The sequence below is a fragment of the Telmatherina bonti genome (assembly GCF_933228915.1).
Source record: "Telmatherina bonti genome assembly, chromosome: 9".
Taxonomy (NCBI): Eukaryota; Metazoa; Chordata; class Actinopteri; order Atheriniformes; family Telmatherinidae; genus Telmatherina; species Telmatherina bonti.
Genome location: NC_136627.1, coordinates 13,348,020 through 13,636,377, shown reverse-complemented (window position 1 = coordinate 13,636,377; position 288,358 = coordinate 13,348,020). Strand labels below are relative to the sequence as shown.

The window sequence follows — 288,358 nt, the reverse complement described above, 5'->3', positions numbered from 1 at the left end:
AAATGTCTCATGTCATTTTTGGTTGATCACTCCCAATGCCTGAAGACCCTGGGTTAAGTCATTTCATTGAAAATTGATGGGGGTGGCAGGCTGTAACTCCAGTGTCACCATTATTTTATTATTATTATTATTATTAGCAGTAGTAGTAGTAGAAGTAGTAGTATTAAAGGAATCAACAGTTTCACCAGTATTTTGTTTTTACAATTAAAAGATTTGAAAACAGCTAAACAAATGAAAAATGTTTTAATTTTTTTAAGTCAATGTTTCCTTCTTTAAGACATGGGCTAGGACTATTGATAGGCTTATACTTGGGCTTAATGATAATCTTTCCATAAATGACCAATAGATGGAAGCATTCCATTCTTAGCAGATCAGCAGCATGCTGCTTGTTTACTGAACATGCTTATTTATGGTTTACTTAAGAATGATTGTTTACTGGAGAGCCTCTAGCAGTGTACAGTAGATCCAAAGTGGCTCCTCAAATACTTCAAAACTTTTGGTTTGAAATTGGAAGGCCTTTTCTTTCTCTCTTCATTTTATTAAAAGTAGAAACTAAACCCTGCTAAGGGTAAATGACTGTGTCAGTGTAGTAGACAGTGTAGAAGGATGTTAGATTTATTGTGTTATTTTGTGTGTGTTTTCTATATAGGCGTGTATTGTTGTCCCTTTTATTTGCCTGCTGCGTCATTTCCATAAGGATCCATGGAGGACACACCGCTCAGATCTCAGTCAGCTTAACTGATCAATTGATGGAAAGTAAAGACATTCTAGTTTATGAGATGGAACAAAATGCAGATTTTGAATAATATATGCTTGAACAACCCCAATTGAACGAAAGATGGTGATTTTGACATGACAGCATTCTAATCCAGAAATATTCTGAGGAAATCTTTACTGTTTTTGTTTTTACTGTGAAGTGGGAAATTTGAGTCGTGTAACAGAGATGGAACATGACAATATATAGTAGAAATGAGGGTATGGTTATATAGGTGTATACTTCTGCCTGCTGCTTTGCAGATATGAAATATGAGAATGTAAATATTGTAAATGAAAGAACATGTTTGAAAGATTCTTGAAATGACATGAAATAAAATGCGATGCAAGTGGGTAAATAATGCAATATTGCAAAGAACATAACCTGCGACCTTAAGTCAAATAAATAAGCGACAAGAAACGTCAACCGAGCAATTTTTCAGGCCAAATAAATTCAGCTTTTAGTGTCATATTTAGTGTGTATTTAGTGGCAGGCAGGTTGCAAAAAGTTGGTTCTTAATTCTGCCGAACATTTATGTGCATATAGGTTATGATTTACGGGTTGGAAAAATGTGTGCTGCTGGATCCAAATAAGGATTTATTCATTCATTCATTCATTCATTTGTTCATTCATTCATTCATTCATTCATTTATTCGCTTAAAGGTGGAGTATGTAAGATTTTCAATATTTTCAAAATAAATTAACTAATAAAATAACTACAATCATAATTAGATAGTTTTTCGAACATGTAAGTTCCAGTCTCTCCATATTTGATGTGTTATTAAATTACAAGTTCAATTAATGACAAATGACAAAAAGCACTCTTTTTTTTACTGGTAGGGAAGCATTTAAGAAGGGTCTTTGTCATTAATTAAACTTGTAATTTAATAACACATCAAATATGGACAGACGGGAACCTACATGTTCAAAAAACTTTCTAATTATGATTGTAGTTATTTTATTAGTTAATTTATTTTGAAAATACTGAAAATCTTACATAGTCCATCTTTAAGTGATAGTCCAATTAAGGGTCACAGGAAAGCTGTAGTCTATCCCAGCAATCATTGGGCGAGAGGCAGGGTACACCCTGGACAGGTTGCCAGTACATCATAGGCCCAACACAGAAAGACACACAACACGCTCACACCCACTCCGGGAGACAAAAGTAGCCAATCAGTCTATTTGGGAAGAAAAGTTGAGCTTAAACATTGGAGACCATGTCAACAGGACTTGTTGGTGAAATAAAGAGTTTTTCTGGAATTTTATCTACATTGTAGTTGTTGCCCATTGTCAAGTCTATTCAGCTGAAAATTTAGTTGGGGATAAAATTGCAAATGGAGACAGGATTTCTAAGAAAATGTTTGGCTCGGCTGATTTTAAAAGTGTTGTTAACAGTAGTGAATCTAAGACATTTAGTTCACCATTTTCATTGTGGTTCACCGTTGCACTTTTTCTTATGTAATGTGTTCTATTGTACCAAAGAAAATGAAAAAACTTACAAACAACATCCTCACTAGTTTTGTTATCTACATGAAGACAAGGGGCAGCAGAAGTTAGTTGAGACAATAACCTTATATAGCAAGACTTTTTCTCTGACAGTCAGGTCTCTTTGCAACCACTTAGTTTGCTTTGTGGTTTTTTTTTGTTGTTTTTTTTTTACAAAAATGGAGGAAAATTGTTACAATTATGTTCTTTTTATCTTTACAAGTGACTAAAAATGACTATTTGCTTCATCATAGATGAAACCTTTCTTTTACAATTATTAACAGGTAGTAATTTACATTTGTTTAAATTTAGAGTTAAGCCAGCAGGTTTAGAAGATTATAAGAGCAATAGGTACCTGAATGGCATTTTTAAGAAAAATTATTGCATCATCAGCCAATGGACTGATGATGGCATCTCTTACTGCCATGTTTATACCTTTCAAGGCACTGTTGCAAATATTAGAAGCTAGAATTTGTGTGCGGTATAGTAGGGACTGATTGGGTGTTCTTGTTGGATAACCACATGTAACATGAAATAGAGGGCAACATTGCAGAATATATCACCAAAAGCCAAACTTTTTAGATAATGTAAATTCATGCTCAGTTGAATCGAAGGCTTTGTAGAAGTCTAAGAGTCATCCAGTATCAAGTCTGAGTAATCCATAATATTTAGAAAAAGTCTAAGAGTTTCATCTAAAACGGTTTAATTCTTTTGGACAGTATCAAAGTTATAATTTTATAGTCACTATTTAACAGACATTGGTCTCAATTTGTCAGTAAAGAGAACATCATTATTAGGTTTTGGGATTAGAGTAATAATGACTTGAGTGAGAGTTGCTGGAAGAGCACATATTTTAATTATTTTATTACCACAAGAAAGGTGCTGGCAGATCAGAAAATGATTTATAGAATTCTGTCACTAAACCATCAGGGCTCAGAGATTTATTGTTTTTAAGAAGAGCGATGGATTTGACATGAAAAAAAAAATTCAAGTACAAAACTATGTTTGCAGAAATTTAGTTTATTTTAGACTTTCAAAATACTTTTTAAAGTTTCAAAACTTAATTTCAGACTTGCAAAACTTTATTTCATGTTTTCACACTTTACACACTGACTTTCACTGTTAAAAAATTATTATTTATTTTATTTGGTTTCAGATTATGGCAGATTCTGATTCCATAGTTTTGTGGCTTTAAAGGAAGGTTAGCTAATAATTTCAGAATTTATATTTGTATATCACGTGTTATCATCCTGCAAAAAGAATATATAACTGCTACTAGACCTTGTAACATACTAGGTCTAGTAACCTACTACTACTACTACTACTACTACTACTACTACTTCCAAAGGAATAATGATAAAAAAAAAACTAAATCATCTCAAATTGTTTCTTGAACATATCAGTGAGTTTATTGTAGCTACTCTAATAGCTTCCCCAGTTGCCAGACCATAAACCTATATAGGACATCTTTGGGACGTGCTGGAACAGATTTCTCATCGTGGATGTATAACTGAGAAATCTGTTACAATTATTGGATACAATGTGGACCAAAATCTTTAAAGAATGTTTTCAACATGTTGTTAAATCTATGTCAGGAAGAAGAAATATATAGCTAGTTATATATTATTTATCATTTCATATTTTTTTTGTCATGATTATTATTATTATTATTATTATTATTATTATTGCACCACTAAAGGAATAATGCTAAAAAACATAAATGGATATATAGATATCGTGACAAAGGCACATTAACTCTGACATTTCCGCCTGTACCTGAACACAACTCGTGGCTGAAAGGGATTTGGTGTCAGGAGGCAGCGAAGTGGGCGTGTTTAAAGGGGGCGGGGCTTATTTATGTTCTTTAGGTGCGGTCAAACATTTCCTAACAGGTAGAGCAGAAAACAAGCCCATCCAGCGAGGTTTGGAAGAGCACAAGCACGGAATCATAATGGATTTAAATTTGTCATCAGGTAAGTTTGAGTTAAATCTGCTGTGAAGCAGTTGGTTAATTCTTGAAATTTTTTCTGATGTTTGAGAAACCACATAAGCAAGTTTCTTCATATTTCACTAGTTCAAAGAGTCATAATCCATTTGATGTTTCACGTTTATTTCCCTTCAATTTTTCTTGCACTTCTAGCTATGAATCAGAAAGAAGAGGAGGTGAAGAAGAAAGATGCACAGAAGGATGAGTTTAGCTGGCCCTGGAACAAGGATAAGAACAAAGATAAGAGTAAAGATAAGGACAAGGTAGGAACTTTGGTTGTAAACCACTAGGAAAATGCACATTTTCATATGGAAATCTGATGCCAAAAAATTAGATGAATTGCAGCTAAATGTGATCCCCCCCCAATGGATTAAAGCTGATGCATTTTTAAATTCACACCTGATATGTGAGTTGACAAACGAAGCTATAAGTGTCTCATCAAGTGTTTTATTTTTTACCATATTTAGGAGGACAGCAAGCACAAGTCAGACAGTAAAGACAAGTCTGACAGCAAGCACAAGTCAGACAGTAAAGACAAGTCTGACAGCAAGCACAAGTCAGACAGTAAAGACAAGTCTGACAGCAAGCACAAGTCAGACAGTAAAGACAAGTCTGACAGCAAGCACAAGTCAGACAGTAAAGAAAAGTCTAAGGATGGACATGATGATGAGAAGAAGAAGAAGAAGAAGAAGAAGGATAAAGAAGGTGCTAAAGAGGGGGATAAAAGTGGTTCCTCCTCCTCTGACGAGGTGCAGTATACCCACTCCTGATTAATTATTAGGAATCTCTTTATCTAACAAATGTAATTTGGTCAATTCTTCTTTTCAATTGCCCTGAGGTTCAGTTCTGTAGTCTGCTGAGGACAGAATAAAAGGCAGCTGGGCAGGTGACACACCAGGCCATTTAAAGGTGTTCATGCATTCAAACATACCACACCCAGCTATGTATTTGTGTATTACATCTAAATTATCGCTCAGACTGCATGCAGATTCATCTCTTCCAGGTACTCTACAGTATGAAGAATATATGCACACATACAGATATATAGATGTCAAATATAACATTCAATGGAAATATTAAATCCAAATATTTGTATATAGATGCTATATGTTAAAGTTAAATATTTAATATAAATGCTGTGTCTTAAATATTAAAAAAAAAAAAAATAAAATAAAATAAAATATATATATATATATATATATATATATATATATATATATATATATATATATATATATATATATATATATATATATATATATATATATAAAATATGTGTGTGTGTGTGTAAAGGTCATACGCCACATTTAATGTAAAATCTTCTCTCCTATTTTATATTCTATTATAAGTTATGTATAAATTGGCTTGAAAGGTGTATATTGATTTGTGTATGTAAAGTGCCCTGTGACAACACTGTTGTGAAGTGGCGCTATACAAATAAAGTTGAATTGAATTGAACATCCAGTTGTTAAATGTTACATCTAAATCTTATATTTAAATGTTAAATCTTGATGAACATTTAGGTTCAACATGTTAGTGTTGAACCTTAATGTTTCTAATATAGGCCAATTGACCCCGCCCCAACCTCAACCAATAAACAAGCTACAATAAACACAATAAACAATAAACAACACACTAAGGCGTGCGCGCACACATGCACACACATGTACACACATAGATGCTATGACAGTGAACTCTGGCTGGAGTTGATCATGGTGGGTACATTACACAATTGATAAGAAATATGGAGTCTGGTCCAACTTGTTACACTATATTGTGGGGATAAGAGAGCTAGCTAGCTACTTAGCTACATACTAATTTTAGCAAGGGTCCTTCAGATCTCATACATGGCAACACACCAAATATATCCTATATCTAAATGTTAAATCTTATATTTAAAGTTTATACTGTCAAGACATCTGTGGTGAAGATGCCCTAGTGTGTCTCAGCTTGTTTATTCGTTGTGGTTACAAGGGGAGGGGTCAATTCGTATATATTTGAATCATGTAGGTTCTCCATTTACAAATGAGATTTAACATTTAGATATGACAAAACATGTACATATTTAGATTTAAGATATAACATTTTAGATTAAATATTTGGCAATAACACATAGCATTTATATTCAAATATTTAGATTTAATATTTAGATTGAATGTTATATTTGACATCTATATATCTGTATGTGTGCATATATTCTTCATACTGTAGAGTACCTGGAAGAGATGAATCTGCATGCAGTCTGAGCGATAATTTAGATGTAATACACAAATACATAGCTGGGTGTGGTATGTTTGAATGCATGAACACCTTTAAATGGCCTGGTGTGTCACCTGCCCAGCTGCCTTGGCATCTATATACAGTTTGTGTTTGTTAAAGTAAGTATATATTCGAACATCTAGGGAAAAAATGTACTAAATATGAGAAAAGGGAGGTAAATGAAAATATGTCAGCAACCCCTTTTAATGGTTCATTTTTACTCTTGGCACCTCATACTCCAACAGAGTTATGGTTGTCAAAGTGTTTTGTATTTTTATTCAAATGTCTATTTGTGCAAATGAAAACATCAAAGCCCAGCCTAGAGTGGGAAACTGGAATAACTGGTTAGACAGGAGATTCATAGAAGAATGTTTGTTTGTAATTCCATGTAAGGGAACACATGGATCTCTGACCCTGACTAAACTTTCTAATATTGTTGTATAAAAACAAAAAACGTTTAGGTGAATGTTAGTGCATGAAGGATTCATACCTTACATTATGTATTAATTTTTTAGTAAGTGCAATATTCCATTTTTTTTTGTCATTCCAGGACTGATTCTTCCTGCTGGATCCAGCTTCTCTGTTTGTCACTCAAGTCTTTATTTGATTTAAACGAATGTCTGTGTAGCAACTCTTCTTGTCTATTAACTGTTGACATGGAAACAAGACTTTGTGCACAAAACTGATTCTTGGAACTAAATTTCACAATAAAAACATCTAAATGGGTTTTCTCAACTTTTATTTATAAAGCACTTTAACACAACACCAGCTGCAACAACGAACTGAAGAAAGTAATACATGTAAAACATGTAGAGTGTGATCTGAATGATAACAGTCAAATGAATAAAAGATAAAACAATAAAAGCAATCAGAAAATTAAGAGATAAAAACATTACAACATTAGGGTGCTAATTTCTAATCTCACCACTAGAAAGCAGTGTCTCATATTTTAACGTCAATTATATCTTAATAGTTTAGCAGAAAATGTTAGTTTATTGCTGATATACTGAAATGTAAAAGGAAAAAAACATGTTTAAAGTTTAAAACAAGATCTACTAGAATTGTGCTGTCATTACATAACAGCAAGTGTGAATGTGATAATGTGTAATTACTGATGTCGCTGAGGATGTTACTGAAGTTAGTGGAAAAGCCTGTTAATTTTCAAGTGGTGAAATCTAAGATGAACTTGTCATGGATTAGTGAGAGGCAAGATGTTGTGACAGTTTTAGGGTGATCTACTGGCAATTGAAGGGAGCACTTTTTTTTTTTTAACTGCTCATAGATCATTGGTGGAGCCTATTGCAAAAATGGTGTAGAATTGTAATTTCATTATGATATGATTGTTTTTGGTGTGTAAAAAGCACAGCATAATCTTATCACCACAATTGTATGGTGAAAAAAATCACCTTATACATAAAGCAACTCTGGATGTGTCTCCTTCTGACAGAGGACACTGCAGCAGCACATTCTAGCAGCTAGCAGGTGTGCCATATTCTTTCCAGTCTGATTAAGTGTGAAATTAATCAAAAGAATGAATAAATGAAGTGATAAAATATTGCATCTTTGGAAAATAACATAATTGCTTTAGAAATTAGACTGTTGTATGGGTTAATTAAAAAAAAAAAAAAGAAAATTGAATATATTGGTTGTAAGCTGAACAGTTATTCAGAACCACTTGAATTAAAGAGACAAATTCCAATACACAGATTAAAGCAAACCTTGAAACTCAAAAAAAGGATAGGAAAATTGCACTTGTTTATTGTGTTGCTTAGTATTTTTCGTCATTTTGTATTGTGTAGGATAAATAGGATGTTGATACAGCACACAATGGTATGAAAACACTTGGACAGCCATGATAATTCTTGTGGATGTGAATAAATATGAAAAAAGGGAATGAAAATGACCAAAAGGCAAAGTTATTATTAAATATCACAACATAGAAATTTCTTTGAAATTTCAAGCAATATCACTTTCTCTGAAACTTTCCAATTAACAAAACGGGATAAGACCCTAAAATATTGTTTGGTAATTCTCGGTGTTTCTTCTTGCCACACAAACCTGAGCGTGAGCACTGGCCACTGGACCTGTAACATAGTAGTTTGCTTTGACAGTCTTTTTTGCAATAACCATATCTATCCCATCATTATAAGCTTATGTCAAATTTTTGTTTTATTTACCACTGTTCTAATTTTGTTTCACTTTTCTCCCAAAACCATAGATTGCAGCGGCACTTTACTGCCTCTATTCCAGTTGCCCTCTAATTGCTCGTCATGTGTTTTGACAACGAGAGCAAGTTTTGAATACATTCAGTACAAGTTTTGACAACATTCAGCAAAATTAAGTGCCACATTAATAAATAAAATATTCATTTAAATTAATTTACAACTTCATGTTTTTTTTTGTTTTTTTTTTTATAACCTTCCTGTTGTCATTGATGAAATGAGTAGGCAGATCCATAGACACAGAGCTGTTGCCTTTAACATTATTTAAAGTTTTCCAAGTTTCTCTGCTTTGTTTGCTGTCAACTTAAAAAAAACAAAAAAACAACAAAACATATATTCTTTTTTATCTTGTCATAATTTAATTGTCAGTTTATTTTTGTAAAGCTCATATGGCTTAGCATTCTTTATTCTAAAATGTGTAAAGTCCTTGTAAAGCTTACTTTTCTCCACAAGCCCTTTGTTAAGGCTCATTTTTACTGACATTACTTTCTTATATATTTATGTTTCAAAATAAAAGCCAAGATAGAAACATAACATTATGTAAGCACAATGGATAATATTTAAATATATACATAAATAACTGCATTGACCCATGTAAAACAACATAAATCAAGGCCGACTGTAGGAATGCTTTTGAGTGGTTAGACAGAAATGTAAAGGGGGCATCGTGTGTACACAGCATGCTTCAGCCAATCTTTTGCTGTTGAGGGTTATTCTAATGGGGTCGCATTGTTAGCAGAGTTCAACTCCCAAGAAATGGATTGCGCTTTGTCAGGCCTCAATTGTAAAACCTGTCCAGCTTGGGTGTCCCACCTGAAAGCTGGTGCTGTTTGGGCTCTTAGAGCAGAGATCTGCAATTAGATTTAGCTTTGCCAAAATTTTATATTGTATCATCATATGGAAACTAATGGAAACTGTAAAACATGCTATTTGTATACTGTGTGTGTTACATTTTCAGCACTGTGTGGACTTTAGTGTCCTTTATTGTTCAGATGAGAAAGTGGGTCAGGAAAATGTCAGAATTTAACCTTACACCTTAAAGGAGAAGCGGCTTAACCAGCTTAACTGAACACTGCACCTACATGAGCATTTAGCTCCAACAAAACCGGTTATTTTTCTTATCTTGTATTTTTGGTCCTGAAGTGCAACATTTCTTTGACAGTTTAGAAACTGTGCTATCTTAGGCCTGTACTAAAAAGCAGATTTTTTTTCTCTCTGGGGTTTCTATACTGGGACAGTGGTTCTCTTTGTACCAGAATAAATCAGCCCCATAACTTACATTGAATTGCTGACCTACATTGGAGAAGGTTATATTCTGGGTAAGAGATTAATGGTTACATGATAATTATCAATCTAAAATGCACATAGATTAAATCTGGTTGTCAAAAAGGCACTGGAACAAACAAAGATAAGACATCAGGACCAAGGCGAGACGAATAGAAACATATTTCAGATCCATCATCAAGGCCAAAGAGCATCTTGGAGAAATACAGCAACAACTCCAGAGCCTAACACATACACTAACTCAAGAGGTTGACACCCAGTGGAACTCCACTTCTCATGCTGCAGCATCTCCATGAGCTCTCATGTCAAGAATATGACACCATTAGTGAGAGCCCAGAGGTTCTGGGACCATTCAACCTGACAACAAAAGAACTTTCTTTGGAAAAGACAGTGTCTGTGTAAAAAAATGTCAGTGTCAAAAATTATTCCAATTATATGAATGGTGCAGAACAAACTTGCTATGAAATAAATTATACCTTACAGACAAGGTGCCATGTAGAAAATATTCATGTCCAGGCAATGGCAACTTAACTGGATCCCCGATTCAAAACTGTTGCACTTGGGAATGCAACATCTGGACAACATGCTGTTGCCAGGGTAACTGCTGCATCAATTTATGCTAGATATTCTTTGTTATGTAACAAGCAAACATTACAGTGTACTGTTTCTACATGCAGTCACTAACGGAACCAGTATCTACATCTGCAGCAGAGACGACCACAAAATCCTGTGGGATCTTCATGATAGCTGAGTTGGTTTGTATCAGCCTCTGATTTAATTTCCATTATTTTCTCTTGAAATAGACTTATTATTGACACCAAATTATGTTTTTGATTAGGTTCAATCCAGAGCACACAAAATGCAACAGCAGATGCCAGGGTGGAGGTCCAGCCAAACCTCTCCAGAGAAGACCCACTCGAATACTGGAGGATACGCATAACTGTACTTCAGCCTATTCAGACTGACCTCCCTGTATTTGCACATGCCAGCCACATCTGTGCCTTGTGAGCGGGTCTTCTCCAGAGCTGGAGAGACTGAAGCCTAACGTTATTGAGAAAATAAGCTTCCTATTATAAAAAGGAAAGTTAATGTCACAAAGTTTCACAAACATTTTCTCATAATATATTTATATACAAATGCATCAAATTAAACACAATCACTATCCCGGTTGCACAAGCACCCTTTCCCTCCTAGTCTTGTTACAGCTGTGAGTAGACTGCGACTGACATTATAGATTGGTAAATATTACACGCCATAATTCTATTCCCTAAACCAATATTACTCACCAGCCTCCTTTTATTTATGAAGAGAGAGGAAGATATATTTATATGTTGTAGAAAACATGTAATTTATTCAACACTCAGTCAAAAAAAGAGACAAGGATGACAGATGTTCACCGAGGATGCCTTTTCTCTGATGCATCAGACACCTGCAGCCAGCAGATGGAGCTTTTTGACAAGTCAAATGTTTGAGTGTAATAGTATATCTTGCTATGTTCAAGTTAATCAGCAACACCCACTGCTAAACAGGCAGTTTTCTCCCTGCTAACTTTCTCTGCTGCTGACGCAGCTTATGTGCTTGTACATCTCTCATATCTAGCTTGACCTTTCTTAAAGGGGCCACATTGTAGTTTTCACACAGCACTCTACTGATAAACTTATTTATGTGAACTTGTGGCATGTCAAGTATGCCAAACTCTCTGGGTTCTCCAGCTTCCTCCCACCATCCAAAGACATGCATGTTAGGCTAATTGGGCACTTTAAATTGCCCCTAGGAGTGAGCTGTTTGTCTCTCTGTGGCCCTGCAATGGAGTGGCAAGCTGTCCAAGGTGTACCCTGCCTTCGCCCAAAAAGACAGCTGGGATAGGCTGGAGCAGATGTCACACTGAGCCTTAAAAGACAAAAAAAAAAACCAAACAAAAAAAAAAACACATTGACCAGAGATTGACAGATGTTATGGATCCAAAACTGGGAAACAGCAGTTAACACAGTAACATTACTCAAATGTCGTCTATTATTAAAATGTCTAAAAACTTTGCAAAAACTATTTCTGACAGATAAATGACTAAATGTTACTCAGAAACTGGAGATGTGTTCACACCATGTAATTTCTGAACTTGTAGTATGCCATAATGTAGGTATGAATTGATTATACGTGAAGAAGAACAGGTGCTGAATTAATCAAGTACCTCAGTGAAACAGTAAACCTGCATGTAACAGATATACTTTCACCTCATCTGAAATCCATCCATTTCCAGACAGTGTTAGAAAGCACGTGTCATACAATTAGTGTGGTCCTACAATTGCTTCCACTTGTCTTGTATCTTTAGAAGACTAGTTTAACGTCTGAAAAACAAAACATTTTAAATAAGTCTTAGAAATATTAACAGAACCAAAAACGTAATAGTTCCCTTTTCCATAACATATGCAGACAAACTTAATTTTAGTTTCTATGGGAGCTTTTTCTTGAAAACTACTCGAGGGGCCAGAAGACTGAACTGTACTTCAACTAGAGAACTGGACTGAGCATTGACTTGAAGACTGGATTAAGCTGGGAGCTGGACCCCAGGCACAGGACTGGGATGAAACTTGAGGACTGGACTGCACTGACCCTTTCTGACATCTGTAGCTTCCAATAAAAGTGATCACTGTCTTCCTGGTAATGTCATGCTTACTTGTCCAGCTCACACACATCAGACTTAATAATGAGAGTAGTGCAGAGGTTGACAATAAACTACACCAGTTTGCTAATTAACCATTGATTTGTGCCAGGAGTATTGCAGCAGGGAAACTGTATACTGCTGCACAGTTGAACACAAAATCACTACCAAGTGATTTTGTGTGTACATAAGTGTAAAAAACATTGCATCCACTTTATTCTGAAACAAAGAAACAACGGGCATTTTAAAAGATGGCTGTACGCTGTGAACTGTGTGGCTTATTGAACACTTTCTTGTTTCTGTCTTAAGACCGCACTCAGTACAGCAACATTTTAAACATTCTTAAACTAGTGTTTTGGCAGGGATGGTGTTTACACCTATGACTTTCTGATGAGCTCTAAACCAGGTAAAGCAAGTTCCACATTCTATGACTAAATTTTCTAAAGGGGTGTACGCTGTGAGCTATGTGGCCTAACCCTAAACATCCTTGTTTCAGTCTCAAAGGCCCCCTAAGCCACCCAAGGTGCCTGTGTGAATTTGCACATATTTCAAGTGACCTCCAAGAACATTTGTAGTAGCTATAAGTGCATATTTTGTGTCTCCAAAATTAATAAACAAATCATCAAGTTAAACACACCTTAAGAATGAACACTTACAATGAAGCCTAAAAAAAAGGAGGGGGGTGTTAAATGTTCTTAGGTCACAGCCCATTTATTTCTATATGTCCAATATCCCTGTGGGTCCCCACAATACTTGCAGGACTGCGGCCCTTGAAGGACTGGAGTTGCCAACCCCTGATGTTTAATATACTTTTAATTAATAATACAGATCATTGGGTTTACTCAGTGATAAACATTATATTATTTTTCCCAACTTCAAGGTATTTTTCTTTCTTGTTAACTTTCACTCTAAAATGATGAATTTCAAAGCACAAACTCTCAGTACTCTGCCAAAATGCCAAAAATGAATAAAGACACACAACCCATGACAAAACACGAAAACAATATAAAATAAACCTACACTACCAGTCATAAGACACACTTTCCCATTGGATTTAATGGGAAAGTGCATCCAAACTTTTGACTGGTAGTGTATATCATATCATGCTTACCATTTGATGTTATTAGTTTTCTCATCAAGCCCATTTGTTTGTGGGCAGTAGGCTGCAGTTATAGTCCGCTCAGTTGAAAACGGTTGACAAAGTATGCTGTTAAAAGCAATAAAAAATTAGATCATCAATTATATTTTCTGTAGTCTGTCAAACTTTCTTCTGTTGAAATACAAAAATGTATAAGGTATAAGGTACAGGTTGACTGACAAACTCCTATCCCTGCACTGACTGTATTTGTTTAGGTCATCCATGCCTACAAATGACTATGCAGATGTTTTTACCAACTTCCACTGCAGACTTTGACTTCTGAGGAAAGGTCTCCATTCACTTTGAGAAATAGTCTGTAACTGTCCATATATATATCAATGCCCAGAGGACTTTTTTTTAGCAGGGGACCAGTCAGGTCAATCCCTTTGAGCTTCCATCCATCCATCCATCCATCTTCTGCCGCTTATCCGGGGTCGGGTCGCGGGGGCAGCAGCCTAAGCAGGGAAGCCCAGACTTCCCTCTCCCCAGCCACATTTGCCAACTCTGCGGGGGGGATCCCGAGGCGTTCCCAGGCCAGCCGAGAGATGTAATCCCTCCAGCGTGTCCTGGGTCTTCCCCGGGGTCTCCTCCCAGAGGGACGTGCCTGGAACACCTCACCAGGGAGGCGTCCAGGAGGCATCCTGACCAGATGCCCGAGCCACCTCAACTGGTTCCTCTCGATGCGAAGGAGCAGCGGCTCTACTCTGAGCCCCTCCCGGATGACTGAGCTCCTCACCCTATCTCTAAGGGAGAGCCCGGCCACCCTGCGGAGGAAACTCATTTCAGCCGCCTGTCTGAGCTATCTGAGCTTCCAGACATCAGATATTGATCAGTAATATAAAACAATGTTAGATTAATTAGAGTATTGCAGAGCATTATCAAAGTACAGTTCATTATAAGAGAACAACCGTTTCTAGACACAAATGGTATTTTTGACCCGCTTCGGTCAGGCTACAAAGCTTTTCATAGCATTGAGTCTGCACTTCTTAAGGTTTTCAATGACCTGCTTTTAATGAATGATTCTCATAGCTCTGCCATTTCAGTGTTTTTAGACCTGACAGCTGCTTTTGATATGGTAGACTCTTTTATCTCATTTGGAGAACTGTGTGGGTGTCAGGGGGACTGCTCTTCCGTAGTTTCAATCTTACCTGAGTGGGAGGTCGTTTTCGGTCAGACTGCGGGACTCCTCATCTTCTGCTCCTCTGCACTGTGAAGTGCCCCAGGGTTCTATCCTGGGACCAACATTTTTTGCCATATATCTCCTCCCATCAGGGAAATCTTCAAAAAGCATGGTATGTCATATCACTTTTATGCTGATGACTGCCAAATCTACATGCCATTCTCCAAAAGCGATTGTTGCCTCCTGACACCCTTAATTTTCTTGGTGACGTCAAGGCCTGGTTAGCTCAAAACTTTTTTTTTAATTAAATGAGGATAAGATTGAGATGCTACTGTATGGAAACTCCCCTGTTGCCTTAGGACAGCTTCAAAACTTTGTGTGTCCCAAGGTCCCCAGCCTTGGCGTCACAATGGACGGTGATTTTAAGCTTGATAAACAGGTCAATGCCATTTTAAAATCAAGTTTCCATCACCTTCATCTTTTATCAAAAGTGAAACCTTTTTTTATCTTTTCATGTTCTGGAACAAGTTGTGCACGCTTCTATTTCTTCTCGACTGGACTACTGCAACAGTCTTCATGTAGGTACAAACATGCTCTTTCACGCTTGCAGTTAGGTCGGAATTCTGCTGCACGACTTTTAACTGGTACCAGAAAACATGAACACATCACCTCGATTTTAGCTTCTCTCCACTGGCTGCCTGTACATTTTAGAATTGATTTTAAGATCTTGTAGTTTGTTTTTAAAGCTTTAAATGGACTTGCCCCTCAATACATTACCAAATGCTTGTGTGACCAGGCTGAGCCACACTACTTTAAAAAAGCATCCCCAAGCTAAAAGGCGGACCGGGTAGAGAAAACCTCTACAACACCAGGGAGACGGACCAGTAAATTCAACCAGTTTTTTTTTTTTTTTTTTTTCACAATTTGGTGTTGTGAAGGAGGATTATGTACATACATAAATTCTGATATGAAAGCTTGATGTTTTATGTTACTATTATGGGACCAAATATTTTACTCTTATTTACTGGACCAAATGTCATACTCTTATTTACTTTTGTATTACTTAAGATGGAGAAGAAATGCTTATAAGGCTAGACCTCTGCTTTCTCTCTCTCTCTCTCTCTCTCTCTCTCTCTCTCTCTCTCTCTCACAAAAAGATTCCCATGTCTGTCTAAACTTTCTCTGCAGCAACTGATTATGGAAGAATACAGAGCATTGTGTCGCTCAAGACTCAGTTAGAATAACAGGAGATAGATAACGCTAAGACCTTGAAGATAATAGGAGGAAGGATACAATTGACCATTGACTACATGATTCAGTGTTGTAGGGAAAAGGAAGACAATTTCATATATGTTCATGCTGTGTGTGTGTATGTAGAGTGCACGATTCAGTGTTACAGGGGAAAGGAAGACAATTCCGTAAATGGTCATGCGGTGTGTGTATGTAGAGAACTTTTTGTAGGAACATTTATCCAACTGTATGTATCGCTCCACCAATGATGATTTAATAAAAACAGCCTGTTGAAGAGAGAAGGCAGAGTCCTGCTGCAGATCCTGGGGTGTAGGGAGCTGCACAGGGCTCTCCCTTTGCAAAGGTGAAATATACCAAAGGTACCGTCTGATTTTCTTCGTCCAGCATCCAGCGAGCCCTGAACCTTGGAGAAGGCTGAGGATTGATTTCAGCGCTTCAACAATTTGGCGCCCGAACAGGGACTCGCAAAAACGGATGAACGATTGGCTTTGACTGGTGTGAAAGGACGAAGGGACACAGACTGGCCACTCAAAGGTGAGCAGAACCTGTTTTATCGAATCCGCATTTGGAAAATCTAAATTGAACGTGTCCCTAGTCCGAGTAATATCGTGTTGCAAAATTTACGAAGGAAAATCAGAAAATAGTGACGGGGGTCAAGGACCCTAGCAGTCTGAGAAATAGTGACAGAGGTCAGGGATCCTGGCAGTCTTAGAAATAGTGACGGGGGTCAGGAACCCTGGCAGTCTGAGAAATAGTGACAGGGGTCAGGAACCCTGGCAGTCTGAGAAATAGTGACGGGGGTCAGGGACCCTGGCAGGTGTGTGGGCAGGTGAGACCTGTCCGGCAGTCCTTGAGCGTGGGTGGTTACATGAACTGGATACACCGTTCCAGGCGAAGGTAAAGATAATAGATAAAACGGCGATGAGCTGATGAGCCCATATCAGACATATAAAGTTGAAAACGTCAAAAAATATACACCCTAATGTGAATGTGTGTGAAAGGGGAGAAAGAGTGAGTGACTGTCAGATCGGAGAATCGAAGCAGCAGCACGGCCTGAAACCTAACTGGTGACAACGTACAGCTGTGGTCTGTTGAAGTAGACCTCTGGAATCTGAATATTGTGGATTTATGGTGGACCAGGACAGATTCATTTTGTTACCCTTAAGGAATCCAGGAAGGCAGAGCAAAGGAAAGGAAAACATGAGAGAGGGAAGTGAGGAAGAAGACGGCGTTCATTAAAGGCCTTATGCTCACTGAAGGGGATGATGTCATAGCATGTATCAGTGGGGAGTGGACCCAAAGATGAGGGACGTGATTTGTGGTGTTGGGAGCTGATTCTGTTGGGTTGGTGTGCATTGCGTGGACTGGATGGACTTGGACTTCTGTTTAATCAGACATTTAAATGGTGACTTTTGTTTCTTTAAGATCACAGTAATTTTATGTTTATGTCTAATATGACTAAATATATTGACGTTGACTGAAAATAAACGGAGAAAGACTTTGGCCTGTGCTTGTTAAATACTCAGCTGAGAGATGTTGAAGATAAGCGTAATGTTAGAGGGTATAAGAAAAGGAAATATCTCAAGCTTTAAAACAGGAACGACACACCAACATCATCTTCATGTGTTACAGCTGCGTTATCTTCTTGCCGAGGTCATGTTCAGCTTTCCCAGGGAAAAAACTGACTTATACTATAGAGTCATACAGATACAGTTATAATCCAGAGTCCAGGATTTTCACAGCACAGAACATTGTCCACATGATATGTTTGCAACAGTATTCAACAGAAGAACATTATAATTATGAGACTATAATCACATGACTAAATGATTCAGATGCAGTCTCAGAAGCTCGTCTGCTGCACGGCGTTGACCACGACAGCTCACCGCCCCTTTAACCCTTGTCAGCATGCACCATGGTCTCCACAGGGACCCCAAAATGTCTATCATGCCCAAGGGGGATTCAGGGGGTGGACTGGGGAAGGGGGAGTTTTTGGTCTGGGCCACTGCAGAGTTCTGGGTGTCACACATGCTGTCAGTCAGGACACTGGAGCAGAAACGGCCCCTACAACATGCTACAACACTCCACCTCCCTCCTGTGCCGGCTCTGAGTCCTGGAGCAGGACTTGATATGCAATGTGGCTGCAGGGACCCGGCCGCTGCTGATGGGGCCCAGGGATCCCAGAACCAGAGGGTCTGACAGAGCCCTGCTGGTTGTGACTGTGAACAGTGTAGATATGGATTTTATGGTGGACATATATGCACGGTTTTCACCTTTGACCTCTAAAGGTGATGGATCCTCCTTGTCCTCAGACTGGTTGTGGGATTTTCTCGAAGTAAAAGACTTACGGATGTGGCCGGCAGGCAGCACAAATCCCACCCCGACTACAGAGTCAGATGATGTTTTCTGGAATAAGCTGCACCCTGATTATGTCAGAAAGACTGTTGTGTTCACTCAGTTCACTGTGGAAAACCTGGATCTGCTTCCTTGAACCTTTGCCCCCCCTCTGATCCTTTACATGTCACTCTTTATTAATTACACATATGAACCTGATTTATCTACCAGGAAGCTTTAATAGGCATGTGTTGGGCACTTCCTGGCATGAATTTCTGCTTGTATGCTGATTGGTGGTTGAGGGTGTGGTGACTGTAGTGGATCTGATTCCTAAGCAGACCGAGTGGTCCGAGCTGAATGATTATACACACCTACATAAATTCCTGGCATTGTATCCACATGACCAGGTCACACAATAAAGCCAAGGACCACATGCATACAAAGTTTTGCTGTCCTGCAGACTGTTGCAACCGAACAAGGTCCCAGTATTTTCTCTGCTCTGCTGCTGTGAAACTAAACATTAGTTCATACAGACAAAACAACTTCTGGCACGCTCTACATCTCTAGCTGTGCCTTATCACAAAACATTTATCTTTAGCATTTCTGACAAAAAATGTCAGCCCTGGTCCCAGCCCTGGTCTACGCCGCCCGCGTCCCAGCCCTGGTCCACGTCTTTGGCGCTGCAGGCTCCCACGCCAGCGCCCAGAACCCGTCCACCTCCTCTGCTCTGTGTTTTCGAGGAGGTCCCAGGTCGGGACGCTCCTCCTTCGACCCATGTTCCTGAGGGGGTCCCAGGACGGGACGCTTCTCCTCCGACCCATGTTCACGAAGAGGTCCCAGGACGGGACGCTCCTCCTTCGACCCATGTTCCCGAGGAGGTCCCAGGATGGGACGCTCCTCCTCCGACCCATGTTCCTGAGGAGGTCCCTGGACGTGACGCTCCTCCTCCGACCCATGTTCCCGAGGAGGTCCCAGGACGGAACGCTCCTCCTCCGACCCATGTTCACGAGGAGGTCCCAGGACGTGACGCTCCTCCTTCGACCCATGTTCCCGAGGAGGTCCCAGGACGGGATGCTCCTCCTCCGACCCATGTTCCCGAGTAGGTCCCAGGACGGGATGCTCCTCCTCCGACCCATGCTCATGAGGAGGTCCCAGGACGGGACGCTCCTCCTCCAACCCATGTTCCCGAGGAGGTCCCAGGTCGGGACGCTCCTCCTTCGACCCATGTTCCCGAGGAGGTTCCAGGTCGGGACGCTCCTCCTCCGACCCATGTTCCCGAGGAGGTCCCAGGTCAGGACGCTCCTCCGTCTCCAGTGTCCGGCGGGGAGGTCGCTCCTTCTCCTCCGTCTCCAGTGCCCGACGAGGAGGTCGCTCCTCCTCCACCGTCTCCAGTGCCCAACAAGGAGGTTGCTCCTCCTCCACCAGCATCCGACAAGGAGGTCGCTCCTTCTCCACCAGCGCCCGACGAGGAGGTCGCTCCTCCTCCACCAGCGCCCGACGAGGAGGTCGCTCCTCCACCAGTGCCCGACGAGGAAATCGCTCCTCCTCCACCGGCCCCAGCGCCCGGCGAGGAGGTCGCTCCTCCTCCTCCGTCTCCAGCGCCTGGCGAGGAGGTCGCTCCTCCTCCTCCGTCTCCAGCGCCCGGCGAGGAGGTCGCTCCTTCTCCTCCGTCTCCAGCATCCGAGGAGGAGGTCACTCCTTCTCCGCCGTCTCCAGTGTCCAACGAGGGGGATCCAGAGCCAGGCCTGCCCCCATCGTCGCGGCCTCCCGGCCGCCCTCCAGAGCCAGGCCCCCTTGGACTCTTCCCCCGGCCCTGTGCCCCTGGACTTTGTTTTTCCCCTGGTCCCTCCTCCGGGCCCCCTCCTCCTGCCCGTCTCTGGACTCTGGACTTTTTTGGGCCGTCCGGTGGCCGGCCTTTGAGGGGAGGGGGGACTGTTAAGATGTGGTTGTTTGTATTTTTTTCTTGGTTCAGGTTTCCTGTTTTATTTTGTAGTATTTCCTGTTTGGTTCCCTTGTTTGTTTTCTAGCTTTATTGATTTCCTGTTCATTGAGTTCACCTGGTCTTGTTTCAGTTCATTCCGTTCATCTGTTTCTTGGTTGGCTTTCCTGTGTATTTATACCTCTCAGTTTCATTCCATGGTTGTTGGATCATTTTGTTGCCCTACCTTGTGATAGTTAGTCCCTTGAGTCTTGGAATAAACCTTCTGGAATCATCATCCCTGTTTTCCTCATCTCTGCTTTTTGGGTCCACATCTCCACTGCCACCATAACAAAAAACCGCAGTTATTCTGCATTCCTCTCACTTGAAGCGGGAGATCTGGTACCTGTCAATCAAAAGGACACGACCCTAAATTTGCCAAACTTCGAGATTAAAATTACTTTAAAATGGGTGAGTTAGAAAAAATTCACTCCCCCCACAGTTGTCATGAAGGTAAACCTGACCTATAAACCGAAAATGGATTTTTGAACCAGGCTGTAAACATTTTTATTTCTGCTGTGAAGTTGGTCTTTTTAACATGGGAGTCTATGGGGATTTGCACTGTTTTGCAGCCCCTAGTGGATGAAGGGGGAACTGCAGTTTTATGCACTTCCGCATAGGCTTCACTATTAACCACCAGAGGTTGCCGCTTGGATAATGTTGATCTTTCCGAGGTTAGGCTACTTATGTTAAACCGTTAGCCTTGGCCTTTTCTATTACCCGCATTTGCATTAAGTCCAGTGGAGAAGTGTGTGTAACATTGGAAAACATTCTCAAGAAGGAGGTGTTGCTGTGTGTGTGAGTGTTAGTATGCACGTGCGCACGTCTGTGTGTGTGAATCTTGTAGTAGATGAAATCACCTTTAACGTCAGTGTTGGATGATTTATTCTCGATTTTCAATCGATGCACAGTCTGCATCCAGCCTCTCTACTCCCCACTGCTGTTGATGACACGCTCTATGACTGTGTGGTTGGACTGGCCATCCTCTGCTCCCCCAGACCTGACCCATCTGACCAACCTCTACTTTGACCCTGACTTGATTTTTACGTTGACAGCTCCACTCTCAGAACCCAGACTCAGGTGTGGGTTTTGGAGCGCTGTGGAAACACCCTGGTTTCCTGACATCTGAAGCTGAACCAGTTCGTCACCATCGCCTTATTGACCTTCTTTCTGCCATTTTGCTTCCTGGACAGGTTGCTGTATGCACATGTGAACTAACTTTTCTGACCTTGTCTCTACAGGTGACTCTCCTGCAGATGAAGGCTGCATCTCTGACCCACCCTCCTTTTGCAGCCTTTCACTTCCTCTTTTCTCTCACGGCCCACAGATGGAGAGATTTCCTCCTTGGTCTCTCTCAGGCGTTCCTTGGACCAATGCACTTCCTCCCATGCTGTTGTCCATGCGCATGCGTAAAAATGGGAGACCCATCAGGTCCCCTTGTAGATTCTTTTCACAGGTCCACCCGATTTGGCATGGGCCATTCTGAGGCTCCTCCTCCTGACACAGCCCTGTGTGATAGTAATGTTTTAACATACTGTGCTGATCTCATGTGAACCTTTTCAGGCATTTGCTCACAGGTAGCTGCAGCCATTCCTGAACCAGCATCTAAGCAACTCTGTTTACTTCAGCCTGGAGACTTTGTCTTGATGAGAAGCTTCAAACGTCAGTGCTGGGATCACCCATTTCAAACTCTTCTGACAACCCAGACAGAGGACCGTGCTACTTGGGTGCCTATAGTGTCCAACTGCCGTGTCATCGCTGCAAGAAGTTTCCTGCACCGACCGCAGCTCCCCGGCTTGCTGCTACACATGACGCAGCAGAATAACGCACCACCCAACAGAGGGCAGAATAATCCCTGTGGTAGCGTGGATAGTAAGACAGTCTACTCTCACACCTGAAGACCAGTCGCGTTCTCAAGCAAGATCAGTGATAAAGACATGACTGCTACACCTACGACAGGGGCAGAATAATCCCCAGGTGTAGCATTAGCTGTCAAGGTAGTCCACCCTTGACAGCCGAAGTCACAGACAACGCACTCAAGCAAGATCAGTGGGAGGTGAAAAAAGCGCTCTACTGCACCAGTGGCGTGCCAAGCTCCTCCTCTTCATCACCATGTGGGAAACAGGACCATGGCATCCATTTAGGATGCATGGGTGGCCACTGGGAAGGTCAATGTTTATTCTGGGAGTTGTTTCAGTAGCAATGGTACTGCTTATTCGCACGCTCCGGATGGATTTTGACTAAAGGGGACATCTTAATTCTAACAACGCGTCATCCAATTCCACCATACGTCGCCCTCGTTCCTTGAATACAAATAGCGCCACTAATAACACCCTGTCTTTCATCCTGCCAGTAAATAGCTCAGCCGAAGTATTCATTCCATGAAATGCCCTTAAGGCACAGAGGGGGTCATACGATGTAGATATGCCGACCGGCCGTGGTACACGTTTATACACACTTTAAATGATTGGACAAACCTAATAGGCGAAACTACGAATGACTGGTCTGCCTGGTCCAAAAGCCAGGCAGCTAAATGGAGAAGGCATTGGGATGTTACAAAAACTATCGGAGGACTAAAATTCGTGTTTACAAATAACACAGGCCCACCGTCGTCAGCTCAACAATTACACTTTAGGATTAGCCCATGTATGTGACATCCTCCGTGGCGGTGTAATGCATTCGCTCTATATGATGTCATTCCTCAGAATCACGGGCCAATGCGCGTTAGTGACTCTCCTTCTACCAGTGACCATGACAGACATTGATGCACAGCAACTGATGGAGGCTAATGTACAGCGATTAGGCAAATGGACACAGGCAGGATTTGAAGCGGTACATGAGCAACTGTCAGCCACGTCCCTAATGGCTTTCCAGAATTGCATTGCTGTAGACATGCTAAAGGCTGAACGTGGAGGGGTCTGCGCAATTTTTGGGGAACAATGCTGCGTATTTATTCCCAACAATACCGCGGCAGATGGGAGCCTGACCAAGGCCATAGAAGGCCTGAAAGTGTTAAATGGAAAAATGAAGGAACATTTGGGAGTGGATACTGCCATGTGGGATGATTGGCTTAACGTATTTGGAAAGTATAAAACATTGGTCACATCAGTTCTGATATCTATTGCAGTATTCGCGTCAATTTTGACCCTATACAGTTGCTGTTGCATTCCCTGCGTCCGAGCGCTTCTAACTGAACTCCTTACTACAGCTATAACGCCGCACCCCCAGGACGCACGTTACACGCTCCCTCTCTTGGCCACTTTTGACGACGAACAAGAACACCTGCATTTTAGGATTCAGGATTAACATCCAGTTCCATATTGGTTGAACTCTTAATAGAGTTCAAAAGGGGGAATGTGAAGGAAGATTATGTACATACATAAATTCTGATATGAAAGCTTGATGTTTTATGTTACTATTATGGGACCAAATATTTTACTCTTATTTACTGGACCAAATGTCATACTCTTATTTACTTTTGTATTACTTAAGATGGAGAAGAAATGCTTATAAGGCTAGACCTCTGCTCTCTCTCTCTCTATCTCTCAAAAAGATTCCCATGTCTGTCTAAACTTTCTCTGCAGCAACTGATTATGGAAGAATACAGAGCATTGTGTCGCACAAGACTCAGTTAGAATAACAGGAGATAGATAACGCTAAGACCTTGAAGATAATAGGAGGAAGGATACAATTGACCATTGAATACATGATTCAGTGTTGTAGGGGAAAGGAAGACAATTTCATATATGTTCATGCAGTGTGTGTGTATGTAGAGTGCACGATTCAGTGTTACAGGGGAAAGGAAGATGATTCCATAAATGGTCATGCGGTGTGTGTATGTAGAGAACTTTTTGTGGGAACATTTATCCAACTGTATGTATCGCTCCACCAATGATGATTTAATAAAAACAGCCTGTTGAAGAGAGAAGGCAGAGTCCTGCTGCAGATCCTGGGGTGTAGGGAGCTGCATGGGGCTCTCCCTTTGCAAAGACGAAATATACCAAAGGTACCGTCTGATTTTCTTCGTCCAGCATCCAGCGAGCCCTGAACCTTGGAGAAGGCTGAGGATTGATTTCAGCGCTTCAACAGGGTTGACGACACAATCAATAAAAGTCAGAAAAAAGGTTAAGACCAAGAGGAATGTCCATAAAACTTCCAAGTTCCTGTCACAGGTTAAAACCAGTCTTGGCTGACGTCGCTTCCATCAAGGGCTGCTTTTCCTCTGCTGACGGCCGGGCCCGACTTCGTGGGAAAACCTTCATCTCGCGGTCCTGCACGTAAAAAGGCGACGGCAGTATTCCACTCTATCCGGTGATATATTACAGGGAAGTCGCTCACTTACATATCTGGGTAGGGTCCGTCTCCCCTGCCCATCCGCGACGTAAGGCGTTCCGTTACTGCCGTCACCACCTCCTGTTCCGACGTGCCACCGGCTTCATCTGCACACGATTCACCACCTCGTTTGTTGCCAGATCACGCTGCTGCGGCTGGGCTCTAAACCGCCTCATTCACCGCCAGGTCACACCACTCCGGCTGAAGTTTGAACCGTTCCATTCGCTGTCGGCTCGTATGGAGTGGCCCTGATTTAGCTCCATAGGCTCACGCCACCCCAGCTGTACTCCAAGACAACACCGCTGTCTCCGCCTCATAACTCCACCAATAAGCCTGTGGGGAAAAGAAAACCCCTCCCCTGTCGGCTGCCCATTCGTTGGTTTACGAGCCGCTCAACAGTCACTGGGTTTCTGAGCCCTCTGTCAATGTCCACACACCTGCAGTCAATCTCAACACTGGGAGGCAGGGTCAAATACCGTATTGACCAGAATATAGGACAAGGTTTTTTTTAATTAAAAATAATGTTGAAAATGTGGGGTCGTCTTATAACCGGGGTCTAACTATTTACACATGCCAACAGTTGTCTGGGCTCACTACACAACTGCAACAGCAGAGGGCGCCAGATTTTTGTGAACCCCGCGTCAGCGACTTTGTTTAGAAGAAAAAGTGATGAAAAATGGAGAGCAAAGCGGATCAAAAGTGGGACAAGTAAAGAGGCAGCTGAGGCAGAGTTATGACACCAATTTCAAGATAATGGTGACCAATGCAGCAGAGGCGTCAAACAACTGTCAAGCAGCCAAGAAATATGGAATTACAGAGTACAATGTACGAAGATGGCGCATTCAAAAAGACCGTCTGAAAAATGCTAAGAGTAAGAGAAAAGCTCATCGTGGTCCTCAAAGTGGGCGCTTCCAAGAGATTGACAGGAGAGTATGCGAGTTTGTTACTGAGAAACGTAACGAAGGTAGGCCCATTACCAGAGCTGTTATCCAACTGAAAGCTTTGGAAATCGCAAAGGAGTTAAACATACCAACCACCGAGTTTAAAGCTAGCCTGGGTTGGTGCAGAAGGATGATGCGCCGTAGCGGCCTCGCATTAAAGCGCAAAACCAGCCTTGCCCAGCACCTGCCGTCGGACTTCAGAGAGAAGCTGCGGTCTTTTCAAAGATATGTCATTGGCTTGAGGAAAAAACATTCATATCCCCTTGATCAGATCGGCAACGCCGATCAAACCCCCGTGTTTTTTGACATACCAACACCTGTGACCGTGCACAAAAAAGGCGAGAAATCCGTTATTGTGAAATCAACCATAAACGAAAAGAATCGGGTCACCGTCATGTTGGCGTGCCTGGCAGACGGGACAAAGTAACCCCCGTATGTGATTTTTAAAACACAAAACGGTGCCGAAGGAGACGATGCCAGATGGCACTGTTGTACGCGCCCAGGAAAAGGGCTGGATGGAGAGTGAACTTGTGGTAGACTGGCTGAAAGTGGTGTGGGGGACACGGCGCGGGGCTCTCAGAAAAAAGAGAAACATGCTCATTATGGACGCATTCCGCGGACATCTGACTGATGCCAACAAAACTCAGGTGAGGAAGATGAACGGCGACTTGGTCATCATACCAGGGGGCGATGACAAGCCAGCTACAGGTGTTGGTTGTAGTGGTTAACAAGCCTTTCGAGGATAATCTGCGCAAGAAGTACACCAAGTGGCTCCTGGACGGTGATCATGCACTCACACCGTCGGGAAAAATTCAAAAGCCAGCTGTCAGTCGACTTTGTGAATGGATCCTCCAGGCATGGGATGAAGTAACACCAGAGAGCATCATCAGTGGATTTAAAAAGTGCTGCATATCAAATGCATTGGATGGTAGCGAGGATGACGTTCTGTGGGAGGAGATGGGACCGCAGCGTGACAGTGCAAACTTTTGATAAGATTTTTATTACCAACATAATGACCGTTTACATTCCAGTTGCGGCATTGCAAGACTTTTATTTGAAATGTTTCATTACAGTGTATTTTATGTTTAAAAACAAAGACCATTTGATGCAATATTGTCTTTTCTGTTTTTTCTTTGTCAAACTGCTTGACAAATTGATCTCACTGTTAGTCAATGAATTGCCGGTGTTAAATTTTTTAAATGCTTTTTAAATGTGAGTTGTTTCTTTACACATTTGGTATAGCGCATGCAAATCTTAGTGAATGCCTTTATAGCCAAAAATGAGAGTAATCTATTTTTTCAGTGATTTTCCTCATCATTTCAATAATAAATTGTTCCCTTAAACAAAGAAACTTTGTTCATCAGTCTTTTTCTGAAGATTAGTTTGAGAAAGGGGGTGGTTGTCTTATAATCAGGGTCGTCCTATATTTGGGTCAATACGGTAATCATGTATAAAAAATAAGGATTAAACCAAACATTCAATAGCATAAAAACAGTACAATAAATAAACATGCCACTAATAAAACAATAAAAGCAAGACTTAAACCAACCTGTGACACTTGCAAATTTACACCCCAGTTTGCACTTTGAAGTCTCAAGGTCAGTCTCAGCTTGTGGTGCCTAAGACGACATTTAAGACTAGAGGGGACAGGGCATTCTCCGTAGTCGGTCCGAGACTCTGGACTCTGCCCCTCCATGTCTGAGCTGCCCCCACGGTGGAGTGCTTTAAGTCTCATCCAAAGGCCCACTTTTATTTTTTGGCTTTCAACACTGTGTGAGTTGTGTGGTCCTCTGTGTCTTTTATTTGTTTTATTTTTCCTTTTAATTATTTTATTGGGTATTTATTTATTTTTTAAATGTTTTACCTGTTTTTATTATTTTAACAACATTATTACTTTATTTTATTTTTATTTTGTGATATTCGACTTTGTGCAGCACTTTGGCGAAATTCTGTTTTTAAAAATGTGCTTTATAAATAAAATGGATTGGATTGGATTCTTGAGTAACACAGGCGGCCCATTATAGCCTCATGAACGACATCACTGTTGGAACAGCAGCCCTTCCAGGAGCTTCCAGGTGGATCCTTCAGGGATTGGAAAGATATGACCTTTGACCCCATGAATCCATCATGTAATCAGCCACGTGTGTTCTGTCAAGACAAGCAAGGATCCCACTGCCCGTTCTTCGGATAGAAAAGGTTTGCTCAGTTGCATTGAGCTGACCAGATCCATAGTTAAATTTGGAAGGGATTGCAAATAGAGGCTCAAAGGGAAACTGACAGGACAAGGCAGGGCAGGGTGGGAATGGGAGTGAGAGAAAAAGCGTCCACCTTCTTTGAGGGCAGGAAAATAATCTGCACATCTCCCAAACCAGTTTGAGACCTGAGATCACGTTGATCTCACAGGCCACAAAAAATAAACAAAAAAAAACCAAAACAAAACACACATTTGGGGTTTGCAGGAGCCTATGGTACATTGAGTATAAGGGGTGCCAGCAACATCCAACAATGCAGAGGCAGAGAGAGAGACCCGTCAGATAACTGTGATTAAGGAGGGGAAAACAGTTGGGGCAGCAGAATGCCATTTGGACACAGGCCGGGGTCTGATCAGACCCTGTTGGGTCACCTGGAGGATGGAGTTTTTTGTAAGACTCAGAACACCCAGTAATTCTTTGCAGATCTGCCAGGTGAGACACACCCCGTCCTGTCTTGTTGCTTCTGTTGTCATATAATTTATAGCCCTGAATGTAAAATCAACATCTTTTTGATTTGATCAAATTAATGTATTAATGTATGTATGTAATGTATTAAAATAATCATAAATCTTAGTCAAATTTGCATACAATGGAATGAATGAACAAAAATGCATTATCCAGCTCCTCGCTGTCATTCAGCTAGTGAGCAGTATAATGTTTACAAGTGTCATTAATAGAACTGAACAGGATTTTCTGGATGACATGATTTTCAAAGTCATAATTTATGGTTTGTGTAATTAAAACTTGACAAAGTTTGACTTTAAGTGGATTTATCATTAAATCATTGTTTCTAAACCCTCAGGTTGCCAGTGAAAAGGGGGAAAGTTTGTAAGCATTAAACACGCAAATAAGTTCTTTTAAATAAAAATGTGTTTATTTACAGACATGAAATTGATCCATGACAACCAGGCAGGAGTGAAGGACAAAAAAAAAAAAAAGTTGTAACAGGCATCACTTGTCAACAAGTCCCAATATAACCCAGAAAACAACAGCGTCAAAATGACTCAAACAAAGAAGAGCTAGAACTGTGACAGTTCACAACACACCCCTACTGGGCTCACAACGCAAAGATACAAAGTACAAATCTGAACGACACCACAAAAACCACATTCCAGGCTGACAACCAAGGCAAGCTGAGGCAAAGTGAGCAATCAACACTCAGCTGCCTGGTTGTCTGCCAGCCTGCTCCTTAAAAATGGTCTGACGAGCTGGGCCCAGATGGAGAGGAGGAAAAGCCCACCAATCCTGGACAGGGAATGCTACAGCCAGCCAACCACAGGAATGGAGCGGTGCAGCCAGTCGCAGGAAGGAGATAAAGCAGCCAGCCAATGGTCTAGATGGGATCAGTGTCCAATTTGAATGAAGTGGTTGTGGCGGGACGTAACAATCATTTCAAAATAAATTTACACGTCTACCCAAAACCAATAAACATCTACTCAAACCTTCTCCAGCAAAACCTTTTCTGGGTTTTTACATGAAATTGTTCCTGCTCCAGGCTTATCTGGGAGTTTTTTTTTTGTCTCTGCTCTTCCTAATAGTTTGTCTTAAACTATAATTTCCACTACTTCTACGACTACTTCCAATAGAACAATGTACTCTATCACTAAGCTCATATCAACCTCATATTTCTTGAACCTGACAATGAGTTCACTGAACTCCAAAGGCATCCTCAGTCACCTGACCTTAACCTAGAGAATCTTTGCAATGTAGAAAATTCTCAAGCATGTGCAACTGAGAAATCTGCATCAACTATGCAGTGGTGTAATGTTTTATGGACCAAAATCACAGAGAGGGTTTTTCAACATCTTCTTCTTCTTTTTGCATTTCTCAGTTATGCTCAAAAGTGGATGTAACCGACAGTTTTGCGAGTACTTAAACACAACTTGTGGCAATAAGTGATTCTGTTCCAAGACGCAGCAAATTGGGGTGTGTTTAAAGTGGGTGTTGTTCGTTTCTGTTCTTAAAGGTGCGCTGAAATATTTCCTGACAGATAGAGAAGCAATCAGTCTCATCCAGCGAGCTTTGGAAAAGCACATCATAGATTCAGACATGTCATCAGGTAAGTTTAAATCTAGCCTATCTGAGCTGGTTTTCTGCAAATCTTGTTAGTTTTTGTTGTGAGTTGCTTGGATGACTGAGGAACCATAAAAGGCAAGTTTGATTAAATTGCACTTTAAGTTTATTCAGGCTTTTTTCACCTGATTTTTCTTCAATTTCCAGCTGAGAAAAGCGATGAGTTGAAGGAGGAGAATGCACAAAATGATGAAATGAGCCAGCGCGGGGGCAAGGATAAGGGCAAAAGGGCCGGTCATGAAAAGGTAGGAGCTTTGAACTGGAGCCACTGGAAAAGAACTCATTTTCATGTGGAAAACTGACATTTCATTTTGAACATTTTTAGGGACACAAGTCAGACAGCGAGGATGAAGATAAAGGAAAGTCCAAGGGTGGACATGGACATGGACATGGACATGGACATGGACATGGGCGTGGACATAAGAAGTAGAAGTGGGGGGAAAAGCGGATCCTCCTCTGATGAGGTGCAGTATACCCCCTTCTGTTCAGTAATTAGGGATCTAATATAGATAATATAGAACGTGGTCTGTTCTTGTTTTAGTTGAGGAAACACCTAGAATAAAACTTTAATCAGCACCCTGTTTTTACTGCTCTCATGTTCTGTAGTCTGTAGAGGACACAATAAAATGCAGCTGGAGAGGTAACCTACCAGACACTAAACAATTTAAAGGTGGAGAGCTTCACCATCCACTAGTTCGTGCTTGTAACATCCACAACACGTCTAACCAGCAACACCTCTTTAAGGAAGATTGAACACACCACACCCAGCCGTGTATTGTTGTGTTTTAATTTTAATTACATCTCTGTCTGCATGCTGGTTCATACCAATACCTCTGTTTAAAGGATTGCATTGACTCCAGACCCTGACTAAACCTTCCGACATTGTTATACAAATAATAAAAAAAAAAATAAAAAAAAAAAAAATGCAAAGATTCACGTTGAAGTGAATACATTTCTGCACAATGATTCATACATTACAGATGGCTACCATGTTACTTTTGATGTTCTTGAATAAATTATGTATTATTTCTTAAGTAAGTGCAATGTCCCTTTTTGTCATTCCAGGACTGATGCTTCCTGCTGGATCCAGCTGCCCTGCTTGTCACTTAAATCTTTTATTGATTTAGAAGAATGTCTGCGCAACAACTTTTCTTGTCTATTAACTGTTACCATGGAAACATGGCCGAGACTTTGGGCAAAAACCTGATTCTTGGAACTAAATTTGTCAATAAATACATTGAACTTGGATTTCTCTTCTAGAGTGCTCATTTCTGATTTCACCACTAGATGGCAGTGTCTCCTGTTTTAAAGTCAATTCTGTTTAAAGGTTTCATAGAAAATGTGAGTTTATTACAGATATGCTATATAAATGTTAAAAAGGGATTGAAAACAATGCAATGCTTGAAAATACTATTAAAAAAAGGTAACAATTTTTAGCAAAAGAAACTAATTCCTTTTGAAATAAAACTGTTTAATAGGTTCAACTGATAAAACAGTAAAAAGTACAAAAGATACCCATAATTACTGTAAGAGAGTGCAGCTACAACTGAGCCACAGTTGACTTCCTGAGGATTCATCTTGTTATGTTGTCACAGGGCACTTTGCATACACAAATCAACATACAAATAATTTTAAGCCAATTCATTGATGTCCTATAATAGAAACCAACTGATTGCATCAAGTCATGACTTCGATCCAATCCCCCATCCTGGGCATGCACGTGGCGACAGTGGGAAGGAAAAAAATTCCCTTTTAACAGGACGAAAACCTCCAGCAGAATCCGGCTCAGGGAGGGCAGCCATCTGCCTCGACTGGTTGGGGTGAAGAGGACAGGAAAGACAGATCAACATGTACAACTGCACTTATTCAGGAAGACCTGTGGAAAAGAGGATAAATAAGTTAGAGACCGCAATATTGGCATATTTATACATTAATACATGAGAGAAATAGAGTGAGGTACTTCTCATTGCATCAGGTAACATCCCCATTGCTACATAAGTAATGGTTGGCTAGACTACCCATAACTATAAGAGCAATGAGCATTACCTGGACAGTTGGGTACCGTACATTCAGACTTCAACTCAGGAGATGCTCATATCCTAAATATAAGAATCATGAAAAAGGAAGGTTTTCAGCTCGATCTTAAAGGTGTGGAGGGAGTCTGCCTCCCGAACCCACGGTGGGAGCTGGTTCCATAAGAGAGGAGCCTGATAGCTAAAGACCCTTCATCCCATAGTACTCTTTGAGACTTTGGGAACCACCAGTAAACCTGAAGTCTGAGAGCGCAGTGCTCTGTTTGGAATATATGGAACTATAAGATGTTTTATGTACAATGGAGCTTGGTCATGGAGAGCTTTATATGTGAGGAGAAGAATTTTAAACTTTATCCTGGATTTAACAGGGAGTCAGTGTAGAGTGGCTAAAACTGGTGAAATATGATCTCTCCTGCTAGTCCTCATCAGAACCCTCACTGCAGCATTTTGGATCAGCTGGAGACTTTTCAGGGCATATTTGGGACAACCCATAAATAAGGAATCACAGTAATCCAATCTAGAAGTAAAAAAGTCATGGACTAATTTTTCTGCATCTTTCTGAGACAAGAAAAATAAGCTAATTTTTGCAATATTATGCAGGTGGAAGAAGGCCGTTCTAGAAACCTGTTTTAAATGTGAGCTAAAAGACAAGTCCTGGTCAATAATGACTCGAAGATTTCTCACAGTGGTACTGGAGGCCAGATTAATGCCATCCAGATTAATTACATAACTGCATCATTTTGTTCTAAGTTTTTCAGGCCTGAATATAACGACCTCTGTCTTGTCTGAGTTTAAAAGTAGAAAATTCAGAGTCATCCGGGTCTTGAATTTCCTCCTTTTAAACCCTATAAAGGGTTAAAGTGGGTGTTGTTTGTTTCTGTTCTTAAAGGTGTGTTCAAATATTTCCTGACGGGTAGCGAAGCAATCAGTCTCACCCAGCGAGCTTTGGAAAAGCACATCATGGATTTAGACCTGTCATCAGGTAAGTTTAAATCTAACCAATCTAAGCTGGTTTTCTTTTGTTAGTTTTTGTTGTGAGTTGTTGTGATATCTGAAAAACCACAAAAGGCAAGTTTGTGTAAATTGCACTTTAAGTTTTAAGACAGACAATCTTCTCAGATATTTTGGGCTTTTCTCACCTGAGTTTTCTTTCATTTCCAGCTTTGACTGAGAAAAAAGATGAGTTGAAGCAGGAGGATGCACAAAAGGATGAATTTAGCTGGCCCTGGAGCAAAGATAAGGATAAGGACAAGGATAAGGACACAGAGACCGATAAGAGTAAAGATCATGAAAAGGTAGGAGCTTTGAACTGGAGCCACTGGGAAATAATGAATTTTCATGTGGAAAACTGACATTTTATTTTGAACATTTTTAGGGAGATGGTCATCACAAGTCAGACAGCAAAGACAAGTCTGACAGCAAAGACAAGTCTCACAGCAAAGACAAGTCTCACAGCAAAGACAAGTCTGAGAGCAAAGACAAGTCTCACAGCAAAGACAAGTCTCACAGCAAAGACAAGTCTCACAGCAAAGACAAGTCTGAGAGCGAGGACGAGTCAGATAAAGAAAAATCCAAGGATAGAGATGGACATGGACACAGGCATAAGCATGAACATGGGCATGGACATGGACATGGACATGGACATGGACATGGACATGGACATGGGCGTGGACATAAGAAGTAGAAGTGGGGGGAAAAGCGGATCCTCCTCTGATGAGGTGCAGTATACCCCCTTCTGTTCAGTAATTAGGGATCTAATATAGATAATATAGAACGTGGTCTGTTCTTGTTTTAGTTGAGGAAAAACCTAGAATAAAACTTTAATCAGCACCCTGTTTTTACTGCTCTCATGTTCTGTAGTCTGTAGAGGACACAATAAAATGCAGCTGGAGAGGTAACCTACCAGACACTAAACAATTTAAAGGTGGAGAGCTTCACCATCCACTAGTTCGTGTTTGTAACATCCACAACAGGTCTAACCAGCAACACCTCTTTAAGGAAGATTGAACACACCACACCCAGCCGTGTATTGTTGTGTTTTAATTTTAATTACATCTCTGTCTGCATGCTGGTTCATACCAATACCTCTGTTTAAAGGATTGCATTGACTCCAGACCCTGACTAAACCTTCCGACATTGTTATACAAATAAAAAAAAATTAAAAAAAAAAAAAAAAAAAGCAAAGATTCACGTTGAAGTGAATACATTTCTGCACAATGATTCATACATTACAGACGGCTACCATGTTACTTTTGATGTTCTTGAATAAATTATGTATTATTTCTTAAGTAAGTGCAATGTCACTTTTTGTCATTCCAGGACTGATGCTTCCTGCTGGATCCAGCTGCCCTGCTTGTCACTTAAATCTTTTATTGATTTAGAAGAATGTCTGCGCAACAACTTTTCTTGTCTATTAACTGTTACCATGGAAACATGGCTGAGACTTTGGGCAAAAACCTGATTCTTGGAACTAAATTTGACAATAAATACATTGAACTTGGATTTCTCTTCTAGAGTGCTCATTTCTGATCTCACCACTAGATGGCAGTGTCTCCTGTTTTAAAGTCAATTCTGTCTAAAGGTTTCATAGAAAATGTGAGTTTATTACAGATATAGTAAAATGCTGTATAAATGTTAAAAAGGGATTGAAAAAAATGCAATGCTTAAAACGACTGCTTAAAAAATCTAAGATATTTAGAAAAAGAAACTAATATCTTTTTAAATTATACTGATTAATAGGCTCAACTGATAAAACAGTAAGAAGTACTACAATTACCCATAATTACTATAATAAAAGTGACAGAAATGCAGATACACAGATGAAAACAAATTAGCAATGTACAAAAGTATGAAAACACTTGGACACCCATGATAAGTCCTGTGGCTGTGAATGATTCTGCAATGAAAAGATGATATTACTCTTAAATATCACAACAAGAGAATTTCATGGTATGTCAAGGAAGATCATCTTTTATTTTGTCTTAAACTTTACAATTAACAAAAAGAGATAAGTCCCTGATGGATTATTATTTTAATCTATTTTGTCCACTTTCTGCAATAAAACCTATCTGTGCCCGTGGTCATAGACCTGAGCATGAGCTCTACATGTTCACTTTTAACATGTTCTTTTTATGAAATTTATAGGCCTTTTTCTGTCAAAAACACTATGCGCCATTAAAATTTCATTTGAACTTTCCTGAAGTTCTTCACTTTGTTCATCTACATATTTTTGGTGCTGAATTTTTGTGGTGAGGATGGAAGAAAAAAAAGCATTTTTTTCAGTAACTTTCATGAGAGTTAATTTTTTCTCTCTCTCTTTTTTTTTTTTTTTTTTTTTTGCTGTTTTTTTGTTGGAGAGAATCTGCACAGTAAGAGAGTGCAGCTACTACCAATCCACAGTTGACTTCCTGAGGATTCAGCTTGCATCACATTCAGGAAATACAGTAACCTGAAATATAAGAAGTTTTTAAATCGGAATGTAATGATTTTCTTATGAAGCAAAAGCAGAAATTGCTATTCATATTCCTCCAATTTACTTTTACAACCAAAAATGGTAAAATACAGAAGTATTTTTACCTAAAAATGTATCATGCAAAAGTATTAGCAGAAATTATGAAAAGTGCCGGGGCCTAAGAGGATTGGACTGACTAGTGTGACTCAACATTAAGATCAAAATAAAATCAAAATCAAACTACAAAATAGATAAAAAAAAGAAATTAACATAATGTGAAAATATTGCATTTCATAAGCAGATCTTTCACATTTACATTTAATGAATTTCTAAAATGCATTTTTATGAAAAATGAAATGTCCCACTCTAATTATGATCTGGACGTTATAAAAGCACCACTGCACTAAATATTGCTTTTGTAATTCAGGTCATAAAGACTTTTTTGCAACTGATACTGACTCCTGTGTGGATCCATGACTTTACTTATCTGATTATTTCAGATAAGTAAACATGTTTAGGGTCAAATTGCAATTGTTATAAATAGACGGGGTTAAATGGTGCTTCCTACTTTCCAATTTATCTCTTTTGTCTCATCAGCATGAGTGACATACATGTAACATACATACTGGCATAATAAACCAGGGGTTGCAAATCTTGGCTAAAAATAAATCCTCTCTGCCAAAAAAAAATGCATCTATTTGCTGAAATACAAATGGGTAAAGTTGAAATGGTGTTTCTTACACTATAATGTGTGTCTTTATTCTCTTTACTTGTGTTTCATACATGCAACTTCCAAACTGGAATAATAAACCAGGGATGCTGCTCTGCCAAATAATCCATCACTGTTGTAATGTAGAATATTATGTTTTCTACATTATAACGAGTCTATTTTGTTTCTGGCTGGCTGGCAATCTGGCTCCCACCCTCTTTTTATAGTTCTTATCTTATCAGGTTTTAAATCAACACTGTAATATTCTTCTCATTATTCTTCTACATTACATTATTTTCATTGTCTTATTATTATCCTTTTTATTAAGTCAAACCTCGAAACATAATAATGACAAAAAACTGCCAGACAGGAGTAGATTCTTCTTGCAGAGCTACGTGCATCAATGCAAATGGGCATACAATTCTCAGCAGACATATTTTGTTTTTGGCACTGGTCATATTCAGATAATTCCATACTCATTTCCCCATCCCACCTCACAGAGGACAAGTAGAGTGTAGGATGGTAGCTGGGAATCCAAAACATGCATCTCCATTATTTTAAAGAGACTAATGCTATAAAGTTATGTTGCTTCCTAAACTATTTGGATTTGTCGTACGTACTTTATTTGTGTCATTGTTATTATCATTGTTATTTTTCTTTTATTTATGTTTTTCTTTAGAAAAGGAAGGTCATTTTTTTGTTTCTTCATCTGACGCAACTATCATTGACAGCATTTGCCTATACAGCTTATGTCAAGGGCCGGTTCTGTGTGAAGGCTCCATCAAGGCTAAAAAGGACATAAAGATTTCACAGCAACATCTGCTTCCATCCTGGAAGCTTCTCTCTCAGGGAAGGCCTTGCAGAGTTCAGCAAGACAATAGTAAACAACGTACTCCATCCATCGCCACAACATGGCTTCTCAGGAGAAGTATCTGGGTGCTGAAATGGCCTGCCGGCAGTCCAGATCTTTCACCAAGATGAAACATTTGTATCATCAAATAAAAAAATATCACCGAAGGTCTAGGACAGCTAGAATCCTGCATCCGACCAGGATGAGAAAACATTCTGCTCCTAAAACTCCAACAAAAAATAAAAACAAAAAGAAAACTTGTTTTTCTTTTGGTTACATATTTATGTACTGTAGATGTGGTGTTGATTAAAACTCCTGTTTAATTGTACTTATTTTGTGTGGTTGATTTATTTTCTTTCCTTTATCTACTTCTTGCTGACTGGCTTTACTAATCCTAAATTATGTATTCATATATTTATTTATTTGGTTTATTTGAATTTGATAGATTGTTTATATATATGTTGATGTCACTAAGGTCTCCCAGTAAAAAAAAAAAAAAAAAAAAAAAAAATATATATATATATAAATATATATATATATATATATATATATATATATATATATATATATATATATATATATATTTTTTTTTTTTTTTTTTTTAATTTAATTTTTTTTTTTTTTTCAAGTGTGAAAAAATGTTTTTTTTCCACACTTGAGTTCACTGTACTCCAAAGGCATCCTCAGTCACCTGACCTTAACCTAGAGAATCTTTGCAATTTATTGTTTTTTTTTTTTTTTTTCGTTTTTTTTTTTTAAATCAAAAACGAAATAATGGGACTGTATACAGGAGAACTGGGGGATTTAGGGTGATATAAAAGGAGACTATCATGCTTAAATGGGGTGACAAGTATGTCATTAGAAATATTAAATGATAAAAATATTGGAATTAAATAACTCCAACAACTTTTGTCCTCCCTTTTCTGATGTTTCAGGACTGTAAGTTATTACAGAGGATGATCCACAACTGTAAACATCCCCCTCTTCCAGTTACTTTGAGATGTATTGCTGCCATCAAATTAAAAGAATCAAATTTTGTTCCTGAAATGGTAAATTATTTAATAGGTTTTTTATGTTTAACTGGGTGAACAATATGGGATTTAAAGATCACTTAATTTTTTTTTTTTCTTTTTTGTTAACATTTCACTCAGCGGCTTAAATTTTTGGGAGTTAGAATACATATTTGATTGTCATTAAAAAAAGCAAAGCAAAAGACGCACATTTTCCTCTTAAAAGGCAAAACATTTCTTGCTTTAAATCCGTCTGAATTAACAAGATCTTTGTCCGAAGTGCCATCCCCGCTACGGTATTACAAAATGAATGTGTTATCAATGACAGTTACCAGTATCTAATGACAGCTGCCCATCCCATCTGGGGTGGATAAGGTCAACTCATCCTGCTGTAAAATACATAAAAGGACAAAGTTAAATGCTCCTATACCAGCAGGGGTCGAAAAAATAAACAACACACGATGCAGCACTAAAACAGAGCCTTGCTCGTTTACCTAACATAAATATTCAAGTTGTGGTGAACTTCAGGACTGACAGTGGAGGAGACTTACAACATTTAACATTGAGGATCTCCTCCAGGTCTTCTGAATCTTTAATAGAGTTGTAGGGAAGCAAAAAAAACAAAAAACAAAAAACAAAAAAACCCCACACATTTGGGGTTTGCAGGAGCCTATGGTACATTGAGTATAAGGGGTGCCAGCAACATCCAACAATGCAGAGGCAGAGAGAGAGACCCGTCAGATAACTGTGATTAAGGAGGGGAAAACAGTTGGGGCAGCAGAATGCCATTTGGACACAGGCCGGGGTCTGATCAGACCCTGTTGGGTCACCTGGAGGATGGAGTTTTTTGTAAGACTCAGAACACCCAGTAATTCTTTGCAGATCTGCCAGGTGAGACACACCCCGTCCTGTCTTGTTGCTTCTCTTGTCATATAATTTATAGCCCTGAATGTAAAATCAACATCTTTTTGATTTGATCAAATTAATGTATTAATGTATGTATGTAATGTATTAAAATAATCATAAATCTTAGTAAAATTTGCATACAATGGAATGAATGAACAAAAATGCATTATCCAGCTCCTCGCTGTCATTCAGCTAGTGAGCAGTATAATGTTTACAAGTGTCATTAATAGAACTGAACAGGATTTTCTGGATGACATGATTTTCAAAGTCATAATTTATGGTTTGTGTAATTAAAACTTGACAAAGTTTGACTTTAAGTGGATTTATCATTAAATCATTGTTTCTAAACCCTCAGGTTACCAGTGAAAAGGGGGAAAGTTTGTAAGCATTAAACACGCAAATAAGTTCTTTTAAATAAAAATGTGTTTATTTACAGACATGAAATTGATCCATGACAACCAGGCAGGAGTGAAGGACAAAAAAAAAAAAAAAGTTGTAACAGGCATCACTTGTCAACAAGTCCCAATATAACCCAGAAAACAACAGCGTCAAAATGACTCAAACAAAGAAGAGCTAGAACTGTGACAGTTCACAACACACCCCTACTGGGCTCACAACGCAAAGATACAAAGTACAAATCTGAACGACACCACAAAAACCACATTCCAGGCTGACAACCAAGGCAAGCTGAGGCAAAGTGAGCAATCAACACTCAGCTGCCTGGTTGTCTGCCAGCCTGCTCCTTAAAAATGGTCTGACGAGCTGGGCCCAGATGGAGAGGAGGAAAAGCCCACCAATCCTGGACAGGGAATGCTACAGCCAGCCAACCACAGGAATGGAGCGGTGCAGCCAGTCGCAGGAAGGAGATAAAGCAGCCAGCCAATGGTCTAGATGGGATCAGTGTCCAATTTGAATGAAGTGGTTGTGGCGGGACGTAACAATCATTTCAAAATAAATTTACACGTCTACCCAAAACCAATAAACATCTACTCAAACCTTCTCCAGCAAAACCTTTTCTGGGTTTTTACATGAAATTGTTCCTGCTCCAGGCTTATCTGGGAGTTTTTTTTTTGTCTCTGCTCTTCCTAATAGTTTGTCTTAAACTATAATTTCCACTACTTCTACGACTACTTCCAATAGAACAATGTACTCTATCACTAAGCTCATATCAACCTCATATTTCTAAAACCTGACAATGAGTTCACTGAACTCCAAAGGCATCCTCAGTCACCTGACCTTAACCTAGAGAATCTTTGCAATGTAGAAAATTCTCAAGCATGTGCAACTGAGAAATCTGCATCAACTATGCAGTGGTGTAATGTTTTATGGACCAAAATCACAGAGAGGGTTTTTCAACATCTTCTTCTTCTTTTTGCATTTCTCAGTTATGCTCAAAAGTGGATGTAACCGACAGTTTTGCGAGTACTTAAACACAACTTGTGGCAATAAGTGATTCTGTTCCAAGACGCAGCAAATTGGGGTGTGTTTAAAGTGGGTGTTGTTCGTTTCTGTTCTTAAAGGTGCGTTGAAATATTTCCTGACAGATAGAGAAGCAATCAGTCTCATCCAGCGAGCTTTGGAAAAGCACATCATAGATTCAGACATGTCATCAGGTAAGTTTAAATCTAGCCTATCTGAGCTGGTTTTCTGCAAATCTTTTGTTAGTTTTTGTTGTGAGTTGCTTGGATGACTGAGGAACCATAAAAGGCAAGTTTGATTAAATTGCACTTTAAGTTTATTCAGGCTTTTTTCACCTGATTTTTCTTCAATTTCCAGCTGAGAAAAGCGATGAGTTGAAGGAGGAGAATGCACAAAATGATGAAATGAGCCAGCGCGGGGGCAAGGATAAGGGCAAAAGGGCCGGTCATGAAAAGGTAGGAGCTTTGAACTGGAGCCACTGGAAAAGAACTCATTTTCATGTGGAAAACTGACATTTCATTTTGAACATTTTTAGGGACACAAGTCAGACAGCGAGGATGAAGATAAAGGAAAGTCCAAGGGTGGACATGGACATGGACATGGACATGGACATGGACATGGGCGTGGACATAAGAAGTAGAAGTGGGGGGAAAAGCGGATCCTCCTCTGATGAGGTGCAGTATACCCCCTTCTGTTCAGTAATTAGGGATCTAATATAGATAATATAGAACGTGGTCTGTTCTTGTTTTAGTTGAGGAAACACCTAGAATAAAACTTTAATCAGCACCCTGTTTTTACTGCTCTCATGTTCTGTAGTCTGTAGAGGACACAATAAAATGCAGCTGGAGAGGTAACCTACCAGACACTAAACAATTTAAAGGTGGAGAGCTTCACCATCCACTAGTTCGTGCTTGTAACATCCACAACAGGTCTAACCAGCAACACCTCTTTAAGGAAGATTGAACACACCACACCCAGCCGTGTATTGTTGTGTTTTAATTTTAATTACATCTCTGTCTGCATGCTGGTTCATACCAATACCTCTGTTTAAAGGATTGCATTGACTCCAGACCCTGACTAAACCTTCCGACATTGTTATACAAATAAAAAAAATAAATAAAATAAAAAAAAAAAATGCAAAGATTCACGTTGAAGTGAATACATTTCTGCACAATGATTCATACATTACAGACGGCTACCATGTTACTTTTGATGTTCTTGAATAAATTATGTATTATTTCTTAAGTAAGTGCAATGTCCCTTTTTGTCATTCCAGGACTGATGCTTCCTGCTGGATCCAGCTGCCCTGCTTGTCACTTAAATCTTTTATTGATTTAGAAGAATGTCTGCGCAACAACTTTTCTTGTCTATTAACTGTTACCATGGAAACATGGCTGATACTTTGGGCAAAAACCTGATTCTTGGAACTAAATTTGACAATAAATACATTGAACTTGGATTTCTCTTCTAGAGCGCTCATTTCTGATCTCACCACTAGATGGCAGTGTCTCCTGTTTTAAAGTCAATTCTGTCTAAAGGTTTCATAGAAAATGTGAGTTTATTACAGATATAGTAAAATGCTGTATAAATGTTAAAAAGGGATTGAAAAAAATGCAATGCTTAAAACGACTGCTTAAAAAATCTAACATATTTAGAAAAAGAAACTACTTTCTTTTTAAATTATACTGATTAATAGGCTCAACTGATAAAACAGTAAGAAGTACTACAATTACCCATAATTACTGTAATAAAAGTGACAGAAATGCAGATACACAGATGAAAACAAATTAGCAATGTACAAAAGTATGAAAACACTTGGACACCCATGATAAGTCCTGTGGCTGTGAATGATTCTGCAATGAAAAGATGATATTACTCTTAAATATCACAACAAGAGAATTTCATGGTATGTCAAGGAAGATCATCTTTTATTTTGTCTTAAACTTTACAATTAACAAAAAGAGATAAGTCCCTGATGGATTATTATTTTAATCTATTTTGTCCACTTTCTGCAATAAAACCTATCTGTGCCCGTGGTCATAGACCTGAGCATGAGCTCTACATGTTCACTTTTAACATGTTCTTTTTATGAAATTTATAGGCCTTTTTCTGTCAAAAACACTATGCGCCATTAAAATTTCATTTGAACTTTCCTGAAGTTCTTCACTTTGTTCATCTACATATTTTTGGTGCTGAATTTTTGTGGTGAGGATGGAAGAAAAAAAAGCATTTTTTTCAGTAACTTTCATGAGAGTTAATTTTTTCTCTCTTTTTTTTTTTTTTTAATTTTTTATTTTTTTTGCTGTTTTTTTGTTGGAGTGAATCTGCACAGTAAGAGAGTGCAGCTACTACCAATCCACAGTTGACTTCCTGAGGATTCAGCTTGCATCACATTCAGGAAATACAGTAACCTGAAATATAAGAAGTTTTTAAATCGGAATGTAATGATTTTCTTATGAAGCAAAAGCAGAAATTGCTATTCATATTCCTCCAATTTACTTTTACAACCAAAAATGGTAAAATACAGAAGTATTTTTACCTAAAAATGTATCATGCAAAAGTATTAGCAGAAATTATGAAAAGTGCCGGGGCCTAAGAGGATTGGACTGACTAGTGTGACTCAAAATACAAAATAGATTAAAAAAAAAAAGAAAAAAGAAATTAACATAATGTGAAAATATTGCATTTCATAAGCAGATCTTTCACATTTACATTTAATGAATTTCTAAAATGCATTTTTATGAAAAATGAAATGTCCCACTCTAATTATGATCTGGACGTTATAAAAGCACCACTGCACTAAATATTGCTTTTGTAATTCAGGTCATAAAGACTTTTTTGCAACTGATACTGACTCCTGTGTGGATCCATGACTTTACTTATCTGATTATTTCAGATAAGTAAACATGTTTAGGGTCAAATTGCAATTGTTATAAATAGACGGGGTTAAATGGTGCTTCCTACTTTCCAATTTATCTCTTTTGTCTCATCAGCATGAGTGACATACATGTAACATACATACTGGCATAATAAACCAGGGGTTGCAAATCTTGGCTAAAAATAAATCCTCTCTGCCAAAAAAAAATGCATCTATTTGCTGAAATACAAATGGGTAAAGTTGAAATGGTGTTTCTTACACTATAATGTGTGTCTTTATTCTCTTTACTTGTGTTTCATACATGCAACTTCCAAACTGGAATAATAAACCAGGGATGCTGCTCTGCCAAATAATCCATCACTGTTGTAATGTAGAATATTATGTTTTCTACATTATAACGAGTCTATTTTGTTTCTGGCTGGCTGGCAATCTGGCTCCCACCCTCTTTTTATAGTTCTTATCTTATCAGGTTTTAAATCAACACTGTAATATTCTTCTCATTATTCTTCTACATTACATTATTTTCATTGTCTTATTATTATCCTTTTTATTAAGTCAAACCTCGAAACATAATAATGACAAAAAACTGCCAGACAGGAGTAGATTCTTCTTGCAGAGCTACGTGCATCAATGCAAATGGGCATACAATTCTCAGCAGACATATTTTGTTTTTGGCACTGGTCATATTCAGATAATTCCATACTCATTTCCCCACCCCACCTCACAGAGGACAAGTAGAGTGTAGGATGGTAGCTGGGAATCCAAAACATGCATCTCCATTATTTTAAAGAGACTAATGCTATAAAGTTATGTTGCTTCCTAAACTATTTGGATTTGTCGTACGTACTTTATTTGTGTCATTGTTATTATCATTGTTATTTTTCTTTTATTTATGTTTTTCTTTAGAAAAGGAAGGTCATTTTTTTTGTTTCTTCATCTGACGCAACTATCATTGACAGCATTTGCCTATACAGCTTATGTCAAGGGCCGGTTCTGTGTGAAGGCTCCATCAAGGCTAAAAAGGACATAAAGATTTCACAGCAACATCTGCTTCCATCCTGGAAGCTTCTCTCTCAGGGAAGGCCTTGCAGAGTTCAGCAAGACAATAGTAAACAACGTACTCCATCCATCGCCACAACATGGCTTCTCAGGAGAAGTATCTGGGTGCTGAAATGGCCTGCCGGCAGTCCAGATCTTTCACCAAGATGAAACATTTGTATCATCAAATAAAAAAATATCACCGAAGGTCTAGGACAGCTAGAATCCTGCATCCGACCAGGATGAGAAAACATTCTGCTCCTAAAACTCCAACAAAAAATAAAAACAAAAAGAAAACTTGTTTTTCTTTTGGTTACATATTTATGTACTGTAGATGTGGTGTTGATTAAAACTCCTGTTTAATTGTACTTATTTTGTGTGGTTGATTTATTTTCTTTCCTTTATCTACTTCTTGCTGACTGGCTTTACTAATCCTAAATTATGTATTCATATATTTATTTATTTGGTTTATTTGAATTTGATAGATTGTTTATATATATGTTGATGTCACTAAGGTCTCCCAGTAAAAAAAAAAAAAAAAAAAAAAAATATATATATATATAAATATATATATATATATATATATATATATATATATATATATATATATATATATATATATATATATATATATATATATATATATTTTTTTTTTTATTTTTATTTTATTTTATTTTTTTTTTCAAGTGTGAAAAAATGTTTTTTTTCCACACTTGAGTTCACTGTACTCCAAAGGCATCCTCAGTCACCTGACCTTAACCTAGAGAATCTTTGCAATTTATTGTTTTTTTTTTTTTTCGTTTTTTTTTTTTAATCAAAAACGAAATAATGGGACTGTATACAGGAGAACTGGGGGATTTAGGGTGATATAAAAGGAGACTATCATGCTTAAATGGGGTGACAAGTATGTCATTAGAAATATTAAATGATAAAAATATTGGAATTAAATAACTCCAACAACTTTTGTCCTCCCTTTTCTGATGTTTCAGGACTGTAAGTTATTACAGAGGATGATCCACAACTGTAAACATCCCCCTCTTCCAGTTACTTTGAGATGTATTGCTGCCATCAAATTAAAAGAATCAAATTTTGTTCCTGAAATGGTAAATTATTTAATAGGTTTTTTATGTTTAACTGGGTGAACAATATGGGATTTAAAGATCACTTAATTTTTTTTTTTTCTTTTTTGTTAACATTTCACTCAGCGGCTTAAATTTTTGGGAGTTAGAATACATATTTGATTGTCATTAAAAAAAGCAAAGCAAAAGACGCACATTTTCCTCTTAAAAGGCAAAACATTTCTTGCTTTAAATCCGTCTGAATTAACAAGATCTTTGTCCGAAGTGCCATCCCCGCTACGGTATTACAAAATGAATGTGTTATCAATGACAGTTACCAGTATCTAATGACAGCTGCCCATCCCATCTGGGGTGGATAAGGTCAACTCATCCTGCTGTAAAATACATAAAAGGACAAAGTTAAATGCTCCTATACCAGCAGGGGTCGAAAAAATAAACAACACACGATGCAGCACTAAAACAGAGCCTTGCTCGTTTACCTAACATAAATATTCAAGTTGTGGTGAACTTCAGGACTGACAGTGGAGGAGACTTACAACATTTAACATTGAGGATCTCCTCCAGGTCTTCTGAATCTTTAATAGAGTTGTAGGGAAGCAAAAAAAACAAAAAACAAAAAACAAAAAAACCCCACACATTTGGGGTTTGCAGGAGCCTATGGTACATTGAGTATAAGGGGTGCCAGCAACATCCAACAATGCAGAGGCAGAGAGAGAGACCCGTCAGATAACTGTGATTAAGGAGGGGAAAACAGTTGGGGCAGCAGAATGCCATTTGGACACAGGCCGGGGTCTGATCAGACCCTGTTGGGTCACCTGGAGGATGGAGTTTTTTGTAAGACTCAGAACACCCAGTAATTCTTTGCAGATCTGCCAGGTGAGACACACCCCGTCCTGTCTTGTTGCTTCTCTTGTCATATAATTTATAGCCCTGAATGTAAAATCAACATCTTTTTGATTTGATCAAATTAATGTATTAATGTATGTATGTAATGTATTAAAATAATCATAAATCTTAGTAAAATTTGCATACAATGGAATGAATGAACAAAAATGCATTATCCAGCTCCTCGCTGTCATTCAGCTAGTGAGCAGTATAATGTTTACAAGTGTCATTAATAGAACTGAACAGGATTTTCTGGATGACATGATTTTCAAAGTCATAATTTATGGTTTGTGTAATTAAAACTTGACAAAGTTTGACTTTAAGTGGATTTATCATTAAATCATTGTTTCTAAACCCTCAGGTTACCAGTGAAAAGGGGGAAAGTTTGTAAGCATTAAACACGCAAATAAGTTCTTTTAAATAAAAATGTGTTTATTTACAGACATGAAATTGATCCATGACAACCAGGCAGGAGTGAAGGACAAAAAAAAAAAAAAAGTTGTAACAGGCATCACTTGTCAACAAGTCCCAATATAACCCAGAAAACAACAGCGTCAAAATGACTCAAACAAAGAAGAGCTAGAACTGTGACAGTTCACAACACACCCCTACTGGGCTTACAACGCAAAGATACAAAGTACAAATCTGAACGACACCACAAAAACCACATTCCAGGCTGACAACCAAGGCAAGCTGAGGCAAAGTGAGCAATCAACACTCAGCTGCCTGGTTGTCTGCCAGCCTGCTCCTTAAAAATGGTCTGACGAGCTGGGCCCAGATGGAGAGGAGGAAAAGCCCACCAATCCTGGACAGGGAATGCTACAGCCAGCCAACCACAGGAATGGAGCGGTGCAGCCAGTCGCAGGAAGGAGATAAAGCAGCCAGCCAATGGTCTAGATGGGATCAGTGTCCAATTTGAATGAAGTGGTTGTGGCGGGACGTAACAATCATTTCAAAATAAATTTACACGTCTACCCAAAACCAATAAACATCTACTCAAACCTTCTCCAGCAAAACCTTTTCTGGGTTTTTACATGAAATTGTTCCTGCTCCAGGCTTATCTGGGAGTTTTTTTTTTGTCTCTGCTCTTCCTAATAGTTTGTCTTAAACTATAATTTCCACTACTTCTACGACTACTTCCAATAGAACAATGTACTCTATCACTAAGCTCATATCAACCTCATATTTCTTGAACCTGACAATGAGTTCACTGAACTCCAAAGGCATCCTCAGTCACCTGACCTTAACCTAGAGAATCTTTGCAATGTAGAAAATTCTCAAGCATGTGCAACTGAGAAATCTGCATCAACTATGCAGTGGTGTAATGTTTTATGGACCAAAATCACAGAGAGGGTTTTTCAACATCTTCTTCTTCTTTTTGCATTTCTCAGTTATGCTCAAAAATGGATGTAACCGACAGTTTTGCGAGTACTTAAACACAACTTGTGGCAATAAGTGATTCTGTTCCAAGACGCAGCAAATTGGGGTGTGTTTAAAGTGGGTGTTGTTCGTTTCTGTTCTTAAAGGTGCGCTGAAATATTTCCTGACAGATAGAGAAGCAATCAGTCTCATCCAGCGAGCTTTGGAAAAGCACATCATAGATTCAGACATGTCATCAGGTAAGTTTAAATCTAGCCTATCTGAGCTGGTTTTCTGCAAATCTTTTGTTAGTTTTTGTTGTGAGTTGCTTGGATGACTGAGGAACCATAAAAGGCAAGTTTGATTAAATTGCACTTTAAGTTTATTCAGGCTTTTTTCACCTGATTTTTCTTCAATTTCCAGCTGAGAAAAGCGATGAGTTGAAGGAGGAGAATGCACAAAATGATGAAATGAGCCAGCGCGGGGGCAAGGATAAGGGCAAAAGGGCCGGTCATGAAAAGGTAGGAGCTTTGAACTGGAGCCACTGGAAAAGAACTCATTTTCATGTGGAAAACTGACATTTCATTTTGAACATTTTTAGGGACACAAGTCAGACAGCGAGGATGAAGATAAAGGAAAGTCCAAGGGTGGACATGGACATGGACATGGACATGGACATGGGCGTGGACATAAGAAGTAGAAGTGGGGGGAAAAGCGGATCCTCCTCTGATGAGGTGCAGTATACCCCCTTCTGTTCAGTAATTAGGGATCTAATATAGATAATATAGAACGTGGTCTGTTCTTGTTTTAGTTGAGGAAACACCTAGAATAAAACTTTAATCAGCACCCTGTTTTTACTGCTCTCATGTTCTGTAGTCTGTAGAGGACACAATAAAATGCAGCTGGAGAGGTAACCTACCAGACACTAAACAATTTAAAGGTGGAGAGCTTCACCATCCACTAGTTCGTGTTTGTAACATCCACAACAGGTCTAACCAGCAACACCTCTTTAAGGAAGATTGAACACACCACACCCAGCCGTGTATTGTTGTGTTTTAATTTTAATTACATCTCTGTCTGCATGCTGGTTCATACCAATGCCTCTGTTTAAAGGATTGCATTGACTCCAGACCCTGACTAAACCTTCCGACATTGTTATACAAAAAAAAAAAAAAAAAAAAAATAAATGAAATAATGCAAAGATTCACGTTGAAGTGAATACATTTCTGCACAATGATTCATACATTACAGACGGCTACCATGTTACTTTTGATGTTCTTGAATAAATTATGTATTATTTCTTAAGTAAGTGCAATGTCCCTTTTTGTCATTCCAGGACTGATGCTTCCTGCTGGATCCAGCTGCCCTGCTTGTCACTTAAATCTTTTATTGATTTAGAAGAATGTCTGCGCAACAACTTTTCTTGTCTATTAACTGTTACCATGGAAACATGGCTGAGACTTTGGGCAAAAACCTGATTCTTGGAACTAAATTTGACAATAAATACATTGAACTTGGATTTCTCTTCTAGAGCGCTCATTTCTGATCTCACCACTAGATGGCAGTGTCTCCTGTTTTAAAGTCAATTCTGTCTAAAGGTTTCATAGAAAATGTGAGTTTATTACAGATATAGTAAAATGCTGTATAAATGTTAAAAAGGGATTGAAAAAAATGCAATGCTTAAAACGACTGCTTAAAAAATCTAACATATTTAGAAAAAGAAACTACTTTCTTTTTAAATTATACTGATTAATAGGCTCAACTGATAAAACAGTAAGAAGTACTACAATTACCCATAATTACTGTAATAAAAGTGACAGAAATGCAGATACACAGATGAAAACAAATTAGCAATGTACAAAAGTATGAAAACACTTGGACACCCATGATAAGTCCTGTGGCTGTGAATGATTCTGCAATGAAAAGATGATATTACTCTTAAATATCACAACAAGAGAATTTCATGGTATGTCAAGGAAGATCATCTTTTATTTTGTCTTAAACTTTACAATTAACAAAAAGAGATAAGTCCCTGATGGATTATTATTTTAATCTATTTTGTCCACTTTCTGCAATAAAACCTATCTGTGCCCGTGGTCATAGACCTGAGCATGAGCTCTACATGTTCACTTTTAACATGTTCTTTTTATGAAATTTATAGGCCTTTTTCTGTCAAAAACACTATGCGCCATTAAAATTTCATTTGAACTTTCCTGAAGTTCTTCACTTTGTTCATCTATATATTTTTGGTGCTGAATTTTTGTGGTGAGGATGGAAGAAAAAAAAGCATTTTTTTCAGTAACTTTCATGAGAGTTAATTTTTTCTCTCTCTCTTTTTTTTTTTTTTTTTTTTTTTTGCTGTTTTTTGTTGGAGAGAATCTGCACAGTAAGAGAGTGTAGCTACTACCAATCCACAGTTGACTTCCTGAGGATTCAGCTTGCATCACATTCAGGAAATACAGTAACCTGAAATATAAGAAGTTTTTAAATCGGAATGTAATGATTTTCTTATGAAGCAAAAGCAGAAATTGCTATTCATATTCCTCCAATTTATTTTTACAACCAAAAATGGTAAAATACAGAAGTATTTTTTCCGAAAAATGTATTATGCAAACGTATTAGCAGAAATTATGAAAAGTGCCGGGGCCTAAGAGGATTGGACTGACTAGTGTGACTCAACATTAAGATCAAAATAAAATCAAAATCAAACTACAAAATAGATAAAAAAGAAATTAACATAATGTGAAAATATTGCATTTCATAAGCAGATCTTTCACATTTACATTTAATGAATTTCTAAAATGCATTTTTATGAAAAATGAAATGTCCCACTCTAATTATGATCTGGACGTTATAAAAGCACCACTGCACTAAATATTGCTTTTGTAATTCAGGTCATAAAGACTTTTTTGCAACTGATACTGACTCCTGTGTGGATCCATGACTTTACTTATCTGATCATTTCAGATAAGTAAACATGTTTAGGGTCAAATTGCAATTGTTATAAATAGACGGGGTTAAATGGTGCTTCCTACTTTCCAATTTGTCTCTTTTGTCTCATCAGCGTGAGTGACATACATGTAACATACATACTGGCATAATAAACCAGGGGTTGCAAATCTTGGCTAAAAATAAATCCTCTCTGCCAAAAAAAAAATGCATCTATTTGCTGAAATACAAATGGGTAAAGTTGAAATGGTGTTTCTTACACTATAATGTGTGTCTTTATTCTCTTTACTTGTGTTTCATACATGCAACTTCCAAACTGGAATAATAAACCAGGGATGCTGCTCTGCCAAATAATCCATCACTGTTGTAATGTAGAATATTATGTTTTCTACATTATAACGAGTCTATTTTGTTTCTGGCTGGCTGGCAATCTGGCTCCCACCCTCTTTTTATAGTTCTTATCTTATCAGGTTTTAAATCAACACTGTAATATTCTTCTCATTATTCTTCTACATTACATTATTTTCATTGTCTTATTATTATCCTTTTTATTAAGTCAAACCTCGAAACATAATAATGACAAAAAACTGCCAGACAGGAGTAGATTCTTCTTGCAGAGCTACGTGCATCAATGCAAATGGGCATACAATTCTCAGCAGACATATTTTGTTTTTGGCACTGGTCATATTCAGATAATTCCATACTCATTTCCCCATCCCACCTCACAGAGGACAAGTAGAGTGTAGGATGGTAGCTGGGAATCCAAAACATGCATCTCCATTATTTTAAAGAGACTAATGCTATAAAGTTATGTTGCTTCCTAAACTATTTGGATTTGTCGTACGTACTTTATTTGTGTCATTGTTATTATCATTGTTATTTTTCTTTTATTTATGTTTTTCTTTAGAAAAGGAAGGTCATTTTTTTTGTTTCTTCATCTGACGCAACTATCATTGACAGCATTTGCCTATACAGCTTATGTCAAGGGCCGGTTCTGTGTGAAGGCTCCATCAAGGCTAAAAAGGACATAAAGATTTCACAGCAACATCTGCTTCCATCCTGGAAGCTTCTCTCTCAGGGAAGGCCTTGCAGAGTTCAGCAAGACAATAGTAAACAACGTACTCCATCCATCGCCACAACATGGCTTCTCAGGAGAAGTATCTGGGTGCTGAAATGGCCTGCCGGCAGTCCAGATCTTTCACCAAGATGAAACATTTGTATCATCAAATAAAAAAATATCACCGAAGGTCTAGGACAGCTAGAATCCTGCATCCGACCAGGATGAGAAAACATTCTGCTCCTAAAACTCCAACAAAAAATAAAAACAAAAAGAAAACTTGTTTTTCTTTTGGTTACATATTTATGTACTGTAGATGTGGTGTTGATTAAAACTCCTGTTTAATTGTACTTATTTTGTGTGGTTGATTTATTTTCTTTCCTTTATCTACTTCTTGCTGACTGGCTTTACTAATCCTAAATTATGTATTCATATATTTATTTATTTGGTTTATTTGAATTTGATAGATTGTTTATATATATGTTGATGTCACTAAGGTCTCCCAGTAAAAAAAAAAAAAAAAAAAAAAAAAAAAATATATATATATATAAATATATATATATATATATATATATATATATATATATATATATATATATATATATATATATATTTTTTTTTTTTTTTTTTTTTTTTTTTTATTTTATTTTATTTTTTTTTTCAAGTGTGAAAAAATGTTTTTTTTCCACACTTGAGTTCACTGTACTCCAAAGGCATCCTCAGTCACCTGACCTTAACCTAGAGAATCTTTGCAATTTATTGTTTTTTTTTTTTTTTCGTTTTTTTTTTTTAATCAAAAACGAAATAATGGGACTGTATACAGGAGAACTGGGGGATTTAGGGTGATATAAAAGGAGACTATCATGCTTAAATGGGGTGACAAGTATGTCATTAGAAATATTAAATGATAAAAATATTGGAATTAAATAACTCCAACAACTTTTGTCCTCCCTTTTCTGATGTTTCAGGACTGTAAGTTATTACAGAGGATGATCCACAACTGTAAACATCCCCCTCTTCCAGTTACTTTGAGATGTATTGCTGCCATCAAATTAAAAGAATCAAATTTTGTTCCTGAAATGGTAAATTATTTAATAGGTTTTTTATGTTTAACTGGGTGAACAATATGGGATTTAAAGATCACTTAAATTTTTTTTTTTCTTTTTTGTTAACATTTCACTCAGCGGCTTAAATTTTTGGGAGTTAGAATACATATTTGATTGTCATTAAAAAAAGCAAAGCAAAAGACGCACATTTTCCTCTTAAAAGGCAAAACATTTCTTGCTTTAAATCCGTCTGAATTAACAAGATCTTTGTCCGAAGTGCCATCCCCGCTACGGTATTACAAAATGAATGTGTTATCAATGACAGTTACCAGTATCTAATGACAGCTGCCCATCCCATCTGGGGTGGATAAGGTCAACTCATCCTGCTGTAAAATACATAAAAGGACAAAGTTAAATGCTCCTATACCAGCAGGGGTCGAAAAAATAAACAACACACGATGCAGCACTAAAACAGAGCCTTGCTCGTTTACCTAACATAAATATTCAAGTTGTGGTGAACTTCAGGACTGACAGTGGAGGAGACTTACAACATTTAACATTGAGGATCTCCTCCAGGTCTTCTGAATCTTTAATAGAGTTGTAGGGAAGCAAAAAAAACAAAAAACAAAAAACAAAAAAACCCCACACATTTGGGGTTTGCAGGAGCCTATGGTACATTGAGTATAAGGGGTGCCAGCAACATCCAACAATGCAGAGGCAGAGAGAGAGACCCGTCAGATAACTGTGATTAAGGAGGGGAAAACAGTTGGGGCAGCAGAATGCCATTTGGACACAGGCCGGGGTCTGATCAGACCCTGTTGGGTCACCTGGAGGATGGAGTTTTTTGTAAGACTCAGAACACCCAGTAATTCTTTGCAGATCTGCCAGGTGAGACACACCCCGTCCTGTCTTGTTGCTTCTCTTGTCATATAATTTATAGCCCTGAATGTAAAATCAACATCTTTTTGATTTGATCAAATTAATGTATTAATGTATGTATGTAATGTATTAAAATAATCATAAATCTTAGTAAAATTTGCATACAATGGAATGAATGAACAAAAATGCATTATCCAGCTCCTCGCTGTCATTCAGCTAGTGAGCAGTATAATGTTTACAAGTGTCATTAATAGAACTGAACAGGATTTTCTGGATGACATGATTTTCAAAGTCATAATTTATGGTTTGTGTAATTAAAACTTGACAAAGTTTGACTTTAAGTGGATTTATCATTAAATCATTGTTTCTAAACCCTCAGGTTACCAGTGAAAAGGGGGAAAGTTTGTAAGCATTAAACACGCAAATAAGTTCTTTTAAATAAAAATGTGTTTATTTACAGACATGAAATTGATCCATGACAACCAGGCAGGAGTGAAGGACAAAAAAAAAAAAAAAGTTGTAACAGGCATCACTTGTCAACAAGTCCCAATATAACCCAGAAAACAACAGCGTCAAAATGACTCAAACAAAGAAGAGCTAGAACTGTGACAGTTCACAACACACCCCTACTGGGCTCACAACGCAAAGATACAAAGTACAAATCTGAACGACACCACAAAAACCACATTCCAGGCTGACAACCAAGGCAAGCTGAGGCAAAGTGAGCAATCAACACTCAGCTGCCTGGTTGTCTGCCAGCCTGCTCCTTAAAAATGGTCTGACGAGCTGGACCCAGATGGAGAGGAGGAAAAGCCCACCAATCCTGGACAGGGAATGCTACAGCCAGCCAACCACAGGAATGGAGCGGTGCAGCCAGTCGCAGGAAGGAGATAAAGCAGCCAGCCAATGGTCTAGATGGGATCAGTGTCCAATTTGAATGAAGTGGTTGTGGCGGGACGTAACAATCATTTCAAAATAAATTTACACGTCTACCCAAAACCAATAAACATCTACTCAAACCTTCTCCAGCAAAACCTTTTCTGGGTTTTTACATGAAATTGTTCCTGCTCCAGTCTTATCTGGGAGTTTTTTTTTTGTCTCTGCTCTTCCTAATAGTTTGTCTTAAACTATAATTTCCACTACTTCTACGACTACTTCCAATAGAACAATGTACTCTATCACTAAGCTCATATCAACCTCATATTTCTTGAACCTGACAATGAGTTCACTGAACTCCAAAGGCATCCTCAGTCACCTGACCTTAACCTAGAGAATCTTTGCAATGTAGAAAATTCTCAAGCATGTGCAACTGAGAAATCTGCATCAACTATGCAGTGGTGTAATGTTTTATGGACCAAAATCACAGAGAGGGTTTTTCAACATCTTCTTCTTCTTTTTGCATTTCTCAGTTATGCTCAAAAATGGATGTAACCGACAGTTTTGCGAGTACTTAAACACAACTTGTGGCAATAAGTGATTCTGTTCCAAGACGCAGCAAATTGGGGTGTGTTTAAAGTGGGTGTTGTTCGTTTCTGTTCTTAAAGGTGCGCTGAAATATTTCCTGACAGATAGAGAAGCAATCAGTCTCATCCAGCGAGCTTTGGAAAAGCACATCATAGATTCAGACATGTCATCAGGTAAGTTTAAATCTAGCCTATCTGAGCTGGTTTTCTGCAAATCTTTTGTTAGTTTTTGTTGTGAGTTGCTTGGATGACTGAGGAACCATAAAAGGCAAGTTTGATTAAATTGCACTTTAAGTTTATTCAGGCTTTTTTCACCTGATTTTTCTTCAATTTCCAGCTGAGAAAAGCGATGAGTTGAAGGAGGAGAATGCACAAAATGATGAAATGAGCCAGCGCGGGGGCAAGGATAAGGGCAAAAGGGCCGGTCATGAAAAGGTAGGAGCTTTGAACTGGAGCCACTGGAAAAGAACTCATTTTCATGTGGAAAACTGACATTTCATTTTGAACATTTTTAGGGACACAAGTCAGACAGCGAGGATGAAGATAAAGGAAAGTCCAAGGGTGGACATGGACATGGACATGGACATGGACATGGACATGGGCGTGGACATAAGAAGTAGAAGTGGGGGGAAAAGCGGATCCTCCTCTGATGAGGTGCAGTATACCCCCCTCTGTTCAGTAATTAGGGATCTAATATAGATAATATAGAACGTGGTCTGTTCTTGTTTTAGTTGAGGAAACACCTAGAATAAAACTTTAATCAGCACCCTGTTTTTACTGCTCTCATGTTCTGTAGTCTGTAGAGGACACAATAAAATGCAGCTGGAGAGGTAACCTACCAGACACTAAACAATTTAAAGGTGGAGAGCTTCACCATCCACTAGTTCGTGTTTGTAACATCCACAACAGGTCTAACCAGCAACACCTCTTTAAGGAAGATTGAACACACCACACCCAGCCGTGTATTGTTGTGTTTTAATTTTAATTACATCTCTGTCTGCATGCTGGTTCATACCAATACCTCTGTTTAAAGGATTGCATTGACTCCAGACCCTGACTAAACCTTCCGACATTGTTATACAAAAAAAAATAAAAATAAAAAAATAAATGAAATAATGCAAAGATTCACGTTGAAGTGAATACATTTCTGCACAATGATTCATACATTACAGACGGCTACCATGTTACTTTTGATGTTCTTGAATAAATTATGTATTATTTCTTAAGTAAGTGCAATGTCCCTTTTTGTCATTCCAGGACTGATGCTTCCTGCTGGATCCAGCTGCCCTGCTTGTCACTTAAATCTTTTATTGATTTAGAAGAATGTCTGCGCAACAACTTTTCTTGTCTATTAACTGTTACCATGGAAACATGGCTGATACTTTGGGCAAAAACCTGATTCTTGGAACTAAATTTGACAATAAATACATTGAACTTGGATTTCTCTTCTAGAGCGCTCATTTCTGATCTCACCACTAGATGGCAGTGTCTCCTGTTTTAAAGTCAATTCTGTCTAAAGGTTTCATAGAAAATGTGAGTTTATTACAGATATAGTAAAATGCTGTATAAATGTTAAAAAGGGATTGAAAAAAATGCAATGCTTAAAACGACTGCTTAAAAAATCTAACATATTTAGAAAAAGAAACTACTTTCTTTTTAAATTATACTGATTAATAGGCTCAACTGATAAAACAGTAAGAAGTACTACAATTACCCATAATTACTGTAATAAAAGTGACAGAAATGCAGATACACAGATGAAAACAAATTAGCAATGTACAAAAGTATGAAAACACTTGGACACCCATGATAAGTCCTGTGGCTGTGAATGATTCTGCAATGAAAAGATGATATTACTCTTAAATATCACAACAAGAGAATTTCATGGTATGTCAAGGAAGATCATCTTTTATTTTGTCTTAAACTTTACAATTAACAAAAAGAGATAAGTCCCTGATGGATTATTATTTTAATCTATTTTGTCCACTTTCTGCAATAAAACCTATCTGTGCCCGTGGTCATAGACCTGAGCATGAGCTCTACATGTTCACTTTTAACATGTTCTTTTTATGAAATTTATAGGCCTTTTTCTGTCAAAAACACTATGCGCCATTAAAATTTCATTTGAACTTTCCTGAAGTTCTTCACTTTGTTCATCTATACATTTTTGGTGCTGAATTTTTGTGGTGAGGATGGAAGAAAAAAAAGCATTTTTTTCAGTAACTTTCATGAGAGTTAATTTTTTCTCTCTCTCTTTTTTTTTTATTTATTTTGCTGTTTTTTTGTTGGAGAGAATCTGCACAGTAAGAGAGTGTAGCTACTACCAATCCACAGTTGACTTCCTGAGGATTCAGCTTGCATCACATTCAGGAAATACAGTAACCTGAAATATAAGAAGTTTTTAAATCGGAATGTAATGATTTTCTTATGAAGCAAAAGCAGAAATTGCTATTCATATTCCTCCAATTTATTTTTACAACCAAAAATGGTAAAATACAGAAGTATTTTTTCCGAAAAATGTATTATGCAAACGTATTAGCAGAAATTATGAAAAGTGCCGGGGCCTAAGAGGATTGGACTGACTAGTGTTACTCAACATTAAGATCAAAATAAAATCAAAATCAAACTACAAAATAGATAAAAAAGAAATTAACATAATGTGAAAATATTGCATTTCATAAGCAGATCTTTCACATTTACATTTAATGAATTTCTAAAATGCATTTTTATGAAAAATGAAATGTCCCACTCTAATTATGATCTGGACGTTATAAAAGCACCACTGCACTAAATATTGCTTTTGTAATTCAGGTCATAAAGACTTTTTTGCAACTGATACTGACTCCTGTGTGGATCCATGACTTTACTTATCTGATCATTTCAGATAAGTAAACATGTTTAGGGTCAAATTGCAATTGTTATAAACAGACGGGGTTAAATGGTGCTTCCTACTTTCCAATTTGTCTCTTTTGTCTCATCAGCGTGAGTGACATACATGTAACATACATACTGGCATAATAAACCAGGGGTTGCAAATCTTGGCTAAAAATAAATCCTTTCTGCCAAAAAAAATGCATCTATTTGCTGAAATACAAATGGGTAAAGTTGAAATGGTGTTTCTTACACTATAATGTGTGTCTTTATTCTCTTTACTTGTGTTTCATACATGCAACTTCCAAACTGGAATAATAAACCAGGGATGCTGCTCTGCCAAATAATCCATCACTGTTGTAATGTAGAATATTATGTTTTCTACATTATAACGAGTCTATTTTGTTTCTGGCTGGCTGGCAATCTGGCTCCCACCCTCTTTTTATAGTTCAATAGAGCGGTCATGATTTGAGAAGGTTTAAATATTTTCACTTTACCTGAAGTTCGAACTATTCGGAAACTTTTTCTTTGACTGTATGTGGTGAAACTTTGGAACAATCTGGGTTTAAAACTTGAACAATGCTAAAATATCAACAGATATAAAATGCTCTTTACAAATATGGTCTTGTCTCAGTATACAGACAAAAGGTCTGAAATGTGCTTCAGTTTGCTGTCTCAAGCTCACTTGTGTTGCTTGTGGTTTTGTTGGTGATTTGGTAATTTCCATTGTATGTAGGATGTCCATTAGCTTATTGGTATACTGTGTAGCATTACCATTGCTGGTGTTGTTTGTTCCGCATGTTTTAACACCTGAGTTACTTGGTAACAAATGTAATATTTTGTTATCCATTTCCCAGATCTTGTCTGATCAGTATAAATTTAATCCATAGTTGCAGCAAGAAAGCTAAAAAAAAAAGAAAAAAAAGTTTTATGTATCCCTGAAATTATTGCAAGTAATTTGGATATACAATGGGGTGGAATTTAATAGGTTTTCTTCCTTCCACTCCCTTTTTTTTTTTCTTTTTATCAAGTTTTTTTGTTACATGGTTCATTATTTAAAAAAAACAAACAAACTTGCAAGTCATTTTGTGTTCATTCAGTGAGTTCTGTTCAGGTACCATATTATCCATTAAAACATAAGGTACAAATCTTATCAGGTTTTAAATCAACACTGTAATATTCTTCTCATTATTCTTTTACATTACATTATTATCATTGTCTTATTATTATCCTTTTTATTAAGTCATACCTCAAAACATAATAATGACAAAAAACTGCCAGACAGGAGTAGATTCTTCTTGCAGAGCTACGTGCATCAATGCAAATGGGCATACAATTCTCAGCAGACATATTTTGTTTTTGGCACTGGTCATATTCAGATAATTCCATACTCATTTCCCCATCCCACCTCACAGAGGACAAGTAGAGTGTAGGATGGTAGCTGGGAATCCAAAACATGCATCTCCATTATTTTAAAGAGACTAATGCTATGAAGTTATGTTGCTTCCTAAACTATTTGGATTTGTCGTACGTACTTTATTTGTGTCATTGTTATTATCATTGTTATTTTTCTTTTATTTATTTATTTATTTATTTATTTTATATATATATATATATATATATATATATATATATATATATATATATATATATATATATATATATATATATATATATATATATATATATATATATATATATTCATTCATTCATTTTCTAAACCGCTTAAACCAATTCAGGGTTGCGGGGAAGCTGGAGACTATCCCAGCTGGCTTTGGGTGACAGGCAGGGTACACCCTGGAAAGCTCGCCAGTCCATCGCAGGGCCTATATATATATATATATATATATATATATACACATATATATATATATATTTTTTTTTCTTTTTTTTAATTTTTATTTATTTATTTATTTATTTTTTATCAAAAACGATATAATGGGACTGTATACAGGAGAACTGGGGGATTTAGGGTGATATAAAAGGAGACTATCATGCTTAAATGGGGTGACAAGTATGTCATTAGAAATATTAAATGATAAAAATATTGGAATTAAATAACTCCAACAACTTTTGTCCTCCCTTTTCTGATGTTTCAGGACTGTAAGTTATTACAGAGGATGATCCACAACTGTAAACATCCCCCTCTTCCAGTTACTTTGAGATGTATTGCTGCCATCAAATTAAAAGAATTAAATTTTGTTCCTGAAATGGTAAATTATTTAATAGGTTTTTTATGTTTAACTGGGTGAATAATATGGGATTTACAGATCACTTAATTGTTTTCTTTTTTTTTTTGTTAACATTTCATTCAGCGGCTTAAATTTTTGGGAGTTAGAATACATATTTGATTGTCATTAAAAAAGCAAAGCAAAAGACACAAAGTGAAGTTTGATGTTGCTGTCGCTCAACTTTGAACATTTTCCTCTTAAAAGGCAAAACATTTCTTGCTTTAAATCCGTCTGAATTAACAAGATCTTTGTCCGAAGTGCCATCCCCGCTACGGTATTACAAAATGAATGTGTTATCAATGACAGTTACCAGTATCTAATGACAGCTGCCCATCCCATCTGGGGTGGATAAGGTCAACTCATCCTGCTGTAAAATACATAAAAGGGCAAAGTTAAATGCTCCTATACCAGCAGGGGTCGAAAAAATAAACAACACACGATGCAGCACTAAAACAGATCCTTGCTCGTTTACCTAACATAAATATTCAAGTTGTGGTGAACTTCAGGACTGACAGTGGAGGAGACTTACAACATTTAACATTGAGGATCTCCTCCAGGTCTTCTGAATCTTTAATAGAGTTGTAGGGAAGCAAAAAAAATACCAAACAAAAAACCCATAAAGAAAGAAAAATGAAGCAGTTTCAGAGAAAAATTAATAATAAATCAAGTATGCATCTTTGGGCATGTTGAAGAAGCCCAATTTCACCCATCCATCATCCAGAAACTTGGTTTTTACCTTAATCTGTAAAGGAATATTGAAAGCAGAAACTGATAAACTCTTCACAGGAACATTTCTCCAAAAGAATTGATCTGGCTTGAAGGAGTGTTCTTGCTCAGAGTAAAGATGTAAGTCCTGCCAAGACTGCATGGACAATAGATTTTCATTTGCTATGAATACAAAGAAGAAATCTACTTGTTTTCCACAAATAAAACAAAGAGATTACTGACATAAATGAAGGACTGTTTTGATTATCTAATCATAAAAAAAGTTTAACACTTTATGAGGCAACTGACTATTTTTGATTACTTCATTTTCTATCATATTCAGGATGAAATTTATTTATGTTTTTTTGTTAATGTAACAACAGAATGGATGTCTTGGTACATATCAGAAGGACAGTTTTAGGTTAAAATGTTTAATTTCAAGGTATATCTTTGAGTGCCCAATAAAGGTAATATTAAAAAGTAAAAGTAATATTTTTCCGACATCAGTGCCACATATCAGCTTCAGGTTTAGCTCATCTACATATATTTTCTTCGGCCATTTCGACTCACCTCTTTTAACTTCTCAAACAAACATTGATGCACAAGAGTGTGAAGTTGTAATGATCTATGACATACATGACTGATCCAGCATGGGATTTAAAAGCATAATTACTAAATCATACACACTAAAACACAGTGAATCTAAATATTTTAACATCCAGCTGTTATTGTACATAACACAATGTGCTACATATAGCAGAAAGAAGATTTATGTCAGACGCACACGTTATATGCCACACTACACTGACTCAATGTCACGCTTCGTCTGATTCCACAGAAGTTGTATGATTAGTGAAAGGACTCGCTGGTGTGGGATGCAGCAATCTTGTTTGGTTCGCATGTAAATGGGCAACAGCGCCTCAGAGAGGGGCTCATCCCTGTGGCTAGATGGCAGAACTGACCAGTGAAAGCGTCCACAAGTGATTGTCTAAATGTGTGCAGAGGACACAGTGTTGTTTATATGTGCGTGTTAATTCTAAACATCATCAGAAACAATGGATAGATGACTCATTGTGTTTTACTTTAAATTCTCCCCCAAACTGGAGCTTTTTCTCTGAAAGGAAATTCCTGAAATGACTGTGAAAGGGCTGGACATAGACGATGTTCTGCATGTGATATAACTGTGCATCCTGATAACAGTGAGGAATTCACAAAGCTTATATGTTAGATGTTAAAAAGGAAACCTTGTTAATTTTATATAGATAAAAAGAAAATCTGATGTGTAGATGTCTTAAAACTTTTTCCTTAAAGGTGGAGTATGTAAGATTTTCAATATTTTCAAAATAAATTAACTAATAAAATAACTACAATCATAATTACATAGTTTTTTTAAACATGAAGGTTCCAGACTGTTAATATTCGATGCGTTATTAAATTACAAGTTTAATTAATGACAAATGACAAAAAGGACTTTTTTTTTTGTTTTTACTGGTAGGCAAACATTTAAGAAGTGTCTTTGTCATTAATTAAACTTGTAATTTAATAACACATCAAATATGGACAGACTGGAACCTACATATTCAAAAAACTTTCTAATTACGATTGTAGTTATTTTATTAGTTAATTTATTTTGAAAATTTTGAAAATCTTACATACTCCACCTTTAAAACTTTAAAAAAAAAAAAAGTTTTTGATGTCCTGTTTATTATTTTACTGCATGTAAGATCATCTGATCTATTGCAGCAACCCTTATCAGACTATGGACGTATATGTCATATTAGTCTGATGTTAAAGTGCAAAGTAAGGGTAACAACCTCAATAATTTGTGTGAAAAGAAAAAGGTAAAGATAATATTAATGAATGAAGTGTACCAACAATTTACCAAAAATAATATCTAGACTAGTTTTCGCATCAGGATTTTATACACACAAAAAGACCAATCTAACAAATAAATAAAAACAGTTGGAGAGTGCTCACCTCCACCAAGCCACTGGAATTGCTTTTATACCCCAATGATTGTGGGCACCAGTGTGTTATTTAAAATCCCTAATTTACAAATTATCCCTTTCTCGTCATGGGCACACACAAACTTACATCACACCCGGTGGTCACATGACCATGAACAGCTTGCAGGTTAAAAACATCCCTGCACCAAACTGTACAAAATTTCTGCATTGAAATTTGTAAGTTGTTCTTGTGCTTTTATATTTTCTTGGTTTTTAGTATAAAAGCGATCCAAAATGTCATGTTGATGCCATCAGTGTCAAGACGAGAAAAAGATATGAGGTGAAGAAAGTGGCAGAGGGTCTGATCGAATGCTCTTATTTCTGTCTACGGTCACATTGTGGAGGAGTTACTAAACATAAGAACATCACAAACCATCAACAGATCCTTGTTATTGTTATTGTGAACAGCCCTTTCATGGGACTTTTGGCATCTATACAAAACCAACCTTAAGTTTTGGACATCCTAACAAATGTTTTACTCACCAGAATGAACCAAAGTTCCTGACTGCTTGCACTTGCACCTGGAAAGAAACCTTTTAAAGAATCCCTGAATCCAGATCCAGATCAACTCGAAATTGTACTCACATGTTCCATATTCCATTTCACAGATTCCCTGAAAATTTCATCAAAATTGGTTCATTACTTTTCGAGTTAAGTTGCAAACAGACAGGCAAACCACTGAAAACATAACCGTTGTCTTGGTGGAGGTAATAAATGGATCTACACAGAAGTCTTGACACTGCAAACATAAAAGTAATGTAAATGTGCGTAAACAGCAACAGCCTTATGTTGATAAGTATCAAAAAGTCCAGGAAACATGGAAACATGTGTTATTTATACATCTTCATTTGCTATTTTTATTCCACCAGTCAAACATGATGCTGCATTTTTTTTATTACATTTCACCTTAGGGTGACTGAATCCACCCTGTCAAATGTTGTGCCCTGCTTTCAGCACTTTTAACATGATTCAGGCCATGTTTTTATTTATTTATTTTTTTTTAATGTACCTCAGATGCAACTTGCATGAATATCAGAAAAGTTTCTCAACCACTTTAAAAAGGAAGCTGAAGATCTGCGTGAGTAAGATTTAGAGTTCAAGCAAGAGAATGAGTAAGGTATAAACAGACAGTGATGTGGAGGCCTCAGGGCATGCTTAAGATGTTCCAACTTGCACCTTATTCATCTCCCGTGGCAGCTAAATGTCTGTGAATTCCTGCTAACTGCATGGGAGGATAGAATAAAGGATAGGAGGGATGGATGGTTGTTCCCTTTGATTTTCTACTTGTTTTTTTAGTTTAAGAATCAAATGAGTGAATAAAATTCTAAAAAAGACAGAGAAAAAGCCGTAGCCATCAACTTTCCCTTTTGATACTGTGAAACTGCTAAGACTAGATGTTCTGTCAAGTGAAGGAGATATAAACATTAATTTAGGGCTGAGGTGAGCCAAGTGTCATCAGTGGATCATTAGAGGCCTGGATGTGGCTTGATGCATCTTTTTGGTCGCATTTTTTAAAAAAAATTTTTAACCACTCTGGGCTTCTTTTAGTCTTTTCTTTTTTAAGCCTTTTACCCCCCAAATACTGTAATACTGACAGTTTGTTTTAAGTAGCATGAAACATATTTCGTATCATTGTATTGCTACAACAAGAACAAGCGTTGCATGTCATGTTTTTTTTCTTCTTCTTCTTTTTTGTTATTTTCCACAGTGATGTTTCAAGCCACTGAAGAACTCAGAAGAGTAAGAATTATTGAATACAGCATCTGTTGCAGTGAAACTGCATTGATATATATTACATTATAAATTAGGAAAGTGATGAATGAAGGGTCTGATATAGCAACACTGGTCAAAGAGGCTGCTGAATTTGGTTATTATGGCAGAAAAAGAACAGGTTTCACAGCAGATACACTTTGTAATTGATTACACTTTATATTTATGATCCTAATTTATAGCTTGCATAAATCAAAGTTGCCATGAATCTTGGGCTATATGCAACATGGGCAATATAAATAGTAGCCTATGTGGACATCATGAATTCATTCAGCATCAGTACGGCAATATAGATCTATTCTATTCTATTCTATTCTATTCTATTCTATTCTATTCGTCCTTCTTCAGACGCGCCGCAGGAGGGCATGAACGTCTCTCTGGTTAAGCGTCAGCCGTCTCCCAGCAACAGCCGGGCTCGAGCTCCTCTCATCAGGCGCAGCTGAGGGCCGTAAAGCTGCACACATTTAAGCTACGGAAGCCGGGAGGAGGCCGGTGAACCTTTGGTTATAAAAATAAAATCCCTTCGAGTTCCACCAGTTGCCTCGTTTCTCGAAAGCGTCAGTTTTAATGAAGCTGTTTGAAATTCGAGTGACTTTTGGTGTGGTTGCATTGTAAAAAGACAGATAAAATAAAAGTTATAGGCTATTTAAATAAACCTAAGAAGGAGAAAGATATTAAAAGATCAAAGCTCACAGAAAACAAACAAACAAAAAAAGCTTTTGTGTCAGCTACTCACCCAAGTGGAGATGTGTTCAGTTTTTTTTTTTTTACTGCTGCATGTGGGTATTTTAGCGTGAAACGGTAAGTTTTATGAATACATATTGAACACACAATCATTTACAGAAGCTATAAAGATGTAGATGCAGACGACGTAAACTATTCTTGAGGCAACTCACCAGAACGAAATTCAGTTTAATTGTAAAACCACGTGACACACCTAGGTTTTTGTGTTTAAGGCTAGTCAAACAAACTGACTGAAGTAAAACTTCTTTAAAAGAATAAACTGTGAATTATTAGCTACACAAATATTTGTTGGGTGAACAATAATGGAAGTTGAAACTCCAACCTAAGTGTTTTCCTATAGCACTAAAATGACTAAATCAGTCCTTGAACTTTTGGTCAAAGCTTAATAATTTTCCCCGTTACGTTTTCACAAACGTGTATTTCATTTTGAAAAACCTGCAAGCGGAAATGGTAGTGTATCCCGTGCTGCTTCCAGCCCCGACCTGTTCCGCTCGGCAGCAGCGGAGCAGACGAGAAACCATGGAGCGCAACAAGACGCATTGGAGAGAGTCACCGAGCGGACTGGAGAGGAGTCAGCTTTATTTCTCCCTGTAAGTCTCCCAGCGGAAACAGTGGACTGGTTTGGGGGAAAAAAAACAGAAGGACTCTTGACTTTTCCAAAAGCGTGCGTAAACTAACCGGAGAGGTGCGGGAAGGAAAACAGCCTTGCAGTCACTTACAGCTATCAAAGGACGTAAGGAGAATAGGACTTAAACAAGAGAAATATAAGAAGTGGGGACAAGAAGACAAATGTCATTTGCTGTTCCACTTTTCCTCTAACATTTGGAGAGTTCAGACAGTTTTGGAAAAACATCGCAGGTGCGCGCTGCGTAAAGGCAAACCTTTCCTACATGTCCCGTTTTACAACAAGGAAGACTTACTTTTCTTTAAGGAAACTGTAAGCAGAGCTGAAGTTCACATAAAGAAAGAAGCACAGGATTTGACGTGAAATCCAGCCAGCAGGCACTTAGGAACCATGGTGAAGTTTCAGAACTCAGACCTATGGATAGCCTGGATGGTTATTTTCTGCATGGAGGGTAAGTTGCTAGACACTTAAAAAACTTGTACATCTCCAACAACAACAACAACAACAACAACACACAGTGCGCCTCTTATCCTTCAAATCATAATAACAGTAATGGGTCATCTTAGCATTTGAAATAGCTTACAAACTCTTTGTAACGAGGATAAATATTTCTTATAGTATCAGCGCAGCAAAAACAGATGCATCTGGAATTAAACTGTACTACTGGTCCAAGCTCTCCAAGAGCGCGTGCCACAGCCCATTTGATCCCACCATTTCTTAATACACTACTACGTTTGGATCATGCAGACAAATCCCCGGCAGTCCCACAAAAACCACAGCGCCGGTCTTCATTGACTTTTCACCCTTATCCCGCTCCCTGACTAGTCGCCATGTCGCCTTTCTCCAAAACACTTTTGGTTATGCGCATCTTATCCATTATGCGCTCCGCTGCGGTATCTGACACCGCTTTTTTCCTCGGCTTCCACAACACTGGGTCTTGGAAATTAGCTGTTTTTTTCTTTCTTTTTTACAAATTAAAAACGTGGTATATAGTAGGAGTGTCCATGTTTTGAAATAGAAACACAGCAGACGTTAGAGGGCTGCTCTGGTAATCCGTCCGATTAACGAGAAGTGGGCTATGGTGCTGAGCAGCAGCGCAACAGAGCGCGGCAACCCCAAAGGAAAAAAAAAGAAAGAAAAGAAATGACTGTATTCCTCCACTTCTCCAGTGGGAATAGACTCCGTGCGTGTATAAATAGCGCGTTTTTTCTTTTTTTTCCTGACCCTATCTTACTTCTTACTTCACTTCAGTTATTATAGCAGTTACCCAACTCTAATTGAAAGCGCATGTGAATTAAACAAAAGAATTCTTTGTGTTTCTTTGGTATTGGTCATGACAGAAAATTACATTAACTTCAGCTCAGAGAAAGTATTATTTGGAATAAAATTCAGAGCTTGAAGAAGTTGCAACACATAAACACGCACACAAACGAGCCCATTTATTTATTTATTTATTTCTAGACTGAATGTATGTTATATGGGTTAAGAACATTAAGCATGTCTTTACTTATAATTTATGTGGTTTAAAAAAAGTTGGAGCACGAGAAGAGAAACGTTTGAATGAAGATCAAGACTCCAGGGAGTATAAAGTCAAAGAAAAAAAAAAACCAAAAACAGCATTTCCTTTTAAACCACACACACACAAACACTCTGGCCGGACATGTCAATTTGAGACAAAACAATTGAGAGTGAACTCAGTTCTGACTGGCAAGGTGGTTCACTCTCCCACTCGCTTATCAAGAGGGATACTAGGTGGATGAATCATGCCTGGTCAGCTTTGCTTTGCAGCACATACGTATACACATACAGAAACATGCATCCACATGCATACACATGTATACACATGCATACAGATGCATAGTACCTACATAATTAGATTTCTGTGATCAGCTTTGCCCAGATTTTGGTATTTATTTTCCAAATTAAAACAGTGGATTGTAGAGAAATTTCCCTAAAGAGATCAGCATCCACATGTCTTTCCACTTCTGAAGACTGACTTCACTGAGTAATGTCCTCATGACTTGGGCAGACCGGTGTGAATTCAGCTGCTCTACCAATGAGGCAACTTGTTCCCGAAGACGCTGCACAGGCAGGACAGCGCTCCTTCCCTCCTCTCGCGTCTCAGTGTGGAGCTGGCAGTGTTTCTATAAATAAGTTGTGATGCAGCAAAGCCAGTATTGATTGTGGTTGCTTGTTTTGGCAGCACGTACCCGACCTCTACCTTTTTCCTGTCAGACATTGTCACTACAAAGATCTGATCGGTTTAGATCAATGTTAGCTGCAACTGTTTTCTGTTGTCAGACAATCAGACCTGAAAGAATACTTTTTATAATAATCTAGTGTGATTGGCTGCAATAGCAGATCTTCTTTTTTTTTTTTAAGCAAAAAAAGCCTAAACATAAAAATGAGATGAAGTGGAACTATTAAACAACTTAGACAAGAATCAATCTCAGCAAAGTTCATGTCAGGACCGATTCTCAGCATTAGATAGAGGGCGTTTCATGTCTTTTTCAGCGATCCGCGCTCCCTTAGCTTCACATAAATATTTTATCCTCACCTCTGGAGTTAGTTTCATTGGAGAAAAGTTTGTTGCTCAGATCTGCAGCTGCTCAAAGTATCAGAGGAAAGTTTTCTTAAAAAGTTAGGGGAATAAAGAGCAGAGGAAGCAGGCTAATGAACAGATTGGTTCAGCCGGTATCACAATAAACATCCCCAGAGATACCAACACAGAGCCTTTCTCTTTCTGACACCCAGAGTTTTACGATCCACCCAGGAAAATGCTGGAGGGTGTTGCAGGGACTGATCCAGCGGTTCAGTCAATTCAGCAAATTAAATCCAAGCAGAAGCTGTTGGCTCTGAACTTTTCAACTGCTTCGCTCTGTTTTGATTGAGTGCATACACACCCTATAGTACACTTTATATTTGTATTCACAGGAACGTTCAGATTAGCCTCCAGACTTAAATCCAGCTGTCCGCATGTTAGGAATGAGGACTCCAGTGAGAACAAGGAGCAAAGGAAAAAAAAGAAAAGACAAGGCAGAGTGTTTCTGTAGCTCATTGACATTCAGGGCATTCGTGTCTGCATGAAAGCGGAACTTAGACCAAATCTCTTCTCCACTCTCACTGTAAGCTTGTTAACCTTTGAGCCTATGCTTAAAGCCCTGGCATGAAATTACATAGCAAGCCAGGATTGTTTGTTGTTTACAATCTTGTTCTGTTTATGATTACATTTTTTTAGACTGTGGATCTCTGATTTTATGTGTTTTGTTCTTTTGATAAATAATTTGATGACCAAGGTACATTCAAAGACCCAGTTCAAAATGTGTGTAAAAATGGAATTGAACCATACTGAGGAGCATCCATGTTTACAGACCACAGTTGTACCAGAATAGAAAAAAACAGTCCAAAAATAGATCGACATAAGTTGTTTCTCAGGATTGTTATAAGCTAAACTGTAAAAGCTGAACTACTTCTTCTTAATGATTAATAGGATAAGTTTTGGGAGTTTGCTAGTCTGGAGCACATGTTAACACAGAAGGGTTTCAGAGCCTTTTCCAGACAATGTAGAGTCCATCATGGTACAGTGAGAAAAATTATCCACCCATGGACATTTCTTAACCTTCAAAGGTGTGGAAGTCTCAACATGCTTACCGCAAAGTCAGGCTGCAATTGCAGAAAGTCCAAAAACTGCATCTCAGACTAAACAGACCTCATTAGTCAGTAGTTTGTGACAGTAGGGCTGAAAACCTTTCAGGCTGTTTTACGGAATTTGATGTATACATTTATTTGTCGTGTCAATGACTGTTGTAACGCCATCATAATTTGCCTGACTGGTAGGGGTGGGAAAATCAAATAAAAAAATCAGATATCAGAACAGCCCATTGCTTAATAATTCTAAAATAATTTTTTTCTTAAAAAATTTATTTTTTAAAAAACAAAAAAAATAATCCACTGGAACATTATTATTGTTTTTATTGATCTTTTTACTTGTCTTCTTGGGCATTATAGCAGCAGAATGATGGTCTGGCTACTGGGTTGTTTTTTCCAAACTGAAATCAACAAAAATGGTGAGCAAAAAAAAGTTTTGTTCATTTTTTTTTTTGTTTTTAATCTACAAAAATCAGCAATATCCAAGAATTGGGAGAATCGAAATTTAAATCGAATCGGCACCCTAAGAATTGGAATCGAATCAAATCGAGACAAAAGCATATCGTCACAGCCCTACTGACTGGTAAGTCTCAGCTGTGGAGGCACTGGTTTAGCTGTCTTTTGTAGGGTGTGTTGTTTATATTTGTTATGGCCTGCTCGATGTAAGTTTTTATTGTTTGTTTTGTGTTGTTGCCTTGGACCTCGAGTCTGTAAATAAAGTATGTAATTAAGCATAATAATTATTAAAGGTCATGATAACCCAGTCAGAAAAAGATTGAACCAGTATGGTTTGTTTAAAAGAGTTATCAGGCAAATGCCTTTTCTCTCTGGAAAAAAAAACAAAAAAAACATTACAGGACATCTTGGATTTATAACATCACATCTACATAAACTATAAGATTGTGGAACAATGCTGTAATAACAGACAAGACCAAAGTAGAGTTGTTTGTGATAACTATTCCAATGTTTTATGAAAACGGCTGAAACTGTCGAGCACGGTGGTGGAGGGTTGATGATTTGGGCTCGTTTTGCAAATGCAGGCATCCAGACACTTTTGCAGCTGTAAATGCCAATGTTTAAATTTACAAGTGTCACATGTGAGGCTGTAAGTGTAAAATGAGCTCATGCAACACATCATTGATCCCAAGTGCAGATCAACCTTGGCCTGATTGAAATGCTGTGGAAGGACATTAAAAAGAGCTGGATACATGAACGCTGCAGACCTTAAACAACAGAAAGAACTTTATAAAACAACGCGGAGCAGAATTCCTCCATGATGAGGCAGATGATGCCCTGTAGAAAATGATTATTTCAAGACTGGCTCCACATGCTACAGAATCATGTGGTCTACTTAGTTTTTCATTATAAATTTCTTTTTGCCATTTAAATAACGATGCAATCTAAAATGTCACGTCTTATTCAATTTTAAGAGCCATATATATATATATATATATATATATTTTTTTTTTTTTTTTTTTTAATGTCCTGGTACAGAAAGCAGTGTTGGATTGATTGGATTCCTCTTCACATGACTGTTACTTAATACAACATCTCTTCCTTCCTTCCTAATGCTTGGTATGAAAAAAAAAAGGAAAAAAATTAACTCTAGCCTGTGTAATTTTTCCTCCTTTTTTACGCCCGCTGCTAAAAAGGAGCAGCTGGAACAAGAGTGTTGGACAGATGGAACTTTCCACCTCGATTATTTTTCCCACTAAAAATAGCCTCTCAAAAAATTAAAGGACCTCTGGGACTGCTCGCAAAGTGCATGTGCGTGTATGTGCGTGCGCGTATGTTTGAGCGACAGAGGCGCAGAGAACTTCAGACGACGGGGTCCCTTGGATGATGGCAGCAGCAGCCGCCATCCCGGGAGTGTAAATGAATAAATGATGGGCAGATATTTGGAGAAGAGAGAAAGAGAGAAAGAGAGAGAGAAAGCGCAGCGTTTGCCCGGTCCCCTGGTCTCTTAAGCACACATCTAACTTGGCTCCAAAGAGTTCACGGGCTGCTCTGCTGCATGGCATTCGGCCAGGCATCTGGGGCAAACATCTGATGTGGTTTAGCTCATGGAGGTTCGGGGGATTTGAGGTTTTCTGGGGTTGGTTGTACCTTTAATCAGAGTGGCAAATGAGTAAAACATGAGTGAGTTCTGCGCATGTAGGGGAGCAGGCTGATGCAGCACTGTTGTCAGCTGGGTTTCTTTTAACTGCATTTGGGTTGGATGAAGAGACAGGGTGCTGCCACTTCCCAAAACAGGGACTCATCTGGAAGGAGTCAGTGCACTTGTCAGACATGCTTTAGACTAGAGGTTTGTGGCTTAAATGGTTCCAAAAAAAAAAAAAAAAAACGTTCCTCCCTACTGCACATTCAGTCATTTTAGATAAGAATCAGACAAGAAGAAGTTGAGTCAAGTAACTTTTTGTAATATGACATGTAGGAAATTAAAGACACTTCATAAAAGCTGCAAGGAAAATAGGTGCTGTTGTGCTACGAGCAGATTTATCTCAGTCTGCTCGAGCCACATAATCATTGCTGTAAGCAGCAAGATAATTTCCTCTGTGGATTAAGTGTGATAAAAGCACTATTGTGAGAGCTGATGCTAGTTAACAATCAGCAAAGGCATCGCCACGCTGGGGATGGAAGTCAATCAGTCTTGAAATGGTGCTTTATATGTGCTTACAGGCAAGGAACAGATGATGTCGATCCATGTGATTAATACATAATATTGCCTTTTGTGTAGTATACTGTGACAGGTTGTAGATTGGAGAGGGGAGCAACTTTTGGCATGATTTAATTTTTTTTTATGTGTTCATGTGTATGTGTGTGTGTATGTGTGTAGTTATCTCTGAGTTTATACATATTTAAAGTGGCTTCTTCACGTCACGTTGTCCTGAAGATCCTACCCTTGAAATGAGCACTTTTGCTTGGCTGGCTCCTGAGGTTTGACAGGGGCTTCTGCCGTCAGCACTTGCGTATCATATTATTGAATCAGGAGATGTTTACTTCATGAAGAAACAACAGTAACTTGTACAAAACGTCGTTTTGAACAAGTACCAGAAGGCTGTGTTTTCTTGTGAGCCACATTGAACCATTACAATAAAAAAAAAATCTGTCCTTTTCAGTCGTCAGCTGATCAATGATGTTCCAGAAGCTCCGCATGAATACAAAAACGTGTAAAAAAAAAAAAAAAAAGTCTTAAATCCAATAAATCTGTGGAATATCATGCCTTTGAGTTGGCAGTGTAATTGTTGTTTTGCAGCAAAATTATCATTTTAGATCAAAGTGCCTTATAAATAAAGTTGTATTGTATTGTATTGTTGTTTTGCATCAGTGTCAGTTCATATTAATACATGTTTCATAGGGGTACTCCATTCCAAAGCATGCAAAACCAAACAGTAGCGGTATTTGGGTTAAGGTCTTTTCTTACCTGATTTATCTTTGAGAAACTTGCACAGAAATAGTGCTGTTCTCTTTTTCTTCAGTGCAACAACACAATCTTGCATATCCGCAACAATACATGTTAATTGACTTATCATTCACAAAAGCCCTCCCACACCACTCACTTCCTTGTGTGGATTATTTATTGCGGCTCTCTGTCAGTGACTGCCACAGGGTCGTTAAGTTGTTCTCTGGTGTTGCTGAGAATAGATGCTGTGTTTATCATTGGAGGCCTTTATGAGCTCAGATCAATGGAGAAGCGAATGCTCCTGTGCTCAGATCATTCCCATAGGTATGTGCACACAGTGAGGATGTTTGTGCTGGGGGCTCTCGCTCTCTTATTCCCCTGGCAAATAAATTACAGTCCATCCCAAAGGATCAAGGTTTCCCCTAGACCACAATGACCTCATCGGTTTGATCCACCAATCCTGAATTTCCAGGTCACAGACAGTCAGATTGTCTTGTAAGTTCATTAGGCAGAGCTCACTTTTATCTGTTCAGCTGCTCTTTTGTTTTAAATTTGTTTTCTGGATGAATTGAATTCGGAAATAGGTTATGTGCTGTGGTAGGATGTACCTTATATAAATAGTAGGAGGAAAATAAGAACAAAACATTTTGTACAAGCTCTATTGTCACCAGCTAAACTGTCTAAAGAATTGATGTAGCAATGCCTAGCCAACCTTAAACTTTGTAAGATCTTCCACTCAGTTTGAATTATTTAATATCAATATAGTGGATTGCAATTTAACAAATGTTGTTTCCAAAAACATATAAGCAATGCTGATACAATTGTAACATTATAGCACTCATTTATATCTGAAGAATAGTCAAAATCAACATAATGCAGGCTTAGAGTGCAGAATAATACTCCAAAACCCAGAACTACTAAAGGTTGCCATGTTCTAAAATGTGTGCAAACTCACTGCAGGTGCAAACTTATTTACAAACAGTGAGCACTTAGGTTTGCATCTTTCAACGGTGCAAAATAGCACGTCTCGATCTAGTTAGTATGTCTGCCACAATGAATTTGCTCTCTGAAGACGATATTTTGCATGTGTTGGCAGGAGAAAATGTAAGTATTTCAATTTAGCACTCGCGATGTGATTTATCAAACTTGAAAGCAATTTCGTTCATAAAAACTGCGCCTATATTTAAAAGGTTTCAAAAGGACATGCAAACAGACTGCACACATAATTGCATAATTGCACACATGGCTGCAGTTATTATCACTAGAAGGAGATGTTGAAAGAAGCAGAGATGCAGAGAACGTGGTTTTCACCCTTGGGGGAATATTTTTGGGATGAACGAGGAAAACAATAATTGAGCAAACATATGGCTCATCCAGCATTGCCATTCTGGAGATGGATTAGGAGAGGAGTCACGCATACCTGTAAATGACAGATATTGCGCATCACAGCTGTGATCCCCAAGATGGGCTGTCCAAGTCCTAAATGCTGCATGGCCACTAAGTTTCCACAAACTCAGCGGTCATTAACAGAGACCAAACAAGTTTCCTTTTATTTCTCTGCAGTTGCTGCTTTTCTCAGAGTAATATGAGCAAATGATTGCGCTCATGTGCGACAAATGTCAGGTCAGCGCAGGATTCTTTTATTTTCAAAAAACAGTCTTCTGTTCTCAAAGTTGAAAGCTGGTGAGTTCTTAGAAGGCTGGCTTGTAGGTGGGTCAGTTTATGAAATCCTTATTAAAAATAAATGAGACCTATATTAGAAACAAAAGTGTCACATTCATTCATAATTTCTTTCTTTTGAAGGGAACAGTGCATGTAGCCTGATTTGCAGATGTTTTAAACAGGTGCCAAAGAAAAACATGACCTGCAACATTAACCAGTGTAAAAATTCATCATTTTGTTTTGGCTGAAACCTATTTTCACTGAGACTTTGGGTAAAGTTTTTGGTAAATCTGTATTGTTCCTTCAAAAAAATCCAAGTTAAACATTTCCTAAAATGATTAATTTCAGTGTCTTTGACTGGAATTAAGATAATAAAAACTCAGGTATTAATTGTTTAAATCTTACATTTATTTTAAGAAGAATACAATTGGGGAGTCTCTCTTTCATTTGACACTAGGGGTGGGAAAATCAAATTGAAAAAAAAAAATTGGGATTTTTTTTACTTCTCAATTTTAAAATTGATTTTTTTGTTAAAAAGTCTATTTTTTTCCAAATAAATAAAACTAATCCAGTATAAAATTTTTGCAGTTTTTCTTGTTTTTCTTGATCTTTTTACTTGTCTTTTTGGACATTATAGCAGCAGAATGATGGTCTGGGTTTTACCTAATTGATATCAAGAAAAAATATATGCAAAAAAAGAAGTTTGATACATTTTGTTTTATTTTTAATCTACAAAAATCAGCAATATCGAAGAATTGTCGGAATTGCAATTTAAATCGAATCGCCGCCCAAAAAAATCTAATCGAATCGAATCGGGACAAAAACGTATCGTCACAGACCTATTTAACACCCAGAATATGCAGCAAATCCAGATCCAGATACAGCAGAATATGATGAAATCAGGAAAAAAAGGGAGACTGTTGTGGCCAACATTTGTTTTGTTTGTTTTTTGTTTTTCAGCAGTAATGATGAGAACAAAACAAAAATGGACACCACAGTGCTCCTTGGGGGGAAGCAGGGAGTCTATAGAGGACTTGATGGGGGGTGCTTTCAGGACATAGCTTCATGAAGGTATCCTGCAGCAAGGACTATGTATTGGTATTTTCAACTGTTCTCTCTGCAGTACAGTGGCCTTGCACCACTAATTTGAAATTGATTGTTAATTGATCCACACAACAACTAAATGACCTTAGAGCGTTTGATGGACCCAAAAGATCTACTGGTGTCACTGAGTTGCCAACAGATCCTGTGTCCTGGTTTGGTGCGTGGCGGTCCGCCCTTTGTCTTGACCGGAAAAGTGTGTAGACTCCAAAAAACACACTAGAGATAATTTCATATTCCAGATTAATATGACTGTTTTTACACTGCTTCTTACATTTTATAAGTGGTGGATTTGTAATTACTTTTAGGTGCTCAGCAGAGAGGTATGTTGGACCTCTTCTTTAAGTTTTTAAAAAGCTTCACAAGTCACAGACATGAATAACAGAAAACTAGGAGTTTATGGCTGCTCTCTCTTTTTGTTAAAAAAAGCCCATTATTATGTTTCTGTCCCATGAAAACCTGGTGCAAAGGAGAAATTGCTACATTTTTGAGGATGAATAAATCCTGTTATTTGGAAGAACTTTAGGTCGGGGCACAGATTAACTAAACTTGAAACCCTGTGCCTGTTGCCCAGACACTCAGAGACGTTGAGCCACTAATGAAGTGAGAATGCTGAATACTGCAAAGCGAAAGAGAACAGAGGGGAACAAAGTGAAAAATGGACAGATTCTCTTGCATTAAATATGCTTAGGGCTTTTCACTGCCATTGGTAATTCATAAAGTGGCTGTTTGGGGTAAAACATGGCTGTTTTAGTTCTTCATAGTGCTTTGCTTTTACTTTCATATTACCATTAACTTGGTAACCAATGTAATTTAGAAAGATGCTTCTGAAGGCAGCAGGGGTGGAAAAAAAATATTTTGGTTTTTATATGACTATTTAATTGCTTGCTAAGATCTGAAAACATGTTGTGTCCACACATATAAAACTGAATAGAGTTCATCCATCCATCCGTTTTCTTAACCGCTTAGTCCAGTTAAGGGTTGCGTGGAAGCTGGCGCCTATTGCAGCAAATGTTAGGCGAAAGGCAGGGCACACCATGACCAGGTCGCCAGTCCATCGCAGTTTCAGCACAGAGAGACAAACAACCAGTACACTCATATTCACACCGAGGGAGCATTTAGAGCAGGGGTGTCAAACTCCAGTCTTTAAGGACCAGTATTCTTCAGGTTTTTGTTGTTTCCATGCTCCAACACGCCTGACTGAAATGAATGATCAGGCTGACAAGAAGCTGCTGGATTCATTTGATTTGAATCTGGTGTGTTGGTGCATGGAATAAAACTAAAAACCGGCTAGATACCGGCACCTCGAGGGCTGGAGTTTGACACCCCTGATTTAGAGTAACCAATTAACCTTACATGCATGTCTTTGGGTGGTGGGAGGAGGCCTGAGTATGTGGGGAAAACTCACGCATACATGGGCAGAACATGCAAACTCCACACAGAAAGGCCTCTGTTTGAGCCACTCTGAATCAGTTCACTTTATTTTAATTTATACGGTGCCATTTCCTTAAAAGTAGGTTATGAAAACCAACATATCATGTCTAATATTCATTTTGGTTTAATCTTCCAGTCTGACAGTATTCTTAGGAAGCACATACCTAACTAGACTCTCAATAGAACGGGTTTTGGATAAAAACAAAAGATTAAAATTAGATGAATGTTAACGTTTGCCATGTCTGCCGAAGTTAATATATTAACTGGGACTAACTGGACATATGACACACTTGACAAACTAATGCCTTGATTCAGCTTTTTATGTTTACTAGCAGAAATTGTCTAGGCTGCATTTCTGAAGTGGTTTTATAATCCTCTGGAGCAAGTTGGGCTTCATTGTTTCCATCAAGGACACTAATGTGTGGGACAGAAGGTGCTTTGGTTTGAATCATTCTGGCTGTATGTAGTGGAACCGCTCCACCTGCCAAGCCCCAGCCGCCACACAGTGATTGCAGTAGGCACTGTCTGATTATAGCCATTCAAGTCCAGCTGGTCAGCACAGACTTCATACTCACACATCAGCTCCTTAGTTTAGGCAAATGGAGTTTTTTTCTTTACTTTTTAAAGCCTCTGTAAAGTCACCAAACACAGAGGTGGCTTCATGCTATCATCTGCATTGTGCTGCAGCAGTTTCTTGGTTCAACAATTAACTTTTTGTATGCTTTTACCCTATTGTATTTAATGTGCTGACATGAATTTGTTTCGGGATTTCACTAAGCACTTCAGTGGATAAAATGCCACCGAACCTGATGGAAAACCATCAAAGCAAACGTACAAAGTGGGAATAAACCAAATTGTTTTGAGCAAAAAAATAAAATAAAATAGAAAATGTAATAAAAGGAACTGTATTATGCCTGAAGGTCTATATTATAGACCAGCTCCATGCTTGTTCATACCATTACAGTGTTATTGTCTGTTTAGTAAGGACAGGAAAATGAGATTCTGCAAGAGTGAAAGGTGAGCTGTGGGTGCAACAGACTTTGACTCAAACATTTGTGTTAAAACTGTACATAGTTTACTGTAGAAAATGTATATCTTTTGTATTATACTGCAGAGCCTCACAATGTTATTCCATATTTTTCTTTAGTCTTCATCTTCTTCCAAAATGCCATCTTCCATTTTCTTTTTTCTTTCTTGAAATAACCTTTCCTCGTCTGTGTCTAACTCTGCCTTCCTTGTATCTTTGTCTGCTTTTTTGCCTTACATCACCCTGTTTTCCAATTCCACTGTCTTTCTTTTTCACCCTCAATTTCACTCTATGCCTCTTTTGCACAGTCAAAACATCTCTTTGCCTCCGTTGCTCTGTCCACCCACACACTCTGTAGATGCACACATGACTTTCAAAGGATGAGGAAGAGACTGAAAAGTGGTCCTCGGTTGCTCTGTCCTTCCTGACAGGGAACAAGCATGTCAAATCTCATGTGTGTGAACAGCCAGGAAGAATAGCACATCACTGTAGGCTTGCATTGAGAGTGAAAGGGAGGGAGAGCTCATCTGTGTGCTATTACAGCAGACTTTACCACAGCATTGTTTCTGCTGTGTCCAAGAGAACAGGAAGGGGGCACCAGGTGGACTTTTCACTAAGTATATATATATATATATATATATATATACATATATATATATATATATATGTATATATATATATATATATGTATGTATATATATATATATATATATGTATATATACATACATATATGTACACATATATATCTATATATCTATATCTACCTATCTATCTATCTATCTATCTATCTATCTATCTATATATATATATATATATATATATATATATATATATATATATATATATATATATATATATATATATATATATAATCCAGATAAGGTACCAGATAAAGTAGCAGAGGCCTTAAGGGTTTGTTTGGGATGAGAAACATATATATCTATATATCTATATCTACCTATCTATCTATCTATCTATCTATCTATCTATCTATCTATCTATCTATCTATCTATCTATATATATATATATATATATATATATATATATATATATATATATATATATAGATAGATAGATAGATAGATAGATAGATAGATAGATAGATAGATAGATAGATAAATAGATAGATAGATAGATAGGTAGATATAGATATATAGATATATATGTTTCTCATCCCAAACAAACCCTTAAAGCCTCTGCTACTTTATCTGGTACCTTATCTGGATTACAGAGGCCAGGGAAATTGGCTTTACTTTGGTTTGCACTGTGTTTACTCAATATGTCCATCGCCTTAACTCTTGCTGACAGCTGTGCCAAAAACATAAAGCCAAAAACTCCATCAAATCAGACAAACCCATACAAAAAAAAAAAATAAATACTGGTAGCTTATGTACATTCAACCACACAAAATGACATGATTATGACTTAACAACACTCAGGTAAAGTCTTAACTGATAATACTAGATAGCGGTATTGTCACAGACATAATTTATGTACTATGACTGCTTTCTGTTTCTGTTTCTTTTTTATGTACACCCAAAAAGCTTTTTAAGTAGATTAGAGCTTTATGAGAAGTTTTGAATAAGTATAACACAATAATGGACTGTTGCTAAACACGATGGTGATTATGGAGACGAAAAAACCTGATGGCTATTGAGAAAACCAAAGACACTTACTTTATTATGAAACCCTTAAAAAAGGATAATAGGTCTGTAATTAAAGGCACCCACTCAAAGACTGAACACTGGCTGAGTGTTAATGAGCACACATACCAAGAGACAATGACTGCCTAGACGGTTTGTTGTCTATCACCATGAATCCAGCATTCCTAAAGTCAATTAGGATCAACATAATGTTGTCCCCATTTCTGAAAAGGGGCTTTTGGTTGAATCGGGACTAACGGTGTGCTTCATTATATGATTACTGATATTTGTTGCTTTGTGATGCAAAGCCTTCTTCATCGCTCTCTGTGTACAGGGATTACTGCAGTTTACTTTGCCAGCTATCTAAAACATCTTGCAATTAAGATGAAGAGCCGAGGAGCAGAGAACGTTGATGGAAAATGGAGCAGGGTGCATTCGTTGCATACCTTCAGAAATATCCTGCGATTGTACAAAAACACATATTTTAATGACTCAGCTGACTCATTAATTAATCTAATTACAATGCCCCCCCTCCCACCCCCACATACCGTGCTTTTTCTTTTAGAAAGCAAAGAAACACATTTTTATCACAAACCTTTAATTTGTGAGTCAAAGTTTAAGATTCTATAAATAAGCCTATTTTTGTGTTGTATTTACATACTGGTTCCCTTTCAAGTTTTTTTATTTGAGATTTTTACATTTTTCCCTCTTGCTTAATTTGTAGCACTGAAATAAACCCTTGTTTCCTTTTCTTGACCGAGAACAGGCTCATTTGCCTCTTCCAATGAGACACTGCTGATCCACATCCAGCGTGATTTGTGAAAATGGAACAATATATAACCCTTTGAGCAAAGGCCCAAATCTTCTGCTAAGATGGGCATTGCTGCAGATTATATTTGCCATTTGCTCTGCAACCCTGTTTTGTAGATTATAGATAGCTTTGGCTTACTGTGATTGGTTCACTAGCAGAGGAGCATGACCTCACAATTGAACACACAAATACGCCCAAGCAGTTACAGAATAACATACTACAATTATTTTCATTACAATTAGCTAAATAAAAATGTTTCCATTTGTTTGACTGATTTAACACGGTTAAATCAGTCAAACAAAAAGAAAAATCTATTTTTTGTTTTATAAGTCTTGAACAGCAGCATCATTTAAAACAGAATAGAGGCGCTTGTATAGCTACTTTTTTTGGTGAGCATCTGTTTATTTAAGCAGTCCTTTGCCTCAGTTATGCTTGAGTAGATATTTTTTTTTAGCCAGTTTCCAAATAAAACCACCATGTATAAAGGTCTCCAGCAGCAAGAACCCAAACTTGACGTGTTTTATCACACAGAGAGCAAAGAGGAAGTGACTGTGGCAGTGAAGCAAAAGACAGGCAGCTCTGAAGTGTTCTCTGAAAAGTTGGTCTGCATGACGGTACTCTTTACATTTAAGAGGGAAAAGAGATAGCTTGATAAACAGAAGATTGGATTTGAAGATATTAAAGGTTCATCATCCATATGGTCCTAAAAGATATGTGTGCTCTGCTGGCTGCTAATTTCCTCTTGATTGTCAGTGAGAGGCTGTCGGTCTCCAGGTCTCCATGATTATACACTGTTACAGGATGAGTGAAGGATGATGAGATCAGATAAATATGATTGTACAAGCTTGTTTACTATTTCTGTGCTGGCAGAGTCTGCTGGAAATCAGATCTGCTACAAATTGGAAGCCAGTCAGTAGGTCGGGATGTGATCAAACCCCTGTGAAAAAGCATTTTGTGTAATGAGAAACACAACTGCCAACTGGTGGCCTGGTGATCAGGAAAATACAATTGTGATCTAACATATTACTGGTATTTTTTTAGTTTGTAACATAGGGTAAAGTATATAAGGGTATAATTACCCTACCCAAAATTATTTTAAAAATAAAAGTAAATACTGCAAGGATGTGGTGATTCATTGGTATCATTGGTATGGAGAGGGATTTTGCTTTTACAACTGGGTTGAGGTGACAGAAATTTAATAAAAAAGATGTTAAATCTCTGCCCTGATCAAAATTAAGTTTATATTCTTGTCAACATGTTCATGATGTTTCAACATGGACAAAACCAGCCATCAGTGCAGAGACTAAGTATCTTTTTTGTAAATTGGCAAAACACCATAAAGTCTCAAAAAGGACAGATCTGACATCCTATTTATTCATTATAGACCCCCGACTTCCTGGTGGCAATTGGGTTCAGCTGTACAGCTGATTAACATGCAATGTGAGCAATAAATTAAAGAAACTTGCAGAGGTAACCTGGAGAAGCCATTTTCACATATTGTTGTGCCTTACAGGTCTCTGTAACCTGCTGCTGTTCCCCGTCAGTAATTCACACACACCAGACGGTGGTGGCTCAACACAACATCAATGTATGCATACACAAATCAAGCCAATGTTGTAAAGTCACCAGAGTGACCACCACACCCTTAGTCAAGTAGTAAATTTGGTAGTGTGTGTGTGTGTCAGCACACACCTGAAGTCAGATACTTACCTTTATTATGACCTTTCTTGTTAGCTAAGAGTTAAATCAATTGTGTGTAAACTTTAATCCCAATTTCACGATTTTATGTCAAACACATTGGGAGCATAAATTTAGGCTTAAAAGGTATCGGCATGTGAAAAAGACCTTTCGGATGTTTTGCGCTTGCTAGTGAGACAGCAAACCTGACCATTTCAGTTTATGATGTTGCATGGCATCAGGGTCTGGAAACCCTCAAGTCCTAGTCATACAAGATAAACAACAACAAAAGTAGTTTGATGTGTTTAGAAAACCTAAAGTATTCCATCAGAAGTATCAGAGAAGGTGCAGGTTTACAATCTTCATTTTTAGGGCTGCAGCTTCTCATATTTGAGCCAAAAGCTGATTCAGTTTGCCCCCTATAATATTACCAAGAGATCCATATTTCAACGTGTTTTCTTTCTGTCCCGTTCTTTTTCACATCCCTGTGCAGAAACATAGTCGTCTTGGTCTGCAGCCTTTGTGGCCTCAGTGGCCTCAGCGGTCATCTCGTCGGGATGCAGCCGTGCAAAAATTAAGCAGCCGATGTCTGAGCAGGCATCTTTTATTTATAAAATAATGTTGAAAGTGATAAAAATGAAAAAGATAACATTATTCACACCGGCTTGCAGCTCTATAGAATTAAGCTTCTTCTTCCTGAAAATTGCCCTCTGGCTTAAACATGAACAGTTGAATTACCGCAGGGTTAGAGTTGTTCATCTGTAGCATCGTGGCTGCAGGGAAAAGCCAGAACACCTTCTTCATAGATTCTACTGAAGTGTTTTTTAGGGGATTAATAGCTGCTGAACTTAAAAAATCAGACGCAGTTTGTCTGAAAATCTGTTTGTTGGCTCTTTAGTTAAGTTGAAAACAGGTCTCCTCTCTTGGCTTTGGTAGATGGGAGATTAAAAACATTGTGAAGGGATAGTAGGTTGTGTATATCTTGTAAATTAGTGGAAGCAGAGACTATTGGTTTTCAGGATTTTTTTTCTCCTGCATGACATAATTATACCAACAATGGGAAACATGAATTGAAATTTGCAAAGGTCAGGAGAGAGAAGCTTTTGTTACAATCAAGTTTTCTTGGCTGTATTATTAGAGATATATCAACAAAGTTGGATTCTTAAGTAAGTTTTTATTTCTGTCTTCATAAAAACAACCATTCATTGGGAAATTATTGCTTTTTAAATGCCTTAGACTATTAAATCTTCAACAGTTCATGCAACTGCCCAGATATTCAGAGGGAGGGAAATGATCAACTTTAGTTCGTTAGTCATTAAAACAAAAGCAGTATAAAGTTGACTCCCCATATAAAGTAAAGTGAGAATGTGTGTCTGACAGTGAAAATTGACCCTGGTGGGTGATTCTAGCCTCATGTTGTGCTGCCCCTACAAATGGAGTCTCCTGGGGTTATTTGTTTATTGTCAGTTGCGTCTCACATACACACATGCATGCAAAGATGTACAATCTACACAACGTCAAACAATCCAATTAGCCACCATCTAGTCAATTGGGGTAATTACCCAAAGACTATTAAGTCATTTTCTCTCCTTCGCTATCACAGCTGTAATTATGGCAAAGCAACAATGATGTGCAATTACAGCTCACTGTCATCATTCTGTAGTGATGCGGTGTCAGTAAGGATGATGGAGGGGGGGTGCTGAGATGATAGAAAATCATCCCAGAACAGTTAGAAATGACTCTGTGGAACAAAATAAGCTGAGTCAGAGGAATTGGGACAGACAGTATCTTCACAAGGATCCATGAGCTTCAATCTTACTCTTTATAAACATATCTCATAATCAATGGCAGAATATCAAGTGATCCATCTTCTCTGGCCTGTAAACGGTTGACATTCTCCCTTTATTAAAGCTGTGAGATGAGACGCAGGATTTTAACGATGACATGAGATGATCAATGAGTCTATTGTGCTCAGCTAGAGGCTGCTTTAATAGCATGGGGCATTGTCCCATTCCAGAGCGTTTTCTCTGTGTTTAGAGGATGATTACCCCATTGGAATTTGGGTCTCCGATAGCCCGTGTTGAATGTGTAGCTCCTTTTCGTTTGTGTTCTGTAAATAAGCAGAATAGAGCTGCGTAATGCTCAGTGAGTTGAAAGAGACCCAGAAAGGCAGAAATAGTGGGAGGAGATGTAGCTCGTCTCTACTGTAACACCCGGTGACGAGAACAGCACGGAGATGTGTGCTGCATATTAGAGCACAATGGGAAAATTACTCTTTGTTTAACTGAGGATAGTGTAGAATAGTGGAGCCCATTCAGACTGCCATCATTGTGCCTGCACAGCCACATGAGATACTATTCACCATTGTTATAACAAAATAGTGCTCAGATAAAAGCTTGTGAATGCAGGTTGTATAGCAGAGCTAAAACAGAAACAGATTGCACAACTAGCAATCAAAGTAGGGAGGGGAAAAATGACTCCAATTATAATGGCTCCTTCTTTAGATTAAAATGAAAAATGAATATTGTGAGTTTAGCTGTGCAGATGAGATGAGGTGTAAATGATACAGTGTCTAATTGTTGGTAATTACAGCATCACAGGCACTTGGAGAATGAGGGTGGTGGGCTAAAAGCTAAATTCTTAACGAGCGTTAGGGAGAGAATAACCGGGGGTAAGTTAACTGGAGATGGGAGGTGAAAGTGAAGCTAAGAGAGAACAAATCAGCAGCATAAGCAAATTTCACACCTGCTGAGGTTCAGCCTGAGAGTGGGGATTGGTCGAAGACTAGAGGAAGATTGCATTTCTGGTCACCAAGGTGCAACCGAAACTCTGTGTACATATACTTTTACAACTGTTTCATCACCTGTTGTGCTGATAGAGACGTGCTGCCATTGTTTACTCCAGAAAATAAATTCCTGTCATTTTGTGCTGCAACACAACTAACAAGCAAGTGGTCTGGCAGGATTAAACATCTCTATAACTCTGTGGAGACTGAAGTCCTGATCCTAGATTTTACATGAGCAACAAGTCCTCCAACTTAGAGTCATGAATGTTCTTTATTCACACTTTTAAGTACAACTCACTCTACTGTTCTGTGAAGAACTTCCCTTATAAGTAGCATGAGGGGAATATGCTAATGTAAGTGTTTCCACATATGCATAATGGAGGGAGGAGGGGTAGTTAGATGGAGTATAAATGCTATTTTCCAAACATACATTACAGAATGTTAATACTACTCAGCTTTTTGGTGTTATTTATAGAAATTATAAAAACATTTATAGTGAACTGAGATAATTCATAATATTTGATCGTTAGTGTAGGGTACATAAGTAGAATCATATTGCCGTAATTTCTCCATCCCAAATAAGTTATTAAACAGGAGCGATATAAAAACATCCACATAAAATGTCAATGTCTTGTAAGGTGACGGCTTGGTCTTCAAATAGTAAAATATGATAAAGAAGACTGTTAAAATAAAAAAATGTCCTTGAACCAGAGCATTTAGTCTTTAATTAATAGTTTACTCTGCTTTTGTGCTTCTTTTTTCTTTTGCATTTAATCACCAGTACTGAAACAGCTGGATGTGGGTATTAAAAAGTTTAGAGAAAGTCAAATTAAATTAAATTCACCAATAAATACCCACCTGAAATTTGCTGTTAATCTAACCTTTATCTTCACCGATGTAATTTTAAAGGTTGCCATGGTTATCTGCAAACACGTGTTATGACACACACAAAAAAAGTACTTTGCTGCTTAGCTTTAAGCTGTAACATCACTTAGCTGGTAGAAATCAATTGGGGTTGGATTAAAAATGGATCATAGTTTTGGGTTGACATACATTCTTTGAACATTGTGACCATCCCTACCATACAATTTCTACTTTCATTTGCAGATTCTCTCATGAATGATATGAAAAAAATCCTTTATTAATCCCGGAGGGAAAATGCAGTCACTGTTGCAATTAATATTGTCATTACCACTAGAGGTTCTTATACCTCAGCAAAACTGGTATATCCATGGATTCTTGCTTTATATGTAACAACACACGTTGTTGCGGTTAGAAAAATGTACAATTGCTCTTATAAGTTAGTAACCATTACCCTGATTTAATGTTAATGCTGACCAATGCTGACATTTCATGATTTCCAAAAAACAACTATTTCTGGTAAGAATACGCACAATGTTGCATGCATACACTATATTGTAAGAATGGAAAATAAAGTAAGTTTATTTTATATTTTTGAGGAACATGTTCCAAAAAATGTTTTGCCTCATCACTGGCTTTATTTCCATGCAGGTTTGTACATTACTTATTAAGTATGTAAGTGTTGCTGTAATTGTGATGACACTGTAGCTTTAGCTAGAATATTGTTATAGAAAAAACCCCCTACATTGTCAGAGAACATATTACTTACAGTTTGTTATCAGCATCAGCTTTATTACAACTTGCCAGGAGTCCAGCAGAGCGTTTAGTTCCGAAAGGGCACCTGATCAAGCTCGGCCCACATTTAATCAGCTGTTTCTCCCCTCATTAAGTCACCTCTCCTTAAAACTGTGTGTTGACATGACTGTCATTGATGCTGCTCTGTGTAGTCTGAGGATGGGGGATGTTCACTTCTGCTCTCCTTCCCTCAAGCGTTCAACATTATGTTGAAGGGCAGGGAGGTCCCAGAACAGTTCCACACTACCAAATATAAACCACTCTTAATTGCTAATATATGGCTACAGTGATCTTTTTGAGGGAATTGATCCTGACCAAAGTGGTAAAGCTTCCCAGTGTTTGTATGTATCATCAAGCCTTTGTAAATAAAGAGTCAGAGCAGATGAATATGTCAATAAAGCAAGAGGGATTTAAAATAACAGCTTTGTACACATTTTAATTGCCTATCTGACAATTAATGCTATTTATTTTTGAGAGCTGTCTTTTGTGTATGCGCCGTGTTGCCGTTATTGAAGCCCTTTCTATGACTTTCCTCCTGGTAGTGAGAATGGCTGTTTAGATTAGCAATTAAGTGTCCAAAAAATGAAGTAAGTGACAAGAGAAAGTTGACAGCTTCCGATCATCCATTGGTTATTAGCACTTTTTCCAACACAAGCACTCATACTTGCGCTCATTTCTAGGGAGAATTTAAAGACACCAGTTAGCTGAACAAGCATGTACTTTTTAGAGAAGAGCCCACCTGAGACTTGAACAAAGAACCTTGTTGTTGTGATGCAGCAGTGCTAAACACTACACAGCAGCTTTACTTGTCAAAAAAAAAAAAAAAAAAAATTCTTGGAAGTCACACTGTCAATCATTGTTTTTTTTATTTTTTTTTTGTTGAGATGCTGTCAACATGAGAAGAACCAGAAGAGATGCCCATTGGTGATGGTTCATCGCTTTGAGAGCCCAAACTTTAGCCATTGCCACACAAAAAGAACGTAAATTTGGCAGGCACACATGACTGATGTTGTTCATAATGGGAAAATTCAGAAGAATATGTTGTTTTTCCAATTTGAAGGTACTTTACAGTTATTGATATATAAAGAATGACAAGGTGGCATATTGTTGAAATATATCCATTCTCTACATTACGTGGAAATTAGACAGGGATGGAGTTGTAGGTTGAGAATTCAGAGAAAAAGCAACATTTTAAAGCTTAATTGAGTTTAAAATGTATACATATATACAGTAACAATGTCCTTTCCTCTCTTCCTATAAAATTCACTGTTTTCCCTTCAGCTCAAAAACATCTGGAGCTCACCACCACCCAAATCCCCCTCTCTTTAACCTTTTAGCACTTGCTTGCTTCGTTCCGTCCCTCAATCATCTCCTTTCTGTACAGAGGGCAAAGGGCTCTCATCAAACCCAAATGCTCCATTTCCTCCTTTCTTTCATTTCTTTTCTTTTCTTCCCCCCTGATTAGTTGTGAATGGGAGGGGAAAAAAAATCCCCCATTTTCATAGTTAATTTGCACTGCATTTCACTGCTTAGCATGGTAGAGACTCAGGTGGGCATGAGTATTAATAGCTTCCCTTGTTGGTGACGTCAGCTGAATTCACACATGCGGCTCTTAACGCTCAGATGGTGTTTTATGTTCCTTAGATGCATCATTCTCAGTGGTTATTTTGTCGGCTCTAAACCACTTGTCAGTACAAAAAAGGGAAAATCTCTTTTTTGCATCTCTTCCTGCCTCTTATCCAGAATGATGCATTCATTTTTCTGCCCCTCCACCTTGTTTTTTTTTTCCATATGGAGTGGTGTTTCTCCCTCTTTTCTCTGTTACCAACCTGATCTTTGCTCCCCACTTTCACTTCTCTAAATCATTCTGCTCCTTAATGTGATCGTCAAACACTATTTCAGTTTCCTCCTTTTCTCTATTTTTCTGCATGTTATCCATGTGACTCTCTCTCTTTGTCTCTGTGTTCTCTGAAAAGGCCTGCATAGTCTGCCTGAAAGCTTTATGGGGTCCTCAAATGCTAAATGCCAGTCTGTCTCTGCCAGGCGCCCGCTTAATGCTGGTCTCCTTGGTGATGAGACCAGCAATCAGGCCGTTCTGCACCAGACACTGAGGATTTTGTGATGTAGTGTGCATGCTTGTGTAACTCAGTGTGTGTGTGTGTTTTTGTCAGTGTAAAGTAGATTTGTGTATGTGTTTTGCACCCTATCTGTGTAAAAGTGCTTACTGTATATAAGAAAGAGAAAGCAGGGCGGTACGAGGAGGCTGTATTCTCTCGGCTGTTATTATGTGAATGCATTATGCTTCCTGTCAACATGCCTTTGCCAAACAAGGGGCCCCCTGTTTTCCCCTGCCAGGAGCTTGAGCGCCACGTCGGCCAGGCCCCAAAGTGGCGAGGTTCTTCGCTGGCACAATTCACCGGGAGTTTAGCTCCACAGACACTGCTGCTGGCTTCATCTCGATTCAGTCCATCTGTACTGGCATCTCAGCAGCCGGCGAGGAATCGGTCTGCAAGAATGACATGTTAGGACTTCATTCAGAAACATGGATTGCCTAGTCAGATAAGATTTAGATACGATATGACAAAGTGGTATTCATGTTAGCATAAATGCAAATCTGAAGAGCATAAGCATGCTTGATTTAATTCTAGTCTGATTTTTTTTTAGAGTTTAACTCACACAATTACTGAGCCAATGTTCAGTTTATTTCCTTGTGATGGCAAAGATCCATTTTTGGCACAAACCAGAGAAGAGAAGCCAGAGGGTTGGCTAGTTAGGCTGGGAGTTTATCTTCATTGCGTAAGTGAAGACTTTTAGACATGCAGGATAAATACATTTTTATTAACTGTTACGACCCCCGTGGTGTTTAGCAGAAAAAAGGAGTTGCAACACAAAAGAAAAATGGCAACTAAGAGTTTCAATAAAGGTGGGATTTTATTTACAAAGGGATTCAAACCAAAGAAACCAAAAGGGAAAACTTAAAACATCCTGCGACAGTAGAAAAATCCACTATTTAACAAAAACTCCAAAAGCTAACCAACATTTCTGTAACTACAGACCAAACAACCCAGGCAAAGACAGCAAACGACAAAGAAAAGCCAAAGTTAAATTTCTGTAAATCTGCAGCTCTATAGCAGTCGACGCCAAGCAGAAAGTGGTAAACTGAGTCAGACGCAACTGCCCTGAATGCCGGCGATAACAATCCTTAAATACGCAGGTGTCCTCATGTGTGACCAATTGGGAAAAAGCCTGCAATGATATCCACCAGTCCTGAGCCATGGTGGTACGGGTGGAGCCAAGTGATGTCTTTTGGCTCCATCTGCATGAATATTTGCAGACCAACAGACTCAGAGCTGTAACATTTACACAACTAAATGTAAAATTTAAAAAAGTTACTGAGCCTTTTGTTGGTTGTTATGAATATTAAATATGTTAATGGTCAATATTATGCTCTGAGACTTGTGATAGAATCAACCGGCAGCGCTCTTGCATTGAAAAGAAAGTGAGAATCATCTTCCTCTGATGATTGACAGGAGATGGAGCTAATCTTTTCTGGGATTTTGACAGGCCAAACATGTCACCCATCATGTTGGACTGTATGCACAGCTGTCAGGTATGGAGGCTCCTGAGTGGAGACACTCAGCCTGCGTTTTCTGTCATGATTGCTCTGCAGCACGATGCTTATCAGTGTCAACCAAACACAGTCTCTGTTGAAATTCCTTGCTTTCACTTTCTATTTTCACTTTTGGCCAGATAAAAAAAGAGGTCTGCATATAGTCTATATCCTCCAAAAAAATATGGCATGGAAGCAGACTCATCAATAAAATATTAAAGCTGATTTAGCATTTGTCAATCACTTCCCAAGATATTTTAACAGTCTTCAGCCGGTGGACGTCCTTAAGATATTACTTGTTCTTAGAGAACCACCAGGTGGCCTTTGCCGTTACCATCATTAGCTTATACTCGAACACAGTCTCCTTACATTAGAACCACATCTTTGGCTGTGATCAGGCTGACAGTATAAATTTTTTGATATACAGGCGAACAGTTAGAGGTCAGCCCTGTGGCCTGAGCTCTCACATCTCACTGGGACCAATTTAAAGGCCCAAGTAGCCGGAGGTCTTAGCAGCTCGACCCCCTGCGTGAAAAACCCAAGTTGTTATAAGGTTGATTCAGCAAGGTTCTGATCGTTGCTGTAGGTACATGTGTGTGCACCAGTGTCTGTGTTGATGTGTGGGCGTTTTACATGCAAACATCTTCATGCATGTGTATATGCTGTTGTGAAGTGCTTGTGCAAGCATCTTTTGGAGGCTCTGACTTGCATCTGTGAGCAATTGCGTGCCACTCACGTACTCATTATGTATATATGGGTAGTAGAATCACACCTGAGAAGACTGTGTGAATGAGCACATTCTTGACAGATGCATTTGCGCAGAAAATGACTCCAGTGTGGCAAAGGTTTCATGTATTATGAAGATTGTAAGATTGTGTCTGAGGTCTAAGCTAAGGCGGAGGTGAACTGAGCGTATGAAGTGAGCTGATAGGAGCTAAAACTGTCTAGGAAGGAAATAAGAAATACAACATTTTTGAGATCAAAGGTAGGTCCAATTTAGACAGAATTTTTTGTTTTCTAAAAATGGGTAATTCAGTGGACATCCACAATCTAATAAAATAGCAAGGAAGAAATATAAACGCATTATTCCACCTCCTCCTCATCACTATATTTGGTCATAGTATAAGGATGTATAGGAACCTGCACAGTATATTTAGGTCATCAGAGACAGACAAAAATATTTCCACTGTGATTCGGATTGTTTCGGGAACAATCACATCTGTTCTGCCGACTTTGATTGCTTTATTTCAGTCCAAGACTTAAACTACATTGGTTCCTAGCGTGAAAGGCAGATTGAGAGAGAATGCAGAATAATCTGGCTACACTCACAGACTCTTATGATAAAAGCAAACGTGTTTCCACAAGCTTGGCTCCGGTAGACTCGGGCCCCAATGTATTTGTGCCAGCCTGGGCCACTGCGACGGCTTCTATTTCCTTCACACTTGCCAATTAAAGCATGACTTGTGATAAAAGGACAACAGTCTGTTTGGTAATATGTACAGTGAAAAGTGAGGGTGTGTGTGATGTGTGGGATTAAAACAAGTGCTCATTTTATGTCTTTATGATCCTGGCCTGTCGCTGTGTGCTTGTGGATTATCTTAGCTCTACAGTGCCTCTGCATGCACACCAGTGATTCATGCTTCCTCTCTGTTCTTGCTTCACCCGATGGGTTAATTGACCTCTGGAGATGTTTCTCTACTAAGTTATAATGAGTGCTCGGATTAAATGATTACTCTGGATTTGTCTTAGATGTGAGATTTGTGAAGGCTTTGACTTTTGGATGCTTCATTAATTTTTGAAATGAGATATTTGAACATACCACCTCTTATTTTTTTTTTTTTTTTTTTTTTTTGACGTTTTCTTTGTTGCTAGTCTGTAGAACGAGGTGAAATTCTGGCCAGCCAGTCTTACAATAGTGGCAACTCTGTAATCAAATTATTGTGCTGAAAGAAATTCCAAAAGTTACTTTGACAGACCACATACTTGATAATTACCCCCCAAAAAAACGAAGAAAAAAAATTAGAATAATATGTAGTGTTTTAGAACAGAATGCTTCATTTGTTTTATTCACGTGAAGATAAATTTTATATGAGCAATATTAAAAGGTCTGATCATCAATGATTAATAATCCTTGTGCTGTAATGTAGGTTAGGGCCCGGGAGGCCTACAAGCTGGAACATAAAACAAACAAATCATTGTCCATAAAGAAAAACATCTTTTTCTTTATGAACAACACCCTTGCTCCTGCAGCCGTCTTGTAATAACCTGCATTCCCTAAAACAAAGAGTGCCAAGGGTGAAAAATGATCATTGTGGTGAAGCCATGAGGGAGCTTTCATTACTGTGTTTAAATTTCTTCTGTGGTGCTTTCAAGGACTTTAGGTGTGTTTTTTTTGTGCTAAAAAAAACAAAAGGCATCTGTATGAGCAGGCAGACATGCTCACTCAGAGGTATTCACATCTTTACAATCAGAGGAAGAAAACCTAATGAAGTCTTTCTGAAACAAACAACTTGATTAAGACCCAGGAGGCGAGAGAATCAGACGTGCGCACCGTTGGTCATGAAATTACGTATGAACGGATGCCAGGGATGTGTTTTTAAAAAAAATTTTTTTTAAAAAGCAGTTAAAAAGCAACTCCGCCTCCTTTGGGAATTGATTTTGGAATGAGGTGTCCTACGTTGCTTCTCGCAACCTGGCGATCAACTCCTGGCGATACACACAAGCAGGAGAGATGAGCGTAGGCTTGCCTGTGGGACGCACATGTCTCTGCTTTGCTTGAAGCTGCATTTCTTCAGTGTCCACTGAGCAGTTCGTTTCCTTTCCTTGTCCTCATCGCCAAGGATGCAGCTGCTTGCGCTGCACTTTTGCACCAAAAATAGACCCTTTTCTGACTGATTAAATGGCAGAAAATACCTCCAATTATTCAAGACTAATTTTTGCCCTTGCACCAGCTCCAATCATACACTTTGATTAGCTTTGCTTGTAAGCAATAATGTCTTTCCTCTGATCGGCTCTTGTATTTACTCCTCTGTTACAGAATCATGAAGCTAAATGGATCCCAGAATTATTTGTTTTATTGGTGCTGTGTCGTTCTTAGAGGTAAAATAAACAGAAGGGTATATTTCTGTCCTTAAGCTGCAGACTAAACAGTGACACTTTTGTATCACAAAATGAACATTTGTGCTTCAACATGTCAAAATCTTCTCCACTTTTAATCTACCCATTTACTCCATTCCTGTTATTGAGGATTTTGTGCAGGCTTTCAGCCGTTAGTAGTAATGTGAGTATGTGTGAGCTCATGCAGAAATATGAAAAGGTTCAGTGCAAACTACTCGGTGCTGACTGAGTGTTAATGGTGTAAGAGGTGAACTGTAGCTGCATCGTGTAATTAAAGTAACAAAATAAATGGAGTGGTACGGTCCCTCTGGATGATAAGTCATTATAACTGACACCATTTGGTTATTGATAGTGAAGATTAACTGTAAAAGCAGTGTGTTAATGTTGAATATGCTTTATATTCAGGATACAGGGACAGTAAATAAATAAAAAAAGTTGCTAAATGATTAATGAGGAAGAAGGAAAAGATGTTCTGAAACCTGAATCTGTTTTTGTCTGTTTTGAACTTTTTCTTCTGATCTTTCATTTGATGACACATAATCATACCAGTGTTTATGGAAATGAAACCATTTCTGATGTTAAATTGGTAAAGTTACCTTTTGATGTGGTTGTTAGTAACTCAAAAATCTCTGACTTCGACTACATGATGTTCCAGAGAGATATCAGACACTGTAAAGTATTTCTGGCTGTGACCTGACGTTGGAAAACTTAATTGTGCACCCAGCTAACTTGACTGGTTGGGTTTAGCAGGCTGGTTGTGGGAGTTAGTAGGTTTGGCCTCTTAGGTGACATCATGAATAAGATAGATGTGGGAGCATTTAGATAGATATGTTCCTACACAGTGAGAGGCTTCTAACAAAGGCCATAATTAGTGATTTCTTGTTTGGTTTTCTTTAACTTTGTTAATCCTTTCTCTTTAAGGTAAATACTGCATTTCTTTAAATAATGCTTCTGAATCCTGGTCCTTAAGTACCACTGCCCTGCATGTCTTAGATGTGTTCCTGCTCCCAACACATTGGATTCACATTAATGAATCTCCTCATCAAGATCTTTGCCAGCCTGCGAACATGACAGTGATTTAATTCATGTGTGATAAAGTATGGTTACCTCTATAACTTTATTAATCCCCGAGGGGAAATTCAGAGTTCAAGCCAGCTCGTCCAAGGTCAGACATACAGACATGTAACATTAATGACAGTGTTCCCACACTACGTATCCTGCTGCATTCAGCTTTTTAGCAAGGAATGGTTGTCCTAAATATTGATGATGAATAAAGTATCTTTGATTTGATAACATGCAGGGTGATAGTACTTGAGGCCTTTATTTACTTTGACAAGACTAAGGACACCACGCTCGTCTACTGCACTTAGTCTGAGCGGGTTCTTTGTTCATTTCAGGGCTTTGACAATATTGTGACCTGTGTTTGTTTTTGCTCTGAACTCACTTGGACAGACCAGACCTTTTAAATAAGGTGTTTTGCTTCTCGCTAGAAAAATTACTGAAGGAGAAAATGAAAAATACAATGAAGAAGAAAAATTGCTCATCTATTGGTCAACAACTTCCGTTTCCATAACATGAGAACAAAACATAGAGCTACATGAGATCAAAGCGGTCTTAGATGACCAGTGCTCGGTAGTCACATCTACTGAAACATACTGGATTTTTCAGGCAAACAAACGTGGATTCAAATTAGAAAGGCTGGTATGAACTGCAGCCTCATTGCGCGGCTCGTGAGCTGCATGCGGCTCAGTGACTCTTGACTTGCTGCTTGTGAAGCATCCACTGGCTTTCTGAAAATGTGATCTAAACAAGTCATAATGATCCTTAACAGTGGAGTTCTCTACACAAGCAAGAGCTGCAGGCTGCTTGCAAAAACTTTGCTGTCGTAATGGCCCAAATTGATCCTGTAAGAGTTGCCAGTTTTGGCTAATTTCAGCTGCACCGAACTCCAATAAAGAGCTGCTCCGTCGGTAGCTCTGTATATATTGAAAAAGAAACACCCACATTCTGGAGGCATTATTGTATTTTCACCATATTGCATAAAAATGTCGTTACTCTGTGCAATATTTAGGATAACCATTCCTTGCTAAAAAGCTGAATGTTACTGATTTAGCAATTTAGCAGGATACGTAGCGTGGGAACGCTGTTTTTGGGTGGGTGGCGGCTCTCCTCTTGTCTTAGTAAATTCACTGCGGCTCTTATTGAATTAACAGTGAGTGTCACTGCTCTACTGTATAGCTAATTCTCATTCTTATTACCATCTGCCATGGATTTTGCAGACAAACCAGACTATGTACCAGGAAGTTCATAAACTGTTGCATGACAGCATGGCAGCCTGCTGCTCCATATTTTACCTCCTGCACCGAGTCTAATAAATGTCCCTTAGTGTTTTAAACAGGGTAAACCGAGGAATTGACTGATTAAGTTTAATTTATTTTACAGATGCTTTATACTGATAAAATGTCTTGCAAGTGAGGAACGTAGAGTAAATGAGAATTTGGTATTTTAACCACATCAACAGAACAGTGGGTGGAAAGTTGCTCCAATATTGTAGAGACCTTTAATAATTTATTTCTAGTGATGGTTATCACACCAGACACATAGGACTTATTTTAGTTGCTCATATAAAAATATTGATCAAGTAAGCAAGGTTGGCCAATCGTTGAAAGGTTTTTTTTTTTATTGAAATGCAATCTGCCCCTCTCTCTGAGCATTGTTCCTTAATTTCTCACTTCTTTAACTGTCATTTAATCCTATCCATCACTCCACTGACCTCAATGAAAGCCTCTCGGTTGTGCAAAACGATCATTCGCTAATGTGGCTAAACAGAGGCAGCAAACACTCATCACATCAACACAAAGAGTGATGTCATTTAAAGAAAAGAGGAAAAGTGAACCAGAGTGGATTGCAGAAAGGTTTGTGATATGTGGCCATCAAAGTGTTTTTTTTTCTTTTAACTGACAGTGAAAGGGGTAGCATGGACCACAGCTGGGGGTGGCAAGGTTTCCATGGAAACTGACATTCCCTTGAAGGTGCTTGGCAGCCATTGCCAATTGTTGAGCTTGGTTAATGGTTTGAAATTCTCAGGAAAGTGCCTCGGAGGTTGAAATTAAATCCAACCTGCTTGAGGTGGACTCAGGCAGCAACTAATCACAGAATTTAAAGGTGCTTTACGGCAGGGGGATCACTCCGTAGCCTTTTTCTTGCGTCATCCAGTTCCTTTTCCGTTCCTTTGTTTAGTGACTCGATGAATCGCACCTATTGGACTGATGGATGTTGATCTCTTCAGTCCTGCACCTGCCACATCCAGGCTGGTATGCATTTCTCTTTAGATGCAGGAATAAATTTCATGATGTGGACTGTATTCACAGTGAAGAGCATCTACGTGTGCCGCCCCCCCCCCCCCCCCTTTCGCTCCATTTGGACAAGAATGGTCAGGCACAGCCGACAAAATGATTGTGCCTCTGCGCCTGCCTGTGCACAGCACTTTGGCCACGCTTGGCAGGTAGTGTGAAGACTTGCTGCTGATGGTCATGTGAACGACAGCAGCTGAAAAGGATCAGCCAGGCAAAGTGTCAGCCTCGCACCTATGCCTTCATTGCCAGCTGAGGCAGAAAATACAGGAGATTGTTACTTGCTTCCTTCTCTTTTATTTGGCTTCATCTGTTCACACATAAAGAGGGTGAAAATAGAGTTCTCTCTTGAGCAGCTGCATGAGATATTTGCAAGATTTTTGCATTTGCACTGAGGATAAAATAGCAAAATGAGGATATTGCGAAGAAAGAATTATTTATTAGATACACAAGCTAGTCCCGTGGAATGCTGTTTAGGCCATAAACCTGCACATGAAAAGCAAAGACATTACAGTTTCCCTTGTGTGTGTCAGTAGCAAATAAAAAGACTTATTTGTATGCCACAGAAGCTCCTGTTGTTTCCTGGGATCCTGAGGCCTGGGTGGTCAGCCTTTGTTCAGCCCGAGTGAATCAAATGTGTCAGCTGAATATAGACTGTAACTGTCAGTGTCCCTTCTTTAAAAAAAAAAAACAAAAAAAAACAGTGAATACAACTGCAGTGTTTGGCAAATGAAGCAGTGTTTTGTGTGAAAAGAAGACTGACTGAATTTTTTAAAAGGGAAAGTATCAAATTTTATTTTATTCATTGGTCTCACTAAAAAAGTCTTTTCAGAAAATGCTGCTATTTTTGAGATAGTACGGAGATAGTGAGCTGCTATATGGACTTTTTTTCTGCTGGAAAATGACTGTCAAAGTGCTTCCATACGAGTGAAAAGCTGTTTTGTTTTTACTGATTATTACCTGCAAATGCTTTCAATAAAGGTGAAGACTCTCAAACACTCACTGTCACTTATGAAAATGTCCAGACGACTGGTCCTGCCTTTTTCTTCCTGCACAGCAGCATCACGTAATTGAGGACAAAGCGAATTTGGGAATTTCTGAGGAAATGTTGGCAATGTTAGAAGGGCCAATTTGGCACTGGTAACCCCTCCCAGTGCCAAATCCATTTACATTCTCTTATTTAATGTCTTTAAAAAAAGAACTCTCAAACCTAACTTGAAAATATCTTTTTGCCATTGCCACAGCTCTCAGCGCAAAACCAAAACAGCAGATCGCTTTTCTTTGTGTCTTTGGCTTCTTCACATCTGTAGCAACCTTTCTGTGATTTTACAGACAGAAAGAGGACCCGTAGTTTGTTGCTTTCACGTTGGTGTGTTAAGCTATGAGCGGAAGTCAGATTGGTTTATTGCCAGCATTAACGACAACAGCAGAGTTAATATTGGCTTGTCACATGCAAGTCAATGCAGTTGCATTCTGTTGCCATCTGTTTTTATTTTTGCCTGCCAGACATTAAACAAAAAAAAAAAAAAAAAAGCAAAAAAAAAAAAGCAATGTTAGTTTGCAGCTGAAAAGATAATTATGGTGATGGCAAAATGCCTGATTCATTACTGTTTATGAATAAATGTTTCGAACATGGATGTCCAGCTGCGATCCTCGACGTCCTCAGTCCTTCAGGTTTTCAATGTTTCCCTGCTTCAACACACCTGACCCAAATGAGTGAGTCCTTATCCAGAACTTTATTGTCTGTTGGGTCCATTTAATATGAGTCAGGTGTGTTGGAGGAGAAGACATTGAAACCCCACACCCCTTGTTTAGAAAATAAGTTGACGCTACAGACAGGAATCCGACTGCTGGTAGATGTAGGTGAGCTTGCAGACTCGCGAGCGAAGTTCTTTGTAACGTGTGTTGCAGCAGCACACACGTGACATAAGTTTAGCACATGTAATTGATTAGTTTTTTTCTCTTTTTGGGTGGACATGCAACCATGCACAATAATTACTTTATGCCTACTGCAAGGGAAGGATTTAATTAACTGTCCTCTGTCAGGCAGCTAATTAGTCAATAACACATATGCACACTTGCACACACGCTTATATGCACATGTGGAATATGTCAATATGTAACTCTAATGCTGACAGTAGAATACACTGACTTTGATGTGGTCGTAGAGGCATAATGTACAAGTCTTGAGTGACACGACTCAATAGGCAATTATAGAGGATTGTTGAGGGGAGCTGCAGACGGGAGGTGAGCCTGATGTGGATTCTGCCTCCCCGCAGATGAATGTGGATCATTTTTATCTGAATAGCTTTATCAATGTTGGAGTGTACCGTGTGATATGCTCTGTAAAAACAATAATTATGTTTTTTTTCTGTTTTTTTTTTTTTTTTTGCAGGTTCAAGGTTTGATCTGCACACTGGGAAAGGTAAAACATAATAAGAAAAAAACCTCCTCCTGATTTCCAGTCAACTAAAAATGTGGATTAATGGTGTCTTATGTTATTGGACATAATCACACGCAAGCGCATTCTGAATAACTCCAGCAGACAGTTGATGCCATTTAGCTACCGTTTCACCCAAAGGAAATAATCGGGGGTGTTTATAAAGGTCCTTTCTGTAACTAACCATGCATGAGGAATTGTTTTAATAAACACCAAAGCTTCATGGAGCATCAGCATTTTATCTGACTGGAGTTTTGTTGTGTTGTTTATGATGACAGTAATAGCTGCTTTACTTCTTGCTGTCCAAGCAGTGTTTGATCATCATGACGAAGGTGGACCTACAACTCCGTTAGGTCTATTTCTGGCAGATGGGAGTCTGTAATGGTTTATGTCTGGGGCCTTCTCTCTGTAGATCCCTGAGTATTTTAGTCCAGAATAATCCCCACCATCTGCTGTCTCCTCTACTACATTTTAGCGCTCTGCATATCTCCATCTATCCGTCACCATGTTTTTTTCAGTTTCATTTCCTCTTCTTTTATCATTTTTTTCTTATGATCTCTCTCAGTTGCATTATTTTTTTATTTTGTTATAATTATTTGAATTGCGATGCTCCCCTTCCTCTCTCATCCAGGGTTTAAATCTCTGTTGTGTCCCTACTCCTCTCTCCACTCCATCCTAATCTCACTGCTTCTTCTCTCGCATGGGTTTTAATTTTCTCTCTCAATTTCTCTTTCTTTCCATCCTCTTTTCCATGATCTCCTTTTCATGCTTCCTTTTAGTGTTCATCTGTCTAAATCTCTCAGTCTCTGCACACCCGTTAGTGTTGCCTAATTTATCCTTTTTTTTTTGTTTTTACATTTCATTCCTACACAAATGTCCAAGCCAACCACTCTCCACTGGCAGTCAAATCCTAATCTGGGATACCATGATCACACAGCAAACCCTCTGGTTTTAAATTGGAAAGTCATAAAAATCCTCTCTGTTGAAATGTGAAGAGTTACAAATTTTATGTGTGTTTTTCTGAAGAGACGCCACAGGGTGCACTGGCCTCGTGCAAATCCAGCTACTTCCAGGATAATGATCAACTAAATCATTTTGATCTGTCTTACCCAGGGATTACTCTCTCACCGCTTCACAAGTCCTTATATTTCAATAGACTGACCAGTTTAAAACTGGTAGACAGGGACTGAAGTCCTTTAATGGTCTGTATATTTTTTTGATAAGTTGTGTAGTAGTTAAGAGAAAAGTAACTAACCTTGAAGTAAAATTCAGTGTTTAAATGCTCGCATGTGATGTGTCTTGCTGTGTAGTTTAAATATTCATTTTAAAACTTCATTTTTTTTTTTACAAATAAAACCTGATGAGAGGGAGAGACCCAACACTATATGTTCCGCAGAGACAAAAAAACTCCCCAAAAAAAACAAAGAACATGGGTATTTTTGCATCTTTTTGAAAATTTAATTGTACCATCAACTTTTCAAGCTTTCAGTAAAGTGAATTTGGTTGATTTTCAAAGATTCGGCCGAGCTAAAGATGATTGGAGTTGATTAAGGTCACTGCTGTGGACAGAAGGGCAGATCCAGCTTTATGAAGAGGCAGGAAACCAGCCTCCATTTTGCTTTTACAGACATTCTAGAAGAGCACAGAGACTAACAACACTTCGTCAATTTGGTAAATTTGTCACTAAATCTAGACAAGACTTGTTTTATTTAAATTAAACAAGCAGTAGTGACTTTTAAGATTGATATTCCCAGGACCTGCAGGAGCATCTTTTACTACTTTTGTTCAGTTAAAAGTAGAGGTGCACAACCCAGAAGCCAGAAAGTAAAAGTCCCGTAGCTGTTCCAACCAGTCTCTAAACCAGCTAAATTTAATAAGCTCAGTTCCACTGCAACATAGATGAGCCTGTATGTAAAAAAACCTGCTCTAAATGCACAGGTAGATCCCAAAACATGTCAGGACTTTTACTTTATAGCACCTGGATTATACAGCTCTAGTGAAAAGCAATAGTGACTGTGAGCTGCTTGAAGATACACAATGTTGTCATCATGGTACAATAAGAACAGTTGGACTGTATGTGAAAATATTGGAGACATTCTGACTGAAGCTTGTTGCATATTCCACATTAAGATAGAACTTTGTCCTTGTTCTCAAAGCAGCAAGAACATGAACAAAGTTTGTTTTGGTCCGGTCGATTCATACTCTGGTAGAAGCTTTGTCTGCAATGGGGATGTCTGTGTTTTTATGTGTAACTATCAGTTGAGCCTGTTATTGGACGAGGTGGTGCACATGACAGAGTTGTTGCACATTTTCATTCTTTTTCACACCCTTGATCAGGTGTTTATTAATACTATCCATTCAACCATGCACTAGCAAAAATGCAACTTTCTGCTTCACATTTTTTCATGTTAACCACACCCACCTCAAATTCCTGACCAATGACACTCTCCAATTCTTTTTACACTCTCCACATACAATTAAATTCTCTGATGACACCATTATTCTCTCCCTGTTAGACACAAAGGCTGACCCCAGCGTGTACCTCAGAGAGATACTTTTAAATCCTGGTATGATGATCATTACCTGCTGTTGAACACAAAGAAAACAAAACATGATCTTTGACCCTCAGGGCGTCATGACTCACGACCCTGTAACCATCAACAACACACCCATAGAACAAGTGTCTTCACATAAATACGTGGGTTTGATGGTGTCTAACAACCTGAGCTGGAGTGAACATGTAGACTATTTATGCATTAGGCAAGCCCAGAGACTGTACTTCCTTAGAAGACTACATCTGTTTGGTGTGCCATGTTTTACAGTGCAGTCTTTGCGAGTGTTGTAAGAAATGCTCGCAAAGCATTTTCAACTAAAATAACAATAATGCCGTAATAATGCAAGTACACCCTTTCAAAGATCTAGCTTTCAAAGATTTTAAAGATTTAGCTCGATGTGCAGACTAGACTCATGCAGTCCTCAGTCTGCTGAAACAGATCAGGATTTCTCCTGGGGTTTTGGCAATGTGGTTTTCTGGAACATATGGTCTCTAAACACACGCCATGAGGAGGTTGTTATCAGGCAAGCTTCTCAAATCTCAGCTGACCCTTCTCACATTCTATTGTCAGAGTACAACCTGCTGCTTTCAGGGAGGCGCTATAGAGAAAGTAAATGCAAGTACAACTACTTTAAGCTCTCTTTTGTTCCAGTCTCCAATTCCTAACTTAACAAACACATCAGCACAGCCCAGTCTTCCTCCACTTCATATATATGGTAGTGGGGAGGCTCCTCAGCTGTGGATCCACTACCTTAGCCCCCCCAACCCTCCCAGCCTGGAGAGGGTTCAGGGGTATGAAGGACTCCAGTTGGGTTGCTCCCAGTTTACATGGCAGGAAGGGGGCGTTCAGCTGTGGATCCCTCACTCCCCTTCCCCTAAAACACACACACACACACATACACACACACACACACACACACACACACACACACACACAGACATTTTGCATATTATATTATATTATATTATATTATATTATATTATATTATATTATATTATATTATATTATTATACTGTATCATTATGTGTGTTTTTGCACTATTGTGTTAATGTATGTTTGTCTGCAGCCAAATTTATTCTTGTGGGACAGGAAAGATTGATTAATTAATTAATTAATTAATTAATTATTTCATTCATTCATTCATCCATTCATCCATTCATTCATTCATTCATTCATTCATTCATCCATTCAATCATTCAATCATTCAATCAATCATCTACCTTTTCCTAATGCATGTACATGTAGCACAAAAAAACTGCTGAGATGTTCTCATTAACTCAGATGAAGTTCATTTCATTCATTCATTCATTCATTTTCTGAACCACTTAATCCAATTCAGGGTCACGGGGAAGCTGGAGCCTATCCCAGCTGGCTTTGGGCGACAGGCAGGGTACACCCTGGACAGCTCGCCAGTCCATCGCAGGGCCACACAGAGAGATGAACAATCACTCACGCTCACACTCATTCCAAGGGGCAATTTAGAGTGACCAATTAACCTATAATGCATGTCTTTGGATGGTGGGAGGAAGCCGGAGTACCCGGAGAGAACCCACGCAGATGAAGTTGTGTTTATAATTTTTTATAAGACCAGAGCGTCAGTCTAGAAATGCTCTGATGGTGAAATAACTGGTGAACTTTATGTAGGACTTTTCAGATGCAATTTTAGTCTTGTTTTACCTTATTACAGTACACATGACATGTTTATTCATTCATTCATTTTCTGTATCTTGTAGTCCAATAAAGGGTCGCGGGAAAGCTGAACCGTATTCCAGCAATCGTCAGGCGAGTGCGGGGTGCACCCTGGACACGTCGCTAGTCTATCACAGTCCAACACATAATGTGTAAATAGTCTAAATGAAAGCATCTTTGCTTGCAGTTTAGCTGAATAAACCCCACACATCTAATTTCTGGTCATTAATAAACAGACCTGCTCCACAACCAGATTTGTATTTTTATTTATTTTCCTTTTTTTTTTTTTTTTTTATAGATCTTTATATAAAACTGGGACAGTGGAAAAACATATTTTTTTTTAAAGGAAATCGTTCTGAGTGGAAAATAACACAAATGTTGTCTCTAAGCTTCACTAAGGTGCCTATGAAAAAGGTGCTTCTCACTTGCTCTACTTCAGTTGACAAATAGTACAAGAACGCCTTCATGTAAGTGCGATTATAATCCCTCTTCTTTTTTTCACTTTGCTCCACTCAGACTGACGCTCTAAGCGAGACTGAGCCGTTTGGCATATTAAAAGTGCCGGCAACCTGTAAACAACATTCACTCAGTGCACAAACACGTGTATTTGTGACAATGATGATCTCCACTGAGGTAAATTTAGTGTTCTATATGTAGCACAAGGTGGAAGGATTTATTTTCCTCAATAGATTTGGATGTCACGTTTGCGACAACAGCTATAACAACAGTGACAACCAAAATACAGACAGGTGTGACATCAGCGCTGATGACTTGGCTGTCAGCCATGTACATCACATCTCTGCGCCGGCACAGCTGGATTAACAATGACTGAATGGATTAGTGGATAAATGTGTGTGCGTTTGTGCGTCGTGAAAACGATCGAGTCATGCAGAGACTGCATGATAAAACATCATGGTGACTCCTGTGTCAAGTGGGTATTTGACAAAGCCGGATACCTTAAACAGATAGTGATAATACCTCCAGATCATCATACTTTGGCTCTAATGCTAATGACAAAAACCATGCACTCATGTACATGTGAGCTCCCACACTCACACACATATTAACGCTGAGCAAATAATACCCTGATTTGACCTAAATCCATTAGCTCATAGGAGTCTCTCAACCTCCTGCTCCTCTCCCTTCTGTTTTATCATCTTCCGCTTTCTCCTTTTTTTTTTTTTATTCCTTCGCAGACCTCCGGTCCCTCGTCAGGAAGGTTTTCTGTGAAACCTCATCTGAATTGAAACAGACAGAAATGAGAAATGCAGCATATTCTGTTGGTGAACACAACACTGTGACCCTTGGGTTTAGCTTTCTAATATGTAGTCAATTCGGCATCCTCTCCTAACGCTACTATGGTTGGGAGTTAGCTCATTTCTTACTGTCTTACATCTTACAGAGTCACTTAAAAGGTGAACAAGATGCCCCCTGTAAATCTTGCTCATTTCTTTAAAGCATAACAAAGACTCCATGACTGCGTTTGATGTACGTAAGACAGCAATATGATTGCCAGTTGAAACTGCTTGTCTCTCCACTGCTGTAAATTGCTTTGGATTGATGTTAATAGCTACTTAGGTCGTTTCCCTCTGAGACCAGAATTAACATTTGCAATGATGTCATCCTTCTCTTGCTCTTTTATCCACACGGCTGTAATATGCCTCTTGGATTACTGCAGTTTAACATTGTGTCGGGCTCTAAGAATGTCTGTAATGACTATAACGCCTGCCTGACTACTCAAAATGATCTTAATTGAAACACTGAAAAGACGCTGGTTAATCAGCTTAGAGATGTAGTCCAAAGTTGGCAGATAATAAAGAGGATCTTATGGCTGAGGAGTCTATTACCACCCCTGTAATGAGAGTTCATATAATATCATCTGGAAACAATGAGGAGTTTGGAGAGAAAGGGGGGCAATTGGAGAGGGGGATTGAAGAACGGGCTATTTCAAAATAAGGCTACAAATAGGGTTGGGAACTGGAAATGTAAGCTAGTAAGACAGTGGTGGAGATTCAATTCAATTAAATTCAACTTTATTTGTATGGCGGCACTTCACAACAACATTGTCACAGGGCACTTTACATACACGAATCAACACACACATCATTTCAAGCCAATTCATACATATCCTATAATAGAAACCAACTGATTGCATCGAGTCATGAATTTGATAAATGAAAGACAAGATGGTGAACTGATGCAGGATATCTATGTTTGAGTTCAATAACAGACTGATGAAGAAGCAAGAAAGATCAAAACTTAAAGCAACAGAAATCTTTGTGTCTATAATACCTCTAAAAAACAACAACTCTTCAACAAAAATCCCTGGACTAATCATAATGACAACTCTAGTTCAACTTTGCAGATCTTTGTTTAGCCGTTTCAAGTCATTGCTTAGCTGCCACATCCAGATTTATACTTTTTCATTAGAAAATCGAGTTGCTTGTCCTACTTGAAACCAAATAAGAGTCAAAATATTGTAAACATGGGATTTGGCAGTAAGTGAAGTTCCACAAACATGAGGTAAATTGTTCAGGAGCAGGTTAATTTGTGCTCCCTTTACATTTTTAAATAAGTGTGTCTGCGTCCTAATGTTTGTCCTCATGTTGATGTGGTTGTTAGGAACATCCACTGCAAAGTTGATGTCAGTTTGAGACAATCACAGACATGTCAGCAGTGGAGGAGATCATGATGATGTACGTTCTCAGGAAGAGATACAAAAAGGGCAGCGCAGTAGAAGGTGGTGATCTGTGCAGCCATTAGATTCACTGCGGCCTGATTATTACTCCTTTCATTGGACGCATTTTAGTTATACTGCATAACGCTGGTTTTCAGCAGCACTTCTCCATTTGCTCCATCGGCTGATGTATCCACAAGAATCCTGGAAGCAGATAAAATATCGCACAAAAATTGCTAATGAAACTCAATGGATGGAGGAGCTATGACATTTTTAGAAGAGAGGAATATAGATGCTTTTAAGGTGGGACAAAAATTAAATTGTTTTACTTATTGCTATAAACTTCAAGTTCCCAATAACCTACATTAACATTTGCGTGTTTTCCACTTGTTCTAACAAATGATGTCAGTGCTGACTCTTTCAAGAAACTGTGTCTGAATGAAGGAGACAATAATAACTTGTTTGCAGGCGTGATGTATTGAAATTGAGTGTGGTTAACATGGCGGCTCTTTGTGGTGTGCCAATGTTTCCACGGTTTTCAAGGACTATAACACCACAGCCCGCCTTAAACTCTTATCTCTCATTTTCACTCACTGTAAACTGTTACGTCTAACCAACCCCCAAGACCTTTTCACACACACATGCATGTAAATACTTACACTAAATGATGCAAACCTTTGTTTATAAAAAGGACACGGGCCAATATAGCACACTTGACACAGGACGCACTGATGTGCTAAAAGAGGACTTCTTCCTAGTGGTGGGTTGAAATTTTACCTTTGACTTGCAAATAAATCTCCCTCTACTTACCTTTCATGTGCCCCTTGCTAAGAATGTATTTTATAATCTTATTAAAATTAAAACAAACACTGCTTCTAATTAACAGCACATACCAATTTGTTATGGGGGGGCGTCTCTGTGATCAGATGTCCACTGTAGATTAACCTGTCCTTGCACTGTCTCATAGTTGGCACAGCACAGGAGCTTCCAATGACATTGTTTTCATCAGCTTGTCATGCTGTTGTATATATTATTCCTGTCATCTATATCTTGGCTATTTCTTGAATAAGAGCAGCTCAAGGAAGCATTCAGCTCATGACTGCAGGTAGAGTTTAAGGATTTGGTTTGGCATTTTGGGAAATCCTTTCATTTACTTTCTTGTTGAATGTTGGATGGGATCGATACCCTTCTCATATTTATCTGTCAAAACAAGGTCACAGGAGCAGCTGCTTATTTTAGCTTAGCACAAAAGAGGGATAAGAAGCACAGCGCTAGATGTCACTTTCCCTAAACAAGAATTAACATTACACATGGACACTATATTAAAACTACAACTGGTATTTCTAATCTTAACACTGTCATCTGCATTTGATGATTGTGCTATGTTACATTAGTGGCAGTTTTTTATGATGCAAAACATTTACAAAGAAGGCAGATGCGTAATGTTTTTATAATGTTGAAAATGCGGAAAATTTGCTGTTTTCGAGCAAGCATCAGTTTCATGTGTTAGAAAATGTTGACCTGTTTTTTGGCTTCCATTATAAAACTACTACATTTGACACCGCGGATTGTTGTAGCTACAGATGCGGTTAATTAGATTAGCCTCCTTCAATCAAAGGCGAGGCAGTTTTAAGTCATGGACCTTGCAGAGAATCATCTGGTATGGAGCAGCTGGCCACTCTAAGTGGCTGCGTCTGTATTACATGGACTCGGGTGAGACTCCTTTGCATGACTGGCATCAATCACCTTTAATATATCTGCCGTGACAGGTATTTGTGTAAACATGCAGCTGAATCTGCTGTAATGCTTCGCTGAAGAAGTTGGAGGCAGCTCTCAGTATGCTCCTATCCCAATTAGTCTACTGCATGCTAGCTGTCTCCGTTCTGCCCTCCAGCCAAGCACAGGCACCTTCTCTCTGCATGTGGAAGGTGGGCAGATGCCAGCCACAGGAATGGAAGGAAACAAGATAGTGTTCATTAACATCCCCAACATTAATCATCGCACTGTTGACCTGAGGCCTGCTGGGTAATAACAGATTTGAGTTCAAAAGGTGGCAGCAATATGCAGTGTCTGTGTATTTAATAATGTCGGTAATTTAATTAAGGCTTTAAAATAAATATTATTTAATTTGTTTTTATATTTGTAGGAATTAGACAACTGTATGTGTTTCCTCACAATAAAAAAAACAGCAACGATCAAAATCATGCTGAGGTGAAATATGGATCTTTGTTGCTCTAAAAGGAATATTTTTTGTGCTTTTCATATTTCTGAAGCTTGATTTGAGGGTTTCTGTAAAGTAAAATAGACATTCCTGGTAAGCGTGAGGTCAAACACTGACACTCAGGCTCTGGTTAGTGCCAGGCAGCTAATTTAGAAAGTGTTGTGTCAGAGAAAAAGGAGCTGAGGGGAAGCTCCAGATACGAATCGTACACAGAGACTGCTTGACTGTCTGACTGACTGATACTGGCACCATACATGTTTCTCAGTGGAAGATTTACTCATTGGAAGTTAATGAAAAAAAAAAAAAAAAGATACTTACGAGAAGAGGGTAGTAAAAGTGCTTAATAAGAGGAGACAACAGAATAGAAGGAAGTAAGGTTGGAGAGGTGAGGCAGGAGGAGGGCAGTTAAAAGTTTTTGACTGACAGTGTAAGAGAGGGAGGGAGGTAAGAGGAAGTGCAGCTGTCCTCAGATGTCAGTCTCTGAGGGCTTAGCCAGGAGACATCTTTTTAGTTTCTCAACCTTGGCATTTGGACACCAAGAGGAGTGGAAAGGTATGAAAACAGCATACAGAAATAAAGCCGCATAAGCACGGAGATGGACAATATTCTCTCGCACCTTTCTCATTAAGAATAAATATCCTCAAACGAAGGCATCGTGGCCCATGTTTCATCACCGGTATTTTTAATTAAACTAAACTGCGTAATCACTTTGTCTGATACCGTAACACAATGTGTCAAGGGAGACTTGGTTCCCAAATGACCCATTTAAAACCAATAACTGCATAAATTCAGAACTACAATTGTGACAAAGGGAAATGAGACAATTTTCTTATTGATTGACCTTTTGGAAATGAAAAAAAATGGTTTTGTGTAGCAGAAGCAGCGCCCTTGAGCCAGTGAGGCAATGTGATCTACACACCAGCCACCTGGAGTGATTGTCATAATCACAGGCGCCACGGCGAGGAATCGACCAGAGCGCGTATTGATTTCTGCTCAGTCTTGATTGTAGTCTTGGCACACGGGGTGACGACTACATCACCGCAGTGTGTTAGCGCTGTTACACCACTGGGACATGCTGAAAAGCCCTGTGGCCTATCCATCTTCTCCTGACTTACTGGTGCTCTGATTTCTTGTCCTTGCCAACCTCCATCCGCTTCTGTGACACTCAAACGTACACTGTATGTCTGAGACGGTAGACACAGAAGGGGTTCGCTGTCTGTTCGGTTATGAAGCCATTTGTTTGGGGGGTGATTTACGCCACGTTCTCGTCATTTCACAGAACTGTGCATTATGCAGAAAACATTACACTCTCAGCTGGAGGGGAGAAACAATACATGCACTGCTTTCATCTGAAATTCTAGTAGAATTAAAGGAAAGTAATGCTATTTTTCTGTGGATAATGTCATTTCCAAGTTATTGTTTTTTTTATTTTTTTTATTTTTTATAATAGCACTTTTGGACAACAACAGTCCTCCTGTTATGACTTCCTGGCAGATTTGGAGAGATGCCATATTTTAGTATCGTTATCAAAGGCAGATATAGATAAAATATTCCATTTTAAATAAGGTAGCACTCCCTCCTCTTTGAATATCAATCTGAATAACTGAATTTTGAGGTAAGGTTTTGCGGTCGTTTTTTTATGTGTGCATCTGCTTGCCTGTCATATCTGAACTCGTCTACTACAGAACTCATTACTCAGCACGGCAACTATTTGGTTTCAGTTTTTTAAGGTGAGGGCCACTGCATATATTTTATTTACACCTCTCTGAATTATTCACTGAAAGTGTTTCTAGATGGAGCTAGCAAGCTAGCTGCACCGCTGATGAGTGGTTTAGTCAGTTTAATGATCCCCTTCTCTTCCTCATGTATTAGCATTCGCCTGGAGGCTCTAGCATAGCTAGCTAGCCATCAGAGAGTTGCTCCTCATGAGTGAAGATTCTCTCTGGCCACTGCAAAAACTCAGCCTTAAAAAACAAGAATAAAATATACAAAAATTAGGTAAATGTTGCTTAAAATAGAAAAGAAAATTTGGCTTGTCAAGACTTCCCAAAACAAGTAAAAATACTTTTAAAACAAGAGGAATTATCTGGCATAAAAGCTAAGAATTATCTTACCTTTAGAAATAAAATAAGCATATGTGTACTCAATTTAAGGTTTTTAATCTTACTTAGATTTCAGTTTTTGCAGTGCAGAAACTTGGTATTTATGCAGAGGAACACCGTTTTACCTTTCAAACTGCTTGCTGATATTTGGACTGTAACTCTGTGGCTGTATGTGTGTGTTTACATGTGTGTGAGAGCACACACATCATGTTTCACATCATGCTGTTATCCTCATGTGACCTGCTCTCTTCTTTATGCAACTCCCACCCCCCGTTCTTTGCAGGATAACCCTTCATGTAATTCTTTCATCTCAACCACATTTCTCCGTTTGATTTCACCACCATTCACTATGTATCTTTTTATCTGCCTCCTGTCTCCCTTCTCACCCCCTCCACCCACTTTGCTCTGTTCCTCCCTCCATCCCTTTTTGCACCTACTTTATCCGTTCCTTCATCTGAGCTTTGAAGTGGCCACAAGGTGAACGTTTTCAAAAGAAGCTTCATGAGGCCCTTTAGCATTTTCTCAGGAGTGTGTTCGTCCGTGTTTGTTCTGCATGTGTGTGTGTGTGTGTGAGAATGCCCCCACTTGTGAACAAGGCATATATGTCTCTAACGGGTGGAGAGATCTCTGCCAGGGAATCTGACCTGTCACCGTTGACAGGACGTTCAAACAATATCCACTTTAGAAGTGTCTGACTTCAGGCGGTAGCCGCGTTGCAGATTGGTAGGAAATGGAAAATTTGCAGTGTAGGATGAGATTCAGCTGAAATCTTTTGAAACTAAACTGTCAGATATTCCGTTTCTTTTTTTTCTTTTAATTTTTTTTCTCGTACTTTGTGAGAGTTGGAAGTACGTAGCTTGGACATGGACCAGTTATAACTGGGTCTCCAAAACCAGCAGTCATCGATTGCTCAGCTTGAGGTTCTTCCTTTTTCCTCTCAATGCACACAGACATATATACAGACACACACACACACACACATACATACACTGGCCCTACTTACTTCTCTCTCACCAAGCCTTCATCATTGCCCCTTTACTTTCTCTGATCTTCTGAACATCAATCCCTCATTCCTCAAAGCAAAAAACGAGGGGAAGGGAGACGACAAAAATGAGATGACAGATTACTTGCTATATATAGAGCCAGTCTTGTGCTGGCTCCCTTATTCATCTTCTCCCTGCACCCTCAAGACATTGGATACACCTTTTGGTTTTCAACTAGCAATGCAAATAGACTCTGTCCTCCACCACGTAACTTCTGGATTTCAGTGGTTGTGGACGTTTTTTTTTTTTGTAAAATGGAAGCTTATGGTGAAAATATGGCAACACAAAACACATCTGACTCTGATTGTGTCACTGGTTGCCTTTTTTGTGGATTTATGGTACTAATACAACACATCTAATTCGATCAGCATATGAATAAACAATGTGTCTAAGCCTGTATGGTCATGCAACTGAAGTCACATTTCACCTATGAGAAAAGTGGACTCACACATGCTCGTCACGTGTATTACACACAGACACATAATCTAACATACTTACAGGATGAATTTAGCAAGAGACAGATTAACATGACCCACAATGCAATATTCTCTGTTCTGTTCTGTCCATTTGTCTAAGTGGTCCGGATGTCATACAGCAGACTTACGACCCCTTGACTCTTGGCGACAGCGTTGTGAAATATGGATTAGTACAACAGTGAAAGGTCTGGGATAATCTCACCGTCTTGATCTGCTGTTCACACTCTCCTGCATCCTCTTGCTTTTTGCCTGTTTTTGCTGTAAACTATTAGGATTTTAACATTTTACATAATATCACATTGAATCCAAGTAAAAATTAAAAATACATGCTAGAAATAAATAAATCAACAAATAAAAACATAAATATGTAAATATATAAAGTAGGGATGGGCATTGGTTTTAACATTTTTGAACAATTGTTAAATAGTAGAAATCGAATATGTGTTAATCTGTTAATGTTTGTGTGAGTATTTTGTTTAAACTCACATAGAAATACGGAGTTGCTATCTCTACAGTAAACACACATTAAACAGCAGTAGAAGAAAGCTGAACTGTTTCCAGGGTTTGGTCCAACGTGTGTGGCAGTGTAAGCTCCTATGTTAATTGTCTATAAATAGGAAAAGCATCTAGTTAATTTTGTGTGGAATTTCTTAATTATACATTACAATTAAAAATTAGGTCCAGTGCAAACTAATCAAGGTAACGTTGTACATTACATGAATCATGACAGTGCCTTTAGAAAGCAAAGCTTCTTTTTTTTTAATTCTGCCCAGGAGATTATGACTTTTGCCCCTGTCTGTCTACTTTACACAAAAATTACTAGGCGGACAATGGCTCTTGGTCTAACATAGATTTCATTCAATTTTGGGAGTGATCTGGAAGGAATTGTGGACACAGGAGTCTTTAAAGTGGAACTATTATGTGTATTTCAGGCTAATTTATTTATATTTCTGAGCCCAGAAGGGCTGGGATTGATCGAGTTATTGTCACAAATCGCTTTATTTACTGCAGACCGACCCTCTCCGTAGGCTGTCAGATCAGCCAGATATAAGTTGCCACTGATTGGTCAGCTGCCTCTGCACTACATCAGGAGCGCGCACCGCGACTGCTTTCGCTGTCATTGTAACATCTCATAAACAGAAGGATTAGGTTAATATGAACTCAATAAAAAAAACAAAAACAAAATACAGTGTCAACACACAGCATACAGCCCTACATGTTGGAACCTGAATCAGACCCTGAAAACGAAGTGGAAAACAGCAACCCACAGCAACGAATGCAGCAGGATGTCTCTCTTTGGTAAACTCACCAGCCATCGTTGGAAATAACTTTATCCGACATTTTCCACCTGCCTGATGTATTTATACATGCCCTTGTTAACCAGTAGAAGGTAACCAATCACCGAACCTTATCCCCCGGGACGTCACAAGGATTTTGAAGTAATAAAAACTCTCTAAAATGACATGTTTTTCGTCGCCATGGAAACCGAATGGCGAGAGTGCAGGAACTGAAACTCAAACATGCGTTTAGGTGATAAAAAACAGTGCCGTTCCCATGTCTGATGAGGATTCAACACTGTAACACTGTAGAAAGCTCAGAAAACTCCAAATACCATAATAGCACCCCTTTAAAATGAATTATCATATCAAATGTGTTGAAACCTAATAGCCACGACCTGGTGACACACGGCATTTAAGACTTGACAGATGGACAATTAGAATTGTCCATTAAATGTTTAAGATTTAAAACAGATATATTTTTCTGTAATGCACTAGTATTTCTATATTTTCACATTTATTTCAATCATTTTATAATCAAGATTTATTTAAAAGCATATTTAATTCTTTTTTATGTTTCTTTAACACTTGCATATGATGGTATTTTATTTTATTTGAAATATATCCATACAATTAGGGATCGGCGATATGATCAAAATTTCATATTGCGAAATAGCTCATTTAATATCCCCATAACAATACACATAAAGATATCAAATATTTTGTGTAATTTTGTCAGTCATCAGTGATTTTGACAGATGTGCTTGGCAATGGTAGCAGCGATCTCCTTCCATCTGCGGGAACTATGGCTGTGTGCAGGTGATGAAATGAATCCGTTGTCTGGACCGTGTGCTAGTCTGTTGTCGGTTCCACGTCGGTCTTTTTATTTCCAAACCGCATCCATGCAACAGAAATTTCCCCTCTTTTATGAACAAGCTCATCTGTTCTGGTTGGCAAGTCATCTTTTAGTGAATTTTCCTGCTCTGAAACACATCTGCTATCGTCCTCCTCCGTATTTGTTTATATATTGCAGCATGCCGTAAAGTGCATCTTGACATAAAATACTACAATAAAGCACCTTATTGTGGCGTAAACGATAGAGCCTCATCATATCGCCCAGCCCTACATATAATATTGATAAAAATTCTGGGTCTATATTTATGGTAAGCTTGGTGTTAACTGTTATGTAGTAATCAGTTTTGACAGAAAGTGAGACAGACCCGATTGTATGAGTCGATTAGGTTCCAGTTACCATTCTCCCACCAGCATGTGTTATTCTGTTGCTTCTTACATCACTGTTTGAGTTACCCAATGTGGACATATCTGTGTATTTTCAAATGAGGCCACTGTTGACATTCTTTACATTTTTTTTTTTTTTTTTGCCAAAGATAATTAAATGGAAGAAGGATTTTGTGATCTTTCAACAAATTTATAATCCAGTGAAGGTTTAGTTTAGTACTGTGTACTTTTAAATGATTAAAGAACATTTCATCTCCTTTAATTATTGAGCATTTTAAGAATAGTATAATTTGGAAATGAAAAATAGGTTTATCATCCATGCCTGGCTTTGAGAGTACAGACAGATGTAGACAATAGAGATAGATAGATAGTTAGATAGATAGATAGATAGATAGATAGATAGATAGATAGATAGATGGATGGATGGATGGATGGATGGATGGATGGATGGACGGACGGACGGACGGAGGGATAGATAGATAGATACATACATATATGGAGTTAAAATATCTGTTTTTAGTGAGACAAAGGGGTTCGAAGTGTTTCATTCTGCCATTAATACATGAATGCAGGCTCTGATCTCCTATGCAGTAATATGTTCAGAAAAGCAACTCATACATCATTTCCACAGTGTCACAATAAACAACTTGTTGTGCGAGGCTGTCAACAACCTACATAGTTAAAAAGAATTATTAAATTAGACAAAAATGACCAAATCTTATAAGCTGAGAAATGCGGATTCCCTGAAACATTACAACCCCAAACCAAAATATTATATCAATAACTATTATTTGGTACACTTGAGGTAAAAAAATAAACAGGTTAAAGCTTAACCAGAATAACAAACTTATGGTTGTGTTTACTTCCTGTACCCAAAGGCAAGTGGGCTTCTTTACAAGTGAAACCTTTTGTTTTCAGTTCACCAGCAGCAATCAGAGATGTCACTTTCACAAATGTAAAAGGAACCTTTGTGAATATTTATTCATTTAAAACACTACTCCCTCTATTTTACTTTTTTTTTCTTGTAGTCTTCCATTTGTCTTGCTCATCAGAAATAATCAGCATATTTCAATTTCTTTCTTTCCTCTGTCACTGTAAAATATCACTTTTCTTTCACATTACAATTGCTTGGAGCTTTACAGGAAAGAGGGAGGCAGAAAGAATAAGAGAGACACCCTTGGGATATTATTCATGCTATTTCATACATTTACATCAAACCCAAAGGTAAGGCATTGCTTTATGGTCAACCAATATATGTATGACTTGAAAATGAATACATGCTCTACATTTGCCACTATTTTTTCTCACTTTTTAACTCCTTATATCTTTCCCAGTAGCATAATTTTTTTCATTTTTCAGATGAAACGCAAAAATATGTGCCAGCAAGGGCAAGGGGAGACAAATTGGAGCCATGAAACTATTCCTTTTCATGCTGAGGGAAGAAGGAGAGCTCTGTTAGCCTTGCTGACATTCCACTTAATTTGATTCATTACTGCGTGGTGACGCTTTTGTAGCCACATGCAAGGAACTGGGCCAGTTGTGGAGCTTTGAAATATCCTGACAGAGGGCACTTCCACCAATACAGCATGATAAAATTTGAATCAAGCCCAAGTAGGGTTGCTCTTTCCAGAATCCAGTCTGAAGTCAAAATTGCTTTTACTTCAATTTCTCGCCATATTTGTTTGGCAATTGTGAGAATAAATTGTGAAAACAAATTGTTAGCAACAATTCGTTCCAAGCAGAGTCAAGGCGATGGGGTTCATAAAAGAACTTTATGTGGTTTGCACAGTTAAACATGCTGTGGTGAGGACATGACTTATACCTTTGAGCAACATGCCTCTTTTAAACCTTGGGGGAACATATATATATATATATATATATATATATATCCATCCATCCATCTTCTGCCGCTTATCCGGGGTCGGGTCGCGGGGGCAGCAGCCTAAGCAGGGAAGCCCAGACTTCCCTCTCCCCAGCCACATTTGCCAACTCTGCGGGGGGGATCCCGAGGCGTTCCCAGGCCAGCCGAGAGATGTAATCCCTCCAGCGTGTCCTGGGTCTTCCCCGGGGTCTCCTCCCCGAGGGACGTGCCTGGAACACCTCACCAGGGAGGCATCCTGACCAGATGCCCGAGCCACCTCAACTGGTTCCTCTCGATGCGAAGGAGCAGCGGCTCTACTCTGAGCCCCTCCCGGATGACTGAGCTCCTCACCCTATCTCTAATGGAGAGCCCGGCCACCCTGCGGAGGAAACTCATTTCAGCCGCCTGTATACGAGATCTCGTTCTTTCGGTCACGACCCACAGCTCATGACCATAGGTGAGGGTAGGAACGTAGATCGACTGATAAATCGAGAGCTTCGCCTTCTGGCTCAGCTCCTTCTTCACCACGACAGACCGGCGCAGAGTCCGCATTACTGCAGACGCCGCACCAATCCGTCTGTCGATCTCAAGCTCCATCCTTCCCTCACTCGTGAACAAGACCCTGAGATATTTAAACTCCTCCACTTGAGGCAGGACCAGACTCCCGACCCGGAGAGGGCAATCCACCCTATTCCGGCTGAGGACCATGGACTCAGATTTTGAGGTGCTGATTCCCATCCCAGCCGCTTCACACTCGGCCGCGATCTATATATATATATATATATATATATATATATATATATATATATATATATATATATATATATATATGTACGTACATATATATGTATATATATATCAAACCAAAATTATTTAATGACAGAAGTCCATAATTGCAATTATTTTTCTATCACAGACAGATGGATGAAGGTGGTTTAAATTTGTGCTCAACAAATGGACTTAAGAAGCTCAAAAGCTAAGCACAGATCTCTTAAAAGATTGATGACTGACTCCATGAGCTGAGCCACAAATGCATATGTGATTTGGATCCTTAACATAATGTGTTTAGTCATTTCATGAAAAACTTTTTTAACCCATAAAGACTTAACGCATGAAAACATTTTTTAAGATAAGTTAAATGCTTTTGTATGAGGTGTTTATTTATCCCTTAAAAAATGTTAAGCATTTAGCTAAGGTATCAAAAATTTTTTAGGGATATTCACCATTTATTACCATGTGATATATCAACATTTTTTATAGTGTAATTTTAGGCTTTCAGGTTTCCATTGAGGTGCAGAAAACGAAAATCAGATTGTGTTCAATAGGATTTAGAGAAAAGCTTGCACCATAAAGTGATACCGAATGTCTCAGAAACTGTATGTATTGTATATGTCATGCTCGGTTCTTATGGGTTAAACAGAAAGCAACAGGTTCTCCTGCTGAAACAGTATTCATTTTTGTTAATTTGTTTAATCACACTGTGATCTCTGGAGTATCCCTCTTAGTAGCAGCATGAGGAAATACACTATATGACTCAAAGCAGACGTCACTGTCAAGTACTTCATTTAACAAGACAAAGGTGTCATCATTGGTTACAGTCAATGCAGAGATTTAGAGTATCACCACGCATTGTTGGACAACATAAGCAGCACCCCAATGGACACCATTTCACTGTTTTCCATCGTAACATTCAAATGCAACACTTTTCCTGCATTGAAATATGATCTTTTGTTAGGTTGACGTCAAGTGCGGAGAATTCACATGCGGACTCGGCTTGGAGTTTCAACATTAATTTATTTGCTTCCTTCTGATTTCTGATTCCTTCCCAGGTGGATGCGGAAAATAGGTGTAGTCAGCAGGCAGACAAGCGGGGAGGTAACCTAGCGGACAGAGTGGCTGGCAGGCAGGCGAGCAGGCAGGCAGGCAGGCAGGCAGGCAGGCAGGCAGGCGAGCAGGCAGGCAGGCAGGCGAGCAGGCAGGCAGGCGAGCAGGCAGGCAGGCAGGCAGGCGAGCAGGCAGGCAGGCAGGCAGGCAAGCGGCAGGGCAGCAATCGGGCAAACAGGCAGAATCTCTGACGGGGAAAAAACACACAGGTTATCGATCAGGGCTACACACAGGGAAGAATCTTTCAGGCCGAGAGTTGTACCGCTGGACGTTCAACAATCTGGCGATGAACAGCAGGCTGGGCGGATCTTAAATAGTGCTGCCGCTGATTGCCAAGATGAAGATCAGGTGCTAGGATGCCAAACACGCCCACCAGGGAACAGGATCACAACATCTTTGTTTTATTAAAAAAAAAAAAAGGTCAAAGAATTCACAACTACAAGCTTCAACCATAAAACCTCTAGTAGGAGGAGTAAGCACATTTAATGCCTTGTTACAGAGGTTAATGGGAGATATGTTTGTGGACATAGCTTTGACACACACTACACCTTTACATTTCTAAAGCTGACCTCTCCCAGCAGGCTAATGTGACAATTCTTCCTATAAAACTATAAATGCTGGGCTGTGACCAGGTCCCTCAAACTCTTTATATTCAAATCATATCAAGTATATGGACAAACACTATTCTGATGAGTTCTCATCATCTCAACCCAAGAGAGCCCATTTCTATGTTCTTAAAACTTTAAACTGTTTCTGCCACACAATGGGGAAATTAGTCATGTAAAAAAGTGAATTTAATATTCTCAGAAATGGCTGCATGTCAGCAGGATATTCCAAATGTCATGGCTTTATCTAAGCACTTAATGGACACATGTTACTATTTTTACCACATAGTGAAAGAAGACACTTCAGAAGTAAACATTTGCAGAGAATATCAGGCTTTCCTGGTTGAAGGTTCCACACCGTCTCAAGATAAAACTATAAATAAATCTGGCTCTGGAACCTCAGTCAAGAGATTCGTGTTACAGACAATATGTTCAGTGGGAGATGACGGAATGGAGTAATAATATGTGGCGGTGATATCACAGACATATGAATGGACTCAGATGGAGAGCTAATCCCAATCTGTCTGTGTGACTTGCTGTTGCATGACTCACAGCGTATGCATACAGTATGGACAGTTAGTCATTCAGTGCTTTTGGCTGATGCAAGTTACTAACTCAGATGCTACTGTTTTGATTGTTACTCAAAACAAGCACTGCAGAAAATCCTATTTGCCTCTAACTTAACACATTTAAGAGAAAGTATTTTTGAAAAGAAACGCATGAGACTTACCCCTGTTTTCTTCTTTTTCAGACCAATTAATGATAAATATGAGCTCATCTAAACCAGTAATGAAAACGCAGCTCTCTGGGGAGCCTTAAATCACATGGAGTTCCCACATAATTACAGCATTTATCATTTTATTTGTATAACACTAAATTATTGTGAATTTTATTAGCATACATAACATTTTTAAAGAAGTAGATATGTCATTATTTATTAGCCAATGCAGCTATATAATCCTGCCTATGTTACCTATAATAATTACCTACGTTTGATATGAGTAATTATTATGTATTTACTCATAGTTTCTTTGATGGACTGATCGTTACTCATTAATGTCTCAAGACATACAAAAAGGACTCAGCTTTTTGTTGAGTTTGGTCCATAAACATCATGCAGAAACATTACAAACAGCATATAGACTTGGTTTTTTATCTTCAAGGCTTTCATTCTTAACCCTTTAACTTTCACTCTAACAAAAAGGCCAGAACAAAATGTTTCCCTGTGTTTTTGTTTCGGACAAGAATAAAAAGCATAAATGTTTTTGTTTAGCAAATGTTTGCGATGTTAAATAGAAGAATTTAGTAATAATGCAACAACGATGAAATGGTCGACATTTGAAACAGGAGTGTTACAACAAACACACATAAACCAATTAGTAGAGATGCTCAGGCAGGTGTATTTTCACATTTTTTAAACCAATTCATCAAAACCACTGCAAATTTACCTCTACAAAATGGCAGACCAGGACCTTAAAGGGTTAATGATATTTAGACAGTGTTGTCAGCTAACAAGTTACTGTACATCCTGGGAGATATTAGAACAAAGCTGCATTTGCGTTTTCTCACTGCCTGTTGAAAAGGGGATCCTTTTTTTCTTCCAAGACATGCACAATATAACCTTTTAAAAAATCCTACAGCTGACTCTTTTGCAGTTTTTTTGTACAACTTTCTTCTGGATGTCCTCAAGGTTTCCCTGTCTTTCAGTGTTTGGTATAATTCTCTATTCTAATACACAAGGGTGGAGAACAGAGGATGAAAAGTTAGAAGAAAAAGCTGCCTGCAGCCAATGCATGGATCTGAAGCCTACTTTATGCTGGAAGACAATCATCTTGATTGGCATGCATAGACTACATTCATTCATCATACCGCTACACTTTCATACACTGCCACAAGTGATTTTAAACCTAGCCATCCACCAGCTTCGTCTCCCAAGCCTCCGCTTTCTTATGCTATAAATCATCATCTAGCCACAGGCCACTAGGCGCGGAGCAAGGTGACACTCCACCATGCTTTAACACCACTGGAGGTGGGAAGCACAGGGAGAGAAATTGCAGAGAAAGAGTGAAGGAGGTAGAGAAGGGCAACAGTTTCAGAACAGGAAGGCTAGCTGCAGAGAGAGCGAGTGTAGCTGTCTACTGGGCTATCACAGCAGGAGAGAAATCTTTGAAGTAAACTCTATTAGTGTTTGGCATGTAGAGACACAGCACAGACTTGAAATCCAGGTTTCCTCACAGCACCTCAGAAAGAATCAGTCCTGCTTGGGAACTCAGGGACAAAGAGAGACTATACTACCCAGAGATGCTTGGCAATGTGCAAATGCTGAATATTTGAATTCTCATCCAACATTTAGTCTTTGATTCAGTGAGGTTTTGGATGAAAGAATCTGTTGGAAGAAATAGATGTAATACAACTTCAAGTACAAGTTTTGTTTAAAACAAATGCACAGTGTGATTTCCCTTTGGGATGAATACAGTATTCTTAATTTATTTTAATTTTCATTTGGTGTGATAAGACTGAAATAATTACAGTGTTCCTATTTTGTAAGGTATTCACACTTTGATTATAGTGCCTTAAACCCTAGGACAAGACTATATTTTGAAGTGGCAACATTGGAATAAAATACTTTTGGTCCTTGAATGAAAGGTTTATTTTATGGAAATATTATTTAAAATGTGTAACTGGAAAAATCATGTGGTCTTATGATGAAAATGGCTAAACTTGTCTTTAAACCCAAACCAAAATTTTTCCTTGAAATTACCCAAAGAACATCTCCAAACAAAAGACAATGAGTAAAAATAGAAGTAAACACTAATGGTGTGTTCAGACCAAACGCGTTTTTGATCGTCAAGAGCGGCAGGTTTCCATGTAAAGTCTATGGGGAGGTGCGGCAAGGGGGCGTCGAGCTTTCTCGCGTCGCGTTCCACGTCGGTGTTTCGCACGGAACGCGACAAAAATTAAAGAAGTTTTTTAAGCTCGATGCACGGAACGCGTGTCAAAGGCCAGAGATGGACAAAGCTGAATTTTGGCCACTCGACACGAGGCGTCAACCAATTTAGAGCGATCAGCTCGCAGCCCCTGGAGGATTCCTGTGGTGAACCCAGACACGGGGCTGAGATGCGATTACTCCGTGCAATATTTAGGATAACCATTCCTTGCTAAAAAGCTGAATGTTACTGATTTGGCAACGTAGCAGGACACGTTGCTTAGCAACGCTTTGTTCGGGGGCGGTAACGGCGGCTCTCTGCTGAGTGCGGCTCTTGTTGCATTAACACTGTCTATTACTGCCCGACGACAACGTCCTCTAGCTTTATTTATTAAATAAAACCATGCCATATCTCTTCTGAATCTGCCATCATTCAAACTGACCGGAAGGAAAGCGCCGCCTCCCTCCTCTCTTTTCCGTCGCGTTTGCCGCTCGCTCCAGACACACAAGCGGCAGACGCGGCAGGAGCGTAGGGAGCGTTTTGGGCGTCGGACACAAAAGTGGCAGTTTAGTGACCAGTGTCGACCGTTTGGTCTGAACACACCGTAAGGGTCTGTAAATCTCAAATCAGTTCATGATAACACACAAAAATGAGCTATAAAGCTGTTAAATATTTTGTATGATTACTCAGAAAAAGATGTTTTTTCTTACAGTAGAGGGGAAGCGTGGGTATGAACATTTTTAAGTCCATCTCAATTTAATAAAGAAACTAATATGATGTGAGTCAGTAGTGTTTAAAATCCAGACCGGGTTCTCATTCAGGTTAGAAAGTCTGTCACGGATAGCCAAACAATGCCAGATTATTTCTGGATTTTAAAGTCCAGTACAGAAAAACAATACCTTCCATAGTTTAACATGAAGTGGGATGAAGAGGTGTTGAGCAGAGACTAGGTTATCTTCTAAAGCCCCTTTTGTATGTGATACATTTTATTGTTTGCTGCAAGGCTATCTTTTGTTTTCTGGTGATGCATGAAGATAACATTTTCTTTACGTATCTGCCTTGGACTGGCCAGCACATTTCTTGATTGGAATAGTTTCTTGAGGCATTGTAACCAAGCTAATTTAACCATTTATTAGCAGAGTCGGGCAGGTCATTATCTGCTGAACTCCCCTGTTACTTGCCATGTTGGTTTTCCTCTTATAATACCACAACTAAATTTGGCCTTTGAAACATTTTATAATTGGACATAATAGAAAAGGGGGAGTAACTCATCCAAAGCAAGTATTTTGTTTAGCATCACAAACAATTCTATGGTGCTAAAGCTAATCATTAGTTCTAAAGGACTACACAACAAATAAAGACACAAATTGTGAAAAATCTGGAGTTGAATTATTCACTTGCTTCTGTCTATGCGCACCAAGTGTGCTGCAAAATTGTGAATAAATGATGAAAATTCCCAAACAAACTCAAAAGGTGGATCCAACATTAAGTCACAACAACAATGTGTTGATGCTGCCAAGGGGAAAAAAAAAAAAAAAAAAAGGAATTGGGTTGCATACATCTTTGTCTTGAAAAAAAAAAAACAACAAAAACTGAGAACTTTGGGAGTTTCATTGTTTAATCCAGGAGTTGAAGCTGCAACACAACTGCTTCAGAATTGACTTTAGGATTTTGTGGGACAGTTCTAAGATCTGCTGCAGCAGTGAGCTGCTTGCTTTATGAAGCAGAGAACAAATCATAAAGATGTTTGGCCATGATGATACATTAGAATGAAATAGCAGCCAAGGTTATACCTGCATAGCTCATTATCTATTAGTCAACACACCTGTACTCACTGGTTGATTATATAGGAAATTAAAATATTTAAAAAAAAAAAAAAAAAAGGTTGACTTCATTTTGAAAAAATAAAACTTGAAAAATCACGGGATGGGAATTTTGTCTCTGATGTGAACATCCGTGTTGACTCTACGCTGATGTGGTAAAAAATATATATTACATTGCAAAATATTGAGACAAGATATTCAGAGTAGGTGTGTAAAGGATCTTATGCACTAAAACATAATAAAAAATACATTCAATATTCATGCCAAATAGAAGTCCAGAAAATGGATGAGTTATCTCAAAGAGCATAATTACATAGTACCTAGTCTGTGGGCCACAAAGATTGCAGAATTTATAACTCACTTGAGACTAATGCAACTTTCATAATGATCCTTATTCCACAAAATTACAGTATGAGCGATTACAGATTATGCTGATTAAAGATTAATACCACTTATAATATTTGACTTTTATTTGATTTAGAGAACAAAAATAATGATAATTATTAATATAATGATAAGTTAGCTAGTTGTTAGCTTAGTTTTGATTTAGGAGCCAGTTAACTGCTAACTTGCCTCAGTGCAAGGCTAAAAGAACAAATAAAGTAACAAAGACACATAAAACCAGTAGTATTCCTACATTGTTTTGCACAAGTTTTTTTCTGAAATATAAACTAGTAAAATGATTTCCCACATATAAGACTTATTGTTGCTGACAATGGTTCATCTGATTTAATGCGACACACATTGACATAAGTCCCAATCATCATCTGACGACTGCAATCATCTCCACTTTTTATTTTCTTGGATTTTGAAATGAAAACTTCTAAGGTTTCTTCTTCCTTTTTTCTAATTTACATGAAACACACCGTGTCTCCCATGTCATAATTATGATTGCATTCGGCTTCTGCTTTCTTTCTGTAATAATATTTATGTGATTAAAGCCACCAAAGCAGCTTGCAGAGAGAAAGACTGGCAGCAGTGGTTTATCTGTGCTCATTTACCTCCTGTATCAGCAGTATGTCCGGTGTTATGAGCACATCAATCACACCAAACACTTCTGAGTTTTAACTATTACCCACCGGAGCATGAAAAGTGTCTTCCCTCTTCATCTGTGTATTCAACTATGCATTTACTTTACAGAAAGTATTTTACTGAGGTCCATTAAATTGTTGCTTTATAAATATTGAATTTCATAAGGGAGATATTGTTTTGATTTTGAAGAAACTCCCACACAAGGCAAAGCTTTTTATTTGACTGTAACAGTATCCATAATTTATACTGCCTCCATTAATCAGCGCTAAGATATAATGAGCTCATCCAAATGTGAACAGAAGGTTGTGATAGCAGCTTCGCAGGGAGTTGGCTCGCTTGACCTGGACTTATTTCTTGCTTGGTATAGACGGAAAATCAAATTTAATTCAATTAATCACCGACTGTGGTGTAATGACCCTTGTGCATTTGGAGTAGTGAAACCACCGTTGTGCACTACTTGGCCATCCAGCCTGCACAGTAAGGTTTGCATCACATTGTCTCTGCAAGGCAAATATTAAACCGTTTGCAACCTCATGTTGATCATTTGTCAGCTGAAATGAAGCAGGCAGGCTGGATGTAATGTTATGAGGTTGACCCAGCAGGCTCTGCGAGAAACTACCGAGAAGAGGAAGAAGAAGGTTAGGTTAAGCATTTATCAGCCCTTGATGGAAACAGTGCTGCCCTTGCTCAGTGTTATGAGAGGCGCAGCAGGATAGAGAGAAAAAACTGGCAGTACATGTTGTTCTTTAAATGTACTCGCTTGGTTCATCTATACTGGTAAATGGCATGTGGATGCTGAAGGGTCACAGGTTCCCAACTATGCTGTTAAAAGTTTTGATATGCGCCACAGTTAACTGAGGCAGGGGCAGAATGGCAGTTTTCTTGTTGATATATAAGAAACCTTAAGATTTATAAGCTGCTGCAGGAAGCCACGGTCTTCACATGAAGATAAAATATACATAAAGACCAAATAGCCACAGTTTTTTTTTCATTCTTTTATTTCCAAAAACAAGTTGTAAATAAATAAAAGGGAAAAATAGGGTAAAAATGACAATGCATCTTTCTAATACACTTTCTTCCGATGTTTTTGATCATTTTGAAGAGATTCTGATAAAGAGAAAACAACTGGGCCAGTCACATCCGACCTGACAAAGACGAGATAACATTAACAGCCATTTCCTGTTTGAACCAGTAAACCACAAACTCACATGACAGATGGGCATCTCCTAAAATAATACAAAATATTTCTAAACATTGACACAGCTGTTGTAGATCAGTGATCTTCATCATTGTTTACCTTTCGCTAGTACCTTTCAGCATGTTCAAACCAGTGAATAGAGATGTTTTTAGGTTCATTATCTTTTTTCAAAAGATTGTTTGAGATTTGATTTGCCAGTAAATACAATTATGGTTAGTTTCAGTCTTATGCAAGAATAATAGTTCCATAACAACAATTCAGTAATGCTAACTGTAAAATAAAACATAAACTTTGGCTATGTATACGCTAGGGTTGTGACAAAATGTTTTTGTCCCGATTCGATTCTGATGTTTTGGGTGCCAAATCGATTTAGATTGTAATTCTCATGATTTTTCGATATTGCTAATTTTTTGTAGAATACTAAAAAAACAAAAACAAATGTACACAAATCTTTGGGCTCGTCATTTGTCTTAATTTTAATTAGGTAAAAAACAACACAGTAGCCAGACCATCATTCTGCTGCTATAATACCCAAGAAGGCAAGTAAAAAAAAAAAGCAATAAAAGCAATAAAAATGACAAAAATGTTATAATGGATTATTTTTATTCATTTGAAAAAAAGATTTTTTTTCACAAAAAAAAAAAAAAAAAAATCGATTTTAAAATTGTGAAGCAAAAAATCCCAATATTAAATTTTTTTCTATTCGATTTTCCACCCTTAGTATTCACGTAGCTGGGAATATCAAAAACAGAGATATTCCTCTACGATATGACCTGTCCTCCACAAGAAAGCGCAGATTATTAAACGACATTAAAACGTCTGCATGTGCGACTAGTGTTTACACGCAGAAACAGCATGGATGACTTCTGAATCTACTTGGACTTATGCGGTTAGATGTAGACAGATTTAAAAAAAAAAAAACAAAAACCTGGTGTGGACTTCAGTTGTTTGGCTGGGAGTTATTTGGTGTTACGTGTGTACACGGCTTTGAAGGCAGCGTCTAAATTTTCTCTGCGTTTAAACAATTCAGTAACTCCTTAATTTTCCCACATATTCACACCCGAAGTGTCATGATTGGATCCCTGTGGGGGGAATTAAAGTACTTCTTCTGTGGAAGTTTGACCACAATGCCTCTCTGGTTCAAATGCAAAACGACTCCTTGCTGATCGCTAAATGATTTTAATATTATACTTTCCACATCCAGGGAGGGAAGAAAGTGAGCCATTGCTCTCACCTCCCCCCCGAAGCACTTCTGTGACACAGACTAAGGCAGACACACAGACGGCATGTGAGCAGTGATTTCCTGATGTCAGCTACAGATGGCCAGTGCCACGCCAGATTAATGGTGATACTGGGAGGGGGGAGGAAAAAAAAAAAGCGCTGTCACTGAAACCAAAATAACAGATATTAAGCTAGTGACGTGCTGCTGAATATTTATTTTGGTTTTCCCGTTTCTTTTTCTTTTTTTAAAATGAAAATAAAACCTGGTTGGATGGATAGATGTATGATAAAATATATTTCCATATATGCTTTCATATTTGTAGTATTATATTTGTTAGCTTCTTTGCAGGCTTTTCATGGCTCCCACAGCACTTCTAAAATGCTTAAAAGAGCTATTTTGAGTTGTCAGCGGGCTACCACCGCACACACATTCAAACAAACCGGCATAAACACACACACACTGACACACACACACACACACACACACACACACACACACAGACACACACACACACACACACACACACACACACAGTGTCTTCTCATTTGCTCCAGGCAGTTCTTCTGCTTGGTCTGCACTGCTTGTCCTCTTGTTAAATGGCTCGGTGTAGTCACCCCAGCTCATACTACGACAGCAACATTTAAGTGTCCCTCCAGTTATACTGTCAGCATCTACTGTTCAGTTATACTTCCTAATGGTTCGTCATATCTTTAACATGATTACTTCCTTGAAATAATCCACAGTTTCATCTCATATGTCTCACCAGCCACATGCAATGTCTGTAAATTCCAGCTCAAACTTATTTTTTCTATTTTGTTTAAGCATATCTACCAGTAAACCTGTTGGTAAAGCTTAATATTTCCTCAGTAGCAGAGCTTGCATCCTTGGGTTATGGCAAAATTCTTGGGTTTATATTGAATCCATATATTCTAAGCACAGGCTGTGTAATACCCAGTGGTGGAATTAGAAGTTTGCACTTTAAGCTGCAAGTTGTCATCACTTTGTATGTGCTTGGTTTTAGTCCCACAGCTAGCGGATGCTGGAGTCTATTTGTAGCTGGTCTCTTGGTCTCCCACCACAGCGGCAGAGTTAATGCATGAATTCTGCTTTCAACTAAACTTCAGTGGGAAGTATATTCTGGGGGTATAACACACTCACAGAAAGTGTGGGGTGAATTATAATAAAGCATCAACTTCAAAGGGCAGGCCTTTCTTGTTAGATTAACAATGAAGTGAAATAGGCTGTAAGAATAATTTCAGCTTGTTCACGGACATTGCTGTTGTTATTTAGATTTATTTTTTGACCGTAGCCTGGAGGGCTTCAAATAAACTCTGTGAAGTATACTGTATCTCCAGTGTTGGTGGAGGCTAAGTCAATTTGAAGCGACTAGTCTTGTGTAAGTAGTTAACTAATCAGGTGTGATGGTAATAGAATACAAAAAAATTAAGAGACGTCTTCAGATCTGTTTTGCATATTTATGGTCTGACAATGAAACTGGGATTATAAGACTCATTAGTGAAGAGTTTTGAACAGGAGAGCTGAACGATGATGATTTTTTTTTTTTTTTTTTTTTTTTTTTTTTACTTTTTAAGACAAGTATATATATATATATATATATATATATATATATATATATACATTTATATAGATATTCATTCATTCATTCATTTTCCGAACCGCTTATTCCAATTCAGGGTCGCGGGGAAGCTGGAGCCTATCCCAGCTGGCTTTGGGCGACAGGCAGGGTACACCCTGGACAGCTCGCCAGTCCATCGCAGTTTATATAGATGTATTTACTTATTACATTTTTAATAATACAAATATCATACACAATATCAAACCATGTGAAAAAACAATGAAGAACATTTGTGCATTATTTCCTAGGAAGACATGGCAAACCAAGTTTATTTGTACAGCACATTTCCCATACAAGTAGTAAGCCACTTTGAAAGCCACTGAAAGCCAAACCACAAACAAAACGTTAAACAACCGTTCCATCCAGGTGGTAAAACATAAAAAATATACATCTGTATATAGATCCCTACCTACACATATCCAATTTTTCATTTCCAAAAACCTCCCTCTTATATTTCAGGCTACTTCTATGTCCAAATCCATATACTTCCTATTTTCATATTCCCAAACTTATTAATAAAAAGCAGAGCATTTCCAAAGCCGTGTTGTGAGTTTACCTATCTTTCAAAAAGGAAAAAAAAACATCGATTTGTGATCTTTCCCGGTATTATTGGAGACTGATGTGAAAGCACATATAGTCCAGCTCAATCCTGCAGGTTTTCCACATGCTTCAAAACACCTGACTGGAATGAATTGTGCAAAACTTCATTGGCATTGTAGCCATTTGATGGAAGCCAGTTGTGTTGGAACAAGGATAGTTGGAAGACCTGCATGATATTGGCCCTCGAGGACCAACTTTGGGCAACCCTAGTTTGCTGCTTCTCAACGTGCTACGGGTCCTGCTGCACTCCTGTGTCTCCACGCTGCAAACGTTCTGGCTGCCAGCTGCAGTCAGTCACAGCAGGAGATGTTTAGTTGCCACTGGCTGATGCTGCACTGGCTCACAGTTAGAAATTAATGCATGAAAAATGTGGACAACAATATTAACAAGGACTGCAGACTTTTAATGAGAGAACAGCTGCAGGTTTTAGTTAAAGATATTGAAATTACACTTTAACTTCAGGCCTGTTCAGTGTTGACCAGGGATATGAATTGAAATGCATTTTTTATCAACGTAACTAAAGCTTCAGTTTACAATTTTATTGTCTGCATTTATCATTTGATCCATCCATGCACTAGAATTTATTTTAAAGTTATGCTTTTTGAAGAAAATATTGCTGGATAAATAAAATGCGATTAATCAAGATGAATGAATACATTTCTTTTTGAATAAGTCGTGCATTTATATATATATATATATGTGCATATATATATATATATATATATATATATATATATATATATATATATATATATATATATATGTATATACATATATATATATATATATATATATATATATATATATATATATATATATATATATATATATATATATATATATGTATGTATATATATATATATATATATATATATATATATATATATATATATATATGTATATATATATGTATATATAATATATATATGTATATACATATATATATACATATATATATATATATATATATATATATATATATATATATATATATATATATATATATATATATATATATATATATATATATATGTATGGGTGTGTGTGTGTGTGTGTGTGTGTGTATAGTATTGAGCTCTATTTTCTGTCTTTCCAGCTGACTGAGGTCTGCCTTCTCCTGCCTGCTGTCCAAATGTAACTACGGCGCTGTGATCTAGATTGTTTTTATTGTCCTGTGATGTTCTGTGCCAGTGTGGCTTTACAGGTTATGACCTAACCCAGCTGTTCACTGTCTCTGCTGTGTTCATAAGTGTGTGTGTGTGTGTGTGTGTGTGTGTGTGTTTCTGTTTTTATATCAGGGTGGGGACCAAAACTTAAACGACACCAACTTGATCTGGAATTCCCTTAAAAATGGGAACGTGAATATAGTTCCCACTGATACAAAGAAATTTTTACGGATTCAGGCTTCAAAATAAGTTCTGCCCAGACAGTAGTGGCCCATTCACATTATTGATCAGCTGAGATCACACCTGCTACCTTGGTGCCGTCACCACATGCCTCACAGACCACCCACTGACTCCTTATCTCAGTGAAGGCGCATGTATGTATTTATGGACTCTGCCCTCATCTGGCTTCACTCCCTATTTATTTACTCGAGAGACTGATACTGTATGCAAAATTAAACTCAACTTATTTCGTCCGATAAGATTGAGCTTGTTTAATGGAAGATTAACCCACCCCCCCTCCCCCATTCCCCCTCCTCCTCTGGCCCCTCCCTTTTTTTTCCCATTGAAAGCTGTATTACAAACTTTGTACAGGGAACTTGCAAATCTGGGATTTACGAGCCAGAGACAGTATATTGCGGATGGTTTTGGGTTGCAGCTCAGTTGCATCATGGGAAATGTAGGATCCAACCATTTATAAATCCTCACTAGAAAATAAATTTTAGGACATGTGTTAGGTGTAATGCTGCTCGCTGGAGCTTCACTTCAACAGACATCAAGGTGATTGAATGATGTTCAAACACTTAGTTGAATGACATGGAATGACACTTAGAATTGGCACAACTTTGCTTTAGACACTTGAACTTCTTATAATTAAAAGAAAAGCATTATACTAGTTCAATGCAGACAATGTTTAATCACAGAAAGAGACCAACCTGAATTTAACATTGTGTTAGATACAAAATTCCGAACCTCTTCATACATTACATCCTATTACATACATCTTCCTTTATCATATCATAAAAATACTAAAAACTGCTCACACTGTGTGGAGCCCGGACTGTAGTTTCTTTGTCACAAATATGTGTATTTTTGCTGGCGAAAGGGTAAAGTTACAGAACACGACGGTGATCTTAACAGTGTGGTTTGGATCTATGGAGCCTATGACATAAGGAGATATTAAAATAGATGTGGACCTATGAGGAATATAAAAGATAGACATAGTGCATGAGCTCTGCTTGACATTTAGCTAAAAAGTCCTACATTGCACCAGCTTAGTAAGGATTTCATCCCTACTTTGCATGTCTTTGCTAGTCGACAGTGTAATTCACCGTGCATTTTTTCCCAATGGCATCAAGTCTTATCACCTATCAGCACATCGCGTCTGACTTAATGATTTCTTGCAAGACACCTCAAGACGATGGTGCTATTTTCATCCGACAGCAGCTGTGGCATTTAAATGGTGGAGGAGATTGTGTCAGTGGTTATTCTGAGGGTTTGCACAAGGCCATATAAAACAATTTTTCTGTGTGCTGTTTATGTGTGTGTGTGTGCGTGTGTGTGATTTAGGGGAAGGGAAAAAAGAAAGTGCGAGGGACTTCTTTGACCCAAGTGAAAGTGAGGAGAAGATCGAGTTGCCGCTTCCACTAAGAGAGGTGGCTATTCCAAGACGTGGTGTACAGTTTCATCTTTGTCATGTTGAAATGCCGGTCTCGGGGCTGGGTCCGTCTGCCTTTCAAAGGCTCTGTGCTAATTCCGAACTGTTTTCCAGACGCCTTTGCATACCACAGGATTCATGTGTCGAGACGTCTTGTTCTGTGTAATAGCAGAGGTGTAGAGAGAGGGTGAGAGTAGGTGTTTGTTGTGAAGCACAAGAAATTTCTTCACCTCAATCGTCATCTCGATTTCTCATTTTATGTATCTCCATCAACCATGTTTGGCAGCTCTGGTTGTCTTGCCTTAGTTAACTAATTCAAACAGCACGAGCCCCAACCTTTACCAAATATGTATTAAGTGTTCATACACAGCAAGACCACACACAGCGGTTTTTTTTTTCTTTTTTTTTTTAATCCTCATCTTCTCCATCCTTTGAAAAGGATTTCCATTGGCATACCTTCCTGCATGATTTACTAATTGCATGCTCAAGGCTGATGTGAAAATTCATCAGATGAACTGATGCACACAATTTAAAGACCACCCATGTTCTTTTTTTTTTTTTTTTTTTTTTTTTTTTACTTATAAGCAAACATGTTTTCTAAATGTCCTTTAATATGCAAAACACCAACACCAGAGGACAAATTTCTCATGAGCAGGCCTGAGGAGCTGCATGGAACTAAAGGGCTAAAATAATTAGTCTTCACCAGCGATCACCACGCTTGTTAATCAGCTTACAGTCAACCGTGAATGAATAAATAGCTTTCCTACTAGTTCTAAATCCACAGAACATTACAAGTATGTAATTACAGATGTATTACAGCAAATCCGCTAGTATATAGTCATTACTAACCACACTGTAAGGCAGGACCCTTCCCCGTTGCAGTCATTCAGAGCTTATGACAGAGCCCAAACATGGCCTGGATAGCCTGTTTAGGAGAAATGCAATAAATCTGTGTGTTAATCACGCATCAGACACTTTAACAAGCAGTTATGGTGACTGACGAGTGGCGAGGCCTTCACTGCACAGTGTGGATTTCTTATAGGTTAAGCATCTGTATACATTAAAAATAAATACACCCACCAAGGTTTGAGGCCGCTCACATTGTAGAGTGGATAATAGTCTTCATAATGTATTCTTGTTATACGTTAAACACATTTTCTTTGTGATTTATGAGAGTTTGACCTGCTCATTACGGCTCGGTTCCAGTCGGGTTAACACACACAGGACCTGTCTCTCTCCATTTCTCTCCCACTCCCAGGCTGTGATAGGTGTGAGCTAGCTTATTTGCATGATTTGTTCATACCTCCTCACTGCGCTTCTCACTGCATATAGATGTATACATCAGATTGGATCTTTTCCCCTATGTGTGTGTAGTTGCTGTGTACTTTTAGTATGCGCTCACCTAGTTGTGTGTTTTAAATAAGAGAGAGTTAGCTCATATTATGCATGTCACGTCACAGCCAATTAAGCCTCTGCTTATTGGAACCCCTTAAAGTGCGATTTTTCACAGAGGGAAGTGTGAAATCTCAAGGATTGGATGGAAATTACACCAACAAACCTTCCAACTTCTTTTATGTTAACCTGCTTCTTCAAGGATGCTTTCATGGTGCACAAAAAAAAAAAAGAAAAGGAACGATCAGACACTGTTCACATCTGGTGTTAAGATGCAGCTTTTTGTGATCCACTCAGAGATTGCTCTAAACCCAGGTGTGAGCCCATTTGGACCTGTCACATATGCATTGCGATTTCATTGCTTAGATCACATCTAAGTGTTTGCTACAGTAATAATAAATGTCTTTCAGTTCAGTAACAAATACTTTGTGTTTCTAATGTAAAAGATTGCAATCAGATGCATTATGGGATCAAATAAAGCTGGAATAACAACTTAATATGCATTTTTTTTTTTTAGCTTTTTTACCCTCAGCTTTGGTAACCTCTGCTAATTCCTGTGTTTTTTACAATGGGTATTTTAGGAGGAGATTTCATTGGGTTTCCTCTACAACTTTTTGAACCAGGTCTTCACCCCGCAGATATCTTCAAAATTAGATTTGCTTGTTTACATGATAAATAATACAAAATAACCACTGTTAGGTTTTAAGGCTACCAGGAAATACTGGTATATAGATGCTTACCTAGATGTTATTTCACAATATTTTGCTTAATAAAAAAAAGAAAAGCTAATGATAACATTTTAGTCCAACCCGTAATTTGTGTTTGGATAGTCATAAAACAGACAAGGTGCCTTTACAATTTCACTTTAATAGTCTTTTTTCCCCTCACATTTCTGTCAGGAGCGTGGACTATTGCCCTCACACTCTGTACATCTTAACTTTATCTAAGCGCTTGTGTCTGGGCAGATGTCTCATGTCTCCATACTTGGTCTTAAAAAGCAGCCCATGTTTTCAAATATAGGTGTTTATGATCCTCCCTGGGAGCCATTGAGTGATGGTTTTGAAGCTGTGTATGATTTAAATCTCCACTGGGTAGAAAACCATCTTTGGATCGGCTTATGGCTGAATCGCGGCCTCCCTGGGATTCATGTGTGAAACAGAGTGTCTGATGGAAGGATAGCTGCAAAGTGGAACTGACTGTCAGATTGTATTTTTAGATGGCAAATTTGTTAACAATCCCCCCTCTGTGTCTGTCACTCTTCCCCTATCTGGTTTCTCTGATTCACAGTCTTTATGTCCCACCAGAGACACGAGATAGCAAATAGATGAATGGCCTTGTATTTTCACCCCCATATGATTTGTACTGCTCCTTTATGTATTGCGACATCTGTAGTTACAGAAACCGGACTCTGAGACATGGACATGTCCAAGCAGCTTCAACTAAAGGTTAATCTTTGCTGTAATAAGAGTAAAAACGTACATGTTGTTTTCAGAGCTTTAAAAGTGGCATCTGGGTGTATAAACATTGTTTTATTTAGAGCATTTCAATTATTTCACTCATCTAGCTGTACATTTTTCACTCAGCTGCGAAGTTGTCTAGACTTGGAATATCACCCAGCTGCATCTGTCGACAGAAATCTGCGTGTGCACACGGGTTTGCTTCTCCATCTGTGTATCTTAATGCTTGTACAAGTGCATGTCAGTGAGTGTGTGTGTCTCTGATTTTACAAGGCGTAACCTTGTCAAATAGGGCTACATCATGTGCTGATCATCCCCCCGTCTGTCCCCAGAACAAATGTCTCCTCTCTTCGGCATTATTAAAGGCTTCTCTGTCTTCGCTGCTAATTGGGTTAGCTTGGCTGTCTGCGGATCTTTCCAAGCTTTTAAGAACCCCATCGGACTATCGGAGTTTGAAATCGGCCAAAGTTGTGACTGTTTTAATGCTGTGCATCAGGGATGGGATTAAATACTGACCACGCTGACTCGGTTACTAGTCAGATGTTGGTAACTTTGAGGAAGAGTATACATTTTTACCAAGTGGAGGTTCCTTATTTGGCATCGAAATTCACAGCTTTTCTCAGCATGTTTCTGTTTTAGTTACACAACGACCACCTGCTTTTCTAGACATACAGATTGGCAATGAAAAATTGTGTTTTATTAATGAATTAATTCATTATTTTTTTCATTCCTAAAATCCAACAAACCCCTGTAGAAAATGCAGCTAAAGTCTAATAACATTTGACTTTTTGACACCCAAACTTCCTGACTTATCACTTTGTTGTTTTTTTTTTTTTTTTTTAATCATACAATGCTCTCTGTGGGAATGATTATGGTCTGATCTTGTCAGTGATCTTTTAATAAGAACTAAGATACAGTCAGAGACCTTTTAAGGTAAATTTAAATGAACCAGCGCTGTATCTAAGTGGTGCATCCCAACCCCCACTGCTGCCTTTCATTTGAAGTTCAGCTTGTTCTTTATTTGAAACAAGAGAGAGAGAGAGAGAACTGCATCACCCAGAGCAGGATTTCAGAGAATTGGTTGGTACTAATTGATATTCTAAACTTGCTTGTCAACCCCTGAGGCCAACCCGTTTCTATTAAACGGTACAGGATAACCAACAAAACTTCTTTTCTTGTCGATCTAAGCAAAACATTTGAGCACATTCCCACGAAGAGTGGGGAGTTCCTAGAGGACACGCTCAAGAGGAGAAAACACTTTCTTTCATTCCTATTTTTACTATACACGATCTTTTTTTTTTTTTTTTTTTATTGAAAAGTGATATTCACAAATGCGGCTGTCTCAGATGTTTGGACTTTTTTTGGTCTGTGTCTCTCTGGTAGCACCATTACTCCATAATCTCCCTGTATTATCGCTTCAAATCCTTTATTCACTCTTATTATTTGTACTGAACAGTATTCATGATCGTTATCAACTTGGTGTCCAGCATGCGACTGACATCATGAGACTTGCACTGAAACTGCCATAGACGCTGTATTTTTATTGAGGATAAACAATGAAAAACTGTTTAGTGACTCTGAAGAAGACAAAGAAGAATAAGACATGTGAGAGAAAATAGGAGACTGAATGTGATTAAGAGAGAAATGTTCACAAGATCACAATAAATGGTTGCTTAGAACTTGCTGATGACTGTGCAAAGCCCAATTCAGTTTATTTTTCAGAAGTAAGGAACTTCTTTTAGTCTCATTTTGGATCATAAAAGGATTTTATTCCTTAATATCTGAAAGATAAAGCACTTTCCTGACTGGCACGGATGATAAAAAAGAAAGGTAGAGCCAAAGCGAAGAGTTTAAATTAAACTTAACTGTGAGTGGAGTTACATGCACAGTTACAGCTCCATCTTTTCGCTGTGTACATGCTTGGGAGGGTAATAAAGTCATTCGCCTAAATGTGCCTAACGCTGTGATGCTGGCGACTGTGTTAAAAAACATTGAGGACATTTTACATCTTTGAACTTTCACTGGATGTAAATATAGCCAAATCCACTGCCCAGATGTTTGTAAGTTACTGTGCAGATCAGAAAGCTGGGGTCATAACATCAGCTATCAGGAAATGCATTATGCAACTGCAAGTTGGTATAAATTGGGTCTTATTTGGCCATTTTTTAGTCACAGTTTCTGAACAATGCAGCTGTCTGAGAGAAGAAACAACGTGTTGCGTGCAAGCATGAGACTGGCAGGTTGAATTGAAAAGCAGGTTCTATGCAATCTGGCTTTTTCCTTTGCATGGCAACATTTAATTAATTGCCTTAATTATGATAAAGTGGATTAATGTGGATTATAATTAATCAGATTTTACAGTAAACCTGATTGAATTGGATTATCATGGGATTGGATCGAACTGGATCTTTAAAAGTGCCTTGAGATAAAATCCTGACTTAGTACTGTAGATATAAAACTGCATTAGAAAACATGAAAAAATATCATCCTTTGGAATTATGTACGACACAACCAGACCTCTTTGAGTCCAGCTGAGTGTATACATGCCAAAGTAATACAGCTAGCCTATCTGAATGTATTGGTCTAAAACTCTACTTTGTATATTTGTATTCAGACAAGTAATTTCCCAAGTGTCATCTCAGTGTGATGTGCGATTAACCAGCCATACTTGCCCCAATGAAAGCAATAGAAATTGGTGTGTGAAGTCATTTGTCTTTCGGTATTGACTCCCTCCATTCTTGCACTTCTTTGGCCCGGGCCTCAAGCTAACGCTGTCTTTCTAGGACTATCCCCAAGATGTTGGTATGAGTTTCAACCAAGGTCACCCATTAATTTTCCAGGGTGTGACAGTTCTGTGGTACAGATGTGGGTCAATGCTCTCAAAGTGTAGCCCAGCCGCCCCCCCCCCCCCCCCCCCCCCTTTTTTTTTTTTTTTTTCAATGACCCACCGCTAAGGGCTGTATAAGAAATTGAGGGGCGGTGGTGCAGATATTGTACATATATAGGCACAATTTCTTCTGCGATGTCTCAGTGGAATTCCAGTACAATTTTAGACTCTCGCTCCTTTTTACAATATTATGTGCCGAGAGGAATTTGTAATGATCCATCATTGATTCTTATGGAACATATGGAGGCACATTAAATTGATGGTAGTGGCAGTGACAGGAGCAACGGCACACTGAAGACTAGTAGATTTCCTGTGTGTCACTGTCAGTGCCTCAAGTCTATTTTACAGGTGGAGGGTGCCACATTTTCCCAAGACTGATTGTTTTCTTTTTCATTAGTTGTTAATTGTTCTGCTTGCACACAAGCAGTGATGACTCCACAAGGGATTCATGTGTGAAGAAGAAGAATGGCGAGGCAGGAATGTGCTTTAGCATTTACTGCACTTTAAGTAGAACATTAGATTCTACCTTTACTTCCACTTATCTTCATATTGTACTAAAGATTTCCATTTGATAAAGTCATTCAGAGTGAAGCATCTCAGCCAAGAAATCTTCATCCTTGCGCTCATAATGGTGACTGGTGATAATGTTGGCCCTCAGCTCACATACAGTACTATCTTGGTTGTATCCCCATTGTCTTGGTTACAATGAACTGTACAATAGCCAGCACAGACGGTGCTTTTCCCAGCCTGTCTCTTCTCAACAGTGAGTTCTGTTCTTTGTTTAATGACAGAATATTATCACCACAGTTAAAACTCATTCAGCGTTCTCCACATCCATTCTTCTTCTCTTCCTAATAAGCTAATACGATCATATTCAGATGAGTCTATGCAAATATTTCCATCAAAAGCCTCATGTGACATTTTCCTCCTTGTATTCATTCCAAGGTTAGTTATTAAATTACCTTTTAGAAGTGCCAGGGCTGTGTAGAATGTGTCAAGAAAAAAGGAAAAAGAAACTTGGATGAATAAAAAATATATTAAAATATGGCTTTGGCAAGAAAGATACATATTTCTCTCCCTCCTCATAAGGAATGTCATCCAGAGACGTTTTCAGTTCTGAGGAAATTGTAGAGTGTGTGAAGTGATCCATCTGAGAAATCGAAAGTTCTCCAAATATCGTTAAAGATGAAAGCATGAATCATTCATAATGTGATCCTTTCCGAGCATGATGGGTACCTCATCTCTCCGCCTGTCTCCCTCCCATATCTGTCACTAAGTCAATGTTTTTTTTAACCCCTATATTTTCTCCACTTCTTTTTCTCAGTTCTGCAGACACACATAAGCACATCTTTTCATTTTACCTTTCTGTTTTTATCCATTTTAATTTAGACTTGCAGTTCTTTATTTTTAAGAAAGCCTTAAAAACATCTGAGCCATTCAGCACAACTTAAAAAGTATCATCAGTAGAGAGAGCACACATGGGTGAAGAACAAGATATGCTGAATAAATTATCAAGAGTTTTGTCTTTGTAATTTCTGGCTTCTTGTTGATGAGAAATCCAAAATTTTTTCCTTTTTTAAAGTCTTTAGGTCTTTCAGTGATGGTTAAATAAGTGACGTGTGGGTGTTAAAATCACATGAAATGACTCAGTGTCCACCATGTCTCATCGTTATTGTGTCAATATCTCCAGATAAACCAGTTCAGTAGATAAAGTGTCTTATGTGCGACTTACTGAAGATGTAATGAATGTTAAACTGAATTCTAGTGATTTATGTTTTGGGAACTAGCTATTTATTTTTGTGTGAGAAAACAAAGGTTGCGACTTCTCCAAAATGCCAAAATTATTCACAAGATGGTTTTTCTTTTTTGCCTGCTTCTACAGTTAAATGATACTTATCAGAAAGGCTGCTGGTGGGGGACATTCACATCACATTCACACAGGAAACCAGAGTTAATCATATCATTATGTTTTTATTCTGGTTAGATTCACAAACATATTTTAGCTTCAGAAAAAAACCCAGATTCTTATGTTATGTTGTTTTGTTTAATACTTATCAAGTGACAGATCCTAAATGTGCTCTTCACTTCAACCTTTTAAGCCCTGTAAGACTGAAGAAGACATGCCTAAAGTAAATTAATAATTATTCAACAATAAAGTTTTGTATGCCTGTTGTTGATGTCTGGGGACATCTAAAGGACCCCAGGGAATGTGTTCCCAGTGTAAACAGCACTGTGCATCGTTATTCCACTTAAGTAAAGGGAAATAAAACAGAGAAGAAAAGAAAACTTCTCTTCTCACCATTTTTCCCCCAGTTTTCAGGGGCTACCCCCAAGCTAACAATTATTTTATACACACAAATACCACTGATCATCCTCGGCAACAACATATTTTTACAAACATCAATGTTTGCTCTAAAATACTCTTTCATTCTCGTTTTGTTATCATTAGGGTCCAAAATATCTCAGGGTTTGAGTGGCAAAAAACAGAATTGTCCTGTTGTAGTAATTATTTCTTTAGTAGGTGATAATGTTTGCTATCTTTTCAGCTGTTGTCATGGAGAACACCATGTTGTCATTGGATACACCAATAAAAACATCCAACATGTATAATTAGAAAACTCAACAGCGCAATCCACTTTATGAGCTGATGATTGTTGAAATTTTTCACCTGTAATATTAATAAAAATATTCCTACAATATTATGATAGAATGTTGACTTATTGCACTGTCAATATGGTAATAAAATAAATGAAATAAGATTAAATAAATAAATAAATAAAATAAAACAAAATGAAATAATATAAAATAAAATAAAATAAAATAAAATAAAATAAAATAAAATAAAATAAAATAAAATAAAATAAAATAAAATAATGAACACAGCCTTTTTCCAGTTTTAGAATTTTTGACCCAGTTCTATAAAATTAATTGGAACCCCAATTTATACCTTTTCAACATAAGCTGCAGTTCTTAAAATGGGTCAAAACGTGTTTATGACTTGATCTTTAATTTATAATTGTAGATACATTTGTGTGAGTGTGTGTATGCACATGAGAAAAATGTAGTGCAAACAAGTGGAAAAGACAAGTCAGTGCAGCCACTGAAGCAGACAGAAAGTGCTGAAAATGAAAGATATCCTGTGAGAAACAACTAATTTTTAATGAGCTGAGAGGTCGTTTGGAGTTTTTTTGGAGTTAAAGAACAGAAAACAGATGCTGGATGAGACACCGATGCATTAATTGATCAATTCAAATCAATATCTGCAAAATTTGCATTCACTTTTTAAGGCTAAGGATGGTTTTCTCTCTGCTTTCATCACTGCAACAGTGAAATAGTCCTGATTTATTTGTGTGAAGTGCAATGGCACGGCATGCTGAGGGATTTGTCTGCCACTCTCAGTATCATCTGGATCTTACATTTGCACCGCTCCAGATCAATGTTGCATGACGTAGTATATAGCTAGACTTAATCCCTTTTTATCCATATGTTATAAGGCTAAAGCAAGGCAGCACATTCTGCCTTCACCACGTGTTTTTGCCTCATATACTCTTCAGGCAATCTAAAATAACACTGACTTAGGCTGAAATAAATAAGATTACACATGCAATATTTATTGCATCTCTCTGTATCTGTAATTTTTCTCTGGAAGTACTTCACGTAAGGTTTCCGTTGCGTGATATCCTAACTTTAATAATTTGTGCTTTAGCAGGATGAACATGGCCGTTTCAACATTATGTAACCAGTAACCAACTCTCTCATGTTAGGTTATATTGTGAAATTTTAATCTATCGTGGTGAATGATGTATTATGTAAAAAGGTCACAGGAAGTGGTGTGAAATAATGTATTTGCTAGGTGAGTACAAACAAGCCTTTTCGCAGCAGTTGAGTGCACGTGGTTATGATAGTTGTTAATACATTTGTTCATTATAACAGCTGCAAGATGAACGCCTCGCGGTGCAGCACTAAACTTTCAATTACAGACTTCCCTGCGCACGTGTGCTTTCTGTACTTATATGTGTGGTTGGATGCGGGTGGGAGGGTTCTATGCAGTGTGCACATGGATTAAGCACATACTTCCATATGTGTGCCTTTACACTGTAATCTATATTTATGTGCATTAGTGCAAGGAACTCTGGCTTGGTTTTGTGGGCGTTTTTCTTCCCACGCCGTCCAGGTGGCACAAGGAGGCATCCCTTCCAGCTTCCACTGTCAACACACACACAAACACACACATTTACACTCCAAAGCTTGCTCCGGTTGATGACTGCACGTTTCTACGGATGATTAGATTACGTAAGAAAACACTGCCGAGCCCTAATAGTTGGTAAACCCAGATTACGCCAGATTATCATCCCTTTTGCTCCGCCTCCATTCTCCCTCTCTGTGGCACTGTGCATGTATGCGTGTGTATGTGTGTCGGAGCACAAGGATAGTGGGAGGTAGGGGGGTGAAGCATGCGGATGGGAGGAAAAGGGGCGATGTGTGTGGGGTGAGGTGGGAGGTGAATGATGCTGCAAACACCAGAGCCAGATGGGACAGAACCCCTAAGCAGCTTAGAGTCACAGTAATCATGCAGGCTAAGTTGCCATCAATGGTTGGGGGTTTTTTGTTTGTGTGTGTGTGTGTGTGTGTGTGTGTGTGTGTGTGTGTGTGTGTGTGTGTGTGTGTGTGTGTGTGTGTGTGTGTGTGTGTATACGTGTGTGAGTCACACGCATGTTAATGTGTAAGTGTCTTACATTAAACTTGCAGGGCACTGATGCTGCTTGTGCACAACATCAAAAGAATGTGAGAAAGAGAAAAGAGATGTGCGATTGTGATATTAGAGGAGACAGTGAGAAGCTGAGAAGAGGATGCAGCGGCAGGACAGGAAGGGATAAAGAAGGTGAGAAGGTCAGAAGCATGATATTATCTTGTCTTGATGCTAATGAGACGTTACAGAAACAATAAAGGAAATGTGTAAAGGAATATTGGGGTCATCTGCAGTAATATTGTCAAAAAATATCTCCAATCTTCTGGTGAAATGTGCTGAGTGAGAATGCAGAATTGGTGTAACGGGGACCATATTATGTCTACACGTTTAAAGAATGGTAGTTTCACTGGCAAAGTGCAAAAGGTGTGAGATCCTGATGTTTTTTCATTTTTAGCTGCTTTCAGGTGCTGCTTTTCATTTCAACTTTTATGAAATGTGTTGATTTAGTTTGAATCCTGCTCATCTCTTCCTAACCATGAGCAACTGTTTCTAAGGCTGAACTAACAGGAATAAAAAAAAATAAAAATAAATTAATTAATTAAATATTTCCTTTGCATGACAGTCAGTGGTTTAAGGCCACCACTCATCCCTTCTTCCAATGCTTAAGCATCTTGAAACCTGTTATAATTGTGCAACATCACTTTTACATTTTACTACTTTTTACTGCATTCGGGTTTGGGAATGTTTTGTACACATTCACCTCACCATGAGGTGAAACTAAGGGCTCATAAATTGGTGTAACCGGAGATTCCAGGGACTGTAAACATCAAAATAACAACTCTTGGCCATGCTGTGTGACTTTAGCTCACTGTCAGCCTGCCACTATTTAGGAATGCAGCCATGTTATCCAGGCTTATGTTTGTTCCTTTGTAACAGACACAGTCTTCTTACACGTCCGCCAATCCAAAACCTGTCGTTTTGTAGATATGACCAATAGCAGAGTCCTGTAATGTACATCAGCAATAAGAGGATATGACTTAAAGGTTTCCACACTGGAACAAATTTAATTATTGAGTTTATTTTAGTAGCCTCTGTGCAGTGCAGTCAGTTATTTTGAGAACTAGATTAACCCCTTGACTGTCCGTTTTAGTTTTTGATTTTTAGTGACTATTATGAATCTTATTAAAAAGTTGTGGAAGTACACCTGCCTGATCTAGCTCTACCATTTAGTTTGGGTATGTAGTACAAAAAGTAAGTTTTCCTTATTTCATTACTGTTTTAAGGTTTGATCATTTCACCATTATTCCTGTTATTAGATGTTATCTTTTTTTTTTTTTTAGAAAACACTGAATTTCATTTTTCAAGGAAATGAAAAAATTAAGACAAAACGTTTTTTAACAAACATGTAGCTAACTGTGTTTTTTGTTTTTTGTTTTCTTACTTCATTCAAAATGAATCATCATCAATTACTTGTTGGGTTGAGACAATGACAGGAATTACGACTGCTGTCACAGGGTACGACGATCATGTGCTCAGTGGCTGCTGTGGTTACATATAAAGAGAATAAATCTTTGTCACACCCTGCTTGGTTATGCACAGTTAAATAACATGACAAAGTTTGGAAATCTAAACAACTTGGTTATGCTCATATAAATATGCTTGGCGCTATGATACATGCTATTTACATTGCATTTCTTACCTTCATGCAATCCACATGTAATGTTGAATTTATCCTTCATGTTTTAACTTTGAACCTAAATGTGTCTCCAGACTTTGGCCTTTCTATATCCTACTTTCTGTTCAAACTACAACTTTACTCCACATTTCGACCCTATTTTTCCACAAATCTGACTTAATCATCTAGAAGTTGATTTTATTTTTGAAATCTGTAAGACAAAAACTGCACCCCCCTTTTTTTCTGCAGCACTTTGTCACAGTTTGCCTTGTTGTGAAGATGCTTCCATAAATCAGGAACAACCTACTGTCAAAACAGTCAGCTTTGAATTTTTTGTATACCATTGATCACTATGGGTAAAAAAACCCCCACTGATTTCCATTTGAAGTGAGCCGTAAACAAATGTAATGAAAGGTTTTGCTATAAGAACATTAAGAACTTTTATATGTTTGGTTTTCTGCTCCCAGCATATTGTGGGAAAGACAAAACAAAAAACTTTCAAACCCAAGAGGGAGGACTGCATTGATGTATTTACCTACATGAATATTCAATAATGGAGCTGCAGCACTTCACAAAGAAAAGTAATCACTGATTTATTTATTAGGGTTTTTGACATGCAGTGCAATTATGCTCCTGCAGGCAATCTGCTGGGTGCTCTCTGGTCTGCCCTAAAGCTTCACGGCATCATGTGTGTGAGTTGTTCTGCTTGACTTCAAAGCATTGGTATTGATCTTAAAGGATCGATAGTGATGATCGCTCTAGTGGAGGAATAATGACAGCGATCATTCAATGACGGATGGATTACATGTTTTATTTTCTTCTTCACATTGTTTTTCTTTCATTTATGAGTCACATCGCGCCAATTAGTTTGTTTAAAAGCCAAAATTTGATTGAAATATATATATGTATATATATATGTATATATATATATATATATACATATACACACACACAGCCAACCCCCTCTCCCTCTTAGCTCACTGAATATTCCACATTGCTTTTGATGGAATTAATTTGAATGTAAATGATACAGCAATGGGAAAGCTTTCTTTGGCCTCAACACAAAATTTCACAGCAATACGACCCCCCGATGTCTGAGCCGGTCCACAGGGAGGGAAAGAAAAACAACAAAACACTGCAACAATATGGAGCTATTACTTTCTCTGAGGACATTTACTGCCATGCAACATAATGAAATTACATTGTCACTCAGTGGATTTAGTCAATGAATTGATCAATACATGTCTTAATTCTAATTTGCAATTTGCACTTTACACCTACAGGGCCATTTGTGTCAGGACTTATGGCTCTTAAGGGATTGACTCAAACAATGAAGCCCATTTGTGCCACTGAACAAACTGTTTACACAGTTTATGGACAAAAGCATTACGTTAAACACATAAGGAGGTTGCATCAAGATCAAATTAAATCAGATGGATGCAAAAGAAGGTTTTGTTTAGTTGGTGCTTTGATGTGAAAAATACAGTTATTTAAAAAAATAAAATATGTTAAATATAACTATTTACTTGCCAGCACAATGATTAATGAAGTATAATAGTAAAACTATAGAAATAAGATAAATAGATTCAACTATTGGGTTCCTGTGAATGGCATCTGCTCAACATCTACTTCTGCTTGGAGTGGATGGAAGGATACGATTTTATCCTTATTATGGATAAATGTGATATGTGTTCTCTAGTTAATCCAGGTGCATGTAGGAGGAAGACCACATTTATCCGATCAGGGTGGTTACCAAAAATAACATCTGGAAGCTTCACAAATACAGACTTGTGTCAAAAAGAGGATTTTACCTGTTATACAGGAAATGAAACTGTGCCAGGCAGTGATGACATCAGTGTTCAGCAATGTGCACAAAGCCCTGCCGAACTGCTGCAGTTTGTACTCTGAACCAGGGTTTAGAGTACAAACACACCTGATTCAAATCAATGTGTATTTAGCAGACGTGTGCAGAGCTTATCTGAGTCTGAGTCAGGCGTGTTGCAGCGGGGACACTTGGAAAGCCTGCAGGACACCGGTCCTCGAGGACCAGGCTTGGGGATTCCTGCTCTAAACCACGTTTAGGAACAAAACAAATTAAAGCATTGTTAATAAAAAAAAAAAAAAAAAAAAAAAAGTAAAAGCCACAAACAGTTGCCACAGGCAGCTCACATTCACTTTACTGTCTTCCTATTTCTATGTATTAAATATGACAGTATCTTTCATTGCTGGTAGAAACAGACTGGATGGTCTCCTTTCCTGTTAGCAAAGAATGATCCAGTGTTTTATACTATAAATAATCTAATAAAAGGAACAGGGAAGCTCCTTTTGCTGGAAATGAAATGAGCAGACCAGCTTTGGCATGTATGAATGAATGTTGAGTGTATATTTAGCTTTAACTCTTGAAGTTAGGGTTAGCATCAGATGGATGTTGCTTTAGCCAGCAGAAGCAGGGCTCTCTTCTTACTGTAACTATTAACTACAAAATATTATTATATTACTATCATACTGTAGTCACTAAACAGACAAAACAGTGGATGATCACATAACAAATTCAAGTGAAAGTGAACATTTCCTCATTGTGTTCCATTTGCTGGAGTAAATTAATAGTAGGAGGCAGGGTTGCCAGTGGAAGACAGGTCTCTGAATAAATGATGTCACAGGTGGAGATACTTGTCGAGAGTATGAAAGCTTGCCCTCATTTCCAAAGTGCCATCTGCACAAATGTACAATAAAGGAAAAAGTTGCAACAATCACAGCCGTTACATCTGAAAAGCTTGTGAATGGAGACATTTTTAGTTTAAAAATGAGATGATAGTTTTTTTTAGCAAAGCAGCGGATTGACCTCTGTTCTATCTTTCTTTCTTTCATACCTGCATAATGGAGTTGCTCTGCTTGAATTACTGTACTGTAAGTGGGGAATCATGTATGGGAACCACAAAGTAATGGCATAATACCCTGTTTTCTCTTGATGTTACAATGCAATCTCAACCCACTCTCCTGCCTAAATCAGCCCTTTCTCTGGCCATGCTTCCCTCCATTTAAGTCATACATTTTCTATGTATCCTTCCGGTTTCTTGAGAGTGCATCTTTACGCAGAAATATCCATTTTTACCTTGAAGTATCCCTTACTCTGCCATAAGTAATCATTACTTTAATCATAAATTTTAAAACTGCATTGCTCTTTACACCAGCCTCCATATTTTAACTTCACTGAATGTTTAGGATACACTGAAGTATTAAATATTCTGTTTTGAGAATAGATGATCCTGCTACATTGCCACTATTTAAAAATCTAATGAGATATCTCAAAAATGCATAAGGCTGAAACCATTTTCGTGAGCAAAGACATTGTGATGATGTGTGGCTTCTCAGAGGAAATCCATTCATCAAATGCCGGTGAAACGTACCACAATCCCTCGCAAACACACAAATGGAAAATACATTTATTAAATATGCCATTTAAATGCCATGAGTATATTGATCCAGTTGTAAGATGGCGAGAAAAGATTGGACTGCATACCATATTAAATCCACACATTTATACCACGCTTTCATTCGATGTTAGAGCCATTCAAAGTCATATAGATCCCCCAAATGTATACGTGGGGAGCATCTGCGCTCAACCCTTATCCCACTAATCACTGCATTTAATCAGGCAGCTCCACCTTCCTTCACATTCAGTGGTCCAACATGCCATTCACAGCTCCAAAGCTTTTTACACCACCATTGATTTCCAGTGTGCTCCCAGTGCAGGGCATTGGCCTGCTCACCCAAGTCGTCATACATCATCCCGCATTAACGCTTCACCTTTTACACCCCCTTATATCACCATCCTATACGGACCTTTATGTCTCTCTATCAGCTGCTATGATTTCACTGTGATGCCTACGTGGATTGCCATCTTCTTCTGTAGATAAAAAGGACAGTTGTATTTTTTTTTAAACATTTTGTAAGAATAGCAGAAGGTTTTTTTCTTTAAAAAAAAGCCTTTTTTGGATCAGTGAAGCATCCGCCTTTCCTGAATCCTCCTCTTTTAACTCCACGGCCTGGGCGTAGATGTGTGAATCAGTCAAGATGTCACTTTGATGCTTTGAAAATCCTGCTCCTCTCTTTTGACTCCCCTTAGATGGAGGTATAAGAATCTCATAATATCTTTTGGGAATCTTGTGCGTTCGCCGTTCTCTCCGGGGCTCTTTGAGACAGGAATAGACTGATGAAGAGTGTGACTGCCTCCACAGTAATTACGTGATGAATGCGTTCATTCTGTGCGTAGCCCCGAGCGGTGAATAGCTCAGCTGATTATTGAGGGGTGTGTTCTTTCTATATGTGCAAGTCTGCATGTAGGAGTACATGAGAATAGACGGCACAAAACAAAGAATCTGGAAGAAAGAGGACGACATGTGTCGCATTAACTCCCCTCTGAGCCGAGCTCCTAAAACTGATGCCTCATGTGAGTGAATCATAGTTGTCCGCACATAGAACATATTGAATATAACCTGGCATTCCTTACGAACATCTTTTTACCCCCAAGGGTGATGCATTCAACGTCCCACCCCACCCCACCCACCGCTTTTCAGCCACATTTCCAGAAACACTGAGCCAGCTGCCACTTCACTTTGCCGTTTCTGTGACGACGCGTATTCTCCGTGCTCTGAGAGAAAAGTTAACACAGCCTTCAACAGTTTAAATCCCCCACTCAGATGGATGGTAAGCTCCATTAATAATACCTCCGTTTTGCTGTCCAACTCATATGGATTTTCCTTCACAGGGAGGATATAGTGTGAGAGACAGAGAGCACCAGCATGGGAGAAGCAGTGCTGGGGAGATGGATCGCTGAAACATAATGTGCAGTAGGACCCATATAAAGCACCTGGAGGGGGTCTACATTAACAAAAGCCTCTGAAGAGTACTACTATAGTAAACATATCAGTGCTATGTTTGGAAGGTGTGACTAGTAGGGAGGAAAAATGAAAACGAAAGCAAGCTTTTGTCGCATTCTGGGACTTTCAGGGGGGTTAATTTTAACTTAAAACAGTGCAAAAAAACTGTAAAGAGGCGAAGACAAACTGGCCACAGGTAATACTGGGTGTTTCCTAGTGGGATTAGTAACCATATATGAAGAGGTTAGGTATGGTTTTTCATAGAGAGAGAAAAGTAAAGCTGCTGTAGTTGTAGTAAAGTTTTTTGGGGGCTGCTGTAACTTTTCTCGCCTGTTGTTGGTGGCAGTGAGGCTGCAGGCAGTCATAAATGAGACAGCTGAGATCAGGACAACAGGCTACGATCACAGCTCCAGAGTCAGCACAGCCACCAAAGAACAAGCGCAGCATTCATGCTCGCATGCTGTATCAGCAAAGAGAGGTGACTGAGTGGATAAGTAAGTAAAATTCAAAGAAAAATAAAACAGTGTTTTGTGTATTTGTCCTTTTACCTTTACTTCACTCATTACTTTAATGAAGTTCTGAGCTTGCATAAACAAGGATTTAATGATAAAAACTCCCCAACCTGATTTCCTTCTCCAAATGTCCATCAACAACTTAAATGGGTGCATGAGAAAGACAAAATATTAAATTTAAAATTATTAGTTTATCCTTATTCTTTAATAGTACCTGGTTGTATTTTATTCTCCACTAGATTTTAATCTGAAATGTAATTTTTGTGTGTAGAAATTAACATCAAACATATTTGATAGGTTGGGATTCATATCTGTAGACTATCCAGTCAAACTGTATGGTATGGTACAGGACCTTATGGCTAAAACTACTAAAACCCTTTTTTTATTTGAGTGTAAATAGATAAACATCATCAGTTTTGTGAAATTTTAAATATAAAATCATTAGCAGTTCATAGAGTGGGAAAATGTATCCTTATGTTAAGTTACACCTTCAGCAGTGGGTTATGTGAAAACGTCAGTAAATGCACGTAGAATAATTTTTATTTACTTCTAATGATTTTTTTCTACTAAAAGGACCAATGAACATGCTTGTGTTTTCCAGTTAAGTCACTTTGAAGCAAAAAGAACTTTTAAAGTGAAATATTCAGCATTGAGCCTCATGTCCCGTGTGATATGCGTGTCTGTGTATTCCTGGAAGAGGATACTTTGAGCAATGTTGCATTCTCTGCTTTAATGCAATCTATAATGATTTTGTGACATTATTATACAACTTTAATTGTGTAGTTTTTAATGTGTAAAACAGGAAATTAATAGTTAAATCCAGATTCAAATCCTTTTGTACAGCTTGTCATATCTGGAACATCATCCATCAGTTCCTTCATCCCTTTTTATGAAATGTTTAATGTCATTCACAACAAACAGGCGCACTTCTTTTGGTTTTTCCGCTGGAATACTTTTTGCCCTCGATTCAGTGTCATAAGAGGGAACGGCATTCGCTGTGTGTTCATTGGTTAAAAGCAGTCCTGTTCACTTAAATATTTATGTGGAAACTGACACCTGTGAACACATGCAGAACACTGTCCACAGTAAATACTAACAGTGATTTAAAGATTAAAACAAGGCACCCTTCAGGCATAAATGATTAGTAAATCCTCCCCTGATTCTTTTATGACTCACACTGGGGTTAAACTGATCAAAGACAAACATTTTAAGTCACGTTGACACTTTTTCTGTGTTGCACAAATCTTCTGGGATTATTAAGAAAGAAGGATTCATGTTGGTGTTACATCTCACAAACATGTTTAAGTAAGAATTCATTAATCACTACAACTTTTACTTCCTTCCACCCTGCATAATAACAAGTTTTAAACTAACTAAAGGACTTGGCATAGCTGGATTAAAATTCTCTTATGCTTTTATCTCATAGAACTTCATTAATGTGATTAATATAATACATTTAGATTTAATGATAATAAATGCTACCATATTGTTCACTTACTGTATTATTATATAAGCACTATTAATATGTTTTAACAGAGGGATAGCTTCATGATCATATTAACTATTACAATTATTTAACATTACATATAATAATGTCTCACTCCATTATATATTTATTTTATTGTTCAGCATCAAACAAATACGGAATTTACAAACAAACAAAAAGGCTTCATATCACTATTGGTGAGATGAGTTAAACATGGGCATTAATCCTTTCATGCATGAATTAAGAAAAAAAAAATGCATGAAAGAGTTAAATATAGTATTTTACCTCTACAGACATATGCAATATTTTTTTAGTTTATTAATGGTAGTTAGAATAATCATGATTTATTTATTTTTTTTAATGTATTCTATAAAATGTTTATAAAATAATATATAATCATAATGATGTTATCTGAAACTTTTATAAAATATAGCTGTATTTTTTTTTTTTTATCACAAAGGCAAACTTGCGTACTGACATTATGTTCAATTATATCATTTATGCATTTTTGCGGAGTGGAAACGTATTGGATGACTCACTAACATCCACTGAAGTGGTTTATTTACAAATATACCATCCTCATTCATGAATATGCAAGAAAAAGCTTGTAAATAGGTGTCCGCTGTATGGTCACTATGCATAAAAGGGTTAAAACTGACCTTTAATCAATAAAATATTGTTTTCACTGGTTTGTTAGCCGCTACGCTCCCTTGTCTAAACACATGAAGCCAGCTGGACACATACTGGACACCACTGGTCCTCTTCTCACATATTACACTGAAATTTAAGCAGATTTTGTTTTGTCAGCACAAATTCAGTGCAGCACGACTGTATCATGATTTTCATCTTTTAAAGAAGAAGGAGAAAAAAACTGGTGATGCATCATTTAATCAATTATTTTCCAACATTTTTGAGCCCTAAACATTTGTGTTTTCGTTAATAAAGCTCAGCTGTGAAATCGTGATGTACTGTGGGCTTTTTCATGTTTATCCTGGAAGCTCCCAAAGGTGAATTGCTGCAAAATGGTTTATTCGATTCAGACGCAACTGTGGATAAAAGCTTTACTTGTGATTTACAGCCATTCTACACCACTGTGAGTACAAAGCAAAGCACATTTTACCTCGTTACTGAACTGGTCTGACCACTGGTAACGTGACAAAGCAATATGTGTACATACAGGACTCACATGACAGCTGTTACGCACAAACACAGATATGCTCAAACTCAGCTTGGGGAGGCTCTTCACGCCATGTCAGTCTGGCCACGAGGAGCCTCCGCGGACCATTGCACGCAGAAAGCCGTGCAGAAAAGATCAATGTGCTTGCTCTTATCGAGCAACATCCTCCCAGTTGTTCCCACACACAAGCGCACACCTCCAGCACACCATCATCTCCATCCCCACCACCAAGTCTGACCCGAATCTCGACAGCCAGTTGTGAAGGGATCGATTTCCTCATATTAATGCAGCCTTCATGAAAGGCCCCAGGCAACAGAGGGGAAGAGAGAAGATGAGGGAATAGAGAAGAAGGAATGAGGAGGAGGGAGCTAGAGGAGCTTTGTTTGTATAGCGGGGACAACACAGAGTTCATGTATCACACCAGATGTACCATCGCTAAGAGAAAAATCTAATCAAAATGTAAAAATAGGAACCAGATTGGTAGAAGAAACTTCCAACCAGATGATTTGTACAAACGCTGGCCACATTCAGTGAGTGTTTCGGGCTACATTAAATTAAAAATGTTCAAAGACAGGAGGAGATAGAGAGGAGGAGGACAGCAGAAGTAATAAGTTGTAAAACACTGTTTGATGTCTGATACTGTACATCATGCTCACAAAGATGCACATGTCAGATAAAAGCTGCTTCTAAAAGCCGGTGCACATTCAGGCCTTTGAAATGTTAAAAAGAAGTAACCCACTACACTTGAATATAAAGCTGGAATATGTGTGCTTGTGTTGAATTGTAGAGATAGAGAAGGTTAATTTACAATTTTTATTTTTTCCCACCACTTTATCACGACTGTACCGGCTGTCTCACGTAGGGCGACCAGATCTTCTCTCACCAAATGTGGGACAAAGACGATGAAAATGTGGGACAATGTGTGATTCCACTCTTTCATGACAAAGTTTAAGAAAAAAAAACCAAAAAAAAAAAACCTTTATATTCTGCTCTTTGGTAATATAATTACTATGCAAACATAACAAATCGGTTATTATTTTATTTTTTTTTATTGAAATTCAAGTTGGGAAACAGTAAAAGCTTGCATATTATTTCCTTGTTCCTTTCACGTTACCAAGAATCAAACAAAATTAGCAGTTGAGGCTTTATCAGGAACATGTCCATTGACTGGGAAGCCTCCCTCTGGTTAGTGCGTCTTTTTTATGACTCTCAGATTTTTGGTGCCGTTTCACGTCATATTCCCCGCCGTGTGACACGGAAAAATTACTTTAACAAACATCACAAAATACCCTCACAGTCTCCTCGAACAGGTTTAACCCAGGAATATATGCTTTCCCAGTCTTTGTTGGAACAAAACTTTCTTTTCTTCTTCGCTGCCGTCGTCTCCCAGTGCATCCTAGATGTGTATTAAGTCCCGCCTCCTAGTTTGATTGACATGAGTGTCAAATCAGCAGGCGGTGTGATGTGACAGCCGTTAAAACTTTTGCCACACACAATTAGTAAAAGCCAGGTTTTTTTTTTTTGTGTTTGTTTGTTTGTTTTTTTTCCTTCACAAAAGTAAAGCCTGGTCGTGACAATGCGGGACAGCGCCCCGTTTTGTGGGACGTGTGAAAAGTAATAGAAATTTGGGACGATCCCGCACAAAGCGTGACATCTGGCCACCCTAGTCTCACGTCATTCGGCTTTGGATCTTGACTGAAATGCCTCCTTTGATGAATACAGTCACCAGTTTTCCCAAGTGGGTTGATGCTGCTTCTACAGGTGTTCTGATATGTTTTTCGACGTTCACCATCAAAAGCCACACATGTTGTAGTTTGCAGCACAAAGACAAAATGAAACTCCAGCAAAGGCTGTGGCTAAGAATGGCCAGGATGTTACGTAATCAGTATTTGACCTGGACGTGGTGTGAATGGAGGAACGTAGCCGTGTCAGTGTGTTTAATACATTAGCGTGTTCGGAAGTGAAGTGGATCTGTCCGTTCAGCCTAATGACCAGCACGTGCAGCTCCTCACTCATCAGCTGTTCCTCTCCTCTGCCTTCCTTCCCCCAGCGCTGTCTCTCACACTTTTCTTTTCTGCATTGCACGCACCCCCATTTTCACTAATTTTCTCTTTTTATTGCGAAACTCTCTTTGTGGAGGAGAAGTCGGAGGCGTTTTTGCCAGCCATATGGCAGCGCCAGAGGCGTCCGGAGCAGATGTGCTTGGCATTGGGGCTCTACTCTATCAGGCATATGCATACTTAAACACACACATGCACACACACACATATACAGACACACACACAAATACACACAGAGGCTTTCACAAGGCCCGTTACCAAGGAAGAGGTCACCGACTGGCAACAGTATTATCCAACTCGCAGTTCGGCCATGTACACACATGCAGGGGAGTGACAGAGGCTGGGCTGAGGCGCCTTTGGGTGTAAACACAAATCAATAAGCTTCCCTTAAAATATTAATCAGGGACTTTATTAGGGTGTGTTGGTTTGTTTGGAGTTGTTACATCAATGACGAGCATTTCTGAATACACTCAAAGCAGAGACATTATGAAAGCCTTGCACGTGATGGAATACAAAAGCATTCATTCAGTCATTATCCTAACGGCTTAATCCGATGAAGGGTCATGGGGAAGCTGGAGCCTATCCCAGCAGTCTTTGGGCGAAAGGCGGGGTCCACCCTGGACAGCTCGCCAGTTCATCGCAGGGCTAATTCAAAAGCAGCCCTTCATATTAGTTTTATAATAGGACATTGTAGTAATCAGTGAATGTTTCTGTTTTTAACTAACTTTTCATTTGAAACTCTTCTCAGCTCAACAAGTTGAATTCCATTGATCAGATTGTGAGAAAACTTTTTTTCCCCTGTGATCAGACTTTGGTGCTTTTTGACTTCCTGACTTCTTCAGCTGCCTGAGATAAAAAGCCCCGACTGCCGTGAGGTTTGCTCACTCAGCGTGTTCACAAAGGTTTTCCTTTTTTTTTCTTTTAAAGGGCTGTTTTTTTTGCTGAATCGTAGAAGCACGATGGAGGTTTTGAACATCTTTATGTGTATGTGTGTGTTCCAGTACAGTAAAGTTTCCTCCGAATGAAATGGGATGTAAATTTGACCAGTGTGCAGAATGCAAACATAGGCTGGTTCCTTGTGTTTGCTGAGCCAGCGTTTGACCTACATCAAGCATCCAAAAGTGGAATAAGTTAGGAAGCATTACCATGCTGGTCAATGCCAAAGCACAAGCAAGTGAAACAGATCAAAACTGTCCACACAGAGGAAGTGTTGGAGATCTCAGTTTATTATTTGCTGCTGACTGGTAGTTCAGAACTGGTCTGAGATCTTTCTTTTTTTTTTTTTTTAAATTTAATCTAATTTCTTTCAGAAGATTTTAAACTATAATGGGTCAAAAGGTCACATGCTTGCATGCAAACTTGTGTTTTGATGGGATAAACTGAAAAGGAAGAAGCTAAGCTTTGCTATTATTAGAATCTCTTGTGTATGGCCAATTGAAGAATGACTTAATGTAATATCATCTGAAGTCTCATATGAGCTGCAGCTGCTAAATGCCATCCATGCCTCAGTTTACCATTTATCTTTTAGCGCTTATTTCCACAAAACAGCAAATGGAAGATATTTGTTTGGGGGAAAAAAAAAGCATGTTGATTTATCCCTTGCTTCTGGGTTAAATAATAACATTAATCAAGACACGACTGACCCGATCTATTTACGGTGTCAGTGATGGGACTGAGAGAAAACAAGACAGATTTTTAAATAAGATTTAAATGGCTTTTTGGGAGGGAACAAATCAATAATTGCTGTTGTTATTTAGTCTTTGAATTAGAACATGCATCACATGGCTGATCGTACGTCATGCAGCATCCAGAAATCAGCTGAGACCACCTGTCCACAGGGAGGTCACAAATCTTTGTAACGCTGACGGCAACTAAGTTCAGGGTAGATATGCAAGTGTCTTTGTGTGTGCATGTGTGTGGATGTGTGCGTGTGTGTGTGTGTGTGTGTGTAAGAAAAAGGGGGAGAAGCAAAGAGACTCAAGCAGATTTTATGAATTTTCCTTATATGTACTGTTATGATGTCCAATGGAGGACAAGTCTGCTAAGACTGGTTTTGCAAAAGGTGTTCAGAATGTATTTTATATGTATTTGATTTATTTTTCCTTTTATCCACAGTAATTAGAGTTTTGTCTGGTAACACACCAGAGGGGAAGTTTTTAAGTGTCTCATCAAAAGATGTTTTTAACTGATAATGTTTTACTGTGATCTGTGTGTTTTTTAGGGTTGTGATGATATGCTTTTGTCCCGATTCGATTCGATTCCGATTTTTTGGGTGCCGATTCGATTTAAATTGCGATTCTCACAATTCTTCGATATTGCTGATTTTTGTAGAATAAAATAGAAACATTTGTATAAAACTTTTTTTTTTTGCTGATCATTTTTCTTGATGTCAATGAGGAAAAAATAACTCAGTACCCAGACCATCATTCTGCTGCTATAATGCTATAATGCCCAAGAAAAAAAAAAGAATAGAATAGCAGACAAGCAAAAAGATCCATAAATAACAATAAAAATGACAAAAAAATTACAATGGATTATTTTTGTTTATTTTGGAAAAAAAAAGGATTTTTTTAACAAAAAAATTGATTTTAAAATTGTGAAGCAAAAAAATCCAGATTTTCAATTTTTCGATTTGATTTTCCCACCCCTAGTGTTTTTCATGTATTTTTTAAACATTTGCTGCAATTATTAAGAAACAATGTCACATGCATTTAAATATAACATTTGACTTCTACACTGATGCTTTGTTTATTTATTTCTCATAGTTTACTTTTTATTTATTTAATTTATTTTGATTTATTCTTTGAAAATATTTATAAAACAATATCTTTTTGTAATACGTGTGTATGGTAGTGTATTTGATGACAGCTGTGAAATAGGTCTCCACTGTAGTTTGAGGGGGTTAAACAGCCTCTCTTTGCTACCATTAACCAAGAGGAAGGGAATTCCAGTGCATCATAGGGCCACATATGGACAGACAGACTCACCTGATATCCATGTTTCTATGGTTGTGGGAGGAAACTGGAAAAAGAAAAGATGTTTTTCTGAATTAAGATGTGTTCTGTTCATTGCAAAGCAAACACCAACCTCCAGCACTGAAACATGAAGCCAAAGTAGATGAGCCAAGACTTTCCATTTTATTCTATAGCTGGCAGGTTCCCCATCCTCTCTATTCTCTGTGTGATTTCTCCACTCTCACATATTGACGCAATCTCACAGTGATGCCAATAAATAGCATGGCACTTCTGCAACACTTTTCTGTGTCGTGTATTTTTATTTCAAGCATTTGGTGAGTCATTTTGCACCTTTAAAATTACTCCCCAAACGGTTAGGTTCAGGGTTACAGTACAGGGTAGGATGCCAGTTTTCCACTGTATGTGCACAGCGTGAAATTAAACAAATATGTGCCATTCATATGCTATTTCATTCAGCTTCATCTGTGTTGAGGCAGGGGTGTCTTACCATTTAAATCAAGCATTTTACACTTTTTCTGTGATTCACAGTATGTTCTTGACAAAATAAACACTTTTATGGCTTTGCTGCATTTGAAATGCAGGTAATTTAGACTCCGGGCATGAGTGGCAACATGCAGTCAGTTATCTAGTGAAACCAGGCAACAAAAATGTGAATAATGTGGTATGTTTCTGTGACCCAAAGCATCGTTTTTGCTTATTAAAATGAGGTTCTTGGTATTTTGTTTTGATGTGAAACATTACTCTTTCATTGCATTTCCTTTTTAAAGCTTGCAACCAGTCTTAAATTTAATTGGTGGAACATACTAAATGTTTGCCAGGGTATTTTCTCACCCACAAACTTAGGTGTACATTTAATCCACAATCTATGCTTGCCTCTAGGAATGCACCTGACTGGCACTAAGTTGGGAAAGGGGTCATGGTGAGGGTGGGCCTCACAGGGACTCACACAGAAGATAAATCATTATAAGCCCTTATTGCTTGAGAACTGCGCTGACCAAATCACCTGCAAAAGTGCTGCTCCCTGAAGGCTTCGCCCATGCTGGCGGCCTTAAAATCACTGTCCTCATTCAGAGAGCTGCTGAGGGGGAGGAAGAAAGAGTTAGAGTTGCAGTTAAGGACACATTAAACCAGGCAGAATTAGTGGCAAAGGTAACAAAGATAAGAAGAAAGGCAAGTTGGAGAATTTAGAGAAGGGGCAATCCCTTTCTATAAGTCAATTAATAACTAAGCAGCATCAGACAAGGTTATCCCAGGCTAAATGCTAGTTCCAGGAATAGTTCTCTAGTATTATCTGTTGGCTCTGGTGTGACGACTGAGAGGCTTAGACGGACGTGTTTACCTGTGTTGTGCAGACAGTGCCAGGAGTCTGGGCTAACTTTGTGTTGGGAAAGGAAATGTGCCATAAAGTGACATTTTGATGGCCTGTTAGCATTATGTGCGTGATGAGTTAGCACCCTAATGCCCGTCTGCATGGTACATTGGTTTATTTATTTAAGCTTAAGAGATCTCGAACAATTTCTGCAGCTGACTGTGTTCTATATATATATATATATATATATATATATATATATATATATATATATATATATATATATATATATATATATATATATATATATATTCTTCCTTCCCGTATCGAAGTCAACAAAAAGTACTCTTGGAAGTGCTGCAGTAACTGTCTATTACCTCTATACTATCTGCACCTGGAAACCTGACACAAGTCATGACTTACTGCCTCATTTGGGGATGTCTTTGGCAGAACCATGCTGTGGAAAACTAGTTGAAAGAGACTTGAGGATGACAGCTGTGAAATAGCTAAACAGAGCCCAGTGCCAATCATGTCATCTTACTGGCAGATAAGTGTGCTTGCCAGGATGTCAGATTTACATGCAGACACAGTGACAAGTTTGCCAAACATGTAAGTCTGCAAGGAAATGCAGTGACTACACACAGAGATGTTACAAGGTCTGCGAGATAGCCATGGACTAGGAGGGAAGTCTGTGACTTTGGGAAGAATCAAGGTCTGGTCCTTCAGCTGTCATTTAAAGCTACACACAGAGCAGCATGTGCTCGCAATGTAAAAACAGTGTTTTAGGTCTTAAGTGGTACCCTGTGAGTATGTGACGGATATCTCATATTAAAGCTGTTTATTTGCAATTTGTGTTCACTGAAGTTGGTACTTTATGGTTGTTGTTTTTTTTTTGGACATTGTGTGTATGTGTGGCTGTGTCCAGGGCTGCATGTGCAGAGCCATCTGTTTGCTGCTTTAGCAGTAGTCTTCCAGTGCCCAGGCTTATCTGTGCACGAGGGCAGTGGCCTACTTTAACCTTCTGCTTGCTCAGTGCACACATGCAAGCACATTACTTTAGCTGATCACCTGTCGTCTTCTTCATAATAATCTCTTAATGTATCAGAATTTGCACTTATTCTTGGTGTTCACTCAGAAGAACTGAATCAATCCTCATTGTTACTGTTTTTTTTTGCAGCTTTAGAGTACAATATCCATGACTTCTCTTCCCAATATCAACACATAAAGCCATTAGTTCAAGAGGTTTGATCATTATCTTGCAGGTTAATGACCATTCTTCTCAAACAGAGTTTCCATTCATGTCTGTGAAAAGCAAATGTGAGTCTAAGCAGACGCCGCAACAAACGCTCCATGCTAAAGCTTGTCGGATGTGTTTGTAGTAGCAGTGCAGGCAGCACAATAAGCTCTGCTTGTGAGACACGATTCAGTTTAGAGAAGAGTATTAAGCTACAGTATGTAGGCTAGTCAGTGGGCCCTGCTCAGGGGTTGGCTTTTTGTGGCTAATAGGTCAGCTGGGATGGGCGGGGCAGCGGATGAGGGTGAGGATGAGCAAGAGGTTTTAAAGGCTATTTCATTGGATGTGTGCTTGTTGGACAGGCCTGAGAGGAAAGGAAAGGAAAGGAAAGGAAAGGAAAGGAAAGGAAAGGAAAGGAAGGACATAACATTTAAACGAGAAAAGTGCTTGCAAAGCACGTACAGAGTTGTTTCAGTTTTCATTGATGCCACTCTTTTAAGCAGCGCTTTGTGTACTCTGTAAATATTAAATAGAACCAGCATTTGCTGCTGTGTAAAATATGAATGAGGACCTTTTATAACAATTTCTTTGGACTGCTGTTATAAACAACCCAATTGTAAAGGTTCAGTTTTTTTTTTCTTCTTTAATTTGAGGTGTAAAATCATTTTTCATCCTTGGCTAGAGAGGCATGTACAATTTTAATGCCATCAGCACATCTCAAAAAATGTCACGGATAACAAAAGAGAACTTAGATATAAGTCAACAGGTCACAAACATGATTAAATATAAAACGAGCATCTCAGAGAAGCTCAATATTTTAGAAGTTTAAAGATGGGAAGGGGCTCTGCACTCAGTCGTCTCTACAATACATAAAGTCATTCGTTCAGAGTTGGGATGCCACGCAGAGCAGCTGGGTTAGTAGGTAAATGCCATAACAGACTTGGATTAAGTTCTGACCCATAGTCCTTTACTGGAAACTCACTTAAGTTTGTCTCGTCAAATTAATTTGAGGAGGGATTTAACTAAAAATTCCCCTCATAGAATTCTGGAAACTAACATTAAAGTGACTGCAGGATGAATCTGATGGCAGAGATTATTTTCTGTGCCTAACTCAGAAATCATGTACGGTAAAATACCATCAGGCAAAGAAAAACTGTGTTTTAAGGGGGTTTAATTCAAGAAACATACAAGATGAATTATTGAATAAGAAATGACGACTTCAAAATTGTTGTATCTGAAGCCAGCAAAACATTAATTGTTATAAGTTAGGTTTGGCTTTATTAAAGACTTTTTTTTTTAAAGGTTTTGTCATGAAGACTGGGAGTCAACTGGTATTTTTTTTACATACTTACCTCCACTTATAACCCATTTCATCTCAAATAAAAGCTTCATCTATAGCAGACAGACGTAAGAGTGAGGGTTATCCTTTCAGGTAATTCTTGGAATGAAAACATTAAAAAATACATATTTTTCAAACATTTCTTCATTTGAAACTATCCAGTTTAATCACATTACAGCATGTCAAAGGATTAGTTGAATTTCAGACGTTACTACAACTAAACAAGTGCTCTAGCAGGGGATAGTAATTAAATGGTTTGTGCAGAAAGAGTTGTGGTTTTGTGGCAACATTCTTACCCCAGCGGATGTTTTGAGCCTAGTGCTTGATGAGAGATGCCATCATGCAGCTGGGTACATAGTCATACCACCTGAGTTTCACAGGACTGTCTTTGCTCGCTCGTTGGTGCCTCACAGGCAGGGGCAACAAGGCAAGGTCCGCTTCTACATGAGCAAAACTCATCACGAAGCCCCTGGGTCTTGTGCAACAGAACGGGCCACAAAGCTACGTTTGTTAGAGGGCACAGGTGTCAGCGCACATGAATCCATGTGTGGATGTGTTCACGACTCTGTTTAATTTCACGGTTTTTACTTTTCTCTTTGGTTTTTTCTTTGTGGACTTGCTGGGGGTTTACTGAAGTTATGGAAATGGGACATTTAAAATAGCCATTCATGTCTAAAGATGCAGATTAAACAGGGAATGCAATGACAGCCATCAACTTGCTCGCCTACAGGGTCTAAGCTCCATCTCTTACCGCTTCTTGATATTTCTTTCACTTCTTTAAAGGTGGAGTATGTAAGATTTTCAATAGTTTCAAAATAAGTTGACTAATAAAATAACTACAATCATAATTACATAGTTTTTTGAACATGTAGGTTCCAGTCTGTTCATATTTGATGCGTTATTAAATTACAAGTTTAATTAATGACAAATGACAAAAAGCACATTTTTTACTGGTAGGCAAACATTTAAGAAGAGTCTTTGTCATTAATTAAACTTGTAATTTAATAACACATCAAATGTGGACAAACTGGAACCTACATGTTTTAAAAACTATCTAATTATGATTGTAGTTATTTTAATTTTTTTAGTTATTTTTTTTAAATATTGAAAATCTTACATACTCCACCTTTAAGGAGTCCCACATTCTTACATATTTTGGAAACAATGACTTCATACTGATATGCTTTTTAGGGTTTTTCTGATTCAGAATAAAAAAATATTAAAGTCCAGTATTAGATTTAAATAATCTCAGACTTGTGATGATTGGATGGAAATCTGAGGCTCAAAGTGACAACATTTATTTCACTTTTACATATGTATTAAGGTGATGTCTTTCTTTAGTCCTTGTCTTTGCTGCATCATCAATCATCTTCCTTATACGCACGCGTGCATGTGCATGAATGTATTTCTGTGTGTGTCCTACAGAAGCCCACCCAGTGAAGCTGTGCCAGAAGCTCATCACATCACATCACAGCATCAGGGGCATCTGTTTGAAACAGAAATAAAAGCAAAGCCTATGAATAAAAGAGCCACATGAATAAAAACACAGAATGCAAATGACTTGCTAAGCAGGGATGGTGTGTTTCTCTGTGTGTGTGTGTGTGTGTGTTGATGATAAGGCGGAAGTGTTGAATTCTCCCCGCATTTGTTCTCCATCCCATCATGGCTCCTCCACCTTTGCTTGACTGAATGAGTGAGTGCAGACACACACATATCGTGCTCTCTGAGGTGTATTCTTTCCTCGTGCATTAATCAAGCGCAGTTTTGACACTTTGATCCCAAAAGAGGAGAAAGAGCTGTTTTAACAGAGCCGTTGGTTCTCTCCCTCACTCCACGAGCACCACGAGCGCTGCCTCAGGTGACTTTATCAATTAGGCCTCTCTGGACACCTCAGCATCCGCTCAGCCTTATCCTGACCTCCCTTATTTCACTCTCTCCCTTTCCTGTCTTTCTTTTATTCTCATTTGTTCTCTCAGTACTGCCCTGTCAGAGTCATCTCCCTCTTTCCGCCCACCTTTCATTTAGTCTCCTGCTCATTCTTACATCCTTTTTGTGCTGAGAAGCTGCCGTGTGAAAACAGATTCCACTTAAAGATGAATATGTAACTTCAATCAATGGCTGAATGTCAGTTTTGCTGATGTATTTTTAGAGAACAGCTGTAGTTCCCGTATTTTCTTTTTGGTGTCATTCTCATCAGAGGAACGTTGACAAAACGGAGTTGAGATGCTGAATTATTCAAAGGAGGATGCAAAAGATGTTACATCCTAGAGCCGCGCACTGTGCTACTGTCACTGACAGAAGCCTAATAAGATAGACGATACAGTTCCCCGCTATCACAATACAATACATCACCGGAGGCAGTAGAGGGTCAGCATGAGAGACGAGCTTTTCCCTTTTTTGTGTCAAAAGGCTGGTCTGGGTTTTGCTGAACAATGCCTCGGGGCAGCTCAAGGCTAGATGTGAAAGGAGGAGGGAGGAAGATATTTGTCGATAAAATAATGGAAAGGCTTAGATGCTGGAAGCATTAAGGAGGGAAGCTGCACGTGGCTTCTATGCACATTAGGGTGGAGAACCCTGCTCTAAGTATGAATTTTTCACCAGGAAAATGTGGGATAAGCACATTTATCCACATGTACAGAACATAGTAGTGACATGAGGTTTACAAATGGTAAAACTGTATTTTTAATTTCTTGTGTTTTATAAAGACATATTATCTCATTAAAGTGACAACTTTGCTTTTATTCATATCCAAGTCAAACCATATGTTTCTACATTTGATTATATCCCTTTTATTATTTTTGTAATGATCTAAAATTGCTTTTGTTTATACTTCACACTATCTAACCACATTGGACAGTCAACAATATTGGGCTTTAAACTTTCAATTGCTTGACAGAGTATAGTGCTACTATCCACCCCTCCTACGTATGTTTTTGTATTTTTTTATCTAAATCAGATGCACAGAATCACATTTGTGATCAACAAATTAACAAATGAAAATATAAGTATTATACATTGCAAAGAAAAATGTAAGCGTAACTTATTTTTTTTAAGCCTTGAAAATGGAATCTCAATTTTAACATATGGTCATTTTGTAACACAAAAATGACTAATTTTAGAGTTTTTGAGCCTATATAATAAAACTAATATGGTTTGCTGTGTTAAACAATGTGCTTGTTTCATATTGTGGTGTGAGACTGCATTAGAATAGTAAAACCCTAAACTAGGGCTAGGCGATTAATTAATTTAATTGAATAACTCGAATTTGCTGTTTATGAAGATTTATTTTAATGAAAATTGAGATTTTTTTTGTGCCCCACCAGCACCTTTTAGTGACGTCAGCGCACTGGTTTCCCACAGAACCGCATAAACACAACAACATGGCAGCTAGCAACGAACGAGTGCCCCCTTTTTGCAAAATATTTGTAAGTTTCGACAAACAACAATTGTGATTTGCGAGTGTTTCCATTGAACAGTGTTTAGCACATTAGCATCAAGTTTCATAAAATCCCGTTTCTCTCGTGTAAGTGGGCACGTAGTGTTATTTTGGGGTTTTCTACTTATTGCGGAGAATTTGCTTAGGATTTCTTTAAGCTATTCCCCCTCACTTTCTTTTCTAAAACTCTGAAATTTGCTGTTGTTTGTTCTACACCGCACCATCTTTACCGGAAATTAACTGGTCACGACCCCCACGTCACGTCACGTCACGTAAACGCAATAAAAGTGTTTCCATTACAATTTTGTGAGATATCGAAATGTCTGAAAAACCATCTCTTGAGATCGTAAAAACTTTTTTAGCATAATTACACAAGTGAAGTGAGGCCTATTCTTAAATGTATGATCAAAAGTTAAAAACTATCTCATAGTGGAAACGCACCAAATACAAACATGTTGTTTGTGATGTTTACAGGGGCAGCGCCTGCCATGTCTTTTTACAATCTTGTTTAAACAGCTTAGTCGCACTTTAAATTCAGCTAAACTCCTAGGCTGACTGCAATAAAAGCATTTTTGAAAAAGAATAATTTTTTACATTTGTAATTTGTCATTTTTTTCTTTACAGTAGAGGGAAAAAAGCAATTGAAAATCAGAAATCGGATTTGGTTTAAAAAAAAATTGAGATTTATATAGCCCAGTCCTACCCTATACGTTGTGCAAAATAGCATTTCCACTACCTTCTCTTGGTGTTAAGTTATTTACATCAACTTATTTTATATGTCTTGATTATTAAAAAGATGAAAAAATTTCATTAACCTCACCCCAGACAAATACTGTAGCTCCCTACTTTTGTACCAGAAGTCCACAGTGAATGCATTACCATTCATCCACTGCTTTTCAGATCTTTTATGGGATGTATTTTGGAGGAGCAGCTGTCTACCAGACATGCTTCATGAGTGGAGCTGAAGAGCTGCCGCGGCGCTTTGGCAGGAGTGTGTGCAGTAATGAGGCAATGCCAGGCAATGCCGCTGTTTTCATCTCTTAGATGTGTCCCTAAAGGGCCACCATACATGTCACCAATGACATGCAATGATGAGTATGTGTGCATGGTGATGGGCAATGTTTCATGTGTCTCTGATTTGTTAAGGCATGTGTGCACTGTGTGTGTGTGCATGTGGCTGGCATGGTGTTTGCGTATGTTCTTGTTTGTGGTGTTGTGTGTATTGTTTGGTGGTGGGAGCTTACAGGCTCTGAGCGCAGAGGTTCTCTAATCCAGTGTTTTGAAATGAGCCCTCCAGCTGTTGTGGGCTTGAGAGACTGCAGCCTTGGAGGAGGCTTAGAGATGATAAGATGCTCCTTCTATCTTCATTCCTCTAGGATCTTTCTCTCATTCTTTGTTTCTTTCTTCTTCCCTCCTCTTATATCCAAGCATCTCCTAATTTGTCTCTTTCATTCCTAAATCTGGCATGGATGATACCTGAAGTATGCACCCAGTGAATGTACACACTTATACTGACGTTTCTTACAGTCAGACATTCTTTTAAGGTCATAACAATTCGTACAAACTTATTTCTTGTTAATCCTCCAATAAGAACATAGATAGATTTTGTGCAGGAAGTGAACAGAGGACAGAAGAGCAGATTAGTTGAGTGACCTAAGACTTTGGTATTTATTGCATTTCTAATAATGGCCTCACATTGTAGATGTCATAAGAGGTAATGGGGGCTCATTAGCCCCATAGTGACGCACACACTGATGGGATTCTGCTCCTTCATGCACAGCATTATTTCTTAAGCAATTCAGTTACTGGGAGGAATCATGCTGCTTTAAATGATACGTATTGACATTACAGGGAAATATAGTCCCTCTAAGTGAAAATGTCTCCATAATTTATGGGAAATCTTTTTAGCCTGTCCGTCTCTTATACGAATTATAGCTGAGCAGCGCTGCTTGAGTGCTGTCTATCTCCTTTTTGGCCCAGCAGTGGGCCTGTAGGGGCGTCTGTCAGCACATGGGAAGTGTGGGATGTCCAGCAAGTTTTAGACAGACAGACATACAGCGAGCAACAGGAAGTCTGTCAGCTACTGTAGAAGATGACACTGGTATTCAAAGCTCTAACTGATCCCAGTACATGGGTCTGGAAATAATAATAATAATAATAATAATAATAATAATAATAATAATAATAATAATAATAATAATAATAATAACAATAATAACATAATAATAATAATAATAATAATAACAACAACAATAATAATTATAAAATACATAATATTATTGTTATTATTATTATTATTATTATTAATAATAATAATAATAATAATAATAGTAATAATAATAATAATAACAATAACAACAACAACAACAACAATAATAATAATAATAATAATAATAATAATAACAAACATTACAAGAACAATAGGGTCCGGACTATATTTTGTATAGCCCGGACCTTAATAATAATAATAATAATAATAATAATAATAATAATAATAATAATAATAATAATAATAATAAAAATAAACAGGTATTTAGCATGGCTCCTGACCTCTAACCATTACATTCTGGTGGTTTCTACTATTGACTTGGCAGGAAAGCAGAAGCATCATCTGACATTATCAGTAACAGGGACAATTCACAGGACGCGATCAATTATCTGTAATCATATCAGTGCATCATCCTCCTCACCGTGTTTAGATGAGATTACTTCCCCCATTGGGGTTTTTGGACATGGATACATGCTTGCGGGGGTGATTTAACTTAGTTTAGGTCTTAATGTCTTTAGCTGCTCTAGAAATAGATGCAGCGTGTACATTTATGTCTCCCTGGGTCTGTTATGGGTGACAGCTGGGTCCAGATGAGAAAGTCAACTTCTGAGTTTCTAAGTGTGAGATGACAGATCTCTCTTTTTGCCGAGCAAAATGCAATATCATTGTGTGAGCTGTGTGCCCACAGAAAGCAGCAAATAGTGTCTGAAAAACCAATACTATCCCCACTTGTCATGTTCATTTACCCTGTATTGATATCCACTGTGATCGCATGAAAAAGCGAGACGTTTTAGGAGATGAATAAAATGAATTACTCTGGAGACAGCCTATCATGTCTCTCCATTTAACTGTTGCATATTTCATGTGATCCTCCTCTGTGTGGTTTAGATGTCTGTTTAGCTGCTGAGAGCATTTCAGAAAAGTAGGTTTGTTTTGCTGAAAAGATTAGAAGGCGATGAAGAAAGGATGTGCTGAAAGATTAAACATGACTTCTTGCTTCTTAGAATATGTATATGTATATGCATGTAGCCTGTTCAGATTGGTCCCTCGCTCTACGGCCCTATGGCTGCTAGGGCACACTCCAGCTGCCCACAGCCCTAACCAGGATAAAGCCAGTGCAGAAAGTGGACAAATAGACATGCACAACATACAGGTTTTGCTCAAGCTGTCCAAACTGTGATCAAACAGCCCACAGAAAGACTTTGAAAGTGTTGCTTTTTCTGACAAAGTAAAAAGATCCATGCTGCCTCTGAAGTCAGAATTTGGGGCTGATGTGTGTGTCTTTTTTCCTTAGAAACACTGTAGATGTGCTTTCTCTGATATGGGTTTTCCTGTTCTGTGTGTGTAACTTATAGATCAAGACATAAACTGACAGACATTTTACACACGGGACTGCCATGTTTGAGTTTAAGGTTGGCGTTGGTACAGTTTCTCAAACTTTCTAACATGGAGACACCAATTAGACAGGCGCTCCAGTGGATTTTTCCTAGTTGGATTTAGGAAAATTTAGCTTCTAAGTTCACGTGGGATGCACTATTACAAACAAATCTGCTCATAGTTTCTGCGATATTCTGTGTTCAGACAGTGATGACTGCTTCTTCTCACATGCAGTGTGTGTGCGGGCCTTGGATGTGACCGTGTCCCAGAGCAGCATTCAAGTGGCCCGAGGTCAAGCAGCCATCTTGCCCTGCTCCTTTACCACCAGCGCTGCCCTCAACAACCTCAACATCATCTGGATGGTGATCCCCCTGTCTAATGCCAACCAGCCAGAGCAGGTATGAACCACTTCCATCCATTCAATGACACTGCATCCTTTTTATTTCTTATGTTTTTTTACTTTTACAGTAACAATTCTATGTATAATGTTTTATTGAAATGTGTTAACTTACATTTACAACTGTAGCAATAAAAACTTTGTACACTTCAATACTACTGTAGATTGTCTAGAGATACAAAACAATAAAGCTCTGAAATGCTCTTAACTTGTTTTCAAATGCAATATTACCACAAATGCATCAATGGATCGACACACTGCTCCCTCAATGTTACAGTCAAAGCAGGTACACATGATTAAATTAATTTAAGATGTGAGCCAAGGTGTCAGATACAGCGCAAAGAGAATGTCAGAGGTTGCATAAATGCATAGAAAGTTAAAAAATGATACAAGCTGAATGTGCACAATAGACATCAGTGGTACAAATTTAGATACTTTCTTAAATTGCAAGCGTTTCTGACTCAGAAAGTGATGCAATTAAAGAGCATTGCAGTAAACTACATCATATGTCATGATAATGATGATGATCATGATACATTGCCAGCTGTATTCAAAACTGCCAGCTATCATTAGAGGTATGTGATGATGTAAAGTATACAGTTCTACAAATGAAATTTTAAAAAAAGGGTTTAAAAAGAACTGAACACTGCACAGATAAAGAAAAAAAAATCACACACACATGACAAACATGTCAGGTGTGAGGGGGGTGTATGATATCATTTCATATCCATCGCTGGCTTCTGAATTGAATCAAACTGGTTTTGTGGCAGAAGTTGTGATTAGCAAACAGAGAATAGCTAATTCAGTCAATATAGAATGGTGCTGTGATCAAACTTAATTTACATCTCTTGTCAATAGCAAACAGTGATACTCCTGCTTCACTATTGGGGAAAAAAGAGATCACAAGCACAAATGGTAAAATGCCAGCAGAGCTCGATGTTGCACTTGCAGCTAATAGACACAACAAAATGATGGTGGGATTGACTATTTTTAGTTTTACTGGTATCTCAACCCATGAACTAAATGCTCACTTTTGGAGTCTTCCCAGTCACATTACAGAATTATTTAGTGCTACATTATGTTATTGAATAGTATGAAATAGGCAGTTTTGAATACAGAGCCTTTGTGAAGCCCCTATACATGTGCATGTAAAGTGTGCCAAGGATTTCAGTTACAAGCTACACACACAACAGTTGCAAAGGTAAAACAATGCAGACACTCAAAATTTCTCTTTTCAGTGCATCTGACAGCAGCTACAGATATTAGTTATGTAAATTGTAGTTTATCATAGACTAATCTAGATTTACTGTTGTGCTTGAAAGTTGGGAAACTTTTAGATATATTTTTTATACCTGCGTGAATATGAGATCTAAAAAAATTGAAATTCAAAACCATTGTCAAACTAAAGGCAAGTTGTCATATTTAAATACAGCCTTCTGGCTCTTTACAGTACCAGTCAGATGTTTGAACCATAGACTGTATATAAAAAGATGAACGGAGCCTCATGACATCATCCATAGTTTCTAAGGAGCAGAATTGAAGCTCGGTGGGCAGTTCCTACCATCGCCATCTTGGCAGAGGCATGCGTGTCGTCTTGCCCTGAAAATACAAATATGGGCAGAGAGGTATAGCTGAGTGGGGGGCTGTGAGCGTCATGGTGGATGATTGACATCTGGTGAACTCTTTTGCTTTCCATAGCTAAGCGCTAACCAAGCTAACCCGGAGATAACAGGAGCTAACCAGCTAACGGTGGTAAGCGGCCTAAAGCTACATCACGTTGTTAACCTGCTAAAAAACCACGGTTGTTCTACGTTCTTCTTACTTGAAGCGGGAGATCAGGTACCTGTCAATCAAAAGGACACCCCCTAAATATGCTGAATTTCGAGATTAAATTACTTTTAAACGGACGAGTAAAAAAAAAAAAAAGAATTCACTCCCCGCACAGTTGTCATAAAGGTAATATTAACCTATTAAACCGAAAATGGATTTTTGAACCAGGCTGTAAACATGTTTATTTCTGCCGAGAAGTTGGCCCTTTTAACATGGGAGTCTATGGGGATTTGCTCTGTTTTTCAACCAGCCTTAGTGGATGAAGGGGGAACTGCAGTTTTATGCACTTCCACATAGGCTTCACTTTTAACCGCCGAGGGCTCCGTCCATCTTTCACATACGGTCTATGGTTAGATCACACTCATCCAAAACATTAAATGGGAAAATGTGTCCAAACTATTGAATGGTGCTTTATTTATTTAGATGGAACAATGACTTCTGAATTATACTAAATAAATTTAATCAAGTCTTTGATAAGAACAAAAAGAAAAAACAAACAACCAAAGACATCACAGTCTGAAGCTCAATAATATTGTTGAGGTGAGAGGTGGGATGAGGTGAGAGAGTGACGGGATGGATGGATGGATGGATGGATGGACAGATGACATAGACTGGTTGGATGGATGAATTAATAATGGATCATTCACAAATGGTGGGATAAAGAAAAGGAAAAATGAGTTTTCCATTGACATTGACAAAAATGACTATTGGCAAGCCAGATGATTGGACAAGTGGTTAAGGTTGTTGCCTAGTTCCCAAACCGAAGCCCTCTAGGTAAATTCATTTGTTGGTGTATAGTGGGCAACAGCGGTGACAGGATGCTTAGATACATCTGATTATTTTTTATCAATAGATAAATAATGTATGTTTAATCCTTTAAACAGTGTGATCATCCAATGTTTTTTGGCCAAGAATATAAAAAAAAGTTTCACAATTTTTAAGCACTACAGTGGTAGCAAGGCTAAATGTATGTAGGTTGTGACACTGATAGGATAGCAATATGTTACACTGCTCTCCTTTTAGAAACAGCACATTAACTGCACAGCAAAGACCATCTTAAAGCTATATAAACGGATGTGGGATTGTCTAAAAAGTGTGCAAAGTAGCTTGATGAACACAAACATATGAGTGAGTTTACTGTATGTTTTGCTTTTAATTTAGTTTTCCTGGCTTCCCTTATTTTTTTTTTTCTGCTTGTTTTTCTCACCTTGCCTCCCTCCCTCTTTGACTCAATTTTCCTCCCCCTTGCGGGCCCTCTGTGATTCCGTTTGAGTTATTTTACATGCAGCTGCAGGCCGTACAAGCTCACCTGCCTCCCTTAACTTTGAACCCCACTGCTGGTCGGCCGTCCAAATAACACAATCATCTTCTGCACTAATTAACTCACGCCCACGACAGGCCCTGTATCGCAGCTGTTCTCACCACACATAGACACACAAAATACTGGCATACATAAATACACTTGCACACACAAACTGGCCTTGAAAAGCCTGCTGGTCCAAAACAGTGCATACATGCATACATGCTGGGTTTGCATCCTGTATGTTTACTGGCTTCACACATACATGCAGAATGGACAGTAAGAGCATTAATATGAGCATGCATTTATCTTTATACAAGGAAGTGAGACCATAGCACAGGTATTCTCTCATGCACACGCATGTGGATAAAGAATTATACAGTTGTATTCACACACATACTAAAGAAAAAAGCAGTATACGCAAACACAAATAGGCACTTACTAATGGATGAACGTGTAGAATTTTCAGATGTGAAGCGATGATGGGAGTTGAAATATGTAGCAGGCTGAATAATACTCTGTGTCCCCATACTGTGCCTTCACACTATATTGAATGACAGGGACATAAAAGACGTACAGAAATCAGGGGCACAACCTCTTTGCCCACACATGCATTTAGCTAAACACTCTAAACACAGAAACACTTGTAAATGTTCAGTCCCACATGTGTTGTGGCACTCAATCTGCGCACACAAGAAGAAACAAATACCGTGCGAACAACAATTATTCCATCAGCTTGTGTGCATGAAATGAGTGAGCAGTCAAAAAAAAAAAGTGAGATGAGATGAAGTGCTGTGTGGGGTGGCAGAACAAGTACAAGGTCATTTAAAAGAGAAAGGGTGTCATAAATGATTACAGTTGATGCTAAAAGCCATTAACAATAGAACACTTACAAAACTGGCATTAGCAAGTTTGGGAGGCAGCTCTTAGATCTGTATAGCGCTTGAATTTGCATGCGCTGTTCAGATGGGTCTGTCGGTAATGATGCACTGTTACAGCAGAAGGTAAAAGCATGTGATTGTCAGCTTCTTTGTAGTGCAAACACGGTTGTTTGTTCTTCACTAAATTAATCCTGTTATGTTTCCTTGACGCTTTGATTGCTGGGTTGTGTAAGGCCTCACCTTATGCTTTACAGCCTTAAGCTTACACGGTTGACTCCACAGTACAGAGTAAGGGACTTAATGAGTCAAGTCTAAATGTGACAGCCTGGTGCTTTTGCTGTACATTATGCTCAGATGCTTGATCTCTGAAGTAATTAGTGCAAAGGAAAGCCATAGGGATTTGTATTTGTATCATAAACACGAACAAAAATTATTGGATTTCTACAATATATTTAAGCTTTAACCAGTCAGTTTACAAGGATATGTTATGTTGCTACCACAGATAAATCTCCCGAAATCAGTGTCAGAAAGCAGTCTTTCAGATTTAGGTTTTGATTTCTTTTTTCCAGACCCAAATCAAACAATTAATTATAACAAATTTAAGCTAAGATGAAATAACAACAAACCGGATTAAAATGATGAACTTGCAAGAAAGACTTGAGTAAAAATTTTGTCTCCGAAGGTTTTATTCCACCTCATGCCAACTGGATGAAAATCAAACAGAAACAACCAGTGTGTTCTTTGTTTCTCATTTCTAACTGTTTTGGATCTTTTTATTGATCTACAGTTTGTTTATAGCATCTTCCTGGCATCTAAGTCTTGATTTATGGGCAGATTGGGGTTTTTGTGTCTTTTGTTGTTGCATGTGAGATATTTATCTCTAATTTTAGTTTCAGTTTTGCATTTTAAGTCATTTTTGTTCTATAAAAAGCGGTTTTCTGTCTTATGTTCAGTGTTTGCATTTCCTCACTATACGTTTGTTATATCTCATAGATAATTGCAGTTTGCATTTCTTTGATAGCTGCGTCTCATTTTGCGCTTCATCCTTCATCCTTCAACTCACTTTGTCCTGTTTTTATTGTTTCACAGTTATTTTTGTCATGTCGGTGGTTTTGCAAATCCAGTTTTGTTTGTGGGATGTTCTCTGCTATTTTACCTTATTCTGGGATAAATGCTATAATCCTGATTTTAGATTATTGACCCAATCATGGGGGTCCTGTGCTTTTGTTTGTTTAACCCTCTATCAGGCAAGTAACTATTTTTGATCACTTTGTTTTCTTTCATTTTAAGCATAAAACAATTTTTTGACAAAAATTTTGTAACAACAGAATGGTACATACCAGAGGAACAATTTTAAGTTAAAAAGTCTAATTACAAGGTATTTCTTTGAGACCCTATAAAGGGTTAACCCATTTAGCAGTTTGCTCATGGCTTTATTTTCAGCAACACAGTGATTATTGTAGCATCAAAAGAAAAAAAGAAAACTATATTGGACTTTGTGTAACTGGTCTTGTATTGAAGGGCTGAGAGGTAACCTTTGTGGTATACTGGTGATACATGTACATATATACGGAACTAAATTATTCATCAAAATTACATCCCACTGTGAATCTCTGCCTGTGTAAATTTTAGACTCGATTTGTTCCTCTTTGTTTACTGCGTTTGACTGACAGGTTGATCTTCGGATTACAGCGTGTTGGCTTGGAGCTCAGCCGAGTGTACCTGTGTGGTTGGGTGTGTGTGTGTGGATCATCACATGTTGTTTTATGTGGTTTTAATCTGTCTTTCATGCTGTTGCGGTGATCATATGTCATGCCCTCTTTCCCCTGGGGAGCTAGGTGTGAGATAATCCAGATAAACACAAACATCCACATAAGGGTTTTATGTTTCATAGCTCTTTCAACTGTTTGTCTGATATTGGTGTAAATTATACTCCACAAAGCTCTTTATCAGAAGTATGGTTCGGCCAACTTGGCAAATTTTCAATTATAGATAACCTAAAATGCCTAAATTCAATTTATTCTCTTCTTATCTGAGGTAGTTTATGAAAAAGTTGTAAAAGAAGGGTCATCACACCAGAACTAGTGAACCATTTGCAGTCATTTCCCAAACTATTTTCTTTCAGGGAAAATAGTTTCCATCAGTTCTGAGCAAAGGAGCTGGTTTTATATTTTTAATTGTAAAGATTGTTACGTGAAATGACTGTCTGGTGAAATGGAGGTCACAGTAAAATGATGTTAATCTGTAATCGAGAACATAATTTTAGATGTTCATATTGATCGCAACAATCCCTCAGGGGGCGGGGCCAAGTAAATGGCGTATTCTCTCACTCTCAAAATAAGGATAAACTAATTTTGTCGATCAGATGGAGAGAAAATGAACCACATTCGGTCAAAAGTGACGTATCGTTTATTTGAGGCTATTTAAGGAATAATGAGATGCCATGTGTCCTTGACTTATTCACACTCCCTCATGTACCAGAAGCTGATATTTTTTATTGATCAGCACAGATGAATTCTTTGCTCATTTTCCTGGATAAAGGCTGAGATATTTTTTGTAGGGTCAGTCATGCATTGTTAAAATCCCTGACGGTGGGGTATTGAGTGCATTGCGTACAGAGAGTTTGACAACCTCAAGTTACAGAGCTCAGATAATGTCCCTGCACTGATCACTATCCAGATTGCTTGCCCCTTTAGTGACACACTGTACCCTTTACACTTATTAAGAAAACATGATTTTATCACTGTATATAGCTTAGCCAGCAATGATAGCAGAGTATACAGGGTGACCCCTTCACCTCCGTGCTCAAAACAATCACAGCGACCGGTTCCACTTCATCACCTCTTCATTCATACAGGAATTCTATGAAATGCCTCCAGCAGCAACTCAAAGGCTTGCAGTGACAGTGCTGCACAAACGGCCAGTTGTTCCCAGCCAAGGCCATGGGAAATCTCACATGGTGACGCTTTACAATAAAGGGTACAAATCCTTCTTAGGTCATGGCTGTTATAATCCAGTGCTCCAGGAAGTCCATTGCCCTGCAGGTTTCAGATGTTTTCCTACACACTACTCTCCTCAACAGCTTGTGCTTATGTTTTGGATATGGATGTCCTTCCTTCCCAGCTGATGCATTGACTTGTAATGATTTAATCCATGCATTCCTGGAGCTCACCATTAATGTATGGATTCATTGATATCAGTTGCCTTCTGGTCTCTTTGGCCATTTGCATCAGGGTACCAGCATGTATTTTATTCATTTGTTTAGTAATTTTGAAGAAGCTGAGGTCATGAACTGTCACAAATAAATAAGCCTCAGGGAATCCAATTATTTAAACTCAATCAGCTTGTTTTCTGCATGTTATATTTGTGATATTTTGTTATTTAATTTAATAACAGTTTAAACAGAATATGTCACTAACAGTTAATGGACATTTTCTTATCACCTTCACCAAAATAAGCATATCTTCATAGTAACTGCAGTAGCAGAATTATTTGAAGCATGCCAGATGTTGTTGCATAATACATGCATGTGTACGTCTTTATTGCACCACCAAGTCCAAACAGAGTTTTTACATTATGTTGCAACATCTCTTACATTGTCTGCTCGAGGCTCTAGAGTTGCCTCTCAGAATTGACCCAAAGTACTTCTTGGGTTTAAATTTTTAAGAAACATGGTTGCTTGACTCAGGTGTAATTTTGTTTTTTTGGTTTATATCACAAAAACTGGCAACATTGGATCATGCAGAGTTCAGTTCAAAACAGAAAGGCTGCAGTGAAAAGAAGAAGTCCAGGCCGAGTAGGCTAATGAGGCTCTGTTCTGAGCGATACGGATACAATCAAGACTTTTAATGGGTGTGTTGAGGGATGTAATGTTGGCTCAAAGAATTCAGGGGAGTGTTCCCATTAATATGAAAAGGGGATTTTGAATGTAATACTGGATGTTGTCTGCAGTTACTACGAACACAGTCAGAAGAATATTGTATTATCTAGGATCAGTGCTTTAAGTGGGCCAGTACGCAGCTGTACACAATACCTGCACTTTTTAATTTTATCCCTTTGCATACCGTGACTTTTTTTTTTACAGCGTAGTGCGTACCGGTACTACTTTTTACAGCATATGGTGCACACCCGGACTTCTTTTTACAACGTATAGTGCATACTGGGACTTTTACCGGCTTTCTTCAGCAATCAGTATACCCTCCTATAACTTCACCACATATTACAACTTATATTTGTTGACTTTTTATTTAAAAAATGTAAAAAAAAAAAAAGTCACCTTAAAATAAATGTATTGTTAAGACCGGTTTAGACGCACAACGCTTGCTGTAACCCACAAAGTCACGCCCCACGTCACGTTGTTCACGCACTTCTGTGTTTACATTTTAGTGGACGTGCTTTGAATGAGAGGAAAGGTGGAGAAAGAAAAAACTGTAGCGGCTGTAATGTTACAAACTGGAGCAGAGTTGAGTGATGACAGTAGTACTACTTAACAGTCATTTACTACAGTAGTACTACTTAACAGTCATTTACTACAGTAGTACTACTTAACAGTCATTTACTGCACCAGACAATGAAGGTCAGATCCTGCAAACTACGTGTATGGCTGGTCAGTATTTGGAGTTTTTGAAGATTATTTCTAGATTAACGATAAGAAAACATTGCTAAGTGGCATGGATCAGGCCTGATGCTGGGAAAAACATATTTGACAGAGGAAAAGTGTAATAGTAATACACTGTTAAATTAGTCTGGTAATAACCTAAATAAGTCTAAATGTAGAACTTTTTATGTTTTTAACCTTTTCATGCATAGTGGGCCTGTAGTGGGCACCTATTTACAAGCTTTTTTCTTGCATATTCATGAATGAGGAGGGTATTGTAAATAAACTACTTCAGTGTTTTGTTTTGTTTTTTTTTTTAACAAAAATGTGAAAAATGTTGCATTGTTTTATTATTAATTCATGCATGAAAGGGTTAATGAACTTTAAGTTTACGTATTTACTTTTCAGTGTTATTTTTAATGTCCATGCAATGAGGCTTGAAGTTCATAAAAGTTTCTCCATGGCACTTTGAAATTGGCAAATGTGGATGTATTTAGAACTTGCTGTGTTTTTTTTAAATTTTTTTATCATTTCTGTGCTATAAAACTATTAATGTACAGATCAATTTATACATCTACATATAAGTATCAGCCATGTTTTTGTCCCATATTTGCATTAAGGGAGTACCGCCACTTATTTTGTTCCACTTAAAGCACTGTCTATGATATATTTTTGAGTTAACCGAAAGCGTGATCAACAAGTAAAAGTTTTCAACCAAACTTAAACTAAAGTAAATCCTTGTGTTTTCAGCAATTTACCTCAGAGAATACATCAAAGCAATAATAAAAAAAAAGGGATCAGGTATCGCCAGTCACTGATGATGAATATGTGTCCATATTGTTCAGGACATGTCTCAAAGGATTGAAAGAGATAACAGTGGTCTCTTCCAGTCTGTAAATTGAAAAGCGCTGTGGGGGGTTTTAGAGATTTATCCCAGCTTTACTGAAGCAATGGCAGCATCCCCCATTCCTGCTGCCAAAGGGGTCTTTATGGGGGTCAGCTAGAGGAAGCCTGTGATCATGCAATTGGTACGGTGACAAAATATCGGAATATTTTCGCATCGGCATCCAATTGTGTATTGTAGAGTGATGGAAAACTCGGGAAGTAGGGCAGTCTGTGCAGATGCTTGTTCTGTATCTGTGTGTAGGATTTTAGGAGAGAAAGGATGAAACAGAGGTTTACAGCTGGGCCAGCAGTGGGACATCCAGCTAGTCCAGCTAGAGTTCTTAGGGCCGCTGCCATCTGAGTAGTAGCCATGGCCTCTTTTCTGTCTGCGCGCAGCCACAAAGCCAATCGGGTCACATGAATGGTTGAGGAGGTGTATACATACTGTACATTTAGATATGGCTGGATCAGCAAGGAGCGACACAAACAGTGATGCAAAATTGATTGAATGTGTACATGCAGATTATGCTGTCAGGTCATCAGGAGTGTTTAGCCGGGTCACAACAGGTGCTTTATGTTAGAGAGGGAAACAAAGACAGGTTGACAGAAACCTTAACAGCAGTAAGCAAAAAAAAAAAAAAAAAGTGACAGAGTAACGGTATTGTGGCAGATTGATAACACACAAGTCAAAAATTGATATTCTCCTTGTTAGTAAATGGATTTACACTGGAACACACACACACACACACACACACACACAGAGAGGGGATGCAGTCGCAGGCTCTCATCACAGCTGAGGAGCTGCCTATTCATCTGCACATAAGAGGACAAAGCGAGCGCACTGCACTCAGGAAATTGCAGCCACGCAATTTACAATCGTTAGGCAGCAGTAGAGGGCCCAGTCACACACACACACACACACACACACACACACACACACACACACACACACACACACACACACACACACCCCTGCCCTTTCATCAGAACTACAACTCCAATGCTAATACAGACAGACACACATATAAGAGCACACTAGAACACACTGGTGCTGCTTGTTTCCCTGGTTGCGTCTTTGAACAGCTCAATGAGGACTCTTTTCAGCAAAGTGAATGGTCCCTCTGATTCCCGTCTGTGTTGTGTGTGTGTGCATATATGCACCTCGCCGTGCACGAGAGCCACAGTCGTGTGCACATGCCTTGTGTTTGCGTGGGTCCTTCATCTTTCGTGTGGGCCCAGCTGAGGGGCGAGAGCTGTTTTGCATGTGGCTCGTCCTCACAAACGAGCTGTTCTACCCCAGTTTGAAGCCCAAGGGGAGCTTTAAAACAAGCTGATCCTTCGTCGCTCTTTAATTTGGACCCGACACAAGATCACCTCAACCTAAAGGCGTTGTTTTATCTGCTCAAGTGTGGTTTTTGACAAAAGGTCGCAGGTGGACTGACAAAAAAATTAGTTTTTGCTGTAATTTCTCGCCGGATTTGCTCCGCTTTCAAACGACTGCCTGAGCTCCCGCTCTTGACTTCATCTGATTTTTGGAGTTTATGTGCTTCCAAGTTGAAATGTTTTCAATTATGCATTCCATTTAGTAGATGCTTTTATCAGAAGAGCTTCGCAATACCGTGAAAGCATACTTTTAGTGGGTGCCCTGTCCCCTGAAATCAACCCACAAAGCTAGAAAAGGACCACTCACAAATAAAAGGTTTTTTTTTTTTTTTTTTCAGTTTGTCTGTTTGTTTGTTTGTTTCTTCCTTGGGAAATAAAAGTCAGTTCACTCCACGAGTTCACTGCATCTGCTCTATTTATGTAGTCTCATGGTAGAAATAAGTCTCCCTCTAGTGAAACAGACCTGTAACAGACCACCAAAGTAAAAAACAAAAAAAAGACAACAAGAAACCAGTTGGGATTAAATTCTTCGGCTTGGAACGGCTTTGACATGGTCTTTTACATGTCTGAACTGTAGTCGTACATTCATGTACGTAGCACTTTTATGAGACAAAAACTGATGAATACTTTTGATTTTCTTTCAGATCGCTGGTTTAATTCTTTTTTTTTTTTCCTTTTCCTTTCATTCCCTTCCTGTAACCTCCCAACCCAGGTGATAATTTACCAGGGCGGCCAGGTGTTCAGCCTCGCCAACCACCTTAATGGTCGTGTGGGCTTTGTGGCCACCATGCCAAGCACAAGTGCCTCCATCTTCATCAACAACACCCAGCTGTCCGACACTGGGACGTACCAGTGCCTGGTAAACAACCTCCCAGACAGAGGGGGGCGCAACATCGGCGTCATCGGGCTCACGGTGTTGGGTAACAGACCGTGCATCACACATACATGCTCATTTGTCTTATATGTGACCACTGTGCCAGATGTTACAAAACATATTCAGAATACCAGATTCTTTTATGTATTTATCAATTTTTTTTAAATCAAAATTGCAATTTTCTCTGTAATGAGCCACACATTCCTTTTGGTCTGTGAACTGGTTAATGTGACACCGCCCACTCTTCCCATCTGCTAGTACCCCCCTCGGTGCCAGCATGTCGAATCCAGGGCACGCTGGATGTAGGCAGCGACATCATGCTGTTCTGCAGCTCGGAAGAAGGTATTCCCACGCCATCCTACTCCTGGGAGAAGCTCGACGCGCTGCCCAAGCTGCCGCACAACGCCATGCAAGGTATTACAAACAAGCTGGCCATCGGAGTTCCCTTTTGCCCCACCTTCGCTGGTAAATCTCACACACATGGTGGAGGTCAGACCCCAGTTCCTCCATCACTGCCATCTACCATGCTGCCAGACCCGAACTATGGCCCTACAACGGTTCCCCTCCACTGATCCTGCTGAGGGGTGATGGATGGATGGAGTGATGGATTAAATGAGTTTGTGTGGACGACGCTTTTGTGAAGTTTCGCCTCTTTCCTCATGCTGAATACCAAACGTCAGACTCACCACTGTCTGACCTACAGTAATGTAGTCATTATGGTCACGGTGCGTATCTTCTTCATCGTTCCTAAAGATTGCAAACAAAGCTGCATTTGGTTTTCAGCATCAGAAAGGGGATGTTCTGGTGAACTTTCCTTTCCTTTCCAGCAGTGGCCACTGCACACTGAAACAATCACCATCACCGGTCTGTACACTACTGGTCCTGTGCTGGGCTCACATCAACTTCAAACAGCAGACTTTCATGACAGTAAAGCTTTCTTGTCTCCGCAGCAGCCGTACGCACAAGTAGATCTAAACTCTGTGAGAGAAAGAACTAGAAGTCTGTATTACAGTAAGTGGATTATAATTGCAAATTCAGATACAAAGGTAGATCGTGGTTTGATGAATACATGTCGGTTATTAGCATTAGTTAGAATCTAATTTGCATGTTTGGCAACCAACCCTTTGAAACGATAGAAGTAAAAGAGCTTCAAAGAGGCCAACTGCATTGCTCCAAACCTGATGTGTCTTTATAATTTAATCATCAAGCAGAAAATACAGAAAATGGAGACATATTATTTGCATAGGAGTTATGTAGACAATTAGGAGTCATGACTCAAGTTAATTACAGTTTAAATAACTTCAATATGTTAAATGGTGTTTACAGCATTTTTATTTCCTGTTTTTTTTTTTTTGTTTTTTTTTTTAATAACAATGTGTTTCCTGATTTTCTTAGTTCTGATATCAGAGTAAACATTACAAATATATACACCCTATTTTATTTCAATAGGTTTACAGATTTGTATGGGAAAAATGAAATGACATGATCTTGATAACAGTGGATTAATTCAATCTTATGTGAACAGTTGTGCATGATTACAACATGTTATCATTTACTAGGAGGAAACTAAGCAGTGTGTGAAAACCTAAGTATACCTAAACATTCAATAGCTTCAGCAGTTTCAACCTGATTTGACTGGTTGTTTTAATGATATTTTCCAGCCTTGTTCTGGATGGCTGTTGTCTCAATTTACTTTGCAAACTTGTCGGATTGCTTATACACAGCCATCCTTAGGATCCACAACTGCCTTGCAGCTGCCTTGAGGTCTGACCCATCACTGGGTCATTGCAAAATCTTTTTTCTTGCTCTGCTGCAGGTTTGGATATTTTTTTTTTTGTACGACGCAGTTTAAATGATCTGACAGAAAGCAAATGAGTTACAATATCCACTGTATCCACTGTATATATATATATATATATATATATATATATATATATATATATATATATATATATATATATATATATATATATATATACACAAGATGCATCAACTTCATAGTCCAGAGCAGTTGCTATTTGTAGAGAAAATCCTTTGTCTGGTAACCATCTGAACAAGCGTACTTGTTCAGCCTTTTAAACTGTATTGTTATGAATTCTAAAATTTAACATGCAAACTGAGGCGTCTGTAGAGTGTGAGACACAGCTCTTGTAGTTTCTCTGATCAGTGTGTGGTCCGATCTTTGGGAGAGCTTGCTGGGGTTTCTTGGGAATAATCCAGCTCTCTAAAAAAGTCTTTTTGTTTTTATTTTTATTTTTTATTTTTTTGCAAATAAACTCAAAACCCTTCCCAGCAACGTTTCCTTCTCTAAGACCATTGCTGATGAGTTTCCTCCATGGCATTATCTTTACAAGAGTCTACTTCACTAACTGATCAGCTACTTATCATTGCATTTGATTGGCAACATCTGGCTGCTACTTATCATTTTAATTCTTATGGAAGAAGCAAACATGTTTTTTTAGGTTTTTCTCACACTGCTACTGCATTTCAGCTTAGATATAAGTCTCAGCTTTAGATATAAGTAAAGTAATATGACATCAAGGTAATCTGACATTGTATTTACTCAATTATAAAATCTAAAATCAAGGAATATATATATATATATATATATATATATATATATATATATATATATATATATATATATATATATATATATATATATATATATATATATATATATATACATATATATATATATATATATATATATATATATATATATATATATATATATACATACATACATATATATATATATATATATATATATATATATATATATATATATATATATATATATATATATATATATATATATATATATATACATACATATATATATATATGTGCAGTTATATACAAATGTCCCTACGATGGACTGGCAAGCTATCCGGGGTTTGAATGAATGAATGAATGAATATATAATGTCCTAATACATCAAAACTTTTTTTGTCTGCTGTTTGCATTTGATTTAAAATAAAAATTTTTAAAAAAGGATCCAGAATTTTCTGAAGACAGTCAGAAGTTTCTGGAGATTCTTATGACATTTACTTTGCCATTGCCAAAAGAAAAGAAGTACATTTGACTGACTTCCCCCAACAGCTGAAAAATGAAGAAATCTTGAGCCCATTTGATTAATTCCACTAGTGTGCAGCTCAGTGAATCTAATCACACAAGTCAACTCATTTATCATGTTATACAGAATCTGCAGTCTTACTGTTCAGAAGCAGTTCTTTAACACCTTATTTCTGCAGGTATGTAGCGCCCTCTACTGGTACATAAAAGCTGTCTTTTTTTGTATTAACTCAATTTGAAATATGATTTTATACTTTGTTAGCAGTGGATAAATGCTTTGGGAGCTTCAGCGCTGCATTTATTTGTGTCATTGCCATTTATATTACTTTGTGGCTCTATGTGTGTGTCCTCTAGACCAGATGCAGGGCACTGTTACCCTGAGAAATATCAGCACCAGCACCTCAGGACTGTACCAGTGCACCTCCAGCAATGCCATTGGCAAGAGCACATGCATACTCAACGTGCAGGTTGTAGCACGTAAGTAAACTCAAAGAAAAAAATGCTGCTTCATCCAGTAGAAACCGTTTTCAAGTAGTTTTTTTTTTAGTTTTATTTTTACCTTTTTTATTTTCGAGGAAGACAGATGTAGATGGGAACGCTGCCTTTTTCTGGCACTTTTACACTGACAGATGGTAGAAACGTTAGCTGTCTCTTTGAGTGGCATTTATCAGAAACAGACACAAGCAGAAAATCAATGCTACCAAACAAACAACAAGACCTGAACAGCTTGCAGACAGCAGCACCCCTCACATCTGACCCGAACAGAGAAAAAGACAGAGCGCTGGTTTAGGTCATACTGGGTCAGACAGTTTGGATAGCTTGACAGAGAAGGCCGTGACATGGATTTTGTTTTGGCATCTGAGAGTATGTGACAAGCCACCACTCAGTATCAAGAAGATGAGTGCTGTGTCTGTCTGCCAATCACAGGCATGCGCCGCATTGGCATGACGCATATACGCAGTTTATCCTTTTGGGTTCCTGTTTCTATATTTCTGAAGCATTTATAAAGTTTTGAAGTCAGGCTTTAACAGTTTTTGGAAAACACTTCTTGTGTCTAACCTGCAGGAGCTTGCAAACTATCATAATGAGCAGGAATTTGTCTTCAGTTTTGTGAATTTGGATCTTCGTACCTCTACATGGCTTTAGGACATTTAAAATTATTTGTGTGAAAAATCTCATTTGCACGAACTGCACATAAAATTCCCCAAGTTCTTGCTCTGTCTTTGGTTTCAGGTAATCCTGGACAACTTTGACCAGGGGTGTTCAAAGACGTTCCTCAAGAGATGCTTTTCTGCAGGTTTTCAGTGTATCCCTGCTCCAACCCACATGACTCTCATGAAATGGATCCAACAGCCAATGAAGTTCTGCTCAAGGACTGATTTATTTGAGTCAGTTGTGTTGGAACAGAGATACATGGAAAACCTGTAGGATTGTGACCCTTGAGGACCGGAGCTGGACACTCCTGACCTTAGACCCACTTTGAATCATATGTACATCACAACAAACGGTCTGCTTTCTGTTTGTCCGTCCTGCAGCCCAGCCCCAGAGTGTAGGTCTGATAGCAGGAACCATCGCCACAGGAATCCTGGCTGTCATCATCTGCTCATTGCTAGTGGTCGTCATGCTCTTCTACTGGAAGAACAAGAACAAATATGATGAGGAGGAGATCCCAAATGAAATCAGGTTGGTTTTTGATTAATTATACATTTTATATATATATATATATATATATATATATATATATATATATATATATATATATATATTATATATATATATATATATATCATTCCTTTAATTCTTTGTGGTTGCTTTTAGGAGAATATAAAGTGCATTAGCACTGCCATCACAAAGCTTTCACTCAGAAAACCTCTGCCAACAAATTGGATTTAGAGTTTGGAGGACTCAGCTTAATTGAATCTCCTGGCACCGACTTATTTCATCATCACGGGCTAATTTGTCTTTTCAAACAGTCTGTAAACCTCTGTCAGTTGTTTACACAGGCTGCAATTTCACCCTGTAATGATTCCAGGAATCATTTGGAAGACAAATCACATTTCAGATATCTGAAGCTTTGGCTGACTAAGATCACATCTGTCTCCTTTTTTTCCTCTTTTTTTTTTTTTAATTTGGTTCGGCTACGGCTCTGTATTCATAGTCTCTGCTGCACTGCTTTCTGTTAACAGGAAGCCACACTGAATATATCTTATCTGAAATGTTTCAGGAGTTTAAATTAATTTGTTTCCTCATGAACAAAGCAAATATGCTAAATATAGAGCTGAAGTTTATCAAAATATGTCTGCAATTGCTGAGAACAGGCTTGTTTTCTAAACTGGAAGAATTAGTAAGGTATAATTAGTTAAATATTTTCAATTTTTTTGGTCTGATCTTTTACTGATTGATTGTATTTTATTATGAAATATATGTATTTATACAAATCTAGGAGCTGATACACATTTAAATTAAAGCAGCAATAAAGAAACATGTTACATTCACCTTTACTTCTTATTCACACTTATTGTTGTTTGTAAACTTTTGATACTAAAAGTTGAATATTCGCAAGTGGAATTGGTGTTTATTTCATAAGAAAATGAGATTTCTGTTGCTCAAGTGGCCGTAGTTGTTGTCTTTTTCCAAATTTTCCAAATTCTCTTGAAATCTGTGGATGGATTTTTACATATTTACACACTCCAGAAAGATCTGTCAACAGCACCTGAATAAACAAACTTTATTAACATACTCAGCTGAGTCTGACTTTACAGAGCAGCTCTTCCATGGTGATTTGAGTTAAATGTTTAAAAAACTCAAACAAATAAGCTTTTATTATTCTATAACTTTGCATATTATTGACATCTTTGTAATGTTGTCTCCTATCAGTGAAGACATATCTTCATGTAGCAGTGCAGTTTTCCACAAGGGGAAATCATAGATGTATATAAGAACTGGGCGCACTTGGTTGCTACCAGAAGAGGTTCAAAATGTCTTCCTTTATTACTTGCCTTCTGTAGCTTAATGTTACATTTGACTCTCTTTTATGGATAAGATTAATGTGAACAAATCTTTTTAATCAAAAATGAAAATACCAATACTCTATATGGAAGAAAAAAGGTGACAGATTTTTCTGACATGTTACTGTTTAAGGATTGATGTGTAAAGTTAGAGATTATTGTCCAACTGAAGTGACCTCTTTGTAATGTTTCCTTTCCAGAGAGGATGACTTACCTCCCAAGCGCTCATCATCGGTGAAGGCTTTCCATGCGGACGCCTCATCCTCAGAAAACGACACTCTTACGTCTACCAACACATACAACAGTCGCTACTGGCACAACCCGAAAACCAACTACGACACCAACTCCTACACGCGCTACAATGGGGACACAAGGCAGACCTTCTCTGCTGCTGCTGGTGCTGCTGCACTTGGAACGCATGGAACGCATGGAACGCATGGAACACATGGAACACATGGAGCACACGGAGCACACGGAGCACACGGAACACATGGACACGGACAATCCCTGAACGCTACACACAGCCATGGAACAGCTGTCACAGCACCAGGTTCTACACCTCTGCCCCGACATGCACCCCCCACAACAGCAACAACATCATTTGCCAATGGCAGCCACACGCTCCCGCCACCCAAAACTCTGGTGGTCACCACAAACTCTGCCCCATCCCCTCCCGCCATGGTGCGCAGCAACGGCTCTGTGAGCCTCAAACCGGTGGTCACGTCCACACACGGGCAGCACACACACTCCTACGCCGTGAGCCAGGCCACACTGGAGCGGATGGGGGCCGTGCCGGTCATGGTGCCGGCCCAGAGCAGAGCAGGCTCGCTTGTTTGAAATCCAATTTGATGAACCATTAGCTTTGAAAATGAGACTAAATGACTCAATTTTTTTTTTCTCGTGACGTTTCAGATCCAATAATAAAAAAACAGACAGAACATGGGCTGAAGCAGCCTGTTGCCCATTACGGTTGTGTCTTTCTCTGTGTTTCTACCTTTTTATCTGAAGACAAACTGGGATTTTACAGTGCAGTGTATTCATGCCAACTCTTTCATGGACAGGGTGCTGCATTGTGAAGAAGAGCGCTACAGATTCCCTTTATCGAATGGATCTTTTTTCTTGGCAATGATCGGTTGATTTCACAAATCTAGAGTGAACCGTCCTGTATAAACTGGAAATCCCATATTTTATTCAGGGCTGGATCATTGTGATGATTGTTTTTTTTTTTTTTTGTTGTTATTGTTTGTTTGTTTTTATCTCAAAGCAGGCATTGAAATCTGAGCACGGTCAGACAGAAACAATCTTGTATCCCCCCATTAATGCATGTGTCCTTTGATGTAGGATAACAAGTGAAGTCTGCTTTATTTTGAACAATTTCTTCTCAGTGTTTTTGATTGACAGTCATGGTAAACAAAAAAAATGAAAAGGTGAATGTTGAAATGTATGTTTGCAGCAACCAACCTTGGAGCATGAACTTGCAAGAATGAAATGATGCTGGTTAAAATGGCCTTAGCAGCTACAAGAGAGAGCAGCTGGGTGCAAAAAAAAAATGGAATACTATACGTCACTGAATACAAACGTTTTGATTATGCTTTTGCACTTTTTAGAGCAAATTAACAACAAAATTGCTATCTTATAAACAAGAGTCTTAGTAATAACATGTTTAGAACTTAAAACATGAGTTCGACTATTCCTGATATAAAGAAACAAAGGTTTTATTTCCATTTTCAGAGACGAAAAGAAAAAAAAACAAATCCGAACAGGAAGTCACCTTCCCACTGACCTAAACCTGATCCTGCTGATGGATATTGTCTTTGCTGTCTTCACTTTTACTGTTTTAATCTGGTTCATGTCACATCAGCGCTGCTTTGAGAAGAAAATGATGTCTTATTTAGTATATGCTTTATAAAGAGACAAGAGAATTATATATTTTTTCCCTCAACAATGGATAATACCTACTGTTTTCTACTGTACATATTGCAAAAGCAGGGAAGATTGTGAGTCAAAGAAATTACAAGTCTGATATGCGTTACATCTCACATGTCTTAACTGGAAAACAGTTTGAAAACATGTCACTTTAGACTACAAACTGGTTTTGATAGCCTAATATCTTCATTTCTACTGAGTATTGTCATTCTATCACAATGTTTTACATAAATGGCCACATGCTTTAAGTTTTTTTTTAATTGACACCTTTGCTTTATATGGTACAACTGTGTTTTTGACTTCCTGTCTTAATATTTTAACCTAATGTCACCAGTGGAATAACACTCTCAGCTGTTAAATGTTCCCAAATAATTTATCTGTAATCATTTTGTCTCAGCAATGATGCCATATTTAATGCAAAAATAATTTACGTTACACGCGGTCATAAAACGTGTGGGTTTGAATCCTCACTTTGTGCAATGTTTCAATGGAATATCCCATCTGGCATTTGAATGAAGTGAAGCCAAACAAAAAAAGTGTGTTCACTCATGTGTTATCTTGATATATTTACTGTACTCCTAAATAAGGTTATTTTAATCATTTCATTGGCCATTAAAGAATGTAAATGTAATGTACAATTAATTGGCCTCTCCTCTATAGCACATTTTAAACAGGAAATATATGAAACTCTTTAGGTACAAGTATTTTAAAAAGCAACACCAAATATTCTGGTATAATGAGAGCACCTTGAAGAGGTAGAGTCTCTGAGCAGAAGCTCACTAATCTGCAATATATACAAACTAAGTATCACAGCCTGCTGTGGCTTTGGGGTCAGGACTCAAATGCAGGACCAGGCAGGAGGTAGGGGGGTGAAGGTTTAATAGTCCACAACAAAAATGTACTGCTACAGCTGGCGACATACAACAAAGCAAATGAAAAATCAGAAAATACAGACCTAACTGTGGCAAAAGCTAGGTATGACAGAAAGACAAAGCAATGGTGTTGACCTGGCAGAGAATAAAAGAAAGGGGGTGTGTAAACATGGTGGAGATGTAAAGAGCATGTCACCGATTTGAACCCCCCTTAAATCAAAATGGAGAAAAATATTGTTGGAACTAATGTTAAATAAAATACACTTATAAAGACACTATTTGGACTTTTGGAGTAGTTTCTGTTAGAATTTTACGACTGTATTCATTGTTACCTTAAAAAGAATAAATACACGCCATCTACAGGCAAGATGCTGTTACTGCGCTTTTTGCAATTTGGTGCTTTTCACAGCAGAGGTGCTTTTTTAATGGTACAACAACATCTCCTTGATCCTATGTCACTTTCTGTTTTACAGTTTAAATGAAGTTTTAACGTATAACGTAACAATATTTTTCTACATATTGATTTAAGGGGGGGGGGGGGGGGGTCTAAGCTGCTACATGCTCTTTAAACAAGGAGCAGGTGGAGCAAAGTAAACCAGGTGTGCTGAACAGGAGGTGAAATAAATATAACTCTACACAATAAAAAGTAAACAAGACAGCAACCTAGGCAACAGCAATGATTTATAAATAAAGACAGGTTTCGAAAGATTTAAGATCAGTCATTTCATCATCCTCCTTTTCCTTTCTGATTGTATTTTCAGGCTAAAAAAAAATGTTTTCAGGTGTAGAATTAATTCACCATTGCTCCCAGTGTCCCTGCCCTGAACACTGACTGGCAGCATTTAAAAAGGAACTCTTCATCAAAGGCCACTGGCTTTTATTATTCACACAGAGGATGGCAGGTTGGAAAAGCTAAACTGAGATTATTTTTACTCTGCCCTCTGTTTGCAGGAGAAAATAGAGGAAAGAGAGCACAGTCAGTAGAAATCTACTGAGGATTTAACCCAGATCAAAAGAACATCTCATCTCCTGCCCTGGCCATGAAGTTGGCCCATGGTACATAAGGTGGTGTTTGGGTGTGTAAATAGATAAATGTGATATATTGCCAATATTCAGATCCAATCTGTAAATATAGAAAGAAAAAAGTCAAAATAAAATATACATCTTGTTCTTACCAGGTGGAAATGAAGTAGAAAAATAACACTGGACTTGTAGTGAATAAATACTGTTAATACATTTTATCTTGCATTTCTCATTTGTTTGTATGTGTGTGTGTGTGTGTGTGTGTCTAGTGTTCTGTGTTAAAAAATTATTAAAGGAAATTAGGCAGTAAAATAATGGTAAAATCAAAATAATTGGTAATGGTAAATGGACAATAGCACCTTCCAGTTATACTGGCCACTCATGCAACATTCACCCACTTACACACTCATACCAGATAAGTACATTGGGGTGCAACTTGGGGTTCAGTGTCTTTCCCAAGGACACTTTGGCATGTAGTCAAGGGAAGCCTTGAATCAGTCTCCAAACTTTCCAGTTGAAAGACTCCTCCTGAGTTACAGCCTGTTTGTTATATTTAACAAATGTCTTAATGGTCTTGGGCCTTCTTATTCATCTGACCTTGTTTTAAGTTATGAGCCCTCGCGGAGCCTGAGGTCTTCTGGTACCAGCTTTTTAGATATACCAAAAGTTAGAACTAAAACATACGGCGAGCCTCGCCTTTGGAACAGCCTACCAGAGGACCTCAGGGCCGCAGAGACTGTAGACTGAAGACCCACCTTTTTAGTTTTGCTTTTACTTGAATTTCTCTTCTTTTCTTATTTAGTTGTCTGTTTACTTATTTAAAAATAAAAAATACTTATTTACAAAATTATTTATTTTTTCACTAATTTTTAATCTTTTAGATTTCATTGTCGTACATATTTTCTGTACTTTTTATATAACTACATATTACTTAAGTTTAATTACTGTAATTATTGTTTTACAGACTTATTGGTTTAGTTATTTTATCTTGTATGTCTTTATTTTATCTTTTCAACCTTTTATCTCCAGATTTTCTTCCTCCTCATGGGGATCTTCCGTGTTGGGGGCCGCACCTGTTTGACCGGGGGGGCTCCTGACATGGATGGATTCCCCAGATGTTGTTTCCTCCCAGCAGTCTCAAGCGAGGTATGATGACAGAGTCCTGAAATTACTAGTTTTTATTTTGGCATTAATGGTCAAATGAAGGATTGGGTTGTGTGCATGTCGGTAACGTGCATGTGTGTTTTTAAGTGTGAAACTGTTTTTATTTTTATGCTCTTAAGCACTTTGATATGCTTTCATATGAAAAGTGCTATACAAATAAAGTTTGATTTGAGCCTTGTTTTAAATATAATTTAGGCTCATCTGGGAAGCCTGAAAGACAAAGAAGAGCTGGGCAGAAAAACTGTATAAAATCATCCAAGAATTTAGTTTTTTCAAGCACTTGGATTTTTATTCTCAAGAGCATTTATATAATATGTAGATAATCCATCCTCTTATAAAATATTGTTATAATCTCAGATTTTACATCAGTGTTTATTTGCATACTCAATTTTAGTTTATGTGTCTCTTAGATTGTAATTATTTATACACAATATTTCACATTGTGTAAAATAGGAAAGTAATTTACAGTAAATGCTTGCATCAATTTGAACCTAAATGGCTTCAATGAACCACAAGGGGACAGTGCTGGTACATATATAAAGCCTCTACTGGCAGAAAGACATGCCATCATTGTTATTCCAATACAGTCAAGTCATAATGATTCATTATAAAAGTCAAATGGTATCCATCTGTGATAAACTGAACATTAATGGAGTTATTCAGATTCAGTTAAAAATGAGTTGCCATTAGAGTACTTGTCTCAATGGAGTCTTAATCATCGTACTTGGATTCCATTAATCTGCAGTGTTTCTTTCCTAATCTCAGTTCCCATCAGATTACGTTCCTTTGTTCTCCCACAAAGTTTTCTGACCCCTTGAAAATACACCATCCAACAGGAAAGGGAAAAAAGAAAAGCCCAAGAATTATTTAGATACTTTTGCCTCAGCCTCGAGTGTATGTGTGTGTATTTGTGCATGTGTTCATACAATAGCGAGAATTGGGGTTGCCTTCTGAGATCTGAATTATGAAGAATCAGAGGAAAACCCCAGTGCTGTATTCTCTTTTTCCTTCTGCTACTTTGCACCACAGCTACATTTTTATTTTTTCAAAAAACATGACACCATAAGGCAGAAGCCGCATTCTGGCCTTCTCTTCGCTAACTGGACTGTCCTTGTTGTGGAGCAACGATCAAGTCAAAGTTTAAACAATGGCAAGGTTTCAGCAGCTGGCACGCAAATTCATTTTGACAGCAGTTTGTATTATTTTCAGTACTTTTGAATGTAATTTGTTCGAGACCCTGCGGCGCAAACATTGTGACTCATGCCAAGCCCGACCACAGTGGAGAAATCTAAAATGCAGTGAAGATGCTGCCATGATGAATGGTTTCTACAGAAAAACTGTGAACCAAGAGAAAGTAAATTTTACAGAAAAGCCTTGGACTGTAACTGATTTTTTTTCTTCTTTTGTGCATAACATTTGCCCCTGTGGAAAGCCAAGTAGGAAAACTTCATTTGAAAAGACAAAGATTTCTTTAGTATTTCATGCAAGGTTGTTTTTTTTCTCTCCTTTCAGAACCAAATGAATGAAGGGCATTACTTGATCAGTACTTAGTCAACTAGTTTGGCAAGAGTCATGACATGTCCATGGCATTATAATCAGGAAGGGTACTTCAAGTTTTTCACAGAGCGCTACACTGAGTTCTTTGACTGTCATGAATACGCTGCGCTTCTGAGGTCATGGACTTTTTAAAAAGGCCTTTAGCTTTGTTTAGATTTATTATCTTGTTGTAGAAGCTAACCTCTTTTCACTCTTTGCTAGAAATTAAATTCACAGAAATGCTTCATGAGCCATCATTTGCAGTACAAGCCCATGATTGTTCAGTCACATGCATGACTGTAGTGATGTGTAGATCCATATTGAAATATCTATACTTCCAATACTAGCTGTTCTACATTAAATTTCTATGTTGAAATATCAATATTTTAGTCATATGTTATATATATCATGAACTGGAATAAAGTGAGTCGCAGGATCTTATATAAACCAGACCCAGTTGGAAGGAGCTACTTTCTCTTCTACCTGACACAGTTATGTGTGAAATAAGGCACAGTATGGCAGCAGAGCAGCATACCGATCACTCAGCACTCACTCAGTCAGCTGTGGCACTTATATTTTTTTCAGTGGTAATTTCAGTTTGACTCACAGTATTCACAGTATTCTATAAAAACGTATCTGTTATTTCCTAAGTGTAGCCTGGTTTGAAAGCAAATTTCCAAGTGTTGGTGTTAGATCAGTACTGTCAATACGGGTTTGAACTTTTGGGAGTGACATCATTTGGCACAGAAGTCCTGACACATGCATTAAGCAGAGGGTGTGTATTTATATTAAGCCCACATTGAGGACTGCCTTGTTGGGCGATGAACATTTAAAACACATCAAATGTTGAATATCAAACCAAATATTTCCAATTGTACATTTAAAATCATCTCTTATATTTTTAATTTAACATTTAATAAGATTTCATCACTAAAATACTACAGGAAATATGGGAAGTGTGTTGTGTGATCTGAGACGATGACCAGAATCATTACATGCAGGAGACTGACTGACAGCGCTGCTTCTACAGGGGAGTCACCAGCAAAGCAAAGGACAGCACCAGTTTGGGATCATTTTCTCATATCTCCCAAAATGTATATATAGTTGATCTATATAGTATTATTATTACAGATACCAGGATTAATATATTGATACTCTATTGATATACAACTCTCAGCATAGATTCATTTAATGTGACTTTACAATACCCAATTGGGGATTATGGACATCCACGACTATCTTCACAGATCCATGGTGTGTAGCCCTCATGTAAAATATCACAGGACTGCTGCACAGTAAATAACCAGCAGATGGCAGTACTCCCAAATGAGCCTTTAAATGGGGCTTAATACAATGTTGGGCAAAGCTATTGGCCAGAAAGAATCAACACATTTACGAGGCTTCATTACACCATCTCTACGTGTTGGATCAGACAGAAAATCTGTGGTATCACGCATAGAGATGCACTTGTCCCACGTCTTCTTATGGTTTAACATTATCTTAAGTCATTTTCCGTTCTACATGCCAACCATGCCTACCTCACCAGCCAGCTGAGCTCACCTGTACGCTATTAGTCTTTCACTCAACAATAAACCAGTATGTAGCATCCACAGTTCATTTATTCCTGGTGAGATTGCATTTGCTGTGGTTATGCAACACTTTAATCATCTGTTGCCAACTGAGCCTGTTTCAGATGCATCCTCAGTCTTTCTGTCTGTCCTGTGGAGTTTTCTGCCCGTCTGAAGTTTAACCTGGTTTTGACTTTTCTTTTGCGCCCTTCTTTACCTGCAATAAATTATACTGTAAACTGACCCAGCTTGTCAATGTGCTGCAACTGGGTCTAAGCACAACACGTTACAGCACCTCTTTTCATTACCTTACAGCAAGCAAAAAGCTCTATTTAAGTTTCAACAATGGACAGTAGTTGCTTCCATGATGAAGCAGTCTTTTTATGCACAGGGGGGGTTTTCTTCTGAAGATTTTGGCATACAATTTTATAGTTCATAGTGAGGCTGCACTGTACATATCCAGGGTGTACCCTATCTCTGAATTGGACTAAGTGGTTAAGAAAATGGATGGATGGATGGATGGATGGATGGAGTGATGCTCTATGAATAACAATTGTGCACCTCCTGTTGCCAAATGTAGAAAGGAGCTGCTAATTATTGGTACAAGTTTGACAAGATCATTTTCTTTTATAAAACTTTGAATTTTACTGATGACTCAATGAACCGTAGATGATTACTGGAAGCACTGGTAAAAAGTTCCTCAAGTTTCTTGAGGCTCTTACTTTCCATGAACTTTAAAAAACCTTTAAAATTATATTCTGTTCCAAACTTTTAAAAATCACCATGTTTTGGTCCATCTTGCTCTGGCTTTTTTTTTTTTCCCCTCACAGTTTGTTAAGATAATTAGATTGTAAAATTGCAACCATGAAATAATGACAAAGCTTTGCACATTTTTGTCAGAAAGTTAATTTAACAAACACAGATTGTACCCTCTGGGCAACTACAGGAAATGTTACAATTAAAATCTGAGCATAAATAAGCAAATTTACCAGAGCGGTAAATGGAAGCTCCAGGTTTTTATCAGTTACAAATGCTAGAAATGCATGTATTTTTTGTATATTTAATGCAAGACACTAATTACACTGAATGACAACATGCCGTGAATTAGCTAAACTAATCAGAAGCATTCCATAATGAACGAATGTGAGCAAATTATTCGTATTAATTGGTTGTACAGAATAATGCATGTACGAATAATAGAACAGCATAATAGCGAAAGTAAAACCAACATCCACAAGCGCATAATTATTATTATTGTTATGGCCCATTTGTTCATTAATCCTTACTTCATTCACTGAGGCTAATGTAAATACACAGAGTGGAGGGAACAAAGGAAAGCCAGAAAATGGCAGACATTCATTTGCCAGAGGGGCTGACAGGTGGCAACTGTGTAGCTGAACTCAGTAACTGTTTCAGAGAAATCCCTCTGGAAAGTCATTACATGGACCCTTTCAAATAAATGCCTCCTACCATGTTGTGCAAAGAGAAGCTTCCTGAGCTGTGGCTCTGTCCAACAGAATTTCTTTTTGTTTGCCATTTCCTTCTTAAAACAACAAATTATCTAAACAGAATGCACATTGTTTTCAACCTGCAAACAGTAGTTTCATGTAGTTGGAACTCTGTTTAAGATATTAATGGAAAAAACAGAACACAGTTATTGTCAAAATTTAAAACTAATGTTTTATTCCAAAACAATACGATGATTGGAATGATGCAAGGAAACATCTAAAACCTGCAGGGCAGTGGGTATCAAGGACGGGAGTTTAACATCCATGCTGTTATCCTTAAACAACCTCACCATGAAACATACAAGGCAAAAATGCTTCTTCCACCATTGCACCAACCACTCTGCCAATAACACATGCTTGCAGTTTTAAAGGATTGTTATCCTGTAAATAAAAGATTTCTGGCCATTTCTGTGTCCTTTTCTGTTTCTGTCACAATGGAAAAGGGCATTGTTACTGTTGGTACAGCACAGAGGCAGGCAACTCTGGTCCTTGAGTGCCGCAGTCCTGCAAATGTTAGGAGTTTGCCTGCGTGTGGGCGGGGCTACATTGGCATGATCACTCTTCTCTGAACACGTTCCACTCTGTATGTTCTGCATGTGACACAGTCACTGAGTCGCCTGCAGGTTCATTTACTAACAACGGCTGGTTTTCTTCCTGTGTGTCTAATTTAGCTTGTGAGCTCTGGGTTTTCCTGATAGTTGATGGCTTCGTCCACCCGCATGGGGAACATGACTCCAGTATGTATAGGTGTATGGATGTGTGTATATATAAGTGTGTGTGTATGTGTGCTTATATACACGCAAATGTATGTAGGCTGTTCTCTTTTTCAATCTTTTTTTTTCTTTCTGTCTCTCTTTCTCTCTCTACAAGGTGTTTTCTGTTTTCTCTTCTTTTCGATTCTCTTTCTGTCCCTCTTCTGTACTCTCCGGTCCGGTCCAGCAGTACAAACTTTGTAATACAAACAATTATGCAAAATAAATAGAAAAATAAAATTAAAATCCAGAATATCAAGGGGAGCATTATATCTATGATGCTTCCCTTGGCAAAGTAAATTTGCCCAGCAGAATAGAGCATCCAGAAAATCCATTTTGCCTGCTTAAATGCTGGACAAGACAAAAAAAAAAAAAATGTTAAGAGTTTCCCTGCTGCAACACACCTGACTCAAATCAATGCCTGTTTAGCAGGCTTGTGCAGAGTTTGACGTCAAGCTCTGCACAAATCTGCTAGATGGTCTGATGAGTGTGTTGCAATAGAGAAACTCCTAACATTTGCAGGACTGCGGCACTTGAGGGCCGGGGTTGCCTACCCCTGGTGTAGCATACCTGAACCAAACAGCAGAGATGAGTCTACCAATTAGTAGACTCATCTCTACTAATTGGTTTGGGTATGTAAAACCCAAACTAAGTGTTTGTTCTGACACTACTGTTTCTAACTTCAAACATTTCACTGTTGTTACATCATCACTAACTTCTTTTTAACATCTCAATCATTCAGTTAAAACATTTATTATCTCTATTGTGGACCAAAACAAACAGAAAAACAGAGAGAAATATTTTTCTCTGACTAAGGGGGAACTCTCTGACATCCTGATCTCATCATCACTTTCAAAGGTGATGCTGTTGCAGCAACGTTACCTGAGTCACAGTGAGGACTTGATGTCATACGTGTGCTTCCTTTGTTAGGCAATGTATTATGGAAGAAAAGAGATCCTCATCTTGATGAGTATAAATACTAACAGATGATATTAGTTAGATTAGAATGCATTGAACTTTATCTAACTGGAGATGAGCTGATCATGTTTTCTTTCTCTTCTGAGGCAACTTCTCTTGTAACTGGTGCTGAACCAGACTGGTCTGGTTTGACTAAATAAACTGTTAATGTTAATTCGCTACAGATGAACAACAGTTACATTTGGCTAAGATTAAATGAACCACAAGGGGACAGTGGATATTTAATAAAGATTAAATATCCACTCAGTCACTTTGCATGTGTTATCACTCGCCTCGGTGACTTTTTTGTTTTTTTGTTTTTTTGCATTTGCATTTCCTTGTTATCAGCTCATCCCTTTTCTTGTCAAAAGGTTTTTGCATTGTCATGATAAAGGTCAGTATTTTAAAAGCATTGCTTTGGTCTCATTTACCAAACACAGAAAATTTCCTGTAAGCAAAAAATTTTAATCCTACATCTACACAACTGCCATAATTTATGTAGATATTTTACACATAACAAATACTTACATTCTGCTGCACTAAAAGCAAATAAAAGGTATGTGTCCCAGATAATAGAAATACATCAATAAAAACTAAACAAAACATTTTTTCACCACAATTTTGTTCCCTCTTCTCAATTCCCAAGTTTAAAAGATGCTGTTAACCCTCTGAGTCTGAGGTCAGAGAGTCCATCTGGGGAAGAATGTGTGGAGAATGGGAAAGAGAAGCAGGAGGTGATGGCAGCAGATTCCACACAGTGATGGACCGGTTTGGTAGAGAGGAGCTCTCAGGTACAATATGAGCTTTGATCAAGAGTTGGATGAACTTCTGAACTTTATTTAAAGAAAATACATTTTAAAATAACTTTCAGAAGTTGAGAGCACAAACAGCATAGCAGGTAAAAAAAAACAAAAAAAACATGCAGTGTTATTTCTGATTCATGCAACATTTGATGGGTTTTGCAGGATAAGGACAAATGTCCCTTTGGATTTCAGTTCACATACACACATAGCACAGTGGATGGCAGAAAAACAGACAGTCGGAGTCCTGTTGATTAGAGTATTTCTGCAGTACAGAAGACTGAAGTCTTAGACCCACATTTGTCAAAATGGCTGCTTTGTAAGGAGTGTGATTTAGTGTGCGCTGGAGGAATAAAGAACTCCATGCATTGTGAGAAAATCACACACTTTGTACTTTTCCTAATGCTAACCATTTTGGTCCGTTAACCACATAAAATGACATGGCAAAAGATAAAAATGGTTGACAAAAAGGGCTGAAAGCAAAGTTGAAAATAAAGTTCCTGAAGATGCAATCATGAGACATGTGGACAATGTCCCAATACTAAAACCGGTGCTACTGCATAAACCTATGCTGTTAATGGTAGTCATAAATTGCAATGTGGAACACTGTGAAGACATGCTTTCAGAGTCTCATGTTCCAAATGAATGTGTAGAATGTGTAAAATATCAGAGCAGTCTGCGAGTCACAATAAGGGATGAGACACATGCACACAATAGCATCTCTTTAGGTTTTCCATCTTATAATCTTATGACACACTCAAGAGAGAGAAGCCCTTGGCATAAACTGATAATGTGTGTTTAACAACCAGGTGACGAAGAACAGTATCAGTCACAAGAAGCTTTTTCTTTTTTTAAAGTGTAACAGCCATGACTTGTCTGCATGGCAGTTGCGACCGCTCAGCAGAGATCGGTCATATAGGTCTGAGGCACACTACGACTGAAAAACATCTGGACACACATCATGTAGCTTGAACAATACAAAGTTGAGACAGACAAAATCCCAAACTTACTTACAATTCTACATTACGCTGCAAAAAGGAACATGTTTGGGCGCCGTTAAGCCACAGGATTATACTGGCTGCACTGGTTTCTGAAACAGAAAAGAGTGATGTCGTGATGCTTTACTATCTTTTTAAATCTTCCAATAAGCAGAAAAGTAACACATAAAAAATAATATATTTCAAACTTGTTCTCTTTAAAGAAAAAAAAAAGTTTGAGGAGAAAAGTTGGGAACAAAATTTTTCAGCCATCATATGGATGAAGCGGATGAGATAGTTCTGCAAACAAGAATATCCACAAAAATCCTGGTGAATAACCTCCTTAAACACCACAACTAACTGTTATTTAGTGAGAAAGGAAAAAAAACAGAATAAGGTGTGTGTACTGGGACCTTGACATATACAGGTCAGGATGTGCTCACGCAGAGAGGAAAACTCCAAACTTATTCATTTTCAAGATGTGTTCTCTTACTTAGCTTGAGGCATCAAAAATTCACAGCAAAAAAATTTCACTAAAGGGTGTGTATGTGTGTGTGCCATAGTTTATACACAGAAAAGCAAAAAAGTACATATATGTATATATATATATGTATATATATATATATATATATATATATATATATATATATGTATATATATATATATATATATATATATATATATATATATATATATATATATATATATATATATACATATATATATATATATATATATATATATATATATATATATATATATATATATATATATATATATATATATATATATATAATATGTAATAGTAAGCTGATTTGGAGAAAATGACAAGTGAATAGAAAAGTCAGGAAAAAAAAACATTTTGGTAAGGCAAGAGTTAGCTAATCACATATATTTGGGGAAAAATAGCCAGAAATTGGAGGAAAACTTTTGTGTGTTTTGTCTTTGTTTCACTGAGGACAAAAAAAGTCCCAGCAGCAGAGGAAAGAGAAGTTATTTAATCGACATGGAATCAAACTGAAGCTTTGAATCAAGACCCTGCAACCTGTCACATAATCACCTTCCCTGCTCCTGCACGGGAATGCTCTTGGTCCATTTTTTTTTATTTTTTTTTATCAGTTTCTCTTTCTTTTTGTCATTCACATTATTTTTGTTGAAGAAAAGCAAAGGGAAGCGATCCAGTGGACAGCATGCAGTATTTTAAAATGAACAATGGGAATAGTGATTGTCACTTTGTCCGTCAATCACTGAAAAATCTTATAACGAAGCATGAGACGTATACATTTCAACTATATTTGGCAAAATGTATTGACTTTTGAACATAGACCATTATCTCTCTACAAGGAGCAACTGTGGGCTTTAATACTTTCCTGATGCAGGTAATTAGCAGGAACAGCCCGTTGAGGTTGGGCTACAATATAAAAGCTAAAAAGAGAAAAAGAGAGATCAACAAAATACCCACAAAAACAACAACTACAAAACAGAAGACAAAGAATAAATATTTATATATAAACATAACCTATAGCTAATTCAATGACAAACTTTACACCGTCATTCTAATACATATTTCATACATCTCAACTATCCCCTCCTCCTCCTCCTCCTTGTTAGCAGGGTGGCTTCAATACTAACAAGTATGAAATGGTTGTAAGCAGAAAACTGAGCCTCCCTCTTTTATTCCCCTGCCCTGCAAAGAGGACATCTGGAGGTGAGGACCACCGTTACTCTGCTGAGCATATCATTGTACAAAAGAACAAAGTACAAATTTGTAAAACTCTGTAAGTATTGCAGGATTGCCAGCCCCCCCCCCCCCCCCCTCAAACATCCATTTTCACCTTGTTCCATACTTCAATAAAAATTATTTAATCTGGGTCTGTCTGGGTCCTCATTAAATTTACCTCTACTAATCATCCAATTAACATCTGTATAAACAGTCCAGTCGTAAGGTGATGAACCCACAAGCCTCCATCACAGCAATGCATGAATAAAATGCATGTAAACTGTGACCAAGGAGAGTTTTGTAACGGCCCACTCACATATATATTCTTACTTATGGACTTAACTACACAGGAAAGAAGTTCAAAATCATGCACATCCTGAGAAAAGTTAAAGCTAGGTGCAGGATCATAAGAAAACTGACGTTATAAACAAATCAGTCTGAGGAAGAAAAACGTCACTTTTTACTGTTTGTGAATAAACTATAATAAGAGCTGCCACTATCATGAGGACTTATATTTCTTTCTCACCCCTAACCATAACCTATGCATGTATTTGTAACACTTAACCATTAACATTTGCAAGGGAAAGCACAGTACAGTCGTCATTCATAACATTACAGATTGGGGAGGACAATCTCCAGCCAGCTATTAGTGGAATACGCAACCATCCCCTCCAACTTCCTCATTAGTGTTTGTGGTCAAAAAAGTGGAAATCCACACACAGAAACATTAATGGAAAAAAGGTTTTATTGCCTACAAAAAAAAAGATCTTTTCACAACGTTTAACCCTTTAGATTTAAGATGTTATGTCTTGGAATCAGTTTGCTTCTTACGTTTTTTTTTTTTTTTTTTCACTCTTCTGGACATTTTTTGATAAAAGAACTTAAAAGAAAAATATGTTTCCATTGATGCACATTTGTTGAAAAAGTCCTTCAAGGCTGTGAACCGAAGGAGGATGTTTTACTCTAACATTTTCTAGCTTTTCTTCAGCTTTACGTTTAACCTGATACAGCACAACCTTTGCACGGTCTTCCCCTTTGTCGCTTTCTCTCAGTATCATTACCTTCACATTCATTTGTGGACAAAATGCACTTTTGGTCATCAGTTCTCAAAGCTGGCTATTATCTCTTACTGACCACTCCCTCAAGTCTCCTCACCTGCTAAACATTATCTCCACATTACTTTCAGCTCAGTCGCTTCTCTGTCCTCTCTAAAGCCCTGTCAGCCTTGCCTGCCTTGATTCCCTTTCATCTGTTCTCATTGAAGAGGAAGGCGGCTGTTTTTTTGTCTTTTATCTACCTGCAGACAGCGCAGATACTTTTCTCTCTCTTCTCTTTAATGCCATGCTCACTCTTTTTATGCCAAATGTGAACTGTGCCTCTGTCACTACTAAAGAAAAACTTACATTCAGTTCATATTCATTTCGCACTCTTTCGTTCAACCCGGTTTTTTCAGCATGATTCTTACAGATGAATCTAAATAGATCTTACTTTGCACAAAGCCAGGGTGGTCTTTAGGCAGTGGACATCAAGTGGGCAGGCAACAGTCTGGATAATGCAGGCAATAAATGTGTCACATAAATCTCCAAGTGATTTGACAGCATTCATAAACAAAAACAGAGAAGCTGTACTGGTAGATGACATGCGACACACTCAATGAGGCTATAAAGAGAAACCAGAAGGTTTCTGGAATCTGCCAGCTTAGTGAGTAAACACAACAAGACCATTAGAAGTGAGAGCTGGAGGCAGAGGGTGATGCGGCAGCCAGCACCGTGACATTAATGCAGTGGTTCTGTCCCAGAGGGAGGTTTGTGGATGGAATGGTCACCTGAGTCCATAGGGTTAGTTCAGCTCTGCATGTCCACTTCGTTTCCTTTTGAGACTGGGAGCTTGTTATTTTTTGTATAGTTGGCTGATAATGAATGAAAGATAAAATAAATGCAAAATTCAAATGTTATTAATATCCAAAATATCTTGCATTGTCCTTATACTTTATAACATGCTATGTATTATTTATGATGTATACTGTAACATTCAACATAGGATTTAATGGATAACTAGTGGTGAGAAGTCTCCACCCTCCATGAGCTCAGAGCTTTTCTCTGTGCTCAGACACTGTAAGAACTTTGCATCACCAGCAGCACACCGCTTCATGCTTTCGTGTGGAAACTTAATATCTGTTACTGCCGCTGATCATTTTAGCACTGACTGTGAAAACAAATGTTCACAAATGTTCACTGACATACATACATGCAACTATTTTATGTCAGCCATACCATGTTTCCCTGGAAATTTTGCAAATGATTTCTTAGTTTTGAGTCTTTCTTACATTTGTAGTGCTATGAAATGCTGTAACAATAAATCCTGTACAAATCCAATCAAAAGTTTGAATACACCTTACCATTAAATTCATCAAGCACATGCAGTGTGTATTTGTGTGTGTGTGTGTGTGTGGTTGTATGTTTACAAAGGAATGGATAAAAATGAATGGATATTTTGTCTATGAGTTTAACTGTATGATATCGTTGAAACATGCAAAGAAGCAGCTGTTTAGACATTTGCTCATTCAGGCTTTTAAAAGTTTAATGATTCAGCTGTGGAACAGAAACATAAAGTTTATTGGTACATTTTAGGGGAAATAAATCCATAAATGATTTGCTCTTAGGAAGTCCTCAGTTGAACACTGGGAGAAAGGGACAAAACCTCATAAGCTTGTTTGATCCAGCTTGAAAGTCTCCATTTGTTCTTTAGTTGATTTATTCAGTGTTTTTTTTCCATTTCTTTTCCTGGGAGGGTTAGGGGTTGGGGTTAGGGAAACTTTTAAGATAGTTAAAGAAGAAAGCGTGAAACTAGAAAGAATCCAAATACAGTAACTTCAATTTCTCCTTCTCGAGATCTTTGCACTCTTTAAAGGCTACATTTAATTTAGAATAAAAAGACATATCCTGGGGACTTGATAGAGTATACTGTGGGAATGAATGAACGAAGCAAAACTGCATGGATGAAATGTTAAATAGTGATAAAAGATAACACAAGCACAGAAGTCAGGCCTTGTCTGTGAGATGAGCTCTCAGCCTCTGTCCAGGTTACATATGGAGGAAGGTGTGCAGCAGTACATGCAGTCAGTTCTGTGTTCAGTAAAGGACTGGTGTTTAATGAGGGATATCATTGATCCATTACAGCAGGTCTGCTCATCTCTCTTCCTCTCTGATTCTGATGTTCTTTGCAGAAGTTACTTTTATTTCCTGCTTCATGACAATAAAGAAACAAAAACAATTCATCTAAGTGAAGTTGACCCCAATGGATCCAACAGAAACTTACAGTTTATTTTATTTATTTATTTATTTTTGGAGGGGTACTAAATAACATATATTACATATGTAATATCTATGTATATAACAATAACAATAATAATAATAATAATAATAATAATAATAATAATAATAATAATAATAATAATAATAATAATAATAATAATAAATAATAACAATATACAGGTTGAAATGTATTTTAACTTTAATGACTAAAACCTATAATCAAAACTGAAACTGAATAGACTGACTACAAAGATGTATGATAAAATGTGTTTGATCATTCGGTTTAGAAAATGAAATCATCCATAAATGCACATGAATACATCTGAGGTAACTATTTGGCTATTAATCTGTTAAAAACTATAATTTCATTAAACAGTCTATAAATGAAAGTGAGAAGATACAAAATATGGCAAGTCTGACACACTGCTGCGTTTTTAGCAAGGCTGGGTTTATAAATACCTCACGCACACATACATAAATACAAAGAGCAAAATTCACAGAGTGGTAAATTATGCATGAAAACATACAGTTGCATCTTTTTGCTCAACCTCACATCCCTTGTTGGTGATATTTTTTGTTTTGACATTTTTTAAAATAATCGTCAGCATTGTTCTTTATTTTTTCCCTTTTTTTTCTTTTACTCCATGTTAGTTTGGAGACCCAGACTTCTGCTAATTTCCACCCTTATTGTGAAGAATTTGTTACTAAGTTGTGTCCACCATTTATTTTCTATTCTGTTCCACAGGCAGAGATGTTTATCCAAAGCAACTTACATGTGATCAGTGATCAATTAACCATAGCAATTATGGTATGCATCGTCTCATCCTTAAGCTACCTAATGTCACATTTTATTTGCACGATTATAATATTCTACTCATCAAAACACGCTGCACTGATCGACTTTACACAGCAAACTGATTATATTAGAAAAGGCTCACTGAAAAGATATTTCCCTGAACAACTCAGTTAACCTTGATTTATTAAAGCCGTGCGCTTCAAAAGATGATGGATAATAGGCAACGGATAATGTGTGTGGTGGCTCATCGAGCTCTGATTTGAGCAAATCCTCGTCTCCTCATCTTTCACAACAGCAGATGGCAGAGCAGGCCAAGGAACAGCTGCTATGCTGCTGCTGCTGCTGTGTTTCTCTCGGAGCATTGTTCCCTGCTTCTTGAAGATGCCCTCAAGGATGAAGACATTGTAAACACACAAAGGATGTCATGCATTACTCCTGGATATGCAGCATCTTTAAAGCCTGCATTGTTTTCCTCTTTGAATTTCAAGACAAGATGGAAATGAAGCTCATTCAGTTCCATGGAGTATAAAGGATACATTACAGGGGCTTGGACTTTCATGTGCAGCAAAATGGAGCAGTTTGGACTCACCGTGATTGATTAGGAGTTTATTACCTTGAGGCGCATGTCAGTGCTGGTTTTATTACACGTGTGTGAAAAGTGTGATTCGCTTATGCTACTTGCCGGGTGCATAACAAGGTTAGAGCACAGTCGGTTGCTGGCACTGCTACTGAGGCTCAGAGTGGATCAGAATAAACTGAGGAAGGAGCTGAGAACAAAGCTGTGATGAGCACAAACACGCAGTCTGTTGCATTTTGCGAGTTACTTCAGTTTACAGTGAGAGCTTTTTCTGCTGGCTTTTTGTGATGTAATCCTTTTGTCTATCACACACAAATTACACATTTCGTTGTGTCTGTTTCTCATTATTTAGTACTATGCATGTCAATATGGGTCCGACCTACTGTCACATACTTTAGGAGTTTAGCAACTCATTCAGGAAATATATTTTATGACTTTTGGTCTGAACATTACATTTTTACAATGTCAAGCGTTTTTAACACAAAAGCATAAAAATGACTGGATGAGTGTTTAGATAAGAGGTTGTGTTTTCTACCAAATAACTCCTCCACTGCAGTTTTTCATGACCGCTTACCCACCAAGATTATAAAGAATGAATAGAAACAATCATTTCACAATTATTGTGAATTGAGTATCACAATCTTTAAGACGATTGATGTTTAAATATCTATGTCATCTTTGTAGATCTTGTTATAAAGATGTTCATCCAGCCTGCATTCTGTACTGTGAGATATCAGTTTGCTATATTGAAACACTGGTAAAAATGGCTTATTTTAAACATGATTGAATGTCTGTACTTTCTAATATCAAACTCTTCGTGGAGCCAAACTTTGCACTATGAACTAACACAGTGATTTGCAAAAGACTGAACACATTTCCTTGTGCCAGAAGGGTGAAACTTCTACAGAGATGATTCAGTCAAGTTCTTCCATTTGTTGCCTTGCAAATGAAGATGCAGCCTGTGATGTCGCTGAAATCTGAAGCCCAGATGCTGTTGGCTGTAGAGGTGAAGAGATGTTACCTAGTGGCATCAAGTTTTTGCCTCTACAGTTCTGTAAGGACTGCTTACTGCTTTGGGCTGCACGGTGGCACAGTGGTTAGCACTGTGGTCTCACAGCAAGAAGGTCACTGGTTTGATCCTTGGCTGGGGATGGGTTTGGTCAGTGGCCTTTCTGTGTGGAGTTTGCATGTTCTCCCCATGTATGTGTAGGTTCTCTCCAGGTACTCCAGCTTCCTCCCACCATCCAAAGACATGCATGTTAGGCTAATTGGTTACTCTATATTGCCCACAGGAGTGAGCATGAGTGGTTGTTCATTTCTGTGTGGCCCTTCAATGGACTGGTGAGCTGTCCAGGGTGTACCCTGCCTGTCGCCCAAAGCCAGCTGGGATAGGCTCCAGCTTCCCCGTGACCCTGAATTGGATTAAGCAGTTCAGAAAATGAATGAATGAATGAGTTCTGTAAGGAATTAGAAAGTTTGACATTCCACCAACACACGTTTATTGAGGAAGTAGCAAGTAAACCACAACATATATATTTTTTTCAGACCTCTGAGTTGTCTGACTTATGGTAAGAAGTAATTATTTCCATGGAGGTCTCTGCAGCACTTACTGAATATAGTTTTGTTCCTTTTTCATACCCCACTGACAGAAATCATGATGAAGGTAAAACTGTTGAATAATGAGCAGATCAGCATTTACAAGCATATGATTAGATTAGAAGAACAATGTTTGAAATTGTGATAAAATGTAGTGTTTTATTTACAGTATATGTCTAACACATCTGCTAATTGGGCATATGGTTTTTGCTAACTGTGTGAAGTTGCGTGTAAACACACACACACACAAAAAAAAGTAACATAAATTTGTTTTTTTGCCATTTAGATGGGTGCATTAGTCACCTACAGATTTACCAGAAATAAGCAAACAAAATGACTGTGAAGCATGAAGCAATGACCTTTGGTTGGGGTTTAAACACTTCATTTACTGCGTCACAAAGTGTTAACTTCTGCACACCAGCTTACCTTACTGCTGATGAATGATGAGCCCACTCATCTCCTCAATATGCACAACGTATGTTTGTGGTGGAAGGGTACAACAAAACTGTCAAGCTCTTGGAGAAGTGTTAAGTAAACAGCGTGCTACTTTAGAAGTCCTTTAAATTACTTAATAAATATTTTATTACTATTGCAATGTTTTAGTATCTGGATTTGACTTGTTAATATTATTATAATGGCAACGCCATACTTTAATGATTTTTTTCTACTTTATTTTGAAAAAGGTTGATCGTACTACAAGTAATGGATGACATCATTAATAATAAGAATAATTCACCAGCATGAAAGACTCTTTGTACAAAAAAGTCAAACAGACAATGAAAACATTGAAAAAAAGTTTCTTAAAACATATATTCTGCTCTCCGCTTTCATAGTCCCCATTTCAGTATGTCAATCTTGCTGGTCTAGACTGGATCTCCTCCTATTTACATCATCTAACTCCACAGGTTCCTATCACCTTAACTGTGGTTGCACTAATGGAGCTGATTTAGCTCCTCTCAGGGAGCTGGGAGCTGAATCAATTAGCTTCTTTTGTCTCCCTCTGCGACACACTACCTAGAAAAGTGGATGCCCTGACCAAGCATATTGGATTCACTTTAACACTGCTCAGGTGCTGGCAAGCAGCCTGAATGGTGGGATGTGCCAGACTGGTGCAGGAAAGAAGAAAGAAAAGGAATGATGCAGGTGCAGGAAGAGAAAAGACTGGTTGAAGGGGATGGGGTTATAGGTGAATGCAAAAAAAAAAGATAAAAGCAATTCACTTATACTAAACATTACACAAAATATCACAGAGACTTCAGATCAGCGGTACGCTTTTTCTTCAAAAAATAAAAAACGACCAATTACTTTTTGATGATGAGAAATTGTCCATATTCACCTCATTATCACGTTGTAGCTCTTTATTCAGTTCTCTTCCTTCCCAGCCCGTCTTCTTATTCATCTCATGTATTCTGCTGCCCGTCCTGAATTTTAAACCACTGCTGGGATGTTTCTTCTCTCAGCAGACACACACAAGAAGTTAGCTGTTTGACTTAGTACCACTATAAACAATATCAATGTGCTCTTTATTAGCAAATGAACGCAGATTTCATATCTCATAAGGGCTTCTAACCATGCTGATAGTTCCTAAAAAAAAAAAAACAGTTCATCAACCGTCCTCTTTCAAATCACAACAGGTATAATTGGTTATTGATTTAGTAGCTAGTAAATGAATATTAGGTGATAGTTGTGTAATCAACACTGCTGCTGGACTGTGCTGTTTGGTGGTGAGCTTCATCGCTGATGGAGCCATCAAAGATGGTGTGAAGAAGGAATGTTGTTTTGGTCTGTTACACTGGGATTTAGCTTCTGCTCTTTCTCTCTCCTTTGAAATAAGTCCCTTACATCTTCCACATGCTAACGTTTCCATACATACTGCATATGTGTAAGCTAGACTATAATTGCAACTGCTTTTTAACTCTCAAGATACTTCTATCAGAAGCAGAGGTTTTCTTATTCTGCACTGTACTAGGAAAGAACAAAGGAGATAAATGTAGGAAAATAAAGATGAAACGATTATCCAGGATTGGAACTGTCTGGTTTTTTTTAGATGTTTATGTAGCTTATTACTGTTTACTCTGTAAAAGGAGAACACAAAAATAGTTATACAAGGAAAAAAAGATAAAATTGAAAATTTTCTGAAGTAAGAGAAACATTTCCCGGTTTTGGTTTCATATCTGTACTGTGCCTGAGTGAGATATACCTCAAAACAGTGAAGGTAAGATGGGAACAGTGTTCCAGTACATATTGATACTGATGTGAAACATTTGATGCGAAACAATGTTCTGTGATCTGAATCAAGACGAGGATGTCACGTGACTGTTCCATATGTGTTCCATTACGTCACCAGTCATTGTGAAACGCCACAACTGTTGGTTAAAACTCAGTTAAACACAACTGAACGTGCGGTGAGCTTTTTACCTTGTTTCCACAAATTGATAAATGAAAACTGTTTTCATCTTAAAAAAAAAGTAAAAATGCTTATATTTATAATTACTCCTATGAGAGAATATTTTCCAAAGCTGATTTGAGGAATATCTGAAACGTCTCAGCATGAGTGCAGTTCAACAGATCTTTGATAATAAAACATATATTAATGTGCAGAAGCACCCTCTTGAAATACTGACGGTGTAAAATGAAATAACTTTCTACATTACTATAAACCAACACAAATTATTGCAGACAAAACAGCCCAAGAGATATAAAAACTTTACAGTTTAGATTTAACTTGATATTTTGCAATCACAATTTTTGGCCACCAGATGTCAATGCGGTGATGTACTCCGAACGTTCCAAAAGATCGATTCTTTTATTCAGAACAATCATTCCAAAAAATTCGATCTCTCAAGCGTTCCACTTCTATTATCACTATCCCATAGGACAGTGTAAACCATAATGGAAAAAAAAAAAAGGATTTTTGTAAATTTGTCGGAATTCAAGAATTCCAAATATCCGCGCCCCCCCCCACTAAAAACAAGACACATGCATCTACATTACCCATGTACCAGTTATAGGTCTGGCTCCTCCGTCTGATTTACCTCAGAAATCTTACTACAAGTTTTATCACTGGGAGTAAAAGATGCCTCAGTGATACTTGATCTAATATAAATGTAAGATAACTAATTCTAGGCTTTAGGATTTGGTAACTCAGTGATAAAATGTATATACTGTTAAAATAAAAAAAAGATTTTACACAATCTACTTTTGCCTTGTATTTCTATGGAATCAGATTTGTTTCAGAATCTCCAAGCAAAACTTTTTTAAAACTCAAGCAAAAAACAACTAAAACCAAAACTTTCTAAAACTTAAGTAAAATAATACTAAGTTAAAAAAAAAATAAATAAAAAAAAAATAAACCTCACAGGCAATCCGAATACGCCCTTGAAAAGAGCCCCAAAAAAATCATGAATCAAAACCAAAGACTGTGAAGCACAACCAAAATAGTGAGAAGAGAGAAAGAGAAATAGAAAACATGCAAACAAATCTACTCTATTTAACCAAATAAAAGCCAAATAGTTTCTATGATGATTGATAGTTTTTTTTTTTATTTTGAGATCATTTATTTTACTTTAGTTTGATAAAGTTTTGGTTTTAATTGTGGTTTTTTGCTTGAGTTTTAAAAGGTTTTCCTTGGAGATTTTGAAACAAATCTGATTCCATATTTATCACTCTCAAAACAAGTTCTGCATACAGTGTAAAATTTGGTTAAATTGCTAATTTGCTCTAGTTTGCTGCAAAATGTCAATATTAAAATACAGATGCACATGTGTTACATACAACAGAAACAGGATTTTTTCTTGATATAATCTTACATATACAGCTGTGTAGAAAATACCCCTTGTCTTCAGAGGAAGGCAGACAACCTTACCTGACTCCTCTGATGGGTTAACCATTTCGCAAAAGCAGTATTTTTTATGTTCTTTTTTATTTTTAGAGAAAATAGCAACATCTCTCTGGGATTAATAAAGTATTATGCCTTTAATTTAATTTAATTAACCGTGTCCCTGAGTCTTTCACATGATAAGTTTGAGACAGTAAAATTTTTGTAGTGTTCTAACCTTTGGAGCCAGCTGGGTGTACTGCGATTGTATCTGTCTCAAACAAATGTTCATTTCACAGTTGGAGCACATCCTTAGTCTGTAACCTTTTTAAAAAGCGCTCATGATACCGGTGCCAGAAAAAGTTATTGTGACAGGGACAGACTGTTCTGCAATATGAGATGGTTCTGCTGTGGAATAAATGACCACACACACTCTGTGCAGTGATGCAGAGTGGATCTGAAAAGCATTTAATGACAGGAAACATTGTCATTTCAGCAAGGTTTGCTCATGTTCTTGCTGGAAAAAAATAGCATATAGCAGGATATGCCTCTGCCACATAGCTAACTGGAATGTTTAAAACTTCTTCCTGGACCCTACTTAAACTCTATTTTAAAAAGTTCCTTTAAAGTTTTTATCTTTAAGTTTGACTCTTCATTGGGGTGCAACAGATTGCTAACAGGTCCTAACAAATGACAGGATGCAGTATAATTGTATTCATAAAATTTAAATCCAACTATTTGCTCAGCTGCTGCTGTAACTACAAATATTAATCATATGATCAGATAAATATTGATTGTCAGTGTTCAGTACATTTGCATAAAAATGTTTTTTTTCCGGGGAGATTGTTTGATTCAGTGCAAAGACACTTTCTGGAAAAAACAAAGAAACATTTGTTTTTAATTTTGTACTGCACACACTAAATCCTGCTGATCAGATAGAACGGATGGTGGAGGCTGAGAGCGATGGTGTTTCGAAAAGAGCCGCACAGCAGCAGTGCAAGTTTAAAAGAGAAAGAAAAGAAAATGGAAAAAAAAACCACCCAGTTATCAGTTATCAGTGTCATTTTGTTTTGCATGTCAGGTCATCATCTGAACATGAAAAGACTTTAACATGGAGGGAAATATTTGCAGTTGTTGCACAAATTGTAACTTTAGCAGGAACTGGTCTGGAAACTTTAAACATTGCCTGTCAAGTCAACATGGAAAATAATGAATCTGGTTAAAGCTTCAGGGTCTTGTGGTGTAGAGAGTTTCTACGGCGATGTTTGAGCTGGGGATACATGAGTAGATTTGGATATGTTCAGGTTAAATGGAAGCTTTTAATGGCGCTTCTCTATCCTTCTATAAGGCATATTGGAAAGGGTGTCTGAGTGATGGCTGCTGTTGATAAAACTGACTTTCAGTGGCTGACTTTCAAGCAGAGATCACAAACCACAGCAACAAAAAGATGGAGGTCTGAGGTTTATTAAATATGTTTAGTCACTCTAACTTTTCTTCCTTCCCTTTCAGAAGATGCTCTCCTTTTCCAGGTCCATGTCATCTTTCTGCATGTGGCTTTTCTGTTCTGCAGTGTACATCATATGAATGTAACGTAATGAAGAAGAGCTTCTGATTTATCTGGTTCTGAGAACAAATCAGATGTTGATGACTTTTACTTTATCATTGTTTACAACACATCTAACATTTTTTATTATTATCAACATTGGTTTACTATTAACTGTTAAATTCCAACCTGATCTGACAGAAAAACCTGAAGTATCGACAAGGTTATTTCAACACTTATTTACACTGATTTACATGTTTACGTCCACAATCAGGACAATGTTAAGTCAGTGGTGGAGCTTAGTCATGGTGTCTGCATGACTGATTTAGTATAAGAAGTTTAGTGGGAGGATGAAGAAGAAATAAGTTGCTTTCCTTGACTTGGCTCCAGATCCTGTAGGACTGATCCAGGAAGACTCCCGATCCTGTCCGATGGGATCATGACTGCCAGAAGACCTCATATCCCAAACAGTACAGACCAGTGTCAGGGGAAAAAAAACAGGGTGTCTGCTCCATTTAATTTGAGTCAGGTGTGTTTGCATGTAAACATGCAGGACTGTGTGCCTTGTGGGGCCAAATTAAACGGCCCCGAACACCCTCTGGATATATTTACATGACAACCACTGGACTCAGAATTACAGATTTAAATGTCAAAACTCCTGAATTTCCTTTTTCTGTGTGAAAGAAGATCATTTAAAATACATAACAAAAAACAAGTTAACAGCAAGCAAACCTCCTGTGATAAACTACAGTGCAGGGTGTCCCTGACGGGGATTCTGAACACTGTGAACTAACATGGAGTTGATTCAGAAGATCTTAACTGGGGGTCAGCCTTAGAATCCATCCACTTTTATCATGATCATAAATATTTCATTCAGTGCAGCTGAAAGAGCTTTCCGCACCGTATGAGGATCCAGGAACACCATCTTAAGACTCTCCAGGGTAAAATTTCCCCAACAGGTGGCTGGAAGACCTAAAATCATCAAATCATCAGTTGAAAGATTCACTTTTTTTACTTTAACAAATGACTGAAAACTCCATTAATGTTATCACATACAGTAAATTGTGGAAATGCACCCTTTTTTTTTTTTTTATTCTTTATGGAATTTAAACTTAAATAACTCATTCTTTGAATCTATCTGAAGGTTTGTGTATACTATAATTTTTGCAACTTAATGGCAACATAATAGCATCGCTGTTTATCCCCTATTGGTCAGTCTATGTTCTCGTCTTAGTTTATTAAAAATCTACTGGCTGAAGTCACAGTTGCTTTTAAATAATAAGTCCTTGTGCTGTTTTTCATTGCTTCAATGGCTCCCTGGGGATTACGCAATTATTAACTCTCTTCCTCTCTAATTGTGTATAATAATAATGACCTGCTGTGTCACTGCCTTTCTCTACCTGCACAGTTCTGCTTCATCCACTGGCACTCTCACTGACTGTTTGAGCAGGAATGTGATTAAATGTTTGAGTCACTCATGTGACTCAGTTTGTTTGCAAATTTGTTGCAAATTTGACGCATTCCCTTAAAAATCCTCGATTTTTTTTTTCTTTTTTACTTTGAATGATTTTTTAAAATGTTTTTTTTTTTTTTTTTAGTAAAAGGTTAAATACAGAGTCTGCTTCATATTTAGACAGCCAGTCTCACGTTTCAAGTTTCCAAAGACTTTTAGTGAACTTTATGATAACTAGCAGAATTTGACCACTGTATATTTAATGTAAGTAAAGTTGCAATCAAGAGAAGGTCAGGACGGATCCGTTTTTTTGCATTTTTGAAAAGAGACCTTGAACAGTTCAACCCAGTGATTTCCACACACAGCCTTCCTTGTGGATTCTGCAATATGACTGTAGGGAAACAGCTGAGAAAGCTCACCTATTGATCAGTGATTCAAAGCTATAACAATTTTTACGCTGATCCCATTGGAAAAGATCAACACCTTCCAGTTCATTCTCCATTTTCTTCCCTCTGCTCTCTGAAGGCCAGCCAGAATGTAAGCCAACCAATTCAATTGGTTTCATAGGTCCTCTCCCAGAGATCAGAAAGCACTGCAAGACATGTGAAAAATATTCAGAGAAGATGATTAGGAGGAACTTAGTTCTAGATAATCATGGCAGAGCTGGCTAGAAGCTTCAAGTAGCTTGTAACAGTGATCCTCTCCAGAGTTACAGGAAGCTGCACATTTAACCTGCAGATTCAACGCTGTTTGTTTACACTGAATTCAACCGCAAAGTGGAAAATCTTAGAATACTCTGGAGAAAAAATCAGATCATTTAGCAGAGAGAACCATTTCTCAGATGTCATCTGAAGGCTAATTCAAGTGAACAATGGAAGCTGGAATTTGCCGTACTGTGTAACACGTATTAGTCATATCAGACATCTAAAAATAAATCGTTTCTCTTATTCATTCATTACACTTCTTAAAAATCTGTTCAATATAATTAGATACAGTATTTCCCCTTTTTTTCCCCCAGTAAAAAAAAACAATCCCTTAATGCCTTAAATTGGCTTAGATGTATCTCATTAGCATGTCTCTGCCTGCAGCAGATGCAGCTTGTCTTTGCATTTTAAAAACTCAAAAAATAAAAGCTAACTACAAGTTTTAAAGGAAGGAAAGGGAAACTCAGCTCTTTGATGTTCTTTGGAACAACACAAATCTCTTTTTGCTTCCCTTTGTTTACAACTATGTGACAATTTGTCAGTTAAATTCCCTTTATACCCTCAACATACTTCTTTCTGCAGTCATTCCACTCATTGTAATATGTTTTTCTTTCCTTGAAAAGCACCAAATCTGTAGTGGAGGAAAAAAGACTACTCATAAAGTATCATGATCTGACATTTCTGAGAACTCGTACTGCATTGATGAGGTGCAGAGAAACCTGACCTGCTGTTTTAATCTATTCCCAGGATGGATGATATGGGCTGATGTCACAACCTAAACATTTAGCATCCTCTATATCAGTGCTTCCCAAACATGGTCCTCAGTTAGCCTACCACTGCCCTGCATGTTTTAGAGATCCTCACACTCAAATATAAAATGAATGGCAGATTAACAGGCTTACAAAGAACTTGATAAGGAAATGTATTAATCTAAATCAGGTGTGCTGGAGTAGCAACATGTCTAAAGGCTTGTTTATCCTCATACACATCAAGTCTTTGGACCTGACGTGCATCCCAGCTACGTGAACGTAGCTAGACGGGAGTACTTCCTTGTGATTGTTCCGAGTGTGTCTGCTTTCGGATGTTTGGGTCTTAAAAAGCTGAATGCATCACATGTATATAAAGCTATGGCTGAATGAATGCCTTTAGTCACTGTCTTTGTTCTAAAACAGGAAATACTTGCTGTAACTGAAGCAAACCATGAAAAAATAAACAAAAAAATAAAAAACAACTCCACCCTGTGGAGTTTACAGTTAGATACCAGCCCTACTGCCATCAGCAGATGCTCGAGTGAAATCACACACTCCATCTCCATCCAGCCCAGCTATGTGTGCCCAACCTGATGCAGACACCATGTGGGTATAAACCGGCCTCAAAACATGTAAGGCTTGGATTGGGAAAAGCTGCTCCAGGTTATGTAAAACTCTGGCATTTTGAGTCCATTGTTTCAGTCTCACTCTGTTATTTACTTATCTCTAACATTTACATCCAGATTTTCACATTGCAAGGACTCAGAAGGGAAGTTAATGAGTTGTTAGCAATGAGCTATAAAGAATTCTTTTCTAAAAGACCGGGTCATGGTGAAACCATCAACAGAAAAAAAACACTACAAAGAGAACCTGCTCATGAAAACCTGGTAGACATGAAACTTAATAGAAACTAGTTAAATGCTGGTGACACTAGCCAGTTGTTAGTCATATCTTGAAAGACTCAAGAAAGAAAAGAAAGATTTAATTAGATAAAGATCAGTCAGGATGCTCTGTGATGTTTCACATCTTGTAAAATAGACGGAGTAAATCAAAAACACTTGACCATAAATTTCCTGATTTAGTATGATGATTACTTTCTTCTTTATCTTTTTGACTCCAGTTGTTGCCTCTGCTTATGTCACTGTAAATCCGAAATAGAAAAACTGTTGCCAGGAGACAGGTCTTCCAATTAAAATGCTCCAGCCAAAGGCATCTGAACACTTGATATTTCAGTAACGGTAACTTAGCTTCACCGTACAATGCTGAGTTATAGCTGCAAAGCAACTGAAGAATCGATAAATAAAAAACAAAAAACAAAGACTGATTACAGCTACTGTCCAGTCCATGGAGAGGTACATTGTGTTGGACAACAGAAAGAGAAAAATTACACATGTGGTGCTTTTTATGGATTTGAAACATATAAGCCCACAATGCAAACAATGACTCTAAAAATACAAGCAAAAAGGCTGCAGGATTAGATTTTACTGCATTATAATTTAACACTGTTTTTTAGATTTCAATTAATTTAGTGAAGCTTAATTATATTTTTTATTGTGTCACTACTCATTTCCGAAAGTGTGCCAAACACTGCTGGGCCAAAAACAGAAGTCACCTCCTTGGCAAATAGGTAGGAACCTCCCACTGGAAAACTGCTTCAGTAATTTATACCGGGTGTTTTAACTGGCAGAGATTAATTTAACCACAACTGCAGTGGGGGGAATCTCATTCCTTAAATAAAAATGTTGCAGAGCATACCCTGTGACTTTAAAAGATATTATTCTGTTTCAGAAAGATGAAATTATTGGTCTGCACCAAGCAAACAAAACAAACAGGGACACCAACAACTGCTGCTAAGATGCAGAAATGTCTCTCATTTTGTTAACCTTAAAGTGGAAAATGTTCTATAAAACAAAGGCAATGAACAATAAAACCCATGACAATGATGTTGAATTGTAAGAGAAAGAACGTTTCTACAGGCTGGGGAAGAAGAGAAGTCAAAGTATAGGGACTGGACAGCTGTACAGCCTTAAGCAAGCTATTTATCACTGAGCATAATCAAAACCAGAAAAACAAAAGACCAGACTCTGGAAAAAAGGAAAAAGGAAGAGCGATCCAACTCTAAATTTACTCTGCTCCAGAGTGATGGGCACATTAGGTTAGGAAAAGACGTCTAGTGCTGTATAAACCTGTGCCAACCCCACTCACCCCCACCCAAGGTTTACCTGACCACTTGATTATACTGAATGAACAGGTTTTTAAGTAATAGATTCAATTTCTCATGCCACAGGCAAGTTCCAAGCCAGAAATGCTAAAATCCATCTGACTCAAAATGCAAGAGTGGTTTAGAAAGCAGTAGACATTATTCAAATGGACTGGCCTCAGCAGAGACCTAATTTGTTATGAACATGCAGAAATATGACACCAGAGTGAATATGGAGTGTAATCAAAGGTCAACAACATTTTCGATCCTAAAACACTTTTCCTCATTTGTTTTTCTAACAAGCATGTTTCATATATCAAACATGTTCGCATTATTGAACAGATTTTTGGTTTAGGAGTCCCTAACAAAGACTAATTCAGGATTCTTCCTGAGATCCTGTCTCTTCTCTGAGTTCTCTACAGCCAATAAAAGTCAGTTAGAAATTTACTCTTGTCCTATCGCTTCCTCTGTCACCTTTTCTCTTCTTCTGATGATATCCTATTTTTGCTTTGTTGAGACACAGAGCTGTAAAACACACACACACACACACACACACACACACACACACACACACACACACACACACACACACACACACACACACACACACACACACCTCTCTAGAGACACTCTGGGCTGACACAATGAGATGAAGTGCAGTTTCTTATTCCAGAGATGATATAAGTCCCCACAAATTTGCAAAGCAGATGTCAGCACCAACTAAAACAAGCCAGTGAAACTTATGTAGTGTTGCTTTAATGAGTCCTACTTCACCTGTAGAAAGTAGTTTAACTGATGGAAATTTCAGATGAAACCAAAAGACCAACTGGTGCTGCAGACTAGCACAGTCTAACGGAAAAAGACAATAGTACATTTATTGCCTATACTGAATGTTCTCCTCTGCAGTTAGTGTCACGGTCAGTGTCATTTATTTTCTGGATACTTTCATATCCCTTTGGCATCATGACAAGTGGAACAACCCAGTGAGTTTGTCAAAACTCAACCTCCATTAATCCCTCTGAGTATAGTGCAGCTACTGTCTTATGTTTCCCGGAAATTATGTAAAACAAAACCCCAAACAAAGAAAAAGGTTATAACATTCAAGTAGCATTAGTGTTAAACTAGGTACAATATAGTCTCTGTCACACATGAAATACATTCCCTCTAATGTTTGAGAGATATTCCGGTGGAACTGCATGTGAGAATATAAGTGTTCACAAGATCCAGTCCAAACGTTCTGCTGACAATGTAACAATATTCATTCAGTTTTATACGACTTAATCCAGTCAAGGGCTGCAAGGAAACTGGAGTCTATCCCAGCAATCATAAGGCAATAGGCAGGGTACACCCTAGACAGGTCACCAGTCCACCACAGCGAACGCGCGAGCAATAATTCCATTTGCTGCAATTATACAACTGAACGTGTGTGTACTAGTGAATTTGTCCTTGTATCCTGACCTGTATGTTGCTTCCTGTTTGCTTCCTGTTTCAATGGATGCATATAGACACATGCAGTACTGAAGGGCCTTATTCTCAACACGCTGCAGATAAAACACAGCTTGATTTCTACCTCACATGCTACCTCCTGCACACTCCACACAGCCATTTCTCCCCCACTTCTTTCCACTCATTTCCAGCTGGAAGAGACCATCTCCAGGATATATCCTGCTGGGATGCGCATGGGTAAAACAGCAGGTGTGGAAAAGGACTAGACCAAAAAAAGAAATCAAACTACATTTGAAGCAGTGGGGGGAAATATGCATCTTTTAAACTGAATACTGGTGTATTTTTTTTTTTTTAAACATAATCTGCATAAATCTTTACAAACTTTACTGAGTGTCTTCTTAGAAACATCATTAATATTTATAATTTCATGACTGATTCTCTATGGCGGATCTCTAGCTTGTGTCATTGTGAGGAAATAAAACATTACCACCAGTTCCTGCATTTTATCTACATTTTATTTACACCATTTGTAAATTCTTGTTATGCAGCAGTATGTAGATTTTTATGACAATATCTAAATCTAGCAGGATTTTAGGTGTGAATTAGATGTGAAAATATTTAAATGTATGCTTTTAAAACGCAGATGTGTTTTTTAACTAGTTTCAGGTCTTTGTACACAAACATATTCATAGAAAGTGCATAGACTAATCCAAGCAACTAGATTGTCTGCCATTTTTTGCCGTGACACCTACGTGGCTGTAACATGAAATTCTGATGAGAATTAGGTCATTTATTGCTTGATACTGCTTATTGCTTAGCAAAATCAAAGAAATCAGGGAGCATATATGCTGATCTTGGTTGTTCTAACAGCAGTGGAAAATTTCAGATGAGGAAAAAAGCTGAAAACAAAGAACACAGAAGATTAATTAATTCATTCATAATTAATTCATTAAGATTACAAAGATCCCCTGGGCAAGCAGAAGACATGGACATGGAAGACATTCAGGCATATTAACAGAAAGGATTTTATTCCTAAAAAGAGCTCAGACAGTTTAGGTGAAAAGTTATGAATTCAATGCTAAACTGTGCAACAAGTCAATTTACTATGCTAGTTATTGACTTGCAACAACCCTTCCACTTTTACTCCTAGGTAAAGACTAAGTAAATGTGACTAAATGTAGACCTGCCACACAGGAGAAAAAAAATCTGGATTATAGTTGGTCATAATTTGCATAATACATTGTATTATTACTAGATACCTCATGCTGAGCTGAGACATGGAGACATTATGCTGTTGCACAATGTATGACACAATGATAATGTTTATGCATTAAATCAGACATGCTGGTAACTTCATCCTTCCTGCAGTTCATGCAAATAAATTCAAAATGAAATGGGCATAATCACTAGTTTATGCTCCAGAATAATACGCACATATAAATGCACAGTTTCACTGTTTGCAGGCAGATGATGTATTGAGTTGCTCATAACTGTCCCAACTTGTGACTGGATTTACAATAATAAACTGGAGTAGAAAAATTAATCTTCAACAAAAAGAGCTGAAATGTTTCTGTTTGACAAGAATCTGTATGGCATCATTTGGCCAGCCCACCCAGAGCCGAAGCCATTTCGTCCCTCCATGAGAGCCCTGTAGTTTGTATTTTGTTGCTCATCACAAAATAGGTGATTGATTAAGTAACGTAGATGAAATAATCTTGATTTTAAATACCTATTAAAAAAATGACAAATCTCTCATATAAAAGGTTAATTTGTGTGCAGTGACTGACTACAACTAAACGATGTAGCTCATACAGTAACATTTTACAGTGCTGAGATGGGGAGGGCGGAATGTGGTCTGGACATTTTCTTGTATTTTTCCTTTCTCTATTCCAGTTATTGTTGCAACCAACGCAGAAGTAACAGGAAAAACAACCTAACTTCATGATTGGCAGATAAGGCATGTTAATAGATAATTGTAGGCCACTGCTTAATGTCATCAGTCCAGATATCCATTTTGCTGTCAGTGTCTGCAGACAGCACCATATTCCAGGTTCCCAGAGCAAAAATGGCTTTGTCAAAAGATGGTGCAACAAACACAATGGCCATCAGATTATGGTGCTTGCATATGATTTCATTGCAGTGTTCATTGGCATTTTGTTGGTTAAACAGTCAGAGAGAATAATAGTGTAGGATAGTGATCGACGACAGATAGCACATTATTTTATTCAATTTATGATTAATGTTTACAGCATTCTACACCTGTGTTGTGAATGGATGTAAGACTTTTTTCAACCAAGCATGTGCAGCAAATATTCCTGTCAATTCCAGTCGTATATATCATGTAGTGCACATGGACAGAAGAGCTGAGCAGACAAAGACAAACACTATGCCTTGCTTGTGTTAAAATCAAAGATTTTCTAATTTGGAAACTTTAAAGGGGCTCTAGGAGGCTCTTTCTAGTTTTCTGAGCTTTCTACAGTGTTATAGTGTTAGATACTCAGACATATGAGCAGTGCCATTTATTTTTTCTTTTTTTAATCACCTAAACGCAAGTTAGAATTTTCTAACAATCTCCATGGCGACAGAAATGATTGGTTTTAGAGTCTTTTCTACTTTGAGATTTTAGTGACGTACTGGGGAAGGGACTCAGTGATTGGTCATATTCTCTTGGTTGTGCACGTTCATGACAAAAAAGCCACACCCAGCTTCACTGTTCAGTATAACTACTCCTAGCAGTTGACCAATCAGACGCAAGCAGGACATAGGGTGGAGCTTTCTCTGTTCTGCTTCTCTTGTTTCTGGCAGAGGCTGATCTGAGAGGATACATATGAAATAAATGAAGGGGTTTGTAAAAAATGCTTGACTATTTCTTGCCCTTCTGGACTTGCATATTAAAATAAATTAGACTGAAATGTGCATTATAGAGCCACTTTAAAAAAAATGTTCTCCAATCATTTCATCAAAGGTAAGATTATAAGAATTTAATGCAGAATTCTGCATAACAAAACAAAATTTGCCAGTTTTATACACAAATGAAGTAACTCTACATTTAACTCTTATGATCATATTTCAGTTTAGAATCATTGTGTTCAAGCACAAAAATGTTAAACATTGATGTATTTGTTTCTTGAATTTCTTTGTAAGTAAGACGTCTACCCCACTTTTCCCAAGTAATTGCATACTAAGACACCCTAGATTTACTAAAAGAATTAGGAAGTAACAGCTATAGTAATTGTAAGAATGAAAGAATTTGTAGGTTTTCATTTCCGCTAGCTTGTATGGACCTTTGCTAATCACCAAGAAAACAGCATGTGCAACTTCAAGGAAACTGTCTTCAATTCTTAACTATTCACTTGCTGCAAAGTCATCAAATGGGTCTCAAGCCAAGTTTTCTTTCATATCTTTCCTTAGATGCAACATCCAAACTGTCCCCATACTTTATTTTTACTGAGGTCATGTTGACAGATTAGTAACCCTGCTGTGACAACTTTTCAACTTGCCTCTGTGTGACCCGCAGAGTGGCACACATGCTTAGCAATCTGTATGTGAAGGAAGGAAGCAAAAACATTCAGTTTGACAGTGGATTAAGTGGATTAACAAGGCAAACTTTAAAAAGCAATCTGTATCATGTGACTAGACAAAATAACAGAGATCAAAAGATGCAGTTTGCAACTTTTCCTGAAAACTAAACATATTCCACTGTGTCCATTAAAGACAGGTGAAAGTGGACTAGTAGAGGACAAAAGAATAAAAAGAGAAAAACAAACCAGTCCAGCTTTAGAATTTGTTTTGAATTAATGTTTGGAGTGATGTAGCGATACAAAGCATTTAACAAGGCATCTCACAGAGCTGACGACACAAGATAATGAAAGCGATTATGATTCTGGAGTCTGCTCTGGAAAGATACTTTGTCAGCATGTTGCCAAAATATAAAACCAGTCACTGTTCTTCAACTGTCATTTACAAAGAAAGAAAATTAAATTTAAAAAAAAGCACAAGCTGTGTGAAAAGTGAAATAACCCCTTTCTTTCTAAAATTTTTGTTGTCTTTGAAAAGCAAATGACTCCATCAGTGACTGAGAAAAGTGATCTTTCTGAAATAAGCCACGAAAAATTGGCCACGGAAGGGAATGAAACCCATCAGAAATGCTATGTTTGAGCACTGTTAGATAGTCATTAATGATACTGTGTAGACTGCAGTACAACAGAAGACCTTAAACTGAAGTATTGCTACTAGTAAAAAAAAATACAGGAAAATGAATGAATGAATGAATCAATCAATCAATCAATCCATTATTCATTGTCCAAACTGTTTAGTCCGATTAAAGGTCACGAAACAGCTGGAGCCTATCCCAGTTGTCTTTGGGTGAGAGTCGGGGTACACCCTGGACAGGTTTCCAGTCCATCACAGACAGACAGACAGACAGGCAGATAGATCTCTTTCTCAAATGCCTAGTCTGAAATTTTTTCCCACTTTTTTCTCCACAAATGCGTTCTACTTTTGGAAAGAAAGCTGTGAAGTTTATGTTAAACTAAGTCCAAGATTTAAATCCCAACATCTGAAAGATGAAACGATACCATTCAGTCATCCGAGTCCGGATGTGTGTGTGTGGCTACAGCAAGACATCCTGTTACACTATACTTCATCACTTCTTGTGTGATGGCGCTTCATAATCAGTAGCCTCATCTGATACGAGAGCTCTGACCGACACGGTCATTTCCGAGAAGGATCCACAGGAAGGAATGTTTGTCTTATTTAGCTTCTATCTTTAATAAATTCCCCTGGTGATGCTGTGTAAAACTAAATCTGTGATCAGAAACTCTGCAGAAGAATTGTAACCAGTGATGGTAATAAAGTTGTTAAAGTAACCGCGTTACTTTGTTCAGTAACGGGCAGTGTGGAGCTCTTCTCCTTGTTGCAGTACTGTTTATGTTTCTGCCAATGGAATGCAACATATTTTTTACAATTCAGCACACTGGACCTGTCTGCATCTGACTGGGGGCTTAGGGACAAAACAACTGCATACCGGTACGTGATGGTGATTGACCGGGAGAGAGTGAAATGCCATAGCAGGCTGAATGGAGGCTCCAAGGGGGATATGGGCAATTTGCTCACCCAAACACACACACTGGAGACATGGATGCAACAGTGAGTCAAACAAAGAATGAGTTTTTAAATGAGAAGCTCAGACATCACTTCTTCCACTTACTGTGTTTCCATTACCTCTAAATATCAATAAAAAACTGGTAATGGAAACACCCACATCTCGAATAACCTCTCAAATATCATTAAAAAGTTTTTACATTCTCATGAGGGGGCGTTTTTGGACATTTTATATACAAGTATGTAGCCAAAGTGTAATGGAAACACTTTTTCCCATTTCCACATCACCAGATGTGACATAGGACATGTGACCAGTTCATTTTAGCTAAATATAGTACGATATGGATGATCAGAAGAAGAAAGGGAAATCTTTTTGCATATGAATATAACTACCACTTTTGATAGCAAGCAACAGTGAAATACAAATGTTTAGAAAGGGAAATAAGCGAGATGGGCTTCAGAAAGTCATGGCAAATCCTCTGTGGCATGTATAAAAACCCTGACACGACATTAAATGGCAACATGGCAAAAGCTGCAATTCTCCTAAAATCCCATCCACGGGATTGGATTTTAGCATTTAATGAAACTTAATGAAAACACCTGAAAATTGCAATTTTAGTTTGTAAAAATGAAAGAAATATTGCTTCTACTTTGTAAACAACTGTAATGGAAACACAACTTCTGAAAGAAGACAGGAATGTTATGAGAAATGTGGATTATGCTGAGAAACCAAGAGCTTCTCCACTTCGACTACAAAAGAAGGAGATGCAGCATCGACATCCAAGCAGCCTGAATATATAATAGTGTTGATATTATCTGTCAATGATTTATTCTACTTGGGAGAGGTAAGTAGCGACTTTAGCATGTTACTTTAAAAAAAGCAATCAGTTAAACACTACTTGTTTCTGGTAATAATCTGTAACTTCTACAAGCGCTGAAGGGCAAAAAATGTTGAAAGTTAACTTCCTGCCGGGAGATCTGGGCGCTTGTCGCACATATTACTTGCACCATATCAGATAGTTTACACAAAGGGTAAAAAAAGTCTCAGATAAAAATCTGAAAATCTCCAAGTGACAGTTCCTGAGAGAGATGTAGAGAGATCGGCATTATTCTCCTTTTAATGAAGGAAGCCTCGTTTTCAGTGGAGAATATTCTCAGTTTCAGCATGGTTTCTCTCTGTTATGCACTGTGGCGCACAAATGATCTTGTCACACTGGGAGAGAGGTTGAAAATGACTTGTGCGGCTTGTAAGAACAGACTCTCTTTAGGGGAAGTGATGAGTGGAACGAACCCTGATGAGCTTATGTTCTGCTTCAGTCACTCAGTGACTTAACAAATGTTTGTCGTTTTGTGAGAAATGTTTCTGTCATCAGAAAAAACTCATGTTAAAACAAGCCTGGTATGATGGTTTCTATCAGGTAACAGCTACAGGTGCCTGACCTGTTCCATCTGTTAATATGAAAAAGAAAAGGACTACAGAAGTGAACTTTCCATAAAGAGCATGTTTCTTTTTTTTTTTTAAATTGTTTTTTTATTTTGCATATAGCAGGCCCATGGATCTGCTGCTGGTAATTTGACTTTTAATCATAACACATCAATTCTAAATTAGGTCAGTTCTGTTAGGTTTAGATGCTAATGCACTTTTATGTGCATTAACAAGATGAAATTTTTGTATTTGCATGTTTAATTAAATTAAATGCTTTCTTCCTGTGTGCATGCCACCATCGGAATAAGAAGTTGATCAATATAGTTGTTACACGTAAAAGAGTCAAAGTCTGTATGGCTTATACATTTTGGGAAAGTGAAAGTGGATTACCATCGACATGGAGCATAATGAGCAGGTGGATTTAACTAAATTTACATTTCTCAGGCTTATGTGTTCAGATTGAGACATCTGTGATGTTTTGAAATGAAAGAGAGTTACTTCTCAGAGTAAGACAAAACACTGTAGTTAGGTTTCATAATGGCCTTTTATAACATCACCATCATGATAATGCTTTAATAAACTGAAGTGTGTTGTTGAATATTATCATTTTCAAACACATATACTATCCCAATATCATTCTGGTCTAATTAGCAACAGTAACATCTTTCAGTGAAACACAACTAAGATGTGCTGAGCATTTCAGCTAAAAGAAGGAAACATACACCCAGACTGGCAACCCTTCTGTTTTGACAGACTTTGGTGTTGCTGAGTCTGTTTTAAAATCGTGAAGACACGGTACTTCTGTCGAAGAAGTTTGGTGAGTGTGTGTATATGTGAGTCATCACAGTCTCTCAGTGTTGTCTCCACAGGAGTCCTGCCACAATCTGTCAGCTAGAGAAAGAATCTGTCAATAAATAGAAGATGGGATCTGCAGGCTGTCAGTTTTTCTTTTCTTTCTGGTCTTGTACAATAACTTACATAAGTTATTGATTATACAAAGAAAAGGGAGGCTGTGTTCCAACTACAGGAGGATCACACTTCCCACAGTACACTGTTTCACATGTCGGGAAACAGTGGACCATCTCTACACTTTCTGGTCTAGAACAGTGTTTTTCAACCCCTGTGCCGTAGCACACTAGTGTGCCATAAGAGATTATCAGGTGTGCCATGAGAAATTACCTAATTTCACCTAATTGGTCTAAAAAGCAGCTCTGTGTTCATTCAAACAGGCCCCAGTGAAAAATAATAAAATTCCATCTTCTTGTGTTTATCTCATTTCTATTCAAGAGGTTTTGACAAGATGTACTTTATATTAATAATATGGACTTTTTAAAAAAAAAAAAAAAAAGACATTTTGGTTTGTAGTGTTCCTTGTTATTTTTCAGTGAGAAAAAGTGTGCCTTGGTTCAGAAAAGGTTGAAAAACACTGGTCTAGAAGGACCGTTAGAGTTGGCTCAGCCATTTTAAAAGTGTTTTGTGGACTTAGAGAAGGAGTTTGATCATTCCGCTCGGGGGATTCGATGGGCAGTCACGGAGTATCAGACCTAGAATGAGATATTTGGTCACTCTTTGACTAGTGGCAAGTTTGGCCTGCAGTAAATCAGATTGAGTCAGATTGACACCAAGGTTTGACTCCGTCACTATTGTCTTTTGTCACAGTTCTGTTAATCACTTTTATGGACAGGATTCCTGGGTGCAGCAAAAGTGTTCAATTAAGTTATTCATATTTCTCCAATTCACAACATTGTCTCAGTGTACAAAACAATTAAGGTCTATTCATTGTAATTCAGTCAGTATTCAGTCCAATTCACCCAAAAACAAAGCCCTGGCTATGGATTTTGATTGATTGCATCAATTAATTGCATCAAAAGGATTCTGATTTAGTGGCCGCAGGATTGAGTCTCTGCTTTTTGCAGGTGATGTGATTTCCAACTCTTATTGGAGTGATTTCCTGTCTAATGTAAAGCTGTTAGTTTGAGAATCATCACAATCTGACACCATTGTCTTTACCTTTTAAAGGATGGAGTGCTTTCTCTGAATTGTGATTGAGATCATACCCAAGTGCAGGAATTCAAGGCTAGCTGGGTCTTGATCTTGAGTAAGGGTGCATTTACATTAGGACAGTCCGTTAGACTCATTCCGATCGGGGACTCAGCTCAGTTTTGGGGGGGTGTATCTTTGGTCAAACCTGCCAAACCTTTACAGTAATAAATCCCCATTCCCACCAGAGGTGGCACTGCACTAGTATTTAGCAAAAGAGAAGAAAAATCCATGTGAAGAAGAAAACTGTCACAAGTGAGAACAAAACTATCGCTGTTATGGGTTTTTTATTTTGTCTTATGCAGGTATACTGCAGAAACACACTGCAAATATGGGGGCAGTATGAACAACAAACTAGGCAGCAGACTTTTAATGCATTTGCTATGTATTTACCCACAATGCAATACTATGTCAAATGCAGGAAGTGACTTTTTTTGTAGTCTGCTTCCTGTATTTGGTCATCTTGAAAAGGGCAGAGACCTGCATTTGTGGGCTTCTTTGGTCCGAATCAGAATTTGTTTGGTGCATTCACAGCTTCCCAAAAAAATTGGACTTTCCGAGCAAACGGACTAGGATTGGAATCAAAAAGGGATGATATGAATGTTCCGTAAAGGAAAAATGGAGCAAGAGATTGACAGGAAGATTGGAAGATTGCTGTTGTCATTAATGCAAATGCTGTATTTGTCTGTCATGATGAAGAAGGAACTGAGCGTAAATGCAAAGCACTTAATTTACTGGTCAATGTATGCTTCTTCCCTCACCTATGTATGGTGAGAGAGATTCTTTCCAGGTGTCAGAAATCGGTGACAAATCCCAGCTGATCTGCTTGATATAAAGTCAGCGGCTGCGCATATCAGTGTCATGCTAAATACCCCTGAGTGCTGACTTCCAGTGTGCCTGCAGCAAACTCCTTTTGTGTGTCTCCTTCAGCCTCTTCTGATTAGAATATTGTTGGTAGGACTGAATTTCTTATTGACTGCTGATCAGGTCTGAGTGATAATAAGGGGGTGTATCATTGGGTTAAGTCATTAGGGGAAAAGTGTTAAGCTTTCGACGCAGTGTGGGTGACTGGGAAAAATGTCTGATCGGTAAGTGATTGCTAGATTTATCTAATTATCACTTTGTGTGGCTGCCATGTTACTCCATGCATATCAGGGACTAAATGTCTGGTTGTGGCTGATCATAGCCTGGCAAGTGACATGCTGTACTCTGGCCCTTGAGGTGGGCCGCTGGAACCTGGCTGCTGCTTTGCCCTCGTTTACTCTCTGGACTGGAACAAAGAGGGATCCGCAGGCCAATCTCTGTGGGGGAAAAGTTACCTGGTGCATTATTTGCACTGTCCCGTAGTGGAGGCAGAGGGACGATTCTTTTCTGCTTTGTGGTTTTGCAGGAAGCGAACCCGCTGATGGCTTTCTTTTGTTTTCTCTTTTTAGATATTTTTCAATTCTTTTTCTTTTAACCCACTACTGAAGGAGGCATTTTAATCTGCTGTTCTTAGAGCACTGTGAACATTTTTTATGTGGAGCTTTTTATATCTTGCATTTTATTTTGTCCAGCAGATGAGAGCTGACTGTCATGGTTGGGCCTGCCAGGTGGTGGCATCTGCTCCTGTGTGTAGTGTCTTCACCTTGGTTGGGGTGGCACTGCATGTCTGTGTGAGTAAGAGTGAGTTGTTCATGTGACGTGGGGTGTTTTTCTTTGGTTTTAACCTGCCTTTTCCCCACACAGCCTTGTCTGCTGGTTTTTAACTGGTGATCCGTTTTAGTTTTTTTTTTTTTTTTTTTATATTTCAACTGTTAAAACTCCTTTAAAATTGGAACAAGTCTCCAGTGATTTTTAATAAACTAACTTGAGTGCTTGGTTTTATTACATAATTCCCAGGGGGAAGTTCCTAGGGTGCCGTTGTCTCAACACTTGGAGTGACTTGGGGTGCCGCCACATATGGTTTGGTGGAGGTGAAGACCCAAATGCAGAAACAGGAGGCAGGAATGCAGGATGAGGATGTTTTCATTCCCAAGATGAATGAAAACATTCCAACTGAAGGCAGAACCAACATGTGAAAGCAAACAAAATGAACCAGCAACATTGAACTGAAACTGAGGGTATAAATACACAGAATACAAGACACAGTTGAAGCAAATGAACTAAATGAACCCAGTTGAACTAATGAACATAGACAAAGGCAACACAAGAACACTCCGAAATAAAACAGGGAACAAAAAACTAAAGAGACTTTACAAAACCCACACCATGACAATTACAAGCTGTGAGTAACAACCAACACGAATACAAGCAACTGAACTGAGTTTCCTCCTCAAGGTGGCTGGGCTGTCCTGAGAGGTAGGGTGAGAATCTGTCAATTGGAAGTGACTCAGAATGAAACCACTGCTCCTCCATACTGAGATGAGCCGGATGAGGTATCTCAGAAATCTGGTCAAGATGGCTCACTGGAAAAGCTTCCTGGGCATAACCTGCCAGGAAGAGGCCCTGGGAATAATCCAGAACATGCTTGAGATAGTTTCTGACTTAACAGATTACCACATGGATCTGCTGAAAATGGCTGGTTAGACGGACTGTTCTGCTATAGTTCCAAAACCCAATCTAGATTAGGTTATGGGTAGATTTAAAAAAGGAGGGGGAAAATGGCCTTTAGTGCCTTCCTGACTCAGGAATAAACCTGACCTGACTCAGGTCAGGAATAAATTTACTAATGAGTAAAAGCACATTTTTGCACACCTTCGTCCTTACTATGTACTCTAATAATTTACACACACACACACATATATATACATATATATATATATATATATATGTATATATGTATATATATGTATATATATATTATATATACATTGTATATGTATATGTATTATTTTTCCTTCTCAGACTGACTTCAGTTGGTCTCTGCACCTTTGACCTTTGCATTACCTTTTGCATTCATTTTTAGAGACATGTCCTTTCAATTGAAGATTCATCAGTCTTAGAAGAAAGCTACAATTTTGTCAACACATAACTCTGATGGAAAGTCTTCTGAAAATTTCTTAAATGAAGGTTAAGCACTGATAACCCTGAGCTGTTAGTACTGGCTCATTTTGATTTCCTCTTATTCTTGTTGGGCCCATACCACCCCACAAAGCCTTCCGCCGCATGGCTCAGAAAACGAAGTTTAAGTTTCATCTTTCTTGTTGAGTGTCCAACATTTTGCACTCTGCTAAATTAGCATTAGCATCAGCTAAGCTAATATTAGCATTACACAGCTAATGCTAGCAAAAGCTCATGCTCAATTCTCTCTCTCCAAATTGCCCACTCCTTTAGGCCATCTTGTATCTTGCTAAGCAAGTGCTAGCATCAGCCTCAGAGCTAACACCCTTAACTGACTAACCACCCACTAGTCACCGTAGGCTAAGTGTGCTAAGCTATGGCACCCTCAAAATAAGTGCCTTACTGCCATTCATAGCCAATTTGTTGCTAACCTAGCCTGTAGTCAGCAGCTAGCACCATTAGCAGCTAAGCTAGCTTGTAACCTACAGCTAGCCTCATGCATCAAAGCTCGTTGCCAAAGTGATTCCCACTTCAGCCCCTTTCATTTCTTTCCCTTACACACACACACACACACACACACACACACGCACAAATTCGTATCACCAACCTTCACTTAATGTCTCATTGTTTTAACTATTTTATTCATGCATTTTGTAGTTACAATAGTAACAATAGTATAGCATAGAGAATTTGAGTGCATCACATTGATTGAACCGACTGATGTTAACCTGTTGATGAAAATCTGTGTAATAAGTTCTGGTGTATCTTAAATTGAAGTTGTCTGTGCTTATTTTCCATTTGTCTATGTCAGATTGCCGGTGACAAAGCCAGTGCTTGATCTCACCCTTCACTGCTGATTCTTGAGACTGAGGCATTGTTCAGTGTTGCCAGGTTCGCTTATTATAAGGGACTTTGGGCTTTTTTTTTTTTTTTTTGTAAAGTCGCTTGTAAAGTCGTGGGTTGCGTTTTTTTTGGGCTTGTTTTAAAAACACTGGCTGCTTATTTAGGCTTGATTTATTCCCCGTATGGACCAATCCTAAACCTTTCTCACTTATTCACATTTACATGAAAAGCATCACAAAGTAGTTTATCCATTTCTTGGATCTGTCCGAAACCCCATTTCCTTGGTAACCATGCTGGCCCAAACCGGTGTTTTGCAACACCACTGTATGCCAGAAATCTGTCTGCCTGTTTAAGCTGTGTCGATTAGCGTCTCAATCTGCTGCTGTTCTGTCGCCACAAAACCGATAAAAGGTGACATCAGGCCCATTTTGACAGAGAAAGTCCGCTTTGGCTACACGTTAGTGCTTTAACTGATTAACAACAAGTGAAACGAAGAGATGAAACGATGTTCATGCATGTTGCTGCTTCATTCTTCTGGTTATGCTTTGCCTTATGCTTGTTTGTGTTTAAGATGTAAATGCTAATTAATGGGATTTATTCATTCATTTCTCACAGAGAGATTTATATGGAGAATGCTACAATATCCTTTACAATGATGTCCATGAATTATTATAAAGAATCTACGATGGTGCATTTCTGTCAATAAAATGTAGAATCTTCATAAATTATCAAATGGCCTGTTTCATTTGAGACTCAATTGTTATTACATTCACCCCCACAAACCTCTTTAGGTGGAATTTGACCTCAGAAATAGAGTGTCTGTGTGCCAGGAGAATTTAGCTCTGGTTTGCTCCCAATTAGCAACACTGATTGTTTAGTATCTTTGTTCCTGACTTGTTAGGTTTGGTTTACTTGGTAAATCTAACATACATCCTCAACACTTGCCTATGGACATCTGTTGATGATAGAGTCAAAGAGTCAAATACTGAACAACCCCTTTCGCCCTAACACTCTTTATGAAAAAATGTCTTTTTCTTCCAAATGAGTCTCAGATTAGCTTTTTTTGTTGGATTTATTGCTTGTTTAAAGAACATAGTTTTAGGTTTGCAGCTACCGTGTGTTTCTGAGATTGTTTGTTGAGTTTCATTGATGAAGGCTTATGTTAATTATATTGCTACTCTGTCGTTCTCTTGTGTTTTTCATGCCCTGAAACCAGGCAGAACCACACTCATGCACACACTTGTGCACTGACAGAAATATAGTGACACTCTTCTGTATTAAACACATTGTTCACTAAGATCCACAGGAACTCTGACATGAATCCTGTAATCTGTGAATGTGGAATGAGGTCTGAATCTCTGAGGCCTTGATAAGGAATAAATTAGTTTATTAAAGCAGACCTTCAGATCAGTGACCTTCCCTCTCTCAGCTGTTTTCATACCACCTGTACAAATGCATAGCTGCAGTTCAGCATTTACATTTTAAACAAATTTCTCCTTTCTCAGTCTCTCCGCCTCAGCTAGCGTCAGTTACAAAGATACAGAGATGCGCCTGTGGAGTTTAGTAGACTTTGCATATTCATTGCATGCTTCCTTTAATTTGCCCAGTGTATCAGACTCTGTCAAACACATAAATACCACATCTAAACCAAAGAAAGAGCTTTAAAAAGTGGTAATAGAGTGTATTACTGTTTGTCTTAATGATCTTGTTAATCACTCAACACTACAAACACAGGCAACAGATCACTTCTGAAAAACATAATCACACAATCAATAGCTCATTTTAAGTCACAAGCTTAACTAGACAAAATAACTTTATTTTTTGATTTACTAGTGTCTTCATCTGACAGGGTAGATGTTAAATAGATTGTATTTCTTATGGAAAGCTACAGGTAATAAATAGTTAATGTTAAGGACAGTGGGTGGCCAGTTAGTCAAGTTATTGATGAATTGTAAAGTTACACAGTAAGTTAATCCCAGTGTGTTCAACATTGTCACGAACTAAATCAAAATATTGATTTCTAAGTTTATTTATACTTGTCAACTAAATGATTAAAACATATTTTGAAGTAGGGGGGGACTGGAGACAGGTTCTGATCCTTGGGGTGCCTAGTCCTGGAATCATGGTGGTGCTGGACTGCAGTGGTTTTGCTCTAGGTGGGTCGGTCCCGCTCGGTCCCAGTCGGGGCTCTGCCAGGGGGAAGGGGTGGTCCTGGGGCCTATGGGGTGCTGGCTCTCCTCTGCAGCCCACACTTCAGCACCCTGCCAGACCCGCTTGCCATCGCCCTGTGCTACTTTATGCCACTGCCCCCGTCGCACCTTGGGGCTCCGGTCTGGGGACCTCCTAGGATCTGGGCTTGGTGGGGCGACAGCTCTCTCTGCTTTGGCTGGCCTGGGCTCTGTGGTTGATGAGCTTGCTGGGCCCTGGGGATCTCAGGCTCCTCCCTGACGCTTCGGGGCCTGGCTGGGGTCCCCTTACAAACACACGGTTCACCGTTGCCGCATGATCACACGTGCATGCTGACAAAAATGCTCCTTTTCCCATCTGCTTTCTACCCAATGTTGCTGATATTTATGTGTTGTCAGGTTCCCTGCAGATATGTTTACGTGTGTTCTTACATATTGTTATTTTATATTAGGTATACAGTAGTTCCATAGTACTGTAACAGTTTGTGTGTGTGTATATTTACTTATTTTGGCAGCTTAGACAAATTTTCCCTTCACACTTTTACTCTTCACCTTTCTCTCCTCTCTTTTCTTTCTTTTTTTCTCTCTTCCTACCTTCCCCTCCCCTGCCAGCTTCAGCATTGCTATATCAGGACTGATGATTACAATAAAAATTAAAATAAAAATATCAAGAACAGCCATATATAAGATATGTCTCCCTTGGTAGACTAAATCTGTCTGGCTAAATATAGCACACAGACTGCCATTTTGTATGCTACTATGATGGACAGGGTCAAAAACAACAACAACAACAAAAAAAACTATTGTGAAGGTATAGAAGCATCATGTTTCATACCTTAGTTTGCAACTCCATAGTGTAGCCTAGTGCATGCCCTAGTGAGCTATTGCTTAAAATAGCTAGTGGTTCTAATGTTACATTTGCTCTGTTGCTGGGAAAATGGAAGAAACCAACAAACAAAGTTGTCTTAAGATGGAAATCATTGTAAGAATTACTGTTAGACAAAATATTTTAAGAAGTGGTTCTTGAAAGTAAACGCGCAACTTCTGAGAAAGTTAGAATGTTTTATAAAATGTACATAAAAACAGAGTGCAATCATTTGCAAACCTTACCAACCCATCTTTTTTTTAATTGCCATTACAACAAAGCCAACATATCAGATGCTGACACCTACATACTTCACAATACTTCACCAGTTTATGGAAAATGTTGGCTCATTTTTAAGTTGCTTGCAGGAACACATCTAAATTAAGATGTGATCTTTACCATTCTGTAGCGTTCTTCTTTAAACAGCTGTCTGAAAACATCTGGGTGGTAAGGAGACCAGCTGCAGGAGTTTATGGCGGATAAGGTTAGCTATATGTGTCTGGTAAAGGATTCTCACATTTGACCAATTGTGGCTTTTTTTTAAAATTTAAAGCTATGCTGTTGATGCTGATGGATGCAGCTTGTGGTTTAGCATTGTCTTGCTCAAATATACAAGGCTTTTACTAATAAAATGTCTAGATGGGAGCACATGTACTTTTCAACATTGATGGAGCCTTCACAGGTCTGTAATTTGCCTATGCCATTGGAACCAATGCAACTCCATACCAGCAGGCTTTTTCATCATCAGCTAAAACCAAGTATGATGGCCCTTCTTCTCTGTACTACACAGGACACGGTGTCCAAAGTTTCCAGAATGAAATTCAAACCCCAACTTTTCCTATTCAATATTTATAGTGCTGAATAGGAAAGGATCCTGGCAGACAGTGATCACCTTCTCTCCTGTTATTTTGAGCTCCTGATGTCAAAAAAGCAATTTAGAGCACTTTTTTTAATGAAATGACAAAATGTCTGTTTTAACATCTAATATGATATTCAGGTGTTATTTGTGATAACGATTATAATAAAAAAGATTAATTTACAATAATTGCATTCTGTTTTTTTACACAGCATGCTAAATCTTTTGAAACTGGGGTTGTATTTTGAGTTTGACCCACAACAGCAACCATAAAAGGACATTTGTTGGCTTGTCCAAAGCAGCTGTATTCCCATTAGCAACCAATCTGCTGACCAACCTGCTAGCTGGTAACCTAAGCAAATAATATAGAGCAAAAGAACAGTTTTTGTTTGTTTTTTTTTTTTTTGTTTTTTTTTTATTGTTTGACTACTTATAGACAGCAACAACCTTCATAATCTTAGGTTATTCGAAGGTGTATTAATATTCAGGCTCAAATTAGGTGAGTAAGATTTCAATATGCTGATTGAGCTAAAGTATGGACAGTGAAACTGCCTGTTCAAAATGATTGAATGTAGTCTCTGGTTTTAATTGGTTGTCTAGTTGGATTTGCTCATGCCTCTGAAATGTTAGAGCAGTTCTTTGTTCTCAGTTCAAATGACAGACACCTTGACACCAGGTAAAATCTGCTCAGATGAAGCTCAGTTAAATTTATGCCATAATCAGAAAAAGCAATGTTTAATTCCTCAGTTAAGCAGCCATGTTGCCATGTTTCAAATAAAATTGTTAGACAGAGGAATACTTAATAATTGAAAATCTGAAGATTTACCAGCCTTCATCCTTTGGCTTCATGGTTGGCCTTATTAGTGTGGTCAAACTGATAAAACTTTAATGATCCTCCATGGGAAAGCAAGCAATAAAGGTCATGTGTCATCAGTTTAAGAGCAGCCACCACCCCTGCTGTGTAACACTGACTGCTTCCTTTCAATCACATACATCTTTTTTTCTTCTTTTTTATTTTTGCTGTTCAAAAGCAAAAACAGTAAAAAAAGAAAGAAGAAAAAACACATAAGCAGGTAAATGCCTGCGGTTGTGCTACAAATAATTGGCCTGTAACAAATGTTGTCTGCCATGTTTCTTGTTAGTCTCTGCTAGTTTGCTATTCCACAGTGGAAATTCCACTCGCTTGTTGTTGCTGAAGGCTAGTCTCATTTATTAGGAAATGAATAATGATTTTGCTCACCTTCTAAGGTTTTGCTCTTTGCCAACCTTTTTGAAATAGCTCATTTTGAAACAGAATAAGATAAATTTGCATTTAAATGCATTTATTCAATCAACAAATATGTCTTGAATGTGTGTGTGTGTGTGTGTGTGTGTGTGTGTTTTTACATGCTCTGCTTGTATCTAGTGTTTCACTGGGATCTTGACCTAATCTTTAACATACAACCAGACCAAGGAATGATGTAGAAGTTAGAATGGTCACAAAAGCACTTAAAGAGCCGTCTCTGTATTAAACTTCAGCTTCAGCCTCACATTGATCCTTTTTCACCAATTTCTTTTTTAAAAATCTTAATTAAACTCTTTGTCAGACTCATGAATGTGTGTTGATGAATATCAATCTCTTCAAAAGTCAAAAGGACATTAGCTGACCCTTATATATTTAGATAAATGACTGAAAATGTCCAGTAAAGGTCAGGAAGAGCACTGATGAGGCTTTAACAAATGCAGTTCTTGAGACATCAAGCAGCAAATCTATCACTGTGCTTTATAGCTCCACTGATTTTCTTCATCCAAACAAATCTTTGGCCAGATAAAAGTTAGATATTCATGACAAACACCTTTATTTCATTTCGCATTTGTGTTCATTGACATAGTTGTAGTTCAATGTTCTTTTACATTAACATGAATCATGGGGCGTTTAACCCCCTTTAAGTCAAATCTTTGTTTGATTATAGACTTTAAAACCAGCAGCGGCTGAAGATATCTACAAAGCCAGTGATGACAACAAGCAGTCCTGAAAAGATAAGTAGCAGACGTTTGCAGTCTGGTCAGTTGTTATTAATTTGTCTAAAGACAGTTGAGGTACATCTGTTACTGCATATTAAAACATGATAATATTTGCCACATACAGATATATATATATATTTTTTTAACCTGTCCTGTCCAGCATCTCAGCATACAGAACAGCAATCTGCGTGCCATATTTTTGCCAGACAGATTTGCTCTGTCAAGGGAGACATCTCATGCATATAGCTGCCCTTGATAATCTGAAAAATTTTATCATTATTATAGTTAATCTTATTATTATTTTTATTTTGCAATCATCGTCAGTTTTGATATGGCCGTGCTGGACCTAGTAGGGGAAGAGGAAAAAAGAAGATGAAGGGAGAAAAAAAGAGAGAGAGAAGAAAGGCGTGTCTAAGCTGCTAAAGTTGCAGTATTCGAAAAACAATATAAACACAACATAAACTACTACAGTAATACAACAAGACATAAGTGGAATAGTGACAATATTCAAAAACAAACATAGAAAAAATAAAAGTAAAAGAAGTAAATGAATAAAAAACAATTACAATACCAACTGTTATCAAACACACCTGCAAAGAGTCATCAGCAACATTTAGTAGGAAGCAGATGGGAAGATAAGCGCTTTGTGGGCAGTCAGCACTTTGTGCCACATACAGATTTGAACACACTTAGATGGAAATTTGCATTCAATCTGTTTTATCTGTTACTTTCATTTGCAAGCTCTACATTGTATGAATAAATGATCATTTTTATAATCGATTTGTTTGCACATTTTTACAAATCAGTTCTATACTACATGGTGACCAATCGGTAACAGCAATAATCATTTGGACAGTTGGCTAATTATTTAAATAGGTGTGCCAATTATTCTGATCAGAACATGAAAAAGGTATTATTTACTACATTTGGTGTGCAGCCGTGCATATGCTAAGACCACATGTGACTTGATCCTGTATTGACATGAATAAGAGATTATCTTGAGCACAGTGTGCGGAATATAATACATATGTACAGTAATGGTTTAGGTTCATGTTTTCATCACTCTTCCAGTGATACAGCTCAGTAATAAAGTGTTTATGTGCACAGTGTGAGAGGCTCCAGAGTGCTGACATGATGCTGCTGTACATCTGTCAAAGTGAGTGGAATAATTGGTCCCTTAGAAATCACACTATTGTGAACCTCTAATAAATCACAGACTGCCTCGTTAGATATTTGTTGAGGTGTCTGTCACACACTGCCGTCCTGTTACTTTTTCTTATAATACAGGACACAGTAACGCAGATGTATTGGAGTTTTTATCCACCTTGTAGAACAATGAGAGAGTCTTCTTAGTTACTGATGAAATCATCTGTCGATAAAATTGTAAAGCGCCTTGTTATGGGTTAGTGATTGTCCAGGGTGAATCGTGCTGCTTGTCAGAGGAAAGCTGGGATAGGCTCCACTTTCTGCAACACTATGTACGCTACTGGTCCTGAAATGTTAGTTAGTTAGCCCCGGCATGTTTATATACATAGGTTAGGTTTTAAATAGGTTTTAATATATATATAAAAACACTCATCCCTCACCCACCCTTCCCACCTTCTCTGGGTAGGGCGGATGGTTATTCATCTCAAGCTCGAGTCCTCTACCAGAGTCTTGGGAGCTTCAGGGTCCTATATGCAATATCGTAGATCAAGGGCGTAGCCATCATTTTAGAAGTGAGGGGGACAGATTGTTTAGATCTATAAAATGATTTATCATCCTCTCGCATTCAATCAATCAATCAAAACCTTATTCATGGAGCACTTTAACATACCACGAGGTGACCAAAGTGCTGTACAGGTAAAAAAAAAAAAATCGACAATAGCATAAAAATAAAAACAGTTGAAAGACAATAAAATAGTTCAAAAGACAGAAAAGACATTGTGGTCCTGCTCTCTGGAGTTAAAAGTCAACGTAAAAAGATGAGTTTTTAAAAGAGACTTAAATTGCATCTATCCTTAGCGGCTACAGAACTACATAAATACAAACAGTACAGGACCTGGAAACCAACTTTAGTTCTTTAGGATGATATACTATCAAAGTCTAAAGTCAAAATCTAAAATTTAAAGCTGCTAAACTGGTTGAGGTTACATAGAATGACACTGGAGCGTCTACAGGGTGAGTAGTCAGATTATTATGTGCCAAATGAAAAAAAGTTTGGTAAAACATTTTTGTTTAAATAAATCAGTGTAAAATTAATCAGTTAAACAGAATATTATGACCAATGCCTGCTGCCTTATACAGAAGTCACATTTTATTTGCAAATAAATAATAAACAAGTATTGTCTTTGAAATGACAGATAAACTACATCTGTACTTCCTAATTGAACTAAGGGAAACAAAGACTACAGGCTCTCCTAAAAAACTATTCCAAAATAATATCACAAGCACTAAATTTTATTTAACACTCAAGCAGAATAATCAAAATAAATAACATTTTATGTTAATGTTTGAGTGGGGACTTTACCTAAATAAATAAAAAAATAATTAACTACATACAGTAGAAAAAGTGAAGTTGAGACACACACACACACACACACACACACACACACACACACACACACACACACACGAAGAAGGAATGGGTTGTAAAAGGTATCCATCCAAATAATGACTTGAGTAAGAATAAAACATGATCTTGTTGTAGTGTAGGACAAAGAAGGACCCAAGTGCAGATTGGATGTGGATACTAGGACAGGTTTATTGTTCTCCTGGGCAGAATGGTAGGTGGCCAGGCAGGCTGGTTGGCGGGCAGGCAGGCAGGCAAGAATCATGCACTGGTGACAGAACAGACAGTTGTGAAACAAGCAGTTTAAATTCTTAAGCAGAAATGCTGCAATGGCCGAGAGCTGTTACCACAGATGAAACAACAATCAGGCGATGACTGGTGAACTGAGCTGGCCTTTTATCTTGCTGCTGCTGATTACCCGATGAGAACCTGGTGTGGACTTGATTGCCAGGGAAACAGGCACACCCACTGCAGCACAGGTCAGAGCAGGAACCACAACAGTACCCCCCCCTCCACGGGAGCCACCGGGCGACCGAAACTTCTCCGGATGAGCACGACGAAAATCCCGGACCAGGGAGGCATCCAGAATAAATGAGCGCGGAACCCAGGCACGCTCCTCAGGACCATACCCCTCCCAGTCCACCAGAAACTGGAAGCCACGACCCCGACGCCGCACATCCAGGAGACGCCGGACAGAATAGGCAGGGCGACCCGCCACAAGCCGGGCGGGAGGAGGGGGTCTGGAAGGATGGACGAGAGGACTAGAGGAAACAGGCTTGAGTTGGGAGACATGGAAAGAAGGGTGGACTCTCATGGAACTGGGGAGTTTCAGTTTGACCACGGTGGGATTAATGATCCGCTCAACCTCAAAAGGACCCAAAAAGCGGGGGGCCAACTTCTTGGCATCGGTACGCAATGGAATGTTCTTTGCTGATAACCAAACCTTTTGGCCAGGTGTGTAATGGGGTCCAGGAGTCCGATGACGATCCGCCATGCGGCGGGTACGTACGGAGGCATGAAGGAGCGCAGTTCGAGCCTTCCTCCAAATCCGTCGGCAGCGGCGGATGTGTAGCTGGACCGACGGCACAGAAACCTCCACCTCCTGTGCTGGAAACAGGGGCGGCTGATATCCCAGGGAGCATTCGAAAGGTGATAAGCCTGAAGCAGAAGAGGTAAGGGAGTTGTGAGCATACTCTACCCAGTCCAGATGGTCACACCAGGAGGAGGGGTTGGACTCAGCCACACATCTCAGGGCAGTTTCCAGATCCTGATTAGACCTCTCAGCCTGGCCATTGGTCTGGGGATGGAAACCAGACGACAGGCTCACAGTGGCCCCGAGTGAGTGACAAAACGACTTCCATACCTGGGATGTAAATTGGGGTCCTCTGTCTGATACTATGTCTGTGGGCAGACCATGGAGCCGAAAGACATGATGAACAAGTAAGTTGGCTGTCTCCTTGGCAGTAGGAAGTTTGGGAAGGGCAATAAAGTGAACAGCTTTGGAAAAGCGAACAACAACTGTGAGGATGGTGGTGTTACCTCTTGAGGCTGGAAGACCAGTGACGAAGTCCAGAGCAATGTGCGACCAGGGTCTGCTTGGAACAGGTAATGGACGAAGAAATCCTGCAGGTGGCTGATGCGATGACTTACTGCGTGCACATGTCGTACAGGCTGCAACAAACTCCCGGACATCTTTATCCATTGTGGGCCACCAGAATCTGCGTCTCAGAAAAGAAAGTGTTCGCACAGAACCAGGGTGGCATGCTAGGCGGGAGGAATGTCCCCACTGGAGGACTTGGGAACGTACAGAATTGGGGACATAAAGGCGGTTACGGGGACCTGTGCCAGGGTCAGGCTGTTGCTGTTGGGCCTCTCTAACCCTGTCCTCCACCTCCCAGGAAACAGCGGCTACAACACAGGTTGCAGGTAAGATGGTATCAGGTGAAACTGCAGTCTTGGGTGGAAATTGGCGAGAGAGAGAGTCCGGTTTCTGGTTTTTGGACCCAGGTCTGTATGACAGCGTGAAGTGGAATCGATTGAAGAAAAGAGACCAACGGGCCTGTCGGGGATTCATTTGTCTAGCAGACTGTAGGTATTCCAGGTTCTTATGGTCAGTCCAGATGAGGAATGGCACTTTGGATCCCTCCAACCAATGGCGCCACTGCTCCAGGGCGAGTTTGATGGCTAAGAGTTCCCTATCACCGACATGGTAGTTCTGCTCAGCTGGTGTTAGACGTCGAGAGGAAAAGGCACAAGGATGTAACTTCTGAGACTCTGGGGATCGTTGGGACAAGACAGCTCCAACGCCGACATCAGAAGCATCAACCACCACAAATTGATGGTCGAGATCAGGGTGGAGGAGGACAGGAGCAGTGGTGAATAGATCCTTTAACTTGACAAAAGCCTGAGCCGCCGGCTCAGACCAGACAAATGGGACTGTAGGCGATGTAAGTCTTGTCAGGGGAGCTGCGATGCGGCTATAATTGCGAATGAATCTGCGATAAAAATTAGCAAAACCCAAGAAACGTTGCAGCTGCTTGACAGAAGTTGGGACTGGCCATTCGGTAACAGCTTTGACCTTCTCAGGATCTGCTCGGACCTGCCCACTCTCAAAAATGTATCCGAGAAAAGAAACAGTGTTCTTATGAAAATCACACTTCTCGGCCTTAACGAATAGGCGATTCTCCAGAAGTCTCTGCAGGACTTGTCGGACATGTTGTATATGTTCGGTGAGGTTGTGGGAAAAGATGAGGATATCGTCTAAATAGACGAAAACAAAACGGTTCAGGAAGTCTCTCAGCACATCATTAACTAAGGCTTGGAAAACAGCAGGGGCATTACAAAGTCCAAAAGGCATGACTCGATACTCAAAATGGCCGAGTGGGGTCTTGAAGGCTGTCTTCCACTCATCTCCCTCTTTTATCCTGACCAGATGATATGCGTTGCGGAGATCTAGCTTTGTGAAGATTGTTGAGCCATGGAGAGAGTTGAAGGCAGACTCAAGTGGCAGAGGATACTTATTCTTTATGGTTATAGCATTTAATCTCCGGTAGTCAATACAAGGCCGAAGAGAACCATCCTTCTTAGAGACAAAGAAAAAACCTGCGCCAACAGGGGAAGAAGAAGGTCTAATTAAACCAGCAGCCAGCGAATCCGAAATATATTTCTCCATGGCCTCAGTCTCTGGCTTAGAAAGATTGTACAGACGACTGGCTGGCAACGGAGCCCCAGGTAACAAGTCTATGGCGCAGTCATATGGTCGGTGAGGAGGAAGAGAAAGGGCCCTCTCTTTACTGAACACCTCAGCGAGGTCATGGTAGGCTAGAGGAATGTCTGACAAATCCTTAGAAGTGGGACAATGACTGGTAGTGGTTATACCAGATGGGACGGCAGAGTGAAGACACGTTGCATGACAATAAGAACTCCAGTTAATAATCCTCCCAGTAGTCCAATCCAGATGGGGATTGTGTAACGATAACCAGGGGTGTCCTAAAACCAGGGGTGAATTTGGTGAGTTTACGACAAAGAAACTGATAAACTCCTGGTGATTTCCCGAAACAATTTGTTTAACCGGAACAGACTCTTGGGTGATGGAGTAAAGAATGCTGCCATCCAGAGCCCGGGCAGAAACAGGAGGGAAGAGAGACTCCAGGTCTAGATTAATTCTTGCAGCCCATTCCTTGTCAATAAAGTTTGCTTCAGCTCCAGAATCCACTAAAGCCTGTACTGGATGAGAGAAACCCTTGACATATAGCACCGCTGGAATGAGTGTCTTTGTGTGGGGAATTACCTTTGGAGTGGTGGTCGTCAGTACTCCCACAGCTACTGACGACCCAGATCTTTTGGCCGTTCTGTGCAGACAGCTCTCTGGTGTCCTGGTCTTCCACAATAAAAACAAACGCCGGTGTCCCTCCTCCTCTGTCGTTCCTCCGTGGACAGATGAGCTCGGCCCAGCTGCATGGGCTCCTCGGACTGTGTTGTGCTACGAAGGGAAGGGCGGACCGCTCCGATGGTGGAGCCGGGAAAATTCAGCTCAGAACGAGTCTGCCGCTCTCTGTCTCTCTCCCGTAAGCGGTTGTCCAGCCTTATTGAGAGGGAAACCAGGTCGTCCAGGGAATCTGATGCATCACGGGTGGCAAGCTCATCCTTAAGCCGGCTGCTTAAACCATTTGTGAAGATTCCACAAAGAGCCTGATCATTCCAGCCCGAATCCGCAGTCCTGAAATCCACAGCAAACTCAGCAACACTCATTTTTCCTTGTCGGAGATTAATCAGCCGCTTAACGGCATCGCCCCCTCTCACTGGATGGTCAAACACCTTCTTCATCTCATCCATAAAAGCTGGATAAGACATGTGCCTGAAACCCTGCCGTTCAAACGCTGCTTCTGCCCATGACAAAGCCTTGCCCTCCAGAAGTCCGATGATGTAGGAGATCTTGGATTTGTCACTGGCATAAGTGATGGGCTTCTGGTCGAACACAAGTGAGCATTGGAGTAAGAACCCTCTACATTTACCCAGATCCCCGGCATAAGGTTTGGGGTCCGGGATGTGTGTCTCTCTTACCGGGGTGGCAGAAGCGGTAGGATGCCTGGATGAGTCAGGAACCTGTTGCTGATCGGGAGCAGGCTGTACCAGACCAGCCACATGACTGGTGAGTTGAGACAACTGCGTAAGGATGGTGTGGTAATTCTGGTCCAAAGTTAGAAGCATCTGCTCATGTCGAGCTAAGTGAGCATTCTGACCGGATAGGGCTTGCTGAAGTTGTCCGGCGGCGCCTTCTGGGTTAGAATCTGCTGGATCCATACCTGATGGCCTGATTGTTCTGTTGTAGTGTAAGACAAACAAGGACCCAAGTGCAGATTGGATGTGGATACTAGGACAGGTTTATTGTTCTCCTGGGCAGAATGGTAGGTGGCCAGGCAGGCAGGTTGGCGGGCAGGCAGGCTGGTTGACGGGCAGGCAGGCAGGTTGGCGGGCAGGCAGGCAGGTTGGCGGGCAGGCAGGCTGGTTGGCGGGCAGGCAGGCAGGCAGGTTGGCGGGCAGGCAGGCAGGCAGGCAGGTTGGCGGGCAGGCAGGCAGGTTGGCGGGCAGGCAGGCAGGTTGACGGGCAGGCAGGCAAGAATCATGCACTGGTGACAGAACAGACAGTTGTGAAACAAGCAGTTTAAATTCTTAAGCAGAAATGCTGCAATGGCCGAGAGCTGTTACCACAGATGAAACAACAATCAGGCGATGACTGGTGAACTGAGCTGGCCTTTTATCTTGCTGCTGCTGATTACCCGATGAGAACCTGGTGTGGACTTGATTGCCAGGGAAACAGGCACACCCACTGCAGCACAGGTCAGAGCAGGAACCACAACAGATCTAGAAAAAAAAAAAAATTACTGAAATGCAGTGTAGCCTGACATCTGATTTTATTCATCAAATAACATTAATGTAATCATTCAATCAAAATAATAACCAGCAGTCGTAAAACTCATTTACTTTAAACTTTAACTACCACAAAACTTAATTAAATCTATACAAATATAACTGTCAAAGAAAGACAAATAAATTTATATTGTGTTCTACCCAGAAGTGAGTAATCTCAGAGCAGCCTAACCAGTAGTCTAACTTTACTTCAGTAATAGCAGTTTATTATTACTTTAGAATAACAATACTGAAGTAAAAACATTTTTCCAACAAAATAACTCCCAAGAGTACAATTTACCAAAAAGTTATTCAAGTAAATGTAGATACTACTACCTCTGCCTTAAATAGCTGGCTCAGCTAATTTAATTGACATCTATCTGTCATCTTTTAAAATCCACATGGTGACATAAACAATACAGAACGTATCTGTTTCAGCTCAACAGCGTCTACATTCGGCGGCAGGAATCCTCTAACGCGGTTTGTTTGGAAGAAACTCTTAGTTTTTTTTTTTTGTCTCTTAGCTGGTTTGCTGAACATGTTTGAAGCATAGACTGTATATGGTTTGAAAATGTGAATCACATCAAAGACAGGCTTCTCTGTTACCACACGGTGTTGGTTGTTAGCCGCCGTAGCTTCGCCTGCTCGTGAGGCGTTTAGGTGTGGCTCGGAAAAACATGTTTCAGCATGTAAAAGAAGTAATCAAGTGGTTATAATGGCTGTAAAAAGTGCGGGGGACAGAGGACAGAGATGCGGTAAGTGCGGGGGACATGTCCCCCATGTACCCCCCGCCCGCTACGCCCATGTCTTAGATGTACCTAGGACTGCGCTCTTCTGGATGTAGATGTCATATATATATATACATATATACATATATATATATATATATATATATATGTGTATGTATGTATGTATATGTATATATGTATGTATTTTATTGACTGGACAACTTAATCACAACAGAAACCCATTTCCACTGCTATCAATATATGTTCATATGTTATCTCATTAAAAGAGATTTTTATAAAACATTTTAAAGTTGTTTTTTATTTTTTTTGTATGTATCAGCTTTTTTCATAAATACTGATGTCATTTTTATCTTGTAATTATTTTTTGTTTACGCTTTTTCTCGTAAACGCATATGTCGTATTTATCAGATACTGTGTGAATACATTCATATATAAAAAGTTAGCGATGGGTTATCACACAAACCATTTTGATCCAGCATTCGGTTTTGTACCAGCATCTTAACTGTACACTTAACAGCACAAATAAGTAAGATTTTTTTGTCATTACATTGCTGGACTACCCATTGGTCCACCTGTCCAGCTCTTTATTGCCTTGCTCTTCATTCTGCTGGGAACATGCCAGAACAAACCCATTGTTTTGTTCTTGAAACTTAATGCTTTTGACTTCTGAATTGCTTTTTGTTCGTCACACCTTTTTGTTCTTCAATGGGTTTTATTAAAGGTCTTGTTACCACACTTGTCTGCCTCATCTGTCTGCATTTGGCTACATCCTAACCATATATATCACACAGGTTTATTGTGCAGAAACAACTTTTGGGGACCAAACCATAAGCAGTTGACTCATGTCTCTGGAGGAATAACTGATTTAGCCCAAAGATGCAATTTAAGAGTTGCTGGATGGGAAGTGCACAAAGTAAAACCCTCCTTTTTTGTTTAAAAGAGGTCAAATGATTTGTCAAATTACAATATTTTATGGCAACGGGGGTAAAACCGATAGATAAAGCATGAGTGAAGGGATGTCACATCATATAACATCTTGGTGTTTTATAAGCTGAATGGAAATGCATCATATATGTCATTATTTGTACAAATTGAGCTTAATGGTAAGTTTAAAATTAATTTCATATGTGTAATGTCACTCACAATTTTGCTAAATTAAATCAGAAACAATGTAGGTTTTTTTCCCTGCTCAAAAAAATTCACTGAACAAACACCAACTATGCAAAGAGACGAAAACATCCCTTACTAGTTTGGAACTATAGCCCTGTCTCGTTTGGAAATACAGTATTTGCACAGAGTAGTAACTTAAAGGTGCAACGTGTAAGAATTAGTGCCATCTAGTGGTAAAGATGGGCAAAGCATTGACTTTAAAATGCCAAGAATGTCTTAATGGACAGTTCCAGACAAAAAACTAATGTTTTCTTTTTTATTTGCGATCTGTATTTATATCTGTAAGTGTAAATGGAAAATATCTAGCAAGGATCTGACCTGATTTCCTTGTCCATTTCCAATTTGTATAAGAGGAGTTTGAGGTACTTAATTTGGTTGGCTCATGATTATAATTATAAATCAAAGGTGGTTTCAAACTTATGCCCAAAACATGGTCATGGTAACATTTAAGCACCAACATCTTAAAATGACTGCTTCTTGCTATGAACTTGTACCACTTAGTAAGCAAAAGTCATTTCCAAACTAAAACCATTACAACTATGTAGCGCTAACATAAATTACTGTTGCAAATTTTAATAGTGACATGTTATACTGAAACTACATGAATTAGGATTTTTCTCAAACATGATTCTATTTAATATAAATTTCATGATAATCTTCCAATTTAGCAGACACCCAGTTTCCTTTGTATTTTTCTTTTAGCGTGAATACTCAGTTGAAAAAGTGACCTTTGTAGTTTCCGACAAATAGTCAGAATCTTGTGCTTCTACAGTGACAGACATGTAACTCGGTTTCTTCAAGCTTCCATTTTACCTTTGCTTTCCTTCTGACGGAGAATCATGCTTTTGAAAGAGTAAAAAGTTTAATTTGTGAAATGATTTTTGGGAAAAAGGTCTATCAAACTTAGTAGCTTGATGTTCAAACTGTCCCTCTCAAGTTCTGACTGAGCAAACTGCTAAAATCAGAAAAGGAAAACAATCAGGAGTCTGCTCTCTGTACAGTGTTATTCAAATGAATGTTTTCCCACAGAAATAGACATTCTTATTCAACAGGTTTGTGGGAATTCATAGGAGAGATGGCAGAATAGTATTCGGTAGGTATGAAGTAATAAAACAAAACAAAGAGGAAAGTACAAGCACAAGCAACATGCTCTCAGCTGTCTAAAATTGGCTTTGAAAAAAATATTTTAATATATAAGAAGTAATAAAATGAGCTAAAGAAAAAACAAGCTAAGGCTACACTTTCAGATATAAAACAGATGGCTAAAAGAATGATGCTTATTTGTTCACCCATGCAGGTTATACAAATTCCTGATTCCAACAGGAGCTCTGCACTAGAATGATATAAGTGAGAATGATTTTCATTTCAGTATTGTTTCCCCACAACCATCTCACAATCAAGACTGACCTTAACAAAAGCAGTTTATTTGTGGAAGTGACATAACTCAAAATCCTGCCAATACAATGCATTATGTTTAAATAATTCATGTTGCAGAGCATCTGAAAACACAGCAAGGTGACATGATGTATTCCTTTTCACAAATAACAAAACAATTACTTTTTTTTCCAACAATATATCATAGAAATTTTGAGCTGGAGGTAACGTGGCAGTGCAGGCGTCTCTGGGGAAATGTTAAAGCAAGTGTGATTCCTCTCTTCCAGGTGGATTCATCAGTGTGGCACCGATGAGGAGCTATCTATTCACTGCGAACTTGTGCAGTGGGGTTAATTTGGGTCAAGTTAAAAAGCATGTTGAATTTTTGTTCTTGCATAAATAACATGTTTCTACGTCTGTGAATCACTGTTTTTGTTATAAACTTTGTAACCATGTTTATATCTGTTGTTCTGTTATGTTTACATCTCACTTTTATTCATTACCTTGGAAATGTATAATGTACGGAAGCGTAAAGCTGTCATCCTCATAAAAAAAAAAGTTTGGAAATTATTACGTTATAACGTGATATGTTTTATTGTAAAAACGTATAACCACTTGAACGCTGGAGGGGTTACATCTCTCAGCTGGCCCGGGAATGCCTTGGGAACCCCCCGCAGAGTTGGCAAATGTGGCTGGGGAGAGGGACGTTTGGGCTTCCCTACTCAGGCTGCTGCCCCGCGATCAGAACCCCGATAAGCGGTAGAGGAGGGATGGATAGAAGTCACTTGGATGCCCTTAAGATGATGTTTGCAATCACAGCGATTCTCAAGTTTCAATTAGAAATTATGCCACGTCGTGGGGATTGGACTCTTTTCTTTCTGTAGAGACCCATCCCTTTTAAAAATGTCCTTAAATAACGCATATTTATTACAATGTGATCGAAAGTGTTCCAAAGCACCATAATTTCACAATGGCTCAACCCAAGTATGAAGAAAAACTCTATCAAGTCCTGTAAATGAGCCATTTGTGATCTCCTACCCACCCCGCACACAATTTTCTTCATCTGAAGTCGAAAATGACCAAGTTCACGTTGTCAGATACATGATATGTTTCACGTTTTTACAATAAACTTATCACGTTATAACGTGATGTTTCACGTTTTTACAATAAACTTATCACGTTATAACGTGATATGTTTCACGTTTTTACAATAAACTTATCACGTTATAACGTGATATGTTTCACGTTTTTACAATAAACTTATCACGTTATAACGTGATATGTTTCGCGTTTTTACAATAAACTTATCACGTTATAACGTGATATGTTTCGCGTTTTTACAATAAACTTATCACGTTATAACGTGATATGTTTCGCGTTTTTACAATAAACTTATCACGTTATAACGTGATATGTTTCGCGTTTTTACAATAAACTTATCACGTTATAACGTGATATGTTTCGCGTTTTTACAATAAACTTATCACGTTATAACGTGATATGTTTCGCGTTTTTACAATAAACTTATCACGTTATAACGTGATATGTTTCGTGTTTTTACAATAAACTTATCACGTTATAACGTGATATGTTTCGTGTTTTTACAATAAACTTATCACGTTATAACGTGATAGTTTCACGTTTTTACAATAAACTATCACGTTATAACGTAATAAGGCCCAAACTTTTTTTTTTATGAGGATGACAGCTCTACGCTTCCGTAATAATGGCCGCATTAAAGACGCAAGTTGAAGAACTGTCAGCCTGTGAAACAACAATATTTTCTTGTAAGTATTGACAGTCTCCATCAGTCCTTCTTCAGCAGCATGCAGGTCTTATTGACTTGTCAAATTTCACAGTATTTATTTTGAGCACTAGGCCTGTCAAATTTTAGTGATTATCAAAAAAGGTCTTGTTTAATTATTCATCTGGCAGAAACGCTTCTTCTTGGTAGCCTAATTTTGTGATTTTTATAGAGCCGAACAACAAAGGAAGAGCCCACAGCTATTTGTCACACAAATTGTCCCTAAATCCACCCTTTTCCTGCAGAAACCAGGGAGGCAGAGGAGGAGCGTGAAAGATTGTGCATATATTCAAACTGCTAGAGGGAGTATTTCCTCAAAATCAGAGAAGTTAGAGTTTTCTTCCATAAGCACATTCATCTTTTGTAATGTTGATTTGCATCACCTTTCTAGGTCAGATCGTAATAATTATCCTTCCTCTTCATCATTCCTGTTAGAGAACAGAGTTGTTCCCCACTTGTGCCCTGATTTAGGGCGTAAGCAGAAGCAGTCTGGAGGCAGGTTCTGTCTGGCCAACTCTCTTCTGCTGCTTGTTACACACTGCAGGACCCAAATTAATGAACAGATTCATTATTAGGTTCTGGATAATTTAAACAAATCTACAACTAGAAAAAGTACGCGAGCGCAGACCTCCACCATGTAGCTCATTTCCACCCATATTGTTATTTCCACCTGATATTCCAGTCCTATATTCAATTTATATGGATACACCATTAGATTCCTACATTTATTGATTAATTAATCGACAATGTTTTGAAATATATTGTGTTTTTTTTAGCAGGTTTATATCTTGATTTGTTCTCTTGCAGTGAAAAAAATTCTGAAGATCTCCTATTTTTTCCTGTTTTGCATGGTAGTATCTTATTTTGTCAAGGTCAAGATCTTTAATGTCTTGTTAAACCTGGTGGTGACTTCTTCTGTATTTTTTGGCCAAACACTGATCATTTATTGTGGAGTTATGTACATATATAATGAAAATTGCCATTTCTCGTAATCATAAAGAATTCTTCAAAACATTCCAGGATTCAGATATTGATCCAGATCATGCCAAATACTGAATGGAATCTAACTTAGACCAAGACCAGTTCTTAGGAAGAAAATCATTCAGTTATGGAAATCCATCAGTAGTTTTTGGGGAAAAGTAGCTAACAGATAGACAGACAGAAAGAAAGGAAGAAATTGCAAAAACAGTAACTCCATCTGTTCCTTGTGTGTTTTAATTGTTTTTTCCTTTTACAGACAGAGGCACATAGTTTTACAGTTTCACTTTCCACAGGACAGTGTCTACAGCTGATAAACATTCCTTTATTGTGGGTTGGGTGTTGTGATGATGGTTTGAAGATGAGGATAGGTTCTGCTCTTGTGATGAAAAGGGTCAAGCTGTTTGTGTTGTGTTCAGAATAGCACCATAAGTGGATGTGATTTACTAGGTTTAAATGAACAAAGCAAGCAAGAGGATATGAAAGGTTCAGAATGGTAACAAAAAAAAAAAAAAAAAAAACAACCTACCAGAACATCCTAATCTTGACCGTGGAGTGGAGTAATTTCACTTCAGATGTTTAGATCAGTGCGAGGTTTCATGTTAAAAACTGCTTTTTTCTTTTTAAATGAGATAAAAACAAAATAAGGGGGGGAAAAAAAAGTAAACACATATCTTCTGGCAACAGAATATAATACTGTGGATATTTACAGCCAGAGAAGACTGCATCGTCTTTGGTCAGCATTCAGGTTTCATTAAGTTTTATTTGCTAATCATACTTAATGAATTCAGGCAATTTCTTACATAACATAGAAAGGGATCATTAGCTTGCTTGCAGTAACTAAAGGGCTTTTGTTCCATTGACCAAAAAATACATGCTATGTTTGATGATCCACCCCTCTTTTCTTAGATCCTTAAAAAGAAAAGAAAAGTGATCTTTAGCAGCAACTCTCCAAGCTGTTCGAAGGTCTTATGACATTGTCTGCTTTTATAGATATTTTCAATCCTGTCCTTGTGCTCATTTGCAGTGGAAAGTTTTTATATTAAGCTACTAAACTCTAATTCATGAATGCCTTGAGAATAAGAAGGTAACTAACAATGTAATGTAACGTGTGTAAACATAACAACTGAACAAAGAACCAATATTAAAGTTGTATATTTGGGCAAGTTTTTGGGAAATTTAGGAATCTATTATACAAACACATGGTGAAACAAAGTAAAGCCCTAACAGCTAATTAATTAAAAGAAAAAAAAAACTTGGTGTATTTCACATGTCCTAAATAAATGGACGGCGAAATAAAAAAAAGAGTCCTGGCTGAAATGACAATTTAAACTTGGGACATATCAATAAAGTTCAATTATTCTTTAAAAACAGAAAAGTTGATGAACATTCTTTCATTTCAAAGGCTGAAAAATAATGCCATGAGAACAAATTTGATGTCCAATTACATATGTATTTTACATTTTTTCGCTCAAAATGGATTTTTTTTTAATTTCTGTAGAAAATCTAATTCTATCTATCTATCTATCTTTCTACCTACCTACCTACTTACCTATCAAATGTTTTTTGTGATGAGTTGAAGTATAAAATGTTTTACAATATCAATGTACATTGGTAATATAGTTTGTTAATTTAGTTAATCTGATGAAACAGCAACACATTGTTCCTTCATTGTAAAGATATGCCTACATACATACATACATGAAAAACTCATTGCCAGTTATCACAAATGTTTGGGTGCAGTTCTTGCTGCTGCAAGTGGTGAAAGTTGTCAGATTCAGAAGGCAATTTTTTTCACTTGGATCATGTAAGTTAGGAAAACATTTTATTTTTCCTCATAAATAAAATCACAATTTACAAATTGCGTTTTTCATAGCACTATACATAAGTCATATATGAAAACAGTGGAATTTAATCCGGCCACAGAGGAACGTCAGGTCAGAAAATACCTGGGATAATCCCAATTGAAAACAAACATGGATTCTCTGAGCAAAGTACAATTGGTATGTGTTTTAAACTCATGAATTGTGACCACAGCAGGGTAAAATAAATTACACTCATGTATTCTTCCAACCTTTTTTTAATAGGACCTTTTGTTTGCAAACAGTGCTTGCTTATTTGAGGGGTTATTTGAGCCCTCACTCATCTGTGAGTTCTGACTGTCTCAAAGTGAGTCAGCAAGCACTGAATGCTTTGTCATCATAGCAACACCAATAAGCAGGCCAGGGTCAGTTGTGTGAGAAATATTGGAATCACACATACACTACTCTTAGAAATGCACATGTACTGTGACTGCAGCTTTTTCACCATTTTAGGAGTCACAGATAAATGACTATCATTTAACCATTTGACTTTATGTGGGCAGGGTCACATTAGCATGATCACTTTTCTCTGAACACGTTCCACCCTGTATGTTCTGCATGTGACACAGTCACGGAGTCATCTGCAGGTTTATTTACTAATAGCAGCTACTTTTCTTTCTGTGTGTCTAATTTAGCTTGTGAGACCTAGGCTCTCCTGACAGTTGATAGCTTCATCCTCCTGCAGGGGGTACATGACTCCAATGTGTATAGGCGTATAGATGTATGTACATGTGTATATATAGGCAGGTGTGTATGTGTGATTATGTATATGCATATTTATGCAGGTTGTTCTCTAACTCATTCTTTCTTTTTCTTTTCTCTCTATTTTTCTGTCTATGAGGTGTTTTTGTTGTCTCTTCTTTTTGATTCTCCAGCAATACAAACTTTGTAATACAAACAGTTATGCAATATAAATAGAAAAAAGATTGAATGGGGAGCATTTGTGAACGGTGGTTTTCAGATTTTGCCACAGATTATTATGGGACTTAGGTCTGGACTCACAAGGCCAATCTAACACATGAATATGTTTTGTTGTAGCCTTTGCTTTATTTTAAGGGTCGTTGTGCTGTTGGAAGGTGAACCTCTGCTCCAGTCGCAAGTCTTTTGCAGACTCAAACTGGTTTTCTTCCAAGTCCTGTATTTGGCTCAATCCATCTTCCCATCAACTCTGACCAACTTCCCCGTTCCTGCTGAAGAGAAGCACCCCCAGAGCATAATGCTACCACCACCATTTTTGACAGTGGGGATGGTGTGTTCAGGGTGATGTGCAGTATAGGTTTCTGCCACATAATGTTTTGCATTTTGGCCAAAAAATTCACTTTTGGTCTCATCTGACCAGAGCACCTTCTTCCACATGTTTGCTGTGTCCCCCACATGGCTGCTGGTAAACTGCAAATGGGACTTCTTATGGTTTTCTTCTTAAAACGGCTTTCTTCTTGTCACTCTTCCATAAAGGCCAGATTTGTTGAGTGCACACCCAATAGTTGTCCTGTGGACCGATTCCCCCACCTGAGCTGTGGATCTCTGCAGTTCATCCAGAGTCGCTATGGGCTTCTTGACTGCATCTCGTCAGTGCTCTCCTGGTCCAATCTTTGAGTTTAGGTGGACAGCCAAGTCTTGGTAGGTTTGGAGTTGTGGTGTACTCTTTCACTTTCTGGATAATGGATTGAAAAGTGCTCCGTGAGATGTTCAAAGCTTGGGAAACCTTTGTATGGCCTAACCCTGCTTTAAACTTCTCCACAACTTTAACTCTGACCTGTCTGGTGTGTCCCTTGGACTTCATGGTTGGTTTGTTCCCCAACATTCTCCTAACAAACTTCCGAGGCTGTCATTGAACAGCTGTATTTATACTGAAATTAAATTACACACAAGTGTACTCTGTTTAGGTATTAGGCCAACATTCAATCATTCCGCAGTCATCAGGCAACTTCTGAAGGCAAGTGGTTGCACTCAGAGAAAAGGGGGCTGAATACTTTTGCACACTGCACTTTTCAGTTTTTTATTTGTAAAAAAAATTAAATCGTGTAATTTTCATTGTACTTCACAGTTGTCTGACATTCGAATAAAATATATTTGTGTTTGTTGCATCTAATGTGTCAAAATGTGGAAAAGTTCAAGGGGTATAAATACTTTTGCAAGCCACTGCATGTTTCATTATTCTTCCATCATAAAAGTCCCTGCCTGTTCCTTCAAAATTAAACATGTAAAAATAAAAGCACCTTCATTGCTGTTGGAAACTGAACATTTCAAATGCATGTGAGTTTGTTTTTAACAGTAAATCATTGGGAAATATGTGCAAATTCACACTCAGCAAACTAAACGTATTAAACATCACCGTTCATTAAACAATTCACAAAATGCAATGAGAGCAGATATGAGTGTGGTATTTATACACAAATTGGGTTGGGAGAACATTTCTAGTGTCTTTCCCTTTTGAAACCTTTCATTCTTAACCTTTTATGACTCAGTGGCTCCACTTTGACTTTTGTTGCTCTGCGTTTCTGTTTGAGGGCAAACATCAGGACAAAATGAGGAAATAAGTGATTAACAGCAGACTTTCTGTGAGTGTTTTGGGTGGTACTGAGTGGGCAAAGGAGGAAAGAAGTGATCCACTTAACATACTCACACACTCCACTTGTATAGTTGGAGACAGTGTTGACTGAAAACTCACTTGCTGTTTCAGTCTGATGAGTCTAATACTATTAATGCATCTCAGATGGGAGGAAAAAGGGAAGACACGTTTGGTTTCTCCTGAATACTGAACTGCTTTCCTAATTTAATGGATGGATTTTTTAAGGTGAAAATAATAAAAAAAAAAGTAGGGTATGAAATTAAAATCAAGCAAATATGCATAATTTCATCAACTAAATTATAAAAACTATTAATTGACTACTTTTTAGTGGATTATAAAAATTGTATCTGCTGTTTTACAGTTTGAAGCTAAATCTGCATAGAATTCCGTGACACCATTAAATCACTAGCCAAAGGCGTGAGCCTGCTCCATAAAGAGAGAAAAGCAGCACATTTCTTTTATTTATTCCTTTATTTTGCACAAAAAAGGGGCACAGGAGAACTTGTACCCTTAAAGGCAGAGTATGTAAGATTTCAAGGCGATTCTTTCCACCACCTGGTGGCAAACACCAGGTTGTGAGCAAAACCACAAAACTGCTACCTCCACAAACGACCACAGGTTGGCTGTAATGAGCAAAACTCTCCCCTCACCCCTCCTCCTTGCCAGCTCCAATGAGGGCAGGAATCGCTTGTGAGCTGTACCTCAGAGCCACTTTGCAATAAATGGGCTTATACTCACCCTACTGGTGGAAAAACAGTACTTTTTTTTTACTGGTCAGAAAACATTCAAGAAGGGTCTTTGTCATTAATTAAACTTGTAATTTAATAACGTATCAAATATGGACAGACTGGAACCTACATGTTTAAAAAACTATCTAATTATGAATGTAATTATTTTTTTAGTTAATTTATTTTGAAAATCTTGAAAATCTTGCATACTCTACCTTTAAAAGAGGCACAAATAAAGCTGAAAGCAGCCTCATAGATGCAGATTGTATTCTGGAGAGAAACTGACACCTTTTTGAGCAACAGGAAGAAAATAAGACAGATTAGTAAATGGTGGTAAGATGAAGGTCCTTTTCTTTCGGAGAGGAAAAAACAAGAGGAAGATGAAGACAAAATGAGGCTTTTAGGGAAGCGAAGGCAGCTGAAAGAGGGGAGCTGTCTGAGCCACATGGAATGAGTCTTCTTTCCAACTGTGTGGGTGACAGGTCGCAGTGTCTCCCATTGGGAAATGCAGTTCAGGTTCCAGGAAGGAGAAAAACAATCTTATAGCAGCGGTAATGGTCCCACACTTTAATGATACACTTTTGTCTTGACCCTGTCATTTCTCTTTCTCCGGTGCCTTCGTCAGACTGAAGATCAAATTGTTTTTGCTACATATAGTTTTTGTTACTTACAGCCAAGCAGGAGTCTATCAGGCTTATTGATATTGAGATGAAACTCAGCGAGAGCTGTATATTGTACCTGGTAAGGGCTTCACTTAGTGGACCATGCCATGAAAAAAACCACTACCAAGAATGACATTGTTAAGACTGTTTTCACCCCCCTGTGGTATTTACTTTTTGTGGTTTCTGATCCCTTCTTTTCACACACAGGTGTGAAGGGAAGCTATCTTAAGAGTTGGAGTGAAACTCCAGACCATTTGTTATCCAGACCATATGGCTGAACTATGGTCTGGAGTTTTGCATGTTGGCCTAATGGATACTCAAACCTGATGTGAGAAAAAGGTCACTACTGTATTGTCAGAGGGTGTTTGAGATGTGTAGGTGTGCACTAGCATAAAACGGCATACTTCCGGGGCTTCTGGAGCTTTGGAAAGTCTTTTTCAGGTTGTTTTCCTTATTAAACAAATAGGCTTTCTGTGGAAACTCCAACCATGTTAAAGCACTGTTACCCATTTTGCTTTTGCTTCATTATCATTTAGCTTTCACCTTGGGCAAATGCCGACATGTCATTGCAAAGGAGGACTATCAAAGGGAGTGCAGTAAACATGCTGCTCTTGAGTGTAAATGATTGAAATGCCTCTCTCTTTTTTTAAATCTATATATGCTGTTTCTCTCAATTGCATCATTAAATCTCCTGAAAATCAAAAGGGCTTATGTTTCTCTTTTGTTTAAATAGTGTTGTGTTATAATTAGGATGTATTTTCCATTACATTCACCAGAATCACAGCTGCTGAGGGGAAAAGGTTAAAGCTCTGGCATATTTGATATTGTGAGTACAGTTATTGAAGTTTGTATTGCGCTTATGTTTACACTGCTTTTCATATCTTCCTAGGTGAAATTCTGTTATATTGCTGCTGTCTGATGTTGGTTACTATTGATAACAGCAGAAAGCAGTTCTATATGGCTCCCATAGTTGTTGATGAAAACCGGTCTCTTAGTGTAATGGCTTTATGTATGTGTGTGTGTGTGTGTGTGTGTGTGTGTGTGTGTGTGTGTGTGTGTGTGTGTGTGTGTGTGTGTGTGTGTGTGTGAAGCAGCAAAGAGAAAAAAGACATTCAGAGCCTGAACTGTGAAATGAATAAATTGTCTGCCATTGTCTCTGTGCACTGAGGCCAAAAATAGCCTGTAATATTACAACTGGGTTCAGATCACTGATATTCAATGATTTTCTCTCTGTCTGCCATTTTAAAAATATTATCAAAGCTTTGTCAAATATCATACGTGTTTTTTCCCCTCCATTTTTACAATATATTTAGCTGGTTTTGCATATGAAGGTCACTCTGGCAAGGCTTCCCACCTGCTGCCGTTTTCTCCTATTAAAATTTCATAAGCAGCAAAACAACATCAAACTCATAATATTTAACAGACTCTGCATTAGAGTGAATCAATACTTTATTTGACAAAACAACGTGAAACCTCAAACCTGTATTTTATGATAGGAGAAACATTATGCCTATTTTTTACATAAGTTAAGATAAGATTAGATGGAAGTAAATTGCAGCATAAGTAACAGTACATAGTTTCAAATCGCATTATAACAAGCATGTTGCAACAGCAACTTTATTTCTAACGCACTCTAAAAACAACAAAGTTGACCAGTTTGCCATGGAGAAAACTATAATCCAACCTTATATAACATATAACAATGTAGTAATAGATAAAGTAATCATTAGGTAAATGAAATAGATAACTGCATAGAATTTGTATTTTCTTAAGTTCTTAATGAACTGTCTTTGGTAAAAACATCACAAAGACAGTTTATAACAGCTCTGATTTTCAGCAATGAATTTCTACCTCTTCTTACTCTGACCTGTTTGAGAACATGGAGTGACCCACTCACTCCACTCCACTCCTCCCCTCTTCAAGTCCTGCTCTTTTTAGATTTTAAGTACTTACAAGATCTCAAACTACATCATAAACACTCCACATCCTATGTCTCTCTGCAACCTGCTGTAAAGCTTTGAGTGTTTTATAAAAAGTACCTTTATGTTAACTGTTGTTTATATGAGTTACGCCTCAGCTAATTTGCATTTTGGTCAATTTTATCGAGGCAGAGCTCATGGTGACTCTTCATTCAAATTAAAAATAATGAAAATGATTTTTTTTAAAGGAGGAAATCAATAAATTAACAATTAAATAAGATTAATAAAGAGTTCCTATCAGAACTCTGAGTTCCTATAGTGCAGATATAAAATTTATGATGATAACTTTATAATGCATTGTTTGAAGTCAGACAAACCAAATAACTGATGAGAGTTTGCCGGTAAAGGGAAAAGATGAAAAGACATGAAAAAAGTACAATGAAAGAAGCTTGACGCAAAGTCTTGCATGGGGATTATGATTAGAGACAAAACATCTCCACTCTGAGCTGGGAGGTTTTTAAGCAAAGACAAAAAACTGTGTTTTTGTTTTTGTTTTTTTCTTTTAAACGTGACATTGACGTTCCATGGGAGCTAATTATTGAGAAAATGTATGGATAAATACTTTAAAGAAGCTATTTATTTATTTATTTATTTTTCCTTTTATGAATCTAGAGCTAGCTTTCCCGGAGAGAAAAGCAAATAAGAATAAAGCAGAGGTTTACCTCAGATCATCTCTATCTCTATCGTTCAACATCATCTTTTCTTCCAAAAGAGGGAGAATCTGTCCAGACTGGTTTGTTCGTATTTTTTGGTAAGTCAACCTGGTCCCATGGTGAGTTGTAAAAAAGGGAGGGACCTGGAAAAATTCATAATGAAGGACATTGATTTTTTACAGAAAAGTTGATGGAACCAATCTCTTTTTATTCATGGCACCTAGTTCAACTTTTCAAGTGTTAGTGAAAGTCTGGAACCATGTTTCTTGTCAATAGGAAAGTGAGACAACCAAAATGTCTAACACTGACTACATATCTAAAGAAAGCCATTCAATTTCACTAATTTTAACCAACTAATTTTAGTTTCTATCTCCAACCATATGGTTCAGGTGGCTAAATACATCTTGGAGAGCAAGCGCAAAGAAAGAGTAAATGACAAGGTTTAAATGAATTTAGGTGTAAAAAGTCAAAGACAGGATGAACTTGGAAATGTTGTTACTGCGGCAACACAGAAGTCTTGCACACACCAGCAAACTTTATTGTTCTCTGAGGAAATAAGCTATTGAGAGATCTGTGGGCATAGTCTGTGGGTGAAGAATGCTAAATACAATGCACTGGTATCCCATCTGCGCAGGCGGACGGCTTATCCATATACTGAGTTGTGAATACAAGAGCACTCTTTACAAACAGAAAATAGCACACACAGATGTACTGAAGGCTTCTTTTTCTGTGCTGACTAAAAGTAAACTCATGCTATCATGATGCTGTCTTTATTCCAAGCTGTTTTTGGACCACAGAAAACTTCTACTAATTGTCCTTTTGTTACCTGAGGTTCACTCATAGCAGTACGCAGATAATCCTGCCTACAGGGACTATGTGCAGTGGAAAACAAAAAGCGGTCAGTGCATTTGACTGAAAATGAGCGTATTGTTCAGTGAAAGTGAAAGTGAAAAAAAAAAGTTTTTCTAAGAGTCAAGCAGCTTTAAATGCAATATTTTGAACTCTAACTGACAGTATTGCATTACCTTGAAGTGTTTTTGTAGGTACTGTGTGATAATGTTTGTTTATTGTGAAAATCAATGTTGATGAAGACAGATCAGCTTTAGATCAATTTCTCCATCCTCGAGAGATTCTGGTCAGCATCTCTATCAATCCTTTGGATCATTGTTGTTGCCGTAGCATACTTTTGCTCTGGGTTTATTGTGAAGCAGATGCATCATTTATGACACTAAACTGTATTTGTTGTTTCCCCCTTGGCTGTTTTTCCACATCTCAGTTCCAAATGCACTGTTTTACCTTTAGCACACAGCAGTCAGAATCAGAAGATTTCCTCAATGGTTGGCTAAGCTAACACTAAATTAATAAAGGACCATTAGAAGAACACATTTTTCACCAACTAAAACATCTCAAACCTCTAAGATTTTACAGCAGATCATAGGCAAGGCAAGTTTATTTGTATAGCGCCTTTCATGTAGAAGACAATTAAGAGTAGAAAAGCATAAAAGAAACAATAAATTGCAAAATCACAATGAAATCATAAATTATTTTTAAATAATTAAAAGCAGAATTAATAAAAAGTTGCTGTCCAGATGTTATGCATAAGGTGCATGAGAAAAGAAAGGTTTTTAACCTGGATTTAATAATTTTCTACATTTAGTGAGAGTCTACTCTCCGCTGGCAGTTTGTTCCACTTGTTTTCAGCATAGCGCTTACACTCTCTGAACACATCACAGATTTATTTTGGGCCTATACCATACAGGGATTTGTACACAATCAGCACTGTTTTAAAATCTATCCTGTGACTGACTGGAAACCAGTGTAAAGATGTTAAAACTGGTGTGATGTGTTCAGACCTCTTAGTCCTAGTTAAAGCTGTTGCAGCAGCATCTGGATGAGCTGCAGATGTTTAATGCTCTTTTCAGGAAGTCCTGTTAAAAGACCGTTACAGTAATCCAGTCTGCTGGAGATGGATGCATGGATGAGTTTCTCCTGATCTTTCTGGGAGACTATAATTTTAATCCTGTTGATGTTTCTGATGGTAAAAAGCTTCTTAGGGAAGCTTTTGTGTGGCTGCTGAAAGGCCGATCTGAGTCTATCAACACTCCAAGGTTACAGACTTGGTTGGTCATTTTCAGAGCTCGAGTCTCCAGGTGTTTACCAATACTGACCCTTTTTCTCTTCACTACCAAACAGAATATTCTCAGTTTTGTCCTCATTTAATTGTAGAAAATTCTCTCTCATCCAGGTGTTTATTTGCTCCAAACACTGGCACAGTAAGTCAATTGGACTGCATATAAAGTTGTGGATCATCTGCATAACTATAAAACTTGATGTTAAAGTTCTGTAGTATTTGACTCAAAGGGAGCTTATACAAGTTAAACAAAAGAGGTCTGATGCCTGAGTCAAGTCATTGCCAGAGTTGGCAATTCCTGCTCCAGAAAGTAAAAGTCCTGCCATGTTTTTGGATTTATCTGTACATTTAGAACAGGTGTTTTCACTAACAGGGTTGTTTACCTGGCAAATAAACTCTGCTCATTAAATTCAGCTCGTTTGGTGACTGGTCGGAACAGCTTCCGGACAGGACTTTTACTTTCTTGACCAGGAATTGCCACCTGTAGCCATTGCTACTCATTCAGATTCATAGCTGTCAATTATAATGAAATAACTCTGGCCTTCTAAATAGGACCTGAACCAGTTAAGGACCACTCCAGAAGGTCCAACCCAGTTTCCCTGCCTGTGCTACAGGGTTATAAGATCTATGTTATCAAACACAGCACTGAGATCCAACAGAACCAGCACTGATACTTGAGCAGAATCAGTGTCCAACCTACTGTAAGTTAGGACTTTGACCAGAGCTGTTTCAGTGCTGTGATAAGGTCGAAAGCCTGACTGGAATTAATCAAGATTTCCACTTTCATTTAAGAAGTCATTAAGCTGCTTGGACACAACTTTTTTAATCATCTTGGATATAACAGAGAGGTTAAAGACAGGACTGTAGTTGTTTATTATCAAAAGATTTTGAGATTCTTGCACCATATGGCTTTTACATCAGATAGTTAAACATTATTAAGTGGTAAAAGTCTTTGTTGTTTCACAATACTGCAACCCAGACTGTCGGTAGTGTACTTGAAGATAAGAAAATGAAAGGACAAACGGACTGTCACAGAAGTGAGATATAGTGAAAACCTCTGTTAAGCTCTTATTTAAAAGAGAAAGAATTTTGAAAAGTTTGAGGTGTTTTAGATGGTGAAAACTTAGCGCCTCTGATCACCCAATTCTTAATAGCCAAACTAAGCACTTGGATTGACTAATGCCTATAATAAGTATGACTTTAAAGGTGGGGCAGGGCATGTTTGGGAGCTAGAAAGTTTAAGTTTAAGAAAGTGGTACCCCGTCTTGGCTCCTCCCCCTCTGGTTTTGCTCCTTGCGTGATCCAAAGCTTTTTCAGTCGTAGCTTTTCCACCACCAAATTTTCTTTTTCTCAGCTGTGTATTGGGAAGAAGCTTATAAACCAAGCTGGGTCGGGTAAATCCTTCCTGCATTTTCTCAGCCATGTTTGCCTTCCATGTTCCTTCTTCACTACTTTGTATTTTCATCCTAACATACTATTTTCATGCAGGGTTTGGCTATCAGGTATGTTCTGTGAGAGGGGGAGGATGGGAGCTGGGTTATGAAACTTACAAAATATAAAAAATGAACAACTCTATTTCGGTCCAAATGTTTGGATTTTTACAGTTTTACAGTATACTGAGGGGTCTAATGATATTTCTTATTGTTCATGATTATAAAACGCATTGACTACAATCATGACGAGGAACCACATCACCCAGAGTAAAAGAAAAATGTCTCTGAGCAAGAAAACCAACCATAACTTTAACTACTCACAAGTATGTTGCCAAACCTCACTCATAAAAAAAAACAAAACAAACAATCTATTAATTTCAACTTGTGCTTTTACTCATCTCAGGGTACACACACACACACACACACACACATACACACACACACACACACACACACACACATATATATATATATATATATATATATATATATATATATATATATATATATATATATATATAGATAGATAGATAGATAGATAGATAGATACGTGAAGTAGATTGAAATGATTTTGTGTACTTTTAATTGTCAGTGATGATTCCATGGTTATATGTGTATGATGTTTACTTGCAGGGCCATTTCTGTGGTTAAACCTTCATTTCCCTATGTGTGAATTTGAAAATGAAACATTTGTTAAATCTCTCTATTTTTCTCAAATTGGTGGTAACTCTTCATTGAAATATCCATAATGCCTAATCAGCCACAGATATGTGTGGAGCAGGGCACGACATGAACAGACCACCAATCTACTACAAGCCATTGCCATTTATTTTCAAGGTGCTGTTTGATTTTTGTTTTTTTATGTAGTTACTCAGGCAATAATTTATGAAGACTCTTCAAAAACCTATCATTTTTATTACACAAATCACAGCAAGAAAAATAAACTGATTTGTAACTAGAGCTTGATTGGTGCTGTGAATTCTCATTCATGGTACATGGGTGATCCTTGTGGAGGAGCTATGGGCTTTTTTATTATGCATTGTGAGGGTTTGGGTTTAAAACAGCAAAACCTTGTCATATAAGGTTCAGCCATTTATAGCCGACCTCATCTGTGCCCTGCACTGTTATTACAAAGGTTCAATGGTCCATGAGAAAGCTGTAATGTAGTGAGGAAATGGAAAGCAAATGGACTTCTCAATAACACATTCCTTTAAAATATTCCACTCTCCCTTTGAGTGTCACTATTTGTGAATATATAAGAACCTAGTGTAGTTGTTACACTAGAGAACAATAAAAGCAAGTTACTTTTTTTGATTAAAGAGTCTATTGCTAGAGCCTAAAATAAAAGGTGAAAACATCTGATTGCAGAAACTTAAAACTGCAACATTATCCTATAGTAAAAGTTTGACATGCTAGCCTGTGTATGTAGTGTGGTGATGCTAAACAGATTAGTCTCGTTGCTAACCAGTACAGTCCCACTGCTACTTGCTTTCTCAGGCTGATCGTCTCCTGAACAACATGGCATGACTTGAAAGCCTGGACCTGATGTGTTGACAGATGGGATGAAAGGTATTTCTTGATAATTTAAAGTTTTGGATGAACTCCAGTTCTGTAAAACAGCTCGCATACTGATCCCACCACTTCTGGCACCGACGTCACATCCACATACTCATCCGTACAGCAATTGCTCTGAGGGGGGGACATAATAGCATCCATCCTTTTTACCATAACCTGTTCACAAACAGCTGACACACACTGTTAATAACAGAGGCCTGAAAATGACAGCACTGGTTCCCTCCATGTTTGTATCCGTAAATGCCATTCTACGTGTGGTAATATTAATGTTCAACTGAGCATGCGGGTCACTTCAGAGTGTGAACTGTTTATACCAGTCTCAAACCAAGTCACATTTGAAAACGTGATTTAAACAGCCAATGTTTAAATCACGTTAAATCAATCATGTTTAAATCAAGTCAAACAATGACTGTGAATGTAGCCATAGTATACTAAATAGGACAGAAATATTGACATAGAAAACCTAACAAGACCATCAGTAGATTGGTCTCAACCTTTGGACTGCTAGTATATGGTATAGAATGTTATATGTAAACTTTCACTTATTTTATGTCCAAAGACATGAATGTTAGGTTGATTGGTTACTCTAAATTGCCTACAGGAGTGAGTGTGAGCGTGAGTGTCTCTGTGTGGCCCTGTGACAACTGGCCAGCTGTCCAGGGTGTACCCCGCCTGTTGCCCAAAGACTACTTCGATAGGCTCCAGTTTCCATGCGACCCATAACTAGACTAAACGGATAGGAGAATGAATAAATGAATAACTTCTGCTGTGCAGGAGATTGACGCTGGGATTCCCGATTTGATCGATTCGATTTAAATTTTTTTGGGTGCCAATTTGATTAAATTTGCAATTCTCACAATTCTTCGATATTGATGATTTTTGTAGACTAAAAAAAAAAAAAAATTTTTTTTTGCTAGTAATTTTCTTCACAGTAGTTGGGCAGATCATCATTTTGCTGCTATAATGCCCAAGAAGACAAGTAAAAAGATCAATAAAATTCTTTATTTTAATTTACTTTTTTATGTATTTGAAAAAAAAAAGATTTTTCAACAAAAAATTGACTTAAAAATTGTAGAGCAAAAAAGATATTTGATTTTCTCAATTCAATTTACCATCCCTAATATATATATATATATATATATATATATATATATATATATATATATATATATATATGTATATATATATATATATATATATATATATATATATATATATATATATATATATGTATATATATATATATATATATATATATATATATATATATATGTATATATATATATATATATATATATATATATATATATATATATATATATATATATGTATATATATATATATATATATATACATATATATGCATGATTCAAACTCAGTTCACCCGCACTTGAGGCAGATGCTCTACCACCTCCCAATCCAGCTGCATGAGAGGAAAAAGGAGCATGAGAAACTGGAGAAGTACCAAGGCCTCAAGGAAGAACTGAAGAAGGCCTGGAGGGTGGAAGTAGCAGTAGTACCCATGGTGATCGGAGCATTGGGGGCTGTGTCTCCCCACTGGAGAAGTGGCTCCAATAGATACATGGTGAAACATCAGACATCTCTGTCCAGAAAAGTGCAGTCGTAGGAACAGCTAAAATACTGCGGAATACCCCCAAGCTCCCTGGATTATGGGAAAGAACCCGAGCTTGAGAGATGAACAGTCACCCGCCCTTCCTTAGGGAGATGGAAGGGGTGGGTGAGAGAGGAATTTTTTAGGTATATATATATATATATATATATATATATATATATATATATATATATATATTCCACAAAGCAGTCACATTAGTATATATATGTGTGTGTGTATATACATATATATATATACATGTATATATATATATATATATATATATATATATATATATATATATATATATATATATATGTATATATATATATATAGCTCCACGAACCACCTGGGTTCGTGGAGCTGGCGAACCCGGGTGGTTCTCTCCTGGACTGCGAGTCGTCTGTCATCAGAAGAGGTAGGTCTACGCAGCTACTCTGGGCTTCTGGGTCCATTCAGCGGAGTTCCAGAGCAGAGTGGTGATGATCCAGATTGTCCCAAAAATAGATAGTTCCAGATTTTTACGTGTAAAGACACAGTGGAAAAAATTGGAGCTACAGTTCTAGTTAATTACTGATCTCGGGAAAATTACTGGTTACAAATAAATAGTACTTTCTCCCGTTCGGAAGAATGGAGAGGTAAAAGGCTTATAACGAAATAACACTAAAAAGAAAAGAAGAAGAAAGACTAAAGACTAAAAGCTGAACAGAAGACAAAAAGGAGGAAGATAAATAGACTGAGAGTTAGGAAAAGGCTTAGACTGAGAAAGTCGGGCTGCCAGTCTAATTTAAACAGACCCGCCTTTCGAACTTCCAGCCAATCATGAGTTGTTTCTGTCACAGGCTGACCAACCTTATCCAATCAGGTCAGCTCTAGTTCCTTCCCTCTGCATCTCATTAGTGTGAACATAATACCCACAATTCTTTGCTTTGTTTGACTCCAATACAGATCAAATCACATTCTTTCAGAGTTATGCAGATTCCTCGTTTGCTGGGGAAGGAAAGCATTAACTTATAGTATTACTTTCACACATGAAAAGATTGGCTACATGTATTTTTATTCAAGGTGGATTAATTAATTGTCATGACTAGTCCTCATCGGGTAATCCTAAAAAGGAAAACTCACATTTTATTCATTCACATTAGTAGCTTAAGAAAGGTCTGAAGCTTGGAAAACATAATCAACAATTATTTAATGCAGTGTTTATGATTAATATGCGTGTGTGATCAGTTCAAAGAATTAAATCACATATCAAGATATGGAAAAGAAGAAATTCAATCAAAAACAATTAACCAAAGTCATTTCAACTAAGTTAAATTGGTTAGACAACTTGTGAACTAAGATCCATGAGGTTAAGCATCTAAAGTTTCCTTCAATTGGGGAAAGAAGTTTGAATTCCTTTCCAGTCTCCTTCTCAGTCAGGGCAGGGGTTGTTCTGGCGCCATGAAGTCTGGTACTTTGATGAAAGGTGTCATTTTTGACAAGAACCAGGTTTGGTCAGATGCGACTCTCGGCATCCCCCGACCTGCAACCATAAATTGTTAGATGTTCTGCTCCCTTTGGTGGAATGCTGTAGAGAGAAGAGTTGTAAATCTCTGTGTGTCATCCTCCCTTGGGTCAAATGGTAACCCTCCTCGTCCTGTGTGGACCAGTCTTTACTGCAGAGAAATAAATGACAACTTGTTTAATCCAGTTCGAATGTCTTTTAATCCTGGAAGGCCAAGATCTCTACATATATATATATATATGTTCAGTATTGGGAAAATCATCAGGTATTTTGAGAACTCAGACAATCTGCCTTTAGGTCTGTGTTGTCAGACTCAGTATGTGATGTTTGTGGATCTGAAATTGAATAGTTTTGTTTGGAATATGTAAATGTGACCCAAAGGCTGTTTTTGGAGAGAAGATGCCCATTTTCATATACACACACTTCAAACATTCAAACATTCATTTACATAAAGTTTTTTCAGAAATTGAAAATGACAAAAAATAGGATGTGTGGGTGAACAGCTTTAAGAGTTTACAAAGCCGACAATGTTCTCAGTGGAATAAAAAAAAATGTATAAAATGAAGTATAATTATGTAGCAATTTTCTGACCAGTGTGGCTGTAATGTTTAAATGCTTTTTTTTTTTTCAGATCCAACATAATGTTTTTATTTGAAACATCTGCTTGATGAATTCAAAGTGAGATAATTAGAATAAACAAAATAAAAATAGTCTACTGTAAAGTGTCATTTTTTATAACAAGTCTCTACAGAAACATGTCAATCTTTCAGAAATAAATTTAGGATACATCTGTAGGTAACAAATAAACAACTGCTAAACTTAATTCTATTCATCAAATTTTAACATGTAAAAGATTATTATTAGATGGAAAAAAAAGAATTTACTATTGTGAAAAAGGCTAAATTAAATTATGTTTTATATATACTAAAAGTTACACACACACACACACACACACACACACACACACACACACACATATATATATATATATATATATATATATATATATATATATATATATATATATATATATAAAACATCACTTTTATTGTCACTGTATCGTCCTTTGTACATTCTCATTCATGGTACATGGGTGATCCTTGTGGAGGAGCTATGGGCTTTTTTATTATGCATTGTGACCCGAATGGTTGTTCAAATCGTACAGCTCGTACAAGCGGGTCCGGTACCCCATACTCCCGGAGTACCCCCCACAGGAGCCCCCGGGGGACACGGTCGAATGCCTTCGCCAGGTCCACAAAGCACATGTAGACTGGTTGGGCAAACTCCCATGCCCCCTCCAGGACCCCAAAGAGGGTATAGAGCTTGTCCACTGTTCCGCGACCAGGACGAAAACCACACTGCTCCTCCTCAATCCGGGATTCGACAATCCAGCGGACCCTCCTCTCCAGGACCCCTGAATAGACCTTACCAGGGAGGCTGAGGAGTGTGATTCCCCTGTAATTGGAACACACCCTCCGGTCCCCCTTCTTAAAAAGGGGGACCACCACCCCAGTCTGCCAATCCAGCGGTACCGCCCCCGATGTCCACGCGATGCTGCAGAGGCGTGTCAGCCAGGACACGCCTCACTCGGGACATGTTGAGAATGCCCACACCTGCTCGGCACCTCGCACCATGAGCAACTCCAGAGTGGAAGAAAGTCCAGCCCCTTTTGAGGGTACTGGTTCCAGAGCCCAGGCCATGCGTCGAGGTGAGTCCAAGTATATCTAGCCGGAACCGCTCAACCTCGCGCACAAGCTCAGGCTCCTTCCCCACCAGAGAGGTGACGTTCCACGTCCCTAGAGCCAGCTTCTGCAGCCGGGGATCGAACCGCCAGGGTCCCCGCCTCTTGCTGCCGCCCAGCTCACATTGCACCCGACCCCTACGGCTCCTCCCGCAGATGGTGAGCCCACGGGAGGTGGGGCCCATGTAACCCTTTCGGGCTGAGCCCGACCGGGCCCCATGGGCGAAGGCCCGGCCACCAGACGCTCGCTCTCGTACCCCACCTCCAGGCCTGGCTCCAGAGGGGGGTCCCAGTAACCCGCGTCCGGGCAAGGGAACATTCATGCCCAGGTTGGTCGTCATCATAGAGGTCTATGAGCCGTGCTTGGTCTGGTCCCTCCCCTAGACACCTGTTTGCCATGGGTGACCCTACCAGGGGCATAAAGCCCCCGACAACATAGCTGCTAGGATCCTCGGGACGCACAAACCCCTCCACCACGATAAGGTGACGGCTCAGGGAGGGGCTGTCCGGTCCCTGTATGACAGGTGTCAGAGCTTGGTCCACATTGCCGGTAGTAAGTCGGATTCGTTTCCGGTGAGGGTTGGACTCTGCCAAGGCTGCCCTTTATCACCGATTCTGTTCATAACTTATATGGACAGAATTTCTAGGCACAGCCGAGGTGTTGAGGGGATCCAACTTGGTGGCCTCAGGATTGGGTCCCTGCTTTTTGCAGATGGCGTGGTCCTGTTGGCTTCATCTGGTCGTGCTCTCCAGCTCTCGCTTGAGCGATTCGCGGCCGAGTGTGAAGCAGCTGGGATGGGAATCAGCAACTCCAAATCTGAGACCATGGTCCTCAGCCGGAATAGGGTGGATTGCCCTCTCCGGGTCGGGAGTGAGGTACTGCCTCAAGTGGAGGAGTTTAAATATCTCGGGGTCTTGTTCACGAGTGAGGGAAGGATGGAGCGCAAGATCGACAGACGGATCGGTGCGGCGTCTGCAGTAATGCGGACTCTGCGCCAGTATGTCGTGGTGAAGAAGGAGCTGAGCCAGAAGGCGAAGCTCTCGATTTACCACTCGATCTACGTTCCTACCCTCACCTATGGTCATGAGCTGTGGGTCATGATCGAAAGAACGAGATCTCGTATACAGGCGGCTGAAATGGGTTTCCTCCGCAGGGTGGCTCTCCCTTAGAGATAGGGTGAGGAGCTTGGTCATCCGGGAGGGGCTCAGAGTAGAGCCGCTGCTCCTCCGCATCGAGAGGAACCAGTTGAGGTAGCTCGGGCATCTGGTCAGGATGCCTCCTGGACGCCTCCCTGGTGAGGTGTTCCAGGCACGTCCCTCTGGGAGGAGACACCGGGGAAGACCCAGGACACGCTGGAGGGATTATATCTCTCGGCTGGCCTGGGAACGCCTCAGGATCCCCCCCGCAGAGTTGGCAAATGTGTCTAGGGAGAGGGAAGTCTGGGCTTCCCTGCTTAGGCTGCTGCCCCTGCAACCCGACCCCGGATAAGCAGCCGAAGATGAAGATGAAGGTTGTTCAAATCATGTCAATCATGAGATAGGTAAATGAGGCATGGGTACCTCTCATGAGCTCAAGCTGCCTTTACTTCGACGCTTCTATTGTCACCACAACATTGGGGAAAACACTGGCTATCAAAAGTAGCGGTAATTTAAAGGCTCTTGTAATGATCTTGGCCTTCCAGGATTAAAAGACATTCGAACTGGATTAAACAATAGTTGTCATCTCTCTCTCTCTCTCTGCAGTAAGACTGGTCCATACAGGACGAGAAGGGTGACCATTTGACCCAAAGGAGGACGACACTCAGAGATTTACACTCTCCATCCTCTTTACAGAGTGCAGCTGCATCAACAAAGGGAGGTTTCTAAGTGGAACGCAATTTATAGTTGCAGGTTGGGGGGATGCCGAGAGTCGCATCTGACCAAACCTGGTTCTTGTCAAAAATGACACCTTTCATCAAAGTACCAGACTTCATGGTGCCAGAACAACCCCTCCCCTGACTGATAAGGAGCCTGAAAAGAAATTCAAACTTCTTCCCCCAATTAAAAGGAAACTTTAGATGCTTAACCTCATTGATCTTATTTTACAAGTTTGTCTAACCGATTTAACTTAGTCTGAATGACTTTGGTTAATTGTTTTGATTGAATTTATTATTTTTCTTTATTTTATCTTGATATGTGATTTAATTCTTTGAACTGATCACACACGTATATTAATCATAAACACTGCATTAAATAATTGTTGATTATGTTTTCCAAGCTTCAGACCTCTCTTAAGCTACTCTTAAGAATGTGATTTGATGTGTATTGGAGTCGAAACAAAGTAAAGAATTTGAGTATCATGTTCACATTAATGAGATGCAGAGGGAAGGAACTAGAGCTGACCTGATTGGATAAGGTTGGTCAGCCTCTGACAGAAGCAACTCATGATTGGCTGGAAGTTTGAAAGGCGGGTCTGTTTAAATTAGACTTGCAGCCTGACTTCCTCAGTCTTCTTTTTAGCTTTTTGTCTTAGTTTCCCTTTTTTCAGCTTTTGTCTTCTCTTTCTCTTTAGCTTTTCTCTTTTTCGCTCTGCTCCTTTTACTTTTTAGTTTTATTTCGTTATAAGCCTTTTACCTCTCCGTTCTTCCGAACGGGAAAAAGTACAACAAGTGTTTATTCGTAACCAGTAATTTTTCCCGAGATCAGTAATTAACTAGAACCGTAGCTCCAACTTTTTCCACTGCGTCTTTACACGTAAAATCTGGAACTATCTATTTTTGGGACAATCTGGATCATCATCACGCCACTCTGGAACTCCGCTGAATGGACCCAGAAGCCCAGAGTAGCTGCATAGACCTACCTCTTCTGACGCTGCAAGGATCCAATCCCCCGGAAACGTGCCGAATAGGGAACCAACCACCCGCTTCGACCCCAAACTCCGGAGATCCAGCCTCCAAGTAGGATCTGATCGCACTCTGACATTTGTGATGTCCATCAAATTTTAACTAAATAATTAAATTTGAATTCTTATCCAAATTTAGAATTATTGAACACATTCTTATCAAAGATTTAACTAAGATAATCATCCCGATTTATTTTCTTAATTCCAACCAGTTTCTTCCTGCTCCATCTCATTAAATTAATTTCAGCGTTCCTTATTAATGTCAGAATTGAAAACCCATGCAGACATCCATTAACCCATTCCATAAATAACCTCTTTTTAACTGTTTGGTTTCTCCCACTGTGTTGTTTATCATCATTGTCAATAGATATGTAATCAATTAATTCGTTCTTGTCATAATTTCTGAATGCACAATTTCTGGTTTGCTCGTTTTTAGAATTTACTACTTTAAATTGAGACTGTGTTTATTGAATTGAGTTTATTTCAGTTGTCTCATCCGCCTGAATCTTAGGTTAATTAAAAATGATGAGTGGTGCTCCGAGGTAATTAATAAATTAAGTAGTAGAGGCATATTCCGCTACACTCTGCAGAACTATTTTGAACAGGCAAATATCAGAGTTAAGCCACTGATTTAAAGAGAGCACATATGAAGTCACAAGAGCATTGGTATCTTTTGCACCTGGATCCACCACTTTTGGCTGCAAAGACATTTAAAAGGTTCCTGTGACTTGTATGGGATTGTCATCGCGGATGCTGAACATACTGTGTTCACTCAGCACATCAAAAGGAAAACAGATCTGGACAATTTCCCAGCACTGGTGGAAACATGGGACACCTGCCCCTGGAACATTTTTCCCAATATGAACAGTCTGTTAAAGCCCATCATAATGTATGGTTTAACCTCCTGCAGGATCAAGAGACTTTTCTATGCAACAAACTGATCTATGCAGAAATCCAGATGCACCTGAGATCATTCATATTGAATGGATACCTCATAAACTTTACATTTTGTCATATGAAAAAGAAACGATGGGCATTATTGGATGGTGATGGGAATGGTTTTAATGAATGATTTAATCAATGTGTTTAACTCAAAGCCCAGAAAACTCACCTTATGTAAAACTGTAGTTTTATGTTATTCATTCTGGTCTTACATTGCATGATATGATTGTGGTTGTGTATAATACATATTCATTTCCTTATAAAACCTCAGCATCCAATCTTGTGTAAATTCATTCAAGCATGAATTTTTATAACGTCAAACAACCCCTAACTTGGTTATAACTTTGCAGCACTGACGTCTAGAGTTTGAGAAGTGTTATTCTGTTCCTCTGAGTCTTTGTAGGGCAGAATATACAGTTTGGAATTTAGAGTTTAGACCAGTCTGTTTTTGTCACCTGCAGACTTTGTCAATGTTTGTGAGTAGAAAAAGATTAAAGACAAACATTTCCCAAACCATAACCTCCAAAATAAAGAATTGCTTCAGAACTCCACATTACACATGGTCAACAGTCTGTAACCACATACCTCAACTTTATGTCTGTTTATCTTCTCAGTTTAAGTCAGGAGGAGAGCCTTCTATTACAACTATTTTTCCTATTGAAATATTAAAAACGAGGGACACATTTCTTCTATGAGCTCCTGGATTGATCAAAACAAGAGCATATTGTAAAAGTATCTTCTGATTGGTTAAATCTGCAGGTGGATGAGTTAAGGCTTGGTCACCTGTGAATGTGCACTATACATTTACAAAACCTGGCATTGCCATGACATCACCTATAAGCAGGCTAGATTGACTAATATGTAACATGAGGCTAAACTACTGTTTGCCAAAAATATGTGAAATATGCAGGCGTTGGTTAATGCAATCAATGGTTGATTGTGCAATGAACTGCGTTTTTGAGCAGCTGCAGAAGGAACAGATGCCCAATGAACACATGCACGAACGCATGGTACTGTTAGCTCCTTTAGCACCACGTGGAACTGCTAAAAACCGAATGTGCTCTTTATGATGGTGAGACATGAAGAGCAGCATCGAGAAATAAAAAAGGAAAGATCCATGTCAGAGTATTGTTATCTGAAAAGTATGGAGTCATCCTTCCATCATAAAAGATTTCTACTAACATGACAGTAACAAGAATCAGGATCTTTTAATGGGTCTTGACTATAGACTACCATAGCCTGTAGTCCAAACCCGCCCCCTCCACATTTTGATTGGATTAACCCTAACCCTAACTCTAACCCCTGTCATTTGACATCCAACCCCGCCCACTTGACATCCAATCACGCCCATTGGATCTCCAGCCCCGCCCCATTCTCCAGGCTGCAGCCAGGGGTTATCGGATTTCTTGTTCTGGATGAGCACAGGCTCATGTTTATTTAACACTAGGACCGCCAAGCGGGTCATTTTTACCTCCTTGGCTTTTCTCTGTTAAAATAAAATCCCTATTTCTCCAAATTTATCACTTTTCCTGAAATGGGTCCAGTGAACTTATAGTGAATTTTGGTGAGTGTGTGATTGCAACAAACAGAAACCTGAGCATAAATATCTAGAACCGCCAACGGGGTAATTTCTACCGCCTAATGAAATGCATTGTTTTCATCTGCCACTCCCAGTTGCTTTGTAACGCACGGGAGTTTGACACCTGTCAAAGAGTGAGTAAGAGGGTTTTATGATCGCTGAATTTGAGAAATGGATAAATACAAGAGATATATGAATGCCAAAGAAGCTTGGTTATTATTTAAAAAACTGAGTGACGGAGAACTAGCTCTGGATGACGGTGGAGGATTCTGACGAGACGGTGGAGGAATCAGTAGCTGGAGAAAGTGATGATCCGTCTCTTTTACCTGATAACGAGTCATCTGGTGAGTATTTGGAGCTGATAACACATTGCCACAATCACACGTCGTGTTTGTATGCGAGTGAATGAAAAATAAGTTGAAGAGCAGAGTTTATTTATCTTACGGTAAAATTATTAGAATATTGAAATAGGTTATTTTATTATTTAATATATGTTTTTTTTACTGTTTAGCTAGTTTTGTTTTAAGTCTAAATTATAACTATTAACATAATAAATGGAATCAAACAACTTCAAAGCATCTTTGCGTTATTTGCGCTGTTGCAGCAGGGGGTGGTAAAAATTACTCTTCTCGGCGGTTCTGGGAGTATTGGAATGTTGGTGGTTTTAGTGTTAAGTCCTGGTTTGTTTCTGAACATTAATGGCAATGTCACCCACCAGTACACTGATGTTGTCACCCAATATAGCTGCCTTCACACTGCCAAAGCTGCTTTATACTAATGCATATCTGGTTATTTTTGTATAAGTATTGGTTTCTCTTTGCAAAATAACCGCAGCTTGGGTATTTAAAGGCAGAGTATGTAAGAGTTCAAGGCGATTCTTTCCACCACCAGGTGGCAAACACCAGGTCATGAGCAAAACCACAAAACTGCTACCTCCACAAACGACCACAGGTTGGCTGTAATGAGCAAAACTCTCCCCTCACCCCTCCTCCTTGCCAGCTCCAATGAGGGTAGGAATCACTTGTGAGGTGTAGCTCAGAGCCGCTCTGCAATAAATGGGCTTATACTCACCCTACTCACCCTACTGGTGGAACAGTACTTTTTTTTTACTGGTCAGAAAACATTCAAGAAGGGTCTTTGTCATTAATTAAACTTGTAATTTAATAACGCATCAAATATGGACAGACTGTAACCTACATGTTTAAAAACTATTTAATTAGGCCCGAGCACCTTGGCGGTGCGAAGGCCTATTGTAATTGCAGCGTTTATTATTATTAGGCCCGAGCACCTTGGCAGTGCGAAGGCCTATTGTAATTGCAGCGTTTATTATTAGGCCCGAGCACCTTGGCGGTGCGAAGGCCTATTGTAATTGCAGCGTTTATTATTATTATTATTATTATTATTCTCCTAATAAATGAATTGCTTTTTTGGAGGCCTGAACATGCTCAAAAACTCACCAAATTTTGCGTACCCCCCCAAGGGAATGTGAAAAATTTGATATTTTGAGGTGCTCCAGAATGTTTGGGTGAAACTGAATGAGAGCGCCACCTATTTTAGGTGCCCCGCCAGTGCATGTCGTTAATCTTTATGAAAATTCATACACATGATCTACATGCTAGGGCGAACAAAACATCCTCTTAATGTCATGGTGAAATGTCGACAGGAAGGCGGCCATTTTAGGTCAAAGTCAATATTTTGGCGTTTTAGCACCTCGCATTTTAACGAACTCGTCCTAGAGCTTTTATCCCACTGAGCCACAAATTGCTGAGGATGTTCAGGAGGCATTTGTGATTAAATGTTGTGTTATTTCTTCTAATAGGAGACTTAGTTTACGAGGGGCGGGGCCTCAAAGTTTGATGTCTCGCCAGGAAAAATTAAACGGATATAACTCCCACATAAAGCAACATTTCTGCACCAAATTTGCTAGATATGATGGCAGTCCCCTCCTACAGAGTTCTATATGTCAATATTTTGATTATGAAATAGCCACGCCCCCTGGAGGTCAAAAGTGTTGTTTTTTGCTCACACACCCAGAACTCTGGCTTGGTAGACACCACATGGCCCAAATTCACTCAGGCATCACAAAACATGTTGGTGAAGAGATCTGGTAAAGGACGTTGCTCTACGCTGCACGGCGTGCCCGTGACGCCATGGCAAAGTTCAATGCGGCGGCGTGGCATCATAAATCACTATAAAATTGTCAATTTTGATCTGATCACCCTAAAACTTATAGGCATTAATAAGGGATCAGTCCTGAACAGATTAATGTGACCATTGCTGGTGTAGACCTAAGCCACGCCCACTTACAACAGGAAGTGGTTTTTTCCACGTTTGAGGGTCATGCTTCTAAGCAAATGGTCCAAAACACTTGAGCCTCCTCCAAAACATGTCAAACCCTTTCATGATGCCACAATAAAAACCTCAAGTTGCTACGCTAAACAGGACATGGCGAATGGCGGTCCAACGCCATGAAACAGGAAGTACCTGTGACCAAGCCATGGAACCTTGGACCGCCACCAAACTTGCCATGACTGATGACAGTAAGGCCCTGAACTAAGCCCCATTGAAACATTATGGAATAAATGGAGCATGTCTCCATAGCGCCCCCTACAATATTTCAATCAATCAGCCCCGCCCACTACATTGATCGACATGGATAAAATTCAGCACAGTTGGAGAACCTGCCAGTACCTTCAAAAAAGTCTCTTGGACATATGGGCTAAATTCAACAGGAAGTCGGCCATTTTGAAAAAGGTGCCATTTTTGGGGTCATTTCTTTGCCATGCATTTTAAACAACTCCTCCTAGGGATATTGTCCAACTGACACCCAACTTGCACAGGATGCTCAGGAGGCATGTGTGATGTAAAGTTGTGTTATTTCTTCTAATAGAAGATTTACTTTAGGAGGGGCGGGCCCTCAAAGTTTTATGTCTCATTAACAATGACTTATTGCTAAAACTCCCACATAAAACAACATATCAGCACAGGAATCGACACATTTGATGCCAGTCCCATGATGAACAAAATCTGCAATGCAATAATGGGACTCTGAACTAGCCCCACCCCTTGGCAACAACAAGTGTCTGATATCATGAACCAGGAAGTACCTGTGACAAAGCCATGAAATTGTTGATCTTCACCATACTTGCCATGAGTCATGACAGTTATGTCCTTAATAGAGTAAAATTACAATATAGTGGAGAAGATCGTAAATGGCTCCATAGCGCCCCCTACAATATTTCAATCAATCAGCCCCGCCCACTGCATTGACTGACATGGATATGATTCGGGAAACTTGTAGACCCTCCCAGTACCTTGAAAAACGTCTCTTGGACATATGGCCTAAATCCAACAGGAAGTCGGCCATTTTGAAAAAGGTGCCATTTTTGGGGTGATTTCTGTCATTTGCTTTGCCATGCATTTTGAGGAAGTCCTGCTAAGAATTTTATCTAACTTTAACCCAAATGAGTCAGGATGCTCAAGAGGCATGTGTGATTAAAAGTTGTGTTGTTTCTTTTAATAGGGGATATCGTTTAGGAGAGGCGGGGCAGCAAAGCAGATGTGATGCAATGAAAAGGAAAACTGACATAACTCCCACAAAAAACAACCAACATGCACCAAATTTGCTACAGATGATGCCAGTCATATCCTTCACATTTCTGCATGTCAATAATTAGATTATTAGTTAGCCCCGCCCCTTGGTGACAGGAAGTGACCGTTCATAAGGCCTTAACAGCCTGAAGTGCAGTCTGGCTGCACTTTAGGTTGAGAGAGGCATGGGAAGGATGTTGCCAGGGGAGGCGGTGGCATTATGCCGAGCGGCGCCATGGTGCGAGGGCCTATATCACCGCCTGCGGTTTTAATTATTATTATTATTATTATTATTCTCCTAATAAATGAATTGCTTTTTTGGAGGCCTGAACATGCTCAAAAACTCACCAAATTTTGCGAACCCCCCCAAGGGAATGCGAAAAATTTGATATTTTGAGGTGCTCCAGAATGTTTGGGCGAAACTGAATGAGAGCGCCACCTATTTTAGGTGCCCCGCCAATGCATGTCATTAATCTTTATGAAAATTCATACACATGATCTACATGCTAGGGCGAACAAAAAATCCTCTTAATGTCATGGTGAAATGTCGACAGGAAGGCGGCCATTTAAGGTCAAAGTCAATATTTTGGCGTTTTAGCACCTCGCATTTTAACAAACTCGTCCTAGAGCTTTTATCCCACTGAGCCACAAATTGCTGAGGAAGTTCAGGAGGCATGTGTGATTAAATGTTGTGTTATTTCTTCTAATAGGAGACTTAGTTTACGAGGGGCGGGGCCTCAAAGTGTGATGTCTCGCCATGAAAAATTAAACGGATATAACTCCCACATAAAGCAACATTTCTGCACCAAATTTGCTAGATATGATGGCAGTCCCCTCCTACAGAGTTCTATATGTCAATATTTTGATTATGAAATAGCCACGCCCCCTGGAGGTCAAAAGTGTTGTTTTTTGCTCACACACCCATAACTCTGGCTTGGTGGACACCACATGGCCCAAATTCACTCAGGCATCACAAAACATGTTGGTGAAGAGATCTGGTAAAGGACGTTGCTCTACGCTGCACGGCGTGCCCGTGACGCCATGGCAAAGTTCCGTGCGGCGGCGTGACATCATAAATCACTATAAAATTGTCAATTTTGATCTGATCACCCTAAAACTTATAGGGATTAATAAGGGATCAGTCCTGAACAGATTACTGTGACCATTGCTGGTGTAGACCTAAACTCCGCCCACTTACAACAGGAAGTGTTTTTTTGCACGTTTGAGGGTCATGCTTCTAAGCAAATGGTCCAAAACACTTGAGCCTCCTCCAAAACATGTCAAACCCTTTCATGATGCCACAATAAAAACCTCAAGTTGCTACGCTAAACGGGACATAGCGAATGGCGGTCCAACGCCATGAAACAGGAAGTACCTGTGACCAAGCCATGGAACCTTGGACCGCAACCATACTTGCCATGACTGATGACAGTAAGGCCCTGAACTAAGCCCCATTGAAACATTATGGAACAAATGGAGCATGTCTCCATAGCGCCCCCTACAAAATTTCAATCAATCAGCCCCGCCCACTACATGGACCGACATGGATAAAATTCAGCACACTTGGAGAACCCTCCAGTACCTTCAAAAAAGTCTCTTGGACATATGGGCTAAATTCAACAGGAAGTCGGCCATTTTGAAAAAGGCGCCATTTTTGGGGTCATTTCTTTGCCATGCATTTTAAACAACTCCTCCTAGGGATATTGTCCAACTGACACCCAACTTGCACAGGATGCTCAGGAGGCATGTGTGATTTAAAGTTGTGTTATTTCTTCTAATAGAAGATTTAGTTTAGGAGGGGCGGGCCCTCAAAGTTTTATGTCTCATTAACAAAGACTTATTGCTAATACTCCCACATAAAACAACATATCAGCACAGGAATCGCCACATTTGATGCCAGTCCCATGATGAACAAAATATACAATGCAATAATATGACTATGAATTAGCCCCACCCCTTGGCAACAACAAGTGTCTGATATCATGAACCAGGAAGTACCTGTAACAAAGCCATGAAATTGTTGATCTTCACCATACTTGCCATGAGTCATGACAGTTATGTCCTTAATAAAATAAAATTACCATATAATGGAAAAGATAGTAAATGGCTACATAGCGCCCCCTACAAAATTTCAATCAATCAGCCCCGCCCACTACATTGACTGACATGGATATGATTCGGGACACTTGTAGACCCTAACAGTACCTTGAAAAACGTCTCTTGGACATATGGCCTAAATCCAACAGGAAGTCGGCCATTTTGAAAAGGGTGCCATTTTTGGGGTCATTTCTGTCATTTTCTTTGCCATGCATTTTGAGGAACTTCTCCTAAGAATTTTGTCCAACTTTAACCCAAATGAGTCAGGATGCTCAAGAGGCATGTGTGATTAAAAGTTGTGCTATTTTCTTTAATAGGGGATATCATTTAGGAGAGGCGGGGCAGCAAAGCAGATGTGATGCAATGAAAAGGAAAACTGACATAACTCCCACAAAAAACAACCAACCTGCACCAAATTCACTACAGATGATGCCAGTCATATTCTTCACATTTGTGCATGTCAATAATTAGATGATAAGTTAGCCCCGCCCCTTGGTGACAGGAAGTGACCGTTCATAAGGCCTAAATGGCCTGAAGTGCAGTCTGGCTGCACTTTAGGTTGAGAGGGCATGGGAAGGATGTTGCCAGGGCAGGCGGTGGCATTATGCCGAGCGGCGCCATGGTGCGAGGGCCTATATCACCGCTTGCGGTTTTAATTAGGCCCGAGCACCTTGGCGGTGCGAAGGCCTATTGTAATTGCAGCGTTTATTATTAGGCCCGAGCACCTTGGCGGTGCGAAGGCCTATTGTAATTGCAGTGTTTATTATTATTATTATTATTATTATTATTATTATTCTCCTAATAAATGAATTGCTTTTTTGGAGGCCTGAACATGCTCAAAAACTCACCAAATTTTGCGTACCCCCCCAAGGGAATGCGAAAAATTTGATATTTTGAGGTGCTCCAGAATGTTTGGGCGAAACTGAATGAGAGCGCCACCTATTTTAGGTGCCCCGCCACTGCATGTCGTTAATCTTTATGAAAATTCATACACATGATCTACATGCAAGGGCGAACAAAAAATCCTCTTAATGTCATGGTGAAATGTCGACAGGAAGGCGGCCATTTTAGGTCAAAGTCAATATTTTGGCGTTTTAGCACCTCGCATTTTAACGAACTCGTCCTAGGGCTTTTATCCCACTGAGCCACAAATTGCTCAGGATGTTCAGGAGGCATGTGTGATTAAATGTTGTGTTATTTCTTCTAATAGGAGACTTAGTTTACGAGGGGCGGGGCCTCAAAGTTTGATGTCTCGCCATGAAAAATTTAACGGATATAACTCCCACATAAAGCAACATTTCTGCACCACATTTGCTAGATATGATGGCAGTCCCCTCCTACAGAGTTCTATATGTCAATATTTTGATTATGAAATAGCCACGCCCCCTGGAGGTCAAAAGTGTTGTTTTTTGCTCACACACCCATAACTCTGGCTTGGTAGACACCACATGGCCCAAATTCACTCAGGCATCACAAAACATGTTGGTGAAGAGATCTGGTAAAGGACATTGCTCTACGCTGCACGGCGTGCCCGTGACGCCATGGCGAAGTTCCATGCGGCGGCGTGACATCATAAATCACTATAAAATTGTCAATTTTGATCTGATCACCCTAAAACTTATAGGGATTAATAAGGGATCAGTCCTGAACAGATTAATGTGACCATTGCTGGTGTAGACCTAAGCCCCGCCCACTTACAACAGGAAGTGGTTTTTTCCACGTTTGAGGGTCATGCTTCTAAGCAAATGGTCCCAAACACTTGAGACTCCTCCAAAACATGTCAAACCCATTCATGATGCCACAATAAAAACCTCAAGTCGCTACGCTAAACGGGACATGGCGAATGGCGGTCCAACGCCATGAAACAGGAAGTACCTGTGACCAAGCCATGGAACCTTGGACCGCCATCAAACTTGCCATGACTGATGACAGTAAGGCCCTGAACAAAGCCCCATTGAAACATTATGGAATAAATGGAGCATGTCTCCATAGCGCCCCCTACAATATTTCAATCAATCAGCCCCGCCCACTACATTGATCGACATGGATAAAATTCAGCACAGTTGGAGAACCTGCCAGTACCTTCAAAAAAGTCTCTTGGACATATGGGCCAAAACCAACAGGAAGTCGGCCATTTTGAAAAAGGTGCCATTTTTGGGGTCATTTCTTTGCCATGCATTTTAAACAACTCCTCCTAGGGATATTGTCCAACTGACACCCAACTTGCACAGGATGCTCAGGAGGCATGTGTGATTTAAAGTTGTGTTATTTCTTCTAATAGAAGATTTAGTTTAGGAGGAGCGGGCGCTCAAAGTTTGATGTCTCATTAACAAAGACTTATTGCTAAAACTCCCACATAAAACAACATATCAGCACAGGAATCGACCCATTTGATGCCAGTTCCATGATGAACAAAATCTACAATGCAATAACATGACTATGAACTAGCCCCGCCCCTTGGCAACAACAAGTGTCTGATATCATGAACCAGGAAGTACCTGTAACAAAGCCATGAAATTGTTGATCTTCACCATACTTGCCATGAGTCATGACAGTTATGTACTTAATAGAATAAAATTACAACATAGTGGAAAAGATAGTAAATGGCTCCATAGCGCCCCCTACAATATTTCAATCAATCAGCCCCGCCCACTACATTGACTGACATGGATAAAATTCAGCACACTTATAGACCCTCCCAGTACCTTCAAAAAAGTCTCTTGGATATATGGGCTAAATCCAACAGGAAGTCGGCCATTTTGAAAAAAGGTGTCATTTTTGGGGCAATTTCTGTCATTTTCTTTGTCATGCATTTTGAGAAGTTCCTTCTAAGAATTTTGTCCAACTTTAACCCAAATGAGTCAGGATGCTCAAGAGGCATGTGTGATTAAAAGTTGTGCTATTTCTTTTAATAGGGGATATCGTTTAGGAGAGGCAGGGCAGCAAAGCAGCTGTGATGCAATTAAAAGGAAAACTGACATAACTCCCACAAAAAACAACCAACCTGCACCAAATTTGCTACAGATGATGCTAGTCATATCCTTTACATTTCTGCATGTCAATAATTAGATGATAAGTTAGCCCCGCCCCTTGGTGACAGGAAGTGACCGTTCATAAGGCCTAAATGGCCTGAAGTGCAGTCTGGCTGCACTTTAGGTTGAGAGGGGCATGGGAAGGATGTTTGCAGGGGAGGCGGTGGCATTATGCCGAGTGGCGCCATGGTGCGAGGGCCTATATCACCGCCTGCGGTTTTAATTAGGCCCGAGCACCTTGGCAGTGCGAAGGCCTATTGTAATTGCAGTGTTTATTATTATTATTAGGCCCGAGCACCTTGGCAGTGCGAAGGCCTATTGTAATTGCAGTGTTTATTATTATTATTATTTTTATTCGGACACTTCGCGTGCTTTTTTGGAGGCCTGAATGTGCTCGAAAACTCACCAAATTTTGCGTACCCCCCCAAGGGAATACGAAAAATTTGATATTTTGAGGTGCTCCAGAATGTTTGGGCGAAACTGAACGAGAGCGCCACCTATTTTAGGTGCCCCGCCACTGCATGTCGTTAATTTTGATAAAAATTCATACACATGATCTACATGACAGGACAAACAAAAAATCCTCTTAATGTCATGGTGAAATGTCGACAGGAAGGCGGCCATTTAAGGTCAAAGTCAATATTTTGGCGTTTTAGCACCTCGCATTTTAACGAACTCGTCCTTGGGCTTTTATCCCACTGAGCCACAAATTGCTCAGGATGTTCAGGAGGCATGTGTGATTCAATGTTGTGTTATTTCTTCTAATAGGAGACTTAGTTTACGAGGGGCGGGGCCTCAAAGTTTGATGTCTCGCCATGAAAAATTAAACGGATATAACTCCCACATAAAGCAACATTTCTGCACCAAATTTGCTAGATATGATGGCAGTCCCCTCCTACAGAGTTCTATATGTCAATATTTTGATTATGAAATAGTCACACCCCCTGGAGGTCAAAAGTGTTGTTTTTTGCTCACACACCCATAACTCTGGCTTGGTGGACACCACATGGCCCAAATTCACTCAGGCATCACAAAACATGTTGGTGAAGAGATCTGGTAAAGGACGTTGCTCTACGCTGCACGGCGTGCCCGTGACGCCATGGCGAAGTTCCATGCGGCGGCGTGACATCATAAATCACTATAAAATTCTCAATTTTGATCTGATCACCCTAAAACTTATAGGGATTAATAAGGGATCAGTCCTGAACAGATTACTGTGACCATTTCTGGTGTAGACTTAAGCCCCGCCCACTTACAACAGGAAGTGGTTTTTTCCACGTTTGAGGGTCATGCTTCTAAGCAAATGGTCCAAAACACTTGAGCCTCCTCCAAAACATGTCAAACCCATTCATGATGCCGCAATAAAAACCTCAAGTCGCTACGCTAAACGGGACATGGCGAATGGCGGTCCAACGCCATGAAACAGGAAGTACCTGTGACCAAGCCATGGAACCTTGGACCGCCACCAAACTTGCCATGACTGATGACAGTAAGGCCCTGAACTAAGCCCCATTGAAACATTATGGAATAAATGGAGCATGTCTCCATAGCGCCCCCTACAACATTTCAATCAATCAGCCCCGCCCACTACATGGATCGACATGGATAAAATTCAGCACAGTTGGAGAACCTTCCAGTACCTTCAAGAAAGTCTCTTGGACATATGGGCTAAATTCAACAGGAAGTCGGCCATTTTGAAAAAGGTGCCATTTTTGGGGTCATTTCTTTGCCATGCATTTTAAACAACTCCTCCTAGGGATATTGTCCAACTGACACCCAACTTGCACAGGATGCTCAGGAGGCATGTGTGATGTAAAGTTGTGTTATTTCTTCTAATAGAAGATTTAGTTTAGGAGGGGCGGGCCCTCAAAGTTTTATGTCTCATTAACAATGACTTATTGCTAAAACTCCCACATAAAACAACATATCAGCACAGGAATCGACACATTTGATGCCAGTCCCATAATGAACAAGATATACAATGCAATAATATGACTCTGAACTAGCCCCACCCCTTGGCAACAACAAGTGTCTGATATCATGAACCAGGAAGTACCTGTGACAAAGCCGTGAAATTGTTGATCTTCACCATACTTGCCATGAGTCATGACAGTTATGTCCTTAATAGAGTAAAATTACAATATAATGGAGAAGATCGTAAATGGCTCCATAGCGCCCCCTACAATATTTCAATCAATCAGCCCCGCCCACTACATTGACTGACATGGATATGATTCGGCACAGTTTTAGAACCTTCCAGTACCTTCAAAAAAGTCTCTTGGACATATGGCCTAAATCCAACAGGAAGTCGGCCATTTTGAAAAAATATGTCATTTTTGGGGTCATTTCTGTCATTTTCTTTGCCATGCATTTTGAGGAACTTCTGCTAAGAATTTTGTCCAACTTTAACCCAAATGAGTCAGGATGCTCAAGAGGCATGTGTGATTAAAAGTTGTGCAATTTCTTTCAATAGGGGATATCATTCAGGAGAGGCGGGGCAGCAAAGCAGATGTGATGCAATGAAAAGGAAAACTGACATAACTCCCACAAAAAACAACCAACCTGCACCAAATTTGCTACAGATGATGCCAGTCATATCCTTCACATTTCTGCATGTCAATAATTAGATTATTAGTTAGCCCCGCCCCTTGGTGACAGGAAGTGACCGTTCATAAGGCCTAAATGGCCTGAAGTGCAGTCTGGCTGCACTTTAGGTTGAGAGAGGCATGGGAAGGATGTTGCCAGGGGAGGCGGTGACATTCTGCCGAGCGGCGCCATGGTGCGAGGGCCTATATCACCGCTTGCGGTTTTAATTATTATTATTATTTTTATTCGGACACTTCGCGTGCTTTTTTGGAGGCCTGAACATGCTCGAAAACTCACCAAATTTTGCGTACCCCCCCAAGGGAATACGAAAAATTTGATATTTTGAGGTGCTCCAGAATGTTTGGGCGAAACTGAACGAGAGCGCCACCTATTTTAGGTGCCCCGCCACTGCATGTCGTTAATCTTTATGAAAATTCATACACATGATCTACATGCAAGGGCGAACAAAAAATCCTCTTAATGTCATGGTGAAATGTCGACAGGAAGGCGGCCATTTTAGGTCAAAGTCAATATTTTGGCGTTTTAGCACCTCGCATTTTAACGAACTCGTCCTAGAGCTTTTATCCCACTGAGCCACAAATTGCTGAGGATGTTCAGGAGGCATGTGTGATTAAATGTTGTGTTATTTCTTCTAATAGGAGACTTAGTTTACGAGGGGCGGGGCCTCAAAGTTTGATGTCTCGCCATGAAAAATTAAACGGATATAACTCCCACATAAAGCAACATTTCTGCACCAAATTTGCTAGATATGATGGCAGTCCCCTCCTACAGAGTTCTATATGTCAATATTTTGATTATGAAATAGCCACGCCCCCTGGAGGTCAAAAGTGTTGTTTTTTGCTCACACACCCATAACTCTGGCTTGGTGGACACCACATGGCCCAAATTCACTCAGGCATCACAAAACATGTTGGTGAAGAGATCTGGTAAAGGACGTTGCTCTACGCTGCACGGCGTGCCCGTGACGCCATGGCGAAGTTCCATGCGGCGGCGTGACATCATAAATCACTATAAAATTGTCAGTTTTGATCTGATCACCCTAAAACTTATAGGGATTAATAAGGGATCAGTCCTGAACAGATTAATGTGACCATTGCTGG

At 38.5% G+C, this 288,358-nt stretch overlaps 2 protein-coding genes and 3 long non-coding RNA genes across 6 annotated transcripts; all 5 read left to right on the top strand.

The window, feature by feature from the left end:
• Positions 1-33,263: 33,263 nt before the first annotated feature.
• On the top strand, positions 33,264-34,433 carry LOC306760704 (uncharacterized protein). Its single transcript, XM_079246669.1, has 3 exons — positions 33,264-33,397; positions 33,478-33,820; positions 34,422-34,433. Exons 1-3 carry the CDS (start codon positions 33,300-33,302, stop codon positions 34,425-34,427), a joined length of 447 nt encoding a protein of 148 aa, XP_079102795.1. The 5' UTR covers positions 33,264-33,299; the 3' UTR covers positions 34,428-34,433.
• A 6,368-nt stretch (positions 34,434-40,801) lies between these two features.
• On the top strand, positions 40,802-41,853 carry LOC306760705. The gene is made up of 3 exons (XR_013771450.1): positions 40,802-40,902; positions 40,983-41,121; positions 41,724-41,853. It is a non-coding gene; the product is annotated as an uncharacterized lncRNA (long non-coding RNA).
• A 6,253-nt stretch (positions 41,854-48,106) lies between these two features.
• LOC306760708 lies at positions 48,107-49,099 on the top strand. Its single transcript, XR_013771452.1, has 3 exons — positions 48,107-48,207; positions 48,288-48,420; positions 49,023-49,099. It is a non-coding gene; the product is annotated as an uncharacterized lncRNA (long non-coding RNA).
• Positions 49,100-55,414: 6,315 nt separating this feature from the next.
• Positions 55,415-56,467, top strand: LOC306760706. The gene is made up of 3 exons (XR_013771451.1): positions 55,415-55,515; positions 55,596-55,734; positions 56,338-56,467. It is a non-coding gene; the product is annotated as an uncharacterized lncRNA (long non-coding RNA).
• A 9,460-nt stretch (positions 56,468-65,927) lies between these two features.
• Positions 65,928-188,233, top strand: igsf11 (immunoglobulin superfamily member 11). 2 transcript variants are annotated; one of them, XM_079246664.1, is made up of 8 exons: positions 65,928-66,483; positions 99,357-99,386; positions 168,678-168,841; positions 180,429-180,636; positions 180,849-181,004; positions 184,023-184,145; positions 185,204-185,351; positions 186,877-188,233. In XM_079246664.1, the coding sequence occupies exons 1-8, from the start codon at positions 66,423-66,425 to the stop codon at positions 187,511-187,513; spliced, it is 1,527 nt and encodes a 508-aa protein (XP_079102790.1). In that variant the 5' UTR covers positions 65,928-66,422; the 3' UTR covers positions 187,514-188,233. The 2 variants fall into 2 exon arrangements, with proteins under 2 accessions (XP_079102790.1, XP_079102791.1); XM_079246665.1 differs by lacking the exon at positions 99,357-99,386.
• The last annotated feature ends 100,125 nt before the right edge of the window (positions 188,234-288,358 follow it).

Excerpts from the sequence above, each read along its gene's own strand:
- LOC306760704 (XM_079246669.1), top strand. The coding sequence starts at position 33,300 with ATGCACAAAAGGATGAATTTAGCTGGCCCTGGAGCAAAGATAAGGATA. Across the intron at positions 33,398-33,477 it reads AGAGTAAAGATCATGAAAAG|GGAGATGGTCATCACAAGTC; the intron begins GTAGGAGCTTTG and ends GAACATTTTTAG.
- igsf11 (XM_079246664.1), top strand. The coding sequence starts at position 66,423 with ATGGTGAAGTTTCAGAACTCAGACCTATGGATAGCCTGGATGGTTATT. Across the intron at positions 184,146-185,203 it reads CAACGTGCAGGTTGTAGCAC|CCCAGCCCCAGAGTGTAGGT; the intron begins GTAAGTAAACTC and ends TCCGTCCTGCAG. Across the intron at positions 185,352-186,876 it reads GAGATCCCAAATGAAATCAG|AGAGGATGACTTACCTCCCA; the intron begins GTTGGTTTTTGA and ends TTTCCTTTCCAG.